The sequence below is a fragment of the Lithobates pipiens genome, unplaced genomic scaffold, assembly GCF_037356315.1.
Source record: "Lithobates pipiens isolate NorthernLeopardFrog02 unplaced genomic scaffold, aLitPip1_a1.2 Scaffold_28, whole genome shotgun sequence".
Taxonomy (NCBI): domain Eukaryota; kingdom Metazoa; phylum Chordata; class Amphibia; order Anura; family Ranidae; genus Lithobates; species Lithobates pipiens.
In genome coordinates, this window is record NW_027507789.1 from 64,802,155 (window position 1) to 65,045,947 (window position 243,793).

The 243,793-nt window shown below is 43.7% G+C and overlaps 4 protein-coding genes and 2 non-coding genes across 6 annotated transcripts in view; 3 read left to right on the forward strand and 3 right to left on the reverse strand.

The window, feature by feature from the left end:
• LOC143935449 (5-hydroxytryptamine receptor 3A-like) overlaps nucleotides 1-23,839 on the reverse strand; it is a 67,898-nt gene extending 44,059 nt beyond the window's left edge. The window contains exons 1-5 of the mRNA XM_077459330.1: nucleotides 23,785-23,839; nucleotides 16,451-16,620; nucleotides 5,519-5,563; nucleotides 5,325-5,434; nucleotides 1,442-1,611 (exon numbers count right to left, since the gene is read on the reverse strand). Coding sequence (XP_077315456.1) covers nucleotides 1,442-1,611; nucleotides 5,325-5,434; nucleotides 5,519-5,563; nucleotides 16,451-16,620; nucleotides 23,785-23,815 — 526 coding nt within the window. The 5' untranslated portion in view covers nucleotides 23,816-23,839. The remainder of the gene's footprint in view (nucleotides 1-1,441; nucleotides 1,612-5,324; nucleotides 5,435-5,518; nucleotides 5,564-16,450; nucleotides 16,621-23,784) is intronic.
• Nucleotides 23,840-27,475: 3,636 nt separating this feature from the next.
• TRNAR-UCG (transfer RNA arginine (anticodon UCG)) lies at nucleotides 27,476-27,548 on the forward strand. Its single transcript has one exon. It is a non-coding gene; the product is annotated as a tRNA-Arg (tRNA).
• Nucleotides 27,549-28,819: 1,271 nt separating this feature from the next.
• On the forward strand, nucleotides 28,820-28,892 carry TRNAR-CCU (transfer RNA arginine (anticodon CCU)). Its single transcript has one exon. It is a non-coding gene; the product is annotated as a tRNA-Arg (tRNA).
• A 20,800-nt stretch (nucleotides 28,893-49,692) lies between these two features.
• MRPL58 (mitochondrial ribosomal protein L58) lies at nucleotides 49,693-82,875 on the reverse strand. Its single transcript, XM_077459333.1, has 6 exons — nucleotides 82,633-82,875; nucleotides 79,937-79,970; nucleotides 74,217-74,276; nucleotides 58,432-58,514; nucleotides 55,912-56,081; nucleotides 49,693-49,972 (listed from the first exon to the last, which is right to left on the reverse strand). The coding sequence occupies exons 1-6, from the start codon at nucleotides 82,858-82,860 to the stop codon at nucleotides 49,888-49,890; spliced, it is 660 nt and encodes a 219-aa protein (XP_077315459.1). The 5' UTR covers nucleotides 82,861-82,875; the 3' UTR covers nucleotides 49,693-49,887.
• A 34,866-nt stretch (nucleotides 82,876-117,741) lies between these two features.
• On the reverse strand, nucleotides 117,742-161,671 carry CDR2L (cerebellar degeneration related protein 2 like). Its single transcript, XM_077459335.1, has 6 exons — nucleotides 160,661-161,671; nucleotides 140,896-141,008; nucleotides 140,500-140,648; nucleotides 135,776-135,940; nucleotides 126,332-126,602; nucleotides 117,742-122,114 (listed from the first exon to the last, which is right to left on the reverse strand). Exons 1-6 carry the CDS (start codon nucleotides 160,737-160,739, stop codon nucleotides 121,533-121,535), a joined length of 1,359 nt encoding a protein of 452 aa, XP_077315461.1. The 5' UTR covers nucleotides 160,740-161,671; the 3' UTR covers nucleotides 117,742-121,532.
• Nucleotides 161,672-161,826: 155 nt separating this feature from the next.
• On the forward strand, nucleotides 161,827-243,492 carry HID1 (HID1 domain containing). Its single transcript, XM_077459334.1, has 19 exons — nucleotides 161,827-162,097; nucleotides 199,521-199,670; nucleotides 200,639-200,809; nucleotides 207,392-207,508; nucleotides 209,027-209,133; nucleotides 209,249-209,368; nucleotides 212,465-212,687; nucleotides 212,777-212,833; nucleotides 225,237-225,377; nucleotides 225,503-225,593; nucleotides 226,687-226,838; nucleotides 230,353-230,431; nucleotides 231,698-231,862; nucleotides 231,984-232,211; nucleotides 234,347-234,480; nucleotides 236,172-236,243; nucleotides 238,066-238,157; nucleotides 240,870-241,028; nucleotides 242,966-243,492. Exons 1-19 carry the CDS (start codon nucleotides 162,032-162,034, stop codon nucleotides 243,027-243,029), a joined length of 2,388 nt encoding a protein of 795 aa, XP_077315460.1. The 5' UTR covers nucleotides 161,827-162,031; the 3' UTR covers nucleotides 243,030-243,492.
• Nucleotides 243,493-243,793: the final 301 nt, after the last annotated feature.

Below are 243,793 nucleotides of genomic sequence, written 5' to 3' on the forward strand. Positions count from 1 at the left end.
AGTAATGGCAGTGATCTGCGATTTTTATCGTGACTGCCACATTGCGGCGGACAGATCAGACACTTTTGACACTATTTTGGTATCATTGGCATTTAAACAGCGATCAGTGCTATACAAATGCACCGATTACTGTGTAAATGTCACTGGAAGGGAAGGGGTTAAACACTAGGGGGCAATCAAGGGGTTAACTGTGTTCCCTCAGCATGTTCTAACTGTAGGGAGAATGGGCTCACTAGAACATGACAGAGATCACTGCTCCTGATCACTGAAAGCAGTAGATTCCCTGTCATGTTGCTAGGCAGAACAGGGAGATGCCTTGTTTAAATAGGCATCTCCCCGTTCCTCCTCTACGTGCCACGATCGCGGGCCACCGGCGGACATTGAGTCTGCGGGACCCGCAGGCACATACGCACGCGCGCCCGCTAGCCACGGATGACGCAGCGACGTACGGGTACATTGTTTTGCACACCCGTACCACTTTGCCGACGTACATCGGCATGAGCCAAGTGGTTAATTGTAGTCATGTGCACTGCTCTATCCTCACTACAAATTTCATAGTCAGTAGTCCATCTCAGGAGCGAGCAAGAGAGGGTGGCTACATTCCTACATACCGTACAGTGGCTGTACAACTGCCCAATTACTTTTACAGGGCTCTCAAAATGGCGTCCCTTCCCCTGGGGTGACACCTGTGGTGTTTTCCAGGCTCTCCTATTCCACTGGGGAGCCCAGTACTGCAGAAAAACAGCATCCCCAGTTATAGGTGCTTGGGGAACATCTGTTCCCTTCTACAACTAATGACCCTGGAAGCAACGGTTATTGCGTCATCCTCCCTCCCTTACCCCTCACCCCTCTCTCATCCCCTTTGTCTTTCTCTCATCCTCCCCCTCTCTATTTAATTGAATTTGTTATAACAAAAAATTGTTTGCATTTTGATTTTTTTATAAAAAGCCCCATCAAAATCCTCAGCACCAGGCCCATGATGTTCTTAATCTGGCCCTGGAGCTGAGAGGTGATTGGAGGGAAGGGACAGCCCCCCATGCCATTTACACAGCACACAGAACAGAGCTAAAGCTGTAAATCACAAACTGTGCGCTGGAGCTTTCTCCCCTGCCCCCTCTTTATTGGTGTCAGGAAAGCTTGTCAGGAGTTACTCATGAAGATTGCAGAGGAACAAGGCAGCAGACAGAAGTTACACTCAGTCTTCTGGATTCAGACAAGTACACAGTAGAATAGGATGTGCTTTGTTCATATTTTATATCAGAGGTTTACAACACCTTTAAGGATATAACTGTGTTATCATTACTTCTTTTCAGCTGTTATAGTTGCCAATGGCAAACAAAAATAAAACATATAGTGTTATATATATATATATATATATATACACACACACACACATATAGACGTATATACTGTATATTCAGTTTATATAACAAAAACTCACCAGGGTGCATGAAGCTTGTAAGGGACGCAGAACATTTCTGAACATCAAATGGGAAATAATGGATATTCAAAATGCATGTGCTTGTTAAATGCATGGGTTTGGCTGCTTTGATCATGCCATCTGATGTTATATTGACATATATTATCCATGGAGATGTGTCTTCAATAACTCTGCCAAAGAAAAATGAAGAACACCCTGGCACGGGTCTGAAAGAATGTACTGAACCTACTGGTTTATTACATACAGTATTTCTGCATTTGCTGTATGTGCCATTGAATGGATCTACATATCAAATGTCACATTCAGCTGTAGCTGTAGAGGACCACAATAGTGATTTTATTTGTATTGCTTCCACGACAGTTGGACAGTACTACCCAAGGGAACACAAGATGTACTTCTTCATTTATTACCTTACAACTTAACTTTAGGGCTTGTTCACACTTGAGGTGGGGGGCAGTAAAACTGCTATCCCCTTTAGCTGCAGAGGAATCGGCTGGGGGTGTGCACATGACAACCATATGCAATGCATGCAGTTGCGGCATGCTAGTGGGGGGATCAAGGGGTTAAAGCAGGCAGTGAGAATGCAATGCAACGTATTTTTTGCTGTGAGGCACAGAAAGTGCCCTGGCAGGTCTGTGTATGTGCAGTAGATTTCCCATTCCCGTTCCTCTGGTCTGCATGCATGGACAGGCCGGATAGCATTTTGTCAAGAAGCTGGGCAGCACCCAGGGGTGCCTTTCTAGACTTTCCCCCATGACAGTGCTCAAATCTAGCAGCCAATCTCTAGACTCAAGCACTGTCACCTGACTGAGGGGTCGATTCCAAAACACCCATGATTACCAGCACTGGTGATTTTAGTGCCAGTGCTGTCAAGACATGGTGACATTGCCTTTTTAAGGGCCCAAGGCCAGCTATATATACACTTTTAGTTTTGTGGTTTATATACACTTTAAAAAGCTATATAACGGTGCAGAAAAGCTTTATTACAATGATGAATGATAAACTTGATTTCACTGCAGTTGCATATTTAGCATTATATCAAGTGCATGAACAGAAATTGCCTGTAATTGGTTTCCCTAGATGAGCCACACCACTCATCACTCTGATTGCTACTGACTCCCATATGATTGCAAGATAATCTTGATTTCAACCTCTGGTGGTGTGTCTCACTTGAGGATTAGCCTGGAGTTCCACTTTAAAGCCCAAATGCAGCCTATTTTTTGATAACCAAGAAGGTCTGTAATCTTATATTGCTTATGTCTCGTCGTTGGAGAAATGTTTTTGCCGCTGGGACAGGAAGTTAAGGGAAATCTCTACAAGAAAAAGGCAAAGAGCAACAGAATCCCCATCTCCTGCTATACTGTACATAGAGTGGAGAAGGGTTAAAATGTCTTTCAGGATTTCTTGCTGCCTATGTCCCCACTGGGGAGATTGCCCTTCAGTTCCTCTCCTGGTGGCACCCCCTAACATCAGATTATGACTAGGTGTCACTAGGACAAGAAGTAAAGGGAAATCTCTGAAGAGAATAATTTCCAGTTACTCTGTTAGGGCCTGAACTTGAACCTCTGCTGTGTCTGGTGATGACTGTGCTTGCTGAGCTACCTGAGATGCTGGACAGTGTTCTGTCTGATCCATTGGACAACCCTGCCTTGTACCTTGACTTTTGCTGAACCTTGAAGTCTTTGCTCCTCCCATGAACATCCTGATTTAAGCAATATCTCTGCATGTCCTGTTTGCCAGATTATTGTGTTCTCTTCAGCCAGCATCTCACTTTCATCTTCCTTGCTGCCGTCCAAATTTTGCCGCCTCTTGTTATAGACCCTTGGCTTGTACCTTGACTATGCTTCTGCCTAATCCAAACCTTCAACTACTCGTCACTGACCTTTGGTTTGTTTTACTGACTACGCTTCTGTTTGAGCCTTACCTGCTTCTCCATTTCTGGACCCCAGCTTTCTCACCTCCTGGTGAGGAGATTCTGAGGACAGCAACTTGGTACTAACATGCAGCAAAATCCATCTCCACCATCAGGAGCTCTGGGGAAAACTGGTTAGTGCCTAGACTCCGCACCTCAGGTGAGCCCACGTCATCCATCAGGGTGATTGCCTGTGTGCCTATCCTGCAGGACGGTGGTAGTCCTGCTACTGCTATAGCAACTGCTCTTCGAGCCCGACCCCTGATTGTGACACACTCACACTCAAATGGGGATATTTTATTAAAAACAGAAAATATTGAAGGGCATATATATGACACAACACATTTCTTAATCATGTATAAATATTGCTGCAGATAGGCAGTGGATCAGCGCGTTTCACCTGTAAGCTGCTTCCTCAGAATCCACTTGCTTGTAGTGTCTTAGGATATGAAAACTAGGTACCCAGATAGGAGTCTCCAAAGATCCTTAATATTGCAGGAAAATAACCTCTCACAAACATAGGAATTATCCCCAAGAAGGAGGATCCTAAAGATTACCCTCCAACTTATATCAACTTCCAAAGATAATAGGTAAATCTAATATGTTTAGAAATGATGGCAGATGAAGATACTTAAAAGTCCTGAAAACCCCACATTAAATATTCTAGTTAGATGGATGGCCCCACAAAGCAGGTTTTTCCAATAGAATCCAGGGAATACATTGTCTCACTATAGTGTCCCCACAAACTGGCAGTTGCAATGTCAACGTTCACATGTCAAGAAAACATGGCTGATGGAAGGTGTTCTCTAGAATCCTCCTTCTTGGTGATATTTCCCATCTTTGAGAGAGGTTGTTTTGCTGCAATATTAGTTTTGCAAGTATATATATTGTTTCCACCTTTTATCTAAATATGGAACATGGCTTTGTTGTGAGGGTAATGTGCATTATTATGCAAGTCATTACAGCTTACCTTTGGTCACAAATGTCAGAATATTATAATCCTTTACCAACATATAGTGATGTTTGATGCCCAGCGGTAAGATTATTCTCTGCGGATTTTGACAAGATAGTTATATGTGTGTTATGCATGCCACCCAGATATGACCATGATTCATGTTTTTATACATATGTTATTATTATACATAGTCTTACCTATGTGTGTTATCTTAGATAGGGAGACCTGTTTCTTCCAACAACCCCCGAGTGTGTCCTGATGAAGCAAAAGGTGTTGATGCACAGAGGCTCACTGTTGTCCATACGGGGCACACATTTTCTCTGCACCATGTACTCATGTTTAACGTATAATATATGTTTTAAATTCTCTACTCCCTTTTTTTGCTCTGAATTGTTATCAGTAAATATATTTTTTACTTATTTTGCGTCCAAAGTGCCTCTAAAGTCCTACCTAGGGCTGACATTTTTGCCCTTTTTCTTCCTTTTTTTTTTTAGTTACAATACCCCAATATGGATGTAGCCATCGGAGTGTTTTTTTTTTATTTATTTTTTTATTTACGTTGTTTTGCTGCAATAATAGTTTGGAGATTCCAATTTGGGTACCAAGTTTTCATATCCTAAGACACTACGAGCAAGTGGATCCTGAAGAAGCAGCTTACAGGGGAAACGTGTCGATCCACTGCCTATCTGCAGCATTATTTATACATGATTAAGAAATGTACTGTGTTGGATAAGCCTTTTAATCAGTTTTTATGTTAAAAATAAACTTTGTATTTTATCTCATGTATGTGAATTTTACTGGCACATTAAAAATCCCCATTTTCACTTGAGTCAGTTTTATGTGGGGATTGTACCTTTATTGATGTATCAAGCTCTTCCACCTCCTATATTATAATAAATGGAAATCTCCCCAGTAGGGACAGCAATGAAAAATTCAGACAACAAACTATATGGCTCTCCATAAATCCAGGCCTAAAAGCCACATTCAATTAACTAAATGAGCCCATAATGTCTTACTGTTCGTGGAAATAGAGGTCTGGTATCCAGAAGTAGGACAACGGCAGTGTAATATGGCTTATATTGCAAAAATCATCCGGGTTCCAATATATAAAATCATTTTTCCAAACCTGGGGACAGAAATGTACATGATAGTGGATAATGTCTCCCAATACTAAGAACAACACTAATGAGACAGCTGGAATGACTCTTACCACAGATAGCCAGAAGTACGTTGTCATAGTCTGTGTCTTTTCAACCTAGGAAATGACAATAATGAGAAGGGTAATCAACTGCACTTATCCACTAAGTGTTCAAATAGCTGCCGGGATGGAAATGGGGAAATGTCAATTACAAATGATTATACAAAATCATATTAAAAATTGTAATAAAAATATTGCCAGTGTAATGTAAAGCTTTTGTTTTGCATTAATAATACTTTATACGTCAGTATAGATAAAGAATAGTTTAGGGCTCATTTACACCTATTAGTCCCAGTGCCTTGCAGTATAATTCACATTAACACACTTGGTACTGCAATGCATGGGAGAACACTATAAATGCACTACTGTGTGTTGTGGTGTACTCCGTTCGAAAAAATTGTGCTTATCTGTTCTGGTCTGTTTTGGTGCATTGGCAGCCTATTCAAATGATTGGACCACCTAAACATAGCACACATTAATGCCCTACATAACACATGTTAATGAAAAGCAAAGGAATGTCGAGTGACTGAATAAGTCTGGAAAAGTAATTTAAAATAAAAAATGCATTATTTTAATATCTGGTCTGATGATATCTTTCCAAAATTTTATTTTTTTTAAACAAATAAATCGACCTATCCCCTCTGCTTTATGCATTGTGCATATTATAAAATATTGTTGCTGTTTTCCATTGTGGATATATAATTGTATCTTTCATATTCATGACATGCATATCACTGTGAACTGTAGAGTGAGTGTATTTTGTACATTTGCTAAATTGTATACTATTTTGTATATGATTATGGGAGTAACATAGTGGATTAAAGTATATGTGAATCCTCACCTTGTAAAACAACCCATTCAGTTTAAAATACAAAAGTCTAAACATTTATGTATACATATAAAAAACATTATGAATACCTTTTTTCCCCTTTTTTAAAACGTTATCACATATCCTCTGATCTCAGCTGGATAAGGCCGCTCAGATAGCTGGGGGGAGAATAAAACATCAGTACACTAGTTTTCCCAGTGAATACCAGTGCAGGGGGGGTGGGGGTGGGGTGTCAGCATAAGTCTGATCTTTGGAGTAGAGAATACCAGCTGTAGGTTGCATGTTCTGCCTGTGCTGGTGTGAGTTTTGTCCAGCACTCCAAAGACATGCTACTTGGTTAAGTGTAGTGGTGGCCAGTGTCTTGTCGAAAACTGTCCCCCATCGGATAGTGGCCGCCCTATACTGAGCTTGCGCAGTATGGAGGACAAAGGAGACGCCGAAAGTCTCTGAAGATGAACAGCTGATCGTCAGCTCTAAATGGTGCCTGCGCACTTATTCTGCCCTGAGTCCAGGTTCAAGCCTCACCATCCAAGTGGACATAGAGGTAGAATAAAAATATGCAGAGTGAAGCGAGGCCGTGCCCAAAGTGCGGTGAATGAAGTGAGCCCGCAAGGGGCCCTGTTACAAAGTGGTGACTATTAAGTGCATAGGCACCATGTACAGCTGATGGTTCAACTTCAGAGACTTTCGGCGTCTCCTTGTCCTCCGTACTGCGCAAGCGTTGCGCCTGCGCAGTACGGGGCAGACACTATCCGATGGGTTGACCTTTCTAGATTCTAGTCAGAACACCGGTGCTCAATATTTTCCTTCTTAGCCGATGTAGTGGGGAATGTTTGGCGTCGGCTGTGGATGGTGGTTATCGCCCACTCTCTGGCCCCTCCCTGCAACTGCTGTGCTAGCGTGAAGCTGCTATGGGCCCATTGGCGGATGGGGCGCATATAAGGCACCTCCCCTGTCACAGTCTTTTCAACTGCACATCTACTGACACGGTATCTTGCAGGAGGATCTGTTCACCAGTAGATACTTAAGGTACCCATTTCAGGTTTCTAATATATTGCGTTCTCTATGTTTCTCTATTGCCTGTTTGAGGTTTGGGTGATTCAAGGTGTCTCCACTTATGATCACTCATCACTCCCACTCCCCACACAGGCTGTGGTCTATAACCTCAACCCTGGTTGCACATGTCTTTTTTTTTTTCAACCTATCACCTTGGTATCCAGTTTCTATTCACTATTTTATCAAATATAACCTCTGATGGATATTCTATTTATCCAATACCGACCCTTCTGCCAAACTTACCTTTGGCCATAACGCCTTATCACTTTGTGAGGATGGGTACTTCTTTGTTTGGGGATGTTGTGCCTGCGTCCCACTGCCGTGGGGCTCTTCATTACCTCAGCTCCCGGGACAGACAAAGTTTCAAGTCCTGGTGGTCCCCCCTTCCCACAACTATATATATATTTTGCCTTTGGTTGTATGTGAGTACATAGGGTTGTTAACCCTGTTTCTTCTTATAAAATTTTGTTTTAAAGCTAGATATACTCATATTCTGTTTCTTGCAGATATTTTTCAGCATCCAACCCTGAAGAAGTGTTTTAATACACAAAACGCGTTGGGAATGTAGGATGTAGCTACATGCTTTTCAAGGACTCTATCCATATATAACCATGTTATTCCAACTAATTTCATCAATTTTCATACCGACTTTCACACATTTGGTATCAATCTGTATCTCAAACTGTTGTGTACTGCAAAGTTGACTGTACTGCCTAATCCATGTGTGTATGTATATGGTTGTTAATATGACGTTCTATGCTATACAGTATATATCTCTATACATCTCTATATATATATATATATATATATATATATATATATATATATATATATATATATATATATATATATATATATATATATATATATATATATATATATATATATATATACTGTATAGCATAGAACGTCATATTAACAACCATATACATACACACATGGATTATATATATATGAAATCACCTGTGTATGTTTTATATGTCCATGTTATGTATATCCATCCATTATGCTAACACACCATTAAACATTTATCAAATTTCATTTATCAAGTCAAATTGCCTCATTTAATGTTCCAAATTCCCCCCTCTTATGTAAGTTGAATAGAGATGAAGGCACATTTATATATATGTACTTCATTCAAAGTCCCATACCCCCCTTTTTTTATATATTTTGGGGGGGGGGGCAGCAAACAAACCTGCCCCCCTCACTCGCACTACCATGACTGCCGCAGTAGACCAACAGGAAGGCGGCGATCAGTGGCCTTACCTTAGGCTACTCCTCACTCAAGCTTGTCTATTGCTACAAACCTGCCCCCCTCACTCGCACTACCATGACTGCCGCAGTAGACCAACAGGAAGGCGGCGATCAGTGGCCTTACCTTAGGCTACTCCTCACTCAAGCTTGTCTATTGCTACTCCTCCCGGCCGAACAGGAAGTGGGACCTGAGACCGGATTGGACCAACCTGACTGGCTGGGAGGAGAAGCAGGAAGACATTAGCGAATATTATATTATATTATTATTATTATTATTATATTATATTAATATTTTCTTTTTGTAACATCAAGATGGTCTTTTCCTGCAGGAAATAATAGTTGTGGAGTAAGGGTAAGCGTCCCTCTCTGTTTAAAGCTTTGGGCATACTGACTTACATGGATATTATAATATTTTTTTGTTTCTTGATTTGTTCCTTTATTTGAATGTATTGTGGTTACTAACTAATTTGTTTTAATGTTATTCTATTGCTAGCTTGTATATCCCCTGAGGAAGCTGTTGCGAAACTTGTCTGGTTACAAGCACTTTAAGTGAACTGTTATTCGGACCCGTTGTTATGTGTAAAATGTTTTGTATATTCAGCAATGCTGTTTTTTTATTGAATTGTTAAAATAAACATATTTTTTATACTTTGGTAAAAAATTCTTTTGTTAAACCAAAAATATTGCACTGCTAAAGTCCCATTTCCTTCCTTTATTTGGGTTCTCCCAATAAAAAACTTGAATATTAGCGAATATTAATTTGCTAATGTCAAACAACTGGGTGGGTTCAGGGTGCAGTGCTCTGCGCCCCGAGCTCACCCTTTTATGAAGCCAATTCGATCCTCCGGCTCTAATGGAGTGGCTGCCACTGATTAAGTAGCTCCTGTCTAAGGCTCCATTCACACCTACGCATGCTCCTTTTGAGCATTTCTGCGGTGCTTTTTGTTGTGCTTTCTGTGTTTTCAGATACACGTTTTTGATGCATTTTGCAATTTTTATGCTTTTTTCTTTTTATTTGGCTAATTTGTTGTTAGGCAGATGAAATAATGCACAATGCGTCAAAAACACACTAAAAACGCACTACATGCTTTTCTGCAGCGTCTCCATTGAAGTCTGTTGAACCAGAAAAGCAAATAAAGCAACGTTTTGCAATTAAAAAAGTCCCTGACCCTTTCCAAAAATGCAGAGGCACCAAAATGCATTGATGTGAACGTGTTCCATAGGAACCCATGTTAAAAAACTTCTTGCGTTTCTGCAAAAAGCATGAAAAAACAAACCTAAATTTTCCCATATATGTGTGTACAAATTGGCTATGTGTCATAAAATTCTGCCCGCTATTCCCAAGCCTGAGCAATTGAGGAGGGCTGAGGAAAGCCCTGACTACAAGAAACTTCTAAAGAAAAGGATTTTTAAGTGGTATTAAACCCACAACCAAAAATGTATTTATTATATTGCAGTTTACCAATCATTCGATGATGGCTGCATCAGATTTCTTTGACTTTTTTCTTTGTTTTCACCTTGGGATCTGGCCAGTAACACACCTCCTGTACAGGTGAGACACAGCTCTGGAGGAATGAGCATAGGAGGCACAGAGCAGGCAACAGCATGGTTAGTCTAGGGGAGGGTAGTGTTAAATGTATTAGCAAATTTAGAACTACTAACAAGCTAAAGCCAAATCCAGCTCACACGTTATAATCTGTCACAGCATAGCTCCCAACTGTCCCTGATTTAGAGGGACTGTCCCTGATTTGGAACAATGTCTCTCTGTCCCTCTTTCCTCCTCTTTTGTCTGTAATGGTGGTCTGATCTATAAAGCTGTATATAAAGTGCACCTTTTATCTTTCAAAAAGTGTTTTACAGTGCTAAACCTTTCATCCAGATTCTAAATAACTGCATTTGTAAATTTCAAAGGCCAGTATAAAGTGGTAAAAAAAGCACCTGTGGGTATAACTATTTTTTGATAACGAGAGTTAGACTTACCGGTAACTCTGTTTCTAGGAGTCGTCCAGGACAGCACTGGAGAGATAGGCTCCACCTCCAGAGGCAGGAAACACAAACCAGATCTTTAAAGGGCGGTCTCTGTCCCTTCCCCTTCAGTCTTGTAAACGAGAACTTCCCCGGAAACTGCTTCTGTAACGACAAAAACACTTGTCCAGCATTATAACAGCATATAGGGAGGGAATCCATGCTGTCCTGGACGACTCCTAGAAACAGAGTTACCGGTAAGTCTAACTCTCGTTTTCTCTAGTCGTCTGTCCAGGACAGCACTAGAGAGGATCAACGAGAACTTACCAGATTAGGGGGGGGGACTACCGCTTGAAGGACCTTTCTCCCAAACGCCTGGTCTTGCGCTGAGATAAGGTCCAATCTGTAATGCTTCATAAACGTCGAGTAGCTTGACCAAGTTGCTGCTCGACAAATTTGTTCTGGTGTTGCTCCAGCTCGCTCTGCCCATGAGGTCGATAGCGCCCGTGTGGAGTGAGCCATGGGGGAAAAAGGACATTCCATTTTCATTCCTTTGTAGGCTTCTACAATAGCTTGTTTGATCCACCTTGCAATTGTATTTTTTGAAGCTTGTGACCCCAATTTTTTTCCCGCATGTAAGACAAATAATGCATCTGATTTTCTAATGTTTTTTGACATCTCCAGATATTGTAAGACACAGGCTCTCACATCCAGTTGGCTGAACTCAACCTCCTTAGGATTAGTGGGAGACCCACAGAACGAAGGCAAAACAATTTCCTGTGTTCTGCGGAATTTTGTCACTACTTTGGGTAAAAACCCAGGGTCCGTGCGCAACACCAGCCTATCCTCAAAAATTTGTAAAAACGGCTCTTTCACAGAAAGTGCCTGAAGCTCGCTAATACGTCTGGCTGTGGAAATAGCCACTAGGAACACCGTTTTAAGCGTGATCCATCTCAAGGAAGGTTCTTCTTCCAGAGACTTTTTTACCCATCCCTGTAATACAATTGACAGGTCCCATTTGGGTAAAATTTTGAAAGGAACAGGTTTAATCCTGGTCAACCCCTTAAAGAACCTGCTAACTAGCGGGTCTATCGCCAGAGGTTGATCCAAAAAAACAGACAGGGCCGTAATTTGTACCTTTAAGGTACTAATGGCCAACCCCTTATCCACACCGTCTTGTAAAAATTCCAAGACTGTTGGGATACTTATAGACACCTTTTTAGTGTCCAACCATGAACAAAAAACTTTCCAGTATTTAACATAAATTGCTTGGGTTACCTTCTTTCTACTAGAAAGAAGTGTTTTAATCACCCTATCTGAGAGTCCCTTAGACTTCAAGAGACTCTCTTCAGACGCCAGGCCGATAACTTTAGGGTCTGTAGTTCTTGTAACAGAACTGGACCCTGAGACAGCAGATCCTCCCTCTCGGGCAGTATGAGGGGAGGTTCGTCTGTCAGGCCCAGCAGCACCGAGAACCATGGTCTCTTCGGCCAGTACGGAACCACTAGTATCAATGTGGTCTGTTCCTGCAAAAATTTCCTCAGTACTAGCGGAATTAACTTGAATGGGGGGAAGGCGTAACAAATGTGAAAAGCCCAGCTTTGTGCCAAAGCGTCTATCCCTCTTGCCCCTGCCTCCCTCTCTAGGGAAAAGTATACTGGGACCTGGGTGTTCGCTTTCCTGGCGAACAAGTCCACTTCCGGAAGACCCCATTTGCGCACTAACATCTGGAAAATCTCCCTGTTTAGTGACCATTCTGATTCGTACACCCAGTGTCGACTCAGAAAGTCCGCCAGGTGGTTGTCCGCCCCTTTTAGATGGACCGCTGAAAGCGATTTTAGGTTTTCTTCTGCCCAATGCATGATCGTACTTGTTAGCTTGATCAAGGACGGGCATCTTGTTCCTCCCTGCTTGTTTAGGTAGGACACCGTCACTATACTGTCCGAGAGGACCTGTACATGGTGGTCCTTCAGATCCCTGACGAACACCCTTAAGGCTTCCCAGACTGCCTGCAACTCCCTCCAATTGGCTGACCTCTGGGACTGTGTCTTCCCCCAGCATCCTTGGGCTACCTTCGACCCCAAGTGGGCCCCCCAGCCCCAAGCACTGGCATCCGTGGTGATGCGAACAGACACTGGAGGAGACCACCAAAGACCCCGTACTAGGTTCTCTTCTCTCTTCCACCACCAAAGAGACCTTTTGGTCTTTGAGGATAGATGGATAGTCCTGTCCAGGGACTCTTGTGTCCTGTCCCAACTGTCCAGAATATTGGCCTGGAGACACCTGAAATGAGCTCTTGCCCAAGGAACTGCAGGGATTGTTGCCACCAATAGGCCCAACCCTGCCATAGCTGACCTGATGGAAATTGTCTGATTGGACTGCAGGAAGGTTACCATGTCTTTCACCTTTCTCACTTTTTCCTCCGTGAGGAAGACTCTGTGACACTGAATCCACCAGAAAACCTAGATACTGTAAGACCTGTGTTGGTATCAGGTGTGACTTCTCTTGGTTTATCAACCACCCCAACCTTTTTAGGCAAGAGATAGCTACTCTCAGATCTCCCTGCAGTTGGAGCTTTGAGGGGGCAAAAAATAAAAGGTCGTCCAAGTACGGTATGACAGCGATCCCTTTCAGTCTTAGGGGAGCCAATGCTTCTGCCAGAACCTTGGTGAAAATCCTGGGGGAAGAAGACAGACCGAAAGGCAGAGCCCTGAATTGGAGGTATCGAATCTGACTTCCCCAAAGAATCGCTATCCTCAAATACTTTTGAGAGTCTTCTCGAATCGGGATGTGAAGATACGCGTCCCTTAGATCGAGAGAGGCCATGAAACAATTTGGAGGGAGTACTGATCTTACTGTAAAAATTGTTTCCATCCGGAATTTCCTGTAAGTTACCCACTTGTTCAGTAACTTCAGATTCAAGATCAACCGGAATTTGCCTGACGGTTTCCTTACTACAAACACGTGTGAATAGAAACCCTGATTTATTTCCTGTGGCGGAACTGGCACTAGAACCCTCTGATCTATTAAATCGCCAATTTGCGACAGCAAAGCTGACGCTTTCTGGGGGTCTTTGGGAGGTTTGGTCAGACACATCCTTGCAGGTGGGACGTGTGTGAACTGTATTTTGTAACCCTCCCTGATGATCCTCCGGACAAAAGGACTTGGAGTAGCGTATTCCCACTGTGGGAGGAACTGCCCCAGTCTCCCCCCCCACAGGAACCGCGTCACTGGGATTTAGTGTTTTTTTTAGAAGAGGAAAAGAGATTGCTTTTCTGTTTTCCTCCCATCCACTGTTTCTTAGGGGTTGACTCCTTAGAGGACTGTCCTGGTGACTGTCCCTGCCTTTGAGGACGAAAAAAGCGTTTGCCTGTAGTCTTCTTAGGTTTGACAGGAAAAGCCTTTTTCTTGTCTGCAGTACGGTCCAGGACTTTCTCAAGATCCTGTCCGAACAGAAGGTCTCCCTCAAAGGGGATGCCACATAACCTCACTTTTGAGGCTGAGTCTCCCGACCAAGACTTCAGCCAAAGTGCCCTACGTGATGAGTTTACGAGGGCAGCGGTCCTGGCTGACAATTTAACAGACTCCGCAGAGGCATCTGCTATATAGCCTGCTGCTTTATGTAGCATAGGAAGGGAATCCAGAATTTCCTTTCTGGAGGTCCCCCCTTCCAAGTGGCCTTGTAATTGTTCCAGCCAGACCTCTAAGTTGCGAGCCACTATTGTCGTGGCCATTGCAGGTTTTAAGTTATTCATGGTTACTTCCCATGACCTCTTTAACAGTACTTCCATCCTTTTATCCATGGGTTCCTTTAGAACACCCATGTCCTCAAAGGCGAGATCTGTTGACTTTGCACACTGGGAAAAAGCTGCGTCTACCTTGGGCACCTTATTCCAAACACAAGAGGGGTCCTCGCTGAAGGGGAATCTCCGCTTCATGCTTTTAGGAAAAAATAACTTTTTCTCTGGTTCCTCCCACTCTTTTTTGATTGAGTCTACCAGTGTGCTATGAACCGGAAAGACCCTAACTGTATCAGTTTTAAGGGTCTGATACATCCGGTCATGCAAGGACAGGGAGACTGGCTCCTCTCTGATTTCGAGCGTCTCATAAATTACCCCCAGTAAGGCATCAACCTCCTTGAGTGAGAGCCTGTATCTGGGAGAGCTTGACCCTTGAACAGGAACATCTCTGGATGATGCCGCCTCACTTAGGCCATCCAGAGAATCAAGTTCCTCCTCCTCTGATTCGTCACCTACAACTGGGGTGGAAGCAGAGGGAACTGCGGCTGGTTTTGGGGTATCAAGGTTCGCTAACATTGCTTTGATGGATTCCATTTCTTTCTGTACTCCAGAAATCAAATCCTTACAAGCTCCCGTAGCTTCCTTATAGACCAATTTGTCTATGCATGATTTACAAAGGGGCTTAGACCATCCTTCTTTAAATTTAGCCATACATGAAGGACATCTCTTCTTCCCCCCTGACCTCTCTGGTTCTTTGGGCAGAGCCTAAGGCAAGAGAAGGAGAGAAGAAGGAAGGGAAAAAACAAACAAGCCAACGTCAGCGAAACCTTTAGCAAAAATAGGATGCCTTCACCAAACACCTATGTGCACCCCACCAACCGCTAACAGGAATCGCAAGACTCTTTAGTCAGGATCCTGTTTGAGAGAGAGAGGGAGGGAGGAAAAAAACACACCTGGACCCTTTCAAAATGCCTATGCATTGATTAGTCCATTACTCCCCCCCCCCCCCTCTCTCCCAGCCCTGTAGGTACAAGACACCTCTGTGTTTGCCTACCTGAGCTGGTTCGGCTCCACTGCCACTCTCCACTGCATCCATTTCGTTCAGAACGCGCCTGAAGGCTTCCCCTCGTAACGGCGATGAAGCGATGCAGCACGAACGCTTGAAGCACGCGCTTAACCGTCTGGAGGCTTCCCTTCGTAATGGCGATAAAGCGATGCAGCGAACGCCTCGTGGCTGCGGCTTTTTATAATAGCCGCCAAGGTCCCGAAAGTCCACGCTCGCCGCGCGACCCGGAACCGGTAGTGGATTGCCGGAAATCCTCTATCCTCCTCCTGTGATGCACAGGCCGGAACTCGAAGCCTGTGCCCGCCCCCCGCCAGACTTCGCGCCCAATTTAGAAACCTACTGTCAGGCGGGGAAACGAACGCCCTCCCCGGGCTTCAGAAGGAGAACGCCGGTTCGAAGCTGCAGTCAACCCGACCGGAGGACTTCAAAAACGTCCGTTTACCAACAGGTAATCCGAACTCCTTCCCCGTCTCTTATGGGCTATCCCACCGTCAGGGGAAGGGGAGCTCCAGATCCAGCCTCCTCCTCCGGTGGAGGAAACACAAAGACTGAAGGGGAAGGGACGGAGACCGCCCTTTAAAGATCTGGTTTGTGTTTCCTGCCTCTGGAGGTGGAGCCTATCTCTCCAGTGCTGTCCTGGACAGACGACTAGAGAAAAATCGCTTTTAAGGGGGTGTGGCAGGGTGTGTGTCCTATGCCTACATACTTTTGCTAATAGGTATCCCTAATTCCCATCTCAAAAAGTTGGGCGGTATGGTTACAGCCAGCAGTTTTTAGTGCTGAACGTTTGTGCTGTGTAAACCAACAGACTTACTGGCTGGATCACCAGGTGTAAATAAAATAAAGAAAGCCTAAAAAAATGGAAACCAATCATCATATCTAAGAATTGGTAAACTGCAATGTAATAAATGTTTGCTTTTGGATTTAATACTGCTTTAAGCATATCAGACATGGTCCCCAGAGAGCTGGCCCATAGAATCACAGAGTCAAACATGACATATCAGATTGATGGACAGAAGCAAGTTAGTTCTCACCACAGAATGAATTGAAATGAATGTTGAATCAACAGAAACGGTCAGTGGTTTACTCCAGTCTTTTTTTGGCATGGTCATTGACAGTAAGGGTCCACGTTGAGTGATATTCAGATGGTCAACCACATCATAGTCTTTACAGGTCTTGCTTAGCATGACCCCCACAAGGAAGTCTACAAATCAAGGGAGAGTAAGAATATATAAGTTTATGTCCTGCAAATAAATGGCAGCAGTGTTGTCAGCTTGCTGTAGGTGTTTTTTGCTTTGGCTTTTGGGTTTGCTTGGCTATCTGATAAACCAATGCTGCGCAGCTCAACAGAAAACTGAAGAAGTGCACACAACAAGGCGACAACACTGCTGCCAATTGTGAGATAGCGGCTTAGCGTTGTCAGCTTAAAGTGCTGTTACTCTCCTGGTAAGAAAATTTTCAACAGATTCATAAGAAAATGCACTTACAAAAAATATATACAATGAGCTATGATGCCTAACATACTGGAAAAAATTGATTCAGAGTTTCTACAACAGAGTTTCTACACACTTAAACTATTTTTGGTCTAATATATACATGTAATGCCGCATACACACGGCCAGACTTTTTCTACGGACTTGGTCCGGTGGACTGTAGGCTCCAGCAGACTTTTTCTTCCCAAAACTCAGGTGGATCTAAAAATAAAACTTTCTCCTATATATGATCAACCCCAAACGTCGTTACCAGGTCTGATAAGGGAGATCAGAGATTATGGGGCCCTCTCTAATTTTAAAATAAACCCAATTAAAACAGTTATCCTGAACATTGGATTAGGTATGCAGGAAGAGGAAAAGATACGGCAAAAATTCCCTTTCACATGGGAAAAAAAAAAGAAATAACATACTTAGGGATTAAAATAACAAAGACAATGCAGGAGTTATACCAGGCTAATTATATCCCGCTAATAAATGAAATTAAAGTGTTACTTAGGAAGATGAATAAAGGAACAATAACTTGGATGGGAAGGATCAATGTGTTGAAGATGGTGGTATTACCAAAAATTACATATAAAATGCAAATGCTTCCGATAAATATTCCAATAGGTTTCTTTAATATAATAAGAACATTATTTTTAAAATTTATATGGCAAAACAAAAAACCTAGGATAAAATATAATTTATTAACTATGAAAAAAAACAGGGGTGGAATGGCACTACCAGATATACACAGATATTATTTAGCAATTATTTTAGCGAGATTGGTTGAATGGTCAAACCAAAGCACCAAAAAGAAATGGGTAAAAATGGAGGAGATACTGAATGGGTCACAATTACAAAAAAACATTTGGATTCCACCAAAATTTAGATTAATTAGTACTAGGACACACAAAATCACTTCAACGGCACTGAAAAAATGGGATATAATACAGCGTAAAAATAAATGGCAATATAATTCACCACTAATCCCTCTCGAGGGCACGAGTTTTTTCACACCAGGACACGGTACACCACTAGGGAAACAAATGATGGATTTACAATTAAAAGATATCACTTGGGAGGGGAAATTAATGTCAAAACAATATTTAATGAAGAAGCACAATTGGCAAATACTAAAAGATTGGGAATACCTGCAGATTCAACACTTTGTTAATTCCATCCCAAAACCAGTAAGAAATGAAAGTAAGTTAACACCAATAGAAAAATTATGTACAAGGAAAACAGTAGTTAAACATTGTGTCTCACGGCTATACGAGTGTCTTTCGGAAATAGAAGGCCAAGGAAATATCCCATTCATAGATAAATGGGAAAAAAACTTGGGCTATAAAGTTGATGAGACCCAAATGATCAATTTGGTATATGATTCCGCATTCAATATAAGGTCAATGGAAGTAAATTATAAATGTTTAACGAGGTGGCACTTAACTCCAGATAAATTACATAGAATGGATCCCTCCAAATCCAAGTTATGTTGGAGAGAATGTAATTTACCAGGAACAATATTTCACTTTTGGTGGGAATGCCCAGTAATAAATCAATACTGGTGTAAAATAATTGAATACATAGAGAAAATAACAGGGCAAAAAATACCTTTAACCCCAGGGGAGTGTTTGTTTCAAGGCGCAAAAGAAAAAACGAGTAAGCAGTTTAAAAAAAGAATAAAGAACTCGTTAGTACCCGTCTTACTTAATGCCGCAAAAGCCATAATACCAAAATATTGGTTACAGGTTAAAAAACCCCCAATCAGAGAATGGATCCAAAGAATAGAATATATCAATAACATGGAATATTTGAGAAAAATTTAGGAAAACAAGATGAAAAAATATGGCAGAACATGGGAAAAGTGGAGAATATTTAAAAAGACGAAGCATTATACACAAGCATTAATGGAATAATAGAGTAGTGGATACGGGGAAGGTCAACAAATTGTAGAGAAGAGGGTAGGGTGGGTGAGGTAAAACTTAATTTAAATATAGGAATTTAAACAATTAAGATAAGGTATCACTAATATGATGGTAGAGGTAATTAAGGTGATGTTAGTTTTATTTCCTTTTTCAATCTGTAAAGTCTTCTCTTTTTAATGGATAAATATCATATTGTAATAAGATATAAGCAATAATGAGAAGTTAAAAAAAAAAAAAAAAGAGTGGGAAAAGAAAAAGATACCTCGCCACAATGATGTTAAGAAAAAAAAGGATTCTGAGAGTTAAGCTGATTAGAATCCATTAATCATAAGAATCTTACTGAGTGGAAAAAAAAAAAAACTTTCTTCAAATCTTCCCTATGGACTCAAGTCTGGTCGGAAAATCTGGTCGTCTGTGTGCTAGTCCGACGGACTAAAGCCAGCGCTAGGGCAGCTATTGGCTATGAACTTCCTTTTTTCTATGTCATCACGTTCAAATCTGTCAGACTTTTGGAGTGATCGTGTGTCGCCAAGACCATTCGTTTGAAAGTCCGGTGGACCTCAGCTCCAAAGTCCTTCGGATTGTCCCCCAGACCAAGTCCGTCGAAAAGTTCAGTCGTGTGTACGCGGCATTAGATTGCACAGTACCAAAATTGGTCCATTAATATGTTTTCTGAGAAAGTCTTCACACAGTAATGGAGTTCAGCGATCTTACATTGTATGCCTACTTTGTTCCGTGGTAGGAATCCTCCATTGTGGCCCGCTATCAGTCCTGTGTTTAACAATGCAAGGATTCTGAGTTGTGTTTTCAAATGTATGTCCAGGGAAGCTTTGTTGGGTTGTTCCTGGTATCATGTTCTTTGATAGAGAGATTTCCCCCTCGTGTACACACACACAGGGAAATGTTCTTTTTGGTAGAGTAAGGGCCGGTTCACACAGCGAGGCGACACGGCTCGCCTCACTCCCGCAAGTCGCCCCCGTTCTGTACAATGGAACCGTTCTGAGAGGAGCGACTCGAGACGCTCCGACTCAGAAAAAAGGTTCCTGTACTACTTCGGGGCGACTTCGGGGGCGACTTGCATTGACTTCTATACAGAAGTCCTCTGCAAGTCGCCGCAGGTCGCGGCGAGGCAAGTCGGAGACGCCTCGCCGCGCCTCGCTGTGTGAACCGGCCCTTAGAAAAGACCATGTTGCAAAATTCCAATAACTTCTTACAACTATTGTCACCAAGAACAAAAAGTGAAGGGAAATGTTCCTAACAAAGATACTTACCCAAGAAGTCACCTGGCATGAGTAGCAGGCTCCTAATGGGTGTGAACTTCTCCCCATCCAACACCTCAGTCCTCAGAAGAAACAGGGGCAGAGCCACTCACCGTAAAATCCCTAAGGGTTGGTTGCACCTAACAGACTTGTCTGTATATTGATTTGCTTCAATAAACAACTTGTATTTTACAGTGAGCTGCTTTCCCCCCTTTCTTCTGAAGACTGAGGTGTCAGATCCTTCCCCTTGTTTTGAGTTTCTTTTATGAGAAGGTGGCAGAATGCCACATCCACACACCCTTCACAGAAATGGAGAAAAGGTAGGGTAGTAAGGTTTCTGCAGCTGATCTTATCCATGGGATTGATGTAGTATGCCTTATTCTACAGTGTCTCTTTGTAGTGAATGGCCATATTAGTAGAGGTACAAAGCTTTTGCTTCCTCTTGTAAAATATAATGTGTTTGATAAAGGTTCAAATTCAGTAATTAAATACTCATCTCTCTGGAGGAGCTGTATTCAAACTTCACTTTCTTGTAGAGCTACAACTATTAAAATATCTTCAACATATGGTGGTACACTTCTAGGTGTGTAAGTAGTTTGGTCGCCACCCTGAGTTGTGGTTCCTTTTACTGACCTTTACTGTGTTCTGTAGTCGCATTGGAGTTGAGAGCATGTACCAGGGGAACAGTCATCTGACACTTCCAGATGTGTCAAATGCATATATGTCTGCAGCGGAATACTAAAGATTAGGTTGTACCTCTGCAAAAAAAGGGATAAGACTCAGCACCCTCCAGAGGTGAATTTAAAAAAAGTTTGCTTTTCAAGGAGCTCCTTTTTTACAGTTGTTTTGGTTAATAGCAGAGAGTGGAACATAATCTCCCAGGAGGACTAGAGTGCCTGAAGGACAAGCTAAGGAGAGGTGGTTGCCTGATTCTTGAAGAGGCAGCCATCTGAAGAGGACCAAGATGATGGCTCAGGACCCAGGATATGTCAGCCAAACAGCAGATTGAAGTGCGACAATGCTGTCATCCTTGTGTGGGTGAGCATGCAGTTTAAAGATAACTCCACAATACAGGTAAGAGGGTGAAAAACATGGGGGGGGGGGGGGGGGGGGGAGCGTGTATTGCACAGAAAACATGTTGAGCCCTCTTCTTCAAACATATACATTATACCGCAAATACTGTTCCTTGATCTATTCATGAGAACATTGATGTAAATGTGTATAATTTTCATTATTTTCAGAGTCCATTTGAAAAATGAACAGATTACAGTAGCGGTAATTGTATCAAATGTTATATATTGAACATGATTATTGTTGTGAAATATGGTTTTAAAGTGTCTGTATGAAGAATCGTACAATCATTTTTAACCACTACAATACAGGGCACTTTCACCCCCTTCCTTCCCAGCCCAATTTTCAGCTTTCATCGCTCTCGCGCTTTCAGTGACAATTGCGCGGTCATGCTACACTGTACCCAAATGAAATTGTTATCATTTTGTTCGCACAAATAGAGCTTTATTTTGGTGTTATTTATTCATGACTCCGTTTTTTATTTTTTGCGATATAAGCACAAAAAAAGCGGAAATTTGGAAAAAAAAACAATATTTTCTTTTTTCTATTTGAAAAGAAATCCAATAAAATCAAATTTTGTCATAAATTTAAGCCAAAATGTATTCTGCTACATGTTTTTGGTAAAAAAAAATCCGTTAACTGTATAATAATTGGTTTGTGTGATCACGGACATATGTACGCAAATGATCATGTACATATGTGTGCAGGTGATCGCGTACATATGTGTGCAGATAATCATTGGGACATGTGATTTTAGTGGGACATATGTGGGGGACATGTTTTTATTATTAGGGACATGTGTTTTTATTATTTGGGGACATGTATGTTTTGGGGACATGTGTGGTTTGGGGACATATGTGGGGACTGTGTTTGTACTGTGTGGTGTGTTGTGTGTTGACACTAGACTGATGATCAGTGAGTAAAAAGCTGTAAAAAGCAGCCCATACTCACTGATCATCAGCCGGCTGCAGCGTTCTGCTCTCCTCTCCTCAGCGATGACTTCCGTGTGAGGAGAGGAGAGCCGATTGCCTAGCAACCGGCTGTTTGTTTACATCACATGACGGCCGTGATTGGACACGGCCGTCATGTGATCAGGAGGGCCAATCACAGAGCCCTCCTGCCGATCTCAGATGTGCCGTGTCCGGGTGACACGAGCACATCGGGATCGCGCCGCTGCGCGGGCACGCGCGCGCGCGATCCCGCTACTTCTGAATGACGTTCAGGAACGTCCTATCAGGAGTAGATGGCTCCCACCCGGCCGTATATATGCATTGGCCGGGTGGGAAGTGGTTAAGAAATAAAATTTATTATGTTATATATAGTATTGCTGTTTTTGTCTATGGTGCCTAAAAAGTCCATAAGCCCCTCCTCTCTTTTGTCTTATTTCATGATATATTAGGAAGTGGCACAGGTTTACATTTTTATGTATCCACAGCACCACTCTGCGATTTAGGATAAATTTATAAATTCTCTACTTAGCATTCTCTTCTCCTAGGAGTGTTGAGCGCAGGACTTTATACTACCTTATTATGCTTCCTTTCTTTCTTTCCTATCCCTTTTTCTCTGTTTGCTTGTGGACCCCTTCTGAGGGATCTTTGAAGAAAGTTGGACCCCTGTGAGATGTTTTGTTACTGGATGCCTCTCCGGGTTAGGCTTGACTGAAGGTACTTATACAGCTGAGCCGGTTACAGCCTCAACACATTATTTCTAAACGTATGCCACGTACACACGATCGGAATTCTCGTTGGAAAAAGCTCTGATGGTTTTCCTGACGGAATTCGGCTCAAGCTGTCTTGTCTACACGCGGTCACATCAAATTCCGATCATTTATAATACAGTGATGTACAACACATACGACGTCACTAGAAAAAGGAATTTCAATAGCCAGTAGCCAATAGCTTCTGTCTCGTAGTTGAATCTGAGCATGCGTGATTTTTGGCGTGTCGGATTTGCATACACACGATCGGAATTACCGATAGAAAGTTTTTCCATCTGGAAAATTGAGAACATGCTATCAATTTTTGGCTGGCGGGAATTCGGACAGCTAAATTCCGATGGAGCATACACACGGTCGCATTTTCCGATGAAAAGCTCTCATCTGTCTTTTTCTGTCCGGAATTCCGATCGTGTGTACGCGGCATTACTCTGTAAGCATTTTTCAATGCCATTGTGTTGTTGCATTTATTAAGTCTTTTCTATATACTGATCTGTTGTTAGCCCTGTGTAATGTCCACTGTTTGTTACGTTTTTTCTTTATTAATTTGAAAAATGTATAAAAATTGTGAATTACAAAGAAATAACTGATATGAGCAGATCAATGTTGGTTACCTATGGCGCTTAGCATAAGTCCGGAAACAACAAGCTTATTAACATTCTACATGAACCTTTCTAGAAATTACTAAAATCAATAAACATCAATTTAAGAATGATAACTTAGACATGTGTGACCATCTTTCCTTCTTATTGCCTAAATTGTAACAGAGAAAAGCCATTTACAGATGGTAGTGGGTACAGCCTTAAACTGGCCATACATCTATAGATTATCCCTTTTTCCATCTAACCATAGAAAATCTGCAGATAATCTATAGGTTTATGGCCAGTTTTAGAGTGATACAGAATATAATCTAGGAGCACTTACCTGCTGCACTCAGTAAGAAGAACAACCACATGGCTTCTGCTCTGGTTTCTGTCTGCAACTGAGAAGTAACTTTGTATTTATAAGAAGCAGGAAAAAGCCAACAAGATTTTTTTTATTCAATGAGCTTGTGTACTACCCCATATCAATATCATTGGTCAGAGAAATTTTCAATGCAAAACTGTGCTGGAAGTACATTTGTAGTGAAATCCGAGAACTCTGTTCCTCCAGGGAACACTGCAGCTGATGGTGCCAACCTAATGAATTTTAGATGGCTTCTGCAAATCTCAGCCATAAAGCATTTTTTTATAAAAAAAAAAAAAAAAAAAGAGAGATGTTTCTTTTGTTCTGTCAAATTGATGAAAGCTGGAAAATCTCCTCAGGGTTAGAACTTGATCCTTCACCCTTCTATGGAAAACAAGGGATGGTTAAAATGTACCCAAATTGTGTACCTCACAGTCTATAGGTTGAGTATGGAGATGGGTGGTGGTGCTAGAATGACTTACTCCTCCCTTCCACAGTCATCCCACCAATGTTAAACACTTTTAGTAAACATTTTTTAATGACTCCCCAGTCTGGTTATATGACATCACTGGTGCACCTTCTCCATCTGTTGCCCTGGTGGTGGGCAGGTCCTGAATGCCACGGAAAATGGTGCCAGAAGATTTCAATGTTCTTTGCAATATTCTCTTGTGAGGTTAGGGCTGCTTGACAATGTATACCCCAGCGCCAGTTCTCTCAACAACCAGTTTTGCTCATCATTTCATTTGCTCATAAATAATATTTTCCACCCCTTTATTTCGAGTTTTTTTTTTTTTGGGGTTGTGTGCATTCACTATTGTTTTATTTCATTTAGTGCTCTTTGCATTTGTATTTTTTATTTTTTGCATTTAATTATTTGTGTACTGCTGTTTATTTCTTTTTGCTGATTTGGTTTCCTGTGAAAATAGTAAAATAATGAAGCTAATGATATTGGGAATTTTATTCTTTCTGAGCACCAGTTTTCCTGACACAAGCATGACAGCATACCCGTATGGGTACAGGCTCTGCCCCTTGCCCAATCAGGACCGATTATACTATGTAAATGAGTCGCCTCCTCCTGAATTGCACAGCGTGATCACGTGGGTAAACAGCCAGCCAATGGCTGTTTACTAGCGTCGGTGACGAGCAGTGTTCCTGGGAACATGCCACCACCGACGTGCATGTGCAGTGCGCTTGCGATGGCGGGCACCCGCCGTGCACGGTGGGGGTGTAACCATCTGTGATCGGCCGTGACTTCATCACGCCCGATCACGTGGTAAACAGCCATGCCCAATGGCTGTTCACCCCCCTCGGTGGCGAGCGGTGTCTCTGTGACATGCTGCCACCGAAGGAATAGGGATGCACGCACACGATCACGCGCATTCCCTGTTTAAACGGGAGGCCGTCACAATAGGTGCGCCGCCTGGCCATCATTTGCAGTCAGTACTAGGCAGTCAGTCACTAGTTAAAGAAAACAAACTGCCCTGGTAAAATAAAAAAAGTCTGCAACTCAAAAGAGGAAAACACACCAAACAAGTAAAAAGCAAAAAAAAGGAAGTTGCGCTATCAAATGAAATAAACAAATTAATATGATAATAGGATGTGGTAAAAAGATAATCCTATGAGACAAGTAAATTAATACAAAAACATAAGATGTGAAAATCCTACAGTGATGAGCTGGTAAGGGTGAACAAAAATCCAAATGTAGTGACATACTGTAAGAATGATTGATCCTGTATAGTGCCAAATACACATAACCTATTAGGTGAAACAAAAGCAAACAGTCCAAAAATATGTGAATACCGTAAATGAGAAAAATATTGAATAAGCCAACAAATAAGCACATATACTGAATGAAGATAAAAAATGTGAATAAAAGTAAAAAAAGTGTAAAAAAAAGTCAGAATAAAGTCTCTTCAATGGTATCTCCCAACGGGGAGTGAATGATGAAAACGCCCTGTGAAGGATCTTCTCAATTCCAAGAACACTGTGACTCCACCACCATGTAGATTGAAGGCTTACCAGCTAGACAAGCTGTAAAAGCTTGTGGCTAATGCCCAGCCAGGGCCTTTGAATTCTCCCAGCACCTCCAGTGGCCACCGGGCCAAGCGTTCCTGTGGACTTGATAGGTGACCAGCGGTTCAGGCAAGTGGCCATAAATGTATCCTCAGAGGGTGAATTAAGCCTTCTTTTTAGTTCCAGGCTGAAGGCCGTCCATTACCATCTGGCCATTTCCTCTCAGATGGTAATGGATGGCCTTCAGCCAGGAACTGAAAAGAAGGCTTAATTCACCCTCTGAGGATATGTTTGTGGCCGCTTGTCTGAACCGCTGGTCACCTACCAAGTCCGCAGGAACGATCGGCCAGTTGGCCATTGGAGGTGCTGGGAGGATTCAAAGGCCCTGGCTGGGTATTAGCCCCAAGGTTTGACAGCTTGTCTAGCTGGTAAGCCTTCAATCTATAGGGTGGTGGAGTCACGGTGTTCTTGGAATTGAGAAGATCCTTCACAGGGTGTTTTCATCATTCACTCCCCGTTGGGAGATGCCATTGAAGAGATTTTTATTCTGATTTTTTTTACACTTTTTTTACTTTTATTCACATTTTTTATTTTCATTCAATATATGTTGCTTATTTGTTGGCTTATTCAATATTTTTCTCATGCACGTTAATCACATATTTTCTGGACTGTTTGCTTTTGTTTCAGATAATAGTGATGCATGACAAGTAAGATGAGAGAGGGTTTGATTTGCTGCAAATGTGTTGCATCCTCTTTGACATTCAGCTAACCTAAGTTTAGCAATGAATCAGGTTGATGTCTATTGTAAGATGACCTGATTTTTGGAACGCATCAAAAGCGTGTCAAAAACGCATCCGGACTGCATTTCTATATTGTGAACTGGCCCGAACTGGACTGTACTGAAACGCTGTAAAAGGCATAAAAAATGCACCGGCACACACCTAAAAGCACCAAAAAAAATGCACTGGAACACACATGTCCTTATAGGGTTAAGAAAAAAGAGGAGGAAAAAATACACTGGAGTGCTTCAAAAACGCGCCAAAAACGCTCATGCAGAAAAGCATCTGGAGCGCATCCGGACTGCATTTCTATGGTGTGAACTGGCCCTTTAAGGGTAAGAAAAGAGAGGGGGGAAAATGCACAGGACTGCATCAAAAATGCACCAAGAACAATTTAAAAACGCATCAAAAGCACGCATGCAGAAAAGCATCAGACTGCGTATCTATATTGTGAACTGGTCCTGAGTCTTTTTTTTTTTTTTTTGCCGGGAGCTCTGCCACAGAGCGCCATTTTAGCCAATGAGTTGACACGCAGGTATGTATAAAACAGCTTTGTTTTCAGGACAATGTCTCTTTCCTGACAGGTTCTCTTTAAATACAAATTTCACTTGAGTGCAAAAACTTTTTCTTGTATTATACCTTTAAGGTTTTGTTCTAAATCTTTTATCAGAGATAAGCAGCCTTGCAGCAAGCAAGGGGGTGAGTCATTAAATATTACAAGTTTTAAGCTGAAGATTTCCATCTTTGTACCTTGGATGCTATTTGATTAATAATGAAAAAAAAAAACAATGTAATCACTTAGTACATGATAATATTAAAATCTCTCATGCACACCCATGAATCTCTATCTTACATCTTAGGATAACACGTGTCACACCGACCGCGTGGCCTAATGGATAAGGCGTCTGACTTCGGATCAGAAGATTGAGGGTTCGAGTCCCTTCGTGGTCGTTTTTTTTTCCCTCTCCTTCCAACATGTGTTGTAACTGCCTTATATTCCTCTATTATGTATAGAGCTGCTAATAGAATTATTCCTTTTGCAAAACTCAACATTGCACAATCGATAAAATATATTATAATTAATTAGTAGTAAAATAAACTTATGGTAAAGGTAAGTGTCATTTCATTTGGTCTGCTTGAAGGATTATATTGGCTAAACTGAGAAAACAATTACAATATGCAAATCAGAAGCTTCGTATTAGTCTGAGTCCATGCTTTTCTACTAGAGTGCGTTGCATTAACCACTTGACCTCCGGAAGGTTTTACCCCCTTCATGACCAGGCCATTTTTTGCTATTCGGCACTGCGCAACTTTGCCTGACAATTGTTCGGTCATGCGAAACTGTACTCAAATGAAAAATGTATATAATTTTTTTCGCATGAATAGTGTTCTTTTGTTGGTATTTTATCACCACTGTTTTTTTTTATTTTTTGCGATATAAACAAAACAAAAAAATACATTTTTGAAAGAAAAAAACATTTTTTTTACTTTCTGCTATAAAGCATAGCCAATAAAAAAATGTAAAAATCTAAGTTCTTCATGCATTTAAGCTAAAATGTATTCTGCTGCAAGTCTTTGGTAAACAAAAAAAAAGTGTATATTATTTGGTTTGCGTGAAATTTATAGCGTCTACAAACTATGGCATATATACTGGAATTGTTTTATATTTCTTTTTTTTATACGAGTAATACAGTGGGACTGTGATAGTGTGGTGGACAATCTGACACCAACTGAGCAGGAGGGTCTACGTGGGCTTCCTTTGCAGGTAAGTGTCATAATGTGCTAGCATGCAATGCATACTGGCACATTATGCTTAACTTTGCAGGGAAGAAACAAACAAACAAAAAAAAAAAACACGGGTTTTTACTTCATACTGTATTTAAAAAAAAACATTTGACTGCTCTGTTATTGAAGTGTCACAAAACGACACTTTATTCAACACACAACGTTACAACGCACTGTGGTGAGATGTGGTGCGTTTTATAAAAATGTAGCGTGCCTGCATTATTATGGCATCCCCCTGAATACAGCATTGTGGCGTGAATGATTGGTTTCTATGAAGACTATTGCGCATGGTGTGAACGAGCCCTTTTGTGGCAGTGTACCGCTCGGCAATGCGCATTAATGTGGTATTAATATACTACAATACTATTCATTGGCAGAGTATTAATTGGGAAGTTGTAACATTAAGTTAACAGATGTGACATAGTTTTCTATGTGCAGCCCCAGTGGCCTAATGGATAAGGCACTGGCCTCCTAAGCCAGGGATTGTGGGTTCGAGTCCCATCTGGGGTGGATTCATTTTTTCATTTTATTGCCCTAATGAATTACTTAACTTCTTAAAAGGAATATTTATTTTTCTACAATAAAATCTAATCTGTGTGTGCATAAAAGCAATTTTCCTCTGCTACCGACCGAAATAAGAATGTTTCTCAAAAGGAAACACCTTCCAACACAACTGGTGTATCAATGAAACGTAAATCCTCCGGGTTGTGTTCATTATAAATATTCTGCAGAAGAGACAAGCCCGGAGCTCGGTGTGAGGGGGTCACAAGGGGTCCTGAGGAGAGGAATCTTCTCTTTCAGGCGGGAAAGAGAATGGATTCCTTGTAACTCCTCTGCTTTCTGATAGGTCAGAGCGTGCTGCAACAGCGACCCCTGCTTGAAAGTAGATGAGATTCCGTTGTTTTCAATGAGCTGACAGGATAAGACTAACTGGAAAGGGGGATGGGGAGTTCCTCTAACTTTTTAATATGATTTCATACTGTATGATTCTTGTTCTGTGTACAGTAATTATTATAAAGCATATAAAACCTTTGAAAAACAGCGCTGGTCTAAACAAAGTGCTAGACAAATATATATGAAAAAATCAAGTGTAAATAAAACAAAAAACTTGATATAAGTGTTAATACTGACAGTAGTAAGTTCTAGCTGCAACCCAATGCGAGACACACACAATATACAACAATCAAAAAATATAGCTGCGCTAAAACTTATAAAACAAAATTATAAAGTGACATAATTTTTCTAATTTACAAAAAATCCCAAAAACATGCAAAAATAGTGCCAAAATAATGATTTCCAGGCATATAAGCAGTCCAAAGAAAAGGAAAGATGGATAGGATGCTGAATCTTAGTCCATTTTCGGTGACTCTCAAAAACCACCCTTTACACACGTAGCAGGTGCACCCAGAGTAGAAAGAGATTATCCACCACCAAATTAGAGGAGGCTTACCAGCTGTCAAGATCTCTTTTTAAGGAGATCATACGGGCTTGTAAAATGTTACGTTCCTGGTCCCCACACTGGGCTCTGTTGGTAACACCAATCTATCTGCTCCCTCTTTATGGTATATCTCGTTCCACCACATTCATTTAGTACGGCAAAGAGAGAAGAAAAAAAGCTCCCATAGCATAATTCCGTAAAGATTTATTAAAATATAAAAAGTAAAATAACAACTCACGAATTCCCAGCAGAGTATAAGCGTATAGCGTATAAAAACGAGCCGGCCGGCTCTCTCTTGTTTGCACTGCCCGCCCTTCCGGATTAACGTGGAAATGCGGTGACGTCAGCACGCCGCTAACCCTACGTCGTTTCATCAAAAGTGACTTCTTCCTGGGGTACGAGCGGCATGCTGACCCACCGCCATAAGTACTCACTGGTGATTGTAACCGCCCATTTCCGAGCTCCTGGTCACAGTTCCCAATTCGCCATCTTAGAATAGGGCAATCTGCCCATACTAGATCATCACCTGTTCCAAAGGGAAAGGAACCCTTTGTTTCCCAAACAAAAATAGCAAGTTTACACCTACATAGGAACAATATACCTAAGGAACCAATTTGTTTGTTTAATTCATCAACAGAGGTGTCTGTATCCGAACGCGCAAATTCCCTATGCGCAAGTTATTTAACAATCACATACTTCCTAACTAAATAAGGGGTATGTATTAAGACCAGTAATTAAATTGTTACACCAGTCCATACAACCAATAGAATGGATAAAAATCCACAACCTATATTAAAAAACGTTCCTCATCTAGGGGTATAATCAAAAGCATACCACTATCGGGAACTTATTAAAAAATGAATGAACAAAAATAAAGATGAATTCTTGTCTTAAACTGTATATTCAATGGATATATTAATAACCATATATATAATAAATAAGAGGAGTCAGAACACCCCCCCCCCCCCCCCCAATTCCCACTATCACAATTACCAAAAAATATAGGGCTTTTCTTTACTTCATATAAACAAAGTATATTATTACATCCATACGGATGTTGGTATTACTTAACCCCATCCTAGAGGGAGGAATAGTATTTATATGTTTAACCATTGCTCCCCCTAAGTGAATAAACCCAGGGATGTCCAGACCCGTCTCAGATGTCATACCGAGGTCCCTCCGATGGGTCTAACCACACCCCGGGGTCAGTACCCTATATCCCAAGGGACGTGCATATTTAAATTATAGTCAATGCACTGATTTCAAAAAAGTTGTAAAAATCTCCTGTACCACCACCTCCCTAAAGGCAAAATGAGTTAAGTGGAAACGGCGACTATCGCCTTATAAATTGAATTATAGGGGTCAGTACCCTATATCCCAAGGGACGTGCATATTTAAATTATAGTCAATGCACTGATTCCAAAAAAGTTGTAAAAATCTCCCGTACCACCACCTCCCTAAGGACAAAATGAGTTAAGTGGAAACGGCGACTATCACCTTATAAATTGAACTTTTACAACTTTTTTGAAATCAGTGCATTGACTATAATTCTATTTATAAGGTGATAGTTGCTGTTTCCACTTAACTCATTTTGCCTTTAGGGAGGTGGTGGTACGGGAGATTTTTACAACAACTTTTTTTTTTTAAATTAGTGCATTGACTATAATTCAAATATGCACGTCCCTTGGGATATAGGGTACTGACCCCTATAATTTAATTTATAGGGTGATAGTCGCTGTTTCCACTCAACTCATTTTGCCCTTAGGGAGGTGGTGGTACGGGAGATTTTTACAACTTTTTTGAAATCAGTGCATTGACTATAATTTAAATATGCACGTCCCTTGGGATATAGGGTACTGACCCCGGGGTGTGGTTAGACCCATCGGAGGGACCTCGGTATGACATCTGAGACGGGTCTGGACATCCCTGGGTTTATTCACTTAGGGGGAGCAATGGTTAAACATATAAATACTATTCCTCCCTCTAGGATGGGGTTAAGTAATACCAACATCCGTATGGATGTAATAATATACTTTGTTTATATGAAGTAAAGAAAAGCCCTATATTTTTTGGTAATTGTGATAGTGGCAATTGGGGGGGGGGGGTGTTCTGACTCCTCTTATTTATTATATGAGCCTCTTACAGCCTAACTTTGGGTAGGGCACCCCCTCTTTTATTATTTCATTTATTTCATTTAGACCCCTTTCACACCGGGGCTGCCCGTGCATTAGCGCTAAAGCACCGCTAGCAGGGAGCGTTTAACCCCTGCTAGTGGTCGAAGAAGGGGTTAAAAAATACCCATGTTGTGGCTATTCAGAAGCGCTGCCAATTCATTACAGTGGGCAGTGGCGTTTTGGGAGCGGTGCATACAGTGTCCCCAAACCACCTCCAAAGATGCTGCTTGCAGGACTTTTTCTAATGTCCCACAAGCGCACCCCCCTGGTGTGAAAGCACTCGGGCTTTCACACTCAAGCGGCATGGGAGACAGTTTTCAGGCGCTTTTTCTAGTGCCAAAACGCCTGAAAACTGTCTCAGTGTAAAGTGCTCTTTCAAACTGGGGCATTTTTCATGCACTTTTGGGCTAAAAATAGCGCCTGAAAAAACTCCTGCCCTGCAGCCCCAGTGTGAAAACCTGATTGCTTTGACACTGGAGTGGTGCGCTTGCAGGGCGTTAGAAAGAGTCCACCACCCATGCCATTGAAATAATGGGCACCTCTGCCAAAGCACCTGCAAAGTGATTGGGCCGCCATGCTTTTAACCCTTTATTCGGTTGCTAGCGGGGGTTAAAAGCACCCAGTTGGTGGCTGAGAAGCTCCGCTATAACCAGGGCCGTCTTTAAGGCAGGGCAAAAGGGGCAGCTGCTCTGGACCCTGTCATTGTTGTGGGGCCCAAAGCAGCTGCCTCATCTTGCCAACTATCCCAGTTTACATTCCCTTGTCCCTTAAAGTTTTAGTCCTGTGCTGCTACTAATGCTGCCCAGCTCTGCCCTATTGTTGTGTACAGATTACTCTTGTTTACATGTAAATACTGCCATTCATATGTAAATAGCAGTGACATGCATATGTAAATAGCTGAGGCCAACTGCACTGATATGTAAATAAAGGCGTCATTCATAGGTATATCATGCCCCCCGGAAGTGAGGAGAAGATGTGCTGTAACCTATAGCAACAAGTGAGCAGTATTACTGTACAGCAATCTCTAGCAGCCAATCAACAAGCAGAAATGTGCTGTAACCTCTAGCAACTAATCAGTAAGCCTTAAGGAGTGCTGTAACCTCTAGCAACCAGTCAGTAAGCAGTAATGATATGCTGTAACCTCTGGCAACAAATCGCAATCGCTGGCTGATCTGATACAGTAAACTCATTTTAAGTCTAGCTGCTATTTATTGTATGTCTCAAAGAAGGTGGAGAGGGAAAATGCATGGGGGGAGGGGGGCCCTAAGAACAGTTTTGCCCAGGGTCCAATCAATATTAAAGACAGCCCTGGCTATAACAGTGGTAAAGTGCTGCTAATATTAGCGGCACTTTACCACTAACGCCCCCCCTCTGCCTCAGTGTGAAAGGGCTCTTATAGTGGGTCTACATCAGGAAGAGAAGTCAGTATTCTCTATATCAGCCTTTCTCAACCTTTTCAACACGGAGGAACCCTTGAAATAGTTTTCTGGTCTCGAGGAAGCCCTTCTAAAAATGAGAAATCTACAACTCGATACATTCGTGTGATGGTCAGTAGGAAGAATGGTCCTTTTACTTGTGGTCATTGCTCCTTACAGATAGCTAAAAAGATCAATGGTGTGAGTGGGAACTTATCCGAGAGGCAGAAATTTCCAATGCTGAAGGAACCCCTAGCAACCACAGGCAGAACCCTGGTTGAGAATCACTGCTCTATATGGACACTACACACAGCACCTGTATGGGAGAGAAACACAGATCTGTATGTTTTTTAAATACTTTCTCAGTTACAACCAGGATGATGCCTGGTACCATGTAGTAGGTGCTTTTGGCCCATTGCTGGCCCCTCACCCCCTAGACTGGAATAGCCAGCTCTTCACTGGTCATATATATATAGAAATACCAGGAGCTGTACAAAATTAATTACATTGTACAAGAGGTCTCAATTCTTACAAAGACTGACATGGAGGAAACCTCTGAAATTGTCGTGAGGCACAAATTACTATATTCCTGCATAAAGTGAAGGGAATTCCAACACAACATTTTATGTTGATATACTGCGGGTCCTCGCTCTCATATGGATTTCTGGACAATGTTGGCTAATCTGGTAATTACAGTTTTATCCTACAGCAGATTAAGATCCATACCCTGCATAGGTGTGTGCAGCCTGTTGCATTAGAGCTCAAAAACACATGCATGTGGGTGTATGTGTGTATGTATGTATGTATCTCAGAACAGTGGTTGGTGTCAGTAAGATGGTGGATGTTGTCAGTAGAGCAGTAGACATGTCAGTAGGACAGTGGATGGTGTCAGTCGAGCAGTGGTTGATGTCAGTAAGACAGTGGATGTTGTCAGTAGAGAAGTAGACATGTCAGTAGAGCAGAGGTTTGTGTCAGTAGGGCAATGAATAGTGTCAGTCAGTAGAGCAGTGAAAGTGTCAGTAGAGCAGAGGTTGGTCTCAGTAAGACAGTGAATGGTTTTAGTCAGTAGAGCAGTGGTTGGTGTCAGTAGACACTGGATGTTGTCAGTCAGTAGAGCAATAGACATGTCAGTAGAGCAGAGGTTGGTGTCAGTAGGACAGTGGATGGTGTCAGTCAGTAGACCAGTAAAAGTGTCAATAGAGCAGAGGTTGGTGTCAGTGAGTAGAGCGGTGGAAGTGTCAGTAGAGCAGAGGTTGGTGTCAGTAAGACAGTGGATGGTGTCAGTCAGTAGAGCAGTTGACAGTGTCAGTAGGACAGAGATTAGTGTCAGTAGGGGAGTGGACAGTGTCAGTAGTTTCCTATTGTTATTTTTTTGCAATTTTATGGGTTTTTTAAATGTATTCACTATTTTTTCAGGAGCCCCGTTGGGGGGGCTTTGGTGAAATATTAGGGGTCGAAACAGACCCCTAATGTCTCACTTTTGAAAGAGATTCTCCAGTCCCTTTCGTTGTAGTCTCAGCTACACTGGACAGTGAATGAATGAAAAGTGCTTTGTGCTGAGTTTCCTAGATTGCAAGCTCTAACGAGCACGGCCCTCTGATTCCTCCTGCATTTAATTGTATTGTAACTGTACTGTCTGCCCTCATGTTGTAAAGCACTGCGCAAACTGTGGCCGATATATAAATCCTGTATAATAATGATAACAATTCGGAAACCTAGGCATAGTAAACAATTTCCAATGCTTCAGTTATGAATGAACACAGTGAGAGATCAGTACTGGTGGGCAGCAGGGGGAATTTGGGCTGCACAAAGTGATTGGAGTGTGCCCAGGCACACTGTGTATGCCTTTGCTACCCTGGTTGCACACAAGGTAGCCAATCATTGGCCCAATACCTCCCAGCTCTCAGGAGAATGAATGTGGCATAAAAATGCATGCCAAGTGCATGGTTGTGCCCTATAAAGAGACCCCCAGAGTTTATCTTTGATGAACAATAACAATCTGGGAATAGCCATCCTAGGGATCTAGTCTTCTCTGAGATTGGTGAGCTGGGTGGTGTCCGCACAGGTTGAGGGAACACTATAGACCAGTGATTGTCAACTAGGGTTCCTCCAGAGGTTGCTAGGGGTTCCTTCACTATTCGACAATTTCTGCCTCTCAGATACGTTTCCACTGACACCATTGATCTTTTTAGCTATCTGTAAGGTGGTAATTCTTCCCAATAACCACAAATGTAAGGACCATTCTTCCCACTGACCATCACACGAATGTATCGAGTTGTGGATTTCTCATTATTAGAAGGGGTTCCTTGAGACCGGAGAACTATTTCAAGGGTTCCTCTGTGTTGAAAAGGTTGAGAAAGGCTGCTATAGACATATGGTCATTGCCAGAGCTTACAATTTCAGCTACAGGAAAGAAGCTCTGTTCAAGGCACACTTGATAGAATTCATGAATAATATTTTAAAAGACAATTATTATGTCTTTTGAAATTACTTACATTTCTAGAAAAAGAATTATAAATCGAGCAAAAACAGAACTACCCGGATTCTTTGAGAATTTGGGGGAAACTGATCAAGAAGCTGATAAGGCAATGGTGCTGCTAATATATAAAGTAATATATAAAGTAGAGTGGTGGAATTAAAACGCATGTGGCTGTGCGCCACTACAAATCAATAGATCCAAATTTAACTAAATAAACAAATAATTGATGAAGTATGTAAGTTTGAATATCTGTATCAATGTACACAGTAAACGGTAAACAGATCAATGCACACAATAAGTGATAACTGGTAAACAAAACAGTGCCTGTATACATTGGGGGTTATTTACGAAAGGCAAATCCACTTTGCACTGCAAGTGCACTTGAAATTGCAGTTACTCTTAATCTAAGCGGTACATCTGAAATGAGTGGAAGCTCTGCTGATTTTATCATCCAATCATGTGCAAGCTAAAATGCTATTTTTTATTTTCCTTGCATGTCCCCCACGGATCTACAGTGACTTTACTTCCATGTGCACTATCAGTGCAAAGTGGATTTTCCTTTAGTAAATAACCCCCAATGTGAGCACAACTATCAGTGCCCAGAGTATACATATAAGTGACCATATAAGTGACTGGTGTGAATAATAAACGCATAAAAGTCCAGGTGCAAGCAATGCTTAATCTGATGTCATATATTCCATTGGGTGATCTATCCCTTTCTAAGGCCTGGCGGTGATTTTAAGTGACAGGTGTCTACTCTTGCCGTGACATCTCAGTGCTCTCAAGCCTCTCACCTTACTGCTGTAAGGTAACAGCATTGAATAGATGGCTTTCTCTGGGGGTCCGTGTGTTTCCATCTGCCACTAGGGGTCCTTGTTTGGGTAACCCAGCTATGGGAACTCTAAGGTGGGTGATGCCTCCTCTAGGGGTGATCCCGGGGGTCCTTCTTGATATTCTCTGTGGTGGTAGTGTTTAAAGAATAAGTTGCCAATAGTGTGAGATATATTAATAAAAACAGCTAGTTTTACTCAATTTTTACAGTATAAAAAGAAACAAATACTCTATGAGCAGCGAGCTTGTACTCAATCCCTCAATCCCTGTAACTTCTTATTTATACACTACCACCAAAGAGAATATCGGGAAGGACCCCCAGGATCACCATAGAGGAGTTTCGTTGTCAATCTGCTGAACAGGACACAGACACCAAAAAAATAGAATGTTGAGTTTTAACCCTTTCATATTTTATCCCAAATAAATAAAATCCTTTTATTAAAGTCTATTGACTGACACAGAAAGTCTTTCATTTTATACTGCCACCTACAGAAGGACTGAACACTGGCACACAAAAAACTGATCAACCCAGGATATGCACCTCTGCTACCAGCATGCCTAAGAGACAGGAATATCTCTAATGGGTTTAAACTGCAGTTTCTGAAGCGCAGAGGGAACAAAATTCAGATCCCACTGTGTCAGAGGGGAACAAAAGGATGTGTTCCATGGAAAAACTTTTAGGGTGGAAGTTCTGAGATTCACAAAAAGTGAAGTATGCCTTCCACATCTAATTAGAGACCTTGTGGGAAGTAGCCTTCCTAGCTTTGAGCATTGGAGGTATCACAGATTCAGAAATTCCCCTGTCCTTTAGAACCAACCATGCCATTGAATCCAGCAACTCTGAATCAGGATGGTAAATCAGTCCTTGAGACAGCAGATCCTGATGATGTGGCAGAGTCAGAGCATCCACCAGGAATCTTACCAGATCAGTGTTCCACATCTGCCTGGGCCAGTATGGAGCAATGAGAATCACCAGAATGCCCTCCATCTCAGTCCTGTGAAGTGGACAAGGAAGAGGTTCCAAGGAAGCAAATGCATTATCACAGTATACTGATCACACAGAGCCACTAGAGCATCCACTGCTTCCGATAAAGTAGGAGTCTCCAATCTTTCCAAATAAAGGACCAATTTAGTGTCCTTCAGACTTCAGGGGGGCCAGACTTTGCCCAATGGGAGTAGAAAATAGCCTGGTGTTAGTGGATGTAACCAATGCCCCATCCTTGGTATTAATAGGAGAAATAGTGCCCCATCATCAGTGTCATAGGGAGAAATAGTGCTCGATTGTTGGTGTCAGTGGACAGAAGAATGCCCCATTGTTGGTATCAGTGGGAGAAATGGTGCCCCAAGGGCTGGATAATGATAAGCAAAGGGCCACATTCGACCCTTGGGTTGCAGTGTGGAGACCACTGCACTAGAGCAATCCTGTAGCTGGTAAGAAATCTGTTCAGTTTGTTGTTGAACCTGAAGGCCAGGAGGTCCACATTCAGCGCCCAAACCCCCCCCCCCCCCCCCCCGCAACCTGTGACACAGGTTATGAAAAACATCCAGTTGTAAGAACCAATCTTCCAGGTCCAGGCGCTGCTGAGGAAGTCTACCTGCCAATTGCCTACACTTAGGATGTACACAGCAGATAAGGCATGAACAGGAAGTCTGCCAAGGAAAAAATACAGTTTACCTATCTTGCCATGGAGAGACTTCTTGTTCCTCCCAGGTGGTTGATATATGTGTCATCTACCTTAGTTGGAGGTTGCAATAATGAGGTGGCTCACCTTGCAGCTGTGGCCTGAGTACCCCTGAGTATGGAGACACAGGCACAAGGCACAAAGTAGCACAGGTGCTGGCAGCCAGGTAGCAGTAGTATCCAGACTGGACTCAGCAGTGGTGGAGGCACCCCAGGAGGACCTTGGTTGGCAGTCTGCAGGATGTCACCCACAAAAGGACCTTAGAAGCATGGTGTGGGGGCTTCAAAGGAATTCAGTCAGAGGAAGGTAAAAATATCAAGATCAGAGACATGGTCAGTAGGCAAGGCAGGGTCAGTGCAGATAGACAGCAAAGGAAAGGTCAGTAGCCAAGCCAGTCATACACAGAGGAGTAAGCATGGTCAAGAAGCAGGCCAAGGTCAGTACCAGGGAAACAGCAGAGCATGGTCAAACAGAGACAAACCAAGGTCAGAATCCAGAATGCACAGAGCAAGGTCAAGAGCAAGCTAGGTCACCGCACTGCCCGGTCTGTGAAAGTGATTGTTTTGCTTGCATCTATCTAGCAAGGTTTCTTTGTGGAATAAGCAAGGAAGCCGAGACTTCTGCAGTGTGTAAATGTGCTTTTACTATAAAAGGATGCTGTACATACAAAACTATTACAATCTTAAGAATACAATACAAGACTGACAGATATCGATAACAAGCAAAAAGCCTAGCAAATGAACAGTCTATGGTCTATAACCGAACAAATGCACTTAAAAGTTACTTATCTTCTGTTACTGTATTTTCGTGATCTCCATTGGCAATGATGCTTCTTGGAGACCAGGCACCTTTCTTCTATCATGAGTGGCTTCTGATCTTAAAGCATGATGATGTGTGTCTTGCTTATGCCTGAATCCCCCCTTTTATATCAGGCTGTTTACCTTAGTTATCAAACAACAGAAAACATACCTGTTTACTGTAGCTGTATAAACATTGGACTGTTGAAACTGTCAATTGAATACAACAATGGTATCTACGTACCCATTGTATGCAGCAGCATTTGTTTGACTCAAGTCAAAACCTGACAGTAATCTATGAGCAACCACTATTGTGTAATGTTACGTCTGATTAATATAAAAAAAAAAATCATATTTTAACAAACGCAACACAGTGATTGGCGGCTATACAACCAGTTCATAAGTTTCACTTTGAAACCTGGGAAGTGGCTAAAGAAAACTTGCAAACTACTACAGCCATCAGCTTGTGATTAACTATTTGCTATTTGGATGTACGTAGTTAACCACTTTAGTCCCGGAAGATTTGGCTGCAGAATGACCGGGCCATGTTTTTGCGATTCAGCAATGCATTGCTTTAACTGACAATTAGGTGATCGTGCAAAGCTGCACCCAAACAAAATTGAGGTAATTTTTTCCCACAAATAGAGCTTTCTTTTGGTGGTATTTGATCACCTCTGCGGTTTTAATTTTTTGCGCTATAAACAAAAAAAGAGCGACAATTAAAAAAAAAAAACACAATATTTTGTATTTTTTGCTATAATAAATATCCCCATTTTTTTTTTTTAAAAAGCAAATTTTTTCATAGTTTAGGCTGATATGTATTCTACATATTTTTGGTAAAAAATAGGGGATAGATTTATAGCATTTTTATTATTATTATTTTTTTACTAGTAATGGAGGCGATCTGTGATACTTATCGGAACTGCAATATTATGGCGGACACATCGGACACTTTTGATACATTTTTGGGACCATTGGCATTTATACAGCGATCAGTGCTATAAAAATGCACTGATTACTGTAAAAATGTTACTGGCAGGGAAGGGGTTAATACTAGGGGCGATCAAGGGGTTAACTGTGTTCCCTGCTACATGTTTCTAAGTGAAGTGGGAGGGGTTTGACTAGAGGAAATTACAGATTGTGGTTCCTAGCTATTAGGAACACACAATCTGTCTCTCCTCACACAGCAGAACAGGGATTTGTGTGTTTACACACACACTTCCATGTTCTGCCACTTGTGCCCACGATCGCTCGTGACCAGCAGTCATCGTGATCATTGGCCATGAGCATTGCCACCCCTGCAATGCAGCGGGCGCGTGCCTGCTATCCCGATCTCATTAGCTGACATGTAGCTACGGCGGCGCGCGGGTTCGTGCCAACCTGCCGCAGTAAAATGAAGGCGGCTGGTTGCCAAGTGGTTAAATAGGCAGCTTGGCACCATACCTGAGATTGTGTGGGCATGCACCAATGTGCGCAGACATGTGCACTGACATACGTGTCCACATGTAGATGTGCCGACGTATGAGTGCACACCATTGACTGGTCCAGAGATCTAAGTCTGCATGCTAGTGCATGCAAACAAATATTGGCTTCCTGACAGTACATTATGCCAACGACATAGCATTATTTGACTGAATCCAGATTGGGTGACCCACCAACAGGGAGGTCCAGCTCTTCAGAAACAGCCAAATCATGCGACGCTCTAGAATGTTAAATAGTTATATAGTTGGTAAGGTTGAAAAAAGACAAGTCCATCAAGTCCAACCTGTGTGTGTGTGCTTTTATGTCAATATTACATTTTACATCCCTGTATTTTGTGGACCTTTAGGTGCCTATCTAATAATGTTTTGAAATTATTGATGCTCCCTGCTGAAACCACTGCTTGTGGAAGAGAATTCTACATCCTTACCGCTCTTACAGTAAAAAAACCCTCTATGCAGTTTAAGGTTAAACCGCTTTTCTTATAATTTTAGTGAATGGCCGCAAATTTTTTTTAAATGCCCTCTCGTGGAAAAGTATTATCCCTAATGTGGGGTCACCAGTACGGTATTTGTACATTCAAATCATATCCCCTCTCAAGCGTCTCTTCTCCAGAGAGAATAAGTTCAGTGCTTGTAATCTTTGCTCATAACTAAGATCCTCCAGTCCCTTTGTTAGCTTTGTTGCCCTTCTCTCCAGTAGCAGCACATCTTTCCTGAGGACTGGAGCCCAGAACTGTACGACATACTCCAGGTGTGGCCAGACCAGAGTCTTGTAGAGTGGGAGAATTATCGTTTAATCTCTGGAGTTAATTCCCATTTTAATGCATGCCAATGCTCTATTGGCTTTGCTTGCAGCAGCTTGGTATTGCATGCCATTGCTGGGCCTGTCATTTACTAGGACCCCCAGGTCCTTTTCCATCCTAGATCGCCGCCAGAGGTTCTCCCGCTAGTGAGTAGATTTCATTCATGTTTTTGCCACCCAAATGCAATTTAAATTTTTCTACATTAAACTTCAGTTACCGTGTAGTTGCCCACCCCATTAATTTGTTCAGATCTTCTTGCAAGGTTTCCACATCCTGTGGAAAAGCTATTGCCCTGCTTAACTTGGTATTGTCCGCACATACTGAGATTGAGCGGTTTATCCCATCCTCCAGATCATTTATGAATCAATTAAATTTTGATCAGGAGATGGGACTCCGTCAGAGACCAAGTCCCCTGTAGCAACAGGCTGCCTAGGACTCCATTTCAGCCTGAAAGCCCACCCCAAAAGATGTAATCCTGACTCACCAAACAAGTGACTACCTTGTCTTCAGCAACAAGCAAATTAGTATGTACAGAGACAGGACTGACCTGTCTAACAAAGACGGCTGCATTCACACCTGAGCATTTTCAGCTTGTAAAACGCCCAAGCAAAATCCTATTCATTTAAATGGCCCTTGTTCACATTTGAGCGTTTTGTAGCCAAAAGCAAAATGCCTGAAGCTCAAAAAAGTGCATGAGCTTCTTTATGGGCAGATTACAGGCGTTTTTCTGCTTTTTACATTGGTGCCCTTTTGACCTGTGTAAAATCACTGCAAAATTGCGTGACTTTCTGCCTGAAAATGAAACGTTCAAGTGTGAATGCAGCCTTAATGTTGTATTGTAGAGATATGAAACTCTGAATGAGAAGTTGGTTCTAGTGACGATTTTTGAGGGATCAGGATCCACCTGAACCCCTGTAATGTCTCAAAGCTACGCACAAAACTTTCTATGTACCTAGAGCAGGGGTAGGCAACCCCCGGCACTGGTGCTACAAGTGGCATGCAAAGCCTCTTTTGCCTGCAGTCGACTCCCTCCCCATCAGCAGAGCAGCGCAGGGAAGTGTCAGTGAGACACTAATGTATTCCAATTTCAGAGTTCCTCACATCGCACCTGCACTGAGGGGGAGTCATCAGCTTTTGTGATGGGGAAGAAATTGGGTGCAGTTCTGCTGGGGGGGGGTCCCTGTTTTCAGGAGGAGGACTGTCTTGGCTACTGCTAAAGCCAATCACAGTCCTGCTAGGAAGATGACTTGGTTGCCAACACGAATCTCAGAAAGAAGGGATTTCACCGTGATTGAGAGAACCACAATCGGGTGACAGTTTGAATTACTGTTGAGCTTCTGGGAACTTTGTTGAAATTATTCTTGAACCTTTGCGTCACTTACTACTGAACTCCTGCACTCTGTGTCTCTTTATGCCACAGCCAGTATTTAGCACAATGAAAATCACACCCCACCAATTTTTCTCAGCTGCAGGGGACCAACCTATAATACTGCACACAAGCCCACTGCTTTCAGAAAATGCCTGACCTGAGCTCATCATTGTGCATACATTCCAGATGCTTGTTTGTGACATCACATACAAGCACGTGGGCTGGATGCAAGAGTTGGATCAGCAGGATGAGTGTGCCACGACAGGTAGATGCATCTCATCTCTGCTTCCTTTCACCACTCTGCATATCATAGATAAGAAGAGGGTACAGAGATGGGGGCAACGAGCAGAAGGGGCTCAGAGATGGTACAGAAGAGCAGGAATGTACAGCGGTGGAGCAGATGTGCAGGGAGGCAGGGCCGTCTTTAATATTGATTGGACCCCGGGCAAACATTTTCTTGGGGCCCTCCCTCCATGCAATTTCACTCTCCATCTGCTCTGAGTGCCAGGTCACACTAGTGCGAATGCGAGAACCTTGCGAATCAACTGCAGGTTCCCGCATCGCACTCAACACGCACGGCAGTTCACACTGCCATATGCAAACTGCTGGGGAGTGTCATATGTTAACGACACCCCCATTTCAGCTCGCATATCGCACTGCGAACTGACAGTTCGGACATGAATCGGATCGCATATGTGTGAACACACATGCGATCCGATTCTGGTCCGAACAGAAAAAAGGGTCATGTGCGTGTTTGGACCGAATGCGGTGCAATATCAGCCATACTATCTGTATGGCTGACATCGCACCCGCACAGACATCGCATGTAATGTGAACAGCAGTGCGCTGCGAATTAGATGCGATGTCTGGCATCGCGCTAGTGTGAACCGGCACTTAGACATACAATAAATAGCAACTAGACTCAAAATCAGTTACTGAATCAGATCAGGCAGTGATTACGATTGGTTACCAGAGGTTACAGCATATCATTACCACTTACTGACTGGTTGCTAGAGGTTACAGTACATGATTTCTGCTTATTGATTGGTTGCTAGAGATTACTGTACATCAATACTGCTCAATGATTGGTTGCTAGAGGTTACTGCACATTATCTCCTCACTGCCTGCACACCATGGACTGGGGAGGTGAGCAGACCCATCAATAGACAAAAAAAAAAACTCCTAGGGATCCTAGAACTCCTGTGATCAGTGGCAGTGCTGGGGGAGGGGAGGGTGTGATCAAAGGCAATGACGATTTTTTTTTTTGCCAATTACCAGTATAGATAGGAGTTTTAAACACTGGCCCCCGATGTAATGGGGATTTACATTGACCACTAATGTAATAGGAGCATTCACAGTAACCAACAATGTAAAGAGGTATTTACACTGACCACTAATGTAAGGGGAACATTCACACTGGCCACTAGAGTGAATGAAAGGATAGTACACCAAGCCCCAATGTAATCAGAAGATTTACAATGACCACCATTATAACTGAGACATTTAGCCTGCGTTCACATTTTCATGTGTCGAGAACGCATGCAAAATTGCTTTCCTGACACCACAGAAACCTGCTGTCCTTTAGCAGATACACAGCAGTGTCATAAATTTTAAATGGCACACTCACGCATCTGCTGACATGTGCTGTGCAACCGTGCGATTTTTCAAAAAGGGTTAGGGACTTTCTTACGTATTTGTAGTGCATAGATCAGCCCATTGAAATGAATGGGCTACTCTACAGGCGACATACATCTGCATCTACCCTGTCCCTACACCATTGCATGCTACCCTCTGCACCTCAAACCTCCCCTATCCTCTCCACTCCAACCCCCCCCCCCCCCTCTTAACTCTACCTGCCTCCTCTGCTCATCTTTGCACCCACTTCCTTACTTTCAAACACCCCCTTCCTTGCACACCTGTGCACCCAAACTGTAATTCCTTCTCTGCCTGATATACATATGAATGCCGCCTCTATTTACATATCAATGCAGCCAAACCGCCACCATTTACATATGAATGCAGCTGCTATTTATATATCCATCCCGGTTATTTACATATAAACACAGGGTCTGCAGGTGAGTCATCTGTACACATTAGTAGCAGCACTTCACATATCGGGAAACAGTACGGGACTAAAACTAAAGGGACAAGGAAATTTAAACCAGGATAGTTGGCAAATATAAGGCAGCAGCTTTGGGCCCCACAACAATGATAGGACCTAGGGCAGCTAGCCCTTTTGCCCTGCCTTAAAGATGGCCCTGCAAGGAGGTACAGTGGTGGAAGAGATGAGAAGGGGGTTCATCAGTGGGACAGAAGAGAAAGGGGGTAGTGATGGGCCAGATGAGTAAGGGGGTTCGGGGTTGAGGCAGAAAAGCAGGGAGGTTGAGCAGTGGGGCAGATGTTAAAGGTGTATTGGTGGGGCAGATGAGCAGGGGGTTACAGTGGTGGGGAGGGAGAGCAGGGGAAACAGAGGTGGGGCGGGACAGCAGGGGGAACAGAGGTGGGGCGGGACAGCAGGGGGAACAGAGGTGGGGCGGGACAGCAGGGGGAACAGAGGTGGGGCGCGACAGCAGGGGGGGGGGTACAGTGGTGGGACAGATGTACAGGAGGTACATTGGTGGGGCAAATGAGAAAGCGGGTTACAGTGGTGGGGCAGATGAGTTAATTGTTACATAGTTAGTAAGGTTGAAAAAGACACCAGTCCATCCAGTTCAACCTGAAACCGGCGGTGGAGCAGATGTGCAGGGAGGTACAGTGGTGGGGCAGATGAGAAAAGGGGTTCATTGATGGGACAGATGAGGGGGGGGGGGGTTTACAGTGGTGGGACAGAAGAGCAAGGGGTACAGTGGTGGGGCAGATGTGCAGGAGGTACAGTGGTGGGAGGGATGAGAAGGGGGTTCAGCGGTGGGACAGAAAAGCAGAGGGGTACAGTGATGGGGCAGATAAGCAGGGGGTTACAGTGGTGGGACAGATGAGCAGGGGGGGTTCAGTGTTGGGCCAGATGAGAAGGGGGTTACAGTGGTAGGAAAGACGAGCAGGGGGGGTTCAGTGTTGGGGAACAGGAAAAAGGAGGTACATTGGTGGGACAGATGAGCAGGGTGTTAGTGGTGGAGCAGGAGGGTACAGCGGTGGGGCAGATGTGCAGAGGAGAAAGGAGGTACATCAGTGGAACACATGAGACGGGGGGGGGGGGGGGGGGGTTACAGTGGTGGGACAGATATGCAGGAGATAAAGTCATGGGGCAAATGAGAAAGGGGGTTACAGTGGTTACAGTGGTGGGGCAGATGAGCAGATAAGTTCAGTGTTAGGACAGATGAGAAGATGGTTCAGTGGTGAAGCAGATGTGCACGGAGGAATAGTGGTGGGGCAGATGTGCAGGGAAGTACAGTAGCGGGGCAGATGTGCAGGGAAGTACAGTAGCGGGGCAGATGTGCAGGGAAGTACAGTGGTGGGGCAGATGTGCAGGGGGTTACAGTGGTGGGGCAGATGCGCAGGGGGTTACAGTGGTGAAGAGAATGAACGGGAGTACATTGGTGGGGCAGATGTGCAGGGGTTACAGTGGTGGGGCAGATGAGCCGGGTGGTACAGTGGTGGGGCAGATGTAGGAGGTTACAGTGGTAGGGCAGATGAGCAGGGGGGTACAGTGGTGTGGCAGATGTGCAGGGTAGTACAGTGCTGGGGCAGATGTGGAGGGTAGTACAGTAGTGAAACAGATTTGCAGGGGGGACAGTGATCTGAGGTGAATGAATTGGGGCTGATCTGAGACGTGAGAGTGCAGGATAATTTCTCACTACTAAAGTAGTTTACAGAATTTACTTTATAAAAATTCCTTTTTGTGATTGAGAGTGTGAAGTTGAAATTTTTTGTTATAAAATCGGCATGCTCAATTTCTTTGAAAACATTTTTTGGCACACTGTGCTCAAAAGGTTGCCTATCCCTGGCATAGTGTAAAACACGTCAGAACAGAATCTGTTCCTGCCGGCCCTTTAACCTCTTGCCACACACCCACAGTAGTTTTACTATAGGCGAGTGGCACAAGCAGGCCAGGCAATGTACCCGTATGTTGCCACCTGTCTTCCAGGCGCATGCACACACCCCCTGCCGACCCGTGCTGTGATTGGACACAGCATGAGTTTGGCAGATTTCAGCCAAAGTTTTTGGCTGAAGTTGAGCGATCGTCTGTCTCTGGTCATAGACTTCTGTGTTTACTAAATTACATAATTCTGTGTGCATAAGAACAGCGATCTGTTTCTAAAACAGACGGATAGTAAAGTAAAAGCAGCACATATTGCACATTGCTATGGAAACAGTTAACCCCTTAATGTTAACCGTCATCCCAGCCAGTGTCATTAGTAGTACCAGTGTAAAGTATGATCACTGATGACTGTATTAGTGTCACTAGGAACGTCAGTGTCAGTTAGTGACCCTCCCAGATAGCGTCTGTTAGTGCCAGATTGCCCGGCCACCCTATCGCAGTCGCTGATCACCGCCATTACAGTATAACATCTATTGCTGCACACATTTGCTATAAACTTTCACATAAACCAATATACACTTATTGGGATTTCTTCTTACCAAAGACATGTAGCAGAATACATTTTGGTCTAAATTTATGAAGAAATTCAATTTTTTTTCTGGATATAATTTATAACAGGGAGTAGAAAATATTGGAATTGTTTTAAAAAAAAAAATCTGCCTTTTTTTGTTTATATAATAAATAAACCCAGTGGTGATCAAATACCACCATAAGAAAGCTCTATTTGTGTGAAAAAATTATATAAATGTAATTTGCATACAGCGTTGCATAAGCGTACAATTGGTCATGAAGGGGGGTAAACCTTCCAGAGGTCAAGTGGTTAATAAAGATTATTTTTTTGCATCTTGGTGTGCCATATTCCTGTTGCTAGAGCTTAAGAAGAACAAGCAGCTTTTCAGGGTGTTTCAATACCTGTAGAGAAAGAGTTGTAAAAGTGAGTACAATAGAAAGGTCTTTGGTCTTAGACGCTTTAAAAAGGTCCCAAAACTTCAAAACGGCACTGGTAGAAGCAGATCTTCTAGTTTCAAGATGGCGCATGTTGTATCAGAGCTGAAATGGTCCCTTCGAAGCCTTTTACTGTCAGTCCCTCTCTCCTATTTTTCACCTCAAATAGCTGGACCAGAGTAAATACAAAAGTAATACCGTTATTAAAACACTGCTCAGACTCAACTTAGAAAAAATAAATACAAAAGTAACATCATCACCTGTTTTTTTTTTCCTTGTTTGCTAGCAGCTGCTCCTGTCACCACTGTTAGTCTACAAATCCCAGCTGCCATTTTGACAGCAGGGAATTTCTGGCAAGAAAGGGGGGGAGGGGGAGAGGGTCAAGGGTTCACAGGCCGAACACTGGCTGCAGCAGATTATGTCTGCAGAAATGGTACTTAAAGATGCAGCAGGAGCAGGCTTCACAAACGTTGTGGATGTGATCCGCAGCTTGTTTGCTGCTGAATACATTCATTCACAAAAAAGACAAGGTGTTATGAACCACTTTCTGTGTAAACATACATCCTTAGAAAACTCTGCCGCTGTAAGGGTTACTGAGTTGGCCCTCTGCAAGCAGCTCTGGTCTACCAAAACCCTTACGACAGTGGCAGTAAAGGGGTTCATTCTGTAGTAACAGCAGTTGACTGTAAAAATACTCAGGGATAAGTCCTTAGGTCAAGGACTGAAAACCCAAAATAAGAGTCTCAGTAGCAGATGGTGAGAGAAGGTGCAGAAGAGTGCTTGTGGCCTCTACAATCAGAGTCAGCGAAAAATCTCAGTAAAAAAGGTAAGAGGAATGCTGCCAGCCCCAAAAAAGCTACAGATTACTCAGATGATGGGATAGACGCCAGGCTGCAGATGTTAGTATTATCAGTAGGTGAGCTGAAAGAAGCCCCAGAGCCATTAGTAGAGTGGGAGCTGGGAGCCCCTGTTACAGCAGGACTGTCCCCCTGTGTTTAGAATTAGACAAGTGGCAATCATGCGGTGGTAAGGCAACGTATGGCTTAGAGTAAAAGGAACAGCCTTAGGTACTCACACAACCTGGGCAACTGTGAACACACAGGTGGAGGTTTTTTTTCAAACTTTCTTTTTCAACAATATCTCTTTAAGACTGTGCAATAAGTGCTGACATCTGTGGTCAGTTGTCCTCCAGGGAGACCTAGACGCCACAATCCCTTTTTACTTTAAGATGGTGAAATGGGGTGAATTGGCTGTGTACAATGAGGGACTTGGAGAGTATCTGGGAATGCTTGAAGCAGGTCAGGAACACAAGCTGAGCTATATTTTTGAGCTTCAATGGACAAGCATGGTCTAATACACCAGTGCAAAATTCATTTTAGTAATGCCGCCATCTAAAGCTACTACAAAGAAACAAAAATACTTTTTTGAATGCACAAGATAGGACCCTGTGATTCTTTATGATCTGAAGGGATCAGTTCACAAAAAAGCAACATTATAGCAATAGGTGGAGCCCGGTGAGCTGAATCAAGCGCTAGTTCCTTATATATCCAAATATGCTCCAGCAGATGTCCTTGTCTTAATTTATAACTGTTCCTTTCCATGGATACAGTATAATAGATGTGCAGGTCCAGTAACTCATTCTCAGATAATCAATAAGGTTCTTGAGATTTAAAAATGGTCGGCTGATTTAACTCTACCATCAGCCGAAACATTTGTGTGGTACATGAATAGGAACAGGAAGATTCAGAAGAATAAAAACTCTCATTCTGTTGTCTTGTTTTGGCAAGACTGAATGACTATGGAAGTGACAGTACTATAGCTGAGATAAAGTGCATATTTAATGGCCAATGAACACTGGGATATCTGTACAGTGGTTTATTAAATATTTTGCAATATGTATAAAATGCTGCAATCTCACACAATTTATTAAGCACATATTACATTTTACTCTCCAGAAATCTTTACTCATAACTCAGTGGCAGGCTTCTTCATAACCTAGGACTTCATCTTAAGCCTTTTCGCTGCAATACAAAGTCCACTACTGAATGCTTGGCATCAGTCCATGCTTACAGTCCTACTCTGTTTTATAGAAGAATGAATCTTCTTTTGTCGTAGCCTTTCACGGTTCATATTTTCCAGTCTGAAAACAGAAATAATATCAGAGATTAGTTCCCAGGTCTTGTTTCCACTTTCAAAATATAAAAAACGAAGTTAGACTTTATTTACACAGGGTATACTTAGGTGTCCACCTGTGCAAAGACCATATTTGCCTGCCCAGGATGCACAGGTGTTCCATGCATCCACATACAAGCAGTCCTTTTCATGTCTACTGGAAGCAGCGGCCACACGGACACAGCCGCTGCTTCCCAGTGTGATATCCATGTAGGTGCGTGTCCCTAAATGCAGACCACCCATCTACACAGACAACAAATTAGGAGACATGACCAGGACTGCTTGCACGTGGAGGCACGGAACACCTCTAAATCCTACGTGGACAAACACGGCTGCTTAAATGTCTGAGAACGAGTCCTATAAGAAAAGCTTTAAGTGCATTTATAGCCAACATTTTGTTTTTATTGAGTGCAAAAGCGCCCCTCTCTATAAAATCACAAAAAAAAATAATAATCCACTTAGAGCTGGCTTAGCCCAAAAGAATGAGCAATAGTAATAAAGGCACCGAGCTGCAATGATTTTACATATATTATTCACTACAGTTTATGTACAGCAATATTCTTACCCAAATAATATTCAAATAAATGAAAATCAAGAAAAAGCAGACAACGAAAAAAATAAATAAAATAAAACACACACACCCTTCGGAGGAAGCCATAATCCACAGTGAAATGCGTCAAGGCATGCACGTTTTATTTACATCTGGTTGCTCTGCTCAATCCGAGTGACACACATAATATATCTACGAGACTCCACTGTCTGAGGGTTGGAAAATCCCCAAACACAGGAAAAGCCAACACCTGCTGTTTTCAACACCATACAGGTATTAAATGTTGAGCATATTCATGATAGACCCTGTATCTATTGCTTGCAGATGTTTTTTTTTGTTAATATTCAATGGATTGCATATATACTTTGCATGAGAAGAGATCATATTCCTTTGAGTTTTGAAAGTGGACTATGGTGTTCTAACCTTCATATTTTTATTAACAAAACAGTTCTCCGACATTGACACTTGCTGCAAAGAGACTACTCTTTACATGGCAGGAAATCTAATTCTTTGGAGTTTTGTTAGTGGATTATGGTGTTCGGTTCTCTATATTTGTACTAACAAAACGTTCTGACATTGAAGCATGTAGCAATCCTTCAATGTCTTTTGAATATTAGCAAGGACTTGTTCGAAATAATGGTGGTAACACTAATCCACCATTGGACCCTTTGAGAATTTCAGTGATAACAGTGGAAACATAAGTTTGTTCAAACAATTGTTTGAACTTTCAGGAATGTTGATCCTTGTGGATGCTGATGAAAATTGTGGTACTGGTCACAATTTGCATTTTGTTTAAAATCTGAAAACTCTACTTAACCATTTGACCTCTGGAAGACTTAACCTCCCCCCTTCATGACCATGCCATTTTTTGCAATATGGCACTGCATTACTTTAACTGACAATTAGAATGATAGTGCAACACTTTACCCAAACATGCAAAGGTTTTGAGTATAGCCTCGTATAATAAAAATAACTAGTCTTAGTAATGTACCATCATCCAAATGAATGTAAATTAACAAAGGAGGAGAGGTAGGGACAAGGGGACAGTGGCTGATGCTGACCCCATAACATTCCCACCCTGTGGAAGACTGGAATATCTCGGTACTGATAAAACACAACATACACGTTAAAAAAAACAGAAGCTCAGGATTCCCCCAAGGGATATCTGTTATTACAAATTTTAGAATGGTCTGCATCTCTAGGTGAGAGATGAGATGCAGACCATTCTAAAATTTGTAATAACAGATATGCCCTGGGGGAATCCTGAGCTTCCGTTTTTAACTTTCAAAATGTATACGATATTTTTGTCTACTTGCAATAAATCCTTTTTTTTATACAATATGTATGTTGTGTTTTATCAGTAACGAGATAGTGCAGTCTTCCACAGGCTGTGAATTTATTGGGTCAGCATCAGCCACTGTCCCCACCTCCCCTCCTTTGTTAATTTACTTTACCCAAACAAAATTTTTGGGGCCATCGAAAGGTTAACTGTGTGCCAAGCCTGTACTTACTCACTGAGGAAGGCGATTTGATTAGGGGAAGGAAAAGATCTGTGTTCCTGCTTTGCAGGAACACAGGATCAATACCTTCCTTTCTGACAGAACAGCAATCTGCCTTGTTTACGTAGGCAGATTGTCGTTCTGAATGTGTATGGTGTAACTGGTGGGTACCTGCAGCTATGTGTGATCACAGTGTGAGCAGGTCGCCAGCAGCATGCGTCCAAGACCCGGAAGTGTCAGATCACATACTAGCACAGCCACAGCCGCCCACTGTACATATACTGGGGCTGTGTTAGTACGTGATCTGCCACTTCTGGGTCTGGGACGCGCGCTACCAGTGACCCGCTCCCACTGTGCTGGCACACAGCTAGAGCCTCAGTGCCATGTACCGCAAGTAAAGGATAAGTTTACCTTTAAAAAAAAAAAAAAAAAACACCTGCAAAAAAAATGTGCATTTATCCTTTTTAAAAATTTTTTTTTTTTTTTTTTTTTAAAAGGTAAAGGATAAATGCACATTTTTTTGCAGGTTTTTTTTTTTAGCAGCCTGGAAACCAGCAATCAGCAGATCATTAAATGGTATGCAGGTCACCTGCAGACTGTCAGTGTAAGCTGCCTGCCCGAACATCGTATGGTTCATTGACTACACAAAGGCAATATTTTATTTTTTGGAACCTTGAAATGAACAATAGATATTGTGTACAGATTGTGTCCAACAGGCATTCCGTGTAAATTTCTTTAACAAATATTAGCGGGTATTTCAGTTAAGAACAGAGATACAAAATCTTAAAAAAAAACACATGTGGGACATGTAGAAAGATTTTTCTCTTATCAGCATAATTATTGAATGCAACAATCACCTTTATTAATATTGATGGACAGAAACAACATTAAAGATTTAGTGGACCCTGCTTTTTATGGGGTCTATTGGGTGGTGTTTTTTTTTTTCTTTATTTTGCCATCATTGGATAAGAAAGTTGTTAAAACTGAAAAGTTGAGAATAATTTATGTGATAATCTTTTTTATTGCCACCCCCAAGAAAGAAAGTGATAGTCACAGAGGGAGATACAGTGGGGACGGAAAGTATTCAGACCCCCTTAAAATTTTTCACTATTTGTTATATTGCAGCCATTTACTAAAATAATTTAAGTTCATTTTTTTCCTCAATGTACACAGCACCCCATATTGACAGAAAAAACACAGAATTGTTGACATTTTTGCAGATTTATTAAAAAGAAAAACTGAAATATCACATGGTCCTAAGTATTCAGACCCTTTGCTGTGACACTCACATTTAACTCAGGTGCTGTCCATTTCGTCTGATCATCCTTGAGATGGTTCTCCACCTTCACTTGAGTCCAGCTGGGTTTGATTTACTGATTGCACTTGATTAGGAAAGCCACACACCTGTCTATATAAGACCTTATAGCTCACAATGCATGTCAGAGCTAATGAGAATCCTGAGGTCAAAGGAACTGCCTGAAGAGCTCAGAGACAGAATTGTGGCAAGGCACAGATCTGGCCAAGGTTACAAAAAAAATATCTCTGCTGCACGTAAGGTTCCTAAGAGCAGTGGCCTCCATAATCCTTAAATGGAAGACGTTTGGGACGACCAGAACCCTTCCTAGAGCTGGCTGTCCAGCCAAACTGAGCTATTGGGGGGAGAAAAGCCTTGGTGAGAGAGGTAAAGAAGAACCCAAAGATCACTGTGGCTGAGCTCCAGAGATGCAGTCGGGAGATGGGAGAAAGTTGTAGAAAGTCAATCACTGCAGGCCTCCACCAGTCGGGGCTTTATGGCAGAGTGGCCCGACAGAAGCCTCTCCTCAGTGAAAGCCCACATGCAGTTTGCAAAAAAAAAAAAAAAAAAAAAAAAACACCTGAAGGACTCCAAGTTGGTGAGATATAAGGTTCTCTGGTCTGATGAGACCAAGATAGAACTTTTTGGCCTTAATTCTAAGCGGTATGTGTGGAGAAAACCAGGCACTGCTCATCACCTGTTCAATACAGTCCCAACAGTGAAGCATGGGGGTGGCAGCATCATGCTGTGGGGGTGTTTTTCAGCTGCAGGGACCGGACGACTGGTTGCAATCGAGGGAAAGATGAATGCGGCCAAGTACAAGGATATCCTGGATGAACACCTTCTCCAGAGTGCTCAGACTGGGCCGAAGGTTTACCTTCCAACAAGACAATGACCCTAAGCACACAGCTAAAATAACGAAGGAGTGGATTCAAAAAAACAACATTACTGTTCTTGAATGGCCCAGCCAGAGCCTTGACTTAAACCCAATTGAGCATCTCTGGAGAGACCTAAAAATGGCTGTCAAAAAACGTTTACCATCCAACCTGACAGAACTGGGAGAGGATCTGCAAGGAGGAATGGCAGAGGTTCCCCAAATCCAAGTGTGAAAAACTTGCTGCATCTTTCCCAAAAAGACTAATGGCTGTATTAGATCAAAAGGGTGCTTCTACTAAATACTGGGCAAAGGGTCTGAATACCTAGGACCATGTGATATTTCAGTTTTTCTTTTTTAATAAGTCTGCAAAAATGTCAACAATTCTGTGTTTTTCTGTCAATATGGGGTGCTGTGTGTACATTGAGGAAAAAAATGAACTTAAATGATTTTAGCAAATGGATGCAATATAACAGAGTGAAAAAGTTAAGGGGGTCTGAATACTTTCCATCCCCACTGTAGATAGCAAGGATTTAAAAAGTGTAAATCCTACAGTTTTCAGTACATTTGTATAATGCCTTATTGCAACAGATTCACAAAAAAGGATTTAAAATCATGTAGTTTATAAAGGTTTGGAAGTGGAACTTTACGGCAGCTATATAACCTTCTCTCGTTGCACGTCTGCTCTTCCATCTTTAAAAATTCAGCGTGTTCAAAGAACCCTGATGTGTACGCTGACACGCTGGGGGTCTCTGCCAGGTGCCAAATACCTGGGAAAGCTCAGTGGTGTATCTGTGCATGTGCAGAAACTCACAGTGCCCATGCACTCTTGGTAAAACTGTCTCCTGGGAATGTGTGACTGGGGTGCCTAAAAAATCCTCGATTAGGCGAGGAAGTGCTGCCTTGCAACACAAAAACTGTACTATACCAATAACAAAATATTTTCCAGTTCTGTAAGAAGAAAGGGATGGGAACCAAAAGAGAAAAAATGAATGTAATGGGCGAATGTTTACTTTAAAGAGGAAGTAAACCCTGATGAGTTTACTTCCTCTTTCATTCCCTGCAAAGGTAAAGCATAATGGACTACTATGCATCGCATAGTAGTCCATTATGTGTCACTTACCTGACACAGGAGCCAGCGATGTCACCGCTGTCCCCTGTAGTCCGGCGCATCCATCTTCTCGGTGGGGTCTCGCTGCTCCGCCGATGTCAATCAGCGAAGCCGCGATGACGTCACCCCCGCGCATGCGCATGGGAGCCGACACGCATGGCATCTTCGTCGTTGACGATGCCGCGCTCAGTGCGCCTGCGCGCCGCTGTCTACGGCGCATGCGCCGTAGACAGCAGTGCCTGGCTTTCGGCAAATATCTCCTAAACCGTGTAGGTTTAAAATATCTTTTTTTCTGACCTACAGGTAAGCCTTAATCTAGGCTTTCCTGTAGGTCAAAGTGTGTTGTAAGGGTTTACAACATCTTTAATTGTCTGTTATCAATAAAATAAAACATCTCCTCATTGATCAGTCCAGACTCGTAGTATCTTTATTATTATAGTTACTTTGTGTCTGCAGTGAAAAGGATCATAACAATGGGTAACGCAGAGTTCATAAAAAAAAAAAAAAAAATATATGAAACCACATGATAAACTCTTAAGTTTAAACACTGACACACTGCAATTTATCTAATGCTTTTACCTGGTTTTTCGAAGCTCAATATCTTCTTTTGTTGCTACTTTCGGCGTATGGCTGGCTTGTGAAATCATAGTGCGAATTTTATCCAGACAGTCTGCCAAGTTGCGCATCTGGTAACGACTAACTTCTGAAACTACAATTAAGTCTCCATTTCGGTTGATCCTGTTTTTGTTCTACAGTCAAAAGCATAAAACAGAAAATCAATAAATACATAAGGAAGGGTACATTAGTACAGGTTGAAAAAGTTGCAAAAGAAAAAACCTTAGAGGACTGGTGTACACAAAATTTTGTTAAAAATAAAACTTGTTTCTTTAATTAATGCTGATCTTTTCTTGTGCATGTTGATTTTATCACCCATCGTGACATGGTCTGTGTTCCATCTACACTATGTCCTGTTTGTTGTACATGATGGTTGACATGTCTGGTCCCAAAAATGTGTCAAAGGTGTCTGATCTGTCCGCCGCAATACCGCTAAAAATCACAGATCACCGCCATTACCAGTACAAAAAAAAGCCATAAAAATGCCATAAATCTTCCCCAGTTTGTAGGCTCTATAACTTTTGCACAAGCCAATTAACATATACGCTTATTGTGGTTTTTTTTTTTTTTTTTACCAAAAATATGTAGAATATATATCGTCCTAAACTGATGAAGAAATTTGTTTTTAAAAACATTGAGGATATTTATTATAGCAAAAAGTAAAAAATATTTTTTTTTCAAAATTGTCTTTGTCTGTAGCGAAAAGATAAAAACCCTAGAGCTGATCCAATAGCACCAAAAGAAAAGCTCTATTTGTGGGGGAAAAAAAAGGACGTCAATTTTGTTTGGGTACATCACATGGTCGCGCTATTGTCAGTTAAAGCAACGCAGTGTCGTATCGCAAAAAATGGCCTGGTAAGGAAGGGGGTGGGGGATCCTTCCGAGGCTGAAGTGGTTAACATTAGTAAAATTTGATTTTGAAATGAATAGACTTCTTGTTCCTATGCTGGGAGCCATTGGAGGAATATACAACCAAAGCCTGTCTGACCATTTATAATTTGATGGTTCATCATATCTGGTAAGAGGCCTCAGTTAATGGTGGTACACAGTTATTGGAATCCTTTTCAAGCTTAGGTGTATGCAACGTTTGCCCACAGATGAATTTGGGTTCTTACAGTGCATCCGGAAAGTATTCATAGAGCTTCACTTTTTCCACATTTTGTTATGTTACAGCCTTATTCCAAAACAGATTAAAATCATTATTTTCCTCAAAATTCTACAAACAATGTCTTATAATGACAATGAGAGAAGTTTGAAATCTTTGCAAATTTAAATAAAAAAAAAAAAAATATGATATATATATATATATATATATATATATATATATATATATATATATATATATATATATCACATGTACATAAGTATTCACATCCTTTGCTCAATACTTTGTTGAAGCACCAGAGACTTTTTGAGTATGATGCTATAAGCTTGGCACACTTATTTTTGGGCAGTTTCTCCCATTCTTCTTTGCATGATCTCTCAAGCTGCATCAGGTTGGATGGGAAGCATCAGTGCACAGTAAATTTTCGCTCCAAAGATGATCCATTCGGTTCAAGTCTGGGCCACTCAAGGACATTCACCGAGTTGTCCTGTAGCCACTCCTTTGTTATCTTGGTTGTGCGTTTAGGATCGTTGTCCTGTTGGAAGATGAACCTTTGCCCCAGTCTGAGGTCCAGAGCGCTCTGGAGCAGGTTTTCATCAAGGACATCTCAAGGATGTACATTGCTGCATTCATCTTTCCCTTTGATCCTGACTAGTCTACCAGTTCCTGCTGCTGAAAAACATCCCCACAGAATGATGTTGCCATCATGCTTCACTATAGGGTTGGTATTGGCCAGATGATGAGTGGTGCCTAGTTTCCTCCAGACATGACGCTTGCCATGCAGGCCAAAGAGTTCAATCTGTGTTTCACTAGAGACTTCATAGCTTTATCTGAGCTCTGACTTTGCACTGTTAACTGGGGGACCTTATAAAGACAGGTGTGTGCCTTTGCAAATCATGTCCCATCAACTGAATTTAATCACAGGAGGCCTCCGATCAAGTTGTAGAAACATCTCAAGCATCATCAGTGGAAACAGGATGCACCTGAGCTCAATTGGGAGTGTCATGGCAAAGGCTGTGAATACTTATGTACATTGGATTTTTTTGCTTTTTTATTTTGAATAAATTTGCAAAGATTTCAAATAAACTTCTTTCACATCATTATGGTGTATTGTTTGTTGAATTTTTGAATAAGGCCATAACATAACAAAATGTGGAAAAAGGGAAGAGCTGTGAATACTTTGTGGATGCACTATATATGACATTAAAACCATAAGGCCTCATGCACACTGGATTAAAAAAACGTGTATATATATATATATATATATATATATATATTTTGGATCTAGCGTAGATATATATTTTTTTTTTATATACTTGCCCTAGGCTATTTCACACCACAACTTACTGCAAATAAGTAATAAAAAAGTTTAAAATTACCAGCACTGAGATTTTCTGCCTAACATCTTCAGGAATCCATTCAGCGGAGGATAACTGGAAACGCACTTCAGCCTTTGTGTTAACTGTAACAGGGGAGAATAATAGCATTTGGTTTAGTATGTTAGATCTTTTTCCCCATACAAAAAGCTGAAATATATGAAGGCAGGGCATATTACACAACGGTTAGTTAGTATGTTATATCATTGTACCATACTAAAAGCTGATACAAATACATAAAAAGGCAGGAGAAATTACACAACAGTTGATCTAAACTCATGAATCAGGGAGTGAAGAGAGAATCCCGGGGGAACTGAGGAGGAAGCAGGAAGATTATTAACTTTTTTCTTCCTGAACCAGACCCCCCCAACACAGTAACCATGCCCCCCTGTCATATTTTTGTATATATAACATATACATACACACACACACACACAGTGTTGTGCCCATAAGTTTACAAACTGTCACAGACTTTGGTCTGCAGGAGAACCATTCCCTGGAGAACTCTATGTTTTAATGTGTTCCTTACCACTTTAGCCCCGGACCAGTTTTCAGCCTAAGAACCAGAGGTCTTTTTACAATTTTGCACTGCACTGCTTTAACTGGTAATTGCGCGGTCATGATATGTTGTACCCAAATGAAATTTGCATCCTTTTCTTCCCACAAATAGAGCTTTCTTTTGATGGTATTTGATTGCCTCTGTGATTTTTATTTTTTGCGATATAAATGGAAAAAGACCGAAAATTTTGAGAAAAAAAAGATATTTTCTACTTTTTGTTATAAGAAAAATCGAATACCGTATATACTCGAGTATAGGCCGACCCGAGTATAAGCCGAGGCCCCCAATTTACCCCCAAAAAACTGGGAAACCTATTGACTCGTGTATAAGCCGAGGGTGAGATATGCCTGTCCATCCCTGTGTGTGTGTCCATCCATCCATCCATCCCTGTGTGTGTGTCCATCCATCCATCCATCCATCCCTGTGTGTGTGTGTCCATCCATCCATCCATCCCTGTGTGTGTGTCCGTCCATCCATCCATCCATCCATCCCTGTGTGTGTGTCCGTCCATCCATCCATCCCTGTGTGTGTGTCCATCCATGTGTGTGTGTGTGTGTGTGTGTGTGTCCATCCATGTGTGTGTGTGTGTGTGTGGCCTTGTGTGTCCAGCCTACCTGTGTCCCCAGCCTCCGTCCGGTCCCGAGCCTCCGTCCGGTCCCGTCCCGTCCCGAGCCGAGCCTCCGTCCGGTCCGGTCCCGTCCCGTCCCGAGACTCCGTCTGGTCCCGTCCCGAGCCGAGCCGAGCCGAGCCTCCGTCCGGTCCCGTCCCAGGATCACCGCTCTTCGTCGGCGCCCATTTTCCTGTTCAAATGCCGCGCCTCCCTGTCTGTGATAGGCGGAACACAATTTCCCAGCAGTCTGTGTTCCGCCTATCACGGCCATCCTTTCATCCTCGTCCGTAGTACGAGGATGAGCGGATGTCCGTGATAGGCGGAACACAGGCTGCTGGGAAATTCAGTGTTCCGCCTATCACAGGCGAAGGCGGAGCCGGAGGCGCGGCTTTTGAATTAGAATAGAATGGCCGCTGTCTGTCTGCTCGACACGCTGATCGAGCAGGCAGACAGCGATGACTCGAGTATAAGCCGAGGGGGGCACTTTCAGCCTCAAAAAAGAGGCTGAAAATCTCGGCTTATACTCGAGTATATACGGTAAACTAAATTTTAGTCATACATTTAGGGCAAAATTTATTCAGCCACATGTCTTTAGTATAAAAAATGTCAATAAGCGTATATTTTTTGGTTTGCGCAAAAGTTATAGCGTCTACAAACTAGAGTACATTTTCTGGAATTTACACAGCTTTTAATTTATGACTGCCTATCATTTGTTGAGGTGCTAAAATGGCAGGGCAGTACAACCCCCCCCGCCCCAAATTACCCCATTTTGGAAAGTAGACACCCCAAGGAAATTGCTGAGGGGCATGTTGAGCCCACTGAATATTTTTTTGTCCCAAGTGATTGAATAATGACACACAAAAAAAAAAGTTTACAAAAAGTTGTCACTAAATGATATATTGCTCACACATGCCATAGTTATATGTGGAATTGCACCCCAAAATATATTCTGCTGCTTCTCCTGAGTACGGGGATACCACATATGTGGGACTTTTTGGGAGTCTAGCCGTGTACGGCACCCCGAAATCCAATCACTGCCTTCAGGATTTCTAGGTGCAAATTTTTGATTTCACTCCTCACTACCTATCACAGTTTCGAAGGCCATAAAATGCCAAAATAACACAAAACCCCCCAAATGACCTCATTTTGGAAAGTAGACACCCCAAGCTATTTACTGAGAGGAATGTTGAGTCCATGAAATATTTTATATTTTGCCACAAGTTGCAGGAATATTACAATTTTTTTTTTTTTTTTTGCACAAAGTTGTCACTAAATGATATATTGCTCACACATGCTATGGGCATAAGTGAAATTACACCCCAAAATAAATTCTGCTGCTTCTCCCGAGTACGGGGATACCACACGTGGGGGACTTTTTGGGAGCCTAGCCACCTACGGGACCCCGAAAACCAAGTACTGCCTTCAGGATTTAAATATAAAACGCTACCAAAAAAAACTGTTAGCGATCGCAGGGATCAGGCCTGACTCTGCGATCCCTGCAGTTGTGAGTTTAGTGTTTTGTAAGTGACAGTGATCGATCGATACTGCACTTGGGTGGGCTGGGCGGAGGGGCAAAAACGCAGGTGCTAGCAGGTATCTGGGCTGATCCCGCTAACAATGCGTTTTTTTTGGAACCCTAAACTGCTGGGGACGCTAGTATAGATCTGATCAGATATTGATCTGTTCAGATTCTATACCACTACGGGAGGTTTATGCTTTGTGCGTGGGTGTTAGCGGTACTGGCACTAGCCTAGCGCTGCCTGGGACGATTTAGACCATGACCCTAAAACCTAATTGATATCACCGCCGGGTGATCAGGGGGTTAAACCTTTATTGGGTAATAAATGGTGGGTGCCCTGATGCTATGAAAAGCAAACTAACTAACCAGAGTCACCCGTAACACTTATACGGTGATCACTGGTGAAAGGGTTAACTAGGGGCAATCAGGGGGTTCAAATTTTTATTGGGTAGTATATGGGGGTCCCTGGCGCTATATAAAAACCTGACGGGGAACCTAAATAACTAACTGGCTAACCAGCGTCACCAGTGACACTTATACGGTGATCGCTGGTGAAAGGGTTAACTAGGGGCAATCAGGGGGTTAAAAATTATTGGGTAGTATATCGGGGTACCTAGCGCTATAAAAACGTGGCGGTGAACCTAAAAAAATAACTAGCTACCTGGCGACACTAGCGCAGTGATCAGAAAAATGATCGCTTAGTGACACTGGCAAAAGGGGGTGAAAGGGTTAACTCTAAGGGCAATCAGGGGGTTAAATCTTTATTGGGGGGTGGTAGGGGGCTACCCTGGACCCAACACTAACTGCCCTGACACTTTTTACTTTTACAACTGACACTGAATGCAGTGATCAGTAAATAAATGATCACTGCAATCAGTGACACTGTGACTGGGGGGTGGGGGGGGGGGGGGGGAGGATGTTTGTGTGCCTGTGTGTTAGTTAGTGTCAGTGTAGTGTTTGGTGCAGACTTACAGTGTCCTCTCTTCGTAGTCCGGTCAATAAGACCGCCCCGAGGAGAATGACATCACTTCCTCCCTGTCTGTGTATAGAATACACAGTTGCTCCCCATGAAGAAGTCACGTGGTGACGTAACGCGTAGGGAGTGGCCGTAGGAATACCGGAACAAGCGTAAGACTGGCTGTATACGCCAGATCTCTTTCTGTGATATTTTCTTTTTAAATGTGAGAGTCCATTTGCTTTCTCTTAAATAAATTTATTCAGTTTTGGAAACCACTACACTATTGGAGTCCCCTTTCTCTCTCCCTTCCCCCTTCCCCTCTGTGTTTTCTTTAAGTTTCATACCACGAGGATACATATGCTGCAGCATTACTCATAAGAGGTTGAATCGGCCCTCTAGTGGTAGAAGTTTATACCATTTGATGATTGTGCACAGAGAAGTGAAGGAGAAGTCCATTGGAATTATTTTCTTTTGCCTTATTATTCCATCTTTGAGGTGAGAGTTCTGGGAGCCTGATCTTTTGGAACATTTGGTCCTGTTCTTCCTCCAGTGCTTTTTCACTACACACTTACACTATTGGTGTGTTTATTTTGAAATATTTTCATTGACTCTTGTTTTTTTCACATTTTTTTCACATTTTTTTCACATTTTTATACATTATTCATTTTTTGTGGTATTATTTGCGCAGGACTCTTTATTATTTATCACTTCCTCCCTGCCTGTGTATAGAATACACAGTGGGAGGAAGCTTCTCATTCGCCAGGAGCGATCGAGAGGGGATGGCCAGAAACCAACGGCCATCCCCTCATCCCGGATCGTTCCTGAAGCGAACCGGACCGCCGCATCCAGCGGGAGGGGGTTCGATCGGACCCCCCACCCGCTGGAAGGCAAGCACATACATGTACGTGCTTGTGCCTGTACATGCCATTGTGATGACGTACAATGGCATGCGGCGGTCGTTAAGTGGTTAAGTTATCCAGAGCTGGTCACCAATTGCTTGTGGCTTCTTATGCAAGTTAGTTTGGGGAACCAGACTAAGAAGGTCATTGTTATGATAATAGGAATAGCTCTACAGTGTAAGGTGACCTTTGTCTGAGATAATGGGAGTAGCCCTTATCTGACTGCTGTATAAAAATTCAGTATGTTTCTAAAAATAAAGCAGTTCCTTTTCTGGTTTACTCCAAGACTGGTGTCGCCTGGTTCTTGGTGGAAATACCCACACAAATGTCACACATACCATGGCAGAATTTATGATTTATTGGCCATTTTTCAGAGAATATGAATGATAACACAAAAACATTTCTTTCACTCATGGTTAGTGTTTGGCCGAGACTCCTGACAGACCCTTGCATCTTTTATCCAGTGCTGCACTGGCATTTCTGGATTCTGAGTCATGGAGAAAGCAAAAGAATTGTCAAAAGGATCTGCGGGAAAAGGTAGCTGAACTGTATAAAACAGGAAAGGGATATAAAAAGATATCCAATGAATTGAGAATGACAATCAGCAGTGTTCAAACTAATCAAGAAGTGGAAAACGAGGGGTTCTGTTGAAACCAAACTACAGTCAGGTAGACCAACTAAATTTTCAGCCACAACTGCGAGGAAAATTGTTCAGGATGCAAAGAAAAACCTACAAATAACTTCAGGTGAAATACAGGACTCTGACGTGTGGTTCAAGATGCACAATAAGGAGGCACTTGAATAAAGATGGGCTGCATGGTCGAGTTGCCAGAAGAAAGCCATTACTACGCAAATGCCTCAAACCTTCTGGCACAAAGTCATGAGCCCAAAATTTAGCTTTTTGGCCACAACAATAAACGCTACATTTGGAGAGGTGTCAAAAGGCCTATGATGAAAGGTACACCGTTCCTACTGTGAAATACGGAGGGGGATCGCTGATGTTTTGGGCATGTGTGAGCTATAAAAAGGCACCGGAAATTTGGTCAAAACTGATGGCAAGATGAATGCAGTATGTTATTAAAAAATACTGGAGGAACATTTGCATTTATCAGCCAGGAAGCTGTCCATGGGATGTACTTGGATATTCCAACAAGACAATGATCCAAAATAGGGATGCACCGAAATTTCGGCCGCTGAAACATATCGGCCGAAAATGGCCCTTTCGGCAATTTGTCGAAAGGAAAAAACGGCCGATAATTGAGCCGAAAATGGGGTGGGGGAGGAGAACCGGGGAGGTGTATAGCGCAGGAGAGCCGCCTCCGCCGTCTGGTTCAATAGAGCGCCGGGAACATCACAGCTTTAATTTTAAATAGCTGTGTGTTCCTCCGTCGCGCGCCATCGCACACAGCCCCTCCCCCTTGTTCAGGGACCTTTGATAGACAGATCACCCGTCTGGGCGGCAGAGGCGGCTCTCCTCTCTCTTTGCTGCACGAGGGGACACCACACTGGCTGCACAGGGGGACTGTCGCCAGTCTCTGACCACCTCCTGAACCATGTCCCCACTCTCTGACCACCTCCTGTACCATGTCCCCACTCTCTGACCACCTTCTGTAGAAAAATATTTTTTACAAACAGTCATTTTCGGTATCGGTGCTGTTTCGGCCTAGTGTATTTTTCATTTTTCGGTATCGGTTTTGGCACCAAAAAACCCATTCAGTGCATCCCTAATCCAAAACAAGTCCAAGTTGACCCCTCATTGGCTACAGCAGAATATTGCCCCTTTCACATGGGCACCATCAGTTTAGCGACTTTAAAAACGTATCAGTTCGTATCCATTACTTCATCCGTCTTCTGTTCCATTAATATCCACTTTCATCCGTTAATGTACACGTTTACATCCGTTTTGATCTGTTTACAGCAGTTTCTGTGCCTTTAAGGAAATTACCCAGAAAGCATTGATCCATTTTGATGGATCTGGACGTAGCCTTGTATGCTTAAAAAAAAAAAAAACAAAAAAAAAACGAAGCAGAGGTTAACGGATGGTCATCCGTTTGCCCATAGGAATGCATTGACATCCATTGACGGATGGAAGAAAAACGGATAGACGGTCCGTCCATGTGAAAGGGGTCTAAAGTGAAGGATCTGGAGTTGCCATCTCAGTCTCCTGACCTCAATATCATTGAGCCACTCTGGGGAGATCTCAAAACGTGCAGTTCATGCAAGACAGTTGAAGAATTTACAGGAACTGGGAGTTTTTTTTACCAAGAGGAATGGACAGCTTTACCATCTGAGAAGATAAAGAGCCTCATCCACAAATGACTTCAAGCTGTCATTGATGTTAATCCTTTTGCCGCCAGGTCCGTATGTCATATGGACCCAACGGCGGGGGGGGGGGGTTGGCAAACAATACGGTGGCTGCAGACACAATACGGTGGCTGCCCGATCACTCTCTGCCACCTGATCACGCTCACACACACACCCCCCAGTACTGGCGCCCCCCCACTCTGCTTGCCCATCAGTGGGCCCGGGACAGTCATGGCGGGTGCCGATGGGTAGAGGGGAAGGAGAAGAGCGGATACACGTCTACTCTCCTCCCCTCCTTGCAGTGACCCAGAAAGCGACTTCTCTGACCTCACTTCTGGGTCACATTCTCGGTGTCCCCGGCTCACTTTGCTGGTGTAGGATGTTTTGCAACGTGATTTGCATTGCAAGACATTCAGTGAAATACAGAGGATAAATGCAGGGTCTTTTAGACCCTGCATATATCTCAATAAAGAGAACCTGTCACCCAAAAAAATCTAATCAAACAGTCCCCTATGTGATGAAAAAAAAAGTTAAACAAAATTTTTTCCCAAAAAATAAAGTTACACTCAAGCGCATAAAATAGCCCCCCCAAACTTTTTTGAAGCCCCCCCCACCCTCGCACGAATGTAAACGGGGCACCTACACATGACATCATCAATTGCGATACACGTTACATATCGCTGCATACGCCAAAGTGACAGCAATAATTCTAGCACCAGAACTCCTCCGTAACACTGATACCAATAGGGGGCCTTTGAAGCGTCCACTATAGAAAATATAAAGTACTGAAGTTTGACGCCATTTCTCGGACGCAAAATAAATTTAAGGTTTGGCATGTTGAGTATCTATTTACTTGGCGCAACCTCGTCTTATGTTTTAACAAAAATATGGGTAATTTATTTAATTACTCGCCCTAAAATTCACGTTAGTGTGTTTTTTTGCTGAAATATTGCACTTCCGAGACCTGCGGTAATATCATGTGACATAAAAAATTGGAACTACTGCTATTTTATTCTCCAGGGTGTCTGGTTTCAGAAAATGTATGTTTGGGGTTTTGTGTAACTTTAAGCCTAAAATGATTTTTAAAACGTGTGTGCAAAAAAATAAATAAACACAACCCCACAAAAAAAATGCTCTGGCAGCGAAAGGGTTAAAGAGGGCAATACACCGTATCAAGAACTGGGGTATGTAAACTTTTGATCAGTTTATGTTGTAATTATGATTTAAAAAGGAGGAAACCCAGTCTTTGGTAATGCCCATGGGTTCCAGACTTCATTGTGAGTAAAGGATTCAACAAAATAACGGAAAATTTATGTCAAATACTTACCGTAATTTTCCTTTCCTGATGGACTCCATGGCAGCCTACGTGTGGGTTTAGTCCCGCCTCCATTACCCTATAGGACGACACTCCCATAAATCTTTGCTCCCTGCCACAGGCCGTGTTCGGTAACTATCCTACTCCAGCCATTTGGGAGGGAACTCCTGCTGCCATGGAGTCCATCAGGAAAGGAAAATTACGGTAAGTATTTGACATAAATTTTCCGTTTTCCTGACAGACTCCATGGCAGCCTACGTGTGGGAAATAACTCGCCAAGACACACCCGGGTGGGCAAAAATGCTGCTTAACAAAGATTTGACACCGTCAACTGACAAAACTTTAACACCAAAATCAACTGAGGATAAAGCCGCTGGCTCAACACAATAATGAGACATAAAGGTGTGAATGGAAGACCACGAGGCTGCCCTGCATATCACGTCAGGGGCCACATGGCGAGAAGCCGCCCACGAGGTCGAAAGACTTCTGGTTGAATGTGCCGTCACCGCCTGAGGAGGAGCCAAGCCCTTATCTCTGTATGCCCACTGGATTGCTTGAACTATCCATGCAGCGATTGCCCTGACTGATGCTCTAGTGCCCTTGTTCTTACCACAGAACAGAACGAACAGGAAGTCCGACTGCCGGAATGGAGCTGTAGCTTCCAAGTAGAGCTTTAAAGAGCTTCCAACGTCAAGAGGATGAATATCTGAGGAATCCGAGGATCTGAATAGGGGTAGAGAGATTTCTTGATTATTATGAAAGACTGAAGTGACTTTAGGGTTTGACCCTAACATTGGAACTAAGACCACTCTATCCGGAAAAAAGGTTAGAAAAGGCTCCTTGGCTCCCAGAGCTTGAATTTCCGAAACTCGTTTCGCTGAGGTGACCGCCACCAGGAACACGGTTTTCAAGGTAAGTTCTCGGATGGAGAGATCCGTACTGAGCAGAGAAAAGAAGTCCAGGACTAGAGGAAGATCCCATTTGGGGAATCTGGGTTTCCTTTGGGGTCTCAATCTTACTGCTCCCTTGAAAAACTGCTGAATGAGGGCGTGGCTGGCCCACTGAACCCCTGTAAAAGCGGAAATAGCTGAAACTTGAACCCGAAGGGAGCTAACTGATAAAGGTAAGTCCAAGCCAGATTGCAGGAACCCCAACACATCTTGAACCGTGGGTGAAACATAGGAACTGGTTCTGGAGGACACAAAATAAACAAACTTGGCCCAGATTCGTTCATACACCTTATTAGTGCTCCTTCTCCTTGCACTTAGGAGAGTGGGAATGGCTTCCTTAGGACACCCTAGAGCTTCCAGCCTTCCCCCCTCAAGAACCAGACCTTCAACCGGAGCTGAGCCGGACATGGATGGAGAACCGACCCTTGGGAGAGAAGGTCCCGTCTGGACGGAAGAGGAACCGGGTCCCGAAAGCTGAGGAGAGATAGGAGAGGGAACCAGGGCCTGTTGGGCCAATACGGAATTATTGCCAATACTTCCACTCCTTCCCATCTGAGTCTCTTCAGGAATTGGAAGATGATTGGCGTTGGGGGAAAAGCATATGCCTTGTGAAATCGCCACTGCTCTGTTAGGGCATCTATCCCGAAGGCCTGCGGATCCTTGAACCTCGAATAGAACTTTGTTAGCTTCTTGTTGAAACGAGAGGCAAAAAGGTCCACTTCTGGAGACATCCCCAGGGATAGAACCCACTGAAACACCTCTTCGTGAAGGGTCCATTCGTTGTTGTCCAAGTGGACTCGTGAAAGAAAGTCCGCCTGGACATTGAGAACTCCGGGTACATAGGCTGCTGTTAGGTTGGACAGGTTCCTCTGAGCCCAATGCATGATTGGCTCCACTTCCTTCAGCAAAGACCGACTTCTGGTGCCCCCTTGCTTCCTCACGTATGCGACCGCAGACGTATTGTCCAGCCTGAGGACTACGGATGCACCCACTATCAGATGTGGAAACGCCAACAGCGCTAGGAAGGCTGCTCGTAGTTCCAACACATTCGACACTATTCCCCGAGAGGGAAAGTCCCAAACGCCCTGGGCCACTTCCGAAAGACAATGTGCCCCCCAGCCTTTGTTGCTGGCATCTGATGTTACTGAGATCCATTTGATTGGTAGAAGAGAGTGACAATTCAGTAGATTCTCCCGACGAAGCCACCAAAGGAGGGAACCTCTTATGGTCTGAGTAACTACGATGGACTGAGCCTTTTCTCCCGACCATTGATGGAGAAACCCCACCTGAAAGGGCGCATCCTCCATTGTGCCCACTTCACCATGGGTATAGTAGACACCATGGTGCCTATGATCTTTAGGCAGTGAAGAGCACTGAGACGAGAAGAGGAGAGAGCTAGGTGGATCCTGTCTCGAATTACTGCAATTTTCTCCTCGGGCAGAGAGATGGTACCTCTTGCTGTGTTGAACAGAGCACCGAGGAACACGAGAGACTGCGTAGGAACCAACTGGCTCTTCTCTAAATTCAGGAGCCAACCGAATTCTTCGAGGGTTGCGATGACTTGATCCCTGTGGCTCAAGAGACAATCCTTGTCCTGAGCGAGAAGAAGCAGGTCGTCTAGATAATGATGAATCCGGATCTTTCTGATTCTCAACAAGGCTACGACTGCCAGAAGGACTTTCGAGAAAGTGCGAGGAGAGGTTGACAGACCAAAAGGAAGGCAAGTAAACTGAAAATGGAACTGGCCAATGGAAAAACGGAGAAACTGTTGGAACTCTGCAGCCACTGGGACGTGAAAATAGGCGTCTTTGAGGTCTATTGAGACAAGCCAGTCCCCTGGCTGCACTGATTGTTGGATCGTGGACAGCGTTTCCATTTTGAACTTCTACTTTTTTATGTAGTGATTTAGACGCGTTAGGTCTATTACGGGTCTCCAAGTGCCGTTCTTCTTCTGGACCAGGAAGAGAGGTGAATACATTCCCCTGCCGCGCTGGACATCTGGAACAGGAATAGCGGCGCCTTGATCCAACAAAGATTTTGTGTAAGCTAGAAGAATTTGCCTTTTTTCTTCTGACTTTGGCATGGATGTGGGAACAAACTTGAGTTTGGGTACACTGCTGAATGTCCACGTGTGTCCGGAAGAGACCGTCTTGACGGTCCAAAAATCCTGGATCAAGGCCGCCCAAACGTGTCGAAAGTGGAACAAACGTGCTCCTACCCGAACCGCCTGGACGGGCTTGATCTCAAAAGGACTTAGTCGGCTCCTTCTCCCCCATTGAACTGCCTTTCGCAGACTTCTTGAGAGATGTCTGTCTGGACCTCCAAGATCTAGAAAATTCACGTCCAGGCCTGTAAGTGCGCGCCTCCCTAGCACGATCATGAGCCTGCTTCCTAGGGAACGATCTTCTTTGACCCTGCAGGCGTCTATCCTGAGGAAGGAACCCCGACTTACCTCCAGTGGCTCGAGTTATGGCACTATCCAGCTTATTGCCAAAAAGGGAAGAACCATCAAAAGGAATACGGCACCAAACCTGCTTAGAAGCGGGATCGGCTAACCAAGGACGGAGCCAAAGGGCACGCTTGGCAGTTACAGAGGAGAGCATAACTCGAGCCACCAGACGGATAATGTCGATCGAGGCCTCTCCCAGGAAAGCTGAAGCTAGTCTCAATTCCTGAATAGGAGAACTCCTGGCCAGATCTTCGGAAACATTTCTGAGTGAATCATCAACATTATTGGACCAAACTTCCATTGCTCTAGACAGAGCCGCTACAGCCAAGGCCGGCTTGCAGGCCATCCCGGCCGTAAGGTAGATCCGCTTTAGGTCAGAATCAATTCTTCTATCCAAAGCGTCCTTAAAAGAGACTGTGTCTTCCAGGGGAAGGGTAACATGTCTGCCCAATCGCATTACTGCTGCGTCCACTAGAGGAGGAGACTCCAAATTCTTAACTTCTTCTTCCTTGAAGGTATAAAGTCTCTGGATTTTAGAAAGAAGAGAATTCTTTTTCTCTACCTTGCTCCACTCATCTGAAATCACTTCTCCCAGTTCCGAGAGGAAGGGGAAACTAATACGTTCTTTTTTCAATTGTTTGAAAAATTTTCTTTGTTTTGCCGGGGCCACTACCGGCTCTTCCCAGCTCAGTGTTTCCTTAATGGCTTTGACCAAAGGAGGGAGCAGGGCAAAGTCAAAACCTGAACCAGACTCTTCCTCTTCAGACTCACTCTCTGAAAAGACAGCAGATGGATGGCTAGGCAGCGAGGAATCCCAAGTGTCCTGGGCCTGAGCATCCCTCCCTGGAGACCTTGGAGACTCTATGGGAGACAACTGGGGGGCTTCAAACTTCTTAAGACTGTCCTTAACCAATCTTTCCACCATAGACTTTAGCTGTTGGTCAGAGTCACTCCTTTCACCCGTCGCTTTGATATAACAGGCGTCACAAAGGGACTTGTCAGCAGGAACCTGCGTCTTGCACCCCCAGCATACACCTTCAGCTACGTGACTTGGGTGAGCTGATGAAGGGCGGGAAGATCATGTCGTCTGGACCTGGAAGAGGAATGTCGGCGGTGGGACTTAGACGAGTCACTTCCTCGGTGAGAACTTCGCCGTTGAGTAGACCTAGAAGGGCTGTAGAACAAACCAGCAGTGTTAGTGGAACATTCCCTAATGTTCCACTGCTTCCCCCCCCCCCCCCGGTAGGTAACCCCAAAAGAAGTACCTTCTCCGAGAGGGCTGGCCACTAGCAAGCGGTGAGGCATCTCCAGGATCCATAGGGCTGGAGAAAGAAACAGCCTAATTTAAAACACAGAAAAACAGCTAAGGAGGCAGAGGAAAAACTGATCCCAAAAGACACATACCTTAACACTAAAGAACAGAGCTCAGGAATGAAGTTGCAGGCTTACAAACATCCCAGGCATACTATCAGCTGTTTTCTGTTTTTAAATTCGCCGCCGAAGTGACGTCACGATTTTCGTCACTAAAACGCTAGTGCGCATGCGCGAAGCCCGCATCGCGCATGCGCGAACCAAGCCTCGTCTTCGCTCCGGTCTCGCGCATGCGCAGAACGACCGAGCGGCGAAACCAGGAAGTAACTGGGCGGCTGGAACGCACGGAAACCAGCCGCCCGAACAGCCAGATACAGCGCAGTGCGGTGTATGGGGGAAACGAAGGGACACTGCAAACCTGCAAAGAAAAGATACAACAAACAAATACAGGCTGCCATGGAAAGAAAACGGCTCACCACTCCAGAAGACGGACACCAGCCGAGGTAGGTCCCCACACACGCCGGACTTCAAGAGGAGGAGGAGGAGGGGGGGAACGTTGGGGGCGAACAGTCACCTGCTAGTAGCAAGGTTTCATGACTCAAACGCGGTTTCACCTGTCAGTGACTAGGCATACACCTCTTCAGCGCCTCTTCCACATGCCCCTTTTCCATACTCCGCTAGTAGCTAGAGCTTATCGGAAATCTGCGACTTCCAAGTCGCACGGCCGGTCCGTAACGTAGAAAAAGTAAGTCTTCAGGGTAAAAAGACACATGTTAGGTCCTATGGAGGAGGACAAAAAAAGAACACGGCCTGTGGCAGGGAGCAAAGATTTATGGGAGTGTCGTCCTATAGGGTAATGGAGGCGGGACTAAACCCACACGTAGGCTGCCATGGAGTCTGTCAGGAAATTAAAAATTACCATTTTATTTATGATTATATTCATTCGTCCAATTACATTTGAGCCCCTGAAAATGGGGGGACTGTGTAAAAATATGGTTGCAGTTCCTACAATGTGTACTTGATATTTATATTCAACCCCTTGAATTAAAAGCTGAAAGTCTGCACTTCAAATTCATTTGGATTGTTTCATTTTAATTTTTGCCTGTGTCCAAATATATATGGACCTAACTGTATATCTGCTGTCTTCACCTTTATATATTCTTTAGCCACTTGCAGACCGGACCATTTTGCTGGTCAAAGACCAGACCACTTTTTGCGATTCGGCACTGCGTTGCTTTAACTGACAATTGCGCGGTCGTGCGACGTGGCTCCCAAATAAAATTGACGTCCTTTTTTTCCCACATATAGGAGCTTTCTTTTGGTGGTATTTGATCACCCCTGCGGTTTTTATTTTTTGCGCTATAAACAAAAATAGAGCGACAATTTTGAAAAAAACGCATTATTTTTTACTTTTTGTTATAATAAATATCCCCCAAAAATATATAAAAAAACATTTTTTTCCCTCAGTTTAGGCCGATACGTATTCTTCTACATATTTTTGGTAAAAAAAAAAATCGCAATAAGCGATTATTGATTGGTTTGCGCAAAAGTTATAGCGTTTACAAAATAGGGATAGTTTTATAGCATTTTCATTAATAATTTTTTATTATTTTTTTTTATACTAGTAATGGCGGCGATCAGCGATTTTTATTGTGACTGCGACATTGTGGGGGACCCATTGGACATTTTTGACACATTTTTGGGACCATTGTCATTTATACAGTAATCACTGCTATATAAATGCAGTGATTCCTGTGTAAATGACACTGGCAGTGAAGGGGTTAACCAGTGGGTGGCAGTGTAGGGGTTAAGTGTTCCTAGGGGTGTGTTACTAACTGTGGGGGGATTGGGCTTTCATTTAGTGAACACTGATCTCTGCTCCAATCACATGGAGCAGAGATCAGCGTCACTAGTTGCTAGGCAGAATGGAAAAATGCTGTTTACACAGCATTTCCTCCATTTGGCCGCTCCGTGAGACGATCGCGGGGATGCCTGCGGCGATCGAGTCCGCGGGTCCCGCGACCGGACTCACGGGGGTCCCGACCAGCGCGGGAGCGCGGCGGCGCGCTCCCGATGGCAGGGCGGCATTGAATATTGGACGTACCTGTACGCCAATATGCCTGCCCGTGCCATTCTGTCGACGTACATCGTCGTGCACTGGTCGGGAAGTGGTTAGAAAGTGCACATCGTGTTAGAAAATTTTCTTCCCATTTCAGCAGTGGGAGGGGAGTCTGGCCATACACTGTGTGTGAGCTGATTGGAGGAAAGGCACACTCCCTCCCCCTCCACAGGAGGAGCTTGAAGAGCTTGTCAGAAGTTATCAGGCTGATAACAGCCAATTCTTAAAAGGCTAAGTTCACTTTTAGGAGCAGGTTATATGTTACACTCATATTTAGGGTGATTGCCGGTGCAGTGCTTTGCAGAATGCAATGTAAAAAATAGAAAAATAAAACAAAAATTTACCTGCAAAAAGATATGCATTTTATTTATTTTTACAAAAAGGTGAACTTATCCTTTAGGTTCCAATGAGTGTTGGGAAGATATTTTAGCATTCATATCCACATGAGTAGCACCAACCATGGAAAGTGTGGATGCTGATTGTCCAAGAACAGTATGATGAAAGTTGAACCACCATTCTAGTTACATAATCCCATTCTTGGTGTCAGGAAGTCACAAAGATGGCTTTACAAATGATACATTTTTGTTTAGATAGGTTACACGGGTGGTATCTGCATATGTTGCAATGTGCCTAAAGAGAAACAATTGTTTACATTATCAGGTGATTTGGTGATGGTCGTCTCACCAAAGTCCTAAACCTCTCCTCAGCAAATGTGAAGGAATACTAAGAAAGCAAATGAAAACATATTTATGATGAAATCTTTAGCAAGCTAAAAACTCCTACACAAATCTGTACCTTTGTTAACATTCTGTCCTCCAGGACCGCTGCTCTTGCTATAGGAGATGGTCAACCGATCTGATGGAATACAAGTGTTATTAAGTGTTAATAAGTTTTGTAACATTATACTATAAGCATGCTGCAGATCAATAAAAAAATAAATAAAAAAATAATAATAATAAAAGAATGCCGACAATCTATATCATGTATAATGGTGATTACTCTCCACATGTGTTTATAGCCAAAACTTTATAGAGCCACCCTTTAACAATGTTGCATTGTGGTAATGCAATACTCATACCATTGGGCATTCCAGGGCCTTTCATTTTGAATGGAAACCCAACACAACACACCCACATTGCAGTGTACCACAACGCATGGAAAATGCACGTTATAATGAGATACATCAGAACAAATGGTGACATTCCAAATTTGGACACCCCTTTCTTCCATCAAAGAAAATGTTTTGGCTTTTAGACATACCTTTTAAATTATTTAATCTTTATTCATTATTTTTCTTACATTACAAAGTATCTTAAAAACAATTCCAGTATTCCAAGCAAAGTTTTAATGTGACATCTTTTCAAACCCCGGCATTGTTGTACTTTCCAGCAGGCCCTTCCCCTCCCCCTACCCTTCCCCATTAGAGAAATACTCACTTTCTATATACAGCCATGCTAGATTTCTAATTTCATCTATATTTTTCTACAATGTTACTTCACCTCTTATCTTCCTTTTTGAACTATATTATAGTACAATGTGAAAAGGTGGAGGGATATGATAGACAGAGATTATATATATATATTATGTGAAGTTTAACTCTTCTCAGTTTGTTTCTACCATTAATTCCAAGTGCATTATATTGAATGAATAAATAACTTGTATTGCGCTACATATGCAAACTAAATCGCTTCAAGGTGCTTTGCCACCAGTGTCTATCTGGTTCTTCAGAAGAGATGGGTCTTGAGCTTTTTCCTGAAGGCCGGATGTTTTCTTTCCGAGTAGATGTCCGTGGGTAGAGCATTCCATAGCCGTGGTCCTCAGACTGTGAACCTTTGTTCACTTTTTGATTTATAACAGGTCTTAGGGATGTGGAGAAGGTTCTGATTAGTTGGCCGGAGTGGGCGACCTGAGGTATAGTACTTTATTTTGTCGCAGAGGTATTGTGGGGCTTTTCCTTGTGTAAATTTGTGAGTGAGGCCCTCAGGGGGTCCTCAGGGACGGGGTGATTGATTCCCAGGATTTTTTCCAGTTACCAGTCTGGCTGCTGTGTTCTGGACAACTTGTAGACGTGACCCCCTTCTCTCCAATTAATCAGTCCATGTCTCCATCAAGAGCAAGGGAACAAAAAAATATATATTTTCTTCTTCTTCTCTCTTTCCTTAAATTCCCCCTCCTCTCCCCGAAACCCCCCCCCCCCCCCCATTCAGTTTATCTGCAGTTTCTCCTTGTTGTCTTCCTACCACATTGCTGCTCCAGTCCAGTTATCAAAAATCTGTGTTCCTCCCAGTGCTACTATTCACAGCCGTGCTGGGTAGAGCAGTGCATATGTTATTCTAAGTTTTTGTAAAGAGCATTTTATCTCAGTAAAGCCTGCTCTGCGCTTTTGCAGGTCTGGTGAAAAGTCTGAATAGAACGATACTTGGGTTCCCTTATAGAAAGTATTCCCTGCCTCTCTTTCCTTCCGTAAAAGTGTCACTTTGTCTTTATAGTTAAGGAATTTCATCAGTACTGATCTTGGGTATCCTTCTGGTGGTGGGGCTCTGAAGGGGACTCTGTGTTCTCTCTCGATTGAGAACAACGGCGAGAATGACTCTCTTCCAAATACCTCTACAAACCTTTTTTTCAAAAAATTCTATAAGGTCAGGCCCTTCATTCTTTTCTGGTAGTCCCACCAATCTCACATTATCCCTCCAGGACCTAGTCTCCATCTCGTTCATTTTGGAGGTGTACATACTCAGCTGATCTTTCATAATTTTAACATTGTGTTTTAATGGGCTTTTCACAGTTCAGATAATGTTTTTATCAAAGTACAATACATGGAGTTTTACACAGTTTAGGTTATGCGTTTATCAGGGCGCAGCGTATGGGCTTATTCAAATTTTTCAAGTCCAGCCTATGTGGGATTAATTATTAGCATTAGCCCCAGAATACCTGGGTTTCATACCCTGAAAGACAGAGAGCCCTCAAAATTCTGGGCCAGATTGCACAAAGTGCTCCAGAGTTCTAGCCCCATGTAAGACCTGCAGTCCTTGTCTGTCCTTCAGGAATTCAGCCTTTTGATAAGATGTATGATGTTTTCAATGAAATATATCATTTCCAGCTTGTCCTTAGCCCCTCTAACAGTACTTCTAAAGCCTCGTACACACGACCGGACTTTTCAACATCCAAAGTCTGACGGAATGATTCCGGCAGACTATTCGATCGTGTGTGGGCTGCAACGGACTTTTGGTTCGCAAAAGTCTGACAGACTTTAGAAATGGAACATGCTTCAAATTTTTCCGCCAGAACTCTAACGGACCCAGTTCCTACCGAAAAATTTGCTCGTGTGTATGCTATTCCGACGGACTAAAACCGACGCTAGGGCAGCTATTGGCTACTGGCTATGAACTTCCTTATTCGAGTCCAGTCGTACGTCATCACGTTCGAATCCGTCGGAGTTTGGTGTGATTGTGTGTGGCCAAGTCCGCTCATTCGGAAAGTCCGTCAGAACTCTGTCAGAACTCCGGCAGAACTCCTTCGAAAGTCTGTCGGACATAAGTCTGGTCGTGTGTACGTGGCATTACAGTTTACCGAAGGTTTCGACCTTTTCCTCAGGGGATTTTCGCAGGGCTTTTCAAAGCTCACACGCCGCCTTCCCATCTGCTGGTAACACTCAAGTCTTTCCAAAACTAGCAGAAGCAATGCCTTTCACTGACTCTTCTCCCGCCTCCAGAGGTTCGTCCCGTCAGTCAACCAGTGGGAGCCGTCCAAGCTCCCCGCACTCGCCGGAGCCTCCACAACTAGCTCCTAATGCCCATCATCTTCATGCTCCACCGTACCACCTTTCTCCAGAGGGAAGGATAGGAGAGAGCACACACCTGTACACATGCTCTCACTCCATACTCTCCTTCCACCCACGTCCGGCCACACCCCCTTTTAGATATACTTTGAGTTTGCCTCATTTTCTGCATGGTCACACCTTTGCATCTGCATTTTTATATATACTGTCATTGCTGTCCATTGGACCAAAAATGCATGTTGATGCACCAAAAAAAAAAAAAAAAAAGCATTTCTATCCTTCCTTAATGCAAGGCAGCACAAAAAACAGGTGTGAATGGGTCCCACAGCAAACAATAGCAATCCTTCTCCTATTGTGCATTAATAGGAGTTGGGCAATGTTAAAGTGGATGTACACCAAAGTGATGTCATAATGTAGAGTATAAGATATCCTATCATTTAAGCCCAGTCTTGCCACAAAGAGTTAATCCAGCTCTGAGCAATCCTCTTATTGTTCAGTGAGATAAATATTGACAAACAGAAAAGAACTTTTTCAAATCCTCCCCCTTTCTGTGAGTGACAGGTGATTTACATATATGGTGCACTAGCCAAGAGACATGCATTATTTTTTAATTCCCTCCCACTCCTTTCTTATGCTGATTAAGTCATGTGGTTACTTTGCTGTCTTTTCACTGGATGTTAGTGATCATAGCAGAAGTTCAGTGTAAGAAATACACAGGAGAAAATGCATATTGACAAGGGGAGTGTAGAGGTTGGCGGGGATTCTACTGACATCAAGACTCCACCTCCTGAGCTCCAAACAACAGACCCACCCACAGAATATGCAGTTTTCCAGGTATCATAGCAGACAGTGGGGAGACATTTGACAGGTAAAGATACATGCAGGAGGCATGTATATCCTTATAGATAACCCCTATGGCAGTAGTTTAGAAAGGATGACATTGGGTTTACATCCACTTTAAATCGCATAGGTGTAAACAAGACCTTAGGAAAGGAGATAAAGCAAACTCCATCTTTATTGTGACTTTAAATAGTTAATTTGGGACACGCTGCCCCAAACAAACTAGTTCATTCCTCAACAGATGTGCCTGCTGAGCGTGCAGTATAAACTGTATGTAACATGAATACGGAGCTTCCTCTGATTGGCAGACAGAGAGGCGGGTGGATGATGTCACAATCTTCACCTCAGCCAATCAGTGTAAGCTTTGTATTAATTTATAGAATACAAAGCTTCCTGTGAATGGCTGAGCAACGGTCAACCTGACTCGATTTTGTTCTAGAACAGTGCTGTATGATGTATGTAGCTGATGCTACAAACAGTTTATACAGCTCTCCCAGCAAGCACATGTTAGTAAAGAAAATATAAAGAAAATAGTTTGTTTGGGTCAGTTTTGCCCAAATTAAATCATTAAAGTGATAGGAAACACGTAATTACGCTTAAAAGGATAAGTTCACCTTTAAAAAATATAAATTTTTAAAAATTCACGTTTTTTGCAGGTTAAAAAAAATGTGCAATCGTTTTTATTTCTTACTTAGAGCCTTGAAAGCATTGCAACTGCAATGAGCAGACCGTAGGTGCCATGCAGGACTCCTGCAGACTTCTCAATGTATCTGTCTGCTCATACAGGCAGACAGATACACACTGACAAGAAGAATGAATTAACTACCAGAGCGCTCAACAGCACCATGGTAGTTCATCGAAACTACAAGCCGACAGCCTGGGCTTGTAATTTCCCATTCACAGAAGACTGAACGAATGACACAGCTGAGTGGGTGTAGCTGCTCAAACATGTTACATGTTTCACCCTAAACACAGGTGGAACATGTATTGTGTGACCTTATCCTTTAAGGGAACGCTCCTTCACAAAGATGGAGACAACAGAAACCTGACTGAACTTTGAAACCTTCCTCTTTTATTTTTATTTTTTTACAGTTGTTATTGCTGCTGTTAAGCTGCCTATAGCTGGATCAAAATTCAGCCAGATCAGCAGAGACCGATCAAGTTTAAAACCATCTATGGATGTTTCCACTTGACAGAATCTAACAATCAATTCCTGACAAATGGGAAATCTTTTGTCGATTAGCCCGCCGCAGCTGTTGATCGGTGTATCCCGACAGCAGAGGAGTCCCAATACAATGGCACCTTGCATGTGTGGAAAGGGAATCCATTAAACAAGGCATCTATGGGCAGCCTTAGGCCATTGCATTTATCTGAAGTAAGATTTCACTGATATAACATGTAAATTACTACCTAGGCAGCCCACTTTGTAAATTTAAAGCCCAGTATCTTATGTTTTTTTTTTTTTTATTGAGCAGGACAGATTTTATGGTCATTTTTGTTCCTGTTGGGGAGATTTCCCCTCCAAATGCACCCAATGGGGTTGCAGACAGAAAGAAAATTAAGACAAGACAAATGTTAATTTTTTTTCCTCCTCTATGCAAAACACAAAATGTGGCTAGAGTTAGGCTCTAATGTTATTGTTACATATGTATTTAGATTTGCAGCCAGCCAGCTGCGGCAGTTCCTCTTATTTGAAGAAGAACAGCAATAGTATTCATTGTAGAGCCCACCACAAGTGCATAGGTTTCGCCTACATCTAGACAACTGCAAGTTAACAGTCTGCAATAAGGTTTACTAAAAAATCATTGCAATGTATTTCAATGATCTGGAAACAATTATTTTTTTTCTAAAAACTAGAGTTTGTCTCGAATAACTCTAGTGAAGTCAGTCTACTTACCAACAGGAATGTCTCCGTAATCCTTAGCATTTTCCTGCAAACAAACAAAATAAAAGATTTTATAGGTTGAAATGATTGGTTTAAAACTACAGCCAGCGTGCCATTCTATGAAGATCTGTATTGAGCCCTCACACATTACAATCGAAGGCCACTTTAAACAGCTGCCACTTACTGCCTTAAAGGGTACGTTCAGGAAAAATTAAAAAAAGGTGCACACCAAATATCTTGGCCACCCCTCTGGACCCCACAATAGCAGCAAGAAATATGTTCCAATGGAAGGAGAGCCAGGCCAAAGGAGAAAACAGTCCAAATAAATGTATTAGTTTAAATTAAAACAATTGTCAACATGTTTCAGGCATTTAGAAAAAAAACTCTCCCTTCATAATGGCTTCAGTTAAAATTAGATACTTGAATGGACTCAAAATAGGGCTTTCCTGTGTGCATCTATGTAGGGAAGCTAACTGCTGGGTAAGGAGAGTTACTGGCTAGCAGGAACTGTGTGAGCAATCAAGAATCAGAATACTTTAATAATCCCAAAGGGAACGTTTCTTATCTAGATTGCTTACACAGTTACTGCTGGCCAGTAAGGCCGGACACAGACACAGTGGGAACCGGACGATATTCGAACCGTGTGGGCAGGCTGAATGTGACAAGTTGATCGATCGAATGACCAGCCTGACGGATTTACTTGCGATTATCACTATAGCCACTATCAATAATCCCGATCGTCTCCTGGTGGGGACGGCTTCCCCTGCCAAGAGTAGACAATTGCTCTGCAGGAGAGATTCCCCTGTCAGCACTGTCTGTGATGATGGGGCAATCGTGCAAATTTTTTCCTGCAACCTATGGTGAAAGAAAGAAAGAAAGAAAAAGAAATTTGCACCATCTATGGCCTATCTTACTCTCCTGATAAAGCAATTAGTCCCAGAGCCTTGTAGACGTTTTTTATTTACTTAAAGGGGAACTGCAGTCTGCTCACATAATTTGTAATAAAAACATCTTTACCATTCTGAAGCTTCTCTCCAACCACTTTGCATATTTTATATATACTGTGATTCTGTACTTACCAAATATGCTGCAGAAATCTCCCTCCACTGAGTCTGGCTGCAACCATTTTAACTGTGAGCAGCTGAAGCTGCTGCCTGTTCACTTCCTGGATTTTCACAGAGGTACACCTCCAGCTCTGCAGCCCTCATTAGCCCTCTTATGACTCATCCTCCCCTCCTAGCAAACTCTCAGGAGAGTAAGAGATCTGTGCATAATGTCATATGCCTAGGCATTTTACCAGACAAGAAACAGGAAGTGGGCTGTATAAGGTATTTACTGGCAGAATAAAAAAATGTTTTACTATCCAAAGTTAAAACAACCAGGGCAGAAGATTAGTAAGTATGAGCTCCGGCATGTTCGCACACCTCATGTGCAGAGCCCATCAGGAAGTTGGTACTGTGCTGCGCTAATCACAGGCAGTGAGACATTTCCCGGTCTCTGCAGCTGCGGATTGGATCAATGTCTCACTGCCTGTGATTAGCGCAGCACAGTGCTGACTTTCTGCTGGGCTCTGCATGTGGGGTATGCGAACACGCCGGCGCTCATCCTAATTTAATAGATGGAAAGATAAAAAATAAAAAAAATATGACAGAAGGTCCGCTTTAAAGATGAAACCTCAGATCTGCTTCTCATTGGTCAGCATGGTCACATAACTGCACTGAACAGAGTAGTTTCAATTGCCAGTACTCTGATGTATATTCAGTGCAACTTAGTACCCTTGACATGTTTCTGCACAGGAAAAGCTTCTCTATGTGTCCTTTGGCTGATCAGCATTCCACACTTCTGGGGGTGAAGTGATGATCCCAGCCAGAACCATCCTGCCAGAAGCGGTCACCTGTCCTGACCCAATCATCTGTGGCCACGGTGTTCCACAGCTGCATGTATTCATATGGGGGGGGGGGGGGGGTGTTATGCTTCTGATAGCTATGATTGGCTCAGTGTGCAGTGACAGCTTCCTGGCAGGATCACTCTGGTAAGTTCAGACTGGGATCCCAGCACACCTGAGACATGCCTCCCAACTTTCTGAGATGGGAATGAGGGACACCTATCGGCAAAAGTATGCAGGCATAGGACACACCCCTACCACGCCCCCTTAAAAGGAGAATGCTACAAAAAATAACAAGATTGGTTAAACCCACAAGTGCTTTTACCACTAATATTCCTTTATATTGGCTTTTGTAATTTATAACTGCAGCAATTTAGAAATCAGATGAAAGGTTTAGCGCTGTGAAACACTTTTTGATGGATAAAAAGTGCATTTTATATACAACTATAGAGATCAGACCAAAATTAGGGACACATGAGGAGGAATGAGGGACATTGCTCCAAATCAGGGACAGTCTCCGGAAATCAGGGACAGTTGGGAGCCATGCCAGCGATCACAGCCCGAATAGGTCCATTCTGATGCGGTGTCCATACAAGTTGCATGCCCATAACACACCACACATATTAATAATAATCTGCCTTCCATCAGTCAAATCCTCCAATGTCTCATCTTTGACTAATGCTAGGAATGATGCACAGAGGACAGAACACAAGGTCTGGGGTCGCCATGGATTCCACAATGTCACCCTTCCACCCCCAGTCACACACTCTCCGCTCATTGGTGGAGCAAGCTGTCACTCACTCTCCTAGTCCCGTTCGCTTACCTCAGTCGCCCGCCTTGTGCTGTCCGGGTACAATCTATCTAAGCTGTAAGCACTCCGAAAACCGGAGCAATACCGAACCCCGGTGACCCGAAACAGGCCGAGCCGCGGCAACACACCGGCCAGCGCCATATTGGCCTCCGTGCCCTTCCGGCTCTTCACAGTGCAACGCCGAATACCGTCCGCCTGCCAACTGGAGCTGAGGCGATATAGTTCCGCTTGTAGAGTCATGGCACTCCGAAAATGACTTTATTCATCTTTGTGCACGTGTTATCCAGTTTCTGTCCCGAATACTGTGTATGAATGTATATTTTATAACAGTCTCCATGTAACTGAGAATAAAAATTTTAGAAATAAAATGTGTCCAATACTGACCTGTGTGTGGTGGGAACCTGTCAGTGTAGAAACAACTCCTAACTGTCTCTGATTTGGTGCAATGTCCCTCATTCCTCCTCATTTGTCCCTTATTTTGGTCTGATCTATATAGTTGTATATAAAATGCACATTTTATCTATCAAAAAGTGTTTTCCAGTGCTAAACCTTTCATCTGATTTCTAAATTGCTGCATTTGTAAATTCCAAAAGCCAATATAAAGGAATATTAGTGGTTAAAAAAAAAGTAGTTGTGGGTTTAACCAATCTTGTGTAGCACTAACCCCCGAAGTAGCTTCTGGTTATTTTTGGGCTTATAGTTACCTTCTGTTCTCCTTGTTGCACGTCTAGGGGATGTCCCGTGGTAGATGACCCAGTAACTTGAGACTGACAATAGATCCACTTGAACGGATTTTATTTACAAAACTCAGACAATTGAAAGCTCAGGTACTCTTAGTGTCAAAGTCAAATAAAATGTTAAAGAACTTGCTTACTGACTGCATCCAGAGAATAGCCATTCACAACTGGATGATCACTCAGGTTGGATAGTCCTTCTCTTACAAGGCCTAGCAGCCAACACGGTGCTTACGCAAGAACAAGTCTCTGCCACAGACGTTGTTGTAGAAACGTACAAGATAATGTCTCTTTTACAAAAGTTGTTGTAGAAACCCGTAGGAAAACTAAGCTTGAGAACACTTGTGGGATACCTGGATCTCTCAGCCTGCTTGGCGATATCCACAAGATCCGATTCTCTCGGTTACTTCAGCCCATCCAGGCTCTTGCTAAGAAAACCAACCCATACGTGGTGTTCTTCTGAAGAGTTCTCCCCTGGAATGCTTGAAGTACACAGGGTCTCTCCCAACCGGAGACGGCACCTAACCACAAGAATCCTTCTTTTAGTTTCCTTGCCTCGGGCTATCCAGCCCGAAACATTAAAGTCGGGTGGATCTGCACCCCAGGCCATAGCCTTCCAGGGGCCTGGTCAGGAGGACCAGGACCATGAAGTCAGCACATCATTCTGGACCGGAACCCCGAACCACGTGACGTCTGCCTCTTAAATACCCTCTCCCAGAAAGCACAGCTAGAACACCACTCCCACTGGGCCCCCTGTGGCAGTGCCCCCTGTGGCCAGGCTGAACATCTCACAGTCCAGTCAGACTGATGCAGAGGCCCAATTTAGATAATTGTACCCAAACCAAACTGCAGTTTAGGCAACTTTAACTTTAGAAAAACGCATAGCACACGCTCTTCAGGAGCCGCCGCTACACTTGTTTTATTGCACAATTCTCCTTTAAGGGGGCGTGGCAAGGGGTGTGTCCTATGCCTGTATACTTCTGCTGATAGGTGTCCCTCATTAGACTTGTGCACCATGGAAAATGTTGTTTAGTTTCGGTTCGTTGTCATTCGTAAAATACATAATTTCGTTCTGTTATATTCGTTATGTTACATTAATAAGTTTTTGGAATAATTCATTATTATTCGCAGAGTGTCGAATTCATTCGTTCGTATTCGTTGAAATTCGCTATTTATGTATATATAGACATTCGTGATAATGATTCATAGTTTGGAAAGTCGTACAACACCCTTCTAACTCAGTTCTCAGGAATGCACTTTGCCAGTAATCCATCCTCCGGCACAAAATTAATTAGCAGATTGGACTATATGATTTACTTTGAGCTGACCTTTTGTTTCATTAGAGCTTTAAAGAATTACCGAATCATGTCGAATTCATTCAAATTCATTTGTTATATTTCTTTCGTATTCGTTGTAATTCATTATTTTTTTATTCAGACATTCGGATGCATCTGAATGTTCGAAAGATGCAAAGTTCGGTCAAATTTCGATTCGTTACGAAACGAATTGCACAAACCTATCCCTCATTCCCATCTCAAAAAGTTGGGAGGTATGTAGAAATATGGGAGCTGACACTGCTGGCTTGATGTAGAATGTTCAGGTTCCATGGCTGTCATCCTGATCCTTACTTCAGTCAAGTCACATGAATGGAGGGGCGCCAGCAAAATCCTAAATTCTTGAGTTGCTACAGGTTGTGCTCTGGCCTTTAGTGTCCATTCACACCAGAGGTGTTGGCATATTTATATCAACGCATGCCAATGTAAGGATCTCTAAAACATAAGGCATGTGAATGGGAGAAGTTCACACTGATGGGTTGCACTAATATGGTTTGCTGTGAAAAAAGTGGAGGAAATCATCATTTTACCAGAACCAGTGTTGCCAACCATCAGTATTTTTACTGACAGCCAGTAAAAAAATTGTAATTTTTCTCCTGCCAGGAAAAGTAAAAGGTCGCCAGTAAAATATATAGCTGTGACGCTCGGCTTGGTCCAGAGCCAGCTGAGACCATTCGAGTGAATGTTACAGTGTGATCGGGCGGCTCTGGCAGAGGCGGTGCCTGAGCATGTCGTGTGATGTCATAGTGCAATGGAGCCATCAGAGCAGCCAGAGCTTTGTGTGAGGGTCTGTGGCATGGGAGCAAGGCAGGCTGGGACCAGGACCGTCCATGCTATTTAGACTGGAGGAACCACTTGGCTTGGAGAGAAACTATCTGTGACTTAGGAGGGGGGCATGTTGATGAGGTCTCTTCATCATCTGTACTGCTGCACGCTGCTGTCAGTGACACTGTGAGAGTCAATTTTATGTGTGTGTGCCACCCATTCTATATTCTTGCCCTTCTGAGGCCTGTCCCTGAGCTACTTACTTACTATATCAAAAATAAAATAAGAAATATGTTTTCTGCCTTATTATCCATCTTAAATCATATTGCTAATTGCATATTGTACTTGTTTGTAGCCTAAATATTCTAATTTGCAGTTAAAACTGTAATTTTGTAACTTTTGGAAATGCCAGTAAAAACTTGGGTGTGCCAGTACATTTTGGGTGTTATGTCAGTAAATTTCAATCTGGTAGGTTGGCAACACTGCCTAGAACAACATATGGGAACGCATGTCAGTGCAGCATAACAAACATCAAGGCACAGGCCAGCATGGGTTTGGCTACTCTGCCATACTATAGACCTTTTGCATGTTCCAGAAAATGAGGCTAAACATGTCAATGTAGGTGTGTTTACCTGTGTTAAATACACACGTAGGCGGGTTCCTTCTCACGTAGGGGTAATTTTTGCGTGGAGTGTGCTCATCAATGCCCAGGGCCAGGCAGAGACTGCAGTCATGTAAAAAAAATCAAACATTAAGGCAGTCCCCTGAGAGATGAGCCTTCATGTTAAAGTAAAGAGTTCCTCTGAAAAGTGTCTTGTCCCACCAAACACCATCAGGACCACTGATAAGGCAGTACAGCCAGCCCTCCTGTACTGGGGCCAGCACCATTAATTCAAAATGGGGGCCCAGGCACCTGCTGAGAAGGGGGGCTGGCTGTACTGTCTTATGACAGCCAACTGATCCTCTTATGCCTCCCCCGGCCAGCTTCTCTTCCTCTTTTTCCCTCCTAGTACATGCGCCTCCTTGCATCTGCTCTCTTAGCCCCCTGTTTGTCCATTTTCCCTGCAGCACTTCCACCATCTCTTCTCTCCCGCTGGCAGCTACTGCGGGCACAAAGGGAGATATTTCAGGATAGAGAGCGGGGGAAGGGGAGAGTAAATATGTAATTTACCGGCCCCTTCCTTTCCTGAAAGAACACAGTGAATGATCAGTACCAATCACTACTGTGTCCATTCACCACTGAAGCATAGTAAATAGTGTTTACTATTCTTCAGTATGTGAATGAGCAGTAAGCTTTAGAGCGTTTCCTATTCATTAATCTGTGCCGCTGAGGCTGCAAAGAAAGGGACTGATAAATCTATAAAAGGGGTGAAATTTGCGCTTGGTAAAAAAATAGAATAATTGATATGGAAAAAATCAATGAAGAAAAAAGCAGCTGAGCACAAAAAACCAGATACTAGGTCCAATAAACAGAAATATAAAAAACAGTACAGCGCTTAATGTATAACACGTGACTGAATGTAGTGAAACAATAAATCAGGACAAGAAACGTTCCAAGTAAATGCTTTCAAAAAGTTAAACATCAATACTAAACAATACACACGTGCATAATGTGCAATAAACAAAAAATGGGCTATTGAACCAAAAAAAGGATCAAAAAAACTTTTAGAAGGAAAAAATATTGTTTAAACTACAGCTTAGTGCTGTGAAGCACAACCTAGTGATTAAGTGAGAAAAACAAACAACAAAATTGAAAAATAAATCAAAACAAATCCCATGCTTTGGATAAATGAAGTGATTTACAGGGCCTCATAAATGTGAAGATATAAGTTCATTGGGTAGAACGTGAATGGAACTTTAAAGATGAACGTGAATGAAGCTTTAAAATTGGTCCCAGGTGTCACTGGTGCAGGTGCTTGACCACGTAAATTCTTTCACTCTACAGTTTAAGTAAGTAATGAAGGCTTACCAGAGCCACCTTTAGTGTGCGCAAATACGAACTCCCCAAATGTTGGGATCGGACAGGATCGTTCCTCCGACACTCCTCGTGTAGATGGATGACTCGAATCACTTTTCCGGATGGGAAGGTGAAAAATGACCCACACCTTCGGGTGCTCCTTGAGCGTCGTCCGTTCCGGTCCGTTCGAGAAAAGTTGGCGTGTCACCAAATGGATGAAAAGGAAAAAAACGCCCAACGCCCAACGAAAAAAATTGCTAGCAAAAATGTAAAATAAAGCGGATAAAATTAGCACGAAAAAAATTGCTAGCAAAAATGTAAAATAAAGCGGATAAAATTAGCACGAGATGTAGACGTCTACATCTCGTGCTAATTTTATCCGCTTTATTTTACATTTTTGCTAGCAATTTTTTTCGTTTAACTTTATACGACTCTATCGAGTCATTTGTATCTTTCAACGCCTTTTTGGTTGGAAAATAAAGTACATATATTTTAGACTTTATTACACGATTGGGCGTTTTTTTCCTTTTCATCCATTTGGTGACACGCCAACTTTTCTCGAACGGACCGGAACGGACGACGCTCAAGGAGCACACTAAAGGTGGCTCTGGTAAGCCTTCATTACTTACTTAAACTGTAGAGTGAAAGAATTTACGTGGTCAAGCACCTGCACCAGTGACACCTGGGACCAATTTTAAAGCTTCATTCACGTTCATCTTTAAAGTTCCATTCACGTTCTACCCAATGAACTTATATCTTCACATTTATGAGGCCCTGTAAATCACTTCATTTATCCAAAGCATGGGATTTGTTTTGATTTATTTTTCAATTTTGTTGTTTGTTTTTCTCACTTAATCACTAGGTTGTGCTTCACAGCACTAAGCTGTAGTTTAAACAATATTTTTTCCTTCTAAAAGTTTTTTTGATCCTTTTTTTGGTTCAATAGCCCATTTTTTGTTTATTGCACATTATGCACGTGTGTATTGTTTAGTATTGATGTTTAACTTTTTGAAAGCATTTACTTGGAACGTTTCTTGTCCTGATTTATTGTTTCACTACATTCAGTCACGTGTTATACATTAAGCGCTGCACTGTTTTTTATATTACTGATAAATCTATGTCCAGTCACTTTTAGCAGTAAAGGGGGGGGCCGTGTTAAGTAGGCTGTATGGGGTCCCGTGATTTCTAACAGCAGCACTGCACACAGTATCTTATATGTTGCAATAGGAGGGACATGCTGAACTTGCGCCCACTCCACCAGTCCATTGTACTTCTGTTACCTTACTCCCTGTAACAGAATTGGGTCTTGTCATGCACCTAGCGCAGACCTCATGTGTGCACTTGAAAACTCCTTCACTTGCCATATGAAGAAAGGGGAGATTTGTCAAGGGCTACTCCAAAAATTGCCCTTGATCGCTAGTGGTGGTTAGGATTATCTCGGTACCCAGATATACGACAGGGAATTTATAAAAATTCCATTTATTACAAAATCAAAAAAAAATACACACAAATTACAACAAAGACAGGTTAGTAGTTGTTACAAAAATTCCACATGAAATTAACATTTAAAAACAATTTGAGAGCCCCCACAGGTATGTAGAGGCACAGTGATGTAGGTGTAGACGTAATCCTCAACAAGTTTTGTGGCCAACTTCTTTAGGAGGAGTCAACCAAAACATCTATGTGTCTATGTGCCCTCAGATGTGTCTCAATTGATGCCGTTTGTTGCCCAACTGGACCTCCATTGGTGAGTCACGCCGGATTTTCTCTAATACTCTAATACAAATGTGTGACTGGTAGCATAGCTACAATTTAGATGTCCATGATATTGTAACTATGAGATTGTATTTTTTCATAGCTGTTTTGGTTGGCTCCTCCTGAAGAAGTGGCTGCAGCTGCTGATTTTTGATAATAGGACACTTACCTGTCCTGGAGTCCAGCGATGTTGGTATTGCAGCTGATGTTTCCATCAGGCGTCGGGGACTGCCACCGCCATTTCTGGTAAGGGAACCTGGTAGTAAAGCATTACGGCTTCGCGCCAGGTCTCTACTGCGCATGCGAGAGGCACCCCTGCGCTCTCCTACAGACCTGGCGGGGGGAGGAGGGAGGAGCAGAGAGCCTAGCTGCTGACGTAATTCACCGCTGCCCGATCTCCCGCAAGTTGGGACAGGATACCTGTCAAAGACAGGTATCTGCTCCCCCTGAAAGGTGCCAAATGTGGCACCGGAGGGGGGAGGAGACAAATGAGTGGAAGTTTTAGTGTAGAGTTGAAGGGGTCTACTTTTGGTCTTGATCTCACTTAGGTATACCATTTGCCTGGTTTCCTATCCCTGTGATTTTTTGAGAACGGGCTTCATTTGTGATCAGAAATTTTCTTCTGGAGCCCCCTAATGACATTAGGATATTAAAACCCCTCCATAGCAGGCTTGTTCTCTTTTATATAATATACCCTCCACCAGTGGATCCACTATATCCCGGTCTGGTTCAATTAACATTCTTTCGAAGAGCCTCCTTATTTGCTCAGTCATATTCAGCTCCAGAAGCATATTGTGAGACGCGAAACATGTCCAGCACAAAGTATGGTATCACCACTCAACTTTCATTGATGTTCTATTAAATCTGGATCATTGTTTAATCTCCGCCCCTTATGAGGACCGTGTGGTTAACTCCACGAGTCTTGAACCGTTTACTGTATATTTAAGTGGTAACACAATTGAGAAGAAAATGATGTGGTTGTCTGATGATGTATTTTTTATATACTGATTTTTGTGTATGTTTTTGTAATACTTTTGTAAATAAAAAGATTTTTTAACTTACTACTGTCTTAATTCGTGCCTAAAACGTCCATAGCCCATTTTTGTCCTTCTTCTTTCCAACTATACACACGACCTGTTTTCCCGTCGGGATAAACTCTTATGCCGCGTACACACGACCGGGCTTAAGTCCGACAGACTTTCAATAGAGTTCTGACGGAGTTCTGACAGAGTTATGATGGAATTTTTGAATGAACGGACTTGGCCACACACAATCACACCAAAGTCCAACGGATTCAAACGTGATGACGTATGACTGGACTAGAATAAGGAAGTTCATAGCCAGTAGCCAATAGCTGCCCTAGCGTCAGTTTTTGTCTGTCGGACTAGCATACACACGAGTTGATTTCTCGGTAGGAACTGGGTCCGGCGGAGTTCTGGCGGAAAAATTTGAAACATGTTCCATTTCTAAAGTCTGTCAGACTTTTGAGAATCAAAAGTCCGCTGCAGCCCACACACGATCGAATAGTCTGCCGGAATTGTTCCGTCTGACTTTTGATGTTGAAAAGTCTGGTCGTGTGTACGCGGCATTAAGGTTTTTCCTACTGAGTTCCGACGGAATTTTGCTGAAACTGTCTTGCGTACACACAATCACACGAAGTTTGATCGTTAAGAACGCAGTGACGTACAGCACATACAACAGGACTAGAAAAAGGAAGTTCGATAGCCAGTAGCCAATAGCTTCTGTCTCGTACTTGCTTCAGAGCCTGCGCCGTTTTTGGTCCTTCGGAACAGCATACAGACGAGCGGTTTTCCCGATAGGAATTGGTTCCGTCGGCAATATTTAGAACATGTTGTATTTCTAGGTCCGTCACAATAAAAAAAAAAAAAAAAGTCAGATGAGGCATACACACGATCGGAATATACGATGAAAAGATTCCGTCTGACTATTTCTGTCAGATATTCCGCTCATGTGTATGCGGCATTAGAGGCTTTCTCTCTTCTCTTTTAAACATCTGTTGTGACATGACGCTACATGTATATTAAGACATTGCTTGTATAACAAGTCAAAATTTATTTAAAAATGTTGCTTGTCTAGCAAAGCGCTCTCAAACCTATTTACTCTCAAACCAAGGTTTTTCTGTACTTCAAAATTAGATTTTGGAGTAAATAGACTTTCCTGAACGAAAACCATATTCACTGTTAGAAATTTGTTTGAGAAAGAATTTCCATCCTGTTCCTTTCAATTTTCTTCACTGTGTTTAAAAACAAACATTGATTTGACCAAACTAGTGATTAGAGAGTTGAACGAATGTTCTTAGAAATAAACATTTTTGAACAAAATTCTACTAGTGTAGGGCCAGCTTTACTGGAGCATCTGGAAATGCAACTGTCTGGTATCTACAGAGAGGAGGTCTGCATGCAGCAGGAAAGACCTGATTGTCTGAGTTTTACCTGCTGGAGGCTGTGCAGCACACGCCGGCTCTGGGGAATGCGAGCAGGGCGACTACACCACCCGCATTGAGAAAACTGTTTATGCTGGTGATTCTTATCACATACAACATGTGAGTGTATATGGATATGTTTTTGGTCGATTAAATAAACTGTATCACACTATATGCCCCCCTTTTGTAGGGATTTTCTGTTCTATCACATGAGCTACATCTGTACCCACAAGGAGAGGAGCAGACATATCAGTGGGGATGATTGACTTTGAGACTAAAGCCGCGTACACACGGGCGGACTGTATGGCCTACTTAGTCCGTCATACAATCCGACGGACAGTCCGTCCTACTTTCGAATGAACGGACTTGACCACACACGGATGCACAAACAGTCCGTCGAAAGCTTGCGCGATGACGTGTACAGCACGTACGACGGGACTAGAAATAGGAAGTCCAATACACAGCAATGCAACCTTTCGCCGTGTAAATCCTTTCTGAGCATGCGCCATTCTTAGTCCGTCGAACTAGCCTACTGACGAGCGGATTGTCCGCTGAATCCAAAGTATGACGGACAGTATTTCGAAAAATCCGAAATACTTAGTACGCCAGACTGCAGCCCACACACAAGCGGACTGTCCGCTGAAATGTGTTTCGACGGACTAAGTAGGCCATACAGTCCGCCCGTGTGTACGCGGCCTAACACTTATTTATCTGTCTGTTGATTTGTTCAATCTGGTGAGTGCAATGCTTATTACCACAAGGTGGAGCACTTTTGGTGGTTTGGAGGAAGTCCTTTCCAACACTATATTGTATTCACCCAGGAATTTTTTTATGATTGGACTCAAAGATCGGGACTGCATGATCATTTGAAAATATTGCTTGTTTGATTCTTAATTATTGCAGGTTTTTTGTTATACACACTAGGCTAGCATGCCTCTTTATCTTATTTATTTTGCTTAGAGCCATTGGGCATTTAAAGAGGCAGCTGCTCATTTATCACATTTACTACTTTTAGGGTGAGGTGGGATACACACCTGCTCACATATATTTTTTATACACAGGAGAGATAGGTTTTCATATTTCATTTGATATTTTATACCCAGTAGGATTTATAGGCTTTTATAGCAACTAGCGCTTACTTTTAAGTAGCTTAACCTCCTTGACGGTATTCCCGAGTGTGGCTCGGGGTGGATTTTCAGCACCAAAAGCAGTAACCCAGAGCCACACTCGGGATCACATCACAGGATCCAGGTAGAGCTCACTTACCTTGTCCTCAGGATCCATGCTATGTTCTTTGCGCTCTGTGTGCAAGCTGTCCTCCGGTCAATTCATCACAGAGCCAAGCTCCTTTCCCTGCGAGCGTTGCGATGCACGGGTATGGAGAACGGCGCCAAATTCAAAAAGTAAAAAACACAATTCATATACAGTACACTGTAATCTTACAGATTACATTACTGTATCAATTTATTTCATATCCCCTTTGTCCCTAGTGGTTTGTCCAGTGCCCTGCATGCAGTTTTATATTATAAATACAGTTTTTTCTGCCTGGAAACTGGAGATTGTCCATAGCAACCAAAACTGTCCCTTTACATCAAAAGTGGTTTTCGACCAGCTAGAAAACAGCGATAATAAATTAGAATCGCTTGCAGAATTGAGCGATAGTGATTTGTGATGAAATCCACCATCAAACACTGAAAGTAATGACAGCGACAATTCTGCAACTGAGCAAATTGAAGTGTTTTTGATTTGATTACATTATTGAATAATTTTTATTATTATTATATTATTATTTGTTATAATTATTTATAGTTATTTATTATATTATAATTCATGATTTCGTGTTTCAAACTTTATCATACCCGGGATGTCTACTAGACTCTTGTTTGGACAGATTTAAGTGAGTTATTCCTAAGAATTACAGGCCTACAATATAAAATGGCAAATTTCCATGCAAACTAATTGTACCACTTTCAGCACCAGAAATCTGACATAATTATACCGCCAGGGAGGTTATTATAATGTATGGCCAGTCCAAATTTCCTGGGTCACAAGATTGTGCCCACGCTCGGGTATATCCATCTGGGCTGGGGGAAACAATTCCAGTTTTTATTTCCGTCAATCCCCGGGATGCTCCATATGCCTATGAGGATCCTAGACTGAGGACACAATTCTCCCTTGCTGTGCCTCCTTGATGCCCTGTGGACTGTCTCCCTTTTGCTAAGCCATATTACCGCCCAGAGGATCATTCCCCCTTGCTGTGCCTTATCATTGCCCAGTGGACTGTTTCTCCTTTGCTGTGCCATCCATTGAATGTTAACCCTTGCTGTGCCACAATACCGCCCTGAGGATCCTCTCCCCTTATTGCGTCATATTGCCATTCCGTGGACTTCTCACCATTGCTGTGATATATTGTTGCCCCATGGACTATTTCTCTATGCTGTGTCTTATTGCCGCTGCTCCTGTATGCTCAAATTCCCCAATAAACGCCCCGCATGTCAGGTTATGTGTGATTCGCCTCTGTCTGCTCCTAGTCTATCACAACCCCATTATAGGCTAGCTCAGCACTTGAATCACAATGTTCCAAAGAGGACAGAATTTGTAGCCCCACTTCTTGCTATGTCTTTTTCCTAGGTCTATTTTTATTTCTGATGCCACACATTCTTACTGCAGCAAGACCAATGTTTGCGAGAGCATGGAAAACCAGAAATAGGAAAAAAAAGCCAGGGAGAACACAGGTTTAAAAGGTAGAGAAGGAAAAAATATGTTGTCAAGGTGATACCTTTTAGAGACTAACCCAAATTTTTTTGGGGGAAGATATAAAGCTTCTTCTTCATGTATTTTGTCATAATACTTGAAGAAGGTTCCAAAAATTTTCAAAATATTTTTAATATTTTGGTTAGCCTCTAAAAGGTATTATTTTGACAAAATTTTTTAGCTTCTCTACCTCTATTTATTCCTGGCTAACATGGTACATCATAGCAAAAAAGAACAGAGAGACTATCTTCTGGATGTCTTCCTATTTAACCGGTTCTCGACCAGCGCACGCTGATGTACGTCGGCAGAATGGCACGGCTGGGCAAATGGGCATACCAGGACTTCCCTTTAAATTTGCTGCCGTGCCATGAGTAGGATCACGGGTTACCTGTGATCATCTCACGGAGAGGAAGAACGGGGAGATGCTAATGTAAACAAGCATCTCCCCGTTCTGCCTAGTGACAGTGTCACTGTGATCGGGAGCTATGATCAGTGATGTGTCACAGCTAGCCCATCCCCCCTACAGTTAGAACACATCCCTAGGACACACTTAACCCCTACAGCGCCACCTAGTGTTAACCCCTTCACTGCCAGTCACATTTACACAGTAATCAAGGCAATTTTAATCGCACTGATTGCTATATAAATGTGAATGGTCCCAAAATCACGCCAAATGTGTCCGACGTGTCCGCCATGATGTCACAGTCATGATAAAAATCGCTGATCGCCACCACTACTGATAAAAAAAAAATATTAATAAAAATGCCATAAAACTATCCCCTATTTGTAGATGCTATAACTTTTGCGCAAAGCAATCAATAAATGCTTATTGCGATTTTTTTAAACCAAAAACATGTAGAAGAATATGTATCGGCCTAAACTGAGGAAAAAAAATGTTTTTTTATAGATTTTTGGTGGATATTTATTATAGCAAAAAGCAAAAAATTATTATTTTTTTTTTAATTGCCACTATTTTTTTGTTTATAGCGCAAAAAATAAAAACCACAGAGATGATAAAATACCACCAAAAGAAAGCTCTATCTGTGGGGAAACAAATACGTAAATTTTGTGTGGGAGCCACGTCGCATGACTGCGCAATTGTCAGTTAAAGCGACACAGTGCCGAATCGCAAAAAGTGCTCTGGTCAGGAAGGGGGTAAGTTCTTCTGGGGCTGAAGTGGTTAAGCCTGAAAGTATTTGCACCTCCTGCCATTTCTTTTTGGAAGCAACTTGACAACAACAATCTACCATTTTATCAGGCCACTTATGAGAATCAAGGTTTCCCTAACAAGTTTCTAAAAGTTTGGGAGCCATGGCTATATTCTTGCAACTGGACCAGCCACAAAAGGGTATTATAACTTTGTACTAGCTGTACTCCATGGACATGTGAACAGGTTGGCTATCACATTACAGACGGACTCCTAATAGATCTGTAACATTTAGATGTTGGAAATTGTACTTGTTTTCTTTGCTAATTATTTCTAACCATGTTGATGCTTGTTGGGACCACTTCATGCTTACCTATACTACTTGTGTTTTACCATATACTGTACATCTGTGAACATATTTATTTGTGATTTCCTCCTTACTGTTTATGCCACTTCCCTTTCCCCTTGTTGGTAGGCTTGGTAAGTATAAAAGCCCTTTTTGTTTATACACCTCCTTGAGTGGAGGTTGAACGAAAAAATTCCCCCCCCCCCCGAGCTATTGTATCCTGTCATCGCAGACTCCCCTCCAGCAGAATACAATGAAAAATGTTGCAGGCTATAGCTGGCAGAAGTGATCATTCAGGAAAAACCAGATATGCTGGCTGTACACAAGTTGATCAACAGAATGACTTGCATACAACCAGCTAGACCATATATTTTTTTGAAACTTGACCGGTTCTTGCTGAACTGGTTGAATTTTGATCCATGTAGGGCCGGCCGGCTTAACCGAATATCTGAAAGTTCAGAAAACCTAGGTTTACAATTACTATCAGACTTTGACAATAGCCATCTGGAACTATTACTGATTTAACAATGCTACACATTTGATCAAAAAGAGAAATCTTTTTTAATGGTGCACAACAAGGATGTTCACTTTCGCCTCTACTCTATATGTTTTCCCTGGAACCCCTCTTAGCCTCTATAAGAGCTAATCATAAAATAACGGCAGCTGAAACATGCGACCCAAATGCAATTCCCGGACAACATATAAGTAGAGTCACATCCGATAGAGAGGTTTCTTACCTCTCGAGGGGTGGATAGGATTCTTTCCTCCCTATATCTTCGACTCATGTGTGGAAACTCAGAGGGTTTGTCGCCCCTATGTCAGTCGTGGAGGGTAGATATTCCCTCTCTAACTGAGGAAGAATGGAAACTAGCCCTACAACATTACATCCCCAAGGTAACTTCTGCAAAGAATATAGCCTGTGCAATCCGATACATGCCCCAAGTGCCAGCAGACAGTTGGAACATACTATCATGTAATTTGGGACTGTCCCATTATTCAAAACTATTGGGAACAGGTACTTGCCAAAATTAACATGGTCGCCGACCTCTCAGCGTCAATGGATCCTAAGGTGCTACTTTTAGGAATAACGGATTCGATAACACATTCCAACCACAAAGGACTCCTCATATTCTACTTGTTCTTCTATGCTAGAAAAGTGCTTCTACAAAACTGGAAATTTACATCTCCCCCAATGATTGCTCAATGGCACACATTGGTGGACTCGGTACTGCCTGTATACAAGCTTATATACAAGGGACGGAAGTGCCCACAAAAATTTGATAAAGTATGGGGTGCATGGGTAAAAGCTCGAGCACTCACTGTCTAGGAATAGAAATGTAGGTAGAGGAAAATAGATTATTGATCCTCCCTGTGATATAACCTCTCCTCACAGATAATTCCTCCATTTTGCGGGTTTACACAATATGTCCAGAAGTGATGGTTATAGAAACATTGATGGTCTACCATTCTGCTAAGCTTCTCCCAGCCTGAATTAGGTGTATTTCACCTACTCACTCTCAGTAATATCTCAGGTACATAGTGTGATATGGTGATCTGTGCAAACATGTGCCTTGCCAATGAATAATGAAGATGTAATGACGATGTATTTTCTTTTTCACTAATAAAAACTTTTCTGTTAAAAAAAAAAAAACACAACATAAAATAACGGGTATAGAAGTCGCGGGACAGCAACATAAGATATCCGCATTTGCAGACGATGTTATGTTATATATAACATATCCCACAAAAACACTGCCGGATATTTTGAAAGAACTTAATAATTATGGGGATAGCTCAAAGCTTAAGATAAATACAGAGAAGACTGAGATACTAGATATCTCAGTCCCCTTAGATGAAAGTAGAGGAAGAGAGGACTGAAATACCTGGGAGTGTTTTTTGTCAACATCAACAATGGATCTATATCAGGATAATTAATTGCCTTTATTGAATAAAATCAAACAAGACCCGATAGGTTATCATACCCATAGACTGTCATGGTTTGGCAAGATAAGTGTAAATTAAAATAATGACTCTCCCAAAAGCTTTGTATATCTTTCAGTGTCTTCCGATAAAAATTTCAGTGACTTACTTTAAAACTCTGAAGCCCCATACACACTATCAGTTTTTCTGCTGAGTTTTTCCTTCAGGTTTACCTGACTGTGGTGATTATGTGTTTTGTTTTTTATATATGTATGCTAAGCATGTTTATACAGTATATAAGCATACATATTCGCCAGTACACCATGGATTGACAATTTTTCGTCCAAAGGGTTTACTGAAGAGAATCACATCACAAAAGAAAAGTTCCGGAGCCACGCAGGACCCCTTAGTCAGGCATGTGATACACTGTCCTGCGCGGCTCCGAAACGTTCTACTTTTCTTTTGTGATGTGATTCTCTTCAGTAAACCTTTTGGATGAAAAATTGTTGATCCATAGTGTGCTGGCGGATATGTACGCTTGTTTGATGCTTCCAGGACCCAACTGGTAATCGGTGCAGCACCCGCTACTTCATGAGCCACTGATACCAGGAACGTGTGCAATAGGATTATCGATTTGATTATACAGTATATAAGGTTGTTAAATTAAATGATATGGAATGTTTTTATGTGAAAAATATCTTAATAAAAATAATTGAAACAATAAGAGAAATCTCAACAATTCCCCTCTTCCACCCACCACCCTCTCCAAACCAGAAACAAAATTGTCTGATCACTGTTGAAATTAAACTGCTTTTCTATATAATTTTTTTTCACTTTACAACCTGAAGTTAGTCATTATTGCAAGGCATATACCATGTTAAGACAAACAACTGTGTAAACCAAATGTGACATGCACAAATTATTTAAAATCACTACATTTTTGAAGAAAACACTATTTAGGTGTTATGGGAGGAGGTTGTTGTGGGACTGGTGCATGTCTTGTTCCATGGGACCCTGGCCCTCAATACTGCTATATGGAAGCTTTTCTATCAGTGGTGGCTGGTGGGTTCTTCTTTGGAGGGGGTCCGGCCCGGAACCTACATGCTCGTGTGGTGGGGCTGTGGTTTCCCTACCTGGAGTGCGGGCAGCAGCTGTGGCGGCTCCGGTGTCCGCTCCTCCAGCTTCCTCTGCCATGTGTCTTCCACTAAAGCGCTAGGCATCCAATAGGATTGCCTGACACTTTGGCCAATCGGGAAACAGGTCTCACAGACCTGCCTCCTGATTGGTGGGGAGGAGCTTTAGTGTGATAATAGCGAAAATTCATTCACTATGGTCACACAACTGGGTGGGCTCGGAGCGCAATGCTCTGCGCTCCAAGCTCACCTTTTCTGAAGCCTAGTAGAGCCTCTGGCTCTAATCAGGTGCTTCAAAAAAATATCCCGCCACATTGGAATCCATGGTCCGGCACAACTGATATGTAGATCAGGGGGCCACACTCATTGATAGGGGAGGCGGCGCCCTCTATGGACTGGCTGCCACTGTTTTCTATAATTTTTTTGGTCCTACTGCAAGTAAAAAAATTATTGTACTCACTGTAAAATCTTTTTCTATGCATTCATTGAAGGACACAGCAGGATCATGACTAATTGGTTATTACAACACCTGCATAAGTAAGGTGCTAAGTCCAAAAAAGAGATATAACTTAGGTGCAGCCCTGCTAGTGGCCAACATCCCCATCTGCAACACACAGCTCAGTTAGTAGCCAGCGAAATACCCACAGAGAGCAAGTACTACTTCCCTCAATGAACACAGAGCAGAATATTTTACAGTGAATACAAAAAATAGGATTTTTATAACAGCTTACCTGTAAAATCCTTTTCTTGGAGTACATCACGGGACACCGAGCACCATAGTAATCACTATGTGGGTATAGAGGCACCTTCAGGTGATGGACACTGGTATACCCAATACAGGAAGTTTACTCCCTATAAAACCCCTCCTCCTACCAAGAGTACCTCCGTTTTTGTAGCAAAGCAATATACCTAAACCCCAGAAAGAGGGGAGGGACCTCTGTGTCCCGTGATGTACTCAAAGAAAAGGACTTTACAGGTAAGCGGTTATAAAAATCCTATTTTCTTTATCGTACATCACGTGACACAGAGCACCATTGTAATCACTATGTTGGATGTCCCCTAGCAATGCTATTTGAGGGGAGGGAGACACAACCCGTAGGGCACCCCCAGACTCGAGGACCTATACTGCTGCCTGCAGCACACTGCACCCAAAGGTCGATATCCTCATGCCTTCTTACATCCACTTGATAAAACTTGGTGAATGTATGTACTGAAGACCAAGTTTCGACCTTAAAGATCTGAGCCATGGAGGCCTGGTGACGCACTGCCCAACAAACACTAACCGCCCTGACAGAGTGCGCTTTGACTTGAAAAGGTGTAATCTTACCCCTTAAATCATAAGCCTGAATTATAACTTGCCGAATCCACTGGGCGACAGTGGATTTCGATGCTGCCTGTCCTTTCTTAGGTCCTTCTGCCAGTATAAATAAGACATCAGTCTTCTGGATCTGAGCAGTTGTCTTTAAATAGACTTTGACCGCTCTCACCACATCAAGGCAATGTAGTGACTTCTCTTTGCTGGAACATGGTTTTGGAAAAAACAATGGCAGGACAATATCTGGGTTCAGGTGGAAACCTGAGACCACTTTTGGCAGAAAACCTGCACGAGGGTGCAACACCACTCTGTCCTCGTGAATAATTAAGTATGGCTCTTTACAAGAAAGAGCAGCCAACTCCGAAAACCCTCCTTGCTGAGGATATAGCAACCAAAAACACTAACTTCCTTGTTACATAGATACATAGTAGGTGAGGTTGAAAAAATACATAAGTCCATCAAGTCCAACCCATGTGTGTGATTATATGTCAGTATTACATTGTATATCCCTGTATGTTGCGGTCGTTCAGGTGCTTATCTAATAGTTTCTTGAAACTATCGATGCTCCCCGCTGAGACCACCGCCTGTGGAAGGGAATTCCACATCCTTACCACTCAGTAAAGAACCCTCTATGTAGTTTAAGGTTAAACCTGTTTTCTTCTAATTTTAATGGTCTTGTTAAACTCTTTTCTGCAAAAAAGTTGTATCCCCATTGTGGGGTCATCAGTATGATATTTGTATATTGAAATCATATCCCCTCTCCAGCATCTCTTCTCCAGAGAATAAGTTCAATGCTCACAACTTTTCCTCATAACTAATATCCTACAGACTCTTTATTAGCTTTGTTGCCCTTCTTTGTACTCGCTCCATTTCCAGTAATCCTTCCTGAGGACTGGTGCCCAGAACTGGACAACATACTCTAGGTGCCAGAGTCTTGTAGAGCGGGAGAATTATCATTTTATCTCTGGAGTTGATCCCCTTTTTAATGCATGCCGATATTCTGTTTGCTTTGTTAGCAGCAGCTTGGCATTGCATGCAATTGCTGAGCCTATCATCTAGTAGGACCCCCAGGTCCTTTTCCATCATAGATTCCCCCAGAGGTTCTCCCCCCAGTGTATAGATTGCAGTCAAATTTTTGCCACCCAAATGCATTCTTTTACATTTTTCTACATTGAACCTCATTTGCCATGTAGTTGCCCACCCCATTCATTTGTTTAGATCTTTTTGCAAGGTTTCCACATCCTGCAGAGAAGTTATTTCCCTGCTTAGCTTAGTATCGTCTGCAAATACAGAGATTGAACTGTTTACCCCATCCTCCATGTTGTTTATGAACAAATTGGATAGGATTGGTCCCAGCACAGATCCCTGGAGGACCCCACTACCCACCCCTGACCATTCAGTGTACTCCCCCAATTATCACCACCCTCTGAACTTGCCCTTGTAGCCAGAAGTACTAAGGGAATATGTTGTATTGGTATTTTTGTAACACTGCCAACAGGGGCGGACTGACCATTCGGAAACCCGGGCACTGGCCGAGGGCCCCCCGCCACGAGGGGGCCCCACCAGGTTTGCCAGCCTCAGTAAAACCAGGGACAGTATGTAAAAATCTGTGTTTTTTTTTACATGTCTCTGAAATGTCCCTTACCGACATCCTTTTGGTCTAAAAATCCTGAGATTATAGCTGCCCCACCTTTCCAGTACCTTCTCAGCCAATAGAAACATGTCTGTGTATACTGTGTGATTGTATACTGTGTGTGTGTTTGTGTATACTATGGGGCCCCATAATCTCCTATTGCCCAGGGGCCCCATGAGTTGTCAGTCCACCCCTGACTGCCAAAAAGTCCAAGGGTTCAAAGGAGGTCTGACTGGCGGATTAAGCCCCATCACCCCTTGCATATAACCCGGACCAAAGAATGTGAAGCAAGCAGTCTTTGAAATAAAACCAATAAATCTGAGACTTGGCCCTTTACAGTTCTCAAGGCCAGCTTCATCTCTACCCCTAATTGTAGAAAGGCAAGAATTCTGCCTATGATATACTTCTCAGGGTGCCAACCCTTGAATTGACACCAGGAAACATAAGCCCTCTAGACGCTATAATATATAGTTCTGGAAGCTGGCTTCCTTGCATTAATCAAGGTAGAGATAACTGACCCGGAAAGCCCAGCCGTTAAATTTAGAGTTCATAAAGTAGGATGGAATATCGCCCCCTGTGAGAGTAGATCTGGCCGTAGTGGAATGGACCATGGATCCTCCACCGACATCTTTACAATCTCTGCATACCGGGACCTTCTGGGCCACGCTGGGGCTACCAGAATTACCAGTTTTCTTTCCAGCTTGATCCTGCAAAGAAATCATGGCAGCAACTGAATAGGGGGAAATGCATAAATTTGTGAGAACTGATCCCACGGGGTCACTACCGCATCTGTTCCACATGTGAGTGGATCCCTCATTCTGGACACAGAGTTGACCAACTTCGTGTTGAACCTGGACGCCAGAAGATCTACGTCTGGAGTCTCCTATTTCTGGCAAACATCCCGAAAATTTTTGGAGTGAAGAGACCATTCCCCCGGGAGCAACTGCTGATGGCTCAAGAAGTCTGTCTGCCAATTCTCTACTCCTGGAATGAAAACTGCTGATAGGCACGGAACATTCCTCTCTGCCCAAGTTAGGATATGGTTCACTTCCCTCTATGCTGCGAGAATCCTGGTGCCCCCTTGGTGATTAATGTAAGCCACAGCTGTTGGATTGGATCCCGACAGGACAACCCCTGCCCGGATCCCTAGGATGTTGATGGGCAAGGTCCTTTCTGTCCTTGACCACTGTCCCTGGACAGTTGTCTTTTCTAGCACAGCTCCCCAGTCTGAAAGGCTGGCATCTGCCCTTACCACCTTCCAGATAACTGGTCTGAAGGATTTTCCTCTCAGCATATTCTGGGTTAGCAACCACCAATTGAGGCTTTGGTATACCCTTAGTGACAGCTGCATTGGCAAGTTTAAAGCTTGAATTGTCTTGTTCCAAGCAGACAGGATACTGTTTTGCAACAGTCTCGAATGGAACTGGGCATAGGGAACCACTTCAAATGAAGCCACCATCTTTCCTAACAACCTCATGCAAAGGCGAATGGAGGGATCTCCTTTCGACCTGACAATCTTCACCAGCTCTTTTGTGGAGTTGATCTTTGCTAGAGGCAAGAACACCTTCTTTTGGGCTGTGTCTATGATCAGACCCAAGTACTCCAGCCTCTTTATCGGTTTTAAGGAAGACTTCTCTAGGTTGAGAATCCAACCTAGATTTTCCAGGTAACTGATTGTAATGCGTATGCTTTGCTCCAAACGAGCCAGCGACTGGTCGACTAGCAATAGATCATCTAGGTACACCAAGACTGTTATGCCATGTGCCCTTAACCTGGCTGGAGGTGGGGCCAGAACTTTTGTAAACACCAGGGGTGCTGTAGCTAGCCCAAAGGGCAAGGCTAAAAACTGGAGATGCTGCTGTTCTACCTCGAACCGCAGAAACCTTTGGTGAGCGGGAAATATAGGAACATGCAGATATGCATCCCTGATGTCGATAGATGCCAGAAGTTCTCCTTGTAGGATAGAAACCACTAATCTGATCAACTCCATGTGAAAGAAGTGTTTCTTCAGGAACTGATTTAGATTTTTTAGATCTAGAATGGGTCTGGCATCTCCATTCGGTTTTGGTACCGTAAAGAGGTTTGAATAAAACCCCAAACCTTGCTCTTCTGTGGGGATTTGTATGATCACCCCCTGAGCCATTAATCGGTCTAGTGTCCGAAACAGAGATTGCCTTTTCCCTGGATCTTTGGGAATGTTTGAACTCAGAAAACGAGACAGCGGAAAGTCCCGAAATTCTAGTTTGTACCCTAGAGTTACCGTGGAGATGACCCATCTGTCCTGAATTTCCTCTTGCCAGACTTCTGAGAACTGCAGAAGTCTTCCCCCCACCCTGGTGAGGGGGGGACGCGCCTTCATAATGAGGCTTTAGAATTCTGTTTTGCAGGTTTCTGGCCCCAGAACTTCTTTTGTGCCTAGGCCTGACCCTGGGGTCTTTCTCTAGAGTCTGATGGCGGAGGCCATCGCCACAGCCTAGAGGCGGATGCCTCTGGTGCAGGAGAAAGAGTCCGCTTAAATGAAGGGCGTTTATTCTTTCTTTTGACTGGCAAACAAGTACTTTTCCCACTGGAAATCGTTTGGATGTATTTGTCCAAATCATCCCCAATAGCCGATCCCCATTAAAAGGAAAACCAGTCAGGAGCTTTTTACATGATGCTTCGGCTGACCAATTTTTTAACCACAGGATTCTGCGCATATGTACTAGCACAAGCGCGAGCTGGGATGCCTGATGCATAGAATCTTTAATGGCGTCTATGGAAAAACATAATGCTCTTGGTAGTTCTGCCAAATCCCGGGTTTGTTGCACAGGAACCTCTTTAAGGGCCTGTCTAAATTGGTCTTTTAGGGATTGACAGATGGCCATTTCAGTGACTGCAGGCTGAGTAACGTCACCTGCCAAAGAAAAAGAGGACTTTAACAGGAATTCCAATCTTTTATCTGTTGGATCCTTAAGCATTTGTGCATTGTCTACTGGACAAGTTATACCCAGAGGCGTATCTAGGGTACCCCATACCCTAGATAGGCCCCCGCACAAAAAAAATGTCCCACCCATCCTCTCGTGGCCGCCTTCCTCCTTCTAGTCCCCAGCGCCACAGCCGGCCTGCTTCACAGCACTTCATTAGCAAGTGAGGAGGGAGGCAACAGGCGCCCCATGACGGCCGATGAGTTGGTTCTGGCCAGAGTGACCGCCCCTAGCCATAGGGAAACTGCGGAGGCGGAGCCTAAAGCTCCGCCTACCCTCCTCTGCACAACTGCTGTCTGCTTCATCTTCTCTTCTCCCAGGTCTGTGTGACGTGGTCGGTGACACCGGTGAGGACTCTGAAGTGGAACCTGGAGGCTGGAGACAAGACTTGTACTGTAGTGGGCTCCAATATGCAGACTCTGCCACTAAGTGGGAAACATGAAGCATTACCTGTTATCTCACTACCAAGTACTATGTCACCTGCCACCATCACTGTAATCAGGCACTGGAATTGGTTGCAATCAGGCACTGATAGTTGCTGCAATCAGGTACTGGTATAAACTGTAACTGCCCATTGGTACTGACTTTAGTTAGATACTAGTACCTGCTGTAATCAGGCACAGGTATGGACTATATTCAGGCACTGATAATGGCTGTTGTCAGGCACTGGCACATGCTTTAATTAGGCAGTGATGCTGGCTGCAATTAGATAATGGTACTCGGTTGTAATCAGGCTTTGGTACTTGCTGTAATCAGGCACTGGTACCAACTGTAATCAGGCATTGGCACTAGTTGTAATCAAGCACTGGCACTAACTTTAAATAGATACTGACACTGGCTGTATCAGGTACTGGTTCTGGTCATAATCTGGCACTGGCTGTAAATAGGCACGGTCACTGGCTGTATCAGGTACTATCAATGGCTGTAATCAGGCACTGTCACTGGCTGTATCAGGTACTGTCACTGGCTGTAATCAGGCACTGTCACTGGCTGTAATCAGGCACTGTCACTGGCTGTATCAGATACTGTCACTGGCTGTAATCAGGCACTGTCACTGGCTGTATCAGGTACTGTCACTGGCTGTAAATAGGCACTGTCACTGGCTGTATCTGGTACTGTTACTAGCTGTAATCAGGCACTGTCACTGGCTGTAATCAGGCACTGTCACTGGCTGTAATCAGGTACTATCACTGGCTGTAATCAGGTACTGTTACTGCATTTATGGGTGCTGGTGAGGCTGCATTTATGGGTGCTGATGTTACTGTATTTATGGGTGCTGATGTTACTGCATTTATGGGTGCTGGTGAGGCCGCATTTATGTGTGCTGATGTTACTGTATTTATGGGTGCTGATGTTACTGCATTTATGGGTGCTGGTGAGGCCGCATTTATGGGGGCTGATGTTACTGCATTTATGGGGGCTGATGTTACTGCATTTATGGGGGTTGATGTTAATGCATTTATGGGTGCTGATGTTACTGCATTTATGAGTGCTGGTGAGGCCACATTTATGGGTGCTGATGTTACTGCATTTATGGGTGCTGGTGAGGCCGCATTTATGGGAGCTGATGTTACTGCATTTATGGGTGCTGATGTTACTACATTTATGAGTGCTGGTGAGGCCCCATTTATGGGTGCTGATGTTGCTGCATTTATGATTGCTGGTGAGGCCACATTTATGGGAGCTGATGTTACTGCATTTGCAATTTGTTAATAGGAAGATTAAAGATTTTGACTTGCAGTTTTGTTAGCTGTTTTTTTTGTTTTTTTGTTAAGGTTATCTGAAAGATGGGTTTCAAATGGGGGGCGCAGTTTCAGTTCTTGCCATAGACGCAATTTTCACTAGATACGCCTCTGATTATTCCGCGTACACATGATCGGACATTCGACAAAAAAATCCATGGGATGTTTTCAGACGGATGTTGGCTCAAACTTGTCTTGCATACACATGGTCACACAATGTTGTCGGAAATTCTGAACATCCGAACATCAAGAACGTGGTGATGTACGATGAGCTGAGAACGTTGAAGTTCAATAGCCAGTGCAGCTCTTCTGCTTGATGCATGGAAAATTGTGGGGAGGAAAGAGAAGTTGGGTTCGAAGCAAAATGGAGAGATTGGTTAAAATATAAACAAACAATGAGCTTTGCCAAAATAATGGGAGTATAGTTATCCTGAAGGGAGGGGGGGAATAAGATGTGTGGGATGGAGAGGGGACCAAGGGGTAGCAGGGGGAGGGGGGTGGGTTACATGGTGGGGTAAGGTATGCGATTTGAAATGTAACTCGGTTGTAGAGAAAGAAGGGCTGAATGGGGAATATGGCCCAGACTGAATATTGAATTTTGTATGTATATTAAAACACAATAAAGATATGATAAAAAAAAAAAAAAAGAACTTTGTGCATCGGAATTGTGTACACACGATCGGAATTTCTTTCCAACAATGGATTTTGGCTGTTGCGGCACATATGTGAACCGAGCCCAAGGGTCTAGTATGGATTTTGAGGGAGACCCCGTGCCATTTTGTTTTTTCATTTCGCGTAGGAGGGTCCTCTCCAAATCCATACCAGACCTGAATGGTCTGGTATAGACCTGGGGGGGGGGATTTAAAAAAATCCTCGATTTTTTTTAAATTCTTTTTTACATTCAGCTGTCAGTGGGGAACCCCTCTGACAGCTGATGACTCATCAGTTGTTAAGGACGTGGCGTGCAGCTGCCCGGCCCACTCCTTAGCAGTCAGCTATATACAGTGTTTAAATGGAAAAATAGAAAACCACAAAACACATCAAAAACCCCATCACAAACACAACACTTGCATTTCTGGTGTGATTCCATTGAAGTCTATTTACTTGCAAAACGCAGGAAAAAAAATCTTTGACCCTTTCCAAATTCGGTAGCAAAACACAAATATGTGAACGTATACCATAGGAAACCATGTTAAATGGACTGTAATGCATTTCTGCAAAGTGCACAAAAAAAAGTATAGGATGTGAATCTAGGGTAAAAGTATGAACAGATGACCCATAGCCGCCTTGTAGACTTGAGAACCAGAGGCACAGTGTTGAAAGCTCAAGACATGCTCAGAAACCTAGAATGAGCAGTAACTAAAAACAGAGGTTTCTGACCTGAAATGGCATAAGCCTGAACTACAGTCTGACAGATCCCACCTGGAAATGGTGGATGACGAAAAACTGAGGCGTTTGTTGCACATGGGGGGGGGGGGGGGGGTGGCGGATTGGCTACCAGTGAGGACCACCCCTAGGTTGTGTGTTTTTAGTTGTACTTAGCGTCCTGCTCCTACACGTGGTGCAATAACTCTTTGGTCATGATCGAGCTATGTGCTTTAATGAATGGAAGACAAACTGTTTAGTAAATTACACAAATGCGTATTTATTTGTAACAACATTTAGGAAAAAAAATACACAGAGCCATATGGTTTGTTAGAATACTGTAGAATATTTATTATGTCAAGAACAAAGCAACTTTAAATAGAATAGTAAGGTGCCTCTCTTTCAGCCAAAATATAACAAGATGGCTTGCTGAGGGCTAATACTGAAAAAAATCCAGTTTAATACAGCAGGGTTTAATGAAAGAGAACCTGTCAGAATAAATAAGAGTAATGGCATAGTTCATATTTCAATTAGAAAAAGTGTACCCATTTGTCAAATTGTAGGAAAATAACATTTGACTCACTCAGTGTGTGGGTGGGCTTGATGATGAAGAAATGTGGGTTATGGTGGTGGTGGATCCAGGCCAAGAGTTATCATCGTTCTGTGCAAGTCCATGAGTAAATCGTTTTTTGCCTATCTTCCTATGGTGTATGTCTAATATTGTCCAAGTGTGTGGAAAGGGAGGGGAAGAGTTGTGAATGCAAGTTGGTAGCCAACTCGCAGTGCTCATCAGCCTGATGTGGGAAGTCAGTCATGGATGCTTGTCGGTTACTAGCATATGAATATATTCTGCTTTGTCAATTATAGTGTGGTTGGCCAATGTAGGGATCAGGTTGAAGGCCATGAATTAGCAGATGGTAACTGTCACTGTGTGAAGATGCTGATATGTAATAAAAGACTGGCACCAATTGCATTGGGTCCAGAAACAGAAATATCTCTGTCTAAACATTATAGAGAAGGTAGAAATGAAAATAAGGGCATCACTCCCCTTCATTACAACCTCAGATCCATAGCACAGTATTATCTACTCACTGTTCTTGGATCCAGCTGGACCTTGACAACTGTGGTGCTGAATGTGTACTGACCATTTCTACCACCTTCAAGGCAGATATTGCCCAGGCTGGGATATTATTCATAAGTATTTGCCCATCCTGATTATTGATACAAACTGTGCAGACATTCTTAAACTGGGTTAACATGGTATCCAGGAGAACACCCACAATAGGTCAGTCATTATCTCCAAGTTTTTTCAATCCTTGCAAACAAGTGTGGTCATTCACGTGGCTGCACTTTAAAGAGAATTTTAAATGTTGAGCGCACGACTGCCCATGTTGTAGCCATATTCGGGGGAGCAATACTTTTCAGGAAACAACTACAATTTGACATCTCATCTTTTTACAACTGTAACATCAAATATGTGGTTTACCTGATTACATGCGATTTGTGCCACATACAATATGCGGGTAGAACCACAAGAAGGTTGAGGGACCATTTTTACGAACATATAGTATACGTGTATAGTGTTCAGAAAAATAAAATTACCAATGTAGTGAAACATTTCAGGGAATCCCATGCTGGTGATCTCTGCTATGAAGGTTCAGGTTATTGAAAAGATCCACACTCACAAGAGAAGTGGGGATATTTTCTGTATTTTATGCCGCAGAGAGGTGTTCTGGATTTTTTTGCTCCAGACCCGCATTCCCTCCGGCTTAAACTTTGAGTGGGATGTAAGCTATTTTTATAACTAAGAAGTAGCATGTATAATATGGTGTCTCCCCACATTTGGGCCCCCAGGAGCCCTTTGGCTATTCACCTACATATACTTATCTGTATGTCAGGTTTTGTGATTAGGTAGGTTCAGGGAACTATTTAGAATATGGTTTTATTAGGTTGTTATTTAGCCCTGTACTTACTATATTCAGGTCTGCCACTGATATTTATCAGGGAGGTTTTCACATGCCCCCCCCCCCCCCCCATAGTACATTCATGCCTATTTCCTTTTTGTATTGTGCTGACATTTGGTGGACAGCATTTATATCTCTTTGCTATTTGTTGTTATCGCTTTAGGAAACACATGTGTTTTGGTGTCCTACATAGAAATATTTTTATTCGCTTTTGTATGTACTTTTTCTATGGTGTCAGTTTTTAAATGTGGTTACTTTGGCTTTATACACACACACGTATTATCATTCAGAATGTTTTTAGTTTTGCTCAGGAAGATAAGGGGAGAGCTGATTACACCACCCTACATCTGTGTGGGGTGGGAGTGTCCTCTACTTAGAGGTTTGGTAGGCCATTCTTCCTTTGGGTTTTGAACAAGCACAATTTATGTGTGAAATGTTGTCACCCGTTGGGACATTGTTTTAGTCCTGGTGGCAGTCTTTCAATCAACCTTTTGGACTGATGTTGGTGTGCAGTTAATTTTTCTCACTTGGTCTACAAGTACAAATTCTGACTAAGAACACTCATGTACATATCACCATTTCTTTGCAAGGTTCAGAGACAAATAAATACCAATGGGACACAGAACAGAAATTCAGTTGACCACACGTCCATGCCAGAAAACTGTACCAAGTATTAAGATAGCGCAACACTTTAACAATCATCTTTACATCTACTAAGGCTTTGCATGAAGACCATTGGAAAATCCATTCAATCTGTAGGTCCTTGTGCTACATAAATGTGTATGTGAAGGAGATTGTACAGATTGTAACTTGTATGGTCAGCTTGAGTAGTATCCTACATTATAATGTAAATCAATTTAGGTGTTACGTCATTCAGATGAAGGAAGACATTATATGAAAGTAAGCACTACACACAATGTCTTGTGTGGAGGTGGCAGAGACATTTTTTTTTATTTTTTAGCACTTTCATCATGTAGGTATCAAGGTGTTCCATCGGAAATCTGACAGGTTCTTTTCAAGGCCCCTTTCACACTGGGAGGATCCACTAGCTCAGTGGGAGATCGATCCGTTTATCCTCGCTGAGCCGGTGGATGACAGGTCCGTCTCTGTTCTCTGTGCAGGGATGGACCTGTCAGAGCCCCGCTGATCTCTATGGGAAGATCAGATGAAAACGGACAGCATATTCGATCCGCTGGATGGATGGAGAACATCTGTTTTCAGAGGATCTTGGCAGATCGGATTGCAGGCAGGTGTCTGCAGACACATCTCCGCTGACATCTGCCTGCCCATACAAGTCAATGGGTGGCCCGCTCGGATCCGCCTGTCCGTTTTTCAGGTCGTATCAAAAGGGGCCTAATACTGACATCCACACCGACACTTTTGTAGAAGGGTTTTACCCCAACCTGAGAGTCTGCACTAACACTTTCATCACTTGCAATCCTTTCAGCTGAGAAGGCCCACAATCATGGAATCTCTCATTGACTGCCTAGTACCTGAGGTTCAGCAACATATGCTAAAGGAATACAAACAGGATGTTTGCAGTTACTCAGTGAAAGAAGTGGCAGGTGGTAATGTTTAACCTTTCTTTTCTTTTTTTTTTAGCTACCCAACAACTTTTTCAGATAGACAGTATGTGGAAGGAACAAAAACAAAGAATGAAGAAAACGCTGCATGAGTTTCTAATACTGCCCATCAAAGAAGGAAATCAATACTGACAAACTATATTGAGAGATGGATTGGATTGGACTCCATTTGCAAGTAATTCAACCATGATTAGGCTTTTGCAAAATTTGAATATTCATTCTTTAAAGTCTAACTCCACCTTTTGAAACATGTTAAACCAGTACTTAGGGTGCAACATGTTACCAAATAAATAGTTTGGGCTAGACAGCTCTCAGAAGCTGGACTCAATTATTGGATGGTCGCTGCAATAAACCACATATACTATCAAGGAATTGCTGATAATTTAATTGTGAAAAGGATGATAAAAACAGTACAATTTATGCATAGTTTTAGGAATGTTACCACACTGGCCACAGAGCTGACTGGGGCACTGATGGGTTGAAATGTCAGACTTGGACGATCCAATGGTGGAATGCCGACCTTGAATGCCACAATGCTGGCTGGATCAGTATATAGGGTGCTGGACCCGTCGGCAATCAAGATTGGTATCACTGATGCTGGCAAAGTGGAAACTCCAACGGCTGGCTGATTCAGTAAAGGAACGCTGTGGTGAGCAAGAGGAGAAAGGCGTCACCTAGGTTTGGACCGGAAGTGACGTGTCCAAGGAAGCAGACATGGCCAGCGTGGAAAGCAGACGTCCCTGTTGCCGTGACTACCTGTTTCACACGCATGTGCTTTATCAAGTGTAAAGGCCCAGGACCCTATACACTGATCTGGGCAGCATTGTGGCATTCAAGGTTGGGATTCCACCATTGGATCGCCCAGGTCTGACATTTCAACCCATCAGTGCCCCAGTCAGCTCCACACCTGGTGTGGTAACGTTCCTAAAACTTTGCATTAATTGCACTGTTTTTATCATCCTTTTCACAATTATAGTACCAGCAATTTCTTGAGAGTATATGTGATTTATTGCAGCCACCATCCAATAATTGAGTCCAGCTTCTGAGCGCTGTCTAACCCAAACTATCTATAATATTCCAGCATTCAATCCCATGCCTATAGACAGCAGCATGGCCTAGTTGCGCTTACAATCTACTTGGGTGTGTATTGCCTGTGATCAGCGCCTGGAACGTTTTTCTCTATGTTGCCAAATAAATAAACCCCTGTCACAGTGTGCAGGATTTCTTCTCCCCCAAAGAATCTCTCAGATTTGAAATCTGCGTGGATAATAGGGGCTCCACCCGCAGAGCCACGTTATTCATTCACAGAGATCTGTAATTGAACAAACAGCAAATCCCATGGCAGGCAGACTTGCGGTTTGTAGTCCATTGGCATTTCCTCCAGCTCTCTAACTGACAGCTCATACCTCAGAACAGGCAAGGAGCTGGAGGAAGAGTCTGCAGGAGCCTGGCATTGCACCCGCAATCCACTGAACACAGTTGCAATGCTTTGTAGGCTTATTTGCAAAAAAAAAAAAATGTCCCTGCAAAATAGGTGTATTTATTATTTTCTTTTAAGGAGAACTTGGTCTTTAATTATAACTGTACAGCTTTACATATGAAAAATGGATATCTCCCCACTTAGTTAGCTTTACTTTAATTGAAGATGAAAATGTGACTAAGAGAGTTCTAAGGTTTGACATCTTCCATGCCATCTGGCTGATCTTATGCCAATATCACAATAATATGATGTCATACTATTCACACAATAGTATGAATGTACATTCCTATAGCAAATAATAGCCTCATCAAACTCATTCACACCATCAGTGTTTGCCCTTGTACACACGGTCGGAGATTCCGTCGGAATGTGTCCGATCGGAGCGGTTTGTCAGATATTCCGACTGTGTGTGGTATGCATCGGACTGTTTCCGTCAGAATATCCGTCGGACCAAATTTTCCAACTTGCTGGAAATATTTTCCGACAAACTGCTCCGATCAGACATACTCCGAACATGCGTAGAGAATTCAGATCGGATAAAGTGCCACGCATGCTCAGATCAAACTCCTACATCAAAGCTATTGGCTACTAGCCTGAACGTAGTCCCATCGTAACGAAATTATGTCATCACGTTCTGAAAGATCGGATTTTTCGACAACTTTGTCCTACCGTGTGTATGCAACAGTTTCGGACAAGATCCGTCGGACAAAATCCGACGGATTTGGTTGTCGGAATCTCCGACCGTGTGTACAAGGGCTATGGCTGTGTTGCCCAATGCAAGAACAAGAAAAAATAGCAGTACATCCTATGACTACAGTTCACACCAATTTACAGCGTTGATGTGCGCTTAAATTAGTAGTATTTTTGTGCAACTGCACATTCCAAAATGGTAAAAGCATGAAGTTAAAAAAAAAAAAATTAAAAATGAATTACTACTATGCAAGTATGTCATTGTTTTAAAAACACATTGCAGCAAAGTGCAACGCTGTGTTACAGCGGGTTACAAAACGCATGCTAATACTTGCACTCCAATGCATATGTTATGGTGCAACAAGCCCATAAAGTGCATTTGCCATTAAATTCTTGACATATCACAATATACAGCCACAGTATCATTTTTTCTCTCAGTCTGCTGCAGGCAGGAGGAACAATTTCCTTAGTCTCCTTAGCAATCAAACAGCAACATTGTATCTTTCTGGAAAGTCACAGGTTGAGAGGCTGTGGCAGGGGGCAAAACTGTGACATTTGTGATACACTTCTGGCACCAGAATATACTTGATTGTGTAACCTCTGACCCTACTTGCCTGCCTGCTGTCCATAAAGTAGATGCTGAAAATGCCTGAACAAAGAAGACTTTGTTCCTCTGGAGATAAAACAGATGAAGGCATTGTCAGGGGGGAGTAGTGTGATCTATGCGAGAGGTAATAAATACCTGTAAATGTTACACTTATCATGCATTACTTGGGTATACATGCACCCAACATGAAACAATATATTTGATGGTGGGTCCTGGGCAGAATTTAAGCTACTTCAGGACTTTATTTTATACTTTTACAGCATTGTGCTGGAAGATAGCAAGTGTTATGTGCAGGGTGACAGGAAAGCATCTGTCAGACTTCAGTTCCAGAATCATCGCTCAACAAAGTAAAGCTAAATAATGTGGTCAATATAAATCTTTTATAATTGAGCCTGCAGAGCTATAATCATTTAATAATGAATATTCAAATTCTCGCACCAGCCCAACCATGTGATTCTTTGAAAGGATGAAGTCTGAACACAGAGAGACGGCAGTATGTGCTATGTAAGGCAGAGAATGCATTTGAATTTGCATCAGACTGTAACATTTTTTAAAAGAACAAAATAGGTGATGCTTCACACGTAAATAGTGGCTTTGGCTGGATTTACACCCATCACATCGGGTGTGCTGTAATTTCCTGCATGGTGTAACCATTGGCCGTTAGCGCTAAAGCATCGCTCGTTTTTTTCTGCTCTTTTCAGCCGCTAGCGGGGTGCTTTTTACCCCAAAAAAGGGATAAAAAGACCAGTTTTGCAGCGCTGTCAAAGCGCCTTTAAAGGCGCTTTGACAGCACTGCCCATTCATTCTAATGGGCAGGGAGTTTTGCCAGCACCAAATACAGCGCTCCCAACCCACCCCAGAGATGCTGTCTGCAGGACTTTTTGGAACGTCCCACAAGCGCACCACTCCAGTGTGAAATAACACACTGGAATGAATGGGAGGTGGTTTTCAGGTGCTTTGCAGAGGCTATTTCCAGCTCTAATGTAAAAGTGGTCTTAAGCTAGCCAATTCAAATGAATGGGCCCGCCAGTGCAGATGAAAACAGTAGACATGCACCATTGTTTGCAATACAGCTTGCCCACTGCCACATATGCACGTTTATCTTGGGTTTAGTGATAACAAATGCCTGAGCTATTCATCCTCTAAAACTACATATGTTTTCATTCTGCACAAATGGAGACAATTATTAGGCTATTTTCTCTTCAGGTTGAATGTTTGATATATAGTGAAAAAAAAATACTGGCATATTGGCCACTAGATGGAGCAGGTGATCATAGTAAGTAAATCAATGTTTATTTCCTATGGTCATCAAATCCATCTAGTCCCCACAATGCAGTATTTTCCCAATTCATTTTGAATTCATGAATGAAGAACATTCCACCTGGACACAAAATAGCCTAATAACATTTCATTTTGCCCCCATTTTCACAGAACAAATGTACATGCAATTTCACAAGAACAATACCTCTGCAAAATATTTATTAAGGCACCCCTAAGGGAATACACATACATTGCAACACAACATGATGCACAAGCTGCATTGCAAACGATAGTGCATGTCTGTTCACGTGTGCTGGCCACCAATTTATTTGAATAGGCTGCTGGAACGCAATTCACAACAACACAATGCACCAGATCAGAAGGGTGAGAATCCAGCCAAACCCACTATTTGAGTACAAAGTGTCAGTGTGAACCTAAAGCAGTACTAAACCCTAGTATCCTTTACAGCCAAGGAAGCTGCCATGCTAGCCTCTGTTTGATCTGCGTTTGCAATGGTGCCCCACATGTGATCAGTTTTGACACCAGTTATTTGATGGTTTGAGAACACAAGCAACTGTAATGCCCTGAACACGCGATTGGACTTTCCGTCAACAAAACCGTGGATTTTTGTTAGGTTGTTGGCTCCAACTTGTCTTGCATACACACGGTCACACAAATGTTGGCCATCAATTAAAAATGCAGTGGCGTACAAGACGTACGGTGAGCCGATAAAAAGGAAGTTAAATAGTCATGTGATATCTCCATTGCGAGCGCTAGTTTTACAAGATCGATCGCTTCCGGCTCGTACTTGATTGCGAGCATGCGTGGACTTTTGTTCAATGGACTTGTGTACACACGATCGTAAAGTCCGACAACAAAGTTTTGCTGGTGAAAAATTTGAGAACCTGCTAGCCAACATTTGTTGGCAGAAAGTCCGCCAACAAATGTTCGATAGAGCATACACATGGTTGCATTTTCAGCCAACAAGCTCACAATCAACATTTCCCGTCAGAAAGTCCGATCGTGTGTATGCAGCATAACAGTTATCATTCATGACATGCCTTGACTGTAACTCTTTTGAGAAACAGTTAAATAAATGGGTTTAGTATCACTTTAAGGAAAAAAAAAAAGCTTAATTGATTTAAACAGGTCCATTTAACACACCGAGAAGCAGGTTTGGTTGTCAGGGCAACTAACGTCATTATCCATCGTCCACGCTGAAATCAAGCAGGAATGTTGCCATGGAGAATCAATCTCATTTCCTGTCTCATGCTGAATGGTTTATTGCATGAAAAGCTGCGTCATGGGAGAGTACAAGTGCACTTACATCGAAGGGAGGAATGCGATTACTTTATTTGACTGAAGGCCAGCTGTCATGGTGTACATATAGGCAGGGGTCTGGATGATGGAATGTAATAAAATGTACACGTTTCAGCTGGGATACATCTTATTGCATATAGGTTGAAGCTCCATCAGCACCCGTATGACGTGCACTGTCAGCATGGCTTATACTGGATAGCTATGCAGCAAAAGTGGATTAAATCTGCATTAACCTGGATAGATGCTAAAAGGTATTTCACAGTGCCAGGCCCAGAGACAAAAGGATCAGCAGAAAAAAAGAAAGACACGCTGGTTCATTACCTCCAATACTGCATCTTCAAAACAAAAAAAGTCCTTTGCTTCACACTGTCCTTGAAGCATATTCTTCTATAGTTGCAATATTCAAAAGAATAGGGATCTAGCAGGGAGACACACAATCACAAACACATAAATATAAAGGATTAGGAGTTTAGCAGCCGAGTGCAGAGATGAACTCTGCAGAGCTTTACATGTGGCGCACAGACCTGCCCTGCAAATGCTGAAGATCAGACCTTATACTCCAAAACCCATCCCATACAAAATGTACTGTATACAGATTACAGAATACATTATCTGTAATGATAACCTGTGTGCACAAAAAAAAAAAAAATTGATTATCTTTGTGTATAATATGACATTGCATATTAGTACATGGGATTGAACTATATATTTATAGGGGTTCCGTTGGAAAATAAATCCTGCATAACTTGGTTCTGACAGCCACAGCAATTCACTTGCTGCCTACTAATACTAGGGCAGTGACTTAGTAAACAGGTTTAGTTCAAGTGCTAACAGAATCAGTATTCAGAGTCAGGGAAGAGCAATCAGTTTACATTAAGGCCTCTTGCACACTTCAGCTTGATAAAGCTCAGTAAAGCCCATTGATTGTAACGTGCCTATGCACACAGGAGCATAAACAAGCGATATGAATTCTTTCGTAAAAAAAAAAGAAGAAAAATCAGCTTTTTTTGGTCAGTAATTTTTGCCTCCTGCGTGCAAATGTCCATTTACATATTGTGCAGAAGGAGAACGCGAGAGTAAGTTTTTGCACATTTATGCAAAAATATGCAAGTGCGTGCAAACACATATAAGCGCAATAGAAAATGCGTGCAAATACTTGCAAACATACAAAATAAAAATCTGAAAAAGTAGATGCTCAAATGGGAGTATCCTGTGCAAGAGACCCAAGTGTAAACAAATTGCATATTTGCCCCTGTAGCATCTGAAAAGATGGTGGTATTATCACCTTTACCATAGATAAGCCCCGTTTTTAGCAATATAGCTTACCATATATTGTATATAATTATATCCTGCTCTGCTGTGAACAAGCTGCTCTTGAAAGGCTAAGTCTACCATTTGCGCAAGGAAAAAATAAAAAAAGGATAAATGCACATACTGTATATTTGCAGAAAAAAAATATTTCATTTATTATTTATTTATTTTGCAAATGAGCCTGCAAAACATTACAACTGCAATTGGTGGATCATGGCGGCAATGCCAGGCCTCCAAAGTATGGACTTTTATTTAGAAAGCTGAAGGAATTGTCAATGGACTGTAAGTGCGGTGATCACTGGCACTCTCATGTTCCACTGATAATTACAAGTTTGTCTGCTGTGGTGGAAGATTGCAATTGTAGTTTATTCATTCACAGATCCTTGTGAATGAAAGACGTGGCTGAGTGGGAGAAGTTGCATAGTTGTGGAAAATTCAAAACTGCCAGCTGCTGCCTGGGAGAAGAACCCCATACGCTGTCAGATGGGAAGTTGGTTTGGGGTTGACTTGGCACCATGGTACACCCTGAATATGGGTGTAAAATGTAACATGCAATAAAAGGTGAAGTTATTCTTTAAAGGACAGGTTCACCTTTTATAACAGGCTACATCTTACACCCGCATTTAGGTGTAACATATTCTTGTTCTGCTCCTCTATCCCTCACTGCGACAGCGGATGGGGATTCTTCTCCCCACACCCGCTGTCAGATTTTTAAAAACTGTATGGCTGTCCAGGGCCCCGTCCACACAGTCACATCATTCATTCAACACAATCTGTTGATGAATAAACTACATGCCCCATCCGCCACTGCGGTAGATGGACTTGTAGTTTAAATGAACTGCGGGCTGAACTAATCAGCACACCTGTAGTTCATTCACACTGCTTACAACTCTAAATCAGACAACAGAGCTGCAGGCAGTGTGTGCAGGAGCCTCTCATTGCAGTAGATCACTGGTGCGATAGTTTGCAGGCTCCCGTTTAAAAAAAAAATTAAATACCTGCAAAAAGATGTGCATTTAGTATTTTTTAATGAAAGGGGAACTTAGCCTTTAATGACAGGCCACTAATATAAACTTATTCAAAGCAGAGACAAGATTCAACTTCAGTAAAGGGAACTTCTCATGATCCCATGTTTTATAGGCTGCAGGGACTATGACCAATATTGAATTCATTGGGAAAGTGCAGTTATTTTTTTTAGTTAGAAACAGATTGAGGAGTTAGAACTTCTCAATTTCTGCCACCTTACTGGACAGTAAGCAGGTTGAAATCTGTGCAAATGAGACATTAACAGAAATATTACACCCTTAAAGCTGAACTCCAGGTATGATCTTTATTACATACTTACATTGTTCAAGCTTGGCCTTCTCCAATTGGGTGAGGTGGAGAGGAGGGGCAATGACATCATAATCAGCACCTCTTCCAATAGGAAAATCCCTTGTATTAATTAAAAAAGATACAGGGTGTTCTGTAAATGGCTGCTGTACGGAGCGCGCCCCCCCCCCCCCCCCCCCGTGGTCAGGTCACTGGAAATTCTGGCAGTTATTCAAGTAGCGATTACTACTGTGATTGCCAGCTTCTACATTGGCCCCCCCAGTTATGAGATATACGCACTTATATTTGTACTAACCTGAACATTATAAGTATGCAATAAAAAAAAAAAACATACCTGGAGTTCAGCTTACAGTCTTGTTTTACTGCCATGTCCTTGTTGGTGAGATTCATCCTCAATTTCTGTCTGAGGGAAAATCTTTCCCATAGAGACACTAACAGCAATATCTTTTTTATGTAGACTGGACAGGTTCAACTAAAACCGTGAAACTTCTTGCACGTTTGGGCAAAGTGAGGGTAAATTATCTATTAGATTATTAGAATAATAAAAACTATTAGATTGTAAGCTCCCAGGAGCAGGGCCTTCCTAACCCTCTTGTATTGAATTGTATTGTTGCTGTATTGTCTCCCTTTTTTATCATAAAGCGCTGCGTAAATTGTAGGCGCTATATAAATTCCGTATAATAGAACTAAGAAGAAGAATTTTACCAAATAGGGAAACAGACAGCAACACATTGCTGACAGTGGTAAAAAAACGTGTAAATCTGTAGGAAACATAGGACCCTATCAAAACAACATTGGGAAATTAATAAAGATTGGCACAAGCATAATGCTTGCATCACTCTTCTAAAGTTAGAAAATGGAGCAGATGCCGCTCCTCATTAGGAAAAGGGGCACAAGATCCATTCATTTAGGACTGATCTGTCCCCTGTTCTATGCCGTCTCTGTAACATGCATAGCACAAAACAGAACAGCAGGAGCTGTATGCGCTGGATTCTTCTGCCCATTCTTGCTCAGCTGAAATCAGGAGGAAGGAGGACTGTGCAGGCTCTGTTTGCATGAGCAAAGAGAGGAATATGAGCTGTCTGCAGGCAGCTCACATCCTGTACACTAGGTCCGACATGGCAGGAATCTCCAGTTGTTTTCAATACTGAAAACGGCTGCAATTCCCTTGTTAATTAGGTGTAGACCCTGTGCTAGTTTCTATTTCACTCTGAAATAGAAACTGGCATTGGTGGCACAGATAGACCTGAAATAGATCTATCTGCTTAGTGAATGTGGTACATGCCACAAACACCAGCTTCCTGCACCATTATAATGGCATAGAATCCTTTGTCAATTCCCCAGAGTGTACCTGTCTTTAGAAAAGTACTAATAACTAGAGACTTATAACTCTAGGAGGGATGAGAATAATTCTGCAGTGACTGAACTGCTAAGACATAGTGCTCAGAAACAGCTAATGCATCAATAAATAAATGTCTTATGTGTTCGTCACTGGTCTAACAATATTACATTAGAGAAAGCTATTAAATGTAGTGTAGTTACTGAAGTATATGTATATGTATAGTAAAAACCTGCCCAGGCTATACTAGCAGTCTAAATAAGTGCAGGAAGATACAGATGAATGTAGTATGATAAATATAGGAGTAGCTAGTGTTCAAGGAGTGCACAGTTTGTCCGCAAGCAGCCACCATTTCCAGGCAGTGTGAAAAATGCTCATATGTAGAGCCACTGGAGTGCAGAGGTTAGTGTAAAGGCTGTATAATTAGGCTTCTTAGGTTACCCTCAGTTGTGAGATGAAGGTTGAAATATCTGTCTGCTGAACAATTGTTCTTCAGAACAATTGTGGCATAAAGCTGCACACTTGTATCAGCCAAGCCTGCATGTTTGATGCACTGAGCAGACACTCTCGTCACATCTGGGACAAGCCAACCCAGCCAACCAATTCTTCCTACAAGGCTAATCAGCCAGGCGTTTCCGTGCCCATAGATTTACAGTTCTTTTCTGATCAATCAGTTGGAATGGGTGCAGAGCTTCTTATATCCATGGGCACTTGCATTAATCATTTGCCTCCTGGCCCTTTCCCAGCGCTGATATCTTGCTTGGTTCTCTGTATGCGATTAAAGATTTCTTTAAACAGAGCCTTGTATTCTGGTTGGCTCTGTTCCAGCCTCCGATCGACGGCTTCTAGCTGTAGCGTGAGCACTCTTTCTGGTTCTACTTCCTCTGCTGGGAGATCCCTGCTTGAGTTGTCCCGTGACACTGGACGAGACGTCTGCACTCCAGTGTGGCAAAGGCTATCTTCATGCCGTCTACATTTAGCCAACAGTTCTTCATAACGTTCCAGCAAGGCATGGTACTGCTCATCCACTTCTCTTAGGATAGACATACCACGGCGTCTCGTGCTGTTGGCATGAAGAGTGTAGTTACCTTCATGTCGGCTAACAGCGTCCCTTCCCACAATGTCACTTAGCGCTGTGTCACTGCAGCTTTTCCTGACAGCGGAGTTTGGAGGTGTCTGATTGCTGGTCAGGTCCCCCTCTCCATCTAAAGGCTCTGGATCATCTGTTTCTGGGGTCTTGTTAAGTGGTTCCAGTAATGTTTGGGACAGGCTATCACCCCGGCCCAGGAGGTAACGCTTCACCTGTGTAAAGAGAGACGTAAGATGATTAATCTCTAATTATCACACATGGAAACCATTGAAAGAACTGTTTAAGTTGGACCTTACTCAAGTTTTAAGTTATTAACGTAAATGTCCTGCTTTAGAGTAGACATTACAAGATGCCTATTTATTATATTAGTCAGAAAATCTTTTTTATGCCCTTTTCTGATTTCGTTTTTCGGTGCTAAACTTTCCCTGACTTGATGGTTAAGCTTTACCAACTGCTATCCTTCAGTCCAAAGAGCGTGTTTTAAAAGTAGCATTCCAGATTTACGGTCATCTTAAATAGTTCATTTGGGCCAAGTTAGCCCAAATTAACCTTTTTCCTAGCTACACACACTATGTGGCACTCCGACAGCAGTGCAGGCAACTTTCTGTCTGCTGCTGGAAATAGAGTTTGGTTGAATGTTTCTCCACCATTTCAGAAACAAACACTCTCTCACTGTACTGTATCTATAAGGGAGCAGTGTTGTCACCTTAATGCCGGTCATCGACGGTTCGAATCTCAGGCAGTTCAGCAGGAACCAGCTGAGATTCAAACCGTGTATGGGTGGGCTGACTGTACCAAGTTGATCGATCAACTTGGGTACAACCAGCCTGCTGGATTTTACTTGCGATTATCGCTAGCAGTTGCTATACCAACTAGCATAAATCACTATGTTTTCCTAACGGGAATGGCTTCCCCTGCTGGGAGAATACAACGTCTCGGCAGGAGGGATTTCCCTATCACCACATTTGCACCATCTATGGCCTGGATGTGGGTCTTCATTATCTACATACCATAGGGGTCTGATAAGACTGAGATGGCACTGCAGAGTGCACAGGACACTGAACAGAACTGGATTCTGATTAACAGGTTTTTAACAAACTGATATAACAAAACACTTGCTGGGATATTCAACAAATAAAAAAGGGGCAAATATTAGAACTTCAGGGTTCACATACACTTAAAGCCAGCCATAGATGGCAGGAAGCGGGCAAGATTTTAACCATGTGTGGGCAGGCTGAATGTACCTAAGTTGATTGATTTAACTTGGGTAGAACCAGTCTGCAATAATCTGTGTGTTTTTCAAGCAGGGACACAACACCCCCCCACCACCACCAGCAGGAGAATACAATGGCTCGGCAGGAGGGATTCGAATCAAGCGATTTTCTTTCCTCCAACCCATTGCTGGCCTTAACTGCATCACTTATGATCTCAATTTCTGCATCACATTGGAGGGGAAGAATACATCAAGTGCATGGACACTGAGCATATTAGTAGTGCTTTGTGTGATCTTGGGAAACTTGCAATCTATATAATATATATAGAGATTTTATACTTTTATTAGTATCTTAATTTATATATATATATATATATATATATATATATATATATATATATATATATATATATATATATATATATATATATATATATATATATATATATATATATAATATATATAAAAGTATCTTAAATTCTATGTGTGTTTTTAAGGCCAAGTCCAGGCAGAGAAAAAAATTACCCCTTGCAGTGTGTGCATCTGCACTGCAACAGTTAATAGCTTGTTTTGTCCAGGGAAGAGGAGAAACAGTTTTACTTACCAGATCCTCTGTTCCCCCACAATCCAGCGGTGGACTGTCCCATGGTGTTTTCATGCCCAGAGCAGGGCTATGGACCCTGCTTTGGTCTTGATGATATCAGGACTCTTGACTGCTAGAGTATGGGATTGAAGAAGTTGCAGAGACCGGTTTAACTGCAGACAGGATCAGGTAAGTATATCTCCTTTTATTTCCCCCTAGACATAAATAAGCAATTAACACTTGCAGTGCAGGCACAATCCCACTGGAAGGGATCATTTTTTATTTTCCCGGAGTTGGGCTTTAAGTTTTATGTTTACAGGATTTACCTGCATGCCTTGCTATCTTCTTACCCAATGTTTATTTTAGATTAGGATTCAGCTACATTAAATATGTACAATCTAGTAGCAAGATCAGCCCTGCCAACTTAAGGTGGGGCGGAAATACATATTTTTAAAGGCTTTTTTGCATTTATTTTTGGATTTGGTCAGCTTAAAGCAGAAGGCCAGCTAAACAAATATATATAAATAAAAGAGACATGAGTATTCTAACTTAAATCTTGGTATCCTTTGTGCAAATTTTCCAAAACTCCTAGCCTATTTCGCTGTGCAGTCACTGCTGCTATCTCTGCTTATGCAGAGTTACCGATCTTGTATCCGACCCTATGGTTTTCTGCAGGCCGACTATAATGGGAGGACCCACAGTGCTACCAGGCTATGTACAGCACTTATATGGTGTCACGTCTACTTTTACAAGCCAATATCTCGATTCTCCAAGTCATTTGTTACACGTAAAGTGGGTTTATAATGTTAATGGCCATTTTATGCACAAATAAAGGGATTAGTTTGCCTTTAAAAGTTCACCTTTAAAAGTTTGGCAACACACACACGGGTGGTTACAGGTCCTCACTTGAAATTCTATGCAGACCGAATGAGAACAATACAACATCTACGTGGTTTATTTCACAATACATATTTATCTTGGAAATCTTTCAACCAGAAGGCTAATTGCTGTGCTGGACATACGACACTTGGGGATTTACAAACTTAAAATATAATATAAACTTGGAGCTGCAAAGCGACCATAAAAATAAGAAAATCAAAATTACTTTCAAGTATATGTGAACCCTCACCTTGTAAAACAACCCCTTCAGCTTAAAATAGGATTGAAAAGTAAAACATACCTGCGTATGTCTGTCTGTCTGTGTGTGTGTGTGTGTGTGTGTGTGTGTGTGTGTGTGTGTGTGTGTGTGTGTGTGTGTGTGTGTGTGTGTGTGTGTGTGTGTGTGTGTGTGTGTGTATATATATATATATATATATATATATATATACACCCACACAATACCTTTTTTGTATTTTTTTATAAACGATTACATAATCTCTGTTCTCAGCTGCATATGGGCTTAGAGAGGTGGGAGTGAGCTCATTAAGAGTGGGAGCTTGATGTTATGGCCCGTACACACAATCAGAAAATCGTACACAAAATAACGCTTTTAAAAGCGATCATACGATAATCTAATTGTTAATACACAGCTGTCAAGAACCGATCACGACAGTTCTTCTGATAGTATCCGATGGGACAAGCATGAAAATGTTTCTCGTACCATGCCAGATATTACGATTTTTGTTTAGGCCCCTTTCACACTTGTGCAACTTGTCCTGCGACTTTGGGACTGTAAAGTCATACCCCATGATTTCCAATGAGTCCCATTAATTTCTGTGCGACTTCAAAGTAGTCCCTGCACTACTTTGGTCCGACTTTGATGTGATTTAAGGTCCATAGACCTCAAGATTACACAGGCATTGCTTCAAGTCGCATCAAAGTCACGCAACTTTCAGGTTATACAACTGTGAAAGGGGCCTTAATCAGTACAGTTGTAGTTCGAAAATACAATACAAATACACTACAACACATTACATCACTTCTGAATTTTTATTCTGTTGTATGAGAATTTTCTGAACTTTAGTAAACTTTTAATTTTGAGATTAGCATGCAAAAAAAAAACAAATGGATGATCATTTGGCTGATAATCTCATTGCGTGTATCAGGCATTAGTGCTAAAATAAGTTTGCCCTGTTTTGAAAAGTGTCTAAAATGTAAAAAGCTGTGCTGCCCAGGTAAACCAATAAGGTTGAAAAATCTGACAGTATAGACAGATTTCTTTTAATTATTTTAATATAACGCATTAGTGTTGATTTTTTTAAAGGCAAATAGGCTGTTCACTTTTCAAGGGAATTTTCCCTTAGTTTAATGAAGTGAAGCTTTGCTGACTTCCATCATCCAATCACATACAAGTCAAGGGAAAATTCCTGTGCAATGTGAACAGCCTATTTGCCTTTAGTAAACCAAACACAAGGGGGGTTAGTTACTAAAGGAAAATCCACTTTGCACTGCAAGTGCACTTGGAAGTAAATTCGCTGTAAATACCTGGGGGGCATGCAAGGAAAATAAAAAACACCATTTTAGCTTGCACATGATTGGATGATAAAATCAGCAGAGCTTCCACTCATTTCAGATCTACCCCTTAGATTCAGAGCGACTGCACTTACAAGTGCACTTTCAGGATTTGCCTTTCGTAAATAACCCCCAATGTCTCCACTTCCATGCAGGCATATTGATCATGGCACAATCCTCACCTGCTTCATCTGCTGCAATTCCTGCAGTTCATTCTCCAGCTCTTTAATGCGTAATCTGCAGTTTTCCATCTCAAAGGCCCTTTGTTCCAGATCGGTATACTCCTGTAGCACTGCCTGGTACTCCCGCTCTGCCTTCTCCTTCCTCTGGCGTTCCTCTGCCACCTGGGCTCGTAGAGCATTTACCGCTCTCTGCAAATGCTCATTTTCTCTCTGCAAAGGCTTCTGAGACAGATCCAGACATGATGTATGCAGGCTGAATGAGTCTTCATACCTATGGATGAAGAATTCAAAAAATGAATGCAGACCCGAGAAAATGTCTAAATGAAGCCTACATTGAAAGACTGAACCAACCAACCTCACTGAGAGATCTGGACATGAGAAGAGTTAGTGTCAGGCCTCATTTACACTTGCGGTTGGGAGGGGGAGGTGGTAAAAACCAACTTAAGCTGCAAAGGCAGCGGATGGGGGTGTAAACATTCCAAAAATTATACCCCCCCCCCCCCCCCGGCACGTTTAGCAGGCAGTTGAATGTGGCCCATTCACCGGTTGCAGCATGATGCAGATTTGTAAGGCTAAAACAGACAGTGAGGTAGTGAGTAGTGACATGTTACAAACATCAACGCCCTTTTGAAGGTGTTTCAACACAAATTGCTCTTCAGAGGATGCAGCTAGTGTAAACCTATTTATGAAGGTAAGTGTTGGTGTTACATGGAGAGTAGGTGTGATCTTTAGTGTTAAGGATACAGGCAGATTTAGAGTATTGGTTATTTTTAGGGATACAGTGAGGATTGGGGTTGGTGTTGCAGGGGCAGAGGGTCTGAGGGTTATTTTTATGGTAACAAGGGGGGGTAGTATGAAGGTTGGTTTTATGGTAAGAAGGAGGGTTAGTATGTAGGTCAGTTTTAGAGTTAAAGGGGGGGGTTAGGGTTTATGTTACAAGGGAGTTAAGCTGGCTATATAGTAGAGTTTTGTTTCAGGAATGTTTATTTGATTTTCAAAACAGTGGGGTCAAATCGATGTCCATTTTCAACAGCAGTGATGGCAAAATGTGAAGGGGCAAGACGGAATTTTTTTCTCAAAAAGGACATATTTCTAAAAGTGAATGTGCCTTTCGTTTGAGAAATTACACTCATTCCAAAATCATCTAGCTTTGACCAATGTAAGCATGTATATGCCATACATGTGGGATCCCAATGGAAGCTGGAAATCACTGTGGTAGACAACGCTATTACAGTAGATAAAGAACAAGCGGGACTTTAAAAAGGTACCAAAAATAATATGCAATGAAGTTTTTATAAAAATATAAAATTTTATTGGATGTACGTTTCTTTAACCACTTGCCTACCAGGCATGAAAACCCCCTTTCTGTCTTTTTTTTTTTTTTTGTAAAAAATAAAAGACCCAGCAGCAATTAAATACCACCAAAAGAAAGCTCTATTTGTGTGAAGAAAATGATAAAAAATGTGTTTAATCAGAAAATTCGGATTCCTAGACTGGAGCCCAAGTTAAGGGGGCATACATGCAACCATAGGGAGAGGATAAAGATTCTGAAAAGTAAATCTACATGTAAGTTTATTAGCTTTATGGCCCTAATTGATTAGACCAGTACCAAAAAATAGGGTTAATTGGTAATTTTAAAGCGAGGCAAAATTTACCTTGTTCACAGTTTCAACAGTGTAGAACCAATGCGATCTTATTTGTCCCCAAAATAGAGGAAATTTGGTTTATTGCTTGGATATCTGGTAGAGGAACAGCAGACGGTATTTGCTGCGCCTTAACAGGACCAAGATAGAGACCAACAGCACTCCTGCTGCCAAGTCTGTTTTCCTGTGAAATCAGCCAGCAAACTCCTAGGAAAAAAAATTTGGATTTTTGTACTCACCGTAAAATCCCTTTCTCTGTAATTCACCGACCGACACAGCTCTTCTCTGTAAAAAAATGAGTTGTCAGCCCCATCACTGGAGATTACTAGGCAAGTTGTAATACAACACTTCAGAACTTTTAGTTCCGCCAATGGGGCGGTCCCTAGGCTACAACCCCACAGCCTGCTCGGGCAGACCTCAGTACATCAACAAGCAGTATAACGTAAAGAGAAAAAAGGAGGGGCGGGTGCTGTGTCAGTCGGTTAATTACAGAGGAAAGAATTTTACGGTGAGAACAAAAATCCTATTTTTTCTTATATTCACCGACCCACACAGCTCCTCTCTGTAAACTAAATGGGACATCCCCAAGCAGTGCCAAAAGAGGGGTGGGAAAAACAGCATAAAAACTTCATCCACCATGGCAAGTGGGAACTAGTGAAACTAAACCCACAAAAACAAACAAACAAACAGCAGTGTGTGGAAAAAACACCACCACATAACCGGGTATCCTCAACACTAGTGATCCCCAAAACCGCAACCAATTGCGGAAGTAATGCAACAGTGCATTAACATAACAGTACTGCGTTTTTATCGAAAAAAAATGGAAAATATATCAATTGCATATATAATTGCAACTACACGGCCGCCTGCAAAACTTTACGGCCAAAACAGGCATCAGCCGATGCACTGACGTCTACCTTGTAGAACTTGGTAAACGTATGGACAGACGACCAGGTCGCCGCCTTACACACCTGAGCGACCGACGCTTGGTGTCGGAAAGCCCAAGATGTTCCGCCTGCCCTTGTAGAGTGGGCCATGACCGGAAAGGGGGGCACCTGTCCCTTCAAGGCGTAGGCTTGTACTACAATCTGTCTGATCCACCTGGAAATGGTGGCCGACGAGACCGCCATACCTTTCTTTGGACCAGCCACCGAAAAAAACAGTGAGTCTGACTTCCGAAAGGGAGCCGTGGCAGACAGATACACCTTCAGAGCCCTAACCACGTCGAGAGCGTGAAGGGCCACCTCTTTGGGGTGCTTTGGCTTAGGACACAACGATGGTAATACAATGTCCTCATTGATATGAAAAGCCGAGACCACCTTCGGTAGAAAGGACGGTTGCGGACGCAACACCACCTTATCCCTGTGGATGACCAGATAAGGCGACTTGCAGGACAAGGCCACCAATTCCGAAACCCTCCTGGCTGATGTGATGGCCACTAGAAAGACCACTTTCTGGGAAAGAGTCAACAGTGGAATCTCCCTGATATTTTCAAACAGCGGTTTTTGAAGCGCCGACAACACCAGGTTCAAATCCCATGGGGGTAACGGTGGGCGCACCGGAAGGGACAACATTTCTTACCCCCTGAACAAAGGTACTCACTAAGGAGTGCGATGCCAGGGGTCGTTGAAAAAAAAAAGTGGTGCTCAATGCCAATCTCTGGTCTATTCCTTCCTGGAGAAACAGCAGGATCCTTGCTATGGAAAAGGAACGCGGATGCCACCCTTTCTCCTTCCAGGTACGATGGTATATCTTCTGAGAAGATTTCCATGCCCTCAACATAGTTGGAATCACAGAGTCCGACAGACCCCGGTTCCTCAACACCTGGCTCTCAATAGCCATGCCGTTAAAGCCAGTGATGGTAAAGCAGGATGAAAGATTGGACCTTGAAATAGGAGGTCCTCTTGCAACGGCAGTCGCCAGGGAGCGTCTGCTACCAGACGCACCAGGTCTACGTACCAGGGCCGCTGAGGCCAATCTGGGGCAACCAGGATTACTGGAATCACCTCGGCTTCCACTCTGCGAAGCAGACGTGGCAACAGATTCAGTGGAAGAAAGGCGTAGATCAGCTGGTACTGATCCCATGGAGCCACCAGCGAGTCTGACGCGTCTGCCCACGGATCTCTTGTCCTGGACGCGAATCTTGGCACCTTCCGATTGAGACGGGAGGCCAATAGATCCACATCTGTTGTGCCCCACTTCAGGCACAGCAGCCTGAATATCTCCAGATGCAATGCCCATTCTCCTGGGTCCAGCATCTGTCAACTCAGATAATCCGCCTGCCAAATTTTCCAACCTCGGGATGTAAATGGCCGACAGGGCCGGTACGTGTCGCTCTGCCCACCGAAGTATGTGAGCGACCTCCCGAGCAGCGGCTGAGCTTCTTGTTCCCCCTTGGTGATTTATGTATGCCACAGCCGTGGCGTTGTCTGACTGTATCCTGATCGGACACCCTTGAAGTCATCGACCATGTGTGGAGGCACAGCCTGATCGCTCTCAATTCAAGCAGATTGATCGGCAACTCGGATTCTTCTGTCGAACAGAGGCCCTGAGCCAACTGAACCCCCATCACTTCACCCCAGTCGGATAGACTGGCGTCCGTAGTGATCACCATCCATTTCAGAGGAAGGAACGATTTTCCGGACTGAATCACCGGGGACCTCAACCACCCGATCAGAGAGTCCCTGACTGGCTGGCTCACCTGGATCTGTTGATCCAGGGACAACTGAGATTTGTCCCATTTCAACAAGATCTCCTTCTGCAGTACTCTGGTGTGGAACTGGGCATAAGGTACTGCCTCGAAGGAGGCTACCATGAGTCCCAGTACTTGCATGCAAAAGTGGAGCGACAACCACTTGCAGTACAACAGCAGTTTGACCGCAGATCTGAGAGTCTGCAATTTGTCTGAAAGGAGAAAAACCCTCGCTTCCCTGGAGTCCAATAGCAAACCTAGGTACTCCAGATGCTGGGTCGGCACAATTACTGACTTCTTTAGGTTCAACAGCCACCCAAATTCTTGCAGGGTCTGCATGGTGATCGCCACATCCTCCTCTAATTCTGAGGTGGAAGATGCCCTCAGGAGGAGATTGTCCAGGTAGCCCACGATCGTGATCCCGTGTTGTCACAGCAACGCCAATACTGGAGCCAGTACTTTGGTAAAGACTCGGGGGGCTGATGCCAGGCCAAAGGGAAGAGCCACAAATTGGTAATGTGCTTCCCCGACTGCCAAACGCAGAAACTTTTGATGCCGAAGGCATATGGGTATGTGCAGGTACGCATCCTGGATGTCTAAGGACGCCAGGGGGTCCCCTTGATGGAGTGATGACTACTGAGCAAAATGATCCGATTCTGAACTTCTGAACTCTTACAAGGTGATTGAGGGCTTTCAAGTCAAAGATCGGACCTACCCCTTCCTTCTTGGGAACCACAAACAGATTTGAGTAGAATCCCTGGAAGCGTTACGATTCCGGAACTGGTACAATCACCCCCTGATTCAGCAAACCCCTACCGCTCACAAAAGGGCCTCCCGGCGAACCGGGGATATAGGTATGCTGGAGGGGAAGAATCTGTTTGGCGGCCAAGAGAGAAACTCTAACTTGTAGCCTGTGGAAATCAGATCACAGACCCATTGGTGGGATAACCGGGAGGACCACTGGGCTGCAAACCCCCGAAGGCGACCCCCCCACCCGAGACATGGGTGGGGGCAAACCTTCATGCGGTAGCACTTTTGTTCACAGGCTTATTAGGCTTGCGGTTCCAGGGATGCTTTTGACCGTCCGTGGGCATCCTGTCGGGCTGGGGGCGCTTTGTCGAAGCACCGAGTGGACGAAAAAGCCGCTTGTGAGTGGAAAAAGAGGGCCCTTCCCTACGGCGTGGCTCCTTAGCCTTCTTGGCCTGTGGGAGTAGAGTACTCTTACCACCAGTGGCATTTTTAATAATGTCATCTAATGAGGCTCCAAAGAGCCGGTCGCCAAGGAAGGGAAGATCCGTCAGGGCTTTCTTGGATGCCTGGTCAGCAGACCAGCATTTTAGCCAAAATCAGGCGCCTCAGCACCACAGCTAACACTGAAGCCCTGGATAACAGAGGGAGAGTATCCAGGGCCGCGTCACAGATGTACTAAATGCCTTGCACTAGTTGGTCTGCTAGTTCCACGCAGACGGCGGAGGCCTCTCCCAATTCACGGTGCAAAACTTTTGCCCACTCAGTCAGTGTCTGTGACACCAGTGCGGATGCCAGTACAGGTCGCACGGCTGACCCCACAACCGTAAACAAGGAACGAGCCACCGCCTCGGCCTTCCTGTCCTTGAATGCAGGAGTCCTCTCAATTGGGATAGTGGTTACTTTGTTTAACCTGGATACTGGGGAGTCCATGACCGGAGGAGCCAACCATTTCTTGAAAAGGCTTTCCTCAAAGGGGTCATGTATTTGGGGACCGAAAAGGTCCGTTGCGGACGACCCCATTCCTTGTAGATGAACTTATCAAAATAAGTCAGATACGGGAACACCTTAGGTGAACGTGCTGGCTTGCGGGACCCAAAAGGGACTGGTACATCAGCAGAGGGATCCGCTGGCTCCTGAATCTTCAGGGTATCACGCACAGCTGTGATAAGTACTCCAACTAGCGCTTTGTCGTGCACGGACCTGGACGGGGACTCATCCTCACTGTCTGAATGGTCCTGGTCAGCGTCATCTGAAAAGACAGAACAGGGGTCACCGGCCTCAGCAGGACCCGAGTCTGCATCAGAGCTCTCCCCAGAGGATGGGGGGGGGGGGGCAGGGTCCGCTTTTTAGCACCTTTCTTCCCACGTACCGCCTCTATCTTGGCAACGAATGAATTGAGGACCGCCGCAAGGGTGTCCATAGGGACCGCGCAGTCCGCAGGTGACCCGGTTGCAATTGCCTGGATTTTGGGGGAAGAAACACCAGTTTCTGAAGCCATGCTGACCCTACCCTGTCTGCCACCCGAAGGGGACTTAGGACAGTGACAGTCCCACCCTCCTGCTGCCGCCGACTGAGGGGCTCTAACCCGCTGGACTCACCACCCTGGGCCGTTCCACGCTGTATTACCGCAATGCCTGATGATCCCCAGCGCTCCCAGATGCAGAGATAGCAGAAAACTGTGTCGGTGGCCGGCCGGTCGCACAATCGGTGAACGATCGGTGGGCGATCAAACACGTGTTCAGAACACAGGATAACCTCCCCAGCACCCTGTGATGACCAAACAGGAAGCAGAGGGCACAGGGGCAGCTGCTAGAGCACAAAAATGTGGTTCGGCTACAAGAAAATGGCCGCCGGTGTTCTCAATAGGGAATCACCAGGAAAATGGTCGACTGAAGCCAGTCTGACCCTTGCCCATACTTAAAACAGCGCTATGAGGGGCTAGAGAGAACATGTGGCAGGCACAGCGCTGCACCAGCATGACTAAGCTTCGGGAACCAGGCACCCAGCACAGCTAAACCCCCAGGTGAGAGCCCAGACACACACACACCGCTCAGCACATGTACACTCACGGGGGGGGGGGGGGAGGGAGTTAGGGACAGGGGAGAGAAGAGAGGGGGACCCCGAATCGACCTCCCAGGGAATGCCCAGCTGCTGCACCCTGTCAGGCAGGGAGAGCTGTACTTACCAGTCCTGAAGCTGGGAGACATTCCACGGTAGTCAGCTCCTGATCAGTACAGGGAAGACTACTGGCCTCGGCATACTGTGACGCAGACATCAGTAGCCTGGTCATATGTACACCCTGGAGCATATAGCTCACTGACCACCTCTGGAGCTGAGGTATGTCGTGGCCTGCCGAGCCTTAGCTGCGACCTGCACACGCTCGATGGCCGGACTGGGGAAACTACAAGGATAAGTGAACCAGCCTGTCACCCAGCCGGCTGTTGATAGAAGATCACAGGATCATTCATCTTGCGCAAAAAGCCAAGCTTCTGCATCAAAAAAACACGAACCTATGGGCCCGCAGGCTTCCTAGGTCTTATCTCCTCACTAGGCCAGAAAAAACTGAGTTCTGCCTGAGCAGGCTGTGGGGTTGTAGCCTAGGGACTGTCGAATGGGCAGAACTAAAAGTTCTGAAGTGTTGTATTACAACTTGCCTAGTAATCTCCAGTGATAGGGCCGACAACCCATTTTGTTACAGAGAGGAGCTGTGTCGGTCAGTGAATATAAGAGAAACAAATTGTTTCCTTTTAATAGGGGCTTCTATATGAATATCTGAGACTTCCTACATACACTCACATAGATTGTTCCCGTCCTTGATGAGGGCTGGAGTCACAAGGTCAGCTGAAAGGAGGCACCAGCACCTTAGAGGAATAGGTGGAAATAAATCATCTATGGCTGAAAACAATGTGGCCTCCTTTCCTGCAAATGTGAGCAAAAGCCCCCCTCCCCAAACGTAATACAGCTGGTGAATATATTGCAGCAGCGAGGTACTTACATGTGCCGAAAGTTCAAGAAGGCGCTTGCTATGACGGTAGAAAGGAGAGGAGAGAGGAGTGTTTGTCTCTCCTCTTTCAAAATCTCTTGAGGAAGCTCTTATGAGCGAAACAATTAGAGCAAAACCATGCTGTATGAATATTATGCTTTTAAACATTTATTGTCATTTTAAAGAAACACACGTCCATTCAAATGTATGTTTTTATAAAAACTTCTGTGCATTTTATTTTTGGTACCTTTTTAAAGGCCCGCTTGTTCTTTACCAATTGTTCTCATTTACCCAATGGGATGTGGTACCTAGTTCTGACCCCTCATTGCCCAGTTCTAAAATTAAAAGATTTTAGAATTTTAAAAGAGAAACTGCAAACAAATGCAGACTTACCATTCCTGCTGCAGGACTTTGAACATAACAGGAGTCCAATCTTAACCCATCACGGCGACCTTTGTCATAAAAGACCTTCAGAGATTGGGTCCCCCTTTAAGCTGGGGTCCACTCCCCTGGACCTGTATAGCACCCTGCAGGAAAGCACCTGGATCAAACAAACACTGCCTAGGGTTCCATTACGCAGGGTCCAGCAATGTAAGGCTGCATTACAAGCAAACCTCAAGGAATCTTCTCTTCTTCCAATGAGGCTCAGTACCATCCATTTTGGCTGACAGCTTTTTCAAATGGATCCAAGTGAAGTGGATGATTCTTAATAGAACTGTCCAGACCTCTAAGTATGCTCCAAGAGCACATGTATCAGTGACCACCACCTTACACACACTTCCTGTATAGGAGGAGTTATATAGAGGGGGTACTTCCTGTCTTTTGGGTGTACCAGTGTCCATTCCCCTATAGGTGGCATATGACCCAGATAGTAATTACTATAGCTGCTCTGTGTCCCATGATGTACGATAAAGAAAACATTAATTGTGCAGCAGCCCCCCCAAATACTTACCCAAGCCCCATATCAACCAGCAATGTTGCGCAAGGGCCTCGCCTGTGCGGGACTCTCCTTCCTCATTGGCTGACTCAAAGTCAGTGAGCCAAATGAGGAGAGAGAGGGGGCCGGGCCGCGGCTCCATGTCTGAATGGACATACAGATCAGCGGTTCAGCTTGGGTGTCCCCATAGAAAGCTGCTTGCTGTGGGGGCACTCTGCAGGAGGGAGGGGCCAGGAGCGCCGAAGAGGCACCTGAGAAGAAAAGGATCTGGGCTGCTCTGTCCAAAACCATTACACAGAGCAGGTAAGTATAACATGTTTGTTATTTTTAAACAAAAAAAAAAACAAGACTTCAATATCACTTTAATTATTTCACTTAGAAAAAAAAAAACTTAACATTGCTCTTGATATTTTGTAGCCACTCACAGTCTTGCACTCACCCAATACAAGAAGTCAGCTCACGTATACAGGGGAAAGTATGGATAGTGCGCCGTCTCTCCCTCTTGTCCCTCCGGATGCGCACCTTTTCCATACTACGCAGATCCTCAACTTGCCTCTGCAGATCATCTACTTGTTTCTGCAAACCATCTGCAGTGTCTGTCAAACTACAAATATAGAAGTAACTTGCAATTTTTATTTTAATAAGTAAATACAATACACTTTTTTGTCTTTAGTTACTGAGAAATACAATGCAGTGTAAAATCTCCCTTCTCTCTAAATAAGGACACACACAATCAGATTTTACAATAAATGTAATGTGTATCTATCACAGGGTGGTTCTGTGGATACACTGTAAAATAAAAAAATCCAAATGCCACGTCCTTTAAATAACTTGAAGTAAAACAAAAGGAGGGGAGAAAACGGGGAAGGGGAAAACACACACAAAAAAACCGCAATAAAAAGTTAGTTGTGTTGGACTTTTTAGGCATAATATATTTAAATACACACAAAAGGGGAAAAAGAAAAAAGAATATATTTTAACATAAAAAGTTATTTATTAAGAAAATAAAAATAAAAAGGAGTATAAAACATATCAAGTACTGTTTCATATCCTGTCTAAACTAGTACATTTTAGGCAAAATCTATATCCGTTTCCATTAGGTATATAAACCCAAAGAATGAAAAAATGTACATTAATACTCAGTATAATAAAAGATTACAATAGACAGGGTATTGATTACAGAACCAATTTAGATATATTCTGGCGCTCTACATGTTTCGTGTTTTAATTAACGCTTCCTCAGGAGCTTTACCAATTTTCTAAAATAGAGAAAATGTATCAATCAGATCAAAACATAAAATATTTCATATAGATTTACATTTACAATCAATTCCCAAAATAAAAAAGAACAAAAAACCAAATTGTATCTACAAAGTAAAAACCATAGAGCAAACCATACTCCCAGGGGAGAAAAAAAAACAAAACAAAAAAAACAAAATGTGTGCTGTGAGAACTTTTTAATTTGAAGCAATATGGGAACGGGTGTGACATTTTAATAGATATAAAAAAATAAAATAAAAAAAAAGAGCGCCAGAATATACCTAAATTGGTTCTGTAATCAATACCCTGTCTATTGTAATCTTTTCTTATACTGAGTATTAATGTACATTTTTTCATTCTCTGGGTTTATATACCTAATGGAAACGGATATGGATTTTGCCTAAAATGTACTAGTTTAGACAGGATATGAAACAGTACTTGATATGTTTTATACTCATTTTTATTTTCTTAATAAATAACTTTTTATGTTAAATATATTCTTTTTTCTTTTTCCCCTTTTGTGTGTATTTAAATATATTATGCCTAAAAAGTCCAACACAACTAACACTTTTTATTGAGGTTTTTTTGTGTGTGTGTTTTCCCCTTCCCCGTTTTCTCCCCTCCTTTTGTTTTACAATCAGATTTTAAACTTTAGATGAACATGTTTTTAAAAGCAGTACAAACGCATATGCAAGAAAAATGAATGTATATCAATGAGCCTAGTTTACATCATCATTGTGGTGCTTTAAAGTGACACTAACCAAACTCCTTATTCTCCAAAGAAAAAATTCATACACATCCCCTATTTAATTGCCCTGTAATCTATTTTTCATTAAGCACCTCCTTACCCGCCCATAGTAATATGACGTCTGCAGGAGGGATCTCCCATCCTGGGCGGGCGTCATATGACATCCTGGGCTTCCCGTCCGTCTGGGGGGGCACACGTTCCTGGGCACCCATGTTTGCCCGATAACAGAGCAGGACCGTGGATCTGTGTGTGTAAACACACAGATCCACGTCCTGTCAGGGGAGAGGAGACTGATGGTGTGTTCCCAGTACAGAGGAACACTGATCGGTCTCCTCCCCTTGTGAGTCCCCCTACAGATACAATCACTCCATAACACATTTAACCCCTTGATCGCCCCCTTGTGTTAACTCCTTCCCTGCCAGTGACATTTATACAGTAATCCGTGCATTTTTATAGCACTGATCGCTGTATAAATGTGAATGGTCCCAAAATAGTGTCAAAAGTGTCAGCCGCAATGTCTCATTCCCGCACTTGGCAGATCGCTGCCATTACTAGTAGGCGCTTTAACTTTTGCGCAAGCCAATCAATATATGCTTATTGCGTTTTTTTGTTTTACCAAAAATATGTAAAGAATACACATCGGCCTAAACTGAGGAAAAAGTTGTTTAAAAAAAAGAAATTGGGATATTTATTATAGCAAAAAGTAAAAAATATAGTGTTTTTTTCAAACTTGTCACTCTTCTTTTGTTTCTAGTGCAAAAAATAAGAACCGCAGAGGTGATCAAATACCACCAAAAGAAAGCTCTATTTGTGGGGGAAAAAAAGGATATAATTTGGATGCAGTGTTGCATGACCGTGCAATTGTCATTCAAAATGCGACAGAGCTGAAAACTGAAAATTGGCCTGGGCAGGAAGGGGGTGAAAATGCCCTTGTATTGAAGTGGTTAAATAGCTTTTTACTGTGTTTTATGTCTCGTATATCTTGTATTGTCCACTGTGAGCTCCTGAACCTCTCCTTTTACCTCTCACTTCTGTTTGGAATGAGCAGTGCACATTAATTGCGGTCATGTGCATGGCTCTATGCACACTACAAATCTTCTATAGTCCATCTAGGGAGAGCAAGAGAGGGTGGCTACATTCCTGCATACAGTGGGATTATGGAGAACGAAGGTAGCCATCCTCTGACAGGAAGTCAGGTCACATCAGCAAAAAAAAAAGAAAAAGAAAAAAAAAAAAAGGAATTTGGAAATTTGGAGAAGACCGAGAGCAACAGAAGGAAGTTCTTGGAGTTAAAGGCTAAGCTCCCCTTTAAAACAAATACATGAATATGCAGTATTTGCAGGTAAAAAAAAAAAGTGCATTTATTATTTTTTATTCTCAGGAGCCTGAGCATTGCACCCACAATCATCGGATTGTGGGTGCACGGTCAGGCCTCTGCACAATCTCTCTTCAGGTTTGTGCCCAAACCTCCATTCAGGATTTTAGTTACAAAGCTTGAAGAGGAGTAAATGGACTACAAGTGTGCTCATCAGTGCCCTCACAGTCCATCGTGAACTACAAGCTGTCTGCTGCGCCAGTGTGGTGTAACCCCCCCCCCCCCCCCCCCAGCCACATCATTATTAAAAAATCTGACAGCAGGTGTGGGAAAAAGATCCCCCGCCCACTGTCAAGGCAGGGTGAGGGGATGCTTAATAGTAATATGTTACATCCTATATACAGGTGTAGCATGTTACTACAGGTGAACATATCCATTGAGAATATATACTGGAATAAAATATAGATTTTTTTTAAAACCAGATATAGGTAGCCCTTTTAAAAATCTAAATTACAGCATGTTGATTTTTTTTGGATGTGAATGCACCGCAAAAGCATGTAGAACAATAAATAATGCCAAAAAATGCACTGCAAGCATGCCACAATGCACTGAAAACACACTGCAAATGCATGTAACTGCAAAGGGAATGCAAGGATTACGGTGTAAACAGTCCCTAAATCAGATCTGATCTGCAGGATCAACACACTTTAACTTGAAATAATATAGAAACAGTTAAACACTGACATTATACAGCTAGTGATAAAAGCAGTTGTTCTGACAGATTAAATCTGAAATAAAAATCTGCATTACAAAAAATATAGCCAAATATTTTGGAGCCTTAAATAAAAGTATCTTCCCGACTATAGTATGAATAAATAGATACCAAGCCACACAGGACTTCTACATAAGACGGTTGTTATAATTGTACTGGTTGTAAAGTACAGGGAGTCCATGAGTTATAAATATCCGAATTACATACGACTCGTACTTAGAAACAGAAGACAACAGGAAATGAGAGGAAATCTACTCCTAGGAAGGGAGATTCACTACTGTAATGCCCTGTACACACGGTTGGACATTCCGACGACAAAATCCGTCAGATTTTTTCCCAATGGATTTTGGCCAAAACTAGTCTTGTATACACACGGTAGCACAAAATTGTCGGAAAATCCGATCGTTCAGAACGAGGTGACGTACAACAGGACTGTAAAGAGGCCAGTAGCCAATAGCTTTAGTCTCGTAATTTATTCTGAGCATGCACTTTGTGCATCGGAATTGTCTACACACGATAAGAATTTAAACCATCTGATTTTGTTGTTGGAAAATTTTAGAACAAGATCTCAAACTTTGTGTGTCGAAATTCCGACGGAAAAATTCAGTTGGAGCCCATACACGATCGTAATTTCCCACAACAGTCCGATGGCACATTTTCCATCAGAAAGTCAGACCGTGTGTACAGGGAATTAGAGTTATGGGAAAAAGGAGTCTCCACTGAAGGTTTATCACCAATCCCTGTTTCCACAACAACCCAATTGTCACAGGGATAGAAAGTGAGGTGAAATCTTCTGAACAGGGGCACAGACAGCAAAACAAATGTTACAGGGGTGTTAACTCTTCCCTATGCTATACAAAAAAGTTAAAAAATTTTTTTGGGCTGGAGATACACTTAAAAAATTTACCTGTTACAACTTACATACAAATTCAACTTAAGAACAAACCTACAGAACCCATCTGGTTTGTAACCCTGGGACTCCCTATATATTGAAAGACTCCCCAATAATGCTGACACCTATCTCCATTTTCTTCTCCACCTTGCCCTCCATCCATTCTATTTTCTTACCGTTCAATCTTTTGTTGAGCCACCTTGCTTTCCTGTACTAAACGTAAGTTGGTCACTTCCAAATCTCGCGCTACATTGTCCAGTTGCTCATAAACTTTGGCATGCTGTTCATTCACCTGACGGAGCATCTCGAGTTGTTTGCTTAGATACTGCAGAGGGAACAAAATGAAATAGAACATACATCTTTTACAACATACTTATCTACAACATACATATCTTCTACAGGTTTTAAATGTAGGCTTGCAATTAAAAGTCTGTGATAAGAAACATTAATTAAAGGGTCAGGCCATCTAGAAGTGAAATTTCAGTTTTGGGTAGATGCTAAACAGTTAGAGAAGAATTCTCAAAATTTTAAAAGAGTTTAATTGTTAAAAATGATAGAACGGGTCATGTTACCTCAATTTCCTGTACTTGCTCCTCATTGTTCAAATACATCTGTTGCAAAGAGACTTCCAGTTCCTTGTTGCGTTCTAGTAGAGTCTTACCCAATTCCGCTGCCAGGTGCAGATCTGCGAGGGAGAGGATAACATTTAAACACACAATCCCTGTGGCTAAGATGACTGTTCTCTGCGTTCATTTTGAAACCTAGAATCCACTTGAGGCTGGGTTTGTGAGGACTACCTTTTACAAGTATGGTCACTAAACTGACCACCCCCACCTCACCCCCCATGAAGTGTTATGACATACTGATGTTATTGAAAGTATTGTTTTTGAGGTGCCCTTGTTGCATTATAGTTGAAGGCTTCGTGTCTGAGGTTTACAACCACTTTAACTATTTTCATAAAACAGCCTATGCGGTCAAAAGGGCCCCAGTAGATGTGAATGCACTGTGCTTTGAAGAAGTCTCTTGCTACCTTTAGGCCATGTTGGTCCTCCCTTAACCCAGTCATACAAACTCCAAAATGGCAGCTTCCCCCAATCCCCTCCTGTTTCCCAGGATGCTACAGCCATTGGGGGCTCGCCCCTCAGCAATACAGGAGAGAGAGCTTCTTCTGTTCAAAGGCTGCGCATGCTAAATGCATACTCTCTCTCTTGCCTTGTACCTGCAATGGCTGAGTTTAACATTATGTGATGCTTTATGTGATGCTGAGAGGTGAGAGCCCAAAGGCAGCCATTGCTGCTTCAGGGTGAGAGCATGCACTGAACATATATGGCCTTTGAACAGGAATGATGCTTGCTCCTGGTGGGGTGAGCATCCAATGGCTGTAATGACCTAGAAACAGAAGGGGGGGGGGGGCGGGTGATGCCAATAAGAGTTCTTTTGACAGGCCTCATGGGGGACCAACATGGCCAGCATGCAACTGAAATTAAGTTGAGTTCTTCACAACACAATGCATTTACATGTACTAGGACTCCATTACTGGATGGGCTGTTTTATTCAAACCCTTCAAAATAAGAGCAAAATTACACTGCACAACTTTTATCGTTGTAACGTTATAGTCAATCTAATAAATACCTGAGAGATTCTACCAGTGCCCAGCCCTTTGTCTGATAGGGCAGTTTTTCTCAACCTTTTTTCAGTCAAGGCACCCTTTAAAATGATGTACATTCTCGAGGCGCCCCATTCCAAAATGTAAAAAACTATTCTAATAGTTTTACATAATGCAGCAACATCCACACTTAGGACACCCAACGTCAGAGGTAATTTATTCTTCCAAAGCAAATACACTTTTGCACACTGGTACTGACTAGTATTCCAAAGTTTCTCTTCTCCCTCAATTTCTCTCCATCAGTCAGCTAATGTCACCCCAGTTCTGAGGAAGAGGGGCACAGGAGGGTCAAACAAGGATGCTGTGGAGGCGACAGACATCCTCCTTATTATCTGATGACGTCATTTGTTGTTATGATGTGCCTGTCTAGAAAATCATAATGGTGCATAATGAATACCTGTGGCTTTGTGTAACTAAAAAGGCAGGCTTGATCCACCACCCACTGGCTTGTATATAATTTTTGATACATTTTGCCAAGGTACCCTTAAAGAAACCTCAAGGCACCCTGATTGAAAAAAGCTGAAATAGGGTGTAAACTCAAAATTCCCTGCAGTGAATTCAATATAGCATTGTCAGCCTGTCAAGCCGCTTCAGCTATTAGGCTATATACAGGGAAAAATAGGATTTTCAGCAGTGCCACGGCTGAGAACCCTCAATCCTAATTCCAGTAGGTGAAGGTCTCGTTAAACTCCATTCCCAGGTGCTGCAATTGACAGAATAACACCATCCACATTGCCCGGCAAGAATACTGAGTCTTAGAATTATGACTCTGTTGCTGTGAAAAGACCTTCAACCAGGCCCGGATTGGCCATAGGGCAAACCGGGCACTTGCCCGGTGGGCCACGGCCGCCGGGGCTGCCAGGCTGCATGTCCTTGCGGGGCTCATCCAGCCTCTCCGCGGCCGCCTGCTCAGCCATCGGCGCCGGGGGGAGGAGCTAGAAGAGACGCCTTTGGCGGCCAGTGGCTGCGCAGCCGCCCGTATAGGTCAGCCGTCAGTGCCTGGGAGGAGCCAGAGCAGACACCTTCGGAAGTGCCAGAAAAACCGTGAGTTCAGCCCCCTTGTAAACTGCATAGGAGGAGGGGTGGGGGCGGCTGCATATAGAAGAATAATTCTCTCCATCTTCCTCCTGCAGTAGCGGAATGCCTGCAAGAGGGAGAGGAGAAGCATTCAGAGACTGCAGGAGGAAGATGGAGATAATTATTGTTCTATATGCAGCCGCCCCCACCGCTCCTCCTGTCCTGCTTCTCTCTGCTGCTTCCCTTGGTTTCTCCACCGCACCCATACTCTCTGCCACCCTGCCATGTTCTCTGCCATCCCCCCATGCTCCCTGCCATCCCCCCATGCTCTCCACCTCCCCCCCATGCTCTCTACCATCCCCCCATAGTTACCACCTCCCCCCATGCTCTCTGCCATACTCTCCACCTCCCCCCATGCTCTCTGCATCCCCCCATGCTCTCTGCCATCCCCCCATGCCATTTGCCATCCCCCCATGCCATCTGCCACCCCCCCATGGTCTCCACCTCCCCCTATGCTCTCCCCCCCATGCTCTCTGCCATCCCCCCATGCTCTCTGCCATCCCCCCATGCTCTCCACCTCCCCCTATGCTCTCCACCTCCCCCCCATGCTCTCTGCCATCCCCCATAGTCTCCACCTCCCCCCATGCTCTCTGCCACCCCCATGCTCTCTGTCACCCCCCCATGCTCTCTGCCACCCCCCATGCTCTCTGCCACCCCCGTGCTCTCTGCCACCCCCGTGCTCTCTGCCCCCCATGCTCTCTGCCACTCCCCATGCTCTCTGCCACCTCCCATGCTCTCTGCCACTCCCCAGTGCTCTCTGCCACCCCCATGCTCTCCGCCATCCCCCCATGCTCTCCGCCATCCCCCATGCTCTCCGCCATCCCCCCATGCTCTCCACCTCCCCCTATGCTCTCCACCTCCCCCCATGCTCTCTGCCATCCCCCATAGTCTTCACCTCCCCCCATGCTCTCTGCCACCCCCATGCTCTCTGCCACCCCCGTGCTCTCTGCCACCCCCCGTGCTCTCTGCCACCCCCCGTGCTCTCTGCCCCCCCCATGCTCTCTGCCACTCCCCATTCTCTCTGCCACCTCCCGTGCTCTCTGCCACTCCCCAGTGCTCTCTGCCACTCCCCAGTGCTCTCTGCCACCCCCCATGCTCTCCGCCATCCCCCCATGCTCTCCGCCATCCCCCATGCTCTCCGCCATCCCCCCATGCTCTCCACCTCCCCCTATGCTCTCCACCTCCCCCCATGCCATCTGCCACCCCCCCATGCTCTCCACCTCCCCCCCATGCTCTCCATGTCCCCCCATGCTCTCCACCTCCTCCCATGCTCTCTGCCATCCCCCATAGTCTCCGCCACCCCCTATACTCTCCACCTCCCCCCATGCTCTCTGCCATCCCCCCAAATGCTCTCTGCTACCCCCCATGCTCTCTGCCACCTCCCCATACTCTCTGCCACCCCCCATGCTCTCTGCCATCCCCCCATGCTCTCCACCTTCCCCTATGCTCTCCACCTCCCCCCATGCCATCTGCCATCCCCCCATGCTCTCCACTCCCCCATGCTCTCCACGTCCCCCCCATGCTCTCTGCCATCCCCCCATAGTCTCCACCTCCCCCCATGTTCTCTGCCATCCCCCCATACTCTCCACCTCCACCCATGCTCTCTGCCATCCCCCCATGCTCTCTGCCACCCCCCCATGCTCTCCGCCACCCCCCCATGCTCTCCGCCACCCCCCATGCTCTCCGCCTCCCTCATGCTCTCCACCTCCCCCCATGCTCTCCGCCTCCCCCCCATGCTCTCCGCCTCCCCCCCATGCTCTCCGCCACCCCCAATGCTCTCCACCACCCCCCCCATGTCCTCCACTACCCCCATGCTCTCTGCCATCCCCCCATACTCTCTGCCACCCCCCCATACTCTCCCCCTCCCCCCATGCTCTCTGTCATCCCCCATACTATCTGCCGCCTCCCCCATACTCTCTGCCACCCCCCCATGCTCTCTGCCACCCCAGCATACTCTCCACCTCCCCCATGCTCTCTGCCATCCCCCATAGTCTTCACCTCCTCCCATGTTCTCTGCCATCCCCCCATACTCTCCACCTCCCCCCATGCTCTCTGCCATCCCCCCATACTCTCCACCTCCCCCCATGCTCTCTGTCATCCCCCCATACTTTCTGCCTCCCCCATACTCTCTGCCACCCCCCATGCTCTCTGTCATCCCCCCATACTCTCTGCAGCCTCCCCCATACTCTCTGCCACCCCCCATGCTCTCTGCCGCCCCCATGCTCTCTGCCGCCCCCATGCTCTCCTCCACCCCGTGCTCTCCGCCACCCCCATGCTCTCCGCCAGCCTCCCTGTGCTCTCTGCCGCCCTCCCTGTGCTCTCCACCTCCCCACATGCTCTCCAATGCCCCACTGTGCTCTCCAGCTCCCCCTATGCTCTATGCTGCACCCCTGTGCTCTCCTCTTCCTCCCTGTGTTCTCTGCCTCTCCCCTGGTGGGTTCCCCCTCTCCCTCTCAGGGGATCTGTCAGGGAGGAGAGTGGGGAAGGGGCCCGTTAACATGTCATGGGCTGCTCAATGCAAAATGCCCGGGCCTATTTTTTATCCCAGTCCGGGCCTGCCTTCAACCCTTATGATGAAATCACAAGGCCCAAGAATAGGAGCTTAAAGTTGAAGGCAAGTAAAAAAATTAATAATAGATAAATAAAATAATAAGCTGCTCAAACTCACAGGGGAAGCCAAGAAGGCGAGACACATTTGCCCGTTCATAGACTCTTGAATTTAAATAGATTTCACTGAAAAGTGAAAAAAATTTAATAAAAAGTGTACTAATGCAAATATAAGAGGAACATGGGTATTATGCCAGGAAGAAGCACCGTTAGCCTACATTGTGTTTATATATATATATATATATATATATATATATATATACAGAATGTAGGCTAACGGTGCTTCTTCCTGGCATAATACACACACACACACACATATATACATATACACACACACACACACACACACACACATACTACAGTGCTCTTCACAATATATTTTCACATCCAGATCATTTTGGAAAAAGATGCGAAGAATAGTCATCATTCATGGTGATCATCTTTACGCTTCCAAAGCTGACAAAGCAACTTCTGTCATAGTCAGTGCGCTCATCATGGTACATAATCTGTAGCATTATATTCTAATTGAACAGTCTTTGTTTGCCCAGATGTTTCTGAATCCCATACACTAATGGACATAGCATGATTGAAAGCAGAGGCTTTACAAGGAAATTATACGTTAGATGTCACTGTCAAGATTAAGAAATGTCTTCTGGGCATAGCACTTCAACTGCAGGCACCAGCACTGAATTTGTAATTATATGGATCAATAGGTTTGCATCTTTGCAGAGAAAAAGTTCATTAAGGTTTAGTTTCAAATACTGCTAAAAGCTACAGAGCCTAGTGAAAAATCTAAATAGGAACCATCATATCTCCAGCACTATCTTTCAAAGATCCTGAGTAACCTATTTAATGTTTTTCTCTCTTTTTTTTCTGTTAAATTGAGCTCCAGAATGTTATTAAAACTTGGTTCACATCTACAAGTGCGACCAACCACGGGCACGTTTCCGTGTGTTCCTGCGCATCATGTGTAAGGCAGCCTACTCATTATAATGGGCTGCCCTATGCATGAGAAACACGGAAAACACTCTGCAGTGAACCGCACGGTGCTGCAGCAGCATTCAATTTGGCGCATGCGTTTTCAGATGAGTGGGGATGTCATTAACGATTAATGCTAAAGGGCATCGTGTTTCTGTGCCTGTCGGGAGAGTGTACAATTTTGCATGTGTTCCTGTCACACATAGATGCGCCAGACTAAGTGCAGTATTAGATTGTAGATTTAATATGTAAAAACAGAATGGTAACTCACAATCAGATAATAAAACAGGCACTGGAATGTGGAAGTGTCAGTCACAGAGCTGAGCTGACCCAAGGCGTCCTTTCCCGTGGCAGCCCCGAGTGTAGGCTGAGACTGCCACGGGAAAGGACGAATTGGATCAGCTCAGCTCTGTGACTGACACTTCCACATTCCAGTGCCTGTTTTATTATCTGATTGTGAGTTACCATTCTGTTTTACATATTAAATCTACAATCTAATGCTGCACTTAGTCTGGCGCCTCTTGTGTTTTTGTAGTAAATGTGGACACATGTAGAAGGACCACAGAAAGTAAACAGAAGAACAGAGAAGGATCATCATGTGACCGTAGCATTAAGTAAAACTTGGCATTTGGATTGTTTCTTATTTTCATACCAATGGTTAGTTGGAGGGGGTAAAGGGTGGATAACCCTGGAAAGAAGACTGGACAAAGATACTGGCACCAGCATGGCAGCTTGAGGACAAAAGGCCTGGATTATCTCCTAAATGTACATAATATAACTGGGTACTGACATTTACAGGTAAAGTTGATCCAGGGAAAATCCGATTGCCTCTCTGCGATCAAGAAGGATTTTTTTCCCCTGCTGTAGAAAATTGGATCCTGCTTTTCTGGGGGGTTTTTTCGCCTTCCTTTGGATCAACTGTGGTTATAGGATTGGGTATATGGGATTGTATGATATTTTTTATTTTATTTATTTATTTGTGGTTGAACTAGATGGACTTGTGTCTTTTTTCAACCTGAATAATGTATAATGTTACATCAATAGAGGGAAGGGTAGGAAGGCCTTAGTTTCACTTTAGACAACACAGGTAATTTGGTTATAAATGTTGACTAATGGTTTATAACGTTTAGGAATTCACATACATATATTTTTTATATAAAATATATATTTTTTTTTTCACAAGGTGCACTTGAAATTTATATTAGCAGGGGGTCCTTGCTAAAAGGGCATGTATATATTAATAATTCAATAATTTTTTTAATATTTCACTTAGCAGCAATTTCACAGCACCAATGGTTACAGGACTTTGTGAGTTGAAATTTATAGTTGATTTAAAGTTATAGCGCCAATTTTCTTTTCATAATTTGCCTTCCTGCCCTCAGCCTGTGACTATAAAAAACTAACAGTAACAGACTGGTGGAGACAGCTCTCTGTTCCCTCTCTGTGTCAGGGCCTGGACTTGAACCTGGGACCTCTGCTGTGTCTGGCAATGACTCTTCTCGCTGAGCTTCCTGACATGCTGGACAGCACCCTGTCTGATCATTTGGACAACCCTGCCTTGTGCCTTCTGCTGAACATTGAACTCTTTGCTCCTCCCATGAACTTCCTGATTTAAGCCATGTCTTTGCACTTCCGTTTTGCCAGATTATTGTTCTCTCTTCAGCCGGTATCTCACGCTCGTCTTCCCTGCTTCCATCCATTATTTGCTACCACTCGTTATTGACTCTTGGCTTGTTCCCAACCTGTAACTACTTGATATTGACCTTTGACTTGTTTACTGACTACGCTTCTGTTTGATCTTTACCTGCTTATGTGCTACTGGACCCCAGTTTGCTCACCTCCTGGTGGGGTAATCCAGAGGACCACAACCTGGTACTAACATGCAGCAAAATCCATCTCCAAAATCTGGTGAACACAGGTTAGTACTTAGACTTCGCACATCAGGTGAGCCTGCGCCACCCACGAGGGCGACTGCCTGTGTACCTATCGTGCTGGATGGTGGTAGTTGCGTAACTGCTATAGCAACTGGTCTTCGAGCCTGACCCCCGATCATGACACTCTGTTACCACCTGTCAGCATGTTCCTTTGTAATACATAACCGCATTCAATGGTGCTTTTTAATATCTGCCTGGAGCTCAGCTTTAAAGAAATAATGACTAATTGTATAAAAGAAAAGTATTTGCATTTCATGTTATCTGTATACGGGAAATTAGAAAATGAGTCCGTAGATTACAGAAATGATAAAAGTGGTGTGGAGGATAGTGACGGATAGTGACTGGTGACTTTGTTCTGTGCAGAATGTAATGTGAGCAACCAACCGATAGTAACTGGTGACTTTGTTCTGTGCAGAATGTAATGTGAGCAACCAACTATCAACACAAGGAACAGCAGTTATTAAAGTATAGGTATAGCCAAACTCTTACACAACCAGGAGCTAAAGCATGTTTCTTGGGATAAAAGAGCTTGTGTACTCTTGAGTTGAACTAACTCTCTAAATCACAATCATTTGAGTCTACCCTATAATAGCAACCTGCATACACAGAATCCTTTATGCACAATTGTTCCAGAGGAAGCAAAGAAAACCCTTATAAAGAATGTGGACTGCCTAAAAGCCAGGACAAGAAAATCTCCACCCTTTTTAGTGTGCAAGCCTGTTGCATCTGTCTGTTCATGGAAGTCCCCATCAAGTGGCACGTCCTTCCGAGTCAAGACCCTTGCCAGGCACAGAAGAGGGGCAGGAACCAGGTCTTCTCCTGCTTTTAACGAGGAGGGATCCCCTGGGCATCATCTACTGAACGTCATCCAATGACAAAGAAAGTAGTAGAAGTGAAGGAACATCTGCCAGGACTTTAAAAGTGTAGGATACCCTCACCAGGTTCCAAGCAACATGTCTCCTCCAGACAGAGGATAAACAAAATTAATCCGTCGGAATTACTCCGACGGATTTGGTTGTCGGAATCTCCGACCATGTGTACGGGGGCTAAGAGATTTTGTAGAATGCCTCCTGGCTTGTTTGACATAGACATCCCAGGAGCCAGTGGGTGGATGGATACCTCATCCTCGCCTAGACATGGATTCAGGAACTAAAGATGTAAAAAAAATAAAAATAAAATAATAAGGTACTGTGTAACAGAGAGGGTTGAGGAGACAGGCGATAGGACGTTATGTAAAAGCATGAAGGTCCACTTTAAACCTCTTCTTTAGGCACAAAGAGTGCCCCTTGTCCTGTGCAACAACTTTAAAGTGAATTTATCCTCAGTTCCATGCAAGAAAATCTCACACAAACTTGGAGGAGTCACCGGTACAACATCTACTGTAGTACTGAAAAATGCCATAAAAAAACCTGGTTAGGATTCAACTCCAAGGTACCCTTGGAGAAAGACCTATATGTCTAGATCTCCCAGCAAAGCCATTTTATTGAAAAAGCACAGCCTCTAAAATAGCCCGTTCTAGACGGTAAAACCAGTCAGACATGTTTTCATGTTCTCTCTTGATCATGGATGACCCAGACCTGGATTCTTAAAGGGTAACTTCACTTTTGTGGGGAAAAAAATTAGCAAAAAAAAAAAAAATTATAATAATAATATTGCATAGAGAATTGCGACTCAAGACATATTGTAATTGAATGTTTTTAAAAATTACCTTTCCTTTTCAATCTGCAGCTCTGTAATTTTCTGTAAAATGCAATGCAGTTTGGCTACCTGGAGGTGCTCTGTACACAGAACCCCCCCCCCGAAAATCTCCTTCCCTGCTTGGGCAATTACCGCATTAAATTTCCCAAAAGTCTGCACTAAGATATGAGTTAGATTTTTGGCATCCCCTGCAACAAAAATTTTATTTTTGGTGAGATACTCCCAAAGGCAACTCAAGCCTAAAGGGATGCAGACCCTACCACTTTCCTCATGAGAGCCATGATTGATAATTATAAAACTACTCCCATACAGATTCACTTAGCACATGGAAACAGACAAACAATAATTACTTCAAAATAACAAAAAGGTAGGAATCTGCAACAAATTGTGTTAAAATCCCTGCAATGCACATAGATCACCCAGAGGAGAATGTTTTTTTTGTATTACCTCATTCAACTTTTTATGCTTATTAGTTTCCTGTGCCTATGATTGGGCTTTTAACCTTAGTGGCAGTTGCACCTTTCTGGATGTCTAATATGGAGTTCACCTTTTTGCACAATCGGGGCCTTCTCTCACACGTGGACATTGCACTGTATTCTTTTTGAGCTATCAATACAACATAAAGCAGTTATACTGTTGATCACACTAATTTATGATATAGAGTTACGGTACATATACACTATATTACAAAAAATATTGGGATGCCTGCCTTTAGACGCACATTAACGGCATCCTAGTCTTAGTCCACAGGGTTCAATATTGAGTTGGCCCAGCCTTTGCAGCTATAACCGCTTAAACTCATCTAGGAAGTCATCCTACAAGGTTCAGGAGTGTGTCTATGGGAATGTTTGACCATTCTTACAGAAGTGTCTTTGTGAGGTAAGGCACTGATGTGGAGGAGATGGCCTGGCGTGCTGTCTTCGCTCTAATTCAGTGGTTCTCAACCTGGGGGTCGAATGACAATTTGCCAGGGGTCACCGAAACCTGGGCTGTTCCTCAAGCCCGCAGAGCTCTCCCAGCCTCTTCGCAGCCGCCCAGCAGGGCTGTCCCTGGAGCCCGCGGCCGCCGACTCAGTTTGCGGCATGGATGGGGTGCAGAGACTAGAGGTCAGCTGACTGGTGAGGAATGTGAAGTGGGAGGGGCTGAAGGAGACCCTAGCTCCTGATTTTGGCATAGGTGTCACTGCTGCGAGACACCACAGAGCTGGAGACACGGTGAGTAACACTACCTGTGATTATAGTTGCCATTAAAAATTCCCACTGCTGTTCTAAAATCAGCAGATGGCCTTGATCAAGAGCACCTAAGTTGGCTGATCAGAACTCCCCCCAGCACTGCCACTGATCCCACCCCCCACCAGCACTGCCACTCATCCCAACTGCCCACCAGCACTGCCACTCATCCCAACTCCCCGCCAGTCATCCCAACTCCCTGCCAGCACCGCCACTCATCCCAACTCCCCGCCAGCACCGCCACTCATCCCAACTCCCCGCCAGCACCGCCACTCATCCCAACTCCCCGCCAGCACCGCCGCTCATCCCAACTCCCCGCCAGCACCGCCGCTCATCCCAACTCCTCGCCAGCACCGCCACTCATCCCAACTCCCCGCCAGCACCGCCACTCATCCCAACTCCCCGCCAGCACCGCCGCTCATCCCAACTCCTCGCCAGCACCGCCACTCATCCCAACTCCCCGCCAGCACCGCCACTCATCCCAACTCCCCGCCAGCACCGCCACTCATCCCAAATCCCTGCCAGCACCGCCACTCATCCCAACTCCCCGCCAGCACCGCTACTCATTCCAACTCCCCGCCAGCACCGCCACTCATCCCAACTCCCCGCCAGCACCGCCACTCATCACAACTCCCCGCCAGCACCGCCACTCATCCCAAATCCCCGCCAGCACCGCCACTCATCCCAACTCTCCGCCAGCAACGCCACTCATCCCAACTCCCCGCCAGCACCGCCACTCATCCCAACTCCCTGCCAGTCATCCCAACTCCCTGCCAGCACCGCCACTCATCCCAACTCCCCGCCAGCACCGCCACTCATCCCAACTCCCCGCCAGTCATCCCAACTCCCTGCCAGCACCGCCACTCATCCCAACTCCCCGCCAGCACCGCCACTCATCCCAACTCCCCGCCAGCACCGCCGCTCATCCCAACTCCCCGCCAGCACCGCCGCTCATCCCAACTCTTTGCCAGCACCGCCACTCATCCCAACTCCCCGCCAGCACCGCCACTCATCCCAACTCCCCGCCAGCACCGCCACTCATCCCAACTCCCCGCCAGCACCGCCACTCATCCCAACTCCCCGCCAGCACCGCCACTCATCCCAACTCCCCGCCAGCACCGCCGCTCATCCCAACTCCCCGCCAGCACCGCCGCTCATCCCAACTCTTTGCCAGCACCGCCACTCATCCCAACTCCCCGCCAGCACCGCCACTCATCCCAACTCCCCGCCAGCACCGCCGCTCATCCCAACTCCTCGCCAGCACCGCCACTCATCCCAACTCCCCGCCAGCACCGCCACTCATCCCAACTCCCCGCCAGCACCGCCACTCATCCCAAATCCCCGCCAGCACCGCCACTCATCCCAACTCCCCGCCAGCACCGCTACTCATTCCAACTCCCCGCCAGCACCGCCACTCATCCCAACTCCCCGCCAGCACCGCCACTCATCACAACTCCCCGCCAGCACCGCCACTCATCCCAAATCCCCGCCAGCACCGCCACTCATCCCAACTCTCCGCCAGCAACGCCACTCATCCCAACTCCCCACCAGCACCGCCACTCATCCCAACTCCCTGCCAGTCATCCCAACTCCCTGCCAGCACCGCCACTCATCCCAACTCCCCGCCAGCACCGCCGCTCATCCCAACTCCCCGCCAGCACCGCCGCTCATCCCAACTCCCCGCCAGCACCGCCGCTCATCCCAACTCCCCGCCAGCACCGCCGCTCATCCCAACTCCTCGCCAGCACCGCCACTCATCCCAACTCCCCGCCAGCACCGCCACTCATCCCAACTCCCCGCCAGCACCGCCACTCATCCCAAATCCCCGCCAGCACCGCCACTCATCCCAACTCCCCGCCAGCACCGCCACTCATTCCAACTCCCCGCCAGCACCGCCACTCATCCCAACTCCCCGCCAGCACCGCCACTCATCCCAACTCCCCGCCAGCACCGCCACTCATCCCAAATCCCCGCCAGCACCGCCACTCATCCCAACTCTCCGCCAGCAACGCCACTCATCCCAACTCCCCGCCAGCACCGCCACTCATCCCAACTCCCCGCCAGCACCGCCACTCATCCCAACTCCCCGCCAGCACCGCTACTCATCCCAACTCCCTGCCAGCACCGCCACTCCTCCCAACACCCCGCCAGCACCGCCACTCCTCCCAAGTCCCCGCCAGCACCGCCACTCATCCCAATTCCCCGCCACTCATCCCAACTCCCCACCAGCACCGCCAGTCATCCCAACTCCCCACAAGCACCGCCACTCATCCCAACTCCCCATCAGCACCGCCATTCATCCCAACTCCCCACCAGCACCGCCATTCATCCCAACTCCCCACCAGCACCGCCATTCATCCCAACTCCCCAACTCCTCACCAGCACCACCACTCATCCCAACTCCCCACCAGCACCGCCACTCTGGCGTGAGCTCAGGAATTAAAATAAATTGTAACATTTCACTAGAGGGAATGAACGTATACTAGAATGTTTTCACAGTTTCATAATATTTATGTGTGCATTTATTTACACAACTATCTTTCTATGGTGCAGGGTTAGCATGTAGAAAAAAAAAATTTTGAAAAATCGATGCCAAAAATAACGCTAAATTTAAGTGGGAAATATTGGAAAATACAAATGTTTCACCTATTTGGTAAATAAAGCAAGTCTCATTTTGTTTTCTTTAAAAATAACAAACATGTTATACTTCCTTGTTTAGTACAGTGGTTTTTCACAGAGCAGCCCAGATCCTCCTCTTCTTGGGTCCCTCTTCTGCTCTCCTGGTCCCTCCCTCCCGTTGAGTGCCCCCAAAGTAAGCAGCTAGCTATGGGGGCACCGGAGCTAAATCACTGCTCTGGGTGTCCATTAAGACACGGCGCCATGGCCCGCCCCCTCTCTGTCCTTATTGGCTCACTGACTTTGAGTGACAGAAGCGGGAGCAACGCTGTTGTCCCAGCAGATGAAAGAGAGTCGCGGGCAGCCGAGAGTCTCCTGCAGCATCGCTGGACCTAGATGGGGCTTAGTTAAGTATTAGAGGGGCTACTGCACACCGAAGGTTTTTTATCTTAATGCTTACAATGCATTAAGACAAAAAAAAAACCTTCTGCCATTTCATAGTTTCATAGTAGTTTCATAGTTAGTAAGGTTGAATAAAAACACCAGTCCATCCAGTTCAACCTGAGTGAGTGTCTACTCCTATCCCTGTACATTGCACACTCACATTGGTCCCTACCCTCAAGGAGCCCACAATCTAAGGTCCCCATTCATATACTAAGGCCAATTTTAGACAGAAGCCAATTAACCTACCTGCATGTCTTTGGAGTGTGGGAGGAAACCAGAGTACCCAGAGGAAACCCACGCAGGCACAGGGAGAACATGCAAACTCCAGGCAGGTAGTGTCGTGGTTGGGATTCGAACCAGCGACCCTTTTTACTGCTAGGTGAGAGTGCTAACCACTACACCACTGTGCCGCAGTATTCTATTTATCTCTCCCATGACAGATTCAGGCAATACATATACAAAGAGAAAACGATTTCATTGAGTGTAGGCATCTCAGCTACTGCATGTAATCCAATCGAACTGTTGCTATTCAAATATTGAAGTGCACAGTCAATGAATATCCTTGTATATCCTTGTATAGCATATTTTGGTACTGAATACAGATTTTTGGTACAGTGATCCACCTGTGGCCATGATTGGTCCAGTCATGACAGAACAAATTAAATTTCAAGTGAAGATTGGGAATCAAAAAATCAAATGATTTCTGTTGGCAGTGGGGAAATCATAGATGGGGTACAGATAAAAAGTGGCAAAAGGAGTGGGTGTAGGGGTGAAGAGAAAGAGAGTTAAGAGAACAGGTCAGGTTGGGGGAAGGTAAGGGGTTTGGAGAGAGACTGAAAGCTAAGGGTTAAGAAATAAAAAAATACGGTAAAAAAAATGTATGAACCACCCCGTCAATCTTTTTTTTTTAAATATGTATCTTTTTCTGTGCAGCCTTCAGGCCAGCCTTGTGACTTCATTGGTCCCTTCTTCTTTCTTGCTGGCAGTGGACAGTCCTTCTTGACCAGGGGTCTTCAAACTTTCTAAACGGCTAGTTTACTGTTCTTCAGACTTTAGGGGGGCAGACTAGGACCAGTAGGAGTAAAACATGTCCTGGCGCCCGGTAGGAGTGAACAATGCCCTATCTTTGGTGTCAGTGGGAGGAATACTCCAAATTACCATTGCACACATTCCTGGATAAAGCTCTAAAAGTTTTGGGTGCTGCAGCAACCACCAGCTGAAGACTGGATCAGAAACCACAATGAGGATATTTGCCAGCACCCCACGGATCATCAAGTAGCGCCCAAACAATTTTTTATTGAAGCATGTTCACCTCACAGAATAGGTAGTGCAACGTTTCTGAGTCACACAGGACCCCTTCATCAGGCATGTGATGATCATGCCTGACAAAGGGGTTCTGCTCCATCGTTGGTGTCAGTGGAAGAGATTCTGCTCCGTCATTGGTGATGTCAGTGATTCTGCTCCATCGTTGGTGTCAGTGGAAGAAATTCTTCTCCGTCGGTAGTGTCAGTGGAAGGAATAGTGCCCCACCGTTGGTGCTGGTGGATGGAATAGTGCCCCAAGGGCTGTAAAAAGACAAGCAAAGGGCCACATCTCGCCCCGGCTGCAATTTGGAGACTGCTTTTAAACAATGTGGAGCTCACATAGTCATATGTGAGTGCAGCATCGTCCAGGAGTACTGCTTGTTCAGGATCACATGATGACTCACATCCAAACCACTCTCTGATTCATAGGAAATAGGTTGGGTGATGTTGGGTTTCACTTAAACCAGAAGAGGGCCAGCACTGGTGAGTCTTTGAGAGGACAGCACTGGAACAGAGGGGAGTACTGCAGACTGAGCTGCTTGTTTTAATTTTCTACTCTGCTGGGCCAGTGATTAAAATATAGGTCTTTTGGGTCAACAGTATAAGTGATATAAGAAAGGTGATGGCATAATGATTTTTTCTGCCTTCAACCTCACCACGCAGCATAATTACTATCACTGCAAATTCTGAGTCCGGTAAATTCATGTTTTAATGATGCCATCAAGATACCCAGTTCTAGCTGGCATAATAAAATGTTACATGTTTTTTTTCTTTACAGTATGCCATATTGTTGTTTAGCTGTTTGATTGTGTCTGAGCTCTCTCTCTCTCTGTTGACCTCAATGGCGTCCAACAGTCTGAGAGCCAAGGCAGCAGAGGCAGCTCTGTGATGGCAATTATATTGTCACAGTTTTCTACAGAAGGTTATGACCAGTAAAATATTCCATAGAAAAGGAATTATCCTAGCAGCGGGGTGTTGCTTTGGGCATCAGAGGTTTTGTGTCTATAGTATCCAGTAATGGAAATCCAACCCTGTCCAGAATTAATCTTCAGTAAACCCATGCCTAGAATATAGACACTAAAGTAGGCTTCCCAATAACTCATCTTTCAAATATTACCTTCCCATTGCTCTGCTATTTCTAGCATATATTTTTAATAAATTACAATGCAAATATCTTTTTAAAAAGTTTTTCTATGAGGTCATGTGACATCAAAGCTCTCGATAGTCTATCTATGGGGTTGATTTACCAAAGCTGGAGATCGCAAAATCTGGTGCAGCTCTGCAGAGAAACCAATCAGCTTCCAGTTTTTTTGTCAAAGCTTCATTGAACAAGCTGAAGTTAGAAGCGGATTGGCTACCGTGCACAGTTGTACCAGATTTTTCACTCTCCAGTTTTGGTAACTCAACTCCTGTTCTACTGGGGGCCCGACAATGCTGCTAAATCATAAATTGTGTCCATGGCTCTAAAGCGCTATTGGGCAGGACAGAATTCACACCCACTAGGTGCACAGAAAGAAGACAGGCTTTGTAGTCATGTGAACGCTAGGAAAAGTTAAAAAAAAAAAGATTTATACTGCAATTTATTAGAAAATGTATGCAAGTAAGAATAGGGGGGCAGAATATAAAGGGTTATTGTGTAACCTTGCCTTCCTCTTTACAGGAGAACAAAGGCAAAACTTTTCATTTTCATTTTAGACAAATTAAGAGAGAGTTATAATCCCTGTCAGGTTTTGTTTGTCATAGGTGTCCCATTATATTTCCCTAATGTGTGGAAATACCTGGTTGTCACCTGGATCACCAGAACTAGTGTCCTCATTCGAAGGCCCCCCCCCCCCCCCGTTCCTGTTCTGGTGACAAGAGCACAATAAAGACTCTAGGGCCATGTTTAGACTTGGGGTTGGGGGGTGGCAAAAATGTGCGCTTTAGGCAGTGGAGGGGGGTGTTTGCATGCAGCAGCCCTGATACTTTGCGAATGCAGTGAAGTTGACTAAGACCGCCGAATGCAACACATTCAAGTCAATGGGCACCTCAAACGCCCCACAACCATGTGCAATGCACGTCCATTGGGATTGTGTGTTAGAGTGGCATTCAGAATTAATTTTTTAACCCTTTTGAAAAAGTGACATGAGTGTGATGAAATGCATCAGGACAGGGCCTGGTGACATCAGCATGCCCACCAGGAAGTAATCCTGAATCCATGCTGGTTTATGTGAGCTGGGAGCCTGAGCCTTAAGGGGACACATCACTTATATACAGTGGCGGCCTGTCCATTAGTGGCGCACAGGCGCAGCCCCCCCCATCCATGCGTTGAGCCCCCTAATCTACATGCAGAGTGCCAGATGCATGGATTCCAATCGGGGTTTTTTTTTTTTTTAAGTATGTGATTAGAGAAAGAGGTTTTTTATAGGATTCAAGAAAGGATGGGCTTGGGGCACAGAATCCCACCCTTTCTTGAACACTGATTCTCCTCCCGGCCAAATCGGGAAGCAGGTCACGAGACCTCATTTGTCATTTCACTCAGCTTATGGTTTTGAGGTTTATGTTGTGATGGTTGATTTATACACTGATAATATATTAAGAATGCTAGCAGCTTCTTTTTCTCTATAGTTATAGATTTGTCACATTTTTATGCACTTGAACCCTTCCATGCATTGTTGTTGGTATTTGAATCACTATTGTGTTGTGCAACTTTTTCTGACATTTTCAAGGGTACTGGAAGACACGTGACAGTGTAAGCAGCAACCTTTGAAAATAATTGTTTATTTGTTAATTGTATATTATCACTGGTAGTTTAATACTTAAGAGTGGATTTCGCAAAGGATACCCTTTGACTATTTTTCCATTCAGAATGAATAGTATTGTATCACAGTAATGTGTGTCATTCAATGAGTAAATGTCTCTTGAATATTTGTTTTGTACATTATTACAGTACTTTTTAGAGGATCTGAGGCCCTGATAAAGCGGGTTTTCCCACGAAACATGTTAGAAAATCAATCGGATCCCAAGGCCAAATTGATATATATATATATATATCATATATATGGCAGCATTGGTGGTGAGCAGATCCATAGGTGGAGTTTCAGTTGGTTTCTAATATAGATTGGTCTAAACCCAGTTTGACAGAAGCCATGTAAAGTTGCCACATGTTTATATCCCCACCCACCCAATCAGCTGCAGGCAGGGCATTCTCCACCCTGCAGCTGCATGTACACAAAGGAGTTGAAATGCTCATATTGGCCATATTAGATCAATGAAATCACAAGCTTCCATTTCCCTTTATATACATGCAGCTGCAGGGTAGAGAATGCCCTGGCCACAGCTGATTGCATGGGTGGGGATGCAACCATTTGACAGCTTCCGGTGGGTTATAATGGAACCCAGCTTATCCCTAGTCTCTGACAGCTTACAAACACCTGCTGTGTGTTTACATCGGAGGGCTGGTCGTCTGCCAAGATTCTGCTGTAATGGAAAGAAATAGGGGAAAAGCTAAGATATCAGTGCCTCTGTTGTGAACTTTGAAAATGCATTTCTCCGCAATGTTTATATGCACAGAGATGAATGAGGGTTGGTTTTAAGACCACTTTCAGATGGAGCAGAGTGGATCAATCAAGCAGATCTGCCTGCTTAGTGGGGGATCTCTCTGCTGATCCTTGCTGAGCAGGCAGATGACAGGTCCATGTCTATTCTGCAGACACAGCCCACTGTTCTATTGGGGCAGTCGGTCTGCATGTCTGTTTCCATCCAACTGTCACCCGATCTGATCCCCCTGATGGATGGTGAATGTATCCCCATCCGTTTTCAGTTGACCGGATGTTAGACGACATGTGTCCATTGACATCCCCCTGTTCCATAGAGAACAATGGGTGGTCCGATAGAGAACAATGGGTGATCCGATTGGGTCCATCTGAAAAATAGGTGGACCCGATTGGTCTACTGGTGTGAAAGGGGCTTAAAGTGCTTTTATTGCTTGATCAGAATATGTAAATACTTTAGTGTGGATAACATACATTAATAACACAGGTTAGTTTTTACTGCCCCAGCTGGTTAAGGAAGCCATCTACTAGGTAATTCAGGTTGCCAAACATGGATCAAAGTGACTCCTTCACCATACTGTAGGTTCCAATGCACACGGTTTGATCAGGTGAGGTATTTAGTGCGGATATTCTGAGCATTTATGTTTAAGAAAAATATAAAATACCCTTTTTATAATGTTTTTCAAGTGGTCACGTGACTGCTGTCTCTCTCTTGTCCATTGTGAAGGCAAAGGCTGGGATAGAGTGAGGCTATGGTGGAGCTCATCTGCTGATGTAATAAGGCAGCACCGGGCAGAAGGTGTTTCACTGGCTGGGAGGGTTACAGATGTGACTACGTTGTTGGTCACTATGTTCGCCTGGAGTCCTGATTAGAGATGAGCTTGGGGCACCTTTTGAATTCATTTCTACCCAAACTTCCAGTCCTTATTTATTCCAATGAATTACAGGTCAAGTCAATCCCACCCCTTAGCTCTTGTAAACAAAGTGACCTGGCCTGAAGCTCATTGGCGTAAATAAGGAACATGAGTTTGGCTAGAGATGAGTTTGGAGAAAACCTGAGTTCATCTCTAGTCCTGATGCAGGAATGCCCAAGCCAGGGAGGCAAAGCCACATTGCAAGAAGAGTAGTAAGCATTGTCCCCTTACTAAAAGAAGTGCTATTGAGTGGTAGCATGAACTTCCCCCCCCTCCCCCCAACAAAGCAAGGTTATGGGCGCAGGGAAAGCTTTATTTCTGGGCTGCCATCTCTTACCTTGCTCAAGATCATGCTGATCATACCAAGGCTCGTCCTCCTCACTATGAAACTCTTCCATTCTTCCTGCCCCCAACATCTGGCCTGCCGACAAAGCTTCGCCTGTACACACCCACTGCAGATGTTGTCACTACAAGCTGAGACTTGTGCTTTACAGGACTGGCGATGAACCCCTCAGAGCGCCATGTAGAAATTACTCATCAAATTATAGGGGGGCTTCCTGATGTCATGGGTACCTCTCCCCAACCTTATATATGTCAGTATTAACTATTGCTGATCTCACAATTCCTACCACCTAATTGTGATCTCCTGGAGTATCATTAGGTAGGTAGGTACTACCATTACAGGGATAGGATCCCCCCAGTGCTCCCCTCCCACCCCTCCTCCTTTTATAGAGCAGGAATAATGGGCCCCTATGTGTCAGATCAATAATAGGCCCCTATAGGTGACATTGATTATGGCCCCTATAGTTCCCATCAACAATGGGCCACTGTAGGTGGCATCAATAATGGGCATCTGTAGGTGGTATCAATAATGGGCCCCCTATGTGTTAGATCAATAATAGGCCCCTATAGGTGACATTGATTATGGCCCCTATAGTTGCCAACACCAATGGGACGCTGTAGGTGGCATCAATAATGGGCCCCTATGTGTGCTGCTGTGTTCCTGGGGGCTCCTATTGACGTCTGATCTCAGTGATGTGTCCTGGTATTATGGGATAGGCTCTGTTAGTACAATCCCATGCAGACAAGCTGACCTCTGCTTACAATGCACGATCAGAGCAGCCCGTGCTGTGATCACCGCCTCCCTCGGTCTGTGCCCGGTACCCAATGCTGACCCCCCCGGCCTCTGCACACCCGGTTCCCGCAGTACGCTCTCCTGTATCCCCGTAGCATCCCCAGGCCTGGACCGACCAAGCCCCGCCCTCCCATCCAAGCTGGCCTGTCACTCCTCCTCGCTGATTGGCTGCCGCTTTCCCCTCCTTCCTCGCATCATCGTGCCCTGGCATATTTAACCCTGTCGTCGCCGCTGCACACATTGGGCTGTGCGGTCTTCACTTCACCCTCTATAGCAGAGCTCTGCACTCCCTTCTATCAGGCGGCCCTCCTGCCATAGTGTAAGGTTACTGGGCGGGGCCTGTTTACCTACGGGCCGGACCATTGACCTAGGGGCGAGGCCTATTGAGGTGACTCTGATTCCTCAGCCTGGGACAACGAAACACATACGCCAGTTGTGTGGGCGCGGCTGCCTGATGTCAGGAGGGGGGCGGGGTTTCCCTCGCTGATTGACAAATCCGGTTTGCCAGCTGCTGCAGGCGGATTCGAGACGGGGGATCGGGCCCGTGGACGGGCAGCTCGCTCCGGTGCCAGCATGGGGAACACGGATACCAAGCTGAATTTTAGGAAGGCGGTCATCCAGCTGACTACAAAGACCCAGGTACGAGGGGGAGGGGCGGAGAGGTCCACTCCTTCCCCCACACCGGCGGACAGGTGTCCGTGTATACTGTACAGGTGTGCGGGGAACTACTACCCCCATCATGTCTGATCGCATGGGAGGGACACGTCCCATCTATATACAACACATAATCACACATACAGATAATAAATATATATATATATATATATATAATCACACATACAGATAATATATACATATATATATATATATATATATATATATATATATATATATATATATATATATATATATATATATATTTTAAATAAATAAATATACACACACACACACACACACACACACACACACACACACACACACACACACACACACTATATATATTACCAAAAGTATTGGGACACCCCTCCAAATGTTGATCAGAAGCTCTGTGAATTGAGCCCTCGTTCACAATGAAGTCAGGTTTGAAATCACTGGAGTACAGCTGAACTCGCACGATTGCAAACCCCGCATTTCAGTGCGAGTTCAGGTGGCGATTCGAAAGGCATCATGCACAGAAGTCCATTGAAATCGCCCCCCCGAGTTGCCAGAAGTAGCGCAGGAACTACTTTTGGAAATCGGTGCGGCATCGCACCGATTGGGACAGTGTTGTGGCTGGTAATGGGCTGTGATTTTGGGATGTGATTTGACCTTTCAAATGGCACCGATGTGAATGAGGGCGCAAGGGCGGTACTGGGATAGGTTGCCACCTATGCAAAAAAGTCCATCCGTGAAATTTCCTTGCTAATAACTATTCCACGGTCAACTGTTTTGTAGTATTATAACAAAGTGGAAGCGACTAGAAACAGCAGCAACTCGGCCACAATGTTATAGGCCACGTAAAATGACAGAGCGGGGTAGAGCTGGGCGATTTTTTTTTTTTTTTTTTTTATATTTTTTTTTTTTGAGAAAAAACGATTCTCGAATCGAGGTGTGTGTGTGTGTGTGTGTGGGTTTTTTTTTTTTTTGATGGACATCACACCGATCCTGAGGAGCCTCAGCAGTTTTTAGACGAGATCGCAGCTTCACCCTAGTTCGTGGCGTCCGGCCTCGTGGACTAGGCTGAAGCCGCGGCCTCGCCTAAAAACTCCTTCCCACAGCACCTGGCACGGTGTCCGCGCTAGTGAAAAGTAAAAAAAAAATTGATTTTGCTAAAATTTTGAATCTACTCGATTCAAGATTTAAATCGATCTTCTTTTTTTTTTTTTTTCCCAGCCCTAGAGCGGGGTCAGCGTATGTTGACATTTACTGTGCGCAGAAGTCACCAACTTTATGCAGAGTCCATAGCTACAGACCTTCCAACTTTGTGTGGTCTTCAGGTTAGCACAGCAACAATGTGTGGAGAGCTTCATGGAACGGGTTTCCATCGCCAAGTAGCTGCATCCAAGCCTTACATCACCAAGTGCAATGCAAAGCGTCAACTGCAGTGGTGTAAAGCACGGCACTACTGGACTCTTGAGCAGTGGAGACGTTTTCTGGAATGACAAATCACACTTCTCTGTCTGGCAATCCAATGGACATGTCTGTGTTTGGCGGTTGCTAGAAGAACGATACTTGCCCAACAGCATTATGTAAAGATTTGGTGGAAAGAGGGATTATGTTGTGTGGTTGGGCTTAGCCTTTTAGTTTCAGTGAAGGGAACTCTTAAGGCATCAGCATACCAAGACATTTTGGACAATTTCATGCACCCAACTTTGTGCGAACAGTTTTTGGGGAAGACCCCTTCCTGTTCCAACATGACTGCACAAAGCAAGGTCCATAAAGACATGGATGAGAGAGTTTGGGGTGGAGAAACTTGACTGGCCTGCACAGAGTCCTAACCTCAACCCGATAGAACACCTTTGGGATGAATTCGAGCAGGAACTGGGTGCCAGGCCTTCTCGTCCACATTAGTGCCTGACCTCACAAATGCACTTCTGGAAGAATGGTCAAACATACCCATAGACACACTCCTAAACCTTGTGGACAGCCTTCCCAGAAGAGTTGAAGCCATTATAACTGCAAAGGGTTGGCCAACTTAATATTGAACCTTACGGACTAAAGCCTTGTACACATGGTACTATTGTTGGCAGGGGATTGTCTGACAGACTGTTGTCCTAAAAATCTTACCGTTAGTATGCTCCTTTTGACAATTGTCAAATTTTTGCCCAACAAATGTTGGATGACCTTCTAGTAAATTTTCAGCGCACATCAGTTTGACAGCAGATTTTCTAATGGTCAGTACACAAGTCCAAACTACAAACACGCATGCTTGCAATCAATGCTCACCAAATACGAAATTGGCAGAAGGGGCCCAAAGGGTGGCGCTCAAGAGCTGAAATTCCTCCTAGTGCGTCATGTTTGTGGCACGACAATTGTGTACCGTTAGTATGCAAGGCAAGATCCTGGCTCTGTTGGCCAACAATCACACCATGTGTACGAGGCTTTAGAGTGAGATGCCATTAAGGTCAATGTGCATGTAAAGGCCCAATACTTTTGACTGACTTAAGTCTGTGTATGATTTGCCACCCTTGGATTACAGCAGTCTGTAGTGGGAGCAGATTGGGGGTAATAGCACTGATCTCTACTAGCATCATGTAACATGTTCCCAGTTTTGTATTGTCTTCGGTAGCATTTCTTCTATTAGGTTTGCAGTCTGTGACAATATCCTTTAAGCATTACATATATTGAACATTGTGTGGCCCTTTGATGTCAGTGGCTGCATTTGAGGCCTTCTTTAGCTTATAAGTTGACAACTGCTGCTGTAGAATGTAGATGATTACTGGTGTATACATTTCCTGGGTTCTGATTGGATGATGATTTGAACAGTCACTGTACGTTCTCCTTTAATTTTTGCTGTGCCTTCTATTGGTGGCTGTCGCTCGGCTGATGCTGGTCAGACTCCTGTTCCACATCATTCTGCTGACTGTACCACTTGATGCCTACTCCCTATTGTGTTTGCTGTCCACATCACCTTTAGGCAGTAGAAGATTAAAGCTGCTCTTTTGTTATTCTCGGTCAGTTCATTTCAGCTTTGAAAGTCTTTTTAGATCATTTCTCAAACTTTTCAGCACAGAGAAACCCTTGAAATAACTTCAAGGTCTCGGGGAACCCCTAATAAAAAAAATAACTATCTACAACTCCTGATACGTTAGTGTGATGGTCAGTGGGAAGAATTGCCCCCCCCTACAGATAGCAAAAAAGGTCCATGCTGTCAGTGGGAACTTGATAGTCAGAAATTGCTCATTGAAACCTAAGACTCCATGGAACCCTGGTTGAGAAACTACTGTGTTCTTTTTTTATTTTTTTTCCCCATTGCTAATACAGCTCACTACACATTATCTATAGTCAGCAACCTATTTGATCAATATGCCACACGCGTAGATGTGGATATCGATGTCTAGTTAAAGCGGAACTAGACCCATTCATTTAACCATTTTTAAAAAAAGTTGCATGCCAGGATTGCTTACTGATTGCTTACTGATTGCTTGTGATCTCAACCAAACTGTCAAACTATCCTAACTGATGACGTGTGAAGCACCATTGCATTTGCAAATCAAACGGAGGCTAAGATGGCCGCTTGCCTAGCTGAAAAAAATAGGAGGGTCTAGTTCTGTTTGCCAAAACTGTTGAAGTAATTGATTTGTAAAGGGTCGTCTTGTGTTTAAAAATAAATATATATTTGACTTTTTGCTTAATATCATGAACTTTGATGTATATGAATTTGTCAGCCATTATCGACACCTTTTTTAGCTCAAGAAAAATGCATCCTATTAAATTCTATGTATGTCTTTACGCTGGACCGTTCCATTGTGGTGTTAAAAATTTTGCTTGCTGCGTTTTTGGTCAGTTAAAAAAAAAAAAAACGCGGCAAACACCATTGAAATGCATTAATAACGCAGCCATGTTAAATTTTTGATGTGGTGTGTTTTTATGTGTGTGGGTTTTTTTTTTTTTTTTTTTTTCCACATGACCTATGAAAAATGTGCCATAAGCATGGGTGTTTTTTTTTTATTTTTTATTTTTTTGTGCCATTATCTGACCTTTTTTCTTTTCTTGTCAAAATACCAAAAACACCATTTTCGGCTGATATGTTTCGGCAGCAGAAATTTCAGGTGCATCTCTGGGACTTATCTTTATTTTACATTTGATGGGTCTTTTGCTCTACCAGAGACACTCCAGGGATCTGAAAGGTGAGAAATGCCTCCTCTCTGGTGCCCATTCACAGAAGCCTTTGTCTTTTGTGAATGTGTTCACATAACACCAAGACTTCTGTGATTGGGCAGAGGGAGGTGAGGGGCGGGCATAGAAGCAGTAGTGACTCTCCTGTTTAAGATGCTGAGCTCAGTAGGATCAGCGTCACTATACCAGAACTACAGCAATAACTATCTTCCTGTATTACTATTATAAAGCTGCCAGATATGAATATTGAAGCTTGCAACAGATATTGCACCTCGGACTTAGTGGTTGTTGAATAAAAAGAGACAGCGCTTTACCCAAGTGTCGGGGTGATCTAGCCTAAAAAAAAAAGTGTATGTATAATATATAGGAAATATAAAGTAACCAACACAATCCTAATCTGTATCAGAACTAGTGGTAATGATGATCTACTCTCTATCAGAATTGGTGATGTTAACTGAATAATTTATCTAAATAACGTGACGTATGACCACACCAATATAATGAAGAAATGGGTAACCAAACCCTTGAGAGAGATAGATAGATATATTTTATTAGCACAGACCAAAAGTTTGGACACACCTTCTTATTCAAAGAATTTTCTTTATTTTCATGACTATGAAAATTTGTAGATTCACACTGAAGGCATCAAAACTATGAATTGACACATGTGGGAATTATATACCGAACAAAAAAGTGTGAAACAACTGAAAATATGTCTTCTATTCTAGGGTCTTCAAAGTAGCCACCTTTTGCTTTTTATTACTGCTCTGCGCACTCTCTTGGCATTCTGTTGACGAGCTTCAAGAAATGGCTTTCCAACAGTCTTGAAGGAGTTCCCAGAGATGCTTAGCACTTGTTGGCCCTTTTGCCTTCACTCTGCAGTCCAGCTCACCCCAAACCATCTCGATTGGGTTCAGGTTCGGTGACTGTGGAGGCCAGGTCATCTGGCACAGCACCCCCATCACTCTCCTTCTTGGTCAAATAGCCCTTACACAGCCTGGGGTCATTGTCCTGTTGAAAAATAAATGATGGTCCAACTAAACGCAAACCGGATGGCATAACATGCTGCTGCAAGATGCTGTGGTAGCCATGCTAGTTCAGTATTCCTTCAATTTTGAATAAATCCCCAACAGTGTCACCAGCAAAGCACCCTCACACCACCTCCTCCATGCTTCATGGTGGGAACCAGGCATGTAGAGTCCATCCGTTCACCTCTTCTGCGTCGCACAAAGACACGGTGGTTGGAACCAAAGATCTCAAATTTGGACTCATCAGACCAAAGCACAGATTTCCACTGGTCTAATGTCCATTCCTTGTGTTCTTTAGCCCAAACAAGTCTCTTCTGCTTGTTGCCTGTCCTCAGCAGTGGTTTCCTAGTAGCTATTTTTACCATGAAGGCCTGATTCACACAGTCTCCTCTTAACAGTTGTTCTAGAGATGTGTCTGCTGCTAGAACTCTGTGTGGCATTGACCTGTTCTCTAATCTGAGCTGCTGTTAACCTGCGATTTCTGAGGCTGGTTACTCGGATGAACTTATCGTCCATCAGAGGTGACTCTTGGTCTTCCTTTCCTGGGGCGGTCCTCATGTGAGTCAGTTTCTTTGTAGCGCTTGATGGTTTTTGCGACTGCACTTGGGGACATTTTCAACGTTTTCCCAATTGTTCGGACTGACTGACCTTCATTTCTTAAAGTAATGATGGCCACTCATTTTTTTTTTTCTTTACTTAACTGCTTTTTTCTTGCCATAATACAAATTCTAACAGTCTATTCAGTAGGACTATCAGCTGTGTACTGTATCCACCTCCTACACAACACAACTGATGGTTCCAACCCCATTTATAAGGCTTGAAATCCCACTTATTAAACCTGACAGGGCACACCTATGAAGTGAAAACCATTTCAGGTGACTACCTCTTGAAGCTCATCAACAGAATGCCAAGAGTGTAATCAAAGCAAAAGGTGGCTACTTTGAAGACCCTAGAACAGTGATGGCGAACCTTGGCACCCCAGATGTTTTGGAACTACATTTCCCATGATGCTCCGCTATACCGCAGAGTGCATGAGCATCATGGGAAATGTAGTTCCAAAACATCTGGAGTGCCAAGGTTCGCCATCACTGCCCTAGAATATAAGACATATTTTCAGTTGTTTCACACTTTTTTTGTTAAGTATATAATTTCACATGTGTTCAATGTTTTGATGCCTTCAGTGTGAATCTACAATTTTCATAGTCATGAAAATAAAGAAAACTCTTTGAATGAGAAGGTGTCCAAACTTTTGGTCTGTACTGTGTATATATGTATGTCCATAAGTCTCAAAATATTAGTGCCAAAAAATTGTGATAGTTAGTAAACATGTGTATCAAAAGAAACTGTGTTCAATCCCAAAATTGGAAGTAGCAAATTCTTCGTATATGTACCCTTCACTGTTTTTGATCTAAATCACTCACCAATGCTAGTGGCTAGTATACCGGAACCAGCGCAAACACTTTTTTTTTCTTAACAGGATGCACTATTCTGCAGATCTGTAGTAGAAGATAATAATGCCAGATCTCCTCAGTAGCAATCAATCCAGACCTTCAGCAGACAATTTATTTTTCAAGGTGCAAAATCCCACGAGTAGACATCAAATGTAACGTGGTAATAATTCCTCCAGCAGCTCACCCTAAGTACGTTTTCATTGATAAATGTACATAGGGTGAGCTGCTGGAGGCATCGTTGCCACGTTACATTTGATGTCTACTAGTGAGATATGAATAGACACACATTATCTATGCCTGTTTTACCAGTGTAGGGAGACGCTTTTATATGTGAGTGCTATGTGGTTTAACCACATCAATACTGGGCACTTTCGCCCCCTTCCTTCCCAGACCAATTTTCCGCTTTCAGTGCTCTCGCAATTTCAATGACAATTGCGCGGCCATGCTACACTGTACACAAATGAAATTTTTATCATTTTGTTTGCATAAATAGAGCTTCTTTTGGTGGTATTTATTCAGGACTCCGTCTAAACTCTGTGATTACATCACGGCTGTGATTGGACACTGGTGTCATGTGATCAGGAGGGCCAATCGCAGAGCCCTCCTGACGTTCAGAGATGCACAGTGTCCGGTTGACACGTGCGCATCGGGATCGCGCCGCTGCGTGGGCACACGCGATTCCCCCCCCCTTCTTCTGAGGGACGTTCCTGAACGTCCACTCAGGAGAGAGCGCCCACCCGGCTGTTTATGTACCTTGACCGGGTGGAAAGTAGTTAAAGGATTCTATGCTATGGTGTGCTTTGTTTTCCAGTTTGCACCTCTCTGGAGAGATTGATCACATTATTGTGGAGGAGGGTCAGGAGTGGATATCTTTTGGGCGCGTGCAGATCATTGCACCTTGAAAAAAAGAAAATTTAAATTGTCCGCTGAAGGTCCGGATTGATTGCTACTGAGGTCATCTGGCTTTATATTTTACTACAGATCTGCAGAGTATCAGAGTATTGCATCCTGTTAAGGAAAAAGCGTGCTTGCTGGTTCCCCTATACCAGCCAATGGTGTAACATGAATTTGGGGTTCTGTTGACCCCTGTCAAAAACTGAATTTGGGCAGTATTGTGTGGCTCTGCCCCTTCACAGCCACAACGTTCATTTAGAGGACTGTGGGGGGGGGGGGGGGGGGGGGAACTAGACCCACATGCCATCGCAGTAGAGGTACTGCAGTTCGGAAGAGAGCACAAGTGTGGGGAAATCTCCATAGAGCAGGGGTCTTCAAACTACGGCCCTCCAGTTGTTCAGGAACTACAATTCCCATCATGCCTAGCCATGTCTGTGAATGTTAGTTTTTCAGTGCCTCATGGGAAGTGTAGTTCCGCAACAGCTGGAGAGCCATAGTTTGAAGATTCCTGCCATAGAGTATTTACCTTCCTCCAGTCCTGTAACTGAAAGTCTGAACCTCGACATGGACCTCATCTGGAGGAATAGTCTACAGCAGGGATATGCAATTAGCGGACCTCCAGCTGTTTCAAAACTACAAGTCCCATCATGCCTCTGGGTGTCATGAATGTGGCTGCCAGAGTTTTGCTATGCCTCATGGGACTTGTAGTTCTGCAACAGCTGGAGGTCCACTAATTGCATATCCCTGGTCTACAGGAACCAGAACATTGCACTTGCCGTTCACTGATTGTTATTGCAGTGCTTTGCAGGGTCCAATGCAAAAAAAAACAATAAATGCACACTTCCTGGTGGGGTGTTTTTTTTTTTTTATTTATTTTTTTTTTTTTTCCCCCACTAAAGGTGGAATTCTTCTTTAATCCGGTCTATTACTACACTTTGAATAACTCATTACTATTCAGCAAAAACTCCAGAAGGACACCTATTCTTATATTGCACATCAGTCTAAATGTCGCATGATACATCTTCTCTTGATCAGTTACTCTTGCGAATGGGCGGAGTTCCCTGCGATTTGGCGTCAGGCATGAATCTCCATTGAAAGCAATAGAAGCCTAACCATGCTCACAGCTTTTTGAATGTAAAAAATCATGCAGCGATTACCTGTGGATGATCATCTGCAGGCCACTGTCAGGCTCTCAATGGGGCTTCTTACCTGCTAAGTGTCCTTCAAACAGACCCATTTTCAAGTGTGAGTGGGGCCTTGGAATACTATTTGCTAAGGGTTGTTTCTTTTTCAGAGGGAGGTAAGGGATTGTGTGTGGGGGTTTTATTTATTTATTTTATTTTTTTTCCTGTTCCTGTTCTCAGGCGAACCTAAAAGTATGGGGGAAGGGAGTAAGATTAGTTTTCCTTATTGCACCTGTTTTACCTGCTCTGTGCTGGGGATAGGCCTGCGGAACAAGTTTGAGAAGCTGAAAACCTTCCTAGATATACTTTGTTCCCCATAAGAGGTCAGATCATTCCTTCACTGTGTAATCTACTGATCGTACCCTGGTGGCGTGTGTAATTATGATCCATCTCTTATTTTAAACAATATATGTTGTATTAGAAGAGGAGCATTTAGAGCAGGGGTATGGAATTAAAATTTAAAGCGGTTTGGACAGTAAAATTTTGTTCCAGCAGGGGTCTGAGTCTCATATTTGTGGAAAGACCCAGATCTTTCCTATCGCAGCCCCTCCCCCACCTGTACATTTCAGTTTCCCTTTTTACATCACAGCCCCCCTTTTTTATATTGCAGCTATTTACTCATCACAGTCTCCCCTTTACACCACAACGCCCTCTATTTACATAGCAGAAACTTCCTCTTTACATTACAGCGCCCTTTGTTATATCACAGCATTACAATGCCCCTTTTACAATATTGCCCCCAATTTACATTAGTTTCCCCTTTACATCAGAGCCCCCTTTATGCTGCAGTGCCCTCTTTACATTCTAGCACCCCATTCACAGCCCCCCCCCCTTTTTTTTTTTTTTTTTTTTTTTTTTTTTTTACCAGTCCCTTCACAGCCCCCTTCCTGTATACCAGTCCCCTTTCATGGCTCCCCCTTTTCTTGCACCCCAGTCCCCTCCACAGATACCCCCTTTCTTGTATCACAGTGCCCTTCATAGCTACCCAGTCTCCTTCATGGCCCCCCTTTTCTTGTTTCCCAGTTACTTTCACATAGCCCATCTAAAACGTTTCCAATCCTACCTTGCGCTGCGGATGGTGGACATGGTAGGACTGCCCAGATTTCCGTGTTGGTGGGTCATTGGTTGGTGGGACTGCCCCTTGTCTTGGCAGCAAGCATAACTGGCTTATGTGCTGGGGAGAGCTGGGCGATCCCGATGTGCCGTGTCTTTTGCCTGCCAGCAGGAGAAGGGTATCTCCAGGAGAGGACACCCAGACTGCTCAATGGCGGAGCCGCATTTTTGGATAGGGCTGTCATTCTGTCTGGGTCCAGACAGCAGTCCTCTATTGGAGACGCCTGATTTAGAGGCTGAAAAAAAAACATCATTACTTGCATGCTCAGGAGAGGAGCATTTATAATATAATAAGTGTATGTCACTTTAAAAGTCCTCTTCGTGATGTTAGTAACTCACACCACGACATGAAGTGCAACCTTGGCTCCACCACGTTAATTGCACGCTTACCAGATAGCAAGTGTATTTGCGCTTGCGGATAATATTTAACCATGGCCGTTGTCGTCTGAATTTCCCATTGAAGACAGTTAACAACATAAGAAACAATCCAACATGAGGCACAGCAGGGCAGATGATCCAGACCCTTCACAAGATCAAAAGGAGCCATATTTGCTTTCAATTGGTGTACACAAAGGGGTAACCCCTGTGAGAAAGCGTGCCATAGTGTAAAACCAAATAAAGCTTGTTTGGCTGTACTCCTCCTATGGATCACAGGAGTGTAATTTGTTTTGCACTCCTGTGACCCGTTTTCAGCAGAGAGCAGACTGAAGTCCGTTCTATGCTGATGTCACAGAAATCAGTCCAGGCACCGTGTCATCCTGACAATGGGAGTCTGGCTCCGCCAGGTGCCTGGACTGATACCCAGCTCAGCCTCTCAGCGAGCCCCTGAGAGCCACCTCCACAGCCCGGCGCTTCAATGTGCGAGGAGGGAGAAGAGCAGAGAGCTGTGACTGACAGTCTGCAGCTCTCTGCTCATGGAGCTATGAAATCCAAGCAATCGGCTGTGTTCGATCGCTCAGTTCTCAGGTTAGAGGCGCTGGGGGACAGATGCAACATCGGACCAATGCCCTTCACCTAGGCAAGTATTAAAAAGAAGAAAAAAAAGAATTTTCCTGATTTAATATAGAATTAGTAATGCACTTGCATGTGAGGTGCATAAAACGGCTTGTATACAAAAAGCCGGCCCGCTCATAAACGCCCGTCCTTCCGAGGTCGTAAATCAGCACGTCTCTCCTTTCCTATGGCGAGCTTTCTCTTTTTGGGTTCCCCCACTGTGTACATCAATTGAAAGTGAATTTGGATCTCGTTAAGGGTCTAGATCAGGTGTAGGCAACCTTTTTAAAAAGAGGCGGAGATCTACCTGAACAACATGTGAGAAGTCGAAGATAACCGGGCACAGTATTGCCACCTCGCACCTGATTTAAATCTCTAATTGCTGTACCACTGTGTCACAATTGCATGCATTGCATAGCAATCATGGGTTTAAATCAGGTGGTGAGGAGGCATATCGCCTCCTCGCCACCCGTCAGCACATACTTGTGGCTGCTGCACTTGTGACTAAGCCCTTAGTTCCATTCGGCAACAGCACCCTTAGGGCTTGTTCATACGTAAAGTTGTGGGTAGTTAAACCGCTATAACCAATATAATAGAAGTCTATGGCTAAGCGTAGCAACCCACAGGAAAGCTGCAGGTACACTGCACCTGTGGGGTGGGTAAACTGCAGCACATGAGTGTGAAAGCAGCCCTGTATTTTTGCTCAATGCATTGCTTCACACTGACCTAAAACTCTTCTTTCCTGCTGCTGGTGTAGTGTCATATTTTGCTGCCTATCACAGGATGCTGCGGAAGTGACGTTGCCGCCAGAAATTGCGTACTGCGCAATGCGTTCCAAACACTCGCGCCGTGCGCTCCAACATAGTTTCGGCAATACAGTTCAGCGAAACCATCACATAATGTTACGGAAGTGATGTTAAACACAACACAAACACTGGGCCGTGCGTTACAACACTAATACTTCCCTTGTTACCTCGTATAATTTTTTACCAACCATGCTGAGCTACGTGCGGTGTTAGGTTTGCATTGCTGGGACTTGTAGTGGCTATCCTGAGCTACATGCTTCAATGTTCAGTGTCCTCATCCCTATCCCCCTGCTTCAATGTTCAGTGTCCTCATCCTTATCCCCCTGCTTCAATGTTCAGTGTCCTCATCCTTATCCCGTGCTTCAATGTTCAGTGTCCTCATCCTTATCCCGTGCTTCAATGTTCAGTGTCCTCATCCTTATCCCCGTGCTTCAATGTTCAGTGTCCTCATCCTTATCCCCGTGCTTCAATGTTCAGTGTCCTCATCCTTATCCCCGTGCTTCAATGTTCAGTGTCCTCATCCTTATCCCCGTGCTTCAATGTTCAGTGTCCTCATCCTTATCCCCGTGCTTCAATGTTCAGTGTCCTCATCCTTATCCCCGTGCTTCAATGTTCAGTGTCCTCATCCATATCCCCGTGCTTCAATGTTCAGTGTCCTCATCCCTATACCCGAGCTTCAATGTTCAGTGTCCTCATCCTTATCCCCATGCTTCAATGTTCAGTGTCCTCATGGAAGCAGGGGGATAAGGATGAGGATACTGAACATTGAAGCTCGCGGATAGGGATGAGGACACTGAACATTGAAGCTCGGGGATAAGGATGAGGCACTGAACATTGAAGCACAGGGATAAGGATGAGGACACTGAACATTGAAGCATAGGGATGAGGACACTGAACATTGAAGCTCGGGGATAAGGATGAGGACACTGAACATTGAAGCATGTAGCTCAGGATAGCCACTACAAGTCCCAGCAATGCAAAACCTAACACCGCACGTAGCTCAGCATGGTTGTTAAAAAATGATACTAGGTAACAAGGGAAGTATTAGTGTTGTAACACACGGCCCAGTGTTTGTGTTGTGTTTAACATCACTTCCGTAACATTATGTGATGGTTTCGCTGAACTGTATTGCCGAAACTATGTTGGAACGCACGGCGCGAGTGTTGGAACGCATCGCGCATGCGCAGTACGCAATTTCTGGCGGCAACGTCACTTCCGCAGCATCCTGTGATAGGCAGCAAAATATGACACTACACTGGCACCACTCTGGAGACTGCTAGCCAGGATAAGTGGAGTACAGTTGTACTCCGCAGGAGATGGGGGGGGGGCGCGACACACTACAGAGGTTTTGCATTGGCTTTTGTGGCTCTTGCTCCCTACTACATCTCCACCTTTACAAGTACTCCCTCTGCATTGCACTCTGTTTGATGCTCTGGGATGGTGGGTCAGCAAGCCCAGACTGAGATCTACTAGACACCTGCCTGCGATCTACAGCTTGCTGACCCCCGGTCTAGATCATCTGACTTTCCCATTGAAGAGACAGGCCCTGGCTGGGTATCGGCTGCAAGCGCAAATACGCTTGCTATTTTAGATTGATGTTTAGTGCAGCTCTATTCTTTTACCTGTGGTTTATGACTGTGTGTATCTCACAGCAGAGTTGAATCTTTTAATTAATGTGGATCACTTGGCGTTTTTGATGGACTTTCAACTTGACTCACCATAACATTTTGAGCAGAAAAAAATTCTTGATGTGCATAAACGCCTGTAAACATGCCTAAACTCTAATGCCACGTACACACGACCGGACTTTTTGACAGCAAAGGTCCGCCGGAACGAGTCCGTCGGACAATTAGATCGTGTGTGGGCTCCATCAGACCTTTGCTTGCCAAAAATCCGGCAGGCTTTAGAAATAGAACATGTTTTAAATTTTCCCACCAGAACTCCGCCGGACCGAGAAATCCGTTTGTCTGTATGCTGGTCCGACGGACAAAAACCGACGCTAGGACAGCTATTGGCTACTGGCTATGAGCTTCCTTATTCTAGTCCGGTCGCATGCCATCCCACTCGAATCCATCAGGCTTTGGTGTGATTGTGTGTGGCCAAGTCCGTTCATTCGGAAAGTCCATTGGAACTCCGTCGAAAGTCCGTCGGACCTAGTCCCTCAAAGTCCGGTCGTGTGCACGCGGCATAAGGCTCCTTTAGTATTTTGAGTGCCTATTTCAGTGGCCAGAATAAATTGAATATTCTGGCCAGTGAAATGGAAGATCGCCCAAATGCTTGACGCACTTAAACGGGCAAACTCCCATTGTGCATGTGGCCCTAGTAAATACAATACATGCTTGGTGTACCCCTGTGTAGTGCCTAGGCCATGCGATCCAGCTCTTAGTATATACAATACATGCTGATTGTACCCCCGGTGTAACGTCTGAGTTCACGCGATCCATCTTTTATATTATATACAATACACGGAGTCCTCCATATCTCCTCCACCTTTGTTTACTTGTGTAGAAGAGCTGCAGACTGTGTGTGTGTGTGTATAGTGTGCGTCATGGTCACATCACTGCTATAATAAGCACACGTTAAAAGCTGCACTCCGTTCTGTCTTCATACAGCGTTCTCCTCCGAGGCTTCATCCTAAGGCTGGATCTTTGTTATGTCTGTCTCAGAGTTTTTGTAGATCTAAAAGATTTTTGCTTTAAATTGATCATACACCTTTTAAGCTGCTTGGCCAAAAGTACAGAGCTTAACTGACTAGATATGGATTGTTTAGTTAGGGCTCCTACTACATAGTGTCGGTAGATTTAAAAGAGGTTGCAAGTTTTGGCAGTGTTACGCATTATCAAATGAAATTGGCAGAAAAGGCCATGAACTAAAACCATTCTGGGGCCTTGGATGGACATTGGCTTGTGGTGGCCACTCCATTAGGGGTGCAGGAGGGGTACTGCCCCCCCCATCCATGCGCCCCTAAACTGCATGCAGGGTGCTGGACGCATTGATTTCAGTTGGGGGTTTTATTTTTATTTGAAGCGCATGATCAGAGCCCGGGGGCTCTAATTGGCTTAAAAAAAGGATGGACTCTGGGCGCAGAGCACTGCGCCCTGAAACCACGTAGTTATGTGACAATACATTTGCTATTCTCCTCCTGATTCGCCTCCTGGCCAATCAGGAAGCAGCTTCATCCTGCTTTAACGGCATAGCTGTTGAAAGCCAGGTGCTAAGGGACCAAGTTCTGTCGGATTCGGTAATCTCCACTATGCTGAGGGCACGGAAGTCCCGGAAGATTTTTCATCATACGTGGAAGGCCTACATCTCCACATGTGCGTGCACATACTCCATTTCCAGGATCCTGCTGTTTTTTGCAGAGGAGTGGATCAGACACTTGCCTTAACCACTTTCAGACCGGACCATTTTGCTGGTAAATGACCAGAGGTCTTTTTACACTTTGGCACTGCGCTGCTTTAACTGGTAATTGCGCGGTCATGCAATGTTGTACCCAAACAAAATTTGCGTCCTTTTCTTCCCACAAATAGAGCTTTCTTTTGATGGTATTTGATTGCCTCTGCGATTTTTATTTTTTGCGATATAAACGTAAAAAGACCGCAAATTTTGAAAAAAAATGATATTTTCTACTTTTTGTTATTAGAAAAATCCAATAAACTCAATTTTAGTCATACATTTAGGCCAAAATGTATTCAGCCACATGTCTTTGGTAAAAAAAAAGTCAATAATTGTATATTTATTGGTTTGCGCAAAAGTTGTCACATCTACAAACTAAGGTACGTTTTCTGGAATTTACGCAGCTTTTAGTTTACGACTGTCTATCTCATTTCTTGAGGTGCTAAAATGACAGGGCAGTACAAAACCCCCCCAAATGACCCCATTTTGGAAAGTAGACCCCCTAAGGAAATTGATAAGAGGCATGTTGAGCCCATTGAATATTTTATTTTTTTGCCTCAAGCGATTGAATAATGACAAAAAAAAAATTTTTTTTTTTTTTTTACACAAAGTTGTCACTAAATGATATATTGCTCACACATGCTATGGGCGTATGTGAAATGACACCCCAAAATAAATTCTGCTGCTTCTCCTGAGTACGGGGATACCACATATGTGGGACTTTTTGGGAGCCTAGCCGCGTACAGGGCCCCGAAAACCAAGCACCGCCTTCAGGCTTTCTAAGGGCGTAAATTTTTGATTTCACGCCTCACTACCTATTACAGTTTTGAAGGCCATAAAATGCCAAGATGGCACAAAACCCCCACAAATGACCCCATTTTAGAAAGTAGACACCCCAAGCTATTTGCTGAGAGGCATGTTGAGTCCATGGAATATTTTATATTTTGCCACAAGTTGCGGGAAAATTACAAACTTTTTTTTTTTTTTTTTTTTTTTCACAAAGTTGTCACTAAATGATATATTGCTCATGCATGCCATGGGCATATGTGAAATGACACCCCAAAATAAATTCTGCTGCTTCTCCTGAGTACGGGGATACCACATATGTGGGACTTTTTGGGAGCCTAGCCGCGTACGGGGCCCCGAAAACCAAGCACCGCCTTCAGGCTTTCTAAGGGCGTAATTTTTTGAGTTCACTTCTCACTACCTATTACAGTTTTGAAGGCCATAAAATGCCAAGATGGCACAAAACCCCCACAAATGACCCCATTTTAGAAAGTAGACACCCCAAGCTATTTGCTGAGAGGCATGTTGAGTCCATGGAATATTTTATATTTTGCCACAAGTTGCGGGAAAATTACAAACTTTTTTTTTTTTTTCACAAAGTTGTCACTAAATGATATATTGCTCACGCATGCCATGGGCATATGTGAAATGACACCCCAAAATAAATTCTGCTGCTTCTCCTGAGTACGGGGATACCACATATGTGGGACTTTTTGGGAGCCTAGCCGCGTACGGGGCCCCAAAAACCAAGCACCGCCTTCAGGCTTTCTAAGGGCGTTACAGTTTTGAAGGCCATAAAATGCCAAGATGGCACAAACCCCCCCCCCCCAAATGACCCCATTTTAGAAAGTAGACACCCCTAAATTTAGGGGTACACTAGTGAGACTAGGTAATAAATGGCGGGTGCCCTGAAACTATAAAAAAATAACTAACCAACCAGCGTCACCTGTAACAGTTATATGGTGATCACTGGTGAAAGGGTTAACTAGGGGGCAATCAGGGGGCTTTATGCGGTAGTATATGGGGGTCCCTGGCGCTATAAAAAGCTGCGGCGAACCTAAATACCTACCTGCCTAACTAGCGTCACCTGTGACACTAATACAGCGATCAGAAAAACGATCGCTTATTAGGCTGGGTTCACACTGGAGCGATGCGGGAACGCCACGAATGCGCGGCGGGTTCCCGCATCGCATGCCTCCCGGCGGCAGTTCACACTGCCCTATGCGAACTGCTGGGAGTGTCAGTGAAATGTTAATGACACCCCCAGATCAGTTCGCATATCGCAGTGCGATCTGCAAACTTGGATCGCATGGTGTGAACACCCATGCGATCCGATTCTGCTGCGGACCAAAAAAAGGGTCCCGTGCGAGTTTGCGGCGGGTGCGGCGGGTGCGACACGAATTCAGCCATACTATCTGTATAGCTGAACTCGAATCGCACAGAGATCGGATGTGATTTGCACTGCAGTGCGGTGCGAATCACATCCGTTCTCATAAACCGCTGCAATGTGAACCCAGCCTTAGTGACACTGGCGACGGGGGGTGATCACGGGGTTAAACCTTTATTGGGGGGGTTAGGGGGGTACCTTAGAACTAAAGGGGGCTAACCCTAACTGCCCTAACAGTTATTAGTCACAAATGACACCTGCCGGGTGATCAGGGGGTTAAACCTTTATTAGGTAATAAATGGCGGGTGCCCTGAAACTATAAAAAAATAACTAACCAACCAGCGTCACCTGTAACAGTTATATGGTGATCACTGGTGAAAGGGTTAACTAGGGGGCAATCAGGGGGCTTTATGCGGTAGTATATGGGGGTCCCTAGCGCTATAAAAAGCTGCGGCGAACCTAAATACCTACCTGCCTAACTAGCGTCACCTGTGACACTAATACGGCGATCAGAAAAATGATCGCTTATTAGGCTGGGTTCACACTGGAGCGATGCGGAAACGCCGCGAATCCGCGGCGGGTTCCCGCATCGCATGCCTCCCGGCGGCAGTTCACACTGCCCTATGCGAACTGCTGGGAGTGTCAGTGAAATGTTACTGACACCCCCAGATCAGTTCGCATATCGCAGTGCGATCTGCAAACTCGGATCGCATGGTGTGAACACCCATGCGATCCGATTCTGCTGCGGGCCAAAAAAAGGGTCCCGTGCGAATTTGCGGCGGGTGCGGCGGGTGCGGCGAATGGCTGAACTCGAATCGCACAGAGATCGGATGTGATTTGCACTGCAGTGCGGTGCGAATCACATTCGTTCTCATAAACCGCTGCAATGTGAACCCAGCCTTAGTGACACTGGCGACGGGGGGTGATCACGGGGTTAAACCTTTATTGGGGGGGTTAGGGGGGTACATTAGAACTAAAGGGGGCTAACCCTAACTGCCCTAACAGTTATTACAGTCACAAATGACACCAATGCAAAAAAAAAAAAAAAAAAAAAAAATGACATTGGTGTCACTGTGACTGGGGGGCAGGGGTAATTGGGGGGGTGATCGGGGGGTAAAGGGGGGGTGTGAGTGTGCCTGGCATGTTCTACTGTGTGTGGGATGTGTTGGTGCAACTCACTGATCCGCTCTCCTCCGTGTCGGAACGAAAAATACCGACACGGAGGAGAGAATACATCACTTCCTCTCCTGTGTTTACATTACAGGAGAGGAAGTGATGTCACCGGGGATTTCCATTCGTCGGGAGCGATCGCGAGGGGGTGGCCATGAATGAATGGCCGTCCCCTCGTCCGGGATCGCTCCCGAACGAAAACCGACCGCCGCAGGCACCGGGCGGGGGCCCGATCGGGCCCCCGACCCGCGGGAGGCAAAGCACGTACATGTACGTGCTTATGCCTGCCCGTGCCATTCTGCCGACGTACATCGGCGTGAGGCGGTCGGCAAGTGGTTAAGCACCATCAAGGGGCAGCTTTGGCTGTATTTTTTTTTTTATTTATTTTTTTTATTATTTTTTTTCAGCGACCCTTGGCGACTCATTCATTGGTGAGTATGTTTGTTCAGGGGGTTCAACATGTGGCTCCTCCGGTTCGGTCACCGCTGCCTCCGTGGTATTTGAATCTGGTGCTCTCTGCTTCAGAACCCACCGTTTGAAATCATTAGGGAGATCCCCTTATTGACAGTCTCTCAAAGTAGTCTTTATAGTGGCCATCTGCCAGGAGGGTTTCTGAGTTGGCGGCCTTGTCTTGCAAGTCTCCCTACTTGATCCTCCACAAGGATAAAGCGGTGCTGTTTCCGCAGCCTTCATTTCTGCCAACGGTTGTTTCGGCCTTTCATCTAAATGAGGACATTGTGCTTCCGTCCTTATGTCCTCAGCCGTCACACCCTAAAGAGGTGACTTTGCATTCCTTGGACATGGTCTGGGCTCTGCGGGTGTATCAGTCGGCTTTGGCTCCTTTTTTTTGGAGGTCTGACTCGCTGTTTGTATAGGTGGCTGCTCCAAAGAAGGGCCTGGTGGGCTCGTCTGGCCACCAGACAGATTGTGGTTCAGGCTTACGCCAAAAGGGGGCGGGCGCCTCCCTTTCCTGTCACGGCACATTCTACCAGGGCAATTGGTGCCTCTTGGGCATCAAGCGTCCATTTCCCATGTGTGTAAGGCAGCGACCTGGTTGTCTGTCCACACTTTCACAAAATTTTAGAAGGTTGATGTGAGCAAATCTTCAGACGCTTGCTTTGGCTGCAAGGTTTTGCAGGTGGTTGAGGAGCTCCGGTTGTTACGGGTGGAGTTTATTTTCTTGCTATTCTCTTTTGTTTTTTACACTGCTTGGGGATGTCCCTAAGGTCAAGATTAGGATGCTGTGTCCGTCAATGAACGAAGGAGAAAATAGGATTTTTGTACTCACTGTAAAATCCTTTTCTCTGAAGTTCATTGACGGACACAGCACCCACCCCTCCCATTTATGCTTGTACTGATTTTGATGAACTGAGCTGCTGGATGCAGTGTGAGGGGGGGTTATAGCCAGTAGGACCACCCCCTATTCCTCTCCTAAAGGGGCGATATAACCCTAAGGTCAAGATGAAGATGCTGTGTCCATCAATGAACTTCAGAGAAAAGGATTTTACGGTGAGTACAAAAATATTATATAAAAAAAAAAAAATATATATATATATATATTTTTTCGGAATGGTTTTCACATTGCGTGGATTCAATACTCGGGCACATTGAAAGGACCGTATTGTGTCCAAAGCTTGAGGTTGCCGTGTCTGCACCATTCTATAACTCTCCCCAGTGAGCAGCCTGATAGTATTTCAAGACATCTGGTACTGCCAGACCTCCATGAGATGTGGGGAGGGATAAAAGACATTAGAGGTCGACCGATATATCGGCCGGCCGATATATCGGCCGATATTTGCCGTTTTTTAAATAATCGGCATCGGCCGATTTGTGCTGATAAAAAGCCGATTTAGAACTACAGCGGGACTTTGAAATGACTTCTGTATAGAATGGTCTAAGTTGACTGAGTCGTCATAGCAACCCTTTCCTCCTCTCTGGGCAGGCTGCCAAGAAAAGAACAGAATGATACAATGTTTACACTTGAATGAATTCATCTCAGTGTGTAGAAGTTCTCAGTTTAACCATTTAAAGACTAAATCTTTTCTGACACTTGTTGCTTACAAGTAAAAATCCTGTATTTTCTGCTAGAAAATCACTTAGACCCCCCAAAAATTATATATATTTTTTTAGCAGAGATCCTAGGGAATAAAATAGCGGTTGTTGCAATATTTTATGTCACAGGGCATTTGCACAGAGGTCTTTCAAATGCATTTTTTGGGGAAAAAAATCCACCATTTAAAAAATAAAAATAAAATAAAAAAGGGAAAGTTAGCCCATTTTTTTTTTTTTTTTTGGTCCAAAAGTTTTGACTACCTGTTTTTATTTAATAAAATATATATATATATATATATATATATATATATATATATATATATATATATATATATATATATATAATTTTTTTTTTTTTTTTAATCTAAATCATACATACAAGTAAACTGATTGGAGGTTTGTTTTGTTTAATAAATGTTTAAGTGTAAGAAATTTTCTGTATCACGTATGAAGGCTGCTTTCACACTGGAGCGTTGATGGTAAAACGCAAGTTTTAGCGGCTCTTTACCATCATTTTAGCGGTGCTATTTGGCTGCTAGTGGGGCACATATAACCCAGCTAGCGGCCAAGGAAGAGGTTAAATGCGCCCATGAAGCACTGCTGCCAAATCGCATTGCATGCGCTTCGGCAGTGGTGCCCATTCATATCAATGGGCAGGAGTGGTGGAGGAGCGGTATACACCACTCCAAACGTGCTGCTTGCAGGACTTTTTTTTAAGATCCTGCCAGCGCATCGCCTCAGTGTGAAAGCGCTCTGTCTTTCACACAGACTGCAGGGGAGCCATTTTACAGGCACTTTACAGGCGCTATTTTTGGCCCAAAAGCGCCTTAAAACGCCCCAGTGGGAAAGGTGTGTTAGATCAAGGGGGATTAAAAATAAATAAATAAATAAAATCGGCCTAACATATCGGCCCAAAAAAATCGGCATCATATATCGGCTATCGGCCGCCATGATTTCTAAATATCGGCATCGGCCAGAGAAAAACCCATATCGGTCGACCTCTAAAAGACATCTACAAAGTCTGGGCCATTTATGGGCCCAGATGAGCTTAATAAATTGAACGTTGACTAGCTTAAAGTAGGAAGCGGGGAGCTGAATAGGCAGAGCATAAAAGAGGTACCAAAACATAAGTACAATACTCCTCTTCAGAATATTGCATCTCCCAAACCATGACTGGTTGGGTTTGGAGGAATAATGGTACCTAGATATTTCAACACAGTTGAGGTCCACTTAGATTTTTAAGTTTTAGCTGTAGGGTTTTATTTTCAGATTTGATAATGCAACATAAAGTTCAAAGTAGGAGATTAGGAAGGAAGATGTGAGGATTAGTTAAAGAGCGTATCATCTGCATAAGCAGATATCTTACATTGCAGAGCTCCCATTGACAGGCCAGAGAGATTCCCATTTAACCAGATCCTGTTCAAGAATGGTTCTAAAGTGAGGGCAAATAGTAGTGGGGAGAGGGGGCAACTCCTAGCAATTGCCATTGAAGATGGCAACAGCCTCAGAACAAGGAGCTAGGAGAATTTGTATGCATGTACGCACATATACACATGTGAATGCGCACACTATACGGAACATGCTTGCATGGTTTGTTTTATTTTTTACATGAACTCTCTGCCAGGAAATTCAGCATTTGGTATAGTTTGCAAGGACCCACACTATTAATAATAATATTATTATCTTATACTGTGATTCTGTAGAAAACAGGGGCGGACTGACAACTCATGGGGCCCCCGGGCAATAGGAGAAGATTATGGGCATGTGTGTGTAATATATATATATATATAATTACACTGAAAAGGTACTGGAGAGGCGGGGCAGCTATAATCTTGGGATTTAAAAAACAAACACATTTTTACATACTGTCCCTGGTTTTATTGAAGCTGACAACCCTGATGGGGCCCTCGGGCAGTGCCTGAGAGCCCGAATGGTCAGTCTGCCCCTGGTACCAAATATACTGTAGAAAGCTCCCTCCACTGAGTCTGGCTGCAACCATTTTAACTGTAGACAGCTGAAGCAGCTGCCTGTTCACTTCCTGGATTTACACACATACCTCCAGCTCTGCAGCTCTCATTGGCCCTCTTATGACTCGCGCCCCCCCCCCCCCCTTTCCTGGCAGACTCTCCCGAGAGAGATATGAAATTATGTCAAACACCTAGGCTTTTTTCAGACAAGAAACAGGAAGTGGGCTGTATAAGGTATTTACTGGCAGAAAAAAAGTTTTGCTGTCCAAAGTTAAAAACAAGGGCAGAAGATTTAATAGATTGGGGGGGGGGGGAGAATGACTGAAGTTTTGCTTTTAAAGTGGTTCTAAAGGCTGAAGGTTGTGTGTGTGTGTGTGTGTGTTTGTTGTGGTTTTTTTTTTTTTTTTAACCATCACTTAAATCGGGGATATGCAATTGGTGGAGCTCCAGCTGTAGCAGAACTACATGTCCCATGAGGCATAGCAAGACTCTGACAGCCACAAGCATGACGCCCACACTGTGTCCACACTGGTATCTTACAAGCCAAGGAGCACTGGAACCCACTAGCGTTGTGCAGTACACAAGCTCTCTTGAATATGAGTTGCGTGTGTGTGTGTGTATGTGTATATATATATATATATATATATATATATATATATATATATATATATATATATATATATATATATATATATATATATATAATTTGCTTCTTGTCTGTTTTTTAATCCATCCCACAGAGTTGCTTTCTACACGTTCAGCTGGCAGCCATCCACCTATTATATCTGGACTTGCATACGAACCTCATTTTGGATTTCTGTTGGGCTTTTGCATTCTTTTTGCTTCTGGTCTTCCTCTCCCTCAAACAGCGCCACATATGGTCATTGTTTTTTACCGTCATGCATTCTTTGCATGAAGGTAAAAAACCTTCAGTATGCAGCTCCCCTCCATAGCACCTCCCAACGACTTGCTCAAGCCCGATAGTGATCCAGGGATGTGCACGAGAGCAGCTGCTCTCTGGGTTTGCTGCCTCCTTAACTGACCGCTGCAAGACCCATGGGTTCCCACTAGGGATGCACCGAATGGGTTTTTTTTGGTGCCGAAACCGATACCGAAAATGAAAAATATACCGAAAATGACTGTTTTAAAAAAATATTTTTTATACAGGAGGTGGTCAGAGACTGGCGACACGGTACAGGAGGTGGTCAGAGACTGGCGACACGGTACAGGAGGTGGTCAGAGACTGGCGACACGGTACAGGAGGTGGTCAGAGACTGGCGACACGGTACAGGAGGTGGTCAGAGACTGGCGACACGGTACAGGAGGTGGTCAGAGACTGGCGACACGGTACAGGAGGTGGTCAGAGACTGGCGACACGGTACAGGAGGTGGTCAGAGACTGGCGACACGGTACAGGAGGTGGTCAGAGACTGGCGACACGGTAAAGGAGGTGGTCAGAGACTGGCGACACGGTACAGGAGGTGGTCAGAGACTGGCGACACGGTACAGGAGGTGGTCAGAGACTGGCGACACGGTACAGGAGGTGGTCAGAGACTGGCGACATGGTACAGGAGGTGGTCAGAGACTGGCGACATGGTACAGGAGGTGGTCAGAGACTGGCGACATGGTACAGGAGGTGGTCAGAGACTGGCGACATGGTACAGGAGGTGGTCAGAGACTGGCGACACGGTACAGGAGGTGGTCAGAGACAGAGGACATGGTACAGGAGGCATCCCCCATTGCAGCCTGTGTGCCATTTTGCAGCCAGCCTGTGCAGGGAAGAAAGCCGCCTCCGCCGCCTGTTTGATCACAGCGCCGGGAACATCACAGCTTTAATTTCAATAGCTGTGTGTTCCCGGCCGCGCGCCGTCACACGCAGCCCCTCCCCCTTGTCCGGGCACTTTGATAGACAGATCATCCGTCCAATCCTGCAGATGATCTGTCTACCTAAGTGCCCGGACAAGGGGGAGGGGCTGCGTGTGACGGCGCGCGGCCGGGAACACACAGCTATTGAAATGAAAGCTGTGATGTTCCCGCGCTGTGATCAAAGAGGCGGCGGAGGCGGCTCTCCTGCGCTATACACCCCCCATGATGAGCGTCACCAGGGGTGGGGGGCGGAGCACCCCACCCAGGCCACGCCCCATTTTCGGCTCCATTATCGGCCGTTTTCCTGTTTTGGCAAATTGCCGAAAAGGGCGTTTTCGGCCGATATGTTTCGGCGGCCGAAATTTTGGTGCATCACTAGTTCCCACTGCTGTCAATCACAACCAGTGAGAAGTGAATGGGGGCAGGGGCAAGCCCCATTCTGTCTTATGGCCACACAGTGGGGCTCGGGAGTGAGCACACACGAGTGCTTACTATTGGGGGCATTCAGAGAAGAGGAGCGCAGGCGGGGGACCCAAGAAGAGAAGGATCAGGTTGCTCTGTGCAAAAAAATCGCATTGAGCAGGCAAGTATAACATTTTAAACTATACTATGTGTATACCTTTTTTATAAAAATAAAAAAAAATACATTTTACCTTTTTAATATCCCATGGGCTAGGGCCGGGAAAAGAAGTAAGAGAAATCCTACATTGGACTTCAGCCTTGAGATGTCTTTGTTTCTGTAAAGATATATGTATATTACACCTGCAGTCTTTGCTTTCTGCTTTGCAGTGGTTCACAATAATTCTACTTTTACTGCTCCCCTTCACAATGCACGTCTATCAGTTTGACCACAGGCCCTTTTGCAGCATGGTGTGTTGACCATATTATGTACATTGGATTTAAAGTGTTGTGGTTCCTTTCATTTTGAATGACAACCCAACAAACATTCTGAGATAACTACACAGCTCCAATGTTCATGTATAGAAGTGTACCACAATTCACAGTAATGCACTGTATACAGCATGTTGTGGTGTGCTGCATTGAAAAAAAAGATGCATATCTATTAGGTTGTTGTGTGTTGCCAACCCATTCATCTGAATGGGCTGCCTAAATGCAGTGCACAAAAAAAATCCTGTTAATGCAGTGCAATGCACCGCAAAGGTGTTGAATAGATGTTCTGATGGATTGCTTATGTCTGCAGACCAGAGTAGTAAGGCTTAATGTACACGGGACGCTGAGGCAACCTCCTCAGAATGATTTTTTATTTTTTGACAGCCTGAAACCGGCGTTTAAGAACGCCAGTTTAGCCACGTTTTGCTGCGTTTGCATCTAGGAGCCTTTATTTAAGATTTAATCATAGGACCCTCTCAAAGTTCAAAAAACTGTATTGAACTGTTTCAGCCATTCTGTGAGACCAGAGTGAGTGGCAGCAGTCGAGAGAGCAGCAGTGTACTTGTATCTACCGTGATTTTGGTGCTTTTACTATGGATCCCATAATGAGCATATGTGAGGAAATGCTCCTGACATTGATGAGGCTGGAAAGATGTTCGCATGCGCGAGGTCCCGCTCCTCTCTCCTACTGGCCCGGCGACAGGAGGAGGAAGCCCTGTGGTGACGTCATGGGCTGCGGCGTGGACTCCTGGAAGTGGGAACAGGATGCCTGTCATCTCTCCCACCACTGTACCTCCTGCACTTCTTCTACCCAACCACTCTAACCCCCTTTCTTATCTGCCCCACCACTTTACCTCCTGCACATCTGTCCCCACCTCTGTAACCCCTTCTCATCTGGCCCAACACTGAACACCCCCCCCCCCCCCCCCGCTCCTCTTTCCCCTACCACTCTAACCTCCTGCTAATTTGCCCCCATCACTGTAACCGCCTTGCTTTCTGTCCCACCGCCAAACCCCTTATCTCTTCCACTACTGTACCCCCCTACACATCTGCCCAACCATCGTACCCTCCTCTTCTGCTCCACTGCTATACCCTCACTATGCAGAGTGGGGCAAGGAAACAGAGATGAGACACATCTACCTGTCCTGGCGCACTCATCCTGCTGATCCTCCTCTCGCATCCAGCCCACGTGCATGTATGTGATGTGTGGAATGGATACACAATGATGAGCTTAGGGGCATTTTCTGAAAGCAGTGGGCCTGTATTCAAAATTGAGGCTCCCGCAGCTGAGAGAGTGTGGTGTCGAGTGCTGCAACAAATTGGGTGTTATTATTATTATTATTATTATTTATATATATATATATATATATATATATATATATATATATATATATATATATATATATATATATATATATATATATATATATATATAATATTTTTTTTTTTTTTTCTTATTTATCTTCATTGTGCTGAATACTGGCTCTGGCTTAAAGTGACACAGAGTGCAGGGGTTCAGTAATAAGTGACGCAAAGGTAATTCCACAAACTGTCACCTGATTGTAGTTTTCTCAATCGCAGTGAAATCCCTTCTTTCCGAGATTGGTAGAGGCAAACAAGCGAGTCATCTTCCTCCCAGATGGTGGGTAGCAGGACTGATTGGCTTTGGCAGTGGCCAATAACAGTCGTCCTCCTGGAAACAGGGACAATCCCCTAGCAGAATTGCACCCAATCTCTTCCCCAGCACAAAAGCTGACGATCATAGCTACAACAAAGTTGGACAACCAATCCATGTTTCCCATCGTTTACAATGTGTGGGGGCACCATGCTATACCCCCCCCCCGTGCAGGAGCGGGGTGTGGGGAATTGTGAGATTGGAATGCATTAGTGTCTCAATGACACTTCCCTGCGCTGCTCTGCTGATGGGGGGAGGGTGTTGTGTGTCAGCAAAAGAGGCTTTGCGTGCCGCTTGTGGCACCAGTGCCGGGGGCTGCCTACCCCTGCCATATAGGCTTATCATTCATACAAATTGGAGCAGGCTGCGAGAAAGCAATACATAATTGCTAACGCCATTTCTCCCTAGACAGCAGCTGCTAAAGTGGAAGTAAACCCACTTTTTTAACTTTTACCTACAGGAAAGCCTATAATAAGGCTTACCTGTAGGTAAAAAAAATATCTCCTAAACCTGTACGGTTTAGGAGATATTCCCCTCGGTATGCGCCGCTGACTGCAGCGGCGCATGCGCACAAGGGGGTTCTCTCCGCGAAAATCCGGGAGTGACGATATCGCGGCTCCGGCCACTCACAGCGCCGGAGCCGCGATACCCGGAAGAGACGCCGAGGGAGCATGTCGGCTTCCTCGGCGTGGATCGGGCGAGATGTCGGGGCCTCGTTCTAAGGTAAGTATTTCATAATGAGCTAGTATGCGGTGCATACTAGCTCATTATGCCTTTTGCTTTGCAGGTTTTAAAAAAAAAAAAAAAAAAAAAATGCGGGTTTACTACCGCTTAAGCTCTCACCAATGTCCTCATGCCCTAGGCACACCCGAATAATACTTTTCTGTACAAACTCTGCATTATGTGTCTTGTGATTGTTGTAGTTTGAAGCTTGCCCCTAGGCAGATCTAAAATGCACACATGAATGCAGCTCTGTAATCATTAACACATTATTACATGTAAGCAATGAAGGAACTGAATTTGACCTGGTATCAGCCTCTTACAGTTCCTTTATAGCAGGGCTGGACTGCGACGAAGAAGCGGCACAAGGAGCAGGGGCGGCCCGTCCATTCAATCACATTACCCCCTTATATGTAGAATGGATATATTCATGCATAGCCAGCTGTAGGCATCCCCTATTCAGGCGACTGGTGCCTTTTCGGACATCGGGCGCCTGAATTACAACGGCGGGGGTGTTGAGCACCTGATTAGAGCCATGGGCTTCAAAAAAGTTGGACTTGGAGTGCAAAGTATTACACTCAAAGTCCACCCAGGTGTGTTAGGAAAGCAAACACTGAACCGTGTCTCTGCCAATCAATACCCGTCGCCTGATTGGCTGAAGGCGTGGCAATCCTATTGGATGCCTAGCAGAAGGGAAGAAGAGACGCACAGGAAGCATAGAGGACACAGGAGCCGTCTCCTGCCCCACTGCTCATCCCACAGCTCGCGTCGCCCACTGCCTGACCCCCACCAAGATGGGATAAGTGCCGTTCAGACAATGAGCGGGTGGGGGTCACAGTGAAGCTACCTATGATGGGGCACAGTGGGGCTGCAAAGATTTTGAGCACCACTGACAAGGAGCCAATTTGTTCATGTACTAACGAAGCATGCTGAAAGTAGGAGACAGCAGAGAGACAAGCTCATCACTGTGCTGCTTCTCCTTTATAGCAATATTAGAGTCTTGCTGATATTAAAACATGTACCCCCTGCAGGTTTTTAAATATTATAAGCATTAAAAAAATAAAAGCAAACGTTATACTTACCTGCTCTATGCAGTAGTTTTGTACAGAGCAGTCCTGATCCTCTCCTGGCCCCTACCTCCTGCCCCCAGAGCAAGTGGCTTGCTATGGGGGCACCCAAGCAAGCTCACTTACGAGCCGCTGCTCTGCATGTACATTCGCATAGTGCTGGGGAAAAAAATCTATTTGAATAGAGTTGAGAGGTCAAGTCGATTCAAAATTTCAACAAATCGGTTTATTTTCACCTGCGCCGGTCCTGAGGTTATGCGGGCAGGAGTTTTTTTTTTTCTAGGCGAGGCCGCGGCTTCGGCCTAGTACGTGAGGCCAGACACCGCGTACTAGGCTGCAGGCACGGCCTCGCCTAAACTCCTGCCCGCAGCTCCTCAGGGCCGGCGCGGTGTCCATCACAAAAATAAAAAATTTGAATCAAGTTTTTGGAGAAAATCGCCCAGCTCTACATTCACATACAGCTGCGGCTTGGCCCCACCCCCTCTTCTCATTGGCTTACCGGCTGTGATCGACGGCCAATGGTTCATGCTGATGTCTCCGCCAATGAAGAGGCAGAGTCCTCAGAGAGCCAAGGCTCTCGTGCACATCACTGGAATACAATGGGGCTCAGGTAAGTATTGGTGGAGAATGCCTCACGGCAAAGGTGTGTGTGTGTGTGTGTGTGTGTGTGTGTGTGTGTGTGTGTCAACCGTGCCACAGAACCCAGAAGCTAGTGGAAATTGCTGCGGTAGCGATGCCTACTACAGTGATTTCCAGCTTCTAGAGCAGGGTTCTCCAAGCTTTCTAAATAAAGGGCCAGTTTACTGTCCATCAGACTTTATGGGGCCAGACTGTGGTCATTGGTGGTAGAAAATATCCTGGCATTCAGTGTGAGTAAGCAATGACCTATTTTTGATGTCAGTGGAAGTAATAATTCTCAATTAGTCAGTGGGAGGAATAGTGCTCCATTGTTGGCGTCATTGGGAGGAATCGTGCCCTGTCGTTGATGTCATTGGGAGGAATCGTGCCCTGTCGTTGATGTCATTGGGAGGGATCGTGCCCTGTCGTTGATGTCATTGGGAGGGATCGTGCCCCATCATTGGTGTCAGTGGGAGGAATAGTGCTCCATCATTGGTATCAATGGAAGGAATTATGCCCCATAGCCCTGCATTGGTTTGGGACAGTCCACCGCTGGAGCGCCGTCTGCTAGGGAAGCGGAGGATTGTAAGTTAGAGCAGTGTTTCTTAACCTATTTTCAGTCAAGGCACACGTTAAAACATGGACATTCTTGAGGCACCCCATTATAAAATGTAAGAACTATTCTAATATATTTACCTAATGCTGCAACATCCATAAGTCCAAGTAGGACACCCAGCGATGGAGGTGATTTAATCTTCCAAAGCAAATACAATTTTGTAAACTGGTACTGACTAGTATTCCAATGTGTCGCCATCACTCAGCTCATGTGACCCCAGTGCTGATGGAGAGGCGCAAAACGAGGAGGATGTCATTCTCCTGCATAGAATCCTTATCAACTGATGACACCATTGGTCGATCGGACGCTGGCAGCTAGAAGGTTGTAATGGTGCACAACGAAAACCTGGGACTTAGTGTAGCTAAAAGGCAGCCTTCATTCACACTCCGGGTTGTATATGATTTTTGGACAATTTTTAGGCATTTGGCCAAGGTACCCCTGCAAAATCCTGGGCACTCTGGTTAAAAAAGTCTGAGTTATAGTGTAAAAAAAAAAAAAAAAAACTTCCTTTAAAATAAAAGGGCAGTTCGCTCTTGCAGTACTGGTACAGTCCCATAAGGGGGATTTTTTTTTTTTTTTTAGTTTCCTGGAGTTGGGCTTTAAAAAGCTTGCATGGACCCCCTTTTTTAGAAAGCAAAACTGAGTTCAGAGGTCTATTCCTGATGGAAAAGTCTGAGGATTTGATATTGGTAGAAGTGTGCTGACGGACTATAGTAAATGGCATGTTATACCTGGAAGGGGAAGACTCCCTGCTATCAGGAGTAGATCACATTAGTGTAGCTCTGTATCTGTTTGTTCTGAGTAGTCTGACCCCCCCCCCCCCGGCCAGAAGTGTCATAGAAGAGCTGTACAGTGTCCCCGACATCAGTGAAGTGTTGAGTGTCATGTTTTATGTATCTGTGTTCGGAGGCTTCCTGTAGTGACAGCCTGCCGTAAAAGACCCGACACTTCAACACATTTGATAGATAACTCTAAAGGTGGCCCTTACACACCTCCCCTTTTTATTATTCAGTCAATGTGCAATTTGATCAAAATGATCACATTTGCAAACTGTAAAATAGCCATAACAACGATCATTTTGCATCGGTCAGCATTAAGGAGATGTATTGTATTGTATTCATGAACAATCATATGACCGTTTGTGGAAGCCATTTTGTTGCCTTACACACATCAAGGGCAATTAGAGGGGACCCTTTGGGACGCACTCTGTGGATAACCTTGTTTGGGCATTAATGCGCCCTGGGCTGCAGCCACATCTCTCTGAACCGGAATCCAAGTGGACTTTTGGTCGTAGTCTGTCCTTAGCATTTTAAATTGAATGCAAGATACTTTAAATGTATATGATGTATTCACGTCCTGTTGTAACCTTCTACCCCTGAAGCAGAGAACCAATACTGTAAATTTGAAATGCGTTGGGTATCTCTGTTGCTTATACCATATTTCCAACAGATTAATGGTTGTCAACAGTTATTTTATTGCATACATCTGTACCTGCATCCAGCATATATATTTTTATGTATTGTATTTTTTGTTTTGTTTAACTTTGATCCATTAAAAATGATATATTTTTGTACTTCTTCTCTGTGATCGTATTGTTGTTCACTGCCCCTAAAAGTCACACTTAGAAGAATTCTCTTGTTTTCACGCATCTTCTATGGAAGTTCTAAACCTGATGCATTTTTTACATGCATGGAAACGTCCCTGTGCATGCACAGATCAGTCAAGTCTCTACCAGGACCTGAAGGCTGGGCAGAGTCCTTCAGCACATCTAAACATGCACGAGAAATAAGAGTAAAGAGCAAAATCCACTTCCCCCTGTGATGTATATTAGTCAAATGCATTGTTGAATATAGATGAATCTCTTCCAATAGGAATAATCTATCTGAAAGGTAATGATAATTTACCAAAGTGTCTATGGTAATCAGAACAAAGAAATTGTGCTGTTGTGGGGACTGAGGATCCCCAACACATAGGACCCAACACATCCCACCATGCAATGGTTTATCTGCTTTAAGGAGAATTACTCTTATATCCTTTCCAGATGACATCCACTGCTGCAAAGAAGCTGCTTGCAGGATTTTTTGTGACGCCCTGCCAGCGCCCCAGTGTGAAAGCACTTGGGCTTTAACACTGGGTTTGCAGCTGAGGCTTTTTTCAGGAGCTATGCAGGTGCTATTTTTAGCACTGTAGTGCCTGAAAAACGCCTCCAGTGTGAAAGGGGTCTAAAAATGGCGCCAGGGCGCTTTCAGAGTGAAAGCACTCTAATCTTGATATGACCTACAATTGACTTTTTTTTTTATTTTTTTTATTATCTGCCCAGTAGTTGATCGCCTTCTGACCTGATCTCGTTATGACACACAGTTGGCCACCTTCTGACCTGTTGTGGATCTCCAACTGACCTACAGCCGACCTCCATCTACTCTCCATCACCTTGCTTCTAACTGGTTTTGGATACACTCTCCATCTGTACACAGCAACACAAACTGGATTTATTAGCTGTATCAAGTTTGTGGATGCAAACTGTCAATGTCCGGGGCCAGTCAGAAGCTGGAATGCTCGGTACATGCAAACTGCAGCGGCTCCAGCCGTTGTTTTGTACAGAATTTGTACAGATCCGGCCATGTAGTTGTTCACACACAGTATGTATGAAGCTAGTCTTCTCTCCCAGTAAGAATTGCTACTTTTCAGACCGCCACCTATGGGAATGAGCCCTAACTTTTTTTTTTTTTTTTTTTTTTACACGCCTGAATTCTTCTTGATCTGTATAACTGAGAGATGGGGTAGGTATATTCTACTAAAAGGTGTTGTCAGGGAAGTGTGGGGTGTGAGTGGAGATATAGAGGCATGAGAGTGAATGTCCATGAAATTGTCTTTATTCCCATCCTGGATTGTTGGGAGATCTAATGACACCTTAGGGCAGCATTCATGAAAGCCAACACGTTATGGGGCCTACACAAATCTCTTGGGTTCTTTCTTTCACAGAAATCAATGTCGTTTTTAATAATAGGTTTCTGTTACCAATTAGGGCTCATTTACACTATGTCAGTAGTCTGTGTTGATGTGTCCTGTTCACACCCCAATGTTGTGTTGCAGTGCATTTTATAAGAATACAGAGAGATTGCATTTTTACGCAATGCACCTCTGCATCACAAAGCACTGTGATATGCAAAGCAACACACACCAGATTCAGACCATGACAGGAGCCTGCAGGGAGAAGGAACGCCCAGATTCAGTAGAGGGGGTGGTTTTGGGGTAGGTGGCTGTGGACTGTTTCATGCTGCATCGTAAATATGAGTGTGAGGCCTCATGCACACGGACGTTTTTACAGCTGCTTTTTTGAGCATTTTTTGCAGCTTAAAAACGCCTGTCCATGTTCGTCTATGGCTTCATGCCCACCTAGGCGTTTTTGAGCTGCAAATGGCATAGGCGTTTTTAAGCTGTAAAAAAAACCCAGGACCAGTGCGCTCCGTGGCGCGGAGCTAGAGCTGTAAAAACCCGAATCGCGCATAAACGCGTAACATATTTTCTTTGTTTTCTGAGTGCTATAGTCAAGAGATGTGTTTCTTTAAAAAACGCCAATGCAAAACGCGGTAAAAATCGTGTTAACGCCAATTTTTTTTCCAGGCGGCGGAGCTAGCTTTGCAGCCGTTTTTTTTTTAAAACATCCGTGTAGATGAGCACTGAATGAAACCTGGTCAGAAAGTTGGCTTGGCTTTTAAAAGTAGTGTTGCGTTTTCTGTAGGCTATACATAGTTTGTCCCTGCAGGGCTTTGGGCTCACTGTGGGTAGTTGCTAAGTGAACATTCTGCTTATGGTGATGTGTATCTCTTCTCATCGGTGTTGCTCGCCTCTCTGAGCTTGTGCACTACTCTCGGGACATCTGCCAAATCCTCTGCTGGGTTTCTTTTTTGTTTTGAGGAGCCTGCTTTATTTATTGTGGTGTGTTTGTTTTTTTTTTTTTTTTTTTTTTTTGCATTTCCCGTTCCTTTTTAATTTTAGAAGCTTTCTTTTTCTTTTTCTTTTTTTTTTTTTTTATTTCTTTTCTCTCTTTTCTCTCTTTTTCTTTCCCTCCCTCTGGAAATATACTATTTAAAGGGATGGTCCAACTTCTAGAATTTTTTTTTTTATAAATGCACCCACGTTGCTTAAAAAAAATAAATTGCGCATTTATAAACTTTTTGCATTGCAGCTGAGATCAGCGCATAGCAGGTGCAATGCACAGGCTTCTATAGACTCTCTCCCCCAAATCGGGGTTTGTACTTGGGTATGGACCTACTGTTAGAGGACTAGAGGAAGTAAACCCTGGACTAAGTGTGGTGCTGCATGGAGCTCTGCAAGGCCCTTTGCCATGATGGACTGTGTTTTTCCATTGACACATGCTTGTGAATGGATGCCATGGTGGCTTTGTGAGTGTAGTTACACATAGCCTGCTGGAAGAAGCACCCTGCAATTCAGGTAAGTGACGGAGGGTGGCTGGGGAATGTGACTATGTATTGTTGCACACCCAGGCAGTGCTCAAGCTTAAAAGCCCTGGCGCTTTCCTGTCCCCAGGGATCAGCCAGAGCAGCATTCACTAGCCAAATCAAGTGAATGGCTGACTGTACGAGGCCGTGTGTGTTTGTGTGTGTGTGGCCGGCCTGCCATACATGGTTTGAGCCATTAATTGGCAGGCTGAATGTACCAAGTTGATTATTCAATCAACCTGGGTACAACCAGCCTGCTGGATTTGCTTCTGATTATCGCAAGAGGCTGCTATAGCTGGCGCTAGAGATAATCGCTGTCTTCTCCCAGCAGTGACGGACCTCCCTCCCTTGCTGGAAGAAGACAATGGCCCAGCAGGAGGGATCCCCCTGTCAGTGTTGTCTGCACTGATGGGGGGAATCATGCAAATTTCTTTCCTGCAACACGTGGCTGCAGAAAAGAAATTTTGCACCGTCTATGGCCAGCCTAACATGAAATGTGGTCACAAAGATAGACTTTTAACAGAAGTGTTATCCTAAACTAATAATGTTATCTAAGACCTTATTATAATGTAGTATTATTATAAGTACGTTATTCATATTTTTGTGTTCAGCCAAGGGGTCAAATGAAAGGGACCCGATTCCACCATCCACACATTTCATGTGGATAGGGAAAGCCTTCTCGCTGAGTTGTTTGTATTCTGACAGTGGGGAAACTTCTTCACTATGATCGGTGCTGCAGGTAGATCAGCTTCTGTTTGACCAACCTGCCCATACATGGAGTCAAATTTTGGCTGGACCCTGCTTAACTGGCCAAATGTCAATCCATATAAAAGTATTGCATTTGTTCTTTTAAAGGGCCAGTAGAAAGCAGAAATGGTAATCAAAAAAAGTGTGGGTTTAACCAATCGTGTGTGTGTTGTGTAAAAAAAAAAAAGTGGAAGTGTGTCCTTTGCCTACATATTGCATCTTGTATTAAAAGGTGTCTATTTTCCTCATCTCAGAAAGCGGGGAAGTATGCAGTGTCATGGGAAAGAGATAAAAATGCCTAATACGGTGGTACCGCAACAGGGATCTGGAAATATGTGCTTAGTCATGTAATTGAACAAAGGGGGAGAAAAGCACACTGGTGGAAGGAAATGGTTAAATAAAAGGAAGAGAACTGGAGCTGTAAAGATTGATGGCTGTGGGAATTTCCTTGCTTGTTTTTGTACAAGGTTCTTTGGGCTGAACAATTGTGTACCTTGAAGTCAATTACCCTGAAAGCAAACTATTGTAGAGAGAAATATGTGGGCTACCATAGGCGCGTCCAGTGTGCCACGCTTGCCTGGGTACACCCTAATCACACCAATGGCAGGACTTTTTTTCAGCCAGAAGGTGTCAGAACATCATTCTGCCACCTCCAGCTGCCCTGACTTCTGGAGTCCTGTGTCCGCAACCACTGGCATCTGTTTTATTTGGTGCTTTGGGAAATCCTGTCCCCATCCGCCACCTGTCAGTCCTATGTAGCACATAGCGGAGTGAAGTGTTCCGAAATTCCTGTTCGGCTCCGTGGATGGGGGGAGAAGGGGTGAGCTGTGTGTGTGGGGGGGGGGGGGGGGCCCTTGGTGAGGAAGGGGCGAGCTGTGGATTTGGGGGGGGGGGGGGGGGATGAGCTGTTGTGGGTGAGGTGAATAGGTGAGCTGTGGATGGGGAAGAAGAGGTTAGCTATGGATGGTGGGATGCACCATGTTTGCTATGCATTCCAGAGTCGCGTGTGCGTGCGTGTGTGTGTGCGTGTGTGTGTGTGACGTTCCTAAACCTTACCCCTTTTGTGATGGGAAGGAAGGACAGGAACTTAGCCAGAGAAGGGCTTTGAGCTTTAGTGTGCACACCCTAATTCAAAAGGCTGCATACACCTATGTGGGCTACCGTTATTGACTTCCATTACAAATGTTCAGTTGCCTGACTCTGGGAGAGCCCAATACAGTACAGGTATCTGCACCCACTTCCGGCATAGATATCCGCAGAATCTGCGGATATTTACGCTACTTCCCGCGGGTCCCCCGCTGACTGCTGGGAAACACACGGATCCCAGAGACAGCGGGACCATCCTAATAGCGCAGCGCGACTGGCGCATGCGCAGTAGGGAACGGGAAATTAAGCCGCAAGTCTCCACTTCCTGATTCCCATACCCAAGATGGCGGCAGCACCCGAGAGACGATCGAGAGATCGGCTTCGGGTGCCGACATCGCGGGCGCGCTGGGCGGGTAAGTGTCCTTATTTTAAAAGTCAGCAGCTGCAGTATTTGTAGCTGCTGGCTTTAAAAAAAAAAAAAAAACGTCGGAACTCCCTCATTGGGGTTTATTTACTAAAGGCAAATCTACCCTGCACTACAAGTGTACTCGCTGTAGATCTGAGGGAGGCATGCAAGAAAAATCATATTTAAGCTTGTTCATGATTGGATAATAAAATCTTCCCCCTCAGATCTGAAGCGACTGCACTTGCAGTGCACTTGTAGTGCAAAGTGGATTTGCCTTTAGTAAATCAACCCCATTGTGTCACATATTAAGGTGTGGACAGGCTAATGCACCAAAATTGACCAAAAAAATGTCAGCATCGCCCCGCGCTGCAATACACTGCAAAGCGCGTCCATCGGCAAGGTGCGTTGGCGTGCCATTTAGAATTTAATGAACAAAAAATTTTAATTAAAGTGTCTCTGCTGCTAAAAGATCCAGCTACAACTTTATAAAAGTCAATGGAACAGTCCAAAAAGTAGCCAACGTATTTCAGGGGTTCAAAACGCCACCTTCCTCAGGACTTGATGTCTTTTGACAAGACTTGTTCTTATAATCACAGTGGAAGAAATACTAATTAAAAGTCCAGCCCACTTCTGTATTAACATTGTTTCCAATCAAGCCTTAGTGCAGGGACATTTTTGGACATTAGGATATTTTGTATGAAGTTTATAATGATTAAAAAAGGTACATAACATTGCACAGAATAACGCACGACTGCTGGTGTGAATGAACCCTAAAACTGTCTAAGCTTGTAATGGTATTATAAAATCATTTGTGTACTTTTCTTCCCTAAATAATGCTCTCTACCTCAATGTGTTTCTTGCAGCCTGTGGAAGCCACAGATGATGCCTTCTGGGATCAATTTTGGTCAGATACTGCCACCTCTGTACAGGACGTGTTTGCTTTAATCCCAGCTGCCGAGATCCGTGCTGTTCGAGAGGAGTCCCCATCAAATCTAGCTACACTATGTTACAAGGTGATGTCATAGAGATGACCTAGAAAGCTATTAAAGGAAATTCCTGTGGATAAATATGGGAGCTGCCATTCCTGACATGTTTTTTTATAGGTGCAGCATGTGGGGCTGTCATCCGCTCTGCTACCTAGAAAGTCAAACCTGAAACCATTCTAGAGAATGGAATTTAGGCTTCAAGTCCCCCATCTACTCTAATCGTGTGGATGGGAGGGATCTCCCTATGCTGGCTTTTGTTTCCTGACAACTGCACCCATAGCTGTCAAAGTATTGGAACAGTGAATGTATCAGACTGGAGGCAGCCACCATTTGGCTGACTACTTTGCTTTGTGCTTGTTTGCTTTTTAGCTTAATGGATGTTGGGTGGGAGGGTACTGACTTTGCCACCCATGGTTTGATGTTTGGTCCTTTCAGCAGGAACCAGATGAAGTTACTCCATATATATGGCTAGCTTAAAGTGGAATTAAAGTCACAATTGCCTCCTCTCCAATGATCCATTGACCATGATGGGTCAGTTGGCAGCATCCACATTTTTTTTTTTTCCCCAGCTTCTTCTGGGTGCTGGTCCTCAGCAATTTTCATTGCAGCACACACAGACCATGCTGGTGATTACCCTGAGCTGCACATTTTACAGAAGACTGCAAGTTGGCAGGTAGGCATATCTTAATGCAGATCAGACCATTGCATGTTTCTTCTGTGATAAATAAGCTGCCCCCTTGTAGTGTTGCCTTTAGTTCCACTTTAAGTCTTCATACTTTGCTAGCTTCACCCTTGTTCCAGGTCATTAATTGCTAAGTGATGAAACCATGATTAGACTGACCATTCTGGAGCTTGCAACTGGGACATATTTATGTTCACTGTTTCATGTTTAATTTTAAAGTGATGTATACAGACTACCATCTGTTCAGTAGTTTAATATGTTTTCCACGGCTTCATTGTTTAGAACCTAACACGATGGAAATTGTGCTTTACAGGCAGTGGAAAAGCTGGTGGCTGGCGCAGACAGTGGGAGTCACTCAGACAAAGAAAGACAGATGGTATTGAATTGTGCTCGGCTGCTGACTCGGGTACTCCCATACATCTTTGAGGACCCGGACTGGAGGGGATTTTTCTGGTCCTCTGTGCCTGGAGCAGGGAGGAGCCAGGTGAGCTACATTTAATATATCGATACTGGTGCACTGCATTACATCATTTAGAATAATAAACTCATTATGTTAGTAAAATGTTTGAAACAACGTAACATCCTAGAATGTTACTAATACAAGGGAATACAAAAAAGGTCCAGGAAGGTGACCCCATAATTGGACTTTAGAGGGCACAGTAAACGGGGATATAGAAAATATTTATTGGAATATAGAAACATACCGTATATACTCGAGTATAGGCCGACCCGAATATAAGCCGAGGCCCCCAATTTACCCCCAAAAAAACTGGCAAACTTATTGACTCGTTTATAAGCCGAGGGTGAGACATGCCTGTCCATCCCTGTGTGTGTGTCCGTCCATCCCTGTGTGTCCGTCCATCCCTGTGTGTCCGTCCATCCCTGTGTGTCCGTCCATCCCTGTGTGTCCGTCCATCCATCCCTGTGTGTGTGTGTGTCCATCCATCCATCCATCCCTGTGTGTGTGTGTCTCCATCCATCCATCCATCCCTGTGTGTGTGTGTCTCCATCCATCCATCCATCCATCCATCCCTGTGTGTGTGTGTCTCCATCCATCCATCCATCCATCCCTGTGTGTGTCTCCATCCGTGTGTGTGTGTGTGTGTGTGTGTGTGTGTGTGTGTGTGTGTGTGTCCAGCCTACCTTTGTCCCGAGCCTCCGTCCCGTGCCTTGCCTCCTTGCATCCGTCCCGTGTCGTGCCTTGCCTTGCCTTGCCCCCGTCCCGTCCCGTCCCGTGCCGTGCCTTGCCTTGCCTCCGTCCCGTGCCCTCTTCGTCGGCGGCCATTGTAAAATTCAAAAGCTGCGCCGCCGCCTTCGCCTGTGATAGGCGGAACACTGAATTTCCCAGCAGCCTGTGTTCCGCCTATCACAGACGTCGTATCATCCTCGTCCGTAGTACGAGGATGATACGATGTCCGTGATAGGCGGAACACAGGCTGCTGGGAAATTCAGTGTTCCGCCTATCACAGGCGAAGGCGGAGCCGGAGGCGCGGCTTTTGAATAGAATGGCCGCTGTCTGTCTGCTCGACACGCTGATCGAGCGGGCAGACAGCGATGACTCGAGTATAAGCCGAGGGGGGCACTTTCAGCCTCAAAAAAGAGGCTGAAAATCTCGGCTTATACTCGAGTATATACGGTACATAGAAAATGGTAGAAAAAAAAATATAGTATGTAATGTGAGCCCTAGTGCATCCTTAAACTTATTCAGGAGACAGTCAGGATTTGTTGGTTGCAAGAAAAAGGAAAACCAGTCTCCCTATCTTGCAGGAGAATCAGTCTTGTTCAACACATAGTTAAAGAAGACTAATCCAATATAGGAAAAGTGTTGACTCACAGGAAAAAAACTATTCTTAAGGATACGTAGGAACCAGCTGTTGGCTCCCAAACTTCCTCGTATCGTAGCGTCAGAAAAAATGATGCTTTAAACAGTCTGAATAGACACAATCTTCCAGACCAGAATATCCAGTAGATACACATTCAGCTAAACCCAAGCATGCGAGTATCTAATGCTCAGGGCCGTGTTACTGTCCTGAAAAAAGATTGAGAGAATAGAGACATCAAAAATCCCCCCCTCCTACAGTTCCTGCACTACTTTGGCCTGACTTTTATGTAACTTGAGGGCCATTGACTTCCATATTTAAAAAATAAAATAGAATCACATTTATTTTTATTTTTTTTCATGGCTGCAGATGACATGATCGACGCTAGAACTACACTGAGGGGACTTTTATTAAAAAAAAAAAAAAGACATGGTCATGTGGCCTGGTATGGTTCAGGAGGAGGAGAGGGGGGTGCTTGCTCGTCCGTCCATATGCGCCCCCCCCCCCTTTTCCTGACCTGCCAGGCTGCATGGTCAGATAAGGGTGTAGTGTGGATTTCGCTGGGAACCCTACATCGTCTTTTTTTTTATTTTTTGCGTGTGGGTTTTTTTTCTTTTCTTCATTTAATATGAATTGCTGGCATTTTTTTGTTTACATTCAGCTGTCAGTGAGAAAACCCGCTGATAGCTGATGAGTCATCAGTTGTTAAGGACCTGGCGGCCGACTTCCCGGCCTGCTCCTTAACAACCAGCTATTCTTCACACAGAATTCATATTGATCAATCAATTTTCGATCCATTCAAATCGTTCTGAAAATTTTAAATTAGGCTAGGTTCACACTATTGCGATGCGGGAACGCCGCGAATCCGCGGCGTTTTCCCGCATCGCTCACCTCCCGCCGGCAGTTCACACTGCCCTATGCGGACGGCTGGGGGTGTCAATGTTATGTTAATGACACCCCCAGATCCGTCGGCATATCGCAGTGCGATCTGCCGACTCGCACAGGAATCGGATCGCATGGTGTGAACCCCCATGCGATCCGATTCCGTTGCGGACCCAAAAAAGGGTCCTGTGCGAGTTTGCTGCGGGACAGCTGCGAGTTCAGCCATACTATCTGTATGGCTGAACTCGCAGTGCTACGGAGATCGGATGTGATTTGCTGTGCGAATCACATCCGGATCTCCCCCCGCAGCAGTGTGAACCCAGCCTTAGTTAGAAAATGAAGAAACCAAATAAAACAAAAAAAAATGTTTTGCACAAGTCTAGTGACTTTGTAGAGCACAAACTAAATGATCACATTGGTCAAAGTCGTAACAAAGTTGCACAAGTGTGAATGGACATTTAGTGGCCATTAAACATTTTACTAGCACAGGAAATGGTGTAATAACATTTTTTCTTTTCCTCGTTAAATGTACATGCACTTTCTTTGCTCAAATTTCTATGGTTTTTAAATAGCTGATGTTGCGCGTTGCACAGAAAAAACAAGTACCTCAATGATGCACATTGAACCAAAGCTTTAAAAAAAACTGTAGCCTGTAGTGTTGTGTGTGTGTGTGTGTGTGTGTGTGTGTGTGTGTGTGTGTTTTTTTTTTATTTTATTTTTTATCCTTAAGGCCTCATGCCCACAGACATTTTAACAGCCGCTTTTTTGAGCGTTTTCTTTTTGCAGCTTAAAAACGCCTCTCCATGTTGGCCTATGACGTCATGCCCACCATGGCGTTTTTGAGCTGGAAATGGCATAGCTGTTTTTAAGCTGCAAACCCCCCCCCCAGGGCCAGTGCGTTCTGAGGCTCCAGCGCTAGAGCTGTAAAAATGTCGGATGCCGGCAAAAGGTGTTAAACGATGTGTTAAGCCTTGTCTGGCATTTCTGTCTCTATTTCAAATCAATGGTTCCCTATGGGAGCCCATTGAGTTGAATAGAGGTCGCACCAGAAGTTGGATCAAGAGGATCTGACTTGCGGTGCGACTTGTTTGCTGAGAATCTTGAGGGGGAAACCCAGCAAAAATTAAGAAATAAAATAAAAAAATGCGCAAGGTTCCCCCCCAAGACGATACCACACCCTTTGGTCTGGTATGGATCCATAGCAGACCTTTATCCGAGCACGCAGCCCGGCAGGTCAGGAAAGGGGGGCGAGCGAGCGCACCCTCTCCTGGACCATAGCAAGCCACATGCCGTCAACATGGGGGGGGGGGGGTGTTGGTGCTTTGGGGCCCTGCACCCCCCCACCCCCAAAGCACCTTGTCCCCATCTTGATGAGAACAAGGACCTCTTCCTGACAGCAAACGGCCAGGGTTGTCGATCTGCGGGAGGGGGGGCCTATCAGAATCTTGGAGCCCCCAGTTGGGGGTTGGGGCGACCACGGCAGGCGCGGTTGTATGGGAGCCATTCTCCCAGTGATCGCAGAAGGGAAAAGAGGAGAGCAGGCTCCCGGATGATCAGAGCGCCGAAAAGCATTGCGGCTTTCATTTCAATTGCTGTATGGTCCCTGCACTCACCGTCACATACAGCCCCTCCTCCTTGTCCAGGGACTTTGATAGACATCACCTGTCCAATCCCAGGACGTGTTGCGTATATATCAAAGTTCCCTGGCCAGGAGGTGAGGCTGTATGTGACTGCAAGTGGCGGGAAAATACTGGAATTTAAATGAGAGCTGTGATATTCCTCAGCGCTCTGATCATCTGGCTGACAACTCCTCTCCTGGTGGACACAGGCTGCATTGGTGGGCATGGATAAAGGTGTTAAATGTTTTATGCAGAATTAAGTTCTAAAAATAAAATATTAAGTGTCCTTTCATGAGATAATTTGAGGGTTTGATTAGGGGTTGGGCAACTGGTGGCGAGTAACCCTCGAGGCCTGGCTAGTAGCTCAGGACTTGAAATTTTGAGCCCTGCTCTAAGGTGAGCGCAACCACATAAGTAATGACACTCCTGTGCCCCCTTATCTTTAACGTTTTTGAAACCCTTCACACAAGGACTTTTTTTTTTTATTATTTTTTTTTTTTTTTTTACTTCATGGACCCCATTGGGGGAAGCTTTTAACCATTTTATTCTATATGGACTTTCACCATTATGCATGTTATATAGACAATATTTAGTTATGCTTTGAGCACTATAGCATTTTATTGATTATGCTGTGAGTTTTGGATTGATTTATGAAATATCTAATGTGTGTATTTATGTAGCATTTAGCACAAATATTATTTTATATTGTTTTAGCGTGGGACTTTTTTTGTTTGTTTTTGATATCTTTGCACATTATGGGATTGTGATCAGTGTCCAGCAGCTATGTGCATCTATATCTTTTATTTTTATTTATTTTTTATTAGCGGATTCCTATTGGCCCGCAAGGCTTCCAGTTTATGGTAAATAAAATGTCTGAGTTCTCATTTATCTAGGTCGTGATATACCTAGTAGTGGTTGGCTTCATTTAAAGTGGAAGTAAACCCTATCGTTTTCAGACAAGGAAGCCTCCATCTTGGCCTCTAATAATTCTTCAACTGCCATAATGCTGCACATGTGATCGGTTATGACACCAGCCATTGGATGGTTTGAAAGTTTGGTTGAGAGCACAACCAATGTGAACGTTAGCATTTCCGACATGCCGGGAATGTAAGTGTTTTTTGAAACTGGGTTTACTCCTGCTTTAACTAGACTTGATCTGTAATGCTGAAGACGTTTCGTAGCTTTCCCAAGCCAATTCTTCAATTCTAAGTGTCAGGGGTGACAACTGACAAAAAGGCTTGGCTATGCTACAACATTATAGAGCAAGTCCAATTAAGACCCTTTGCACACTGGGGTGTTTTTAAGGAGCTTTAGCATTAAAAAAAACACGCTAAAGCGGCTGAAAAATGCCCCAGTGTGAAAGGGGTCTAAATGTGACTACCCACTACTAGATACCGGTAGATCATGACCTAGATAAATGAGATTCATTAGACATTTTGTAGAAGTCCTTTCTTCATAATCACACCATTGGGTGTCAAACTTTGTTGTCGCAAATCAAAGTAGTTCTTCCTTGAACTTGGCAATATGTCACATTGCCATCATGATCCTTAATCTATTACCTATATTAAGGAACCAGCTGTCACCTTTTGGATATGACCCTTAAATTTTAACGATCATAAACAGATGTTGTTACAAGCCCACAGCAAGGCTCAATTTGCACAATCTCTGTGTTCCACTCCTCGCAATGTATCAAAAAAGCTCAAGTGTGTGTGTGTGTGTGTGTGTGTGTGTGTTTAAATGTATATATGCAATTTTCACAGAACCCAACTGCTCAACAGCAGCACGCAGAATATGAGTGTAGAGAACTTGTCCACAGTTAATGAAACTGATACAGATCTTCCATCTTCATAATTCCAGGATTCGGCATTTGTAGTGAGCTTCACAAGCGGGGATTGGACAAGTTCCCAGAAAGGGCATTAAAGGATCTGTCTCAATTTCTGCGGACGAATGACTACTAGAGTATATAAATGAAAAAAATAATTAAAATGCTTGTAATATACAGCCTACTGTTGAAACCTCATAGGCCCACCTTCTAGAGGGCAGCATGTAGCGCTTATTCAGATGGGCATATAAACAAGTGAGGATCATGCAGGCAAAAGCTCAGCAACATGATCCTTTGTTTAAAATTGTCGGCAGACATGTAACCTTTTGTGCTATGTTTACATGCCAACAGCGTTCTTGCACCCTAATTACTGCTGCCACTACCTAGGACTGACCTGTTAATGCCAACAATGTGTAACCAGTGGTGCCTGTACACTATTCATGTTCATTTGTGCAGCGATGGCACATTCACGAAATGACCTGGGTCGATTCTGAACGCTTTAAGGTCTGAAAGTCTGCCCATGCCTCGCCATTGCATAAATGACTAATTCCGGGGCCTACATGTCAACTTCAGCATGGTGTAATTGGCAGCACTGGAGACACACTTGTTGATGTTGAAATGTGCACGACTGTACGCTGTCTCTGTGTAAATTTTAGGATAAACTTATTTTTTTTTTTTTATGTGCCCCTAGATTTGTACACTGCTGTGTACAGGTGCACAATAAAATAGACAACTTCTCATCTGTACAAGCTCCAAAAAAAAAAAAAAATCACTTTATGCGTTCTTGCTGCACTGGTTATTAGATAAATACTAATATTGGGTCCAGCTTATTATATAACAAAATGAAGTGTACAGCCCTTGTGATCTAGCATTGCAACCATCGCCAGCAGCTTACTGGAGCTCTTTTTTTTTATTTTTTCCAGGATGAGGATGATGATGAAGAAGGGTCTCGTCCCCTTGCTGAATCTCTGCTTCTGGCTGTTGCAGACCTTCTCTTCTGTCCAGATTTTACAGTACAGAGCCACAGGAAAAGTGGAACGGTGGGAGTTGTCTAGATCTTCATATACATACATTATTATTATTATTATTATTTTTTTTTCCCAATCTACTGTGAAAACAAATGTACAGTACAAATTTTTATGTTCTTTCTCAATTACTTTGTCGTCTCTCTGAAAATATAGCTCAAGTATGCATGAGTCCAGGCTTTCTGCTGTCACTATATGAGCAAATCAAAAATAATGACCTATTTAAGTGATACGGCTATGGGATAAGGTGGCCAGATTTTCAAAATGAAATTTGGGGATGCTCTACTGACCATGCCCACTTTTATTGGGGAAAGGGATATTAGTGGCATGCAAAGCACACTACACCAATTGTGTGTGTGACATAATTAATAAAGGGGTATCCTTGAAAAATGCCTTGGGGGGGGGGGGGCCCCCCTATAGTCTCCCCCTATGACGAAGCCACTTTCAGCACAAATTCCCCACTTCCTGAATTGTACTCACTGAACTATGCTATGGCGTTGCTGGTCAGTCCCCACTGTCCATCTGCTTGTGAGTTCTCCTCTCCTCTCCAGTGGCAATCGCCCACATGCTTATATTACAGGTCATGACCCAGGCTGCATTTAGAGGTGTCGGCCAGCAGAGGGCTCTCCAGTCACGATCTAGTTCAGTTCATTATAGTCCTGTCACAAAATGCCATTGGTGCCTACTGCTACTGACTTTCTTTTGCCACATGGCGCCCCCCCCCCCCCCCCCCCCACCAATTTAAAAAATTGCGCACTGGAGCACCAATCCTCCTGGATTCCCACCTAAGCAGTTACAGCTCAGATCACCCCAATTCATTGGCTCATTTCCCACCTGTGTGTGATTTTTGGAGCACCGTTTATAAATGTCACTCCATAAAATAACATAGCATTTAGCTCTTTGCTGGTTCCTTACAATATGGGGGTATTGAGGTGGGTAAGGTGTTTTCTGTGCTTTGCCCATGCAGGGCAAATTAACGGTAACATTTTAAAGTTGGCAACTTATACTCCCCTTCTCTTCACTCCCTTGTCAGCCACTGAAATCGAACAGCAACACCCAGTACTTCTGGGTATATGGGAGCATCTAAGTTGGCCTTCTTCCTCCTATACGACATTCTGATACTTGGCGGTTTGCTGCTCATGCACCAGTGGTGTCACATGGAGTGGGGAGAGTCTTCTGCCATGTGTAATCTGCTGGAAGCTTACGCAGGACTGATTCTCATCACTGCCGGCAGCAAGTGAAGCATAGTATAAGTGACAGAATGAGGAAATATGGGGAGTATTCCTGCACTGCCCTTTATAGTTATGTCACTTATCTTGTGGTTCGTATTTCCCAACAATGTGGGGGTTTAAAATTCAAATGATTCTTTTTCAGATTAATTGGGGGGGGGGGGGGGAGAATGTTGGAACAGCAATGTCTGTGAAGCAGATGAAATAAGAATATTGGACCACAATTTGCTTTTCACTTTACCAGATATTCGTATTTCTGAGTTGTGCATTGAGTATTAATGTGGCTTTGTTGCCCGCTCTGTAGGATGCAGCAGAAGATATTCATACCTTAGACAGCTGTGAATACATCTGGGAGGCCGGTGTTGGCTTTGCACACTCTCCAACCCCTAACCATGCACATGACCTCAACAGGTAGGTGAGCATCTCAACAGCCATCAAACTTGACAAGGAAAAGTCTACACAGCTGGATATCTTGGCTGTTCTGAATTCTGCCTCTTTCACATAAATTGATTATGTTTCTTTTTAGGACAGAACTACTTAAACTACTATTGACCTGCTTCTCAGAGGTCATGTATCTACCACCATCATCTGAAAGTAGTAGCACAGCCAACCCATGGGTGCAGTTTTTCTGCTCCACTGAAAACAGGTAAGTGATTAGTCTATAGGTGTATTTCCTTTGCTCCATGCATGCATGCATGCATGCATACTGTACATAACTTTCTTTACTGCATACAGCATTGCTATTTAATAAACCGCTTACAGTGATGCCCTTATTTTATATATATTTTTCTGCAGCCCCCTCCTCTTCCTTTTTTTTTTTTTTTTTTTTCCCTGGGGTCCTCTGGCCAATTACATGAGATCATTCTGCAGCATTGTATCATAAGCCCAGACTTGCAGGGTACACCCCTGTAAGGTGTGCCCTTGATGCCTTGGGCTCACAGGAAATGGGTTGGAGAATGCTGGTTGCCTGGAAAAGAGCTAGCAGCTGTCAGGGTAGTTTTCTTTAGGGGACGGCACTAGAGACAAGGTGTTACCCTGTTACTACTACTGCCATTAGGTTATGACATCACTGCTTTTCTACACCTCATTCAGAGAACACCTTTATATTCATTTGAAAAAAATAGAAGGCGTTCTGAGAATGGCTGAGGACGAGTGCGAGTGACCCACTGTGTGGTCCGTATGTGGCGTGCACAGAATCTGGAAGACCTTGGCTCTCACTGTATGAAGTTTTGGCTACTAAAGGTGTTTACAGCATCCCAAGCTGCCTGCTGGTTATCAGATACGCATACTTGCATCAAGCCAAGCTGGCCCAATATAAGTGGGCACAAAATATAATCCCTGTACAGCTTTAAGGAAGAAGCAATCGGACAGTTTGGATTTTCTCAGACATGATATCGTTCCCCCTGAAGGCTGTTGCCAGAAGTGTCCATTTTGTACATTAAACATGTATGCTTGGCTAGCATGAGTGTGCATGTTTTATTCCTGAGTTTTCTTGAGGGCAATTGTTCAGTCTTGTGTTCAAATTGTCATCAAAGGTCATTGTAGTGTACTTGTACATTTATAAATGTAATATTATAAAATTGTACAAGTAACGCTGTTGAAGTAGCTGTAAACTCTAGCTGCATGACATTTAGCTTGCTAAAAGCTTTGTGTATCATAAGCTGCTGAGAAAGTGTGAAACAATATTAAAAATGGCATTTCAGTACTAGTCATTTTCTCCAGTCCTTTGTACTCCCTTCCTCTATCAGTGGCGGCCCATCCATTAGGTGCTTAGAATGCTCAAAGGGGAGAACGCCACATCCGATTTTGCCATTTCAAAAATATTTAAAGCAGATCTGCAGCAAAAAAAAGATAATTAAAAAGATAAAATAAGCAGTTTTGGATATTGGGGTACCGTTAATAAACCATGTCCTCAATAATTCAGGCTTCCTGTTTTAGAGGTGTGTATGTGTATATAGGCACAGGAATAGCAATGTACAAGGAAAGTGTGTTTTATGCTTATTGTGTGTATGTGTATATATGTGTGTGTGTGTGTGTGTGTGTGTGTGTGTGTGTGTGTGTGTGTATATATAATATATATATTATAGAAGCATTTTAATCTGACATTTCCATTACAACTTTCTCAGTGTTACGGGAAAGTAAACATGTACTATATTTTTAATCATCCCCGTTACTAAGCAACACAGGACGCTGGCACACCTATGTGAGATGGGAACTTATGCCGTTGTATTGCAAAAATGGTTGCACAACCTATACCAGATTTATTTATTTTATCTATGGGATATCAACATATTTCTCATTGCTTTTAATGGGAGCATTGTCCATAGGTACCCCAAAAGATGTATACTAGGGGTACCTGTTGAAATAAGATCACCTAGTAGACCTGTATGATCTTCTATGATTGTGAATGCTCTGTAACCTCTGCAGACTTTGGGAACCATCAGTTATCTGACTTAGATTAGCTCAGGTGCTAGCCCCCTCACTGCAAAGGTTAAATGCCCATTTAGGTTTAGGGGACCGCAAAAAATGTATTTCCCGTTCCTCTGCTCCTGCAGGCTCCTCCAGGTTGTAGGACCAGTCCCTGTAGCCTCTTCTCCCCTATGCTCCAGCAGTCTGATGCCTTCTGATGCCATAAAGACCAATGAAGATCCCATAGCCCATTGGATGGGAGGACACAGGGGGATAGTACACTGTCAGAGCATGGGGCAGCAGAGTAGAGCATCGGCTGCTCTAGAAGTGGAGGACTGGGTAAGTAAAACTGCTTTTCAATCACCTTGGGTATTTAGGAATTTTTGGAGTCCAACCTTGTACCTCTGCTACACAAAGGAAATTGTGTGTGCTGGTGCAGATTTCCCCTATTGGTAGTAGGCAGATCAAACCTGATTAAAATGATTTGGGCTCCACAACTCTCCTCCTATATGGGTCATCCAAAAATGGTATAAATGAATACATCTCAAATTAATCTGGAAAAGATCCATCAGAGGATTAAACTTTCAAAACTACAATTACGAAGGATGTAGAGGGGATGGCTGTTCCCAATTCTAAACATTAGGTTAACTGCAAAATCCAACCTGCAATACAAGTGTCTTAATTCATAAACCCCTATTTAGAATAATGTGCATTTTAGCGAATTGCATTCCTACATCAAATATCTTCTTCCAATACTTTGAAATCCTTTAGTTCACAACAAGCAAGCAGACCTTTATTATTTATTTTCAATGCTTGCAGCTACGACGTGCACTGGCCACACAAAACTACTCCTATACCCTTAATCTGGATAAAGTTACAGTGTGATTCAACATCAGAAAAGCATCACAATCTAGCGGCCTTATAACTCATATACAGTATGCTTCCTTAATGTCCATTCATGGCACCAAAACAGTTACCTTGTAAAGATGTAGATCTTGTCATGGAAGAACATGGAGCTTAGCACTGACCCTTCTAACTAATGTATCCCATCTCCTTCACAAAAGTAACTCGGACCTTCATTTGTGCATAGGGTATATCACCACTGTAAAGGTGGGGGTATCCGGATACTTCTAACTGTCCTAGTTGTGATACTAGCCCAGGTGACTTGATCCACGTGCTATGGAGATGCTCCAAGTTAACTAGATACTGAAGAGGTTTGGGCTTGACCTTTTAAACATGCATGTGTCTTTCAGTAATTTTTATCATAATTCTTGTGTTCAGTAATTAGTACTGGAGTGTTCATGTTGCTGTGTTACCATTTTATTATATACAGGCATGCTCTGCCGCTCTTCACGTCTCTGTTGAATATTGTGTGTGCTTATGATCCTGTTGGATATGGGATTCCTTACAATCATCTCCTGTTCTGGGACTCGCGTGAGCCACTGGTTGAGATCTCTGCCCAGCTTCTTATTGTAACACTGGACTCTGATTCATCTACCTCCTCTGGGCCAAGCACGGATGGAACCACCACAAGCACCGCAATGGACGAGGGTGAGGTAGGTCACATTACGCTAAAGTTTTTATTAATCTGAGCAGTGCTGCTCTAACAAAAGATTCTAACTCTTCTTCATTTCCATGTTTTAAGAGCTCCGTACCGGACAATCTTTTTGTGAATTATCTGTCTCGGATCCATAGAGAGGAGGTAAGGAAATGTAGAATTATGCTGTTAGCAGATTTCTGACTCTGAGCATGCATACTGTGCATCTAGCTAAAGCTGGCCATACACAAGAAGAATTAAATCGTAAAAAAATGCCGGTAATATTCGTTCAATTTTCGAATTGTTAGTGGGGTCAAATTGACATTGAATTCCAACCACAGTGACAAGATTTGAAGAAACAGGATGGCCTTTGTTCATAAAAAAAAAACTTCTAACTGTGAATGTGCTTTTCGTAATTTTTTTTTTTGTTATTTTTGAAAATTTTAAAATCCAATATTAAAGGCAAACAAAATTTGACGTACTTGCAAAATACATTTGTCAAGTCATTAAATGTACCGATGAGCATTTTTCATACAAATGTTCGTATGAAAAAATCCAGATGTTCACACTGCTGTTAGTGCTCAATAAAGATTTAAGAAGAAGCAATCGAGTTGCCGGATTTTTTTGCTATGAAAAAATCCACTAGTGTATGGCAGGCTTAACCACTTGACCACTGGGCACTTAAACCCCCCTCCTGCCCAGACCAATTTTCAGCTTTCGGTGCTCACACTTTGACAATTACTCATGCAGTCATGCAACACGGTACCCAAATGAATTTTTTGTCCTTCTTTTTTTTTCACACAAATAGAGCTTTCTTTTGGTGGTATTTGATCACCTCCTGGCTTTTTTATTTTTTGCGCTATAAATTAAAAAAGACCAAAAATTTAGAAAAAAAAAAAAGCATTTTTCTTTGTTCCTGTGATAAAATTTTGCAAATTATTAATTTTTATTCATAAATTTTGACCACAATTTATACTGCTACATATCTTTTGGTAAAAATAACCCAAATTAGTGGATATTTGGTCTTTGTGAAAGTTAGAGTCTACAAGCTGTGGTGAAAATTATACAAAATTGATCACACCTGATGTACTGGTGGCCTATATAATTTCTTGCGACCCGAACAAGCCAGGAAAGTACAAATGAGGCCGCGTACACACGCGGGGACTGTTCGCCCAACTTTGTCCGCTGAACAGTGTTTCGGCGGACAGTCCGCTCGTGTGTGGGCTTTCAGCGGACAGTTTCAGCGAACAGTCCGCTGAACAAGGTTTTTCGGAAATTCCGAAAAACTGTCCGCTGAAACTTTGTTTCAGCTAACAGTCCCCTCGTGTGTAGGCTTGTTCGTCAAACTAAGTTCCGCGCATGCTCAGAAAGGATTTACACGCCGAAAGTTATAATGCAGTGTATAGGACGTCGTATTTTTCGTCCCGTCGTACGTGCCGTTCACGTCATCGCGTACGGTTTCAGCAAACTGTTCGTTCGTCGTGTGTGGCCATGTCCGTCCATGCTAATTTTGAGCGGACTGTTTGCCGAAACTGTTTGACGGACAAAGTTGGGCGAACAGTCCCCGCGTGTGTACGCGGCCTGACCCCTTTTTTGAAAGTAGACATTCCAAGGTCTTTAGTAAGAGGCATGGTGAGGTTTTTTATGTTGTAATTTTTTCCCACAATTCTTTGCAAAATTAAGATTTTTTATTTTTTTTTTTACACAAAATTGTCATTGTAATAGGTTATTTCTCTCACTTGGCATGTGTATACCACAAATAATGCCCCAAAATAAATTCTGCTGCTACTCCTGAGTATTACGATCCCACATGTGTGGGACTTTTCCACAGCCTGGCCACTTAGAGAGGCCCAACGTGCAGGGAGCGCCATCATGTGTTCTAGGAGCATAAATTGCACATCTAACTTGTTGACTACCTATTACACTTTTGAAGGCCCTGGAGCACGATAACAGTGGCACGATGACAGATGGCACTGACAGATGGCACTGACAGATGGCACTTATACATGGCACTGATGATACGTGGCATTGATGACACGTGACACTGATAACAGATGGCACTAATATGTGGCACTGATGACACGTGGCAGTGGGGACAGATATGCACTTTATTTTTGTTTTTTTATTTTTTTCATCTCTCCCTCCTCACACGCTGTCTGTGTGAGGAGGGAGAGCCGGCGATGAGAGAGGACCTCATATGTTTACATATGAGATCATCTCCCATTGGACACGCCGATCGCGCTGTAAACGGCCGCTGTGATTGGCCGTTTACAGCGATCTGTGACTGGCTGTGTCCAAGGGACACGGCCAGCACAGAACTTCCCTGATGCGTGGCGGCGCGCAGAGGGGAAGTAAATAGGAGGACATCCAGGGACGCCATCCCAGCAGATGGCGTCCGTGCTGTAGCCATCTTTTGGCTATAGCGCGGGCGTGAAATGGTTAAGAAGAGAACGGTGTAATGTTCTATTGACAATACCTAAGGCACCATGTTATAGAAGTCCTCAGAACCAATAATGCGTTCATTGTATAATGTGTTTTTCAGATGGGCAAACTAAGTTTTGCAGTCTCCCAAGGGCCTGATGGTGACCCCCAGAGCCCGGGAGAACTGACATTCCTCTTCAGGGTGCAGGTTACTAGGCATAGTTGGTGTTGTGCAAGGTAAAGGAACGGTGGGAGAGAGAGTGAGGGCTTAGGACACCCTTAGCTAAATTCAATAGCAATTAGGCAAACTCCGTAGACAAAAATAGTACTAGGCAGACGGCAATACAGATAAAAGGCCTTTAAGCTGAATGCAGCAATCTGTATCTTGTAGCAACTGCTGTCTCCTATAGCAACTTCTCGCACAGTATCCCACTGTAGATCCTCAAGCTCAGCTCGCCATCTATTAGTTAACTTCTTGGACTCTCAACTACATGTACTAAATATATATATATATATATTTATAAGGGCAGCACAGTGGTGTAGTGGTTAGCACTCTCACCTAGCAGTAAGAAGGGTCGCTGGTTCAAATCCCAACCATGACACTACCTGCCTGGAGTTTGCATGTTCTCCCTGTGCCTGCATGGGTTTCCTCTGGGTACTCCGGTTTCCTCCCACACTCCAAAGACATGCAGGTAGGTTAATTGGCTTCTGTTCAAAATTGACCCTAGTATAAGAATGGGGACCTTGGATTGTGGGCTTCTTGAGGGTAGGGACCGATGTGAGTGTGCAATGTACAGGGATAGGGACAATTGTAGACACTCACTCAGGTTGAACTGGATGGACTGGTGTCTTTATTCAACCTTACCAACTATGAAACTATGAAACATGCTGGATCCCTCGAGCTTCACCCACCGCTAACCGCTGAACTTATCTTCAAGCTTTACTTACAGCTACCCGCCGTACTCCTGCAAGCTTTACTCACAGCTATCCGCTGCATTCCTCGATGAGTGTCCACTGAAGCTTTCCCACTTACTTTACCGTCCCTGGCTAGTGAAGCTTCTGCTCTGGTACTCCTTCAGAACTTCATCCCTTCCAAACTTGCCTCTGGTAATGGGAGTGGTTGTCCCTTTGTAGCAACTGCTTCTCCTTTACTTTCGGCAACAATCAGGCTCCCCGAGGGCTAAGCCTCTAACGCACACTGTTCTGCTTCAGGCTTAACCTTTGCTGCTTCTCCTTTTTGCAGAACCTTGAACTACTGTATAGGCCTTGCGTAGACCTAGCAGCAAGTATGACTCCTGCTTAGGTCTCAGGCTTCAGGCCTAGCAACCAGGAGTTGCTTGACACACCCACCCACCCACCGGGGCTCCAGCCCCGTGCGGGGAAAAACCCCAATCACCTGACTCCTCCCGAATAAATAGCCTATCCCAGCATGCACAGCAGCCAAAAGAAACTCCTGCTGATTGGCTGAGAACTTATTTACTCATCACCTGAAATCACTGTAATCCATCATCCTAATGCCAAAGGCAACAGTGCCACCTATTGACAGAAGAGAGAGACTACCAATTAAACTCTGACTTAGGACAGAAATCAGTGGACCGGACTCTAAATTAACCAGGCTAACTACCACCTAGCACAGTTAGATTTATTAGCAGCCCTGTTTAGGACCAGGGTGCTACATAAGGTTTGCCTTTATTTTTTTAACGCCATTCGGCAAATGATTACTTGGCTCTTGGCTGTCTAAGTCTCAGCCACTGATTAAGAGCAAGCAGATCAGAAAATCAGAGGGGAAGTGTATATCCAGAAGAGCAAATGTGTGTTTTTGTTTGTTTTTTGTGTTAGAATTCTGGAGAGAAGGGGAACCTTACAGGGGTTCTAACCCTTCCCCGAACTGTTAAGATTTTCTGTCCCTCTGACAGCACTTTCATCAGACGGGAATTACATGTATCTAATCTATTAGGCCCCTTTCACACTAAGGCGGTTTTCAGGTGCTACAGCGCTAAAAATAGCGCCTGAAAAAAAACAGCCCCTTTCACTGGAGCAGTGTGCTGGCAGGACAGTGAAAAAAATCCTGCTAGCTGCATCTTTGGAGCAGTGTATTCACTGCTCCTACACATTGAAATGGGACAGCGCGGCTATACCGCCGCTGCAGCGACACTTTGCGGGCGGTTTTAACCCTTTTTCGGCTGATAGCGGGGGTTAAAACCACCCCGCTAGTGGCCGCATACCACTGCTAAAACGGCGTTAAAAATTGCGCCGCTTTACCGCTGACACCTGCACCGCCCAAGTGTGAGAGGGGCCTTCAAGTATTTTGTATTTCTGTGTTGCCATTGAATATTTGCTCTGTCTGAAAACAATAGTCCTGGATGGGGTTCTAAAACGCCAAAAATTAGGGTAAAAAAAAACATAAAACGGGATTTCAGAAACCAGATTAGCATATTTGTTCTGGTTTAATATTAAACCCATTGATTCCGCATGACAGCCATTTTTTTTTTTTTTTTTTTTTTTTTGTGTAGGTTTCCTGTAAGTAACTAATTGGCTCCCACAAGCCAAACAAATGCTAGGAGCTGAAACAGCTGCCTGATGTAATTGCAATAGAGAGAAATTTACACAACAATGTTACCTGCACTACGGATGTAATGCTGCTTGAAATGTGCTTCCCACTTAGTGCACACTGATTAGAATAAAGGAAAACATGAGAAGCTGCGCTAGTTTGAAACAAATAAATAATGGTTTGATAGCTACACCTGCATATTTTTCACTTTTTTATTTATAGTGCATATAAACACAGCATGTAAAGCTACACAATATTTTCAACAATATTTCCAACAATATGACAAGGATTTACGAGAACAATTATAATGTGTTCTTATTCTCCACATGTAAAAAAAAAGTGCTATAACTTCAAAGTGTTTGTGCAGTTATGAATAAGTGCTTCAAGTGCCACAATTTTTGTGTAAAACGCCTAATATACAAGTCATTACTGAAAAAAGTGTGGCACTTCACACCACCATTAAGCTTCAGTGTTGTGATCTCCAGTGCCAAATATATATATATATATATATGTCTGTCTTGTACATCACGGGGGAAAAGAGCAGCCATAGTAATTACTATGTGGGTTATACTCCACCTATAGGTGAATGGACACTGGCACACCCAAAAGACAGGAAGTCTCCCTCTAAATATAACCCCTCCCATACAGGAAGTACCTTGGTTTTTTTTTTTTGCCAATGTCTCAAGGTGAAGGTCATGGTGGATTGAAGTACTATAATAAGGACAGCCCCATTGGAGAAATCCTTGGCAGGATCATGGGACTATGCAGTTGGATCCATTAAAGTTGGCAAAAAAGGGCAAGATGGATGGTACCCGAGCCTCAGAAGAAGCAAGGTTTTTGCCTGTAATGCTCCTCTCTGGAGGGCTGGACCCTGGGAATCCAGGCTCTTGGATACATGACTAAACCAAAGGTTGTCCTGGCAGGGTGCTGTACAGGTCCAAGGGTATAGACCCCAGTATGCAAGGGGCACCTGATCCTTGAAGGTCCGTTTTTTGAGACCTGGCCTGCCGTGATGGGTGAAGATTGGGTCTTGCTGTGTATTCCAGCAGCAGTAGGAAAAAAAAAAAGCCTGGGGAAAGAAACGCATATGATTCAATTTAAGGGACTTCTGAGTAGCGACTGTTTTGTTTTTGTTTTTTTTTACTACTAGAGGGTGTATTGTAACATACCTGGTGTTTACTTGTCATGCTTTCCAGCTCTCCTTAATTTTTCTGTGTCTGGCAGCACTCCTTTGGAGACAGCATTGCCCCTCATCCTGGTCTGTCAGTTGTCCTCCGAAAGGTCCTGGGACCACCTGCCTCCTGAGCGGAGCGGCCCGACAGCCACTCTCTCACCCCCCGAGCTATCCCGATAACAGGACCACCTCATCCTACATGCGTGTGGGAGTCAGCTCTAGTTAAAAGGCCACCGTAGGATGCAGGGGGCGTGGCTTAGGTGCAGCCGGCATGCACATGGAGGGTGAGAGTGCACGTAGCACACGGCTCAGGCACAGGCTCATGGCTATAAAGTTTGTGACTCTGAAGAGTCTAGTGGCTGACGGAGGGACACAGAGCATACTGGGGCATGTAAGCACTGTATAGGTGTGGATACAGGCATTTAAAGACCTGCCTACTAGGCATTAGGCTGAGCAGTGATTGCAGCATTTTTTTTTGCTGGACTACAGCTAGGCAGTGTATGCATATTGAGTACCTCTGCATTTTGTGTCTTCCTGAAGGAAAGGTGGGGTGAGTACAGCAGGGAGGAGTGCAAGGGTACCACTGTCAGGATCTGAGGAACCTAGTTATGCTTTCACAGTACTATCCTCCCCTGACAGGCCAGTCTGAGACATTGAGGCTGTCAGGCATCCAACATTTCAGCCTCTGCATACGTCACCAAGGACGATTTGGCTTCACCATTAGCTGGTTGGGAGGGAAAAATAGCCAACACGATCGCTTCTGGCTCCCAGTCGCAACAGGTTCCTTCTCCCCCTCCTGACCTTCCAGTATTGGAACAGGAATGGGCAGATAACATTGAGGTGCCTCTTCTGAGGATTCAATCTCAGAGGAGCCCTTCTCAGCCTCGCAATCCCAAAAACTGCTAGTCCAATCCCTTACAGAATTGCTAAATTTTGCATACAAGTTGCCCCCAGTGGAGGTGACCGAGGCCCCCTTTTGTTCTTTGAGGCCTTCACAGGGCCCACATGCTTTCCCTTTACAACCACTGCTGGAGCAACTAATATATGCAGATTGGGATCACCCAGATAGGTATTTTGTTCCTCCTGGGAGATTTTCTCCTCTTTATCCCATGGAAAATTTCACTAATGCCCTGTACACACGAGCGGAATTTCCGTCAGAAAGATCTTGGATGGTTTTTCTGATGGAATTCCGCTCAAGCTTGGCTTGCATACACAGGGTCTTACAAGTTCTCTGAACTTTCGACCATCAAGAACGCAGTGACATGCAACACTGGGACGAGCCGAGAAAATTAAGTTCCATGCTTCTGCGCATGCGTTGAAATGTTTCCAAGCATGCATAGGAATTTTGCGCAAAGGAATTGCTCCAGACGATCAGAACTTTTTCCGATCAAAAAATGGAGAACCTGCTCTCAATCTTTTTTGCTGGCGGAATTGCCGATCGTGTGTATGCGGCATAAAAAGTGGAGTTTGGCAGCAGTGGATGCTGCTATTTCTTCTGTGAAAAAGGGTCTAACTTGTCCTTCTTCCTCCTTCCTTCCACTCCCATGTAGAGAAAGACACAACATGAATAGTATAAAGACTTAAGTTTAGCAAAAATTAAAAACCATGTCCGCAAAAGGAATGTAACTTAAGCCGGCCATAGAATGTTCGAATCTCAGCCAGTTCAGCAGGAACCGGCCAAGATTCGAACCATGTTCAGGCAGACTGAATTTACCTAAGTTGATGGATTGATCCATCAACTTGGGTACAACTAGCCTGCCATATTTTACAAGTGATTATTCTGTTAAATGGCTGTTCTAGCCACTTGCAATAATCACTGTCTTCTCCTGGCGGGGATGGCTTCCCACATTGGCTCTGCAGGAAGGATTCCCCTGTCAAGACAATCCTGTGTTGATGGGGGGGGGGGGGGGGGGGGGGGGGGGAGGAATCCCAGAGGATCGGGAGGAAACTAATGATTCCACTTATGAGGAATCTAGTGGAGAAGGGCCCTCTTCAGCGTCTCAGGATGAGAAAATGTTGGTGCAAATTCTTGCTAGATTGGTCCGTTCCACGTTTAAGTTACCCTTACCTGTATCAGTTAAAGAACCCACTTCTTCTCTGGGTTCACTGAAACGTCCTCAAGCTGCACATGCCTTTCCTGTTCATGGTTTGCTGGAAAGGCGTATCTATTCTGAGTGTGATCACCCAGATAAACATTTTTTTTTTTTCCTCCTAAAATGTTTTCTACACTTTATCCTCTGGAGGAAAAATTTACTAAGATGTGGGGTATACCGGCAGTTGATGCCGCCATTTCCTCCGTAAACAAAAGCCTGACTTGTCCTGTTGACAACGCTCAGATGCTTAGGGATCCAATTGATAAGAAAATGGAATTCCTATTAAATGTTTTTTCTCCTTGGCAGGTTCAGTAGCACAACCTGCAGTGGCAGCAATTGGAGTCTGTCAATATTTGAGAGACCATGTTAAACAGGTGCTTAAAGCCTTACCTGAACAGCAAGCCCGGGGGTTAGCTAACCTTCCAGCGGCTCTGTGTTTTGCTGTTGATGCTATCAGAGATTCTATCCTTCAGACCTCTCGCCTTACTCTTGGATTGGTACACATGCGTAGAATCTTGTGGCTGAAAAATTGGTCCGCTTAATCACCATGTAAGAAACTCCTGGCGGGATTTCCCTTCCATGGTGCAAAACTGTTTGGAGAGGACTTGGACAAATAAATATCCAAAGGATCTCTAGTGGGAAAAGCACCCTTTTACCAGCCAAGGATTGGAGTAAACATTCCTCCTTTTTAAATGGGCGCTTTCTCCAGTGCCAGGGGCATCAGCCTCCAGGCAGTCACGACTGCCTCCTCCGTCAGGCTCTAAGGTTAAAACTCAGAGTCAACCCCAGGGACAAAAGAAGTCCTGGGGAGAAGGTCTTCAAGACAAAACGCTAAGACCTCCTTATGAAGGGGCGCCCCCCTGCTCACTCGAGTGGGGGAAGACTACTAAAGTTCTCAGGGCTCTGGCAGGAGGAATTTTGGGACAAATGGGTGTTCGCCACAATAACTCTAGGTTACAAACTAGAATTCTGAGAATTCCCTTCTCCTCGTTTCTTCAGATCAAATGTACCCAGAGAAAAAGAAGTCTCGCCTTCTAGCGTTGGAGCGACTATTGTCGCAAAAAGTTATCATGGTAGTTCCCATGCAAGAGCAGGGAATGGGGTTTTATTCAAACCTTTTCACGGTACTGAAGCCAAACGGAGATGTCGGACCCATTCTAGATCTCTAAGATCTAAACCGATTTCTAGAGATATGGTCCTTTCGCATTGAATCGATCCGATCGGTAGTCTCCATCCTACAAGGAGAACTTCTGGCATCAATAGACATCAAGGATGCGTACCTGCATGTACCTATTTTCCCTGCTCATCAAAAGTTCCTGCGTTTTCAAAGTAGAAAGTAATATGTCATGTCATAGGCAGAATCCTCGAATTTCTGCAAAATGGGTTAGAGCTGAAACTGGCCTTGAGTACCATCAAGGGCCAAGTCTCTGCCTTATCGGTTCTGTTTCAACGTCCACTTCACATTCTTTGGTCTGAAGCTTTATACAAGGAGTAACGCACCTTAATCCTCCAGTTAGGGTGCCTCTGAACCCCTGGGATTTGAATTTGGTTCTGTCTGCTTTACAGAAGCAGCCTTTTGAACCGATACATCAGATAGTTCTGTTGACAAGGAAATACATTTTTCTGGTGGCCATTTCTTCTGCCAGAAGAGTATCAGAATTAGGGGCCCTCTCTCTTGTAAAGAACCGTATATGATAATGCACAAGGATAGTGATGTTACACCCTCATCCCAGTTTTCTACCGAAGGTGGTCTCAGGTTTTCATCTAAACCAAGATATTGTTCTGCCTTCCTTTTTTTCCAAATTCCTGTTCTACGGAAAAGAGAAGTCACTACATTCTTTGGATGTAGTGAGAGCAGTCAAAGCCTATCTGGAAGCGACGGGTCAGGTTCGCAAAACGGATGTCTTGTTCATATTGCCAGAGGGTCCTAAGAGGACAGGCAGCATCAAAATCTACCATTGCTAAATGATTTCTTCAAGTAATTGTTCAAGCTTATGCCTTTTCAGATCAAGGCGCACTCCACTAAGGCTATTAGTGCTTCGTGGGCGGTGCATCACCAGGCCTCCATGGCTCAAATCTGCAAGGCCCCAACCTGGTCATCAATCCATACATTCACCAAATTTTATCAGGTGGATGTGAGAAGGCATGAGGACATCGCCTTTGGGTAGCGGTACAGGGTCCTCAGGTCTGAGTACACCCTATGTTGTGTGGTTCCCCTCCCTTCAGATAGCATTGCTCTGGGACATCCCACCAGTAATTACTGAGTCTGTGTCCCGTCATGTATGAGAAAGAAAATAGGATTTTTATAACAGCTTACCTGTAAAATCCTTTTCTTTTGAAGTACATCACGGGACACAGAGGTCCCTCTCCTCTTCTAATACACTTATATTGCTTTGCTACAAAACTGAGGTACCTCCAGTAGGGGGAGGGGGTTATATGGGGGATTGAACTTCCTGTCTAGGGTGTGCCAGTATCCAATCGCCTAGTGATACCCTATAACCCACCAGTAATTACTGAGTCTCTGTGTCCTGTGATGTACCTCAAAAGAAAAGTATTTTACAGGCAAGTGTGTATGTATGTATGTGTATATCTATAGATATAGATAGATGTATACATTTTATAATTTTTGATGTCTGTATCCTTGTTGGTGAGATTCATCCTCTGCAGATCCTAGTGACCACTGTCGGTGGAACAGAGAGTTATGAGAAATGTAAAATTTTACCAATTGTCACTGAAAAGGAGGGGAAATCTTCCACTGGAGATATTTGTTCCAGGAACAACTGTCTAATGGCAGCTATACGTGCTAACTCTTTCTTTTCTGATCAGTCTCTTCCAATAGGAATTTCGATCTATAGTCGACAACCTCTTTATAAACAAAGTATCTTGGCGCTGACGGTTAATGCAAAACAGTAATTCATATTCCATAGTTACATAGGTTGAATAAAGACACCAGTCCATCCAGTTCAACCTGAGTGAGTGTCTACAATTGTCCCGATCCCTGTACATTGCACACTCACATCGGTCCCTACCCTCAAGGAGCCCACAATCCAAGGTCCCCATTCATATACTAGGGCCAATTTTGGACAAAAGCCAATTAACCTACATGCATGTCTTTGGAGTGTGGGAGGAAACCAACCTGGCTGGCTAATTGACTCAGTTACAGGCAGAAAGCGGAACGAGTCTGCAGGAGCCTGACAATGCACCCATGATCCACTGAATGTGGCTGCAATGCTTTGCAGGTTCCTGTATGGAGAAATAATAAATGCACTTTTTAATTTTTTTATTTCTTTAAGGTGAAGTTAAGCCTTTAACCACTTAAGTACCCACGTATAACGACCACCCACCATCGTTATACATCGGTACTTTGAAGGAAGATATCGTTAGCTGCTGCCATAACCCCGGTATCCTCTTCAATGAGCGGTCCGGTTTAAGATAAGGGGTCTCTGCAGCGGATTCGCCACAGGATCACTTTTATCGGCGGCAGAAGAGGGGGGGCCCCCGTCTCGCCGCGATCCGATGCCCTCTGCCGCTTACCGGAGGCAATCGCATCCTTTTTGTGGCCTGACATGGAGATGAGTGAGGGAAAGATGGCCCCCACCCGTCTCCATATCATTGCAGGGCAGAAACTACGTCAAAACATCTATTTATTTATTTTTATTTTTTATTGCTTTTTTTTTTAAAGTGTAAATATGAGAGCTGAGGTCTTCGTCTTCGTCCTGTCATGCTTTTTTTTTTTACTATAAGGGATGTTTACATTCCTTTGTAATAGGAATAAGAGTGACACATTTTTTTTTAAAACCATGTAAAAATAAAAGTTAAAATGAATGAGAATAAAAGGGTAAATGTGTTTGTCATCATTCCACGAGCGGGCACAATTTTGAAGTGTGACATGTTGGGTATAAATTTACTCAGTGTAACGTTATCTTTCACCATATAAAAAAAAATTGGGCTAACTTTACTGTTGTCTTACACTTTTTTGAATAAAAAATCTATTCTTTCCAAAAAAAGTGCACTTGTAAGACTGCTGCGCAAATATGGTGTGACAGAAATTATTGCAGCGACCGCGATTTTATTCTTTAGGGTGTTATAAAAAAAAAAAGTGTGTTTGGGGGTTCTAAGTCATTTTCTAGCAAAAAAAAAATGTTAATGTGTAAACAACAAATCTCAGAAAGAGGCTCGGTCCTTAAGTGGTTAATAATTTTAAGGTTGTGATGGTGTCTGACTAAGGAAAGACTAATCTTGCTTCCTCAGAGAATATGCTGTTTAGCTTTTGTTTGCAAACTTTACTAGCGTGGTAACTTGATGAATACATACATTATCTAATTTCAGGATTTTCAGTTCATCTTGAAGGGCCTGGCCCGTCTACTCCTGAACCCCCTTACTCAGACATACCTGCCAAACTCCACTAAGAAGATCCAGTTCCACCAAGAATTACTGGTCCTGTTCTGGAAATTATGTGACTTCAACAAGGTCAGAATGTTATCTGTTCTCTTCTGTCTGTGCAGTCAGTGGACAAGTCTCCTGCACGATCTGGGTGGTGTGTCTTATGGGCTTGTTGCTTCTTTTCTCACCATTGCTGTCTCTCACTCCTACAGAAGTTCCTGTTCTTTGTTCTGAAGAGCAGTGATGTCCTGGATATACTGGTTCCAATTCTATACTACCTGAACGATGCACGAGCGGATCAGTGTGAGACTGCACTTCCCACCTCTGTCTTCACTTTTCAACTCCTCTCACCTTTTCCTTATTAGTCTAAAGCTGGCTGTACACTGTTGGAATTTTGGCTGATTCAGAGGAGTTGGCCAAAAGTTTAACAGTAGGAAGCCCTGCCAGCTCTACAAAAGAAGCTTTCTTGATAGAAGTCTATCAAAGGAGTCAGTCTGAAAATTGTTGGCTGAACAATGCCTGCAGCCATTCGGCTTGGGTATTCTGACAACCTGCACTAGTGGCTATCAGAATATGAAGTCCAGCAGGGGGTGGATTTGTCCATCTGTGCTGTTTGGTGGCTGGAGGGAGCTGTGTGACTTCTTTCATTCAGCCCACTGGCTGAATGTACGAAATCTAATAGTGTATGGCCAGCTTATTCCTTAGCCATCTTTTATTCACTACAAATTCTATAGGACTTTATGGAGTACATAAACCATTCACATTATAGTTTAAATTGGCCTGTTTGAGACCAGGGCCTGAAACTTTTCCCAAATCTCTCTTGCCGCAACAGCAAAAAATGTAAGGCTTATGCTCCCACAATAAAATTATGGGTATGCCTGTATTGAAATGCTGGATGGAGCTGGGTGTTGCTGTTGGAGGATGTGGGTTATGGAATTGGTTAGGGTACTCTGCAGCAGACTAGGTGGCTCTGTAGGTGATGAGGTTTCTGGAGGGGGCTGGAGAACACTCTTGGAGTTTGGAGAGCACTATGGGTCTTTGTTCCAGGTTAGGGGGCACTATGGATGGCTGAAGGCTCTGCACCAGTCTGGGCAGTACTATGGGAGGTTATGGATCTTTAACTGGCTTGGGAGCCTTGGGGAGGCTGCAGCCTGGCAGAGTGGGCCATTTCCCTGTGGAGAAGAACCACTGGTCTAAATAACACACACTGGGGCCATTTTTTAAGAGGAAAATGGGACAATGGAGGAAACTTAACACAAATCGGGAAGAGCATACATATGTCCTGCAGATGATGGGAAATGTATCGCAGTACCATTGTTTCTATAATCTTATGTTCTCTGTATATCATGGCCTTGGTCTAACTAAATTTTCCATTCATATCTTTACATACATACAGCCCGTGTTGGTCTTATGCATATCGGAGTGTTTATACTTTTGCTGCTTAGTGGTGAGAGGAATTTTGGTGTTCGCTTGAACAAACCATACTCTGTCAGAGTCCCATTGGATATCCCGGTGTTTACTGGAACACATGCAGACCTGCTCATTGTGGTGAGTTTTTGTATAGTGTTGGCTCCAAGTTCAGTTCTGTAAAGTTAATTTACACTATGAGGTAAAGCAATGCTGTATTTATTATTCTACAGCAGACAAGTGGCAAGTGTAAGTTTTAAGGACTCAAATTTTGCATTATCTTTATGTGAAGTTGGCAAACCATTGCAAGCAATGTTCCTGGTGTGTTCACTTCAAGCAAATATTTACATTGCGTTTTACTGTACTTGATCAAAGGCACAAAATTATGGTTGTGAAATCAGTTTACCATTTAGTTACCATGCATTGCACGTAGCAACCATTTGAGGGGAGAGTGTTCCACGCCCTTGACATCATCATGAATGTGTATAGACCTAAATACAAGGTGTGCCCTACCATACAGTGATCCATTATAACATTATGACCACCCACCTAAGGTTGAATAGGTGCCAAAACAGGGCTGACCCATCGTGGCATGGACTCCACTAGACCTCCTGGTATGTTGTGGTATCTGGCACCAAGTCAGTATCAAATCATTGCCTCCGTCAGCTTACCTTCTTCTCATAGTGCAGCCTGGTGCCATCTCTTCCCCAGATAAGTGAGGCACACGCATGCTGCCATCCACAGAAAAGAGAAAAGGTTATTCATCAGACCCAGATGCCTAATGCAGTATTTTCCCCATTCACACATATGAACTGCAGAGGATATAGCCTTAGAATATTCAATTTATTCCCTATTCATGATGTATGAATAGTGATGCAATATATATGTGTGTGTGTGTATGTATGTACAGGGCTGGCCCAAGACATTTTGCTGCTTGGGTCTAAGAATTAATTCTGCCGCCCGCCCCCCCCACTCAAAAAAAAAATCATGCCCACCAAAAGCGACCACATCCCATTATTTTATATCATAATTAAAACTTAAATTATATTTAATCGGGAAATCAGATTTACATGCAACAGCACCCTTTTCTATATGCAAAATTATGACATTTTAATTTCCTAGGGGCAGCCTAGGGTAGTATAGGGGCAGACTACGGCTGTATAGTAATTTTTGAGCTGACAGGTTATGCAACACTTGACCATCCAGCAGATCACCAGCCACTACTAGAAAAAATTATGGACACCCTTTGTATTTACTTTATATAACCTCTCTGTTTTCCCAGTGCTCCAACAGTCTTCAGTGCCTAACCTCACACATGCCCCAAAGCAGAAGAAGGTGGGCCGGGCGTGAGGCTTGTCGTACCCCCTCCCCCAGTTCCACCCAATAGAAAGATGCGCCCGAATATCGGCTGCTGGCGGAACCGATGGGAAAGGGGTCTTTCATTGCTCACCTTGTGGGTACCCCGCCCCTGGCAGCACACACCTGAGCTCTTCATGGGTACTCGGGTGTTTAACAGCTGGTGTTAGCACCCGGAAACTAGAAGTATACCTGTTGAGGGCAGCAGGCCGGCCTTTTTTACAGGGCAGCAGAGCGGTCCGTGGCCCAGTCCGCCTCTGGTTGACTCGCATAACCGCTGGGGAAAAAAAAAAAAATCTTGGGCGTCAGTTTCCCGCATTTCTCAAAGTCCCGCCTGGGTGTATAGTGTGTGTGTGTGATGTATAGATGGATTGATTTGGACACGGGCACAACTTTCATACTTTTTGTCTCTGTATGCCACCAGAATAAAATGTAAACAAAACAATCCATACGAATTTGAAGTGCAGAGTTTCAGCATTAATTCAAGTGGCTGAACATAAATATCAAGTACAAATTTTAGAAACTGCAACCACTTTTATACACAGTCCCCCCCCCCCCCCCCATATTTTCCAGGGATCAAATAATCATAAATGTTAATTTTTTTAATCTGTTGTTGAGAATCCTTTACTGGCAATGACTGCCTGAAGTCTGGAACCCATGGACATTACTAAAGACTGGGTTTCCTCCTTTCTGATGCTTTGCCAGGCTCTAACTACAGCTGTCTTTAGTTGTTTGTGGGACTTTCTGCCTTTTAGTTTTGCCTTTGGCAAGTGAAATGCATGCTCAATTGGGTTGAAATCAGGTGATTGTCTCGGCCATTGCAAAACATTCCACTTATTTTCGTTCAAAAGATTGCTTTTGCAGTGTGTTTTGAATTGTTGTCCATCTGTACTGTGAAGCGAAGTCCAATCAACTTTGCTGCGTTTGTCAATCTGTGCTGACAGTATATCTCTAAAGCAAAGGATGGGGTAATATGGCGCTTCCTGGGATTTTGAAAAAAAAAAAAAAAACTACGTGTGTGTGTGTGTGTATAGAGATAGAGATATCTCTATTGTCTGAATATGTGTTTTGGTAAATACCTGGAAAAAACTAAAATTGTTTCCATGTCCAAATATATATGGAACTAACTGTGTGTATATCTATCTCCCTTAGTATTATCACTCTTGCATTTCCATGTAAAAGTTCCTACACCTTAATGGCATATGCCTTAGAGCTACAAAATTGTGTAACCAATGTAAACTGCCATTGCAGGATAAATGATGCAACTAAATGACAGTTCTTTTTCTATAGAATTATTTTACTGGATTCATGTAAATTTGCTTCCTTTTTATTACTATGTGCTGTAGTGTTTTGTGTTTATCCCTTTTCTGCTTTGTCTTTTTCAATGTAAAGTGACTATGTAACATTTTACTGAATTCAAAACGAGGAATTGGCATCTACTATGCCAATTATTATTTGCTAAACATGGTGGTCAACAGCATGCCTAATAAACAGTCCTTGACGTTTAATATAGCCTATTAGATTATAGATTCTGTTTTAAAAATAATTTGGCCAAAAAAGGTATAATCCAAAACAGAAAATTGTATGTTTGCATGGCCAAGCTGTAAATGCATGCAACTATAATATATTAAATGTTTTAAGTATCTGGTCTGCCCAGTGCTTGTCTCACTAGGTGAGTAAGGATAGAAGTTATGAAAATGTCACCCCCTAACTGGTCTTTACTTCCTCCCATACACTTCTACAGTATATGTACCATACCATTATTGGCTAAAGGGGGCCACCACATCGTATGCACACTGGCAGGGATACATGGGAAGCTCTATACCTTTTGTATGACTCAGACCTGCCAGCAGTGTCGAGTAGAAGTAAGGCACCTAAATGCTAGATATTTATTAGGGCCATATGGATAAAATATGGGAGCTGACATTGCTGACTTTAGGGACAAGTTCCAGGGCTAGCTCCTTTTTATATTTGTTTCACTGATTTTGAATAAGCATGTGCATATGGAGTGTTGGGTAACCTAATGTGCACGTTTCTGTTTGTGGTCAGTACATCACTATATGTATTGAAACAAAGATCCATGGCACCAATGAGGCTTGCACTTGCATTATCAAGTCCAGAAATGGCACCCTTTGTAGAAACTTCCAGAGTTTTTTTTTTTCTTAAATACATAACGCAGGTACAAATAATTGGGAACCAGTCATTCACTTGTTACTGGCCTTTGACTGTAATTGCAGCTGACTTATAACATATTACAACTTTATTGCAATTTTTTTTCTTTGTCTTTCTTCCTCTCCAGGTTTTCCACAAGATCATCACCAGTGGACACCAGCGACTGCAGCCTCTGTATGACTGTCTGCTTACCATCATAGTGAATGGTACAAGATTTAGTTACTGGGAACAAGACTTTTGTCTTGGTTTTGAGGGTTGATCTTTCTTTCCTGCATAGTGTTATTTGCCCACATGGTGGCGCTATCCAGCATTTCTTGGTGCATTGGCATATGCGCAAAGGAGGTTAAAGGGATCAAGTATCTTGATACATTCTATACATTATGATAAGCCTTCTGTGTGCAGCAGCCCCCCTAACACTTACCCGAGGTCCCTTTCTGTCCAGCGATGTCCACGATTGTCTCAGCCATCTGATATTCTCCCTCCTGATTGGCTGAGACACAGCAGCAGCGCCATTGGCTGCCACTGCTCTCAATCAGTCAGCTAGCCAATCAGAGGAGAGAGGGGATGGGCTGGGTCGAGGCTCCGTGCCCGAATGGACACTGGGAGCTGTGACTCGGCTCGGGTGCCCCCACAGAAAGCTGCTTGCTGTGGGGGCACTAAACAGGAGGGAGGGGCCAGGATCACAGAAGAGGATCCGGGCTGCTCTGTGCAAATCCACTCGCACACCCCCAAAACATCAGTGCTTCACAGTGGAGATGGTATTCTTGTCACTGTTGACCCCTCTCCAAACATAGTGCTTATGGTTGTGACCATAAAACTCTTTAATTGGTCTCGTCACTCCACATTATAATGTGCCAGAAGCTGTGAGGTGTGTTAAGGTGTTGTCGGGCATATTGTAACCAGGCTTTTTTTATGGCATTGGTGCAGTAAAGGATTCTTTCTGGCAACTCGACCATGCAGCTCGTTTTTGTTTGATTGTATTGTGCTCCTTTGAAACAACCACACCGTCTTTTTCCAAAAAAATAAATAAAAGTTCCAGTATGCATCTCATTTGTTTGCATGAAAGTTATAGCATCTATAAACTATCAATGTACACTTATTGGGGTTTTTATTATTATTATTTTTTTTTAACCAAAGATATGCAGCAGAATACATTTTGGCCTAAGTGTATGAAGAAATTCGATTTTTTTTATTTTTTTTATTGGATATGTTTTTTGTAACAGGAAGTAAAACATATTGTGTGCAGGTTGTGGCGTGTGTGTTTTTATTTTTTTAAAGTGTGTTATGGCTTCATATGATCACTAGCCTTAAATAAGACAGTTTTTTGGCATAATCCTGAATTTTGGCATCAATATTGAAAAATTATGGATTTCTGCTAGGGTATGCAAACCTTTGAGCACAACTGTATATAGCTGTGTAAGGTTTATGTCTACTGCCTTCTTTTTTTACTTTTTTCTTTTTTCTGCTTGCAGTATCTCCATACTTGAAATCCCTCTCCATGGTGGCTGCCAACAAGCTTCTACATCTTCTTGAAGCTTTCTCCAGTCCTTGGTTCCTCTTCTCATCTCCACAGAATCATCATCTCGTCTTCTTCCTGCTTGAGGTTTTCAATAATATTATTCAGTACCAGTTTGATGGTGAGTCAGTTTACTCTTTCTTTTTTCACACTTTGTTTTTCCTGTCGCATATATTTATCATGATACAATTGTAAGGATTCTTTTAATGTCTGCCAATTTCCCTATCTTTTTTCATGTGTAGGTAATTCTAGTTTAGTTTATGCCATTATTCGAAAGCGCACTGTATTTCACCAGTTGGCAAACCTGCCTTCAGATCCTCCATCCATACAGCGAGCACTGCAACGCAAAAAAAAACCAGCCGAGCCAATATTGCGCACAAACTCTCAAGAGGGAGCATCAATGGAAGGCTCGCGCCCCGCTGTCCCAGCAGAGCCTGGCACTCTTAAAGCAAGTCTCATAGCCACACCTGGTAAGCATTAACGGAAAAGTATAATGTGTTGTGTATGTTGTCTGTATTACAATTAGGAATAACAAATACAGTGAGGGGAATTTACTAAAACGGGAGTAGGCAGAAACTTGAGCAGCTGTGCATGGTAACAAATCAGCTTTTAGCTTTCATTTTCAAAACTTAAAGCGGAGCTCCACCTAAAAGGGAAGTTCTGCTTTAAGTACACCTCCCCACCCTCGTCACTTTTGGCATTTTTTTTTTTTTTTCGGGGGGAAAGCAGGTACCTGCACCCACTTCTGCTTGGATCACCTCCTCTCCCTCCCTGCAGTCATCTGGGACCTGCCGGGTGCCCACAGTTGAAATGCCAGCACTGGGGAGAGAAGCGATGGGGTGAGCACATTGCTGGATCCTGGGGGACAGGTTCGTGTGTGTTTATTGAAAGGCAGCAGCTTCACTTTTTGTAGCTGCTGACTTTTTTATTAAACAGAAATGATTGGAGCTTATCTTTAAAGTGGCATTAAAGTCATTCTTTTCTTAAATCAGATAAAAATAACAAAATTCAAATGCATTTTTTTCTCCTCCAAGCTTGGCTTTTCAGTTGTCCCCTGGCTATGCTGCTTGATACCTGAGGTGTCTGTGCCACTGGGATCTATTGAGTCCTGTACAAGTCTCCATTATGCTCCTGCTCTTTACCCCAAATCTACATGCAGTTACACGCCATTTTCATTGGGCACATTGCTATGCAATTTATGAAAAATAAAAAAAAAATAAAAAATTCAGCCCTAAATTATACACAGTAAATGTAATCTCCGGTCAAAAATTAATACATTCTATTTAAAGTGTAAGTTCACCTTCAGCAAGATTTTTCAAATATCCACTTATGCAATTCAATATCCTGTAAATGGTAGTGCTCCTCCTGTATTAGATGGTGCTCATCCTTCTATTACACATGCAGTTGGATGGGGGGGGGGCGTTCCCACAAAAAAAACGCTGGCTTCTCATCCCCCCTTCATTTCGCTGTTTGCAGGAAAGGCTGAACATTACAATATTGCACCCCCTAGCATGTTCTCTGGGCTGTTCACAATGCATATCTGCACCATGCCCTCTTCCTGCTCCCACTGAGCTCAATAGTGCCCACTCTGGGATGTTCATTTTGCATGCATGTGCAGTGAGCGCTCAAGACAAGTAATGTACCAATACAGGTCAGTCTTAAGGAAGACCTTTCAGAAAGGGGAAAGAAAATCCCCTTCCTTTTTAAGTCTTTTCTCACATCGTAATTTGTTTTGCAAAGAAGCAGATGCAGGATGATGACTTATGGAGGGTACTTATTGAAGCGTTCCTGGACAATTTCTGGCACACCGAGGCCTACCATACATATTAAGATTTCACTTGTTCAGCCCAAATGCATAGATGTTCCCCTATCCACTATAAACCACATGGATGGAGGAATTTGCCCTGCCAGCTATTGTATTCTGACAGCTGCTGCTTCCATGACTGTCAAAATTTCTGAAAAGTGACTGCAACCAATCGGCGTTTACCACCCAGCTTCGTCAATTTTTTAGATCAAAGTTTGTCAAGCTGTTTGGTGCCTACAGGGCCACTCTATGCCTGAATTTCAGCTGATTCAAATAGAAAGCTGTGTATGGCCAGCATAAACCTGCTAATCGGGTCTGCTCATGACTGATAAAGTCCAGAGAAATACAGTTCAGATTGGCACATCTTCCTTTAAATCTGAGTCTGTGAAACTCTAGGTTGGTTTCAGTGAAGTGATTTCAGAATCCTGTGAAAAGAACTGCATGGAAATAAACAAGAAGTGCTGTAAAAAAGCAGATTTCTAGTGGGCTGGCCAACATTGCACAGGAGGAGCACTAGGTTTGTCGCAATATGTTCTGCTTGGTATTTCCTTGTCAAAAAGATTTTATTGAACATACAAAAGAGTATTTGACAATAGGTTAAGTACATAATATACAACAGAAGTAATCTGCTTGGTATTTCCAATAACATTTTACTTGTATCCTACATATCGGAAGCTTTAATATAGGGGATGTTGTTGGAAATTTTTGTTTATGCTTCATTTCACCTTCAAACATGCCATCAGTTACGTATGTATGTGCGTGTGTGTATACATACATTTTTCTTTCTTCTTTACTCACTAGGTATAGAAAAGCTTACAGAGAAAGCCCAGGTATCAGAGGATGGCACACTACGAGTTGTTGACCCTGAAGTACCATCATCACCTGGAGAGAGTGGACCATCCCGTCCCCTGAGTGACACAGAGTCTCAGACTGGGGTGTGTGGATGTTGCTTCATATTACAGAAAAGTCTTTTTTGTTTATGCATAATTCATTTTCTCTCTCTCCCTCTTATATACTAATGTTAATTTCACATAGTGGACAGCCACCATCTCTTACCTGCAGAAATAGAGCCTGTGTGATGGCAGGCTTGTAGGCTCCATAGTGTATATCTGCAGTGTGATATCTAAAGCGCATTCGGGAAGACCCCAATAGGCTGATTGTGCAGAAGTCAACCTGCCTGCACATATATAGATATATAGATATATATATAGATATAGATAGATGAAAGTCAGCCAGTCCCTGCTGAAGCTGCCAAATTTCTCTCTCCTCTGCTCCCCCCTGCTTTTATTTATGAAAATGCTAACTACCTGTCTGACATGCTGCATTTAGTAACCCAGAGGATTGGCAAGTGAGGTCAGAGTTAAGTCCTAATAACTCATTTGCATACTTGTTGTCAGAGGCGTAGCTTGAAACTTGTGGGCCCCGATGCAAAAGTTGACCTGGGCCCCCTTCACTACTTCCGATGTGCGTGCAGATACATCCACCACACGCCAAGATTCTCAAAGTGACATAACAGTTTTGAGTTCTCAGAGTTCCGCTTTACACTACACAGGGCTGAAACCACATTCCTTTACACACAGTCTATCAGTCTTCACAAGGTGTATCTGGCTTTTATGTTGCCCTTCTGACCTGTGAAATTCTCTGGTCGGAATGGCAGTATAGTTGCAGTAGGCAGACTCGCCATGTACGGATCATGGCTGAGTGGCTGTGTTGTAAAATAATGTGATTTCAGCCCTGCGGAGGAGGAACAGTAAAGAATGCTGTAATGGGAAAGGAGCTCAGCAGACAGGCATAGAATGCGGGTGGAGGGAGGGGGTGGTCAGGGGGTGTAGCTTAGAGAGGGCAAAGCCATGTCCAACAAAATCTGGGGCCCCCTGAGGAGGTATTAAGGGATTTGTTTTGCCAATTTCTGAAGGTTTCTCTGTCAGTATTGGGGGAAGGTCACCTCCCGGAGGTGTGTGTATTTTCACCAGTTGTCAGGGAAGAGGGGTAAGTAGACATCCCTGGGGGGGGGTATAGAGAATCCCAGCTGGTGACTAGGAGATACTGAGTAGCAGTGTCATACCTCACCAGTGACATCGGTCCCATTGTGGCTACAGGACGGCACTCTCCTCCTCTTGCCTTGCTGAGCTCAATTACCATTCCATGTTGCCAGCACACAGCACAGACACTTCCCCCATCCTGGGCTGTTCTCACCTCATGCTCCTCTCCATTCAGGAAATGGCTCACAGCTTCTCCCCAGCCATGCGAACAGAGGGATGTGGATTGTGGAAGGCAAAGTAGAAGCCCAGTACTGGAGCGTGGCTGTGGGGCCCTAGGGCAGATCGAAGCTACATTTTGTGGAGGATATAATATGACAAGGAAGTTGCAGGGGCCCCATGGAGCTAGAGGCAGGGCTGCGATTGTGACCCCTGCAACCCCTTATGCTACACCCATGCTTGTTGTGACCTAGAACTACTGTGTCAAATGCTAGAATTGGTCAGAAAATTTGCATTTAATGGAGAAGTTCAACAATGGCAGCCTTCATATTTCTGGGATTCCATGTTTTTATTTTTATTTTTTTAAGGTCACATGCTTTGAAGGGCAAGTGTCCTCCCTATGGCTACATTTTACATTTATTTTGCAGGATGGTACACAAAACCTGCCGAGAAGGCGGCTATCAAGCTCCTCATCTCAGTGGAATCCATCTACAGAGTGGGTGAGTCCTAATTGAAATAAACAATATATAGGCGGGCAAAGACTATGCATGGCAGAAAGTAATGTTGTCACTAGCATTGACACAGGGAGCTAACCTTTTAATTTTAGACTTCATCAGTGCTTCCCACTTGTTGTTCTTCTGCTGATTTCCTTCCGTATTTAGAGTTGCTGGTCCTAAAAGGCATTGTAGGGTGGGTGTCCAGAGGTTGCTCTGTTCTCTCACTGAACTGTGGGATGTTGCAGGTTCTATAAAAATTGGAATATGCATGTTACAGATTCCCGGGGGGGTTTGGTAATTTCTTTAGCAGCAGTGGTTTAACACATAGTAAGGTCTGCCCTGCCCACCTCCTAGTGGTTGCTAGTATTTTGCTCAAAAGTTTATTTTCGGTGTTTAGTAATTGCAGATAAGATATACCTTAGGCATTTTCACCTGGCTTTCTGTGGCCTTACATAAAGTTTTTTTAGCTTATTTCCAAGCAGGTACTGTGTACAGTCGCCCCATAAGCAGGAAAGCCTGCATGTAGGTCTACGCCAATAGCTGCGTAAATCTCTGCATGCGTACAGAGGTAATCCTGAACGCAGGCTGTCTTTACCAAAGGTTGTTTTAAAAATGGGGCTTGTCTCAAATTTAGGTTAAAGTAGGGCTAGTGCAAAGGTAAGGAATTCTCTGCATCAGAGGCTATGTTGTCTACTACCTACATGAAGTTGAGAGAGATAATGCATGTTATATTTTTTTTCTTATTTTATGCAGACAAACTTTAAATTGTACATAAATATATGAAATACATTAATACCAAATCTTTTGTAAGATTGACAATATACCCAATAATCTATCAAGTCTAATTCTGAAGATGTTAACCCAGTTCCATCTTCAATCCCTGCTTGCTTTAGTCTGCTCCTTGTTCAAGTATTACCCCAGCCAAATTGTCAGCCCTCATTGTATAGCAACTTTCTCTTGGAACCATTTGAAAATGTCACCTTTGTCACTCCAAAAAAGCAATTCCTTTTGATGAAACTTGTTCCCATGGATTCAATTCTTGTATTAAGTAAGACTTAAACAGAAAATACACAGGCACATTATAAATGAGTTCCAGGCTATAAATTGAGGGTGCTAGGTAAAAAAAAACGGCAGATGCCTGCCATATAAATTGCAGTCCCTGTATAACTATCCTTGTATAACTAGCACCTGTGCTGTCTTCCCACAACTGATTCTTCTCACCATTGCAGGTCCCCGGCTCGAATTTGACAAACCTGTGGTCCTAGAAATATAAATTGCCACCCAAAAATGCAGAAATCTCCTGTTCTCTGTATTTTAGCTTAGATGTCCAGCAATGAGCCACATCAATGTGTAATCCAACCAGAGACTAGCTTCCATGGTTCCTGGCACTGGCCAGATCCTTCCTGTCTCATAATCCTTCCTATTGACCCATCACTGAGATGTTAAAACAATGCTTTTGAATAGGACCTTCAAATTATAATGAACTGTTCAGTCTTGAAATATAGGCAGGAGACCAGCATTGCACCTATGAGCAATGCTTTGCAGTCTCGGTTGCAAAAAAAAAAAAAATGTAAATGTATTTTTTTTTGCATAAGTTGGAGGTGGCTTTTAACATGGTAAAAGTATTACATTTGCTCAAATCATCAAAATTTTGGAAATAAAATTGTGTCTCGTGTGTGTGTGTGTGTAATATTAAAAAAAAAAATTATCTCTCTCTCTATATCTATAGCTATATATATATTATAGAGCTTTCTTGCATTTTTGGTATTTATTTAATGTTTAGTATATGTGAAGCTCAGCATTTCTGTTTTGTAAATGCCAACAGGTCTTGTCCTGGAAGGTGAAACTACCTCTTCAGACAATTATGCGGCTGCTACAGGTCTTGGTTCCACAAGTGGAGAAGATCTGCATTGACAAGTGAGAACTGGGCTGGGAACTCAATCATGGTTATGGCATTTATAAGCTCTAAGCCTTTCTTGAAGGGAAAGTGCAGTATTTTTGTATAGATTTTCTTTGGAAGTTCAGGATGTTTCTTTTAAGCAAAATAATAAATTGTGTAATTGCATTTAACTATTTCTGATAAACCTGTAGCATAGAGCTTCACCTGTCTGGAAAAGGTAAACATGAACTGCAAAACCTGCTTGAAGCAGGTCAAATTCAGATAGAAATGGGTCAACTGTCGATCACATTTACCTGTCAATGAAATCTGGTGTCTCCAACTGATGCCATTGGTGCAGCTCAAAACCTGTTAAGGCAGTCCGTTACCACAGTACCAAAAGGAACCACCAGCCACTACCGTCATGCTCAAAACCAGGGGTCTCAAACTGGCGGCCCTCCAGCTGTTGAAAAACTACAAGTCCCATGAGGCATTGCAAGGCTGACAGTTACAAGCTTGACTCCCACGGGCAGAGGCATGATGGGATTTGTAGTTTCGCAACAGCTGGAGGGCCGCCAGTTTGAGACCCCTGCTCAAAACCCTACAGCTGATTTATGCAAATAGGCAAGCTTTTACATTAACTACTTCATCCCCTTAGGATATACCTGCCTTTTGAAGTGATTTGTATCGGAGCTGCAGCCATGATCCCAATACCATAATTTTCACCCAGTGCTGGGCTTTACTGTAGAAGTGATTGAGTGGCTCTACAGCTGACTGATCACTTCTACAGGGCATGGAAGGGGGAACCCCACGATTCCACAGGCGTGTGAAATTTTAAAGCGTAACATATTAGATTTCTATTTCCTTGAAATAACCTAATCTTTTTATATTTTACCAAAATATTAGTATTGTGTTTGTGTGCACTTAAAATGGTTCTAATAGCAGAAGGTTTTTTATCTTAATGCATTCTATGCATGAAGATAAAAAAAACCTGTGTGCTTCAGCCCACCATACTTACCTGAGCCCCATCTCGATCCAGCGATGTTGCATGAGAGACACTGCTGTTTGCGGACTCTCCCCGCTGCTGATAAAGTCAGTGAGCCAGAGAGGGGACGGGGCCAAGCCACAGCTCCGTATCTTGATGGACACACAGTGCAGCAGATCGGCTCAGTGCCCCCATAGCTAGCTAAAGAGGATCGGGGTTGCTCTGTGCAAAACTATTGCACAGAGCAGGAACGTATAGGGATGTTTCTTTTATTTATTTTTTTAAAACAGTTTACAACCCCTTTTTAAAGAGATAGTGTGGTTAAAGAGAGGTATGATTTGTTTTGTACAGGTTTTCTTTCTTCTAGTCATAACTAAATAAAATACGAAATAAACAAAAATGTTAGTGTGCTAAATATGAAATATTTTATATCAATATCATGTAGTCCTATGTCCAACCAGCACATGCAGCGCTATTCCTCTGTTTACATATAAAGCTTTGCATCCCTCTTGGCTGTACTGAAAGAAGCCCATTGTTTATAAAGCAGTAGCTCCTCCCTTATAAAATGGCCCACCCAAAATTCCTGGACCACCTTCTCGTATCATCCTGTGGTGTTTTAGGCAAAACATTGTAGCCCAGCTAACTTTAGTAAAGTCTCATTCACACTGATCTGCAATTATAGGACTTTTCTAAATGTAAATAAATGCATTTAATGGTATAATGCTCTACATTTAGATTAGCCGCGTTTTGGGAAAAAATATATAATTCCAGGTGCAATTTAGATGCTCTAAATGCAAATACATGTAAATGCAGGAGAACTTGATCTGGGAAGAGTAAAGTCTGTTCATACAACACATGCAGCGAGTGTTAAAGCAGCCTAAAGGATGATTCAAACAGCAGCCAATCTAGCTTGCTTTTTAGAGCCACCATTTAATGTCACTAAGCCTCCAGGTGCATATTATACATACTTTTCTCTGTCGGAGTGCCATATCCCAGACTACAGTATATGTGCAGTAGGAAGTTCTTTTATTTACTATAGCTGTTGGGCTAGCACATTTGGCCACTAGATGGCGGTACATATCCTGGGAAATGCCTGATATTTGGCACCATCTACTGGGCAATTGCAAGGTTTTCCATATAAATCACAAAAATAATTTACGCCTGATATCTATATGGCAATTCAATGACAATGGTGTACCTGGTATATCTGGCACACGGGGCCGATCAGTTTTCAACACTCCCCCTTTCTAAAACTATAAAGGAACAAAGCAGCACACGCCACACAGAATTGTTGGTGTGGATAAATTATGAAAACAGTGGGAGGGGCTTAAAGAGCCATGGTTAAATAAATCTGAGCCTACTCGCTGTGTGCAAAACGCACACAGACCCCCTTCGCAGCCTGACCCCCCCCCCCCCCCCCCCACACACACACATTTCAGGTACCCCTGGTGCAGAACTCTGCCTTCAGTACAGACCCCCGGAGTGGTGGTACCTGTTGTGGTCTACATATATAAGTCAATGTTGTTGTTGTCATGTGCATATTTGTCTTTCAAAAGAAATCACAGGTATGCAGAGCAGTGGCCTACACTAGGGGGACAATGTCATCTGTTAGATGCTTGTATTTTTCTGCAAAATAGAAATTGTTCTTCCCTTAGTGTTTGCGACTTAGAAATGTTTTACATGCAGTTAAAAGTATCTTGTTTATGGTGTTTCATTCTTGTAAGCTGCATGCGTAAGTCAAGTAATTGAAGTATTTTGTAACCTGCAGGGGATTGACTGATGAGTCAGAAATTCTAAAGTTTCTGCAGCATGGGACCTTGGTGGGATTACTGCCTGTGCCTCATCCCATTCTGATCCGCAAATACCAGGCCAATGCTGGCACAGCTATGTGGTTTCGCACATATATGTGGGGTGTCATCTACCTTAGGTGAGTATGTAGAATTGGACTGCAGCTTGCTGGAGAAGGTAAACTTGAGACTTGAACATTAAGTGTAATTGCAGCTAAAACCACTCTCACTTCTTCCTTCGTTCTGTTTTGTTCTGTTTTTATTTTTTTTTTTTTTGGTGTTAATATGGCTATGCTCATAGATGAGCAGTATGATTTGATGGTGGTGGAGTTGTCATTTTTTAAACAAGAGGAACAAAAATGGAAAGTTCTCCTCATTGCAAGCGGTCTTATTCCAAATATAAAACGAAATTTTGAAAATTTAAATTTTCACTTAATTTGGTTCTGCGTAGAACACTTTATTTTTTATTTTTTTTTATTTCCTTTTGGGAGATGTTTTTACTAAATTATCCCAATTTGTTTATTTCCAGTTAATGAGTTCTACGCTTGACTACCAGCCTGTAATACCCCTTTTCAGTTTAAAGTGCTGTGATCGTTTAACTGACAATTATTCTGTCAATGCGACACTGCACCCAAATCTTAATTTTTTTTTTTTTAAAGATGGAGCTTTATTCATTTAGTGTTTTTTAGTAACCACGCTTAGTGTGTGTGTGTGTGTGTGTGTGTGTGTGTGTTTTTTTTATAAAAATGGCAGGACAGTACAGGCCCTTTCAAGATGTGTTAACTGTAAACCAAAGGAAATTTGTGCTAAAACCATATTGCTGAGAAAAATTAAAAGAAAAATGGCTGCTAGCATAGCCTGATGGATTTACTTCCTCTTTGTTTCCCTGTAAAGGCAAAGCATAATGGGCTACTATGTATCGCATAGTAGCCCATTATGTGTCGCTTACCTGACACAGGAGCCAGCGATGTCCCCAATTTCCTCGCCGGCTGGAAGCATCCATCTTCCTTCCAGGGTCACGGGCTCTGTGACTGGCCTGAGTCGCATGACGTCACTCCCACGCATATGCCACCAGTCACGGCATGTTGTTTAATGAAAACGGCATGCCGTGACCCTTCTAAAGTGAGCATGTGCCGAGTACATCGGCGCATGTGCAGAAGAAATTCTTGTACAGGGAATTGTAAATCTCTCCTAAACCTACATGGTTTAGGAGATAATTTACAGCACCTACAAGTAATCCTTAATCTAGGCTTACCTGTAGGTGAAAGTGTTTTGTAAGGGTTTACAACCACTTTAATACTGGTTCAGATGGAAAGGTATTAGAAAACATCATGCATTGCAGTTTGTGTATGGGGCTGCGTAGCCACAGACCAGTCGGGTGCCCACGCTGACCCGTGTCCACAAACAAAAGCACCTACAATAGGCATGTAAACATCAGAACTGGACCATGGAGGAATGAAAGGAGGTGGTCTGGTCTGATGAATCATGTTTTTATTACATCATGCTGATGGCTGAGTGAGTGTGTCACTTACCTGGGGAAGAGATGCTGGAAGCAAGCAATCCTGCTACTGACGATTTGGTGCCAGATTCCACAGCATACTTAGAAGTGTAGTGGGGTCCTTGCTTCGACAAGTCAGGCCTCTTTTGGCAGCAAAAGACTCAATATTAGGTGGGTGGTCATAATGTTATCTGTTACTGATCATTGTACGTTTAGATGCACTTATAATCCAGTGCTGCAGCACATATTTTTAGTGAAAGGCCATAGTTCTAAATGAATGTGATAAATATTGGATTTTCACCTCCTAACACCGCGCACCGCATGGAGTGTGCATTATGGTGCGCTGGAATGCTTGTACATTGCTCGCTACTAAAACAGTGCATTTAGGTGCCATTCAAACTGAATCACAAGGCACGGTGGTACACATGTTGCTGTGCAATGCAGCCGCCTGTGTTAAAATGCTCATTACTATAACAAAACAATGTGAAGGACGCCTTTAATATAGAAGCATTTGAAATAAATACTGTTTGCGTTATTTATGAAAGATACTCACTAAAGTTCTTTTTGTTTCATTTGCAGGAACATGGACCCTCCAGTCTGGTATGACACTGATGTGAAGCTGTTTGAAATCCAGAGAGTTTAAACATCATCTTTTTAATATCAACGTCTGCTCAGTACCTGTCATACATATCTAAAGCCTTGTCATAGAATACTTTACCCCCTCCATGAATTTCAATGTAATTGACCACAAGCATACTAAATCATTCCATAAAAACGCATATCCAGCCCCCTGCATTTCTAAAAAGCTTTTTATTTCCCATTTTTTGTTTTTATGTTGATTTTTTTTGATCGGGTTAGAGAAATATCTTGACTGCTGAACTACAAATCCCAGTTTGCTCTGGCAGCATGCTGCTACTCCTAGTTCAGTACTTGGTAGAGGGTGGTTTAATTTACAGAATAGTTTCCCTCTTCTGTGACATTTTGCACATTATCTGTATGTGGGGGAGGTCCTATGTACCAATCCCACACTCGGTGGCACTCACCGACTATGTGAAACCAGATGTAATGTATTAAATTATATTAATAAAATAGTCTATGGATATGAATTGACTGTGTGTACATTTGAGTTGCAAATTAGTTCTTTGACTGCTCTATAAATCTATTATTCTGATTTCTGGGTAAATTACTATGACATAGGCAGGTGGCATTTGTATATTTGCTGTCTTTGTGTGTGTGATATTTTTTGATGTCCTGGAGCTGGTTTAAGCTGGCCATACACTATATACAATTTTCTTATTCAATTTCCTTTAGATTTACTTTCAGGGCCTGCCTGATTGCATACAAATTGAAAGTATTTAGGTTTGACCTCATACTATATGGTTTTGGTAAATCTAAACGAAAGTTGTA

Coding starts and splice junctions, on each gene's coding strand:
- MRPL58 (XM_077459333.1), bottom strand. CDS start 82,860: ATGACTCTACAAGCGGAACTATATCGCCTCAGCTCCAGTTGGCAGGCG. Junction 56,082..58,431: donor GGCAGAAAATCTCAGTGCTG/GTAATTTTAAAC, acceptor TTTTGACTGTAG/AACAAAAACAGGATCAACCG. Junction 49,973..55,911: donor ATTGAGCTTCGAAAAACCAG/GTAAAAGCATTA, acceptor TTCTGTTTTCAG/ACTGGAAAATATGAACCGTG.
- CDR2L (XM_077459335.1), bottom strand. CDS start 160,739: ATGTTGGGGGCAGGAAGAATGGAAGAGTTTCATAGTGAGGAGGACGAG. Junction 135,941..140,499: donor GCTCAACAAAAGATTGAACG/GTAAGAAAATAG, acceptor CTATATTTGTAG/TTTGACAGACACTGCAGATG. Junction 126,603..135,775: donor GAGCTGACTTCTTGTATTGG/GTGAGTGCAAGA, acceptor CTTCATCCATAG/GTATGAAGACTCATTCAGCC.
- HID1 (XM_077459334.1), top strand. CDS start 162,032: ATGGGGAACACGGATACCAAGCTGAATTTTAGGAAGGCGGTCATCCAG. Junction 232,212..234,346: donor AAGTCTCATAGCCACACCTG/GTAAGCATTAAC, acceptor TTTACTCACTAG/GTATAGAAAAGCTTACAGAG. Junction 234,481..236,171: donor ACACAGAGTCTCAGACTGGG/GTGTGTGGATGT, acceptor TTTATTTTGCAG/GATGGTACACAAAACCTGCC.